The sequence below is a fragment of the Festucalex cinctus genome, chromosome 1, assembly GCF_051991245.1.
Source record: "Festucalex cinctus isolate MCC-2025b chromosome 1, RoL_Fcin_1.0, whole genome shotgun sequence".
Classification (NCBI taxonomy): domain Eukaryota; kingdom Metazoa; phylum Chordata; class Actinopteri; order Syngnathiformes; family Syngnathidae; genus Festucalex; species Festucalex cinctus.
The window spans coordinates 25,681,661-25,968,673 of record NC_135411.1 but is presented as its reverse complement, the minus strand read 5'-3'; the positions used below and the strand labels follow the sequence as shown (position 1 = coordinate 25,968,673).

General features: G+C 40.0%; 15 protein-coding genes across 28 annotated transcripts in view; 12 read left to right on the top strand and 3 right to left on the bottom strand.

Annotated features, from left to right (window-relative positions):
* Window positions 1-5,625, top strand: part of bokb (BCL2 family apoptosis regulator BOK b) — an 8,504-nt gene extending 2,879 nt beyond the window's left edge. The window contains exons 4-5 of the mRNA XM_077525802.1: window positions 4,358-4,521; window positions 4,953-5,625. Coding sequence (XP_077381928.1) covers window positions 4,358-4,521; window positions 4,953-5,078 — 290 coding nt within the window. The 3' untranslated portion in view covers window positions 5,079-5,625. The remainder of the gene's footprint in view (window positions 1-4,357; window positions 4,522-4,952) is intronic.
* Window positions 5,626-6,687: 1,062 nt separating this feature from the next.
* On the bottom strand, window positions 6,688-8,933 carry thap4 (THAP domain containing 4). The gene is made up of 5 exons (XM_077525801.1): window positions 8,765-8,933; window positions 7,920-8,082; window positions 7,717-7,826; window positions 7,416-7,519; window positions 6,688-7,334 (listed from the first exon to the last, which is right to left on the bottom strand). The coding sequence occupies exons 1-5, from the start codon at window positions 8,787-8,789 to the stop codon at window positions 7,215-7,217; spliced, it is 522 nt and encodes a 173-aa protein (XP_077381927.1). The 5' UTR covers window positions 8,790-8,933; the 3' UTR covers window positions 6,688-7,214.
* A 401-nt stretch (window positions 8,934-9,334) lies between these two features.
* Window positions 9,335-22,447, bottom strand: agxtb (alanine--glyoxylate and serine--pyruvate aminotransferase b). Its single transcript, XM_077525800.1, has 11 exons — window positions 22,118-22,447; window positions 19,391-19,583; window positions 19,241-19,305; window positions 18,411-18,511; window positions 18,264-18,334; window positions 18,081-18,165; window positions 17,903-18,001; window positions 17,756-17,825; window positions 10,232-10,327; window positions 9,969-10,097; window positions 9,335-9,894 (listed from the first exon to the last, which is right to left on the bottom strand). Exons 1-11 carry the CDS (start codon window positions 22,379-22,381, stop codon window positions 9,787-9,789), a joined length of 1,281 nt encoding a protein of 426 aa, XP_077381926.1. The 5' UTR covers window positions 22,382-22,447; the 3' UTR covers window positions 9,335-9,786.
* A 5,114-nt stretch (window positions 22,448-27,561) lies between these two features.
* kif1ab (kinesin family member 1Ab) lies at window positions 27,562-64,150 on the top strand. 5 transcript variants are annotated; one of them, XM_077525865.1, is made up of 49 exons: window positions 27,562-27,835; window positions 28,961-29,137; window positions 31,243-31,316; window positions 31,393-31,572; window positions 31,642-31,710; window positions 31,802-31,980; window positions 33,100-33,211; window positions 33,277-33,354; window positions 33,437-33,502; window positions 33,798-33,815; window positions 33,894-33,972; window positions 34,071-34,149; window positions 35,329-35,471; window positions 37,245-37,283; window positions 39,812-40,011; window positions 41,961-42,040; window positions 42,341-42,416; window positions 42,481-42,560; window positions 42,628-42,734; window positions 42,984-43,067; window positions 43,152-43,332; window positions 43,953-44,025; window positions 44,113-44,203; window positions 44,277-44,425; window positions 44,498-44,676; window positions 45,929-46,066; window positions 46,149-46,267; window positions 46,346-46,431; window positions 46,563-46,701; window positions 46,785-46,968; window positions 47,288-47,378; window positions 47,459-47,577; window positions 47,658-47,713; window positions 49,206-49,314; window positions 49,931-49,997; window positions 50,612-50,696; window positions 50,783-50,888; window positions 52,100-52,123; window positions 52,235-52,349; window positions 52,437-52,570; window positions 52,659-52,720; window positions 52,803-52,948; window positions 54,080-54,268; window positions 54,353-54,424; window positions 55,862-55,971; window positions 56,981-57,100; window positions 57,672-57,864; window positions 57,938-58,056; window positions 59,441-64,150. In XM_077525865.1, the coding sequence occupies exons 2-49, from the start codon at window positions 29,032-29,034 to the stop codon at window positions 59,496-59,498; spliced, it is 5,163 nt and encodes a 1,720-aa protein (XP_077381991.1). In that variant the 5' UTR covers window positions 27,562-27,835; window positions 28,961-29,031; the 3' UTR covers window positions 59,499-64,150. The 5 variants fall into 5 exon arrangements, with proteins under 5 accessions (XP_077381991.1, XP_077381972.1, XP_077381956.1 ...); XM_077525846.1 differs by lacking the exon at window positions 37,245-37,283 and having other exon boundaries at window positions 39,881-40,011; XM_077525830.1 differs by lacking the exon at window positions 37,245-37,283.
* Window positions 64,151-67,673: 3,523 nt separating this feature from the next.
* Window positions 67,674-73,306, top strand: espnlb (espin like b). The gene is made up of 5 exons (XM_077523551.1): window positions 67,674-67,755; window positions 69,260-69,395; window positions 69,914-70,035; window positions 70,934-71,113; window positions 71,763-73,306. Exons 1-5 carry the CDS (start codon window positions 67,741-67,743, stop codon window positions 73,173-73,175), a joined length of 1,866 nt encoding a protein of 621 aa, XP_077379677.1. The 5' UTR covers window positions 67,674-67,740; the 3' UTR covers window positions 73,176-73,306.
* A 346-nt stretch (window positions 73,307-73,652) lies between these two features.
* Window positions 73,653-85,424, top strand: rab6bb (RAB6B, member RAS oncogene family b). Its single transcript, XM_077525799.1, has 8 exons — window positions 73,653-73,925; window positions 75,917-75,975; window positions 76,373-76,426; window positions 77,937-78,042; window positions 80,845-80,956; window positions 81,034-81,127; window positions 82,827-82,893; window positions 84,403-85,424. The coding sequence occupies exons 1-8, from the start codon at window positions 73,856-73,858 to the stop codon at window positions 84,465-84,467; spliced, it is 627 nt and encodes a 208-aa protein (XP_077381925.1). The 5' UTR covers window positions 73,653-73,855; the 3' UTR covers window positions 84,468-85,424.
* Window positions 85,425-87,338: 1,914 nt separating this feature from the next.
* Window positions 87,339-96,822, top strand: aire (autoimmune regulator). The gene is made up of 11 exons (XM_077511768.1): window positions 87,339-87,485; window positions 88,858-89,032; window positions 89,154-89,258; window positions 91,266-91,438; window positions 91,514-91,635; window positions 92,216-92,285; window positions 93,906-93,989; window positions 94,075-94,178; window positions 94,308-94,425; window positions 95,847-95,921; window positions 96,313-96,822. The coding sequence occupies exons 1-11, from the start codon at window positions 87,339-87,341 to the stop codon at window positions 96,391-96,393; spliced, it is 1,254 nt and encodes a 417-aa protein (XP_077367894.1). The 3' UTR covers window positions 96,394-96,822.
* Window positions 96,823-123,135: 26,313 nt separating this feature from the next.
* On the top strand, window positions 123,136-138,687 carry LOC144021564 (angiomotin-like 2a). Its single transcript, XM_077525798.1, has 10 exons — window positions 123,136-123,376; window positions 124,720-125,472; window positions 126,900-127,068; window positions 130,153-130,387; window positions 132,157-132,452; window positions 133,146-133,321; window positions 134,868-134,969; window positions 135,144-135,340; window positions 136,133-136,267; window positions 137,497-138,687. Exons 2-10 carry the CDS (start codon window positions 124,781-124,783, stop codon window positions 137,580-137,582), a joined length of 2,088 nt encoding a protein of 695 aa, XP_077381924.1. The 5' UTR covers window positions 123,136-123,376; window positions 124,720-124,780; the 3' UTR covers window positions 137,583-138,687.
* Window positions 138,688-148,995: 10,308 nt separating this feature from the next.
* On the bottom strand, window positions 148,996-153,376 carry LOC144020172 (uncharacterized). 2 transcript variants are annotated; one of them, XR_013283828.1, is made up of 3 exons: window positions 153,227-153,376; window positions 150,389-152,082; window positions 148,996-149,250 (listed from the first exon to the last, which is right to left on the bottom strand). XR_013283828.1 is itself a non-coding variant. In XM_077523386.1 (2 exons), the coding sequence occupies exon 2, from the start codon at window positions 151,922-151,924 to the stop codon at window positions 150,845-150,847; it is 1,080 nt and encodes a 359-aa protein (XP_077379512.1). In that variant the 5' UTR covers window positions 151,925-152,082; window positions 153,227-153,376; the 3' UTR covers window positions 149,602-150,844. The 2 variants fall into 2 exon arrangements, 1 of the variants encoding a protein (XP_077379512.1); XM_077523386.1 differs by lacking the exon at window positions 148,996-149,250 and having other exon boundaries at window positions 149,602-152,082.
* A 1,126-nt stretch (window positions 153,377-154,502) lies between these two features.
* ndufv2 (NADH:ubiquinone oxidoreductase core subunit V2) lies at window positions 154,503-162,711 on the top strand. The gene is made up of 8 exons (XM_077525797.1): window positions 154,503-154,654; window positions 154,901-154,954; window positions 156,615-156,677; window positions 158,156-158,272; window positions 158,352-158,520; window positions 160,273-160,382; window positions 162,389-162,465; window positions 162,540-162,711. Exons 1-8 carry the CDS (start codon window positions 154,613-154,615, stop codon window positions 162,631-162,633), a joined length of 726 nt encoding a protein of 241 aa, XP_077381923.1. The 5' UTR covers window positions 154,503-154,612; the 3' UTR covers window positions 162,634-162,711.
* A 1,694-nt stretch (window positions 162,712-164,405) lies between these two features.
* Window positions 164,406-207,729, top strand: ankrd12 (ankyrin repeat domain 12). 2 transcript variants are annotated; one of them, XM_077525794.1, is made up of 13 exons: window positions 164,406-164,934; window positions 188,224-188,337; window positions 192,560-192,728; window positions 196,675-196,746; window positions 197,059-197,199; window positions 197,784-197,987; window positions 201,189-201,331; window positions 201,407-201,554; window positions 201,636-205,759; window positions 205,833-205,931; window positions 206,099-206,242; window positions 206,314-206,409; window positions 206,630-207,729. In XM_077525794.1, the coding sequence occupies exons 2-13, from the start codon at window positions 188,278-188,280 to the stop codon at window positions 206,813-206,815; spliced, it is 5,586 nt and encodes a 1,861-aa protein (XP_077381920.1). In that variant the 5' UTR covers window positions 164,406-164,934; window positions 188,224-188,277; the 3' UTR covers window positions 206,816-207,729. The 2 variants fall into 2 exon arrangements, with proteins under 2 accessions (XP_077381920.1, XP_077381921.1); XM_077525795.1 differs by lacking the exon at window positions 196,675-196,746 and having other exon boundaries at window positions 164,407-164,934.
* An 833-nt stretch (window positions 207,730-208,562) lies between these two features.
* On the top strand, window positions 208,563-221,825 carry twsg1a (twisted gastrulation BMP signaling modulator 1a). Of its 3 annotated transcripts, none has more exons than XM_077525792.1 (5): window positions 208,563-208,892; window positions 209,590-209,762; window positions 215,464-215,563; window positions 218,158-218,418; window positions 220,424-221,825. In XM_077525792.1, the coding sequence occupies exons 2-5, from the start codon at window positions 209,622-209,624 to the stop codon at window positions 220,603-220,605; spliced, it is 684 nt and encodes a 227-aa protein (XP_077381918.1). In that variant the 5' UTR covers window positions 208,563-208,892; window positions 209,590-209,621; the 3' UTR covers window positions 220,606-221,825. The 3 variants fall into 3 exon arrangements, with proteins under 3 accessions (XP_077381918.1, XP_077381917.1, XP_077381919.1); XM_077525791.1 differs by having other exon boundaries at window positions 209,587-209,762; XM_077525793.1 differs by lacking the exon at window positions 208,563-208,892 and adding an exon at window positions 208,921-209,008 and having other exon boundaries at window positions 209,587-209,762.
* A 1,717-nt stretch (window positions 221,826-223,542) lies between these two features.
* Window positions 223,543-236,873, top strand: pip4p1a (phosphatidylinositol-4,5-bisphosphate 4-phosphatase 1a). Its single transcript, XM_077525790.1, has 7 exons — window positions 223,543-223,793; window positions 226,130-226,323; window positions 228,253-228,359; window positions 228,511-228,616; window positions 230,894-230,946; window positions 232,619-232,709; window positions 234,740-236,873. Exons 1-7 carry the CDS (start codon window positions 223,676-223,678, stop codon window positions 234,881-234,883), a joined length of 813 nt encoding a protein of 270 aa, XP_077381916.1. The 5' UTR covers window positions 223,543-223,675; the 3' UTR covers window positions 234,884-236,873.
* A 489-nt stretch (window positions 236,874-237,362) lies between these two features.
* On the top strand, window positions 237,363-283,178 carry lig1 (ligase I, DNA, ATP-dependent). 2 transcript variants are annotated; one of them, XM_077525736.1, is made up of 26 exons: window positions 237,363-237,507; window positions 246,305-246,373; window positions 247,553-247,848; window positions 250,107-250,256; window positions 250,930-251,118; window positions 251,187-251,283; window positions 251,367-251,453; window positions 252,390-252,446; window positions 252,841-252,899; window positions 253,152-253,265; window positions 255,341-255,507; window positions 256,651-256,727; window positions 256,806-256,897; window positions 259,305-259,404; window positions 259,796-259,881; window positions 261,635-261,750; window positions 266,340-266,435; window positions 271,676-271,786; window positions 274,235-274,306; window positions 276,016-276,160; window positions 276,237-276,319; window positions 277,645-277,797; window positions 278,231-278,284; window positions 280,189-280,332; window positions 281,124-281,216; window positions 282,981-283,178. In XM_077525736.1, exons 1-26 carry the CDS (start codon window positions 237,485-237,487, stop codon window positions 283,053-283,055), a joined length of 2,805 nt encoding a protein of 934 aa, XP_077381862.1. In that variant the 5' UTR covers window positions 237,363-237,484; the 3' UTR covers window positions 283,056-283,178. The 2 variants fall into 2 exon arrangements, with proteins under 2 accessions (XP_077381862.1, XP_077381871.1); XM_077525745.1 differs by lacking the exon at window positions 237,363-237,507 and adding an exon at window positions 244,942-245,321.
* On the top strand, window positions 237,367-244,815 carry LOC144021438 (ETS domain-containing transcription factor ERF-like). 5 transcript variants are annotated; one of them, XM_077525781.1, is made up of 8 exons: window positions 237,420-237,507; window positions 238,324-238,359; window positions 238,505-238,582; window positions 242,729-242,804; window positions 242,960-243,011; window positions 243,223-243,463; window positions 244,088-244,223; window positions 244,404-244,815. In XM_077525781.1, exons 3-8 carry the CDS (start codon window positions 238,572-238,574, stop codon window positions 244,635-244,637), a joined length of 750 nt encoding a protein of 249 aa, XP_077381907.1. In that variant the 5' UTR covers window positions 237,420-237,507; window positions 238,324-238,359; window positions 238,505-238,571; the 3' UTR covers window positions 244,638-244,815. The 5 variants fall into 5 exon arrangements, with proteins under 5 accessions (XP_077381901.1, XP_077381892.1, XP_077381883.1 ...); XM_077525766.1 differs by lacking the exon at window positions 238,324-238,359 and having other exon boundaries at window positions 237,370-237,507; window positions 243,226-243,463; XM_077525757.1 differs by lacking the exon at window positions 238,324-238,359 and having other exon boundaries at window positions 237,370-237,507.
* Window positions 283,179-287,013: the final 3,835 nt, after the last annotated feature.

Genomic DNA, 287,013 nt, shown 5'->3' with positions numbered 1-287,013 from the left:
TTTTTAATTAAAAAAAAACAAAAAACATTCAGTTTCATTTTCATGTTACAATTTTAATTTTGAAAAAAAAAAAGGCAAAATGCATATTAAAAAAAAAATCTCAAAATTTAAGTAACATTATGACTTTATTCTGCAAAAGATTAACACTTAAGTCTTGTGTCATTTAATGAAAAAATACATAAAAATAATGTATTAAAAATCTTCAAAATATACTGTATAGCTAGTTACATAATACACATTTGTTTGATTCTTTAAAAAAGGACTTACTTGACAAAATTTAGTTGCATCAAGTATCCGTCTAATACTTAGAAAAGTTTGTTTGTGTGCGCATGTGTGTTTTAAGAATGAGCGCACGTCTGTCTTGTCTTGACGTGTTGAGCCCAACCCACATTGGACGCATGGAATGCCTTCCAGCGTTGGCCTCAAAAATGCACTTTTTGAAAAGGCCGCACCCCTTCAAGTGTATTCCAGTGCACCTAATCAACGTCTGTCTCGTACAAAACAAACACCAACTAGATCAGTAAATGCAAAAGGTGAGGATTTGGGAGGAAAATTTGCATGAAATACAATATGGCTATGTTATGTGACATAATTGTCATCTTTATGAAACCTCATGAACACATGTTGAAAGCTAAACGAAAAAAAAATCAATTGTACTATAGTCGCAATCTTATAAGAATAAGTCCTATATTATGAAATGAAAGGTTTTTTTTTATTTGTTGTAATATTACAATGAAGTTGTATAGTGTAAAGAAGATATTTTTTTTTATTAAAATCTGGATTTGCAACAGTTATATTGTACATTTTTGAGTGTAAAGTTGTAACATTACAAGAAAAAAGTGAGATTATTTTAAAGAAAAATATTTTCTAGGCTAAAAGCCATAAACCTACAGACTAAAGTCAAATATTTCTTTCACTTTTCTTTTTTTTTTTTTAAATGCCATTCGCCAAGAATGTAATTGGCCAAGAAAAAATGTTGCATTTTCAAGATTAGACATTTTTAGATTAAAATCAGATTACATGAATAAAGTTGTATATTTTAAAAATATATGTATTTTTTTTGTTTCTCATGATGTGTGGCGTATTTTCAACAATAAAGTTACATTACAAAAATTAAGAGATTTTTTTTTAAGAAAAATATATTTTCAAGACAAAGGTTACATTTTCAAGATAAGACGTTTTTTTTTAGATTAAAATCAGAAATTTTTCCAAGAATAAGGTCATATTTCTAAAAAAATAAATGTTTCACGAGATTATTATCATTGCAATAAAAGTGATTTTATTTTAATAAAGGTATATGCTTATCAGAAAAAGTTCAATTTTGAGATTGTCATATTTTTTTAGATTAAAATTGAATTATTACAAGAATAACGTACATTTTCAAAAAATAAAGTTGTATATTTTTGAGAAAATGGGCTATCTTCAAGGTAAAAATTATACTTTACAAGAATAAATTAGTGTTTTCTAGAAAGAGACTATTTTTTTTGTGGTAGAATTCAGAACATTATAGAACAAAAATTTTACATGTAGAACTACTTTCACATAGCAACAACATTTTCCAGATTAAAAGTTTTTTAAAAAATTGTATAAACTTGTATATTTTTAGGGTTAAGTTATTTCATTTTTAAATGTTTAATCCAGTTATATTGTACATTTATTTTTCTTTTCATTGCACCAAAATCCTCCTATTCTTTATAACACCATCTTGTGCTTCTTAATGGCGGCGTGATATTTTTGTCACATTGAATCATGGCAACCAGACATAATTGTCCAAGTTACAAAACCACACATGATTTTACATATTTTATTTGGTGATCCAGTCCAATCATGCCAGCTCCCATTGTATTATTGACCTTGTCCGTTTGCCAGGAAACTTTTTTTTAAATACATTTGCGCTTCTTTGCCTTTTTGGGAGGTGAACGCAAGGATGTGCACATTTTGGGAGGATGGGATTCCTCCGACAAGCTTGCTGAACTTCTGGGAGCCTTTGAGATCTGGCTAAAAATAGAAGGGGGGAAAAAAAAAAAAAAAAACTACTCATACGCTTGATTTGTTCTGGGTTAGTTCCATAACATTTTGTCTCGCTTGTCACGAGTTTGAGCTCCACAAAAAGTTCTCTAAAGTCCATCGATTAGTTTCACTGACTGCTACATGGGTTACTAGGACCATATACAGTATACTGTTCAGGTCATGGCCAGGACATTTGGAAATGATGTAAAAATAAATAAATAAGGTATAATTTGTTACGAATAAAATCGAAATGTATTAATATATTCTTTAATTTTAGCATGTACAGTAAATCATTTAAACGTGAATGAGAAAAGAGGAACCAATTGTAGGATAATATTATTTATTGTATAAATTTAATTATAGTACAGTTTATTAACCAATTATGTAATCAAATAAACTTTCAAATGTGGTTAATATGGTTTAGCTTCGGGTTATTCATTATAATGTGTCAACCAATTATTAGAATGAAATCCTTAAATAAGTATTGCATTATTCATATAAAACAAATATAACCTTTATAATTTAAAATTAAAAAAAATATTTTATTGTCTATTATTGACTATAACTCAACAAATATCGAATGTGATAAATGGGTACAAACGGCCAAAAATGATTAGATACTGTAATTCACTAATGATACACAAAACCTAATGCATCAAATATTACAAGTCTTGTAAATAAGGAGGTACAGTAATATTCCAAAAGCAGCCTGCGGTTTCCTGCCTGGGCCGTTCCTTCCCTGCGACTATCTCCTTTCCGCCCGGCTGGCTTTATCCCCGACAATCTCCTCTCTATTCTGGGCCGGCTTCTGTGTGCTCTGACACTTTCTGCGGACGCTTATCTCGTTTAAGCTCGCCTCGCGTCGGTGCTCAGGGCGCCGTCCCGTTTAAAGATAGCCGATGTGGGTCAGCATCAGGAGATGATGATGCAAGCGCACCCTGAAGAAGGAGGTTAATGTCGGCTCTGTGGCTGCTAACAATAACCAGCTAACTGCATCTACAAGTGACTTTTAACAGGCGTTTGTTTACGTTCTGTATATTGGAATCAACCCCGTTTTCTATGTCATGTTTTATTGTTGTCACTCTGAGTAATCTCTTATCAGTTCCAATGTGTGGACACGTTGTACAGTATAATTACCAGACCAAAGTCCAATGTGGGATGGTGTTTTATTAAACACTAAACAAGCACTTTGATTTAACCAGTGTGATGACTAAAACAGGAACTGGACATTTGATTAGGTACATGAGTTGAATTTAAGGAGATCCAGATGCCGGCGGCAAATAAAAAATCAGGCTGCCGCCTGGTGGCCAAGGCGTGTATGAAATCATGAAGGGCATGGATTTTTTAAATTTTATTTATTTATTTATTTATATTTATATATAGAGTATAATTTCACATATATTAAAAAACAAAACAAAAAAAACAGGGTTTCCTCTATATCTGTCTTTTTAGCTTAATGCTAACAAACAATACAAAACACCATAAACAGGCTAACAAATAGCATCTATATGGTGGTGTAAAAATAAATAAATAAATGGATTTTAGAAATTGATTTTTTAAGAAATGGATTTTTGGAGCAACACGTAGATGGGTAATATATACAGTGAGTACAGTATTTAATTAATTGATTATCAAACTATTAACAATTGACTAATCGTTTGGAGCCATTTTTATATTTAAAATTGTCCAAATTCTCTGATTTCAGAATATCAACAGTAATTGTTTACTGATTTGTGTAGTCCTTCATGAAAGAAGTGTGTTAAATCAAAATAAGACATTTGCAAACATCTGTTTTTACTTTGGAAAAAATGAGTGAACCGGTAACATAGTACAACATCACCCCCCCTCCCCCCCCCCCTTTTTTTTTTTTTAACCACGATACAAATATGAACACTTTTTTTTTTTTTTTACATTCATTTGTTATTGCTGTATATTTCATTTAACGTGCAATTGCACATTGTTAATATAACAGTACAGGCATATATTCTTTATCCTCTGCTAAGAAAGACTAATATTACTGCAATTTACTGAGGAGTTCCATATATAACCATATGTATTATACTGCCCCCAGGTGGCTAAGGTGTGCACATCAGACGGAGCAGCTCACGCTCCATTGAAGTGAAGGGTCAAAATGTGTCAATAACGGTTGCATTCTTTACATTCTATGTAATGATGTCATCACGGTTTCTTTGTATGAATGCTAAATTCCCACAATGCAAATGGTCATCATAGAGCCAGAGAGTAACCACAGATTGTGTTTAGACTTGTAATTGAAATCGAGCAGACACTAAAGTGTTTTTTTTTCTATTATTTTTATTTTATTTTATTTTTTTTATAAACGCTGCAGGCATCACGTGGGGCAAGGTGGCGTCCATGTACGCAGTGGCCGGCGCCCTGGCCGTGGACTGCGTGAGGCAAGGGCACGCCGGCACGGTTCACATCATCGTGGACAGTCTGGGCCAGTTTGTCCGCAAGTACCTCGCTCAGTGGCTTAAGAGACGGGGAGGATGGGTGAGTCGACGGCGACGCTGTTTTACCATCGCACCTTTAGTTTATTCTGCATTTTTCTGGAACGGTATGTTTTCATATACTGTAGTATAGTATGCCACAAGTCCCCACACAATAATATATGGTACAATAGATTAGAGGGCTGCTTGCTCATTGTTGTAATTCCCCTTTACAGGCAGCAGGCCTTTACAGGTTTGACTGTAAACATTTCTGTTTGCGCTTAGATTTGCACATCTTGTTCTTTAAGTTTAGATACGATGATGATATGGATACGACCCAAAAAGTATGTTATGCTGGCGAAGTTGTATCTATGTCATAGTATCGGAGCATGTGGATGAGTACATATGTTATGTCATGTTATCGAAGTCTGCCCATTTCTTGTTTTTGTATTTTCGTTAGCAAATCTGAATCTTTTCTGTTGTGCCCCCTTGCAGATGGAACTGACCAACTGTGTGGTGAAGAAGGACCTCTTCCCCGAACACCGCTGGCTGTCCTCCGCCCTGGTTTCCCTGCGCTACTTCCTGACGACCATGTACGTTTACATCATGAAGGAAGCGTGACCGCCGGCCCGATCGCGGGGACCCATCACGCTTCTTGCTCGAGTCCGCCGGGCTCAGATCGGACTTCTGCTGGGTGGCCATCGACCAATGTTTCCTCAGCGTGGTTCTCTTTTGTCACACGGGATTGGGCTTCGTCCAGAGTCTAGTCGCAAGACAGTGCAGGTGAGCGGGCAAAGAGAACTGCAATATGATGACTCCCCGCTTCTGTCGGATTGCTTTCATGCAAACATTTTAGGTCCTTTTTGATCTAAAGTGCGGATTTCGTGGCACTACGAAAGCTGGGTTGCTTATTTTAGGGCCGAATTCGAGGACTTCACGCAGGCCCACGTGTTCATGGCATTTTCCTGACTTTTAAACATGTACAGAGATTATTTATGATTTTTATTTTTGAAACAATTGAAGCCATTGCAGTATCAAGGAAAACGGGTGCAAGAGAATCTCTTCTGAATGATGGCGTGACATGCTTGGTGGGTTTTTTGCTCTTTGGAAATGTTCATTTATGTGCGAGAATGTTTTTCTGCAATAAATGGCAAAATCTTGCAAATAATTTGTTTACTTTTCTATTATTCTTAAAGAAATCCCAGTGAAAGAAAACCCTAGTTTCACATTCCCTCTATTTTCTCAAAGTGCTCGTCCATATTTTGTTATATGACAAGAAAAGCACTGATACAAGTGGACTCTTTCGCCAGAAAACGACATTTGTAGCTTTTTCCGCTCTTTAGTATCAGCAGTAGAACAAACCAGTTTCTGGCTAAAAAGTGAAGAAAACAACCATTTATCAGAAGAAATAAGTGGAACAGTGCAGGGGTATTTTAGTTTGGGAATTGTTCATTTTAGTTAGTTTTGATTGAGGTTTTTTTTTTTTTTTTTTTAAAGTTAGTTTTTATTAGTTTTCAAGGTTCTTCTGTTACTTATTAGTTTTAGTTATTTAATAAATGTTTTGTTAGTTCCAGTATTATTATTTTTTTTAAAATGTGTATTACTTGTGTGCAATATTTAAAAAACACCATGGAAGCAAAATAAATATATTTAAAATTACATTTAAAATCATCCCCAAAAGGCTCATGCATTAAATTAATTACCAAAGACGAAAATGAAGGAAATTTTTGCTATAATTATAGTTCGTTAGTTTTGTAAACAAAATGTAGTTTCAGTTAGTTTTTGGTTTTTTTAGAAAGCATTTTTATTTTATTTTGTTAAATTGTTTTTTTAATTTTATTTTTTCATTAGTTTTAGTTAACTAAAATAACCTTGGAACAGTGACACTGATGCAAGAACAATGAAAAGACTCGAGTCTGACCAATTCATTGGCCGCTGATTATAATCGGCTGATTATTGACTTTCAAACATCGGCCAATTGGGCCAAATAGCCGATTATTCTCCCCTTAAAATGCTCTCGAAGAAAACCGAAGTTTCCTACGCTGTGAAAGTACCCTGAATGCACCATTTCGCTTGCTTAGCATTAGCAACTAGCAAGTGTGCAGCACATTATTCTGTTGTCCCCAAGCGTCCCTTAAGCTGTTAATGACACCGCAGTTGGAGTAAAACTAAACGCACAATGTTAATTACATCCACTGTATATTTAAATACAAAAGACTGACAAAGGGCGTTTGATGGCAAAATAATTTATTTACAGAAATAAAACTAAGAAACTCACTGTGAGCGTTAACTCACCGCATGACAAATATTCATCTTACAACATTCGCAAGTACAGTACACCCTGAGTGTAACATGCTTAAGTTGTCAGACTTCCAACATGTTGGCATTTGTTTCCGTCAAAATTGAGGTGGCAAGCCAACTCACCACCTAATCTTTATCTCCTACTCAAAAACTGTATTGATCTCAAATCCAAAGTGATGCATCAATGCCATCATCAGGAATCTGTTAGCTAATAAAGTGGTATACTAACCTGAATTTGCTGGTTATAGTTGAAAACATAGGCCCCTTCCAGTAGTCATAAACAAATACCAGATACTGCACATTCATTAGTGCTTTTGCTGTGAATGTGCACAAAAACTCCCCAGCAGTGCAATCATTTCCTTCAAAGATGACGTAACAAAAATCTCACTCGTTAAAAAAAATACCACACACCATAAGCAGGACTTCCTCTGAATCATCATTCAACCTTTCTTGGCTTCAAGACGAGCGTCGGACGTAAGTGATGCGCAAGTGCTCCATCAGTGGCTGGGTGTCTGTTGCCATGGAAACCCTCTGCTCCAATTTCCCGTCTGCGCGGAGCTGAAACATTCGTGAAATCTGGAAGAAACAGACATTTGGACAGCTGAGTTAACAACACAAAAGCTTTAAAGATGAGAATGCAGTGTATAGGTTTAGTACCTCCTTTACGTGAGGCTCCTTGGCGAATGAAATTCTGGCGATGGAGTGGCTGCGCAGGTTCAGTTGCTGGCCCGTAAGCTCACCCTCCTCAACTTCCACCACACCTGCCAGACAGACATTTTGTTTGTTTCCCATCAGGAATTTACGGTAAAACTAAATACAAGGCAAAGAAAAATGAAGCTTAGTTGAAACTGTTGTATTTGTCTTCCACCATCAAATCTTAATGAGCTCTATCTATGGCTGCATTATACTGCCCCCTGATGGCCAAGGAGTGCATTCTTGTAATCAAAAACAGAGTCACCTGAGTTCTGCGCCACAATTAAAGCCACTTTGTTGGTTCCCGGCTGCATCCGGATGAAGCCGCACTCTCGGTGCAGTGGCTTCTTGGAGTCTGCGTGGAAGGCATTGAACCTAGAATAAAACAACACCAAAAGAGGAGAAATAAGTCACCGCCGGTGAGTGGTTCCATCTCATAATTGTTGAAGTAGCCGTTGGAGAACCGACGCGAAGTTGACCACGGGCTGCCCGACGTGGCTGAATTGAAGCGTCTCCAAGTAGCGGAAAGGTTTGATGGTGGGAAAGCAGCCCTCCCCTGGTTCATCAGACTGCCAGGTACCCAGGAGCCAATCAAGTGGCAGGATGGCAGGGTTCATCTCCGCTGTGACCGCTAACACAGCAAACAACAGGTTGGGGGAAAGAAATTGGAAAAAAATGTAAAAAAAAAGGAATGTTAGGATGATTTCATTACTATGATCTGTTTTGTTTTTAACAAAAGTGATATAGATAAAAGATAAGCTATATGATAACCAAGCATTTTATCTCAAGTTTCAAAAATTTATCACATAATTTGTGGATTTAATCAAATAAAGAACTCAGAGGTCTACAGCGATGAATGCAATGCTCCTGTTTTCCAGCAGATGGCAGCGCCCTCATCAGAATTCCGCAAGCCACCCTCCCGAAGAAGACAGGTTGCGCTGACCTGACAGACGAGGTGACTTTTGGAATATTTTCCCATATAAACATCACAATTTTCACCCTTAGAAACGGACTCGAATGACGCCGAACACATTTAAAATGAGATTCTAGACAGCTCGAGTAAGACAAACTTAAATTGCGTCATCGGGGACGCTAGTTGAAATACTGGACTTTTCTAAGCAGCTTCAACACGGGTTTGGATTTAACGACTACAAAAAAATTAATGAAAATAAAGTCACATTTCACCCATTTCATACCTTAGGCACATCATAAATCAGGAACCACTCCACAGTCCTGTGACCACTGATTGTACTACATTTTTCTTTACGATCATTTAATGAATTGCATTTATAACGAAGTGTTAAACGTCCTACCTGCTTGGTGTACAGGACAAGCCATTATGAGAATAAATTGAAGCCGGTTTAAGTGAAATAAGGCCAGAGACGGTAGACGGGCTAACAAAAATTTCAACGACTGTGCTGTTGACCTCACGGACACCCGCCCCTGATACGCTAGGGCATTCTGGGAAATGTAGTTTGGACTGTAATGCAATTACTGTATATCTAATTTTTAAAACTGATCCCTTTACTTTATGCATTCCTGTGCGCAACGTTGTTGATGTACTTTTTTTTTATTTTATACAACACATGTTAAAGAATATATATTGTAACCTGTGCATGCAATTCAGAAGGAACAGTCCCATTGCTAATATAGTTTAAGTTAAATGGGTCAGATTGTCATGGCAACTTGTTGAGGCTTAAATCTCTTTAGATAAAAATAAATAAATAAATAAAAAAGACACTACAAAATGAAGAGAACGGTCAATACAATACAATTTCATGGAACAAATATCACAATTTCGGTTGTTAATGCATGTTAGTGCTTCTGATAGAGTTTGTGCAAAAAAAAGAAAAAAAAGATGAATAAGTCTGGTCTCTATATGCTGCTGTGTATTTAATAATTTATTGCTTTTTACCGCACAATGCCACAAATTGACAAATCAATCCGTATTGACAGTTAGTATCAGTGCATTTTGCATAGACCATGTGGTGTCTGTTAGACACAGAGATGGGAAGACCAGGTCAAGAAAGTAAAAACCTGCCAGACTTTGGTTATAGCCACAGGTGCTTCTCGTAATGACCTCATTTACCTACCGGTTGAGTACAAGCACCTGTAGCTAAAGCCAAACTGTGGCAGGGTTTTTACTTTCTGGACCTGGAATTTCCATCTCTGGTTAGACACTCATTTCAGAAGTACTACTCAAAACAGAAAGAAACTCAAGTTTTTGCAACACATTTGCAATCAAATGAACAGATTACACATTATCATCGGCAATCCTTGCTTCTTTTCTTTCATTCGTGCTCACTAAAGTCTCTTTGGAAATGTCCTCCTTTTTTTAAGCCTTGCTCTTTTTACAGTTTTTCAACGCATCCTCCAAAGCGTGCAGCGCCATGTCAGCGTTACTCTTCTCACAGTTGTAGCCCATCAGTCCAATCCGCATCACCTAATGGGGAGAAAAGTAGCACACATGAGATTAGGGGCCTGGAACAGAAATATTGCAGTGGTTCTGGTGCTCACCATGCCAATGGAGGGGCCCAGGCCTCCGGTCATCTCCATCTGGTGATTCTTCATGATGTACATCAGCAACTCCCTCCAGTCGTAGCCGTCGGGGATGGAAATGGTGGTAACGGAGGGAAGTCTCAGATCCTGCAGGGCATTTCACAAAATTAACACTAAGGAAACAGACACAGGTGAGAAACAATCCCCCACAAAAATAAAAATAAAAATCCAATAATGTCTTCCTTCCTCTTACTCAATGCAGTGTTTGTTGGCTGCCTCACCTTGTCTGAAATGAAGAGTTTGAGACCCAAGTCTTCAAGCCCTTTGTACAGGTAGGCAGCCACCTCCTTGTGTTTTCTCCAAGACTCCTCCAGACCCTAGAGGGCGACAAAGAGCAATCACTATTGTTTTTGGTTTTGCTAAGAGTACCAGTGACGGTAAACAGGAAACGCTGGAAAAGGCGCTGATCTGAATATATGGAATGGATAGCTGATAGCCCATACACGGCCATGCAAGCAATTGAAGCGACAGGGCAGCCATCTTGCTCCTCCCATCTCACGAGCAGACTACTGTATAATCTCATATACCGCTTGTGACAGTTTTTTTTTTTTTTTTTTTTTTTTTTTAAAGGGGTGGTCTCTATTTTCAAAAAAATCACAGTTGTACAGTAGGTGCTGCTTTGAAGGCCCCCTTGTTCTTTTATGTCTCAGTTCCTTAGACCCCAATATTACAATGTAGATTTGGCAGAGGCATCTTTTGTTGAATTAGTTATAATTCATTAATTAAAAAAAATATATATACACAATTTTTCTCCTGTAAATAACACGTATTTAAGGCAAGTTGTAAAATATCTGAAGTCCTCTTGTTGATGTTTAACAAATTAAAAACATTATAAATCATGCTGTTTACTAAGTACTGTCTCAAATGTTCTCCAATTTTGATATCATAAATATATAGGATCGTATGCCGAGAAACGTTTCCTGGGAGGAGCAATATGGCGGCCTCGCGGCTTCTAAAGTCTTGGCCTATCGGCTATCCAGTCATATATTCAGATCAGTGTGAAAAGTTGATCATTAATATGGTGTAATGGCACCATTGGTGACAGGATGCCACAGCCTCAACTTAGTTCACAAGAATTCACATTGGAAATCATGCAAATTGAATTTGTTATTCGCCATGATAAAAACCTTCATTCATTGTACTTAGTACTTTTAGTAATTGTAGTTTGTAAAACAAGGACTCAGATATCAAATTATAATTTCAAGCGAGGGTTTGAAATTTAAACGTCAAGCCAGTAGTAAGGTTTCAAGATATGGTTGGGGTTTTAAATTCAGGGTTTAAGGCAGGGTTAGGGTTTCAAACCAAGATTTGATATCAAATGACAGCACCAAACTAGGGTTGTAGGCAAAAACCTGAGCTTTTAGACACATTTAAACTAGGATTAGGATTTCTAATTGCTCTTTGTCTTAAGGCTTTGTTTCATTCCTACGATGTAATCCAATTTTTTTGTTTAAAATGTTGATTTAATTTAAAATTTCCGATTTTTAGACAAGTTGAGGGTTTGGAACAATTCATCGCAAGCTGTTTCAAATGCATTTAAGTTCTGGATGTTACTCCCTTCAGTCTCCTCTTTAGCAGATAAAATGCATTCTCTATAGGTTTTCAGTCTGGTGATGGACTTGGCCCAATTGTTCACCGCAGCCTCTTTTTATTGTTGTTTTATTTTTTAGAGTTACTTCCTTCGGTCTGTTTTGCAAGTACAAGTGTGTCCTCGATTTATGACGGTAGTTCTATTTCGTCCCTCCCGACCGCCAGAAGGCGGTGCTTTAAGCACTGAATGTTCCTTTCGCGCATGCGCAGTTCGAGTAATGCATACCAAATTAGTCACCTGTGACCCCTGGGTGACCCTAGAAGGGTATAAGTTCCGGTGTCACCCAAGGTTCGTTTCCTCTTTTCTTCTCGCGTGGCGTATGCATACGACACATTTTCGAAGAGTGTAAGAATTGGGATTTGTATTTATCCTCTTGACCGCGCCGCTTGGAGCCTTGTGACCGGATCGGTCGGAGCTGCGTAGTTCGCCCTCCAAAGGCTGCGGCGACGGTGTTTTTCTTTCCTTCGTTTGTGACCCGACGTGGTCGCGTATTCTAACCTCCCGTGGGGTAAGGTTATTGACTACTTGTTGTCTGCTTTGCCGTCTAATTTCCGCGTTTACTGCGGTGTTTTGAGTTTTTGGTGTGGCTAGCCTCGCGTTAGCGCCCTGGCTACCACGGCTTGTGGTTTACCCTAATTTTTCCTCCGCTGGCTTTGGCAGCGTTAGCGCTTCTCTCGGTTTATTAGCGCCGCTTTCTCCGACGGTGTTGCCGTTTGGTTGTTGCTTTTCTTTTTGTGCCTTTGCTGGTGAGGGCAGCGTCAGCGTTCCCGCTCCCAGCTTACGGCGTCGCGCTTCTCGCTTGATTGTTTGTCTTACTTACTTTTGTGCGTGTCCCGCCTGCGGTGCGCACCTGGCTTGAGCTGTGCAGGTGGCGTTCGCGCCCCTTCTCTCAGCTTGTCGCCGCTTTCGCGACTGCTGTCTGCCCCTCCCGCCCGTCGGCCGCTCCGTGTGCGTCTGCTGCGCAGGTGGCGTTCGCGCGCCTTCCCTCAGCTTATCGCTACTATTGACAACTGGCTGTCTGCCCCCGCCCTCCGTCGGCTGCTCGGTGTGCGTCTGCTGTGCAGGTGGCGTTCGCGCCCCTTCCCTCGGCTTATCGCTGCTTTACCGGCTTACTGTTTGCCCCGACCCACGCGTCGGCTGCTCGGTGTGGGTCTGCTGTGCAGGTGGCGCTCGCGCCCCCTTCCCTCAGCTTCCCGCTCATTGCTGTTTGGGCCTCTTTGTGTTCACAATGGAGGACTCCCGTTGCTGCGTGGACTGTGGTATCCTCTTTGAGGCCTCCGATGTCCTGCTGCCCGAGGTGTCTTGTTTCTGACCGTGCCGGGGATGGCCGGGCCTGCAGTTCTGGTGTCAGTGACCCCAGTCCACTGGGTCATCTGTCGTCCTCCCAACCGAGGCGCCGGAAACGTCTCGCTGTGTCCTCTGCTGTACATGCCCCCCCCAGGAAAAGGGCGGCGCAGCGACGACTCGTTTCCGAGGTTGGGCACCTTCAGGCTGAGCTGGCAGAGGTGAGATCTCTTCTGCAGGACCATCACCCTCCCACACTTACGGGGGGGCCGGGACCACCTGCCCTGCCCATGCCGCGACCATCCACCCCGCCCATGCCAGTGCTTCCTCCTGAGGAGGACGCCATTTCCTTGGCAGCTTCGGCTTCCTTTTTTCATGACGACGACCGTGACCCGGGGTCTGTGGTTTTTGGACCAAACTCTCCAGCGTCCGCTCAGAGTTCGTCCAGTGAGGCGGGGGATGGTTCTATACGGGCTGTCCTGCGCAATGCCTTGGACCTCCTGCATTTGGAGGTGCCTCCACAGGCTCAATCGGCGTCTGAGAGCGCTTTCTTCCGGCGTAGGCGCCCTTCTTCGGCCTTTTCTGTCCCCGCATCTGAGGACTATCTGCGGGAACTACATGCTTGCTGGAGGGATCCTGGGGCTCTCTCCCGTCCTTCGGCTGATGGCCGTGATTTAGCATCTATGCACGGTGCTGCTAGTGTTGGCTTGGACCGGATGCCTGCTGTGGAGCCAGCTGTCGCATCCCTCATTGTGTCCCCGGAGGAGACCCTTCGGCCATCTGTGCGATGTCCTCGACCCCAATGTCGTGTGACTGACGACCTTCTCACACGGGCCTATGGCGCTGGTGCACGTGCTGGTCGCATTGGGAACTCTTTGGCTCACCTCATGCTTGCTCTCTCTACATCCCTGCAAGCGGACAGCGTGGAGGCTGCTGTGTCCTTCAGTGATGCAGCCCTCCAGGCTTTTGCCCTCATGACTAGGGAACACGGCCGACTCATGTCCTTCCTAGTGCAGGCGCGCCGCCAGGTGTGGCTAGCGCAGTCCCCCTTGTCGGAGGCCTCTAGGAGGGTCCTCCGTGGTGTTCCTGTGGAGCCGGGGGAGCTTTTTGGTTCTGCCGCTGTGGGTGCACTGGAAAGGACGGTTAAGGCTCATGAGACCAGGAAGCAGCTTTCCAGCCTCAACAGGGCCCTGCCTCCCCAACAGGGTAGGCCTGAGGCACCCTTTGCTTTTCATCGCTTTCCTTAGCCCCGGCCTGCCGAGGCTTATGGCACCCGGCGACCCCCGCAGAGGCCCGCCGAGGACTTTCGCTCCTCCGCCCGCTTGCCTTCAGGGCAACCACGGGCTGCAGGCCCCACCCGCCGTCCCTCTCGGGCCCCTAGGGGCCGGAGGGCCAGGGACTGAGGCCTTGGGGCCGGCCGGCGGACATTTTTCCCACCAGCAGCTCAGTTACTGGGCTGCTCGTGCCTCGGACCCATGGGTGGTCTCCATCTTGACCCACGGGTACGAGCTGCGGTTCCGACGCCGGCCTCCTGCTTCCTGTCGGGTCAGGATGACTCTCATCGCCGACCCCGCAAAAGCCTCAGCTCTGGACCAGGAGCTGTCCGCCCTCCTGGCCAAGGACGCGATCGAGGCCGTGGACCCCCTGGCACAGCCCGGGGGCTTCTACTCGACGTACTTCCTTGTCCCAAAGAAGACCGGTGGATACCGACCGATACTGGACCTGAGGGGGCTCAACAGACATCTCAAGGTATTGCCATTCCACATGCTAACCACGAACGACGTCTTGCAGTCGCTCGCCCAGGGGGAGTGGTTCACGTCTATAGACCTGAAGGACGCCTACTTCCACGTCCCCATCGCACCTCGACACCGTCGATTTCTCCGTTTTGCCTACAAAGGCCGTCACTGGCAGTTCCGTGTGCTCCCTTTCGGGCTCTCCCTCGCTCCGCGGGTCTTCACTCGGTTTGTGAAGGCTGCTCTGGCGCCCCTGCAGTCTGTGGGCATGAAGGTGCTGCCGTACCTCGACGACTGGCTCCTCTGCGCGCCGTGGCGGGCTCAGGTGATCCGGGACACCTCCGATCTCCTGTCTCATGTGGCCTGGTTGGGTATCAGGGTCAACTTGCCCAAGTCCTCGCTGGTCCCCTCTCAGCGGACGGACTTCATTGGTGTGACGTTGGACACCACGGTTATGAGAGCCCACCCATCTCCTCACCGAGTCGACGATGTTCTTCGCCTCCTCGCGCTCTTTCGAGGGGGCAGGCTGTTGCCTTACGTCGCCTACTTGCGGCTTTTGGGCAAGCTGACGTCCATGACGGCTGTGGTCCCGTTGGGTCTGCTGACACTGCGCCCACTACAGAGGTGGCTGAACGGCTTCCACTTGGACGCCAAGTGGCACCGCCACCGGAGGCTCAGGGTGTCCCGTCGGTGCCTCCTCGCCCTGGCACCTTGGAGGGAGAGGGCTTTTCTATTGAGCGGCGTCCCGCTGGGTGTGGTCCCGGCCCGCCGCGAAACAGTCACCACGGATGCCAGCCTCACGGGCTGGGGTGCTGTCTGGCAGCACAGGACGGCTCAGGGAAGTTGGTCTGTGCGCGACAGGGTCGATCACATCAATGTGCTGGAGCTTCGGGCGGTGCACTTGGCACTCATGCACTTCTTGCCATACCTGAGCGGACGGCATGTTCTCATACGGTCGGACAACACCACGACCGTGTTTCACATAAACCATCAGGGCGGCGTCAGGTCCGCCCATCTGTTGGAGACCTCCCAGCACCTTCTCAGGTGGGCTGCTCCCCGTCTGGCCAGTTTACGGGCCACCTATCTGCCGGGGATTCGGAACCAGCTCGCGGACTCTCTCTCCCGTCGGGGTCCTCCTCCGGGAGAGTGGCGCCTCCACCCAGAGGTGGTGCGCATGATTTGGAGCAGCTTCGGCACGGCGGAGGTCGATCTCTTTGCCTCCGAGGACTCGACCCACTGCCCACTTTGGTTTTCCCTGAGCGACGCCACCAGCCCTCTGGGTCTGGATGCACTGGCGCAGCCGTGGCCGGAGTGCCTTCTCTACGCCTTTCCGCCGCTCCCTCTGATATGGCTGACGCTTCAGAGAGTTCTTCAGGAGGGTCACACGCTCTTGCTGGTGGCCCCCTTCTGGCCGGCCCGGACGTGGTTCCCCCTGCTCCGTCAACTGTGCTCCGGCGAGCCGTGGCGTCTCCCCGACAGGGAGGACCTGTTGTCTCAACAGGGAGGTCGGGTTTGGCATCCCGACCCTCGGCGCCTTCGCTTGTGTGTTTGGCCACTGAGGTGCCCCAACCGCTGCTGACCGGCTGTACAGAGTCTGTCACGCGGACCATTCTTAATGCGAGGGCACCGTCCACTCGGCTACAGTATGCCAACAGGTGGAAGTTGTTTGTGGCGTGGTGCGGAGAACGCGGGGTGGACCCTGTTTCGTGTTCCATCCCCACCATCCTGGATTTCTTGCAGTCCCTCGTGGATAAGGGCAGGTCTCAGTCGACGCTGAAGGTGTATGTGGCAACTATTTCTGCCCGGCATGTTGGTGCTGATGGCGACTCCGTGGGGCGCCATGAGTTGGTGTCCTTGTTCCTCAGAGGGGCTCTGCGTCTTCGTCCCCGCCCGGCTCCTCGGGTTCCGGCGTGGGATCTGCAGTTGGTGCTGGACGGCCTGTGAAGGCCTCCCTTTGAGCCCCTGGCGGGGGCGGACCTTCTGTGGGTGTCGCGCAAGACTGCACTCTTGCTCGCCGTTGCCTCCGCCAAGCGCGTCAGCGACCTACACGCTTTATCGGTTAGCCCTGAATGCCTGCGATGGCACCCGGATGGCGCCGGCGTCACTCTGTGGCCGAACACTGCCTTCATTCCCAAGGTGTTGTCTGGCTCTCGTCCAAACCAGCCTCTACGGCTTAAACGTTATGTACCCACTCCTGCTGATGGTGGGGACAGGCCGGAGCTCTTGTGTCCGGTGAGAGCCTTGCAGTGTTACATTGCCGCTACGGCGGGCATTCGTACGTCTGCCCAGCTTTTTGTTTGTTATGGTGGTCCTACCAAGGGCTCCGCTCTCTCCAAGCAGCGCTTGTCTCACTGGGTCGTGGATGCCATTCGCCATTCCTACCTGCTGTCGGGCCGCCCCCTGCCGTCAGGGGTGCGCTGTCACTCCACCAGGAGCGTTGCCACGTCTTGGGCCGCCCTGAGGGGTGTTTCCCTGGAGGATATCTGTGCTGCTGCCTCATGGGCGACGCCTTGCACCTTCTCCAGGTTTCCCCATCCGCTTGGCGTGATCTTGGGTCCTGCTGGGGCTTCTCAGTGAGGTTTGTGTCTGAGATCCCTCGCAACTACGGCGGTATTAGTCATTCAGTGCTTAAAGCACCGCCTTCTGGCGGTCGGGAGGGACGAAATAGAACGAAAGTTACAACTGTAACTACGGTTCTATGAGTCCCGGACGACCGCCAGGGCGTCCTGTCGCTCGGAATCCTCGTGTTCACGCGAGAAGATTCCGTAGGAAACGAACCTTGGGTGACACCGGAACTTATACCCTTCTAGGGTCACCCATGGGTCACAGGTGACTAATTTGGTATGCATTACTCGAACTGCGCATGCGCGAAAGGAACATTCAGTGCTTAAAGCACCGCCTTCTGGTGGTCGTCCGGGACTCATAGAACCGTAGTTACAGTTGTAACTTTCGTTCCGTTCATATGGCATCGACATAACTCTAGCATTACATGACACAACATTTCTAACCGGAATCGCCATAACTGAGGAGCTCTTGTATTTTCTGTGACATCCTTTTGGAATGTAAAGAAATCAGAAGTTGTACCGGTATGGATAATGTTGGAATAGTAGTAGTAGTATATTAGCTTTCAGGTTTACCTTCTCAGCCAGAATAGCCAGGCTCTCTCTCAAAGTGAAGAAACCTGACACCGGACCAGTGTGATGATACCTTTAAAAAAAAAAAAAAAAAGTGTATTCAAACATTTGATAGATGGACTAATACTAATAATCCAATCTTGATCTTACGCTCTGGCTGGTTTGCCATCACACCCCCAGTAGTTGGACAGATGTGTCATGTCTAAAATGTACGAGACTGGTTTCGTTTTCCGGTTAAACACCTTGTGGCTGTGCACGGTTGAAAACAATAGTGAGATTACGTCAAAACCACTGTTTGGTGTATGCCTTGTGATGAGTACTCCCTTACCAAGCTCTGTCATTAAAAGAGATGGGTGCCGTTCCAGGCGGTGCGTTCAGGGCCTTCTGAGAACCCGTGTACAGGATGTCAATGTCTATCAAGGAAGAAAAGAATGTTGTTGTTCATGATGCACTCGTACACACAAAAAGGGATATAAGATTTTGCACAATTCTTTATCAATCTTTATCTTACTTTGCTGGTCCATAAAAATTGGCGCGGCCCCGAGTGATGCAACAGTGTCCACCAGGAACAGGCAGTTGTGTCTAAAAAGATAACACAGATCATGGGAAGTTGTCCAAAGGCATTTGAGCAATGAGACAGGTGCATTGGGGGGCGGACTTTCTGCAGATGTCTCCGATGCCGTCGATTGGGTGGCACAGACCGGCAGATGACTCTCCGTGCGTGAGGAAGAACAGCACCGGCTTGTGTTTCTCGATAGCCTACAAATGTGGAGGAAGTTGCTTTATTACGTGAGATTATTTAAAAAAAAATATCTATATTTTTTATTATATTTTTTTGCCATACAGTGGTGCCTATTTTTAAAGAAGCATTTTTTTAAGATGTTTTTGCTACTCCAAGTTTGCTGTCAAACGAAAATTCATCTGTTCAGCTTTTTGTTTGAACCTATCTCCTGTTATTGCATTTTTTATTTATTTTTTTATTACTTGATCCCCCGCCGACTCACCAGTTATCCATCTGATCCCCCTATGGATGGATCAAAAAGATTTCAAAGTGGAAAAAAAAAGTTTGGATACTGAGTCGGTACCTTTTTATATTTTGCGAAATTCAAGATCAACACAACAATTTTTAGTTTCAAGTTTTATTTTTTCAAGTACAAAACTTTGTAACCTTATTTAACTCCACAATCCCTACACTTGTGTTTAAAATTGATTTTTCTCCTCCCAATGGCAATTATGAGGATCTTATACTGCCCTCATGTTGCCAACATGCGCACATCAGAAGCAGTAGCGCAATGTCCTGTTTAAGGAATGTGGCAAAAACGGTTTAATCCTTAATTTCTTCCCATTCATTTAATTCTTTAAATACTTTTATTTAATGGAATTGCCATTTATTTCAATTGGGAAAGACAATTTGAATGTTTTGAGGATTATCACAACTCGCATATCAAAGCACCACTGTACTGAACAAAAAACTCGAGTTATTCTTACCTGTTCAATCTCTTTATTGCTGAAATAATTCCCAGGTGTTTTCTCAAGTCTATGTACCTTTGCACCTAAAAATTAAAAACACAATTCAGTGACTGAGCCAAATGCCAAGTAGCGTATTTCGCTCGTAAATCCAAATGTAAAAAGCCGTACCAATTCTCTCTGCAATCTCCGCAACGCGCTCCCCCCAAATCCCGTTGATGGCGATGAGGACGCTCTCCCCGGGCTCCACCGCGTTAAACACCGCACACTCCATAGCAGTGTGACCCGAGCCGCTCATGGATAGCGTCATGTTGTTCTCTGTCTGAAAGGCGTACTGGATCCCCTTCTTTATGTCGTTCATGATCTAATAAAAACACCAAAGTAAGACATTTAGCTCTAACACGAACGTTCATAAACCATGTTGAATTTATGGCGCCCTGTAGTGTTACACGAAATAATTGCTGCCTAAGTACAGTTCGGCTGTATTTAACATTTAACATGAAGACATTTGCATTTAATTCACTCTTGGCCATTTTCACTGAAGCAGAGTTCCAAATACTGTAAATACTGTTTTACTGGATTTTGACTGATTTTGCAAGGCCCACAGAATATTGTGTTCTTTTGTTATAAAAATATGGAACCTACCAAAAGAAAGATTAGCGTGTCTTCTTTCATCAGTTTTGCAGCAATTAGCATGAGAATATAGCTAAGTTTCATCATTGTTCACAAATCTGTTTAAAATTGTGGGGAAACAGCTTGTTTTCAACATGGCCCTGGTTGATCTTTTATACTCTGCTGCCACCTGCTGGCCGTTTTTGTAATAACTACCATTGTTATCACCCATTCACTGCAGTTGAGAGTCTGCATCAAAGCCTTCTGTATGCTCTAGCATATATTAAAAAAAAAAAAAAAGTATAAATACGTCTTTGGAACACTTAGAGCATTTAAAATAGAACGTATTTATATGTTTTTGGGAGTAAATGAGTTAATTAAGATTATTGTTAATTCATGATTTTTGATTGATTGATTAGCGTACACTTAATAAGCCACCACACAAAATCCTTAAAAAAAATAATTCCACTGGGCCAATTTGACCCACAGGAAGAGAGATCTTATGGAAGTCACATTTAATGGCAATATTTAGCGAATATAGGGCCAAAAATGTACAAATTATGAACACATTACAAATATATATATATATATATATATATATATATATATATATATATATATATATATATATATATATATATATATATATATATATATATATATATATATATTTACACATTGAAAGCGGCAGTACTAACACATCAAAATGATAAGATTTAATCCCCCGTGCTGGGCCAATTTGACCCAGGGTATTTTTGATTATGCAAAAGCATCTGAAATGTCAATTAGAAAACATTTTTATAGTCGATAATTAACTCAGTTACAGTTAATTCCCTCTTTATCTTGATTGCACTCATAAAGCTACTAAACATAACAGGAAGGTTAATAAATACTTCCATCAATAATGATAGTAAGAACAATATGGTATTGACCCAAATGGAGTCTATTAGCAACAGATTAAGAAATTGCCATGATAAGACTTTTACTGTTTGTTTGTTTGTGTGCATTAAAGCAACACTAAGGAACCTTTCAGTTTACGTTGATTATGGCGATGTTATGCCTGAAGGAAGACCAGATTTCCCATGAGGAGAAGCGCATTGCGTCATTTTTGAACTCACGCCAGAGAGTGAAAGCTGGGTCAGTGTTGATCCTTGACTGTCCTTTTTTCCAGGTAGCTTCCATTTTTCTTTTGTAGTTTTTTGTGCGGCAGTGTTCCTACCATCCTCCTCAAATCTGCTTAGTGCCGGTAAAAAGGATGCCGACCTCCTCATGCCATGGCAAAGGTACCATTCAACTAGTTTTAAGTCGATGTTTCATCAGAAGAGTTATGAAAATATTTTATTAAGGTTGAAAAGTTCCTTAGTGCTACTTTAAACAAGCCAAAGTGTGGTATGCGAGCACCTTCAAGTGGTCTGAAGAAGAATCACGTAATTAAATGCAAATAAAATTTACAGTGCTGAAAATCAAAAACGTTTTAAAAATGAATACAGCTCATTATTTTATTTCATTTTATTTTTTATGTAGAATGCATTTTTGTTGATTTTTAGGTACAGTACTTTTTTTTTTTTTTTTTTTAACTACAGCCAGTTGTATTTAACTTTTAAGTACAGTAAAATACATTTGTATTTAATTTTGAATACCTGTTTTAAATATGTAAGTACAATCTTTACTTTTATGTGCGATACATTTCTTTTTTTTTTTTTTTTTTAGTGCAGTACATTTTTTTCCTGCTTTCCAAGTTATGCAAATGATGGAAGTTTTTGCCCCTAGCTTTAAGCACCATGTTAATCTTTAATCTGTGTATAATGTTACAGTGGCTTACAACAATACATTTTTAAATTTATTCTTTTATTTTTTTAGTACAGTTCAGTTGTATTTAAATGAGTACTGTACAATAAATTTGCATTTAATCTTCCAATTTTTTTAAGTTATTTTATTGAAATCGAATGTATAATAGTTTTTAATATCTGCATTTAGGCGCAGTGTTAATGTTGAAATTACCGGTAAGCATAATGTTACAAAGGCTTACAATAATAAATTCACTTTTTGAAAACCAAACAACCATTTTCGAGTTTTTAATGAACACTTAGACTAATTAGCTACTATATTTTATTGTTGGTCATTCTGGTACTGTATTTGAATATCTATTTTCGAGATGGTTCTGAGTGTAAAAAGTTTGAGAACCACTCCACATGCAAAAAAAAAAAAGGATTCAAGTCCATCGATCCAGATCAAATAGCAACCAATTAAAATGCTTCAAAAGTTCCCAACAAGTGCCTTCATTACCTCATACATTTCTGGATGCAGGTGCCCAATGATGGGCTTGGCCCCCGCAGCGAGGACACGCGGGGGGACGTTGGAGGGTCCCGGTCCGAACAAGTAGCGCAGAGGCACCTCGAGCGGCCGCAGCATGCACGCCGGCGGTTGGATGGTGACGGACGACACGGAGCGGCGGTCCGAGCGCTGCGCGAGCGCGCCGTCGAGCGCCGCCGCCGCCGCCTGCTGGGCCAGGAGTCCGCCCCTCCGGCTGAACAGAGTCCGCTGCATCATGTCCTCGTGTGCGCAGGGGTACGACTGAAGCTGAGCTCGGAGCGCCGTGTGCGTTTTGACCAAAGGTTTGGAAAGACAACAGGTCTTTGACCTATTGGGCACGGGGCGGTGTGCGTCATTGGATGGAAGGGCTTGACAGTGGGGGCCACTTAGACTGGATATTGACACATATTTGTTGCACTTTTGATAGACAGCACGGTGTCAACATGTTGGCTTCTTTGCCTTAATGTGCTCTAGCAACTAATTCATCAGCATTTTTGAATAAGAAAACATGAAAATACACACAAAATAAACAAAACAAACATGACATAGACTCTCAAATCTAGAGATGGGATTTCCATATTAAAAAATAATAATATTGATTCTAGGCGTATTCTTCCTTGAGCTGGTGAATTTGGGGTTTTATGTTAGCTGTAAGATTAAAATTCACTCATGAAATATTTTCACTTTTTGAATTGCTCGGATATAATCAATTATGTACATTGAGATGAACACAAAAAGTCAAAAACAAAGACCATTTGCTCTATTTATTGTGACCTCATACTAGAGCTGTCAAGATTCATCGACAAGCAATTGATTATCAAATTATTCCACAACTATTTTAATAATCGTGTAACCGTTTGGAGCCTTTTTTTTTTTTTTTTTTAATTGTCCCAAACATACATCAGTTTAAAAAGAAATATAAAATAAGTATTTTTGAGAAGTATAAGAAGGAAGAAGGGCTTGATAAATAGGTGTGGAAATAATGGTTATATTATAGGAAATGCTTTGGTTACATTAAAGTGGAGATAATAGGAATAATTATTATTGTTGTTATTGTTATTATTGCTGTTATGTAAAAGCCAAGTATATATGGTATATGACTTACTATATATTACTATATGGTATGTTGCTTCATATGAAGTTAAGTTTTGCTTCTTGTTTGCGTCAATTGTTTTTTTTTTTTTGTTTTTTTATTGTTTTTTTTTTGCTGGTTACAAGTTTGGCTTCACAATTTTTATTTTTCAATATTTTTATTTTTTGTTATTGTTTTTTTTAATATATATGTTCAAAATAAAAATTCTAATTAAAAATCAAATCAAAATAAGACATTTGCAAACATCTGTTTTTTTACTTTGGAAAACAATGAACCTTTATCATGCAAGTAGTACAATATCAACCCCCCCCCCCCCCCCCCCCCCCACTTTTTTTTTTTAAATAACTATACAAATATGAATGGTTATTAAACAGGGAAAAAAATGCTTTTGTGATACACTTTAATGCAAAATTAAAATGAATCAATTGACTAATCAATAAATTAATTGATTCTAAAAATATTCTATAATGACCTCATACAATTGAGATTGAGCCTATTTGTCATTAGACATTACTTTACAGACTAAAAATACTGCAAAAAATGTCACGAAAAAAACAGTGTTATCCAAAGACTTTAGCACAGTCCTGCTTGTGTGAATCAACACCATGGTGGTTAAGTATTACAAAGTATGTGAATAAGTTACAAAACGGGCTTTCCCATTTCAAAAAAAAAAAAAAAAAAGATACTCATTAACACACCCAAATCATAATATGGACATCTGTTTCTCCAATTAGCCTTAACAGACTTTTAATAATCTACCGTGGTCATATCTGTTTCACGCCGTCTCGGAAATGGAAAGCACTCCATTTGGCGATTCACCTCAGGGTAGCAGCTTTGAACTGGTTCAGATTAGTTTACAGCTCCTGTTGATTTTTTTTTGATTTTTTTTTTTGCCATCTATCGGCTCAGTTCCGTCTCTTGCACGAGTGACATTGGCTTTGTGGAAGAGGAGGCTCCTCTTTGCTCAGCCAATCAGCGGATATGCAAGCACACAACACACCACACGCCCACACGCACGCACATGAACACACTGATTATCGGTGCTTTCAAAACAATTGTTCAGTTTTACGTCCACGTCCGCCTTGAAAATGTTACGCAATTCGCGTTATTAAAGTTGTTAGTTTAGTTAGGTGTAAAAGCATCTATCTAGTAACAACTCATAAAGCAGAGGCAAGATAACAAACTTTATTTATTTATTTATTTTTACTAGTCAAAAAAACTCATTTTATTGCAGTGATTTTGTCCTCTCTGATACTTTTTCCTCCTGCTGTTTTGTCGTGTTACAGGCTGAGGTGTCCTTATCTGTGCTGGGTAAATAATTAGACCTTTGGTAAATAAGTGGGACCCGTTGTTACCCTATAGCGTTCTGGCCTTTGCTCTGGACACAAGACTTGAAATGTGGCCAAGCAGAGCAGGAAGGATGAGTACGCGGCGTGTAAATAACAGCACGCCAGCTATAGATTTCTGCTCGCTTGATTCAGTGAATGTTTTTGTTTTCGGATCCCTGTGGGTCGGAACACACAAGTGCGCAAGTCCCACACTTGCGCTTGAAAGGCTGCCCGAGGTGACGTTGGTTCACGTTAGGCTTCAGTCTTGTTTTGATTTGGAAATGATCTTGATAACGCAGATGAGCTGATAGCAAAGAACACAACTTCCATTTCTAGGGTGAAGGACTTTTGGCCTGTATGGCTTAATGGCCTGTTGACAGCAGCTTAAAACAGTCAGCGTAAATTAAACAACAACCATACATGTAAGAAAAAAATATGAAGAAAACAAGACATAGTTTGAAATAAATAAACTTGGGTTGAGTTCAGTTGAGTTCTTCTTAAAAAAAAAAGATGCTTCCAACTGTTTGTATCCACTCCCCAACCACATCATTTGCGTTTTGGTCTGCTAGCTTAACGCTAACACATAATTGAAACAGCCATAGACAGGCTAATGCATGTGTATGTTCTTTATCCTCTGTAATGAACAACAGATATGACCGTGGCGTATTGAGAAGCTGAGACCTAGTATTAATTTTGTTAACGAAAACTAAATAAAAATATTTTCATCATCACACATTTTTCACCGGACGAAAACTAGTCTAGATTAGATAAAACTCCATTAATAAACTATAATTGGGACTAAATCAGTATGCATTTTCATCGACTAATAAAGATGAGACGAAAATTATGATTATTGTATAATCCTGTCTCTGCTAATCTGTTACCAACACAGTGACACGCACCCTTTCAAGTCTGAAGCTGGCGAGTGCAACGTTAATGCAAAAGCTATGGGCTATGTTTCAAATAATGTTAATCTGACCGCTAACTAATGCTAGCTAACTCACTAGCTTGTAGCTGTAATTGTGTGTGGTCTAAAATCTATGGACATTTTAGTTCACGAACAAAGACAAAGAAAGAAAGAAAATTATGATTTTGTAAAATCCTGTCTTTGCTAATCTGTTACTAACACAGTGACACACATTCCCTTTCAAGTCCGCAGCTAGCGAGTGCAACGTAACATAATGCAACAGCTATAGGCTAATGTTCAAACAATGTTAATCTGACAGCTAACTAATGCTAGCTAATTTACTAGCTTGTAGCTGTGATTGTGTGTGAAGCTGTTTTAAAGATGACAGAAAATGTTATGTGAAATTATTTTAGATTAGATGGAAATGTTCAATATTATCTGCTGACAACAAAAATGTAAAAGGGTGAAAAATGATTGTCCTGACTAAAACTAGACTAAAATGTTGACAGGTTCTGTTGACTAAAATTAGATGACTAAAATTATGTTTTCTTGGACTAAAGTAATGACAAAAATGATTGACTTATGGTTGACTGAAAGGTGATGAAATAAAAATTGGATGAGGTTGAATAACTATGATAAAAACTAACAAGTGTTTTTGAAATTGGACGAAAACCGAGACTAAATTAAAAAATGGCTGATAAAATCAACACTACTAAGACCGTCTTCATGTACAGTGCATCAGTATGTCCATATTATAGTGGCCCAGGGGCGGCTATCAAAGGGAGCAGCCATAATGTCCATTGAATTGAAGCAAAACCTGTTAAATTTCTTTACATTCTATTTCACTATTTCATTGCAGCTTGTTTTTTTTTTCCTTATTGAAAACAACATACTCATCATGAAGCCAGCACCCGCGCGTCCCTTGTGTGTGATTTTTATTTATTTTTTATTTTTTGCAGGAGCAGATTAACATTTTTGCTTATTTCAATTAGGAAAGATGATGTGAGAGAGAAAAGAAACATCTTAATGTTTATGACTATCATACAACTGCAAATGTTAAATAAAGGTTTAGTAAAAACAAACTACTAACGCTTTGATGCCAGACACATAGCATGTATAGAAGTTAAAGAGTTTAATTTTCCAAAAATGTCCGAAAAGAATTAAAAACATGCTAAAAAAATTTTTTATTTAACAATGACTCAACCAATCTCTCGAGTTAATTACACTTATCAAGCCACTATGCATAACAGGTGGGTTAAATATCCACTCAGTAGCAATAGGATGAACATTGTCTCAAATAATTAGATGTTTATGCTGGGAATTTCTGTCCAGTGGAGTTCGCTCTCATCATGAATGCATGGCAGCACACAACAACAAGAAACTGAGATGACCTTTGCATTCTGAGAGTCTTCGACTTGGTAAACAGGGTCAATGTCTTCGGGCAAACTTTAACATCTCCCTTGTAACTTCTGCATGCTCTAAGGTTACTAAACTCTACTAAGATTAAATACATTATATTTAAAAATATAATGAGCACTAACTGCTCGATGTAACCCTTTAAATGTGCATCTTTGACACTAGATGGCGCTCACCTAAAAGTGTATGAAACACATCGGCATGGCTTGACAAAAAGTTCTCCTGTTTGGATTCTACTAGTATACCATAAATAGCATCCAACTTTGTTTGTACTTTCCATTGTATTGTTTGAAAACATGACTACTGTGTATGAGAAATGTTTTGCAGGGATACTGTTTCTGCTATATAATGTACTAAGATTGTCCATCAAAGTAAAATAAACACAAGGCCATGTACTAATGTGTATTTGTGCGTATTTCCTCAGTTCCCCCCAAAATATGTTTTATTGTTCTGTATTTTTTTCCCATAGATAGATAGATAGATAGATAGATAGATAGATTAGAAAGTGAGAGAGAAAGAAATACATGGCTAGACAGACGGATAGATATACAACAGACAGACAGACCGATATAGATAGTAGATGATAAATAGCTGCTGTATCATGGCTGGTGCTGATGCTGATGCTGACGTCATCACACGCAGCCTCATCTCTTCTTTTGCCCTGCTTTTAGTGTGACAGGCGACTCGATGGAGCATCCTGTTTATCCGCTTCCCCCGCCCTTTCCTCACTCCTCTCTCGCGGTCACCCACTCTCGTCTAAACTGACACTCAACGCAGCCAGGCCCCCACCCGCCATCCATCCATCCGACCAACATTCCCTCCTTTCCCCGGGCCGAGTGCAGTAGGGAAGGGAGGCTGTGAGCGGACCGAACGCGCGGAGGTCGGTCGGAGAGACGACAATAGAAACCGGCGGGTCCTGGTGCAGATTCTCGCGCGACGCCATCGAGGTAAGAACTCATTTATGGTGTTTTCACGACATATTATCGGTGTCTATTTAATAAAGCGTTTCAATTTGGTGGTGGGATGGTGACGGGGTTGTTCACGGAGGCCTGGTGTGGATGCGACGACGTCAATGGTTTGCTGCGTCAGAGCATCCAAAAGGGGGGAAAAAATGGACATGAATCCATCTGTGGACAAATATGTGCCGCTAGCTTATCGTCTGTTGACATTATTATTTTGAATTCTACATGCCATTCAAACGTGGTCATGCTGACGCAGTGTCCATGTTGGATGATTTGGTTTGTGTTTACGCGGCCTGTTTTCGAGGTGCGGCAAGATGGAGGAGGCAGTGAGAGCATCCAGCCCGCAACCCAGCCTGAAAAATGGAATTAAAATGTCGCCTCACTCTCATCTACTCATCACAGATAACGTGATGATAGATAAATATAGATGATATATAAAATGATGATACATTGTCATTTTTTATGGATAATATTAAGGATTTACTACACAATAACATTGGATTGCTTATTGGGTCCTTGGTTGTGGTCCGTTTTTGTTTGTATGTTTGTTGTTTGTTTGTTTGTTTTTTGGTCAGTTTAGGCAAACCTCATCAAGATTTTTAATATTAACGTTTATCATCAGCTTGAACGTTTGAATTTGACAAAAATATCATATTTCCTTCACTAGATAAAAGTCCCTCAAATATTTAATGAGGATGATTAAATAACAAGCGACTCGTCCAACTAACCACATCGTGCTACTACTGCCAAGAGCGTCTGGCACTTGAATGTCAGTTTTGCACGCTGTGTCACCATGAGAAAAGTTGAAATATTTCATAGTTTTATTGAAAAATGACTTGCCTTCTCTGCTACAACTTGGATAACTCTGCTCCATTTTGAATTTTTCACACCATTTTTGATAACCTCTTTCTGAATCAAGTCTGCACATGCGCAGTGAGAGTGGAATAGTCATGAGAAGAATCTGAAATAATTTATATTAAAACAAAAATTGGAGCAATGACTGTATCGCAACCGATTGAATTTCCACTCCAATGCCAATACAGACACAATAAGAAGATTGATGAAAGTCTTAATTGCTTATCAAATTGCTCTCTTTTTCTACCTGTGCAGGTGTCCAGCGTGTGTGCATTTAGTCACACAGCTTTCTCGTACTGCCGCCCGCTCCCACAGCCACCAGTAACATGGCCGGGGCGTCAGTTAAAGTGGCGGTGAGGGTCCGGCCCTTCAACTCCAGGGAGATGGCAAAGGACAGCAAATGCATCATTCAGATGACAGGAAACACCACAAGTGAGTCAGATTCATTTACTCAGGATTTATTGTTCACAGCCTGGCAATCAGGGGCGGAGCTACATGGTGGCCATGTCATATCTTTCTGAATACCCAACACACGTTTCATTGGTCAACATGAAATTGGGACACGACTATCAATGTTCAGCAAATTTCAAAGGCCAGTGCCCAAAGTGGAACAGGAAGTCTGCCATTTTGCGATTGGAGCAGCCATTTCGCACCCCCTAGAAGAGAGCTGCGGGCATCTTCTCGAGAAACAGACAAAAGCTTCAATCAGGCCTTTCTGGCGCTGGCGGACAGAGTGAGCGTCGAAGCTCTTTTCTGTCACCACCCCGGCCAGCGCCGGGGACCCACAAGGCCGCCTTGTTCTCATTTGGAACACGGCTCAGCTGATACTGGAGGGGTTGTGGGGGGGCAGCGTTTCCGTCCTCTTCTGCTTGCCACTGTTATCGAATGACCTGGTTTCAGCCACACATAACGTTTGTCACTTCGGCTCATTACCCTGCATCCTTAGGGGTTATGTTTTCTTATAGTTCTCAGTTTTTCTCCAAGCTTTTCCAGAAACATCATTTTGGTAACAGCAAACAACAGTAGGAAGAGTTTGTGGTTGGCACTTTATAGGGCAGGACATCACGTAAAGTACCAAAATTTCATTGGATGTCACGTACTAGTACAGCACTATGCAGGTGAATCTCAGTAAATGACAGTGTCATGAAAAAAGGTAGTTGAATTCCAAAAGTTAAACTCATATTTGGTAGATTCGCTATGCACAGAATGAATATTTTATGATTTTATTTTGTATAATTTTGATCATTCTCATTTATAGCTATGAAAACACACAAACCACCATCTTAAGAAATTAAAATATAACTTAAGATATTTTTTTTAATACAAAATTAGGGAGGAATTGGTGGTCAGCATTTTCCCATGTTTAATGAGTCTTATGTCATTTTTTAATTAAACTAAATAGATTATTTTTTTACATATATATTGGGAATGGGCAAGTACCGATACTAGACCTTATTTCTCGGTATCAATACTTATGATGGCGACCGATGCGAATATTAGCCGCCCTCTTGTGGCTATTTTTTGATCAGGAACTAGAAATTACAAATTAGAAGAATAGAACATTGACATTAATTAGCACACAATTTTAAGGAAAGTTTTTGGCATATATAGATCTTTCTTCATAATTGTCATCCATCCATCCATCCATCCATTTTCTTGACCGCTTATTCCTCACAAGGGTCGCGGGGGCTGCTGGCGCCTATCTCAGCTGGCTCTGGGCAGTAGGCGGCGGACACCCTGGACTGGTTGCCAACCAATCGCAGTTCATAATTGTCAATTTTTTTTGATTTTTTTTTTTATGTATAAAAATACTGAAGGTATCTGTCTGAAAAAAAAAGTGGTAAAGCATAATAGCCGTACTTTTGAACCAGATTCTAATTTCTTGAGATTCTACAGCAGCATGCAAGTTGAATTTAAATATGACAAATAATTTAAATAATAATAAAATATATTAATGCATTAAAAATTTAGTTAAAATAATGGAGTATAAATATCTGCTATCTTCCAGGAAAAAAGGCAAGGATAATTTTTAGATTTAAAGAAAAGGGGGAAATGACATGAATACAAAATAGAAGTACAGTAGACAGGAATTATTATTATTATTATTATTATTATTATTATTATTATTATTATTATTATTATTATTATTATTATTATTATTATTAATATTATTATTAATATTAATAATAATAATAAAAATACATTATTATTATTATTATTATTACTATTATTATTGCTATTATTATTATTATTATTATTATTACTATTATTATTATTATTATTATTATTATTATTATTGTTATTATTAAATCTTGTAACAATAATTTAACAAGGTTCAATTTTAGAATTAGGGCCCAATAATAAATAATAAATTTGTTTTTGACAATTTTGCGTGCAACACTGAGTCAAATGACTAAAGCAAAAAAATAAATAAATAAATAAAAAATAGTTACCGGTACTTTAACTGTGTGAGCGTTGCTGGACATTTATCTGCTTATAACATATTGTAATGCCTTCATGTTTTTACTTGATTGCAGCAATCCTGAACCCCAAACAGCCAAAAGAAAACAAGAGCTTCAACTTTGACTATTCATACTGGTCTCACACCACGGTCAGTGTGAAATGACAAGCAGCAAGTTCAGTAAGCAGCATATTTGATATTTCAAACCTTGCCTCCGTGCGCGCAGCCCGAGGACATCAACTATGCGTCCCAGATGCAAGTGTACAAGGACATTGGCGAGGAGATGCTGCTCCACGCGTTCGAGGGCTACAACGTGTGCATATTCGCATACGGGCAGACGGGAGCGGGCAAGAGCTACACCATGATGGGTCGGCAGGAGACGGACCAACAGGGCATCATACCTCTGGTAATATTAATTATTTAGGTGTGACTTAAATTTTATAAATGACACTCCTTTTTTTTTTTTTTTTTCTAGCTCTGTGAGGACCTTTTTACCAAGATCAGTGACAGCAATAATGACAACAGCATGTCTTATTCTGTGGAAGTAAGTTTATACAGTATAAAGAACAAATCTGATTTTATTTTTTTTCCAGCTTTGTGGCATACTCAAATATATTTTATGTTCCTCCACCCAGGTGAGTTACATGGAAATCTATTGTGAGCGTGTGCGCGACTTGCTGAACCCTAAAAACAAAGGGAACCTGCGGGTACGAGAGCACCCGTTGATGGGACCCTATGTGGAAGACTTGTCCAAGCTGGCCGTCACCTCTTATAATGACATCCAGGACCTGATGGACTCTGGAAATAAGGCCAGGTAACCTGAAAGTAGATCTTTCCAAATAATGGGGCGGGCCCCCAGGAGTGGTGTGATGTGATGCTGAAAGGGAGCATGTGATGCTGAGGATTTAAAAAAAAATAAAAATTCTGTACTGCAATAAAGTGTAATCGCAGATCCACAGCTGTAGGTGGCAGTGGTGCTCATTTAAATTTTGGGGGGAATTTCAGGCAAATTGTTGCACTTCAAAATTTTGTGACAGACTAAAAAACAAGTTGATTAAGTTATCCTTTGTTGTCAGTTGATCTATATTTTCTTTAATTAAAAAAAATTGCAATGGTTACAAAAACAGACATGTACTTCTAAAAAATAATAATTATAAAAAAAGACAAATGATACTCACGCAGAGAGTTGAGGTGGACCAAAATGTTTTCTTCCTCCTAAGAGGGCATAACAGAAAATAATTAAAAATCACTGCCTTAAAGACGAAGTCAACCTTAAACATTTCTTAATAAATAATGTTATTTGTGACCTCACTCGTCTAAACATGACATTATGATTAATATTATATTTGTGGAATATGAGTTATGAAGCAAAATCCAGCCGTTTTTATCCATCTCAGGGGGCGGCCATTTTGCCACTTGCCATCGACTGAAGATGACATCACAGTTAGTCAGAGCTCAGGCAACGACCAGTCACAGTTCACCTGTTTTCTGAAGCTGAGCTGTGATTAGTTGTGAGTTGAGCAACTTTGATGTCATTTTCACTCGACAGCAAGTGGCAAAATGGCCGCCTTGCGATATTGATAAAACCTGCTGGATTTTGCTGCTTAACTAACACTTCCACTAACACAATATTAGCCAGAATACCATATTTAGAATAGTGAGGCTGCATAGACCATAATATTGTCAAGAATTTTCTTCGGTGGGGGTGGTTTGGGCTTCCCCTTTTAAAGCACTAGAAATAAAGTTCTTTTTTTTCCCTTATTCTTTTTTTAGGTTTTTTTTGTTTGTTTTTTTTATTTGAAATTCCACTCCGCGAACCTTGTCAGGAGTAAGCGGTTAAGAAAATGGATGGATGGATGGATGGATGCATGGATGGATGGATGGATGGATGAAATTCCACGGATGATGAAATGAGATTGCCATTTGTTTCCAGAACTGTCGCTGCGACAAACATGAACGAGACCAGCAGCCGCTCCCACGCCGTCTTTAACATCATCTTCACTCAGAAGAAACACGACTCGGAGACTGACAACACGTCCGAAAAGGTACCGAAGCCAACGTCACTTCTTCTCAGTGTTTGATTTTTAAAATACCTCGCGTGTGATCATAGGTCAGCAAAATCAGCCTGGTGGATCTGGCTGGTAGCGAGCGGGCCGACTCGACCGGCGCAAAAGGAACTAGACTGAAGGTAGAGTGCTATAATAGTAGTTCCAATATATAACCTGTGAACTTTTCCTGGTTGTATAACTGAAATATTTTGGGGGATTTAGGAAGGAGCCAACATCAACAAATCTCTGACCACGCTGGGCAAGGTTATCTCTGCTTTAGCTGAGCAGGTAGGTTGTCGCAGAGCAATCAATGTGATGAGATTGGAGGTGTTGGTTAAAGTTGCCTTGCTGTATCGTAGCACATGAGGCCACCTAGCGTTTATTGAATTCTATTCCACTGACATGAACGCTTTGTTTCACTTTTTGCAGTACAGTGGAATGTAGTTCCAGTAGTTAACAGTGTTGAATTTTGCTCATGCTCCGTTTGTTGAACATAATCATTGTGAAAAATGGGATTACTGTATACATCTTCAAAGTTATTAACATCTGTTGGTTGTTATCTCCCCCCTTACATTTTTGACAGGACTCAGCCCCAAACAAGGTTTGTTCTGCAAAACATTACCAGATAATTACATTTTCCATATCAGCAACTAAATCCAAAGTACTTGAATGTGTGTAGAACAAGAAGAAGAAGAAGGTGGAGAGTTTCATCCCCTACAGAGATTCAGTCCTGACGTGGCTACTGAGGGAGAACTTGGGTACGTGTGTCCCACGACAAACATTTTCATTTAAAAATGTTCCGCTCTTTCATTTTTGGGGGGTGAGAAAGAATACACTTTTTTTTGTGTGTTTTTAGGTGGAAACTCTCGTACCGCCATGGTGGCTGCTCTCAGTCCTGCTGATATCAACTACGATGAAACCCTCAGTACGCTCCGGTGAGAGAATGCCTCCTTAAAACCTTTTAAAGGTTTAAATTATTACCGGTATGCATATTGTCACTGTTGGTGGAATCCTTGCATCTCCAAAATCATTGCTTTTCAGGACATTAAAAAAAACAAAAAAAACATCTCTCTTGAACTAGACTAAGTGCAATTTCTGGAGAAATTGTGTGGGAATGCTGAAAGCATATTGAGAGATATATTGTGAAATTATAACCTCTTGGTTACTGGACAATGCACTTTACCAACTGTGCCACCGAGCAGTATCAGACACCTTGTAATGATGATAAGTTATATGTATGGAAGTGGGCGTGGGAAGTAATACCGTATTTTCCGTACTATAAGGTGCACCTAAAAGCCTTCAATTTTTTGAAAAGCTGACCATGCGCCTTATAATCCAGTGCGCCTTATATATGGATCAATATTGAGCCGCAACAGGTCTCGCTGTCAAGACGCTATCGGTGACCCTGCACGATCGGTGACGCGCATGTTCAGAAGATCCCGCCATCTTGGATCGCTAGCTAATACTGATACTTTACCTCAGAGAAAATAATAAAACAGCTGTTTATTCATTATGGGAGTGGATGGAGTTGTCAGAAAGCGCGTTTGTAATCTATTAACAAAGTTTGACTGACCTATATGACTGTTTTGTTGACGTTCCCTTTAGCGCAGCACCATCTAATGGATGCATAACGTAACCCCAGCCTCTACTGTAGCGCCTTTTAACTCATTCACTGCCATTGACGGAAAAAGACGTCAAATGATGCATTTTTGCTGGGCTGGCAGTGAATGTGATATATGTAAAAAGTTTGAAAGGATGTCATTCATTGAAGGTGCGCTTTATAATCCGGTGCGCCTTATAGTGCGGAAAATATGGTACTTAGAAAAAGTTCAATGACTGTCCCATTGAAAATGAATGGGGAAAAGTTGATATTTTTTTGTTGATATAAATTGCAAATACTGTAAGTAATGTGAAATCAGACGATATATACCCCGGGAGGTGTGAAGCTAGTTGAAATTTGAACAATGCTAATTGGAAGTATTATGTGGGAGTTGTTAGGCGGCAAAAAAGTGTGGAGAATAAAAATCAAAATAACATATGTAGCATTCCCACAATTACCAAACATTACCGCCCGACATCCTCAATAATTATTTATTTTTCCCTGACTTTTCCAGGTACGCCGACCGCGCCAAGCAGATCCGCTGCAACGCCGTCATCAACGAGGACCCCAACAACCGTCTGGTGCGCGAGTTGAAAGAGGAGGTGGCCCGCCTCAAAGACCTGCTGTACGCTCAAGGGCTGGGCGACATCATTGAGAGTGAGTGTCGGCACGGAAACGCTGCTATTTTGAACAAACGCACATATAGACGGTCCCCATGGAGACTTATTTCACTGAGGTGGGAGGCACGAGTCAAATGACTAGATTCTAGGGCTGGGTTTAAAAAAAAAAGATGGATATCAATCTTTTTCGAGCCTGATAACGATTCATAAAACCATGAATGGATTATTTTAATATCTAATTTTCCCATAAATTCTTAAGAAAATACAACTTCAAAGGCCAATATTTTTTTTTGTGTTTTAATATTTTTGGATTGATTGATTGATTGATTGATTGATTGATTGGTTGATTGATTGGGTTTTATTAAACATATAAACACATCACAAGTATAAAATACAAGTTGTAGTTAAAAAAAAGAGAAGAGGAAAAAATAAAATAAATTGTCAATAGTAGCATAATTTACATGTTCAAAAGGAGTAGGAAGAAGTACAAAAACTTATTTAGTCCTACTCCCTAATTCTTCTATCATAATAATAATATACCTGTTCTTGCTAACATAAAAATTAAACAATAGAAAATAAATAAACATGTTTATCTTAAGTACACAGATATATTAGTATGAGTTATAAGTACTTGTGCATTACATATATGCAAAGAAGAACGAGCAAAGGTAAAGCCCTACATAATCAATACATTCCCAAACATTAAGTATTGGCAATTTATTGTATTGTATTATATTGTATTGTATTGTATTTAATGTATTCTTGAAATTTACTGTTCACATTAATTTAAAAGTATTATCTTATTTATAAAAGACCTGCCTTATTGCACTTTTAAGAAAATTCAAAATCAGAATTTAATTTAGAATTTATATTTACAATTATTGAATTTGAAGTATGAAAATATTTTCATCCTATCCTTGCCGAAGTCAGTGTTTGTGTAACACTTAAGTGATTATAACACGTGTTAGTTTTATTAATAAACTAAATAATTTAACCAATTAGTGCCTCCACAAAATTTAATTTGGAATGGAATATTTGTAGAGTTTTTATGATGCCCTTGACATTTAAGAAGAATTAATGTTCCATCATTAATCAATATCTGATTGAAGCAAGACTGTTTGAAAGCACTATATAAATAAAGATGACTTGACTTGACTTGACTTGACTTGACTTGACTTGACTTGAAGTGAATCGAATTGGAAAAAATCTAAATCAAATCAAACAACTCTTGGGAATCAAAATCGAATCAATGGAGGAATTTAGAATCGATACCCAGCGCTCTAGGCAGACTTAATTTTGTCACTTGAGACTTGCTTGGCTTTACTTATCAAGGACTCGTCTCGGTTTTCATGAGACTTGACAAAGAGTTGGACGACATGACCTGACTAGTCTTACTTGTTTTCATTTCAAAATCAGCATTTTCAAGATAGAGTGTCATTTGTTTTGTTTTTGAAATACATTTTCTTGCGTGGAACTCTCAGTCAAACCTGGCAACCCACCTGGATGGTATGACGCAGAGCGCAGAGGCCAAATGATGCAAATATTGTGGAGGGTGCGCCAAAGATTATTACACTTGAGTGAGAATGTTTTTGGACAGCTAACTAGATAGGGAATGCACAGCACTTGACTTATGACATGCTTAGACTCTGCCTGCTTGAAATGAAGTAGGGACTTGACTTGCTGGATTTTTTGCCACGTTGACTTGGAACATGCTTGAAACTTACTTAGGACTTGCGCATGTGACTTGTGAGACGGGATGAAGTTGTCACTTTGGAGTCTTAAGTGTTTTCCTCCTCTTCTGTCCTGTCAGCGTATCGATGCGGCGCTCCGGTCATCAGCAGTTTACAACGTGTGTATAACGCGAGCACGCCTGCGCTTTGCAACTCAAAGAACGCCATCCTCCACACCAGAGAGCAAAATAACCAACCCGCAGACGGGAAATGATACAAATTGGTCATTCTTAAAATGTTTTTGCAATATGTCATCGTCCCGAAGCTTATTGAATTTGTTCGTTCAGTACACCTGCATATAATGTAATGACATCCAATTCAATACTTCTGCTTTTACAAATATAATAACGCTCATTTTGTTTGTCAGAGCAGCATTCATTTATCTCTTTAAGTTAGAATATCCTTGAAGAGTTCATTTATTTCAGTAGTTCCATACAAAAAAGTTTAACCCGTATGCAAATTGGGAATGTTGGTTACCACTTTTTTTTGGGGGGGGACCGATATCAGAGTACTCAACTCTTGAGTACTGACCAAGACCGACACCAAGTAATCAATACTACTAGTACTTTTGATGCATAAAATTTCCATTAAACCAATGTCAGATAATTTTAAAAACCTTTTTTTTTATTTCTGAGTGAAAGCAGAAAAGTCACTTTTCAATAGATAATTCAAGTTCCATCTCTGATTTAGTATTAATTTATAATAAATTACCAGAATGAAACTGACAACTCCCTGAGTTTCAGTATTTTCAAAGGAAATTGAACTGTTAACTGTTGTGTTAAGCATGACACTTTAACGTTGGAAAATGGGACAGTGCGATACAGCTGAAAATGTGATCAAAATGTAAGTATTTCATTCCATCAGCCATTGTTGATATAGATTTTTTTTTTACCTATGCGAAATCAGTAAAACATAAATGAATTAAAGATTAAAATTTTAAAAAGTACAAAAAAAGTAGGCAACTGGTGCGTAAAGCATATATGTATAATACTATGACTAAATAAAAGTGCGATGTTGTTGTACTGCATTAAACAGGAAATATAGTCCCCAATATGCTAATTTTTCCTCAATCGATAAAAGCAGGTACATGTGCAAAGTGCATGAAAAACCGTAATGGAAAAAGTCATCATACGTGCCATTATTTTCCCCTCATAGTTGAATAGCCACAAGAGGGCGCAATGGCAGGTATTGATGACTAGTAGCGGCAGCATTTGTAATTACTTGATACCTTTTAATAAGGCCAGTACCAGCTCGATACCAATACCAATTCAAACACATCAGAAAATTCTTCTCAGAAGTTGAATTCCCAGCTAATTTGAGTCCAAATCGTTATTTTTCTAATGATGTCTTTTAAGGATGGAACATGACTTTTGGAATTCAACCACTGAACTGAACTTTTCCATGATCTTCAAGTTTATTGCGATGCACTTGCATGTGCATTTTGGGAGATTGTCTTGGTCAGAATTCTCAAGTTCTCAAATCATACAGCAGTTACATCATCTTTGTAAAGGCACAATCTTGTATTGTATCGCATTCTATTGTGCAGTTGTATTTAAAGGGATACTTGACTCATTGAGCCATTTTCAGCAGTAAAAAGTAAATATTTTGTTCAGAATGAATTTGATAACTTAATGATATTTCATGTACAATAAATACCTTTAAAAACACATTTTTACACTAACTGTCGAATGAAGATGACATCACCTGTGCTGAGGAAGTAGGTAACGACCAATCATGGCTCACCTGTTTTCTGGGTTTGGTCAGCAAACTGAGCCATGATTGGTCTTTACCTACTTCCTCAGCACAGGTGATGTCATCTTCAGTCGACAGCAAGTAGAACAAATAGTTTTTAAAAGTATTAATTGTACATAAAAAATAATGACGGTATGAAAATCATTCCAGATAAAATCTGAAATTTTTACTCCTGAAAATGGCTCAATGAGTCAAGTATGCCTTTAACGTTTGTTTCTTATAATGAAGCGGAATTACTGCACATTACAGTGAAGCGGTGCTGCCAAGAATATTCCGAAGGAGTTGGTTGTTTTGCTGCTTCTGCGTGTGGAGAGCGATGCCTCGGCGCGTGCGCTGTCAAGGACTGAATAGCACGTCCTGTAGAAACGAAAGTGACGCTTAGGAATCCTCAGGCTGCAGTGACTTGCTTCATTGCTCTTTTCTTTCTCATACACAAGTACAGAGGGGTGACAAATTATTGGAAACAAATGAATGAAGGAAGGAGTTGATTAGCTTCAGTTCTCCATATTTTGTCACTGTAAAAAAATGTCACGTTGTTTTGGGGTAAATTTGGAGATATTTTTCGACAAAGTTTAATATGAATGTGAAATATGAAAACACTTTCAAGTTTTCCTTTAACTTGTCATTCGTTTGTATGCTAAGTTCAGTGAAAGTAGGAAGTTTAAAAAAAAAGTAAAAATAAAAAAGCTTCTGGTCATTTCTGTCCATTTGCATCGGCTTTCCACGATTCTATTTATTTGAGCTTTCTCTTCTTCTTTTCTATTCCTCCCTGTTTCCCCCCTCGTTTTCTTCCTCTTTTCCGTGATTCTGCGTGTCCCGTCCCCCCCGATGTTTCTCCTCGACGATTGTCCTTTCCCATCTTCCGTCCGTTCGTCCGTCCACCTCTTTCTGACAGACCTGTGCGATTACAAGAACTTTGTGAATGATCGCCAGGCTGTCAATCAAAGGGGTGATCTCTCCACAGTGACCAATGCCATGACGGGCATGAGCCCCTCGCCCTCGCTGTCGGCCATGTCCAGTCGCGCCGCCTCCATCAGCAACCTCCACGATCGCATTTTCAGCCCCGCCAGCGAGGAGGCCATCGAGAGGCTCAAGGTAGGCCGGGTCGAAGCCGAGAATGGGACCTTCCTTAACAAATGAACTGTTTTGTCCTATATACGAGCTCTCATTTTTTAGATTTTTTTTTTGTTTGTTTTGTGTTGCAAGCAGAAAAATTAACATGCAAGAAAGCTTCAGATGAAATGAAAAAAAAAATTGAGCTGTTAAAGGGACAGTGTGTAGAATTTAGTGCCATCTAGTGGTGAACTAATAGAAAGCAACAACCTAAGTTGGAAGTGCATGCATTTTGAACCATGTGCGCTACAGTGCCTTAGAGAGACCACAAAGATGGCATATAATTAGCGATTACTAGAGCTGCGATAAAACAAAAAACATTTTTTATTGCTGTCAAAGTTAAAGAGTTAACTAATTAATTAATCACAAAAATTATCGCATTAATCATGTATTAAGACATATTAATCACACTATTAATTTTGACCGCAGATGATCCTTTAGCTTAATAGCGGATGGTTACGTTCAAGGTAGCACAGGTTGTGTTGGAGCAATAAACATAACTACTTGCATTAAATAAAGTAAAGCATTGAATAAATGTTTGCATATGACTTTCAGAATATTTGTTTATGTCAAACTACTACTACTGATTAGAAAAGAGGAGGATGAGCGTGTGCAGTGGATAAAAAAAAATGTTGAAGACGTCCTCATAACATTAAAATCGAAAGAATTAACACATAGCAGGTGAAAAAAATGTTGATAAAAAGCCTTTATAATTAAGTGATTAATCCTGATTAACCAAAATTCTAAAATGTGATTGTGATTAAAAAAAAGTTTTGTTTTGTTTTTTAATCGTTTGACAGCTCTACTTTTTTTTTACATATTACTTAAATAAATAGTTTTAAAAATGAATGTAATTATTAGTTCACCACTAGATGGCACTAACTTCTACACACTGTCCATTTAAGACAATACTGTATATCCCAGTTATTTGCAGAAAACCCCACTTATTCTGCGTGCCTTTTGTCTTGTATTTCAGTTCATTTTAATGGGGGGAAATTAACGTCATACATACAAATTCAGTATATTGAGTTTTGCCTTTGGTGACAGAACAAATTAAACTTGTATATTCGGCTACCATTAAATGGCATATGACACTATATGAAGTCCCAGCTTGTCTACTTTCACCTTTTCTTTTGTGGAACTAGCCTGGTCACTGAAAAACTCCCCAATTTGAGCATTTTGTGTGCTTTCTGTAATGTCCTAAGATGCCACAAGATGGCGCCAATGCTCTGGCTCATAGGAAAGTAGTAATTAGTGTCTTGGAAGTATATTGAAGTGATTTATACATCTTGGTTGAGAGTCTTAGCAGTACATTGTATTGGAAATCAAAATAATTTGTAAGCCATCTATTTTTCAGAGTAATGTTATAAATTGATTTGAAATTATATTAACCTCTTTTAAAATCATAGGAGTATATTTATGCCATTTATGGTTTAAACTAGTGTTGTTCCGATACCGTTTTTTGTCCCCCGATACCGATACGGATACTCAGCTTTGCTGTATCGGCCGATACCGATACCATATCGATACGTAAGGTTTATTTTCCTCAACATGAAAAGGCTGTCCTGCTATTGGTTCAGAGCATTCAAGGGCCAATAGATCTTAGATTGGCATGCAGTGAACATGTCACATACCAGTGAATATTGTGCACCAGCAAGACACAAGATGCTGCACCCAAAATCCTATATTAGCGTTGGAATTAATGGTATCGGCATGTTACTTGTGAGTACTCACCGATACCGATACCACTGTTTTAATGCAGTATCGGCACCTCTGCCGATACCAGTATCGGTATCGGAACAACACTAGTTTAAACTATTAGTATCGGCAATTTTAAACATTTTGAGGGGCATGAATAAATTACGTTTTGTATCAGGGGTTTACTCTACATGATATGATTTAAAAAATGATCCATTTGTATTCCCCGAAAGGAAACAGAGAAAATCATTGCAGAACTCAATGAAACCTGGGAAGAGAAACTACGGCGCACTGAAGCCATTCGCATGGAGAGGTTGGTCCAATTCTTCCGTTTGTGCTGGCTTTACGCTGCTTGGCAAAATTCTGATTTTTGTCACTCAAGTGGCTCAGTTGGCACAGGCTATGCGTCATGGCAGCGTAAAGAGAAAAAAAATAAATTATCTTTAGAATCATATTTATTTTGAATCACATCCTATCGGGCATGCTTGTAATAGTTAAATCTACAAGTTACATGTATTTTTGCACTCAATTTTAGCATGTGGAAGGCTATTGTGTATGTCTTGGTGCAGTACTCTCCATCCAACAATGAAAAATGCTGACTATGTTTATGCAGAGAGGCCCTACTGGCTGAGATGGGTGTTGCAATGAGAGAAGACGGAGGCACTGTTGGTGTTTTCTCCCCCAAAAAGGTAAAGATTCTTATTTTATACCTATTAAGTCCAAATTCGAATGTATCTATTTTTTTCGCTTTAGACGCCGCATCTGGTCAACCTAAACGAAGACCCGCTTATGTCCGAATGTTTACTGTACTACATTAAAGACGGCATCACAAAGTAAGAATGTTTGAATATTTAGATTGCGTACGTTAGGCTTGCATTAACATATCTTTCCCCTGGTTAGAGTTGGCCGCGAGGATGCCAAAGCGCGCCAGGACATCGTACTCAGCGGGCATTTTATCCGAGATGAACACTGCACCTTCAGTAGCACCACAGGCCCTCAGGGAGAAGGTAGATGAATTTATTCAAGTGCAAATGACTTATTTGTGGCCATGAATTTGTCCACCAAATATTATTTCTTTGCCATGACAAGTGTAAAGTCACAAATTAGCATTTTGTGCCCACATGTTGAAAAAAAAAAAATCACATTTTTAACTACCTTTGGAAAAGGTCTGATTCCGATCTGTTCTGTTTATGCCACCCCCAGAAAAATCATCAACCATGCAGTATATAATTCATGTCATGTATTTGATTCAACAGGTTGCGTGGTTCTGGAGCCGTGTGAGGATGCAGAGACGTACGTTAATGGGAAGCGAGTTACATCGCCCACAGTGCTGCGTTCAGGTATCACGAAAGAAATAACCAAAATATCTCAAATCGATGCGAAATGATCTGGAAAATTTGACATGGCAAATGTGCCCAATGTAGGCAACCGCATCATCATGGGCAAGAGTCACGTGTTCCGCTTCAACGACCCCGAGCAGGCGCGGCTGGAGCGCGAGAGGACGCCGTGCGCCGAGACGCCGGTGGAGCCTGTCGACTGGGCCTTCGCTCAGAGGGAGCTGCTGGAGAAGCAAGGCATCGACATGAAGCAGGAGATGGAGCAGAGGTGCCAGACGACGCCTTGCGCTCTTTCCTTAGTCATTTGATTTGAAGAGAAAACATGAAGCGGTATTACATCATTCGGTACAGTTTAATAAAAATGAAAGAAATTATCTAGTCAAGGACAACAAAGACCTCCGCCCAAGGCCATGAGGAATTGAATTCTTTGACTGCCAAGCGTTATCCAAAAAATATGTGCGACATCAAGCGAAAATGGGGGGGAAAAAATGAGAAACCAAGCTTTTGTGAAAAGATACATTTTCTGCACAACAGTGACTTTGACAATATTATTTTATTTAGTGATGCTCTGTGAATTAGATTTAATGTGACAAATGCTTTGATCATTCACGTCATCCTTGAAAACATTTTATATCATCAAATTTGTCATGTTTCATTGTAACATCATACACCTTGAGCCCATTGGCCATAGTTAGTGGGTTTTGATTTCACAACTCTGTTGACTAGGCAGCGCTCCACAAGATGTTGCACTGCCCATTGATTTAAAAAAAAAAAAAAAAAAGTAGTTGACGTCAATTAACGTTTATGGCGGCTTTCATTAGGATTTTAACATACGTCATTAAACGTTTTTGGTGGTCAAACGGTTAAAAATGGAAAATCTTATTTCAGGCTTCAGGAGCTTGAGGATCAGTATCGCAAAGAAAGAGAAGAAGCCAGTATTTTGCTTGAGCAACAGAGGCTGGTAAAAACAAAATTGGAAAAGATTTAATTACAACACAATTTTTTTGCCTTTTTATGGTTACGCACACTTTTTTTTTTCTCTTTCAAGGACTATGAGAGTAAGCTGGAGGCTCTCCAGAAGCAGGTGGACTCGCGCTACCTGGAGTCGCCTGAGGAAGAAGAGGAACCAGAGGAAGAAGGTGAAGTTTGCAGTAAATCATTCAAATGTTTCGTCTTTAACTTGTAAAGTGCAACTTGTGGTTCCGTCTCCAGTGCCGTGGACCAAGCGTGAGACGGAGCTGGCTCTGTGGGCCTTCCGCAAGTGGCGCTTCTACCAGTTCACCTCGCTCCGGGATCTGCTTTGGGGCAACGCCATCTTCCTCAAGGAGGCCAACGCGATAAGTGTGGAGCTGAAGAAGAAGGTGGGAAAAACAGAAAAGAATTGAAACAGATGATGCAGCAATGAATTGAAACCAATATGACAACATGTGTAGGTCCAGTTCCAATTTGTCCTTCTGACGGACACGCTGTACTCGCCCCTTCCTCCCGACCTGCTGCCTCCCAGCGAGACCAAGGAGAGGGAGAAGCGACCGTTCCCGCGGACCATCGTGGCCGTTGAAGTGCAGGACCAAAAGAACGGAGCCACACATTACTGGACTCTGGAGAAGCTCAGGTACTACAACGGAGTTCCTATGGCGGCAAGGCCTGAATTTATACGAAAATTGGAACATATTCGTAAAGTCGTAGTGACAGTAAATATTGTACTGTTCAATTCCAGTGGTCTCTTGCTACTTTGCGGTTCACTTGTTGCAGATTCACTCTAATGCGGATTTTTATGTGGGCCCATAACATAAGTCCATTCAGTCATCCATTTTCTTAGCCGCTTTTCCTCACAAGGGTCGCAGGGGTGCTGGAGCCTATCCCAGCTCCTTCAGGCAGTAGGCGCGGTACACCCTGGACTGGTTGCCAGCCAAGCCAGGCATAACATAAGTCAAAATGAAAAATTTAAAAAAATAAAATAAAAATGAAAATGAAACCTGAAGTATGTTTAGCAATAATATGTTTCCTTTAAACATAAATAAAGTTGTTCATTATCCATCCAAGCAATTAGTAATTGATGTGAAATAAATATGTTTTACCTTATTATATACTGTTTTATTTTATTTTCTAAGTATATTTATTTGTTTATGTATTTATACCAAAGAAAAAAAAAATATATATACATATAGAGGTATATATTTTATCGGTAGTATTAATAGTATTTATATTTTGTGTGTGTGTGTGTGGGTGTGTGTGGGGTGTGTGTGTGTGTGTGTGTGTGTGTGTGTGTGTGTGTGTGTGTGTTGGGGGGGATTGGGGGGGTTTAAATGTTAATTTTATTTATTTATTTATTTTTCTTTTTAACAACCTCTACATGGAAATTCACCGTGAAAAGTGAAGGAACACTGTAAATGGTAAAGGAATCCTTTAAACAAATAAAATGGTTAAATATCCATCCAAACAATTAGTAAACCTTTTTTAAGTCAAATAATTTTTTTACCTTATTTACTATTTTTATTTTATTTTTTGTAATTTTATTTATTTATTTTATTCATTATTATTTTTTATTACCCCCACACCCCCCTAGAAAATTATTATTATTATTATTATTATTATTATTTTTATTATTATTATTATTATTATTAGTAGTAGTAGTAGTAGTAGTATTTTGGGCGGGGTTGATGGGGTGTCAAATTTGTGGGGTTAAAATGTGGGTTTTTTTGGTTTGTTTTTGAACTACCTCTACTTCATGGAAATTCACAGTGAAAAGTGAGGGAACACTAAATGTTGAAAACAACCATGACAAATCCAGGTTGGTTTGGCCTTGGTGGAGGTATTTTCACGAATCTAACTTTGTGACCCCCCCCCCCACCTTGCCCTTGTAGGCAGAGATTGGACCTGATGAGAGAAATGTACGATCGGGCCGCAGAGCTCCCGAGCAGCGCCGTGGAGGATTGTGATCACGCCCTGAGCGGTGGAGACCCCTTCTACGACCGCTTCCCGTGGTTCCGTCTGGTTGGCAGGTGAGAGGCTGTTCTCCATTCCATAGCCACCGTAAAAAATCGCCAATCAAATCATCAATCAAATTCCCCTGGATCTCCTCAGGGCATTTGTGTACCTGAGCAACCTGCTGTATCCGGTTCCACTGGTTCATCGTGTGGCCATCGTGAGCGAGAAGGGCGAAGTCAAAGGCTTCCTCAGAGTGGCCGTGCAGGCCATTTCAGGTCGGAATTTAGGAGTGTTTGTTGAACAACTGCATTTAGTACATAACCCTAACATGAAGTGTTGTCTTGTGTCCGTAGCGGATGAAGAAGCTCCAGATTACGGTTCTGGTGTGAGGCAGTCCGGCACGGCCAAGATCTCCTTTGAAGATAAACAGTTTGAAAAGGTGACCTCTTTTGGAGGTTTCTGTCAAAGAACCGAACGTAGCGTGCAGATCTGCACTTACGAACTCCAAACAATTATGAATGTATTATTTTCATGCTTTTTATTTCTCTTACGGTTCTTTCACTCCTCCAGTTCCAGACAGAGTCGTGTCCACCGGTCGGCCTTTCCCACTCCAACACCTCCCAGGAGGAGCTTCGTATTGTGGAAGGAGAAGGTCAAAATCCAGATATGGGAATCTCTGCAGACGAAGTCAACAACAATACATGTGAAGGTGAGGGGAAGCGCTTAGCTTCGTATGATGTCTGAGAGGTAAAACACACCCCAATGTTTTTTTTTTCCTTTTGTTCCATGTAGCTACCCCGGAGCCTCCACCAAGCCCTGTGAAGTGCTCTGGACTGGGTCTGGACCTTCCTTTGGAGCTGTCGCCAGAGAAGGCTTTGTCCCACCTGAAGATAGGAAGCACCTTCACCTTTAGAGTCACCGTCTTGCAGGCCTCCAGCATCTCGGCCGAGTACGCCGACATCTTCTGCCAGTTCAAGTGAGTGGATTGCACGTCTCATGGCCCCTTTGGAATGACCTGGATTTCTGCATAAATTGATCCTCATATTAGTCAAGACTCTAGACTAATATGAGGATCAATTTATGACTCTAGACTCTAGAGTCAAGAGACAATTTGTAGAGATTGGAGTTGTTGGTTAAAACTCTCCTGTCTTATAAAAACTCACAAATCAGTTTTGAGAAGAAGAATCCTAGAGTCTGGCTAAAGACTTAGAGAAATCTGAGTTGACAAATCGGGCCTAGATGAAACCAAAGTTGAGTTGTTTGGAAGGACGAATGAACCTCATTTTGTTTCCCAGCTTCATCCACCGCCATGATGAAGCGTTTTCCACCGAGCCATTGAAGAACACAGGCAGGGGGCCACCACTTGGCTTTTACCATGTGCAAAATGTAAGAACTCAACTGGCTAATTCATTCTCATTGATAAGGAAACAACCTGATACAGACAAGTTGTGATTGTCTTCCCTTAGATCTCAGTGGAGGTGACCAAGTCATTTGTGGAGTACATCAAGACCCAGCCCATCGTCTTTGAAGTATTCGGTCACTATCAAAAGCAGCCTTTCCCACCTCTTTGCAAAGATCTAATCAGGTCAGGATTGAACGTGTCAACAGTTGATACCCTCAAGATGCGTGAAAGGTTTCCACATTGATGATTTCTGTGCCTTTCAGTCCACTGAGACCTTCCAGGAGGCAGTTCCCCAGAGTGATGCCTTTGTCCAAACCAGGTGAGCAGCACCTACTTCTGTAATGTCTTTTGAGGCAAGCAGCACAAGTGTCAGTAAGTCACATATGTGAACGAGCGATGCCCCGAATGCGTCTGACCTGGACAATCGTGAACAAACTACAGTCGGTGAATTACACCCGCACACCTGGCGATTGACCCTGACACACATAGAAACTCACTGCAACTGAAAAACTGCACTTTCAGGGCTAAAATAAATATATATTTATAAATATGCCATATCATCAGAATTAAAATTCTAATAAGTCCATATACAGATCTCACACAGATAAGCAATTCATCTTGAACTAATTTTCCAAGGTTTCCCCATGACCCTGAACTCCTTAAGTGGTCTAGAAATTTTATGTTATGGCAGTACAAGTTGTGTAAAATGTTAATAATTCATCAAATAAGTGGAAGGATGTTGTAGTTACCACATACATATGCTAAGTATCCTGATAGTGGAGGTTTTTGACCTGAACTAGCAGATAAACAACATACCGTGTATGGGATGTGTTTAAAAAAAAAAAAAAGAAAAAAAATTGACATTTTCAGCTGTATGAACCAGGGAGGACTTGTCTTTGAATCATAAATGACTCAAGAAGGTTCATTGTATCATATCTGTGGACTAATCAGTTGTGTGGTGCATGTATCACGGGAAACCATTAGTGAAATTATCAAGTATTACATAATTGGTCAGAAAATTCTTATTTATGTACTACAAATAATGTATTGTATCTTTGTTGAACTATTTGTGTCAGCGACATACAGTAACCTATAGTGATAGGCAGAATAATTACATGTTGATGCAGAGGTGGTGCAAGTGCTTACATTTTGTAGGTAGAAGTACAGATAATGTCAAAATGAGAATCTAATAAAAGTATAAAAGAGTCCTTATTTAACTATTGTATTTAACATCACTTAGAAGTGCAAATCTCCGAACACAAATGTTAACGCCGAGCACTCTCCCCAGCTAATGCTAACTCATGCTAACTAAACTCTAGCATGAGTTAGCATTAGCTGGGGATAATCTAACGTGCTAATTCAGCGTAACGTACCTCTCACCAAAAATGGGTGTTGCTGTTCCACTAAACTAACTGTTATGTTGCATTTTAGGCGCTGTTTGTTTTTGATAAAACCAATGCTAAACGAACGCTGACCAAATGTTGTGTGTCGTGACTAATCACTACTTGTCTCAGATTAGGCTGAGAATTTTTGAAGGACAGAAGCTGTTGGCGTTCCAGCTGGCAAGAGATATTCTTGGAGCCAACAACATCAAAGAATTCTCTTAATTAAATAAGGCCATAAATGCAGAATATGTTACTTCATCATCCCTGAGTCACCTTCCGCCATGATGCTGCAGTCACCGCATTCTCCACATTATAAGACTCTTGAGATCTCAATTAGTACAGATACCTGATCAAACAACTTGAATGTAGGAACAATGTATTTGTAGGTAGGATATGTCTCCATGTCGCATGTCTTTTCTGTTCCAGTGCCGGCCACCAAGCTCAGCACTCTTACCCGCTCTGCCGCCGGACCTTGTCACTCCAAGTATGACCTCATGGTCTTCTTTGAGATCTGTGAGCTGGAAGCCAGTGGAGAGTGAGTTTGATAACCACATGTGATATGAGTTCTTATTTGTCTTCACATATTACTATGTTCCTTGTGGCTGTGTGATAATGATGATCTGCTGCTATTGGATACCAGAATTTCCTTTAGGATCATTGAAATCTAGTCTCGCTAACCCAGAGGTGAGCAGGCAATGGACAGATGGGCCAAGTCTTTTATAGATGATGAAAATTTCTATTTTATTTATTTATTTATTTATTTATTTATTTATTTATTTATTTATTTACTAAAAGATAAAAACATGTGTGTATCAATTATTAAAATAATAACATAATTGTAGATTTAATATGAACCCACGCTGCCTGCACCAACCGAATGTACCATTACACCATCACTGTGAATGTAAATTTATTTGTAAAATAAATTTTACTACGTTTTTTTTTAATGTCTAATTTATGACAAATCAATTAATCATTTAATTAGATAAATAAATACAAATACCTGTACAGTTCATAAATATGTTTTATTTGATGAATTTTAGTGGAAAGACGTGGCTTAATGAATGCAACAAATGGGTGGGCTTTATGTATGTACTGTATACATACCATGTGGGAATTTTTACACGTGTTGGTTTTCTTCCTATTTATAGTTACATCCCAGCTGTTGTTGACCACCGAGGCGGGATGCCTTGCCATGGCACGTACCTCCTACATCAGGTATGAGCACATCAACATTATAGTTAAAGGGAAAACTGTATTTCAAAAAAAAGGATTTCAGTGAAAAAAAAAAAAACTATTAAGAAAGATATCAGAGTACTTTCAACACAGCTCCACTACCATTGTTATTAGCCTAATGTAAATCTGCTATCTTTATGATTGATATGCAATGTAAAATGCTCTTGACAAGCTAACAGAAATTAGCATTGGTGTAGCGGCCATTTCAAATCATCAGACTACTGTTACTTAATTAACACAACCTATAAAAAGAGAACACAAGGCAGTACTAGCAGATATATTATTTATTCTTTGTGGACAATATTAAATTAAAACTTTATTTGTACAGTATTTGTTAGTTGTAGTTGTTCTTGACAACATCAATCAACTCTACCTGCTTCACACTACTGCCACCATCAGGCTAAAACAGAGGGGGCGCCAGTGCACTTGTGTTTGTTTGTGTAATATGTCCCCCCCCCCCCCAGATGAAAATACGGTTCAAATATGGATTTGGTGGAAAAATATTGTCTTCTTACATTAAAATCTATTTAGGATTTGGCTAATGTGGAATATGTGTTTCAGCATAATCAAGTTATTGCTTCTTCATGACCCTGCAGGGTATTCAGAGGAGAATCACAGTAACCATTGCACATGAAAACGGGAACGACATTGAATGGAAAGAGGTGAAGGAGCTGGTGATTGGTGAGCATCTCAGTGATTTTTTTTTAAGTGATTTTTTACCCCCTGGCACCAATTCAAACGTATTTGGTATTTTTTGTGAAAACCAGGTCGTATCAGAAACACCCCGGAGGCCGACGAGACCATCATAGACCCCAACATCCTCTCCCTGAATATCCTGTCTTCTGGATATTTCTGGCCAAAACATGATGACAAGTATGCATTTACTTACAAATCAACCAACAAATCAACAGGAAGCTTTCACAGTGCTTCACTAGTTGCACATTTTGTTATGTTACAGCCCTATTCTAAAATTGAATAAATTAAAATTTCACTTAAAATTCTACGTACAACAGCCCTTGTAAAAATGTTTTTAACTCATTCACTTCCAGCCATTTTCACTGAAGCAACCCCTTTACTCCTGGCTGTTCTCCTGGATTTTTGACTGATTTTGCAAGGCCCACAGAATATTGTGTTCTATTGCTAATAAAAAAACAAACAAAAAAAACCTGTGGAACCTACCAAAAGAAAGATTAGAGTCTCTTCTTTTATCAGGAAAACAAGTATATTTTTATCTGTTTCCATTTTTCAGCAATTAGCATTAGAATATACCTAAGTTTTATTATTATTCACATTCCTGGTGAAAACAATGGCAAAAAGAGCTTGTTGCATGGCCTTGGCTGATCGCTTATACTCTGCTGCCACCTGCTGGCCATTTTAGAAACAAAAGAAAGATTTAATTCTCTTCTTTCATCAGGAAAAAAAAGTATATTTCTGTTTCCGTTTTGCAGCAATTAGTATTAGAATATCGCTAAGTTTTCATCATTATTCACAAATCTGTTTAGAACTGTGGGTAAATGAGGTTTTTTCAATATGGCCCTGGTTTATCGCTTATACTCTGCTGCCACCTACTGACCGTTTTTATAATAACTACCGTTTTCTGCAGCAGAGAGGCTGCATCAAAGTCTACTGTATGCTCTAGCATTAAAAACAAAACAAAAAAACAAAGAAAGTATAATAGGTCTTTGGGACACTTAAAACATTTAAAATAGAACGTATTTATACGTTTTTGGGAGCAAATTAGTTAAAATAATATATATTTTTTTTAACACAGCGTTTAATCAATATGTGGGCGGGAATTACTACTTCAAGTTGTTTTGAATTTGATGCCAGAAGCTTGGCACACATATCTTTGTTCATGCTTGCCCATTCATCTTTGCATCACTTATCAAGCTACATCATAACGTAACAGAATGTGTAAAAAGTGAAACCCTATGAATACTTACAGTATCCTGTCAGCCAGCATTATATCTAATATCTGGCTGTTCTTTTTTAACTTATAACCAACGGGTTTATGCTTTGTTTTGCATGAATCTAATTTTCCCCTTTAACATTTCATTTCCTATTTCTTTCTTCCTCACTGGCAGCGTCTCCTTGGGAGTTGATCATAGGTATTTCTTGATCAATCTGGCTGCTTACTTACCATCACTTGCAAGCGGCTGACTCATTTCCTCTTTCAAAAACATTCACGCGGAATCCTAACATTGATTTTCTGATACCAGAACCTTCTTTCGGTTCGAGGCAGCGTGGGACAGCTCCATGCACAACTCCCTGCTCCTCAATAGAGTGACACCCTATGGAGAGAAGATCTACATCACCCTCTCAGCTTATCTGGAGGTATCGTTTCATCAGTCAGCACCCTAACAAGGACAAATGCTGTCGAAAATGGATATATTTGAATTGTGTTGTATTTCTTTGAACCAGATGGAGAACTGCACTCAACCTACCGTCATCACGAAAGATTTCTGCATGGTGTTCTACTCCCGCGACACAAAACTTCCCGCGTCCCGTTCCATCCGAAATCTCTTCAGTACAGGCTGCCTCCGGCCTTCAGAGAGGTTGACAATTATCACAATTGCCTGACTCACATACAGCATTTTTTATTGAATTTGTTGTTAAATTCCATGCATAACCACTCCCTCTCAGTAACCGTGTCACCGGAGTCTACGAGGTCACTCTCTGCTATGTGGCCGACAACGGGAGTCCAGGTAAGAGTTGGTGCAAATCAACCACAAATAGCAACTGATTGTATTTTTCATTTGACTTGAAAGCTTTCATTATCTTCTTCAGGCATGCAGCGGCGTCGCAGGCGAGTGCTGGACACCTCGGTGGCGTACGTCCGAGGGGAGGAGAATCTGGCTGGGTGGAGGCCTCGCAGTGACAGCCTCATTTTGGACCACCAGTGGGAGCTGGAGAAGCTCAGCTTACTTCAGGAGGTGAGTTAAGTCATTCGGTGCCATTGACGGCTATAGACGTCAAAAATCTATTTTAACTGGGCAGGGAGTGAATAAGTTAAGACTGTGTGTGTCATTCATGTGTAGTCTGTACTTGGAGGGGTTCTCCAGAAGTATTGAATAACACTACATAAAGATATAGGTACATATATTGATATTCATTGGAACCTTAAGTTACAAATGACCCATTTTACAAACTTTTCGAGTTACGAGCACAATTTTGATTGAAATATGCCTCTATTTACATGTACCATCGTTGGCGCTGTGCATAACTCATTGCCATAGTTTTTTTTTTTTTTTTAACTGTTAATTAGACCTCAATGAGGTCAAATTAAGACTAATTAAAGGATTTAAACGCCCAAAACCCAAAGTGCCCCAAGACAGCCACAGCTGCTTTAATGTCATTAATGTGTCAAAAAAGAAAAAAATTTCTTGGATCATTTTTTTGTGTGATTAAGGTTATGCTATTTTGGAAGGAGACTCTTTTCAGTGGTTCAATGTTGTCATCTCCCCTCCTCACGTAAAGTTGAAGCACAATAAATACTTGTTTGTTTAGTGTGTGATTTTTTTTTATAGTGATGAAGTATATTTTCACTCTTAATTGTACTGTGTTTATTTTCAACCGCACCAATTACAATAAGAATAAAATCTATATACTGTCTATATATTATATAATGTAATTTGGGGAATGGAACGGATTAATTGAATTTCCATTCATTTCAATGGGAAAAGCTAACTCAATTTAAGAACATTTCAACTTACAAAGGTCACGAAACCAATTGAGTTCATAAGATGAGGTACCACTGCAGCTAGTTTTACCAAAAACAAAATGATAAATAACTTGATACAAATGGAGTGTTTATGGGTAAAATAACAGAGGGTCGAGAATCCAGCCTTGGGGATCGCCTAATATTGTTGACTCGCTTTATCGTTGTGGATCCTCTGAATTGCTCAACAAAAGCTAATGTGTGTTATTTCCAAGATTACTGCTCATTATATTATATGGACCTATACAATCTCCATCCATCCAGCCAAACTGATGCAACATGCTAAAAACAAAAACAAAGGATAAGCCACAAAATCTTGATACGCATCTACCGCATTCTCCTAAAGGTGGAGAAGACCCGGCATTACCTGCTACTGAGGGAGAAGCTGGAGGCCACCCTGTTGGCCGGCCAGGATGCTCTCTACAAGGGCGGCGACATCAGCGACTTTGCCAAGAGTCCCGTCCTGAGCCAGAGTCCCGTAGACAGCCCGGCACTGGACAGCCCCAACCAGAGGCAGATGGAGCTGGCTGCCAAGGTGAAACCTCCGCAACTCATCTCATCCGTCTGCTTTTTGGACACTTAACCGTATCTTTTCTTTTTTTTTTCTGTTCCTTTCCAGTGTCTGCGTCTGCTGATGCACACCTTCAACAGGGACTACAGCCAGGTGAGCAGCAGTGCCAGTGAGAGCAAGGTGAGCCCCTGCCCAAACCTTTTAATCCGGCCTGTAATTCCCTTGGAAAACTTTAGCGACCAAGCCCTGCTCTCCATTAGATGCGCTTATTAGTCATTCATCACATCTTATCTGTCAATTCTTTTTTTTCATCTCTTAATATTTGTATCCTCTCTTTGTCACCGTGCTCTATTTGGCGATCCTGTATTGCATCGACAGAGCGTAATGCAATATTAAATTTTATTTTAGTCTTCATATTCCTCTTATCTTTATTGGCAAGTAAATCATTTCACTCTTCTTTATTGATGGACCACGTGTGACAAAAAGTGTTGAGTTGCATCCTAAAGCATCTAAGAAGAACTTAAAGGGGGCATATTATGGAAAATTTAATTTTGAATGGCTTGTAAACCAATAGTCGTGCCTCAGGAGTGCCCACCCTTAAAACGTGAAATTAAACATTTAGTAGACATTGTTGTTGAAAATGTGTAAGGCCATCTCAATTTAGCCAAAATTTGACATCACAATATGGCTAATTTACACGTTAACAGCCCCTATGTGAGTTTCTCTGCCCATGGTTAGCCAGATAAGCAAGGGGGAGATTTCGAGCCACTTTCAAGTGACTGCACGTTATCATGCAACACCCAACATCCCCATGCAAACAATTCAGTGCCAAAAGGTAAGCAAACTGCATTCAGTTTCATTGAGTGCACAGGATAGCATTGGCTAACTGTTAGCTTCTGAAAAGCGGCACCTTGAGATATGAGTGACTCAGCTTAACAAGTTTATTGAGCAACGAGCCGTTGAGAAAGACATTGTGCATTAAAACTAAATTTGGTCCGTTTTAGCTCAAAGCTAACAAATAATGCAGAACTACATTGAAAAGTGCAGCAGCACATGTTGATGGACAATATAGCAACACGCACAGGCATACATTCTTTATCTTCTGCAACGAATGACTAGTTTTACTGAGGAGTTTTCACTGGCTCCATGTACTGTATATCCAAATATATTGCCCCCAGGTGGCCAAGGTGCACATACCAAAAGGAGAGCACAATTCCCATTGAATTTAATCACCAACAAATGTAGTCAAAAAATGTAAAAATTATATTTCATAATGTTAGTAAAATCATGTGAGCCATTTTATTACACCACCTGTTTGATACTGAGGGGGAAAAATGCATAATATGTCTCCTTTAAAGTCATATGTTGTTTATTAGCATACACTAGTGATAATATTAGCTTTTCAACTCCAAAGTAACACGTCAATTGAAAAAAAATCTACTAACCTTTCATGTAATTCCTGCATGGCCATTTTACTACCACCTAAGGGGCTCTTAGACAAGAGAAACGGTGCGATGCTAAAAAACGGACCAATTCTCGAATGCTGGCGTGTTTGCGTATGTGCCGCGTCGTCCCGCGTGTGCGTTTCTCTCCATGCGTGTCTGTGTGTCTCCGAAGCTCTCTGAGATATCGGCGTCGCTGATGAGGGAGGCGTCCGTGTCCACGCTGAGCACGCTCACGCCGTCCTCCACCTGCCCTTCGCTCATCGAGGGACACTACGACATCAGGTGCGGGACTCTTACAACAACATTACTTCCATTTACATATCATAAGTTGTTGGGTTTGTTTTTGTTTTCAGAAAACACGAAAAACTGTGCAAAATACTGATCATTTCATTTCACGGATAGAATTGAAGGATCTGTTTAGCTAAGGATGTAGCTGAGCATCATCATGAGATGTTTAAACGGGAAGTTAACCTTCAATATTTATTTGACAATAATATGTAATATGTGACCTCACTAGTCTAACCATGACATTGTGATTAATTTTACATTTGCGAAATACGAGTTATGAAGCAAAATCCAACAGTTTTTATCCATATCAGGGGTGGCCATTTTGCCACTTGCTGTCGACTGAAGATGCCATCACAGTTGCTCACCTGCAAAACTGTGAAGTCATTTTCACTCGACAGCAAGTAACAAAATGGCCGCCTTCTGATATTGATAAAACTGCTGGATTTTGCTGCTTAACTCATATTCCACATTTGAACACAATATTAACCATATTTAGACAAGTGTGGCTGCATAGAACATATTATTGTCAAGAATTTTTTGGAGGGTGTTGACTTCCCCTTAGAGGCAATAAAAAATATCTATTTTGTCAAAATGTGACTTGCGTCAGGAAGGGGACGGTTGTTCTGTTTTAACTGAAAAGTGGTGTTAAATTGCACATTTACATGAGAATTTGTTGTGGTTCCAAAAACTTTCTGAAAAATACTATTTAGGCACTTTAAAAAAAAATAATAATAATTTATGCAGATTTATTGACGGCATTTTTAACAAAATGTGACTATATATTTTGTTTAATTTGAAATCAACTAACAGTAAAGTACACTGAATGCCCCCGCCTAATCACTGTTCGGCATTCGCTAATTTGCTGAATTGTTGGGGGAACTTCTTCTTATTCGCTGAGAATTCTGTGTACTCACTTTTTTTGTGGTCAAGCTAAAACCATTAACAGCATTGCTTTGGCGCCATCTGGTGACATCAAGGAAAAATGTTGTCATTTCTGCCGTAGACACACTGAGCCCGGTTCCGGAGCGTCCACCCCCGATCTGGACCCGTTCAGCCCGGTGGACAGAAAGAAGGCTCTCAAAGGTTGCAGTTTTGTTCCGGATATACAGGAAATACGAGTCAGGTTGGGATCATTGCAATCACACACTTCTTTATGCTTCAGTTAAACATTATGTATGTGCATATTTTAGAGTCTTAGTGCACCACGATCACGTCACAATTACATTCAAGCTGTACAAAAAAAGACTGTTGGGATATTGTAATACAATTTCATGAAACAAATATTGAAATTAGTGCTAATTAATAAGCTGAAGAACCACAACATCTAACGCAGCAGAATGGTTCGAGCCAGTCTGCCATGTACTCAGCAATCTTCCCCACATGCACAACACATAGACAAAAAAGCACACTGTGTTCCAACTATGCCTTGCATTTGCATTTTTAGAGTTGGAACACCCATGTAACGAGGGGCATGGAAAGGGTGCGGAAAACCAAATAAATAGAGAGGGTGAGGAGAGGAATCTTCAGAGAGTGCAGGAGTGAATTGTATCAGTCAGTTCCTCTCCTCTCTCCTCGCGAGCCCTGAACTGAGTGTCTTCTCTCCTTTTTGTGTCGTGTTTAATAGATGTCAAACAGGTAACCCTGACAGAAAGTGTTTTGAATTCTTTCCTGTCCCACCATTATGTTGTGCACAGTCCAATCGTGTCCAAGAAGGGCTACCTCCACTTCCTGGAGCCCCACGCCAGCGGCTGGGTGAAACGCTACGTGGTGGTGCGCCGGCCCTACGTTTACCTGTATCGCAGCGAGAGGGACAGCGTGGAGCGAGCCGTCATCAACCTATCGTCGGCCAAAGTGGAATACAGCGAAGACAAGCAGACCTTGCTGCGGGTACGAGCCGAAAGTGAGATGTGGTGATATGAGTGTCACGAATGACTCGGGCTGTTTTTCTACCTGTCTGCAGACCCCAAACACGTTTGCCGTGTGCACCGAGCATCGCGGGATACTGCTTCAAGCCAACAATGACAAAGAGATGCACGACTGGCTTTATGCCTTCAATCCTCTGTTGGCGGGTACCATCAGGTGAGTCTCGGAAGTTGCCATCAAATAGAATGGAATCGGATGACGTGGGCAAAAAAAAAAAAAGTTGTGGTGATTCTTTTTCAATCAGTAAAACTGGCGTTGGGGCTGTTTTTTTTTTTTTTTTTAACTTTCCAGGAGAGTGTGGCAAAGTAGGAAATGGAAATGGCTGCTTAAAACCCAAATTGTTGAGGATTTGTTCAATTTTTGGCATGGGTCCTCGAGACTTTTTTTGTTCATCCTGCTCGGGTAGAAATGTCCAGCAAAATTGGTGCTGATCAGCCAAATGGCTGTCGCTGTTAATTTTTTTTTCAAGAATTAACCCTACTTGTGAAAATAATCACCAAACTTGCACCACTCCCATAAACATCTTTGTCCAAAATTATTATTATTTTGTAAATATTTATTTGTATTTTTTTTATAGAAAACATTCTTTAAACAAATTAATGCATTATTAATGAATTAATTTTAAAGTCTAAAAAAAATAGTCAAAATTTTGAATTATTATTTTTTTAGATAAAATATTCTTTAAACGAATTAATGCATTATTTATTGTTAACGAAGCAATTTTAAAGTCTTAAAAAGTGAGTCAAAACTTTCTTGACAAAAGATAGATGAAAAAGTTCATATATATATATATATATATATATATATATATATATATATATATATATATATATGAAAATGTTCACTAAGTGACCATAAAATGTTCAAAGGGAAAGAGGAAAATAAGAAATTTACCATAAAATTGCCCATAATGACACAGTAAATTAAATTTAAAAAGGCAGATGAAACATTCCAAAAAATAACCAAGGTCCAAAAACAAAAGAAGAAATTCCAAAAATTACCATAAAATGTCCACAAAATTGACAAAAATGTCAGAAAATTGATAGTGGAAAAAAAAAAAAGCCAAAACATAGCCATAAATTGTCCGAAAAAGGAAGACGAAAGGGAGAAAATGACTGTAATATGTCCACACAATTGCCAAACCTATCAGAAGTTTGACAGAAAGGCAGTAAAGTCTAAAACTGTATGAAAAATAAAATAATAACAATTACCCCCCCCCAAAAAAAAATCCCAAGACGAAAGGTAGAAGAAAATAAATCTGCAAGTATTGGATGCTGCATATTTTTCTGTTATGGTGCAGCTCCAATTAGCTGTTGGGCTCTCAGTACATTAGACAAACATTAACACACGGTTTCCTTCATCACACCATGTTCAAATGTTTTGCAGGTCCAGACAGATTTGTGGTTATTTATTTGGCCTTAAATGGTCTTTTGACAGTAAAGTTTGCTGACCCCCGATCTAGGAGATGTGCTTCTAATCGGGCCTCATTTGGACTAAGCCTATATAAATAAAGATGACGTGACTTGACTTGTTCCCGCAGGTCCAAACTGTCCAGAAGAAAGTCGGTCCAGTCGACGCCGGTGGCCCAGAGGATGTGAGACTCTTCACGGGCGTCTTTGAAAATGAGCAACACAATCCAATCTAAACACCACCAACTCTCTTATCTTATAAAATAACCTTTGAAAGATATATAACATGCCATCACTGTTACAAAGCTGCATGTTGACACCGCCGTGTACAGTACTATACTCATATACGTCATTAGTTAGCCTTTCCTTTGTTGGTAGCAAACTGGCTAATACAACACGTGTGTTCTTTTTGTACACAGTGCCACCCGGTGGGGGGGAGGTTCCTCTGCACGATGCTAGGGCTAGTTTGCGTATTCTATCGGGAAGTGTTTCGTTTCAGGGGTTTCACTGTACATGTAATACTAGTTCAAGTATTGTGACTATGGAAAGCCGTTTAAGTATTTATTCCATATCATTGATGTGTGTACTAGTGCACTATTTGTCATGTAGCACTCTGTCTTAGTCGTAATATTTTTTTTTGCTACTAGTGCCACTTTTGGACTCCTGGTAGTGTCAAGGACATTGAATAAATGTAATGTGAGCATTTACAATATTCAATATCCTTGATATCCAGGTTAAGATCATGCATGTACTAGTAGCATCTTTATCGTCACTAGTAGGAAAATGCTGGCAAACTAGTAAGGCAGCTACAGTGCATGTTACTAGTTAGGTAAAACTAGTAGTATGCAATTTGGTGCTACATGTAATGTCCAGAAGGCTACTAGTGGAAAGCAGACTTATTAAACATTTTTTCCCCACTACTAGTGCCACTTTTAGCAGAGTTGTCTGCAATTAAACCTTGCTATCAAACTACTGTGCTAAACTAGTAACACTTCTCAGCCTAACTTGTATGCATGTAGCCTTCTGAGTCATACTAGTAGCACTAACTAACTAGGAGTTTTGCCTCACTAATAACATGTAGTTGTCCAACTGTTAGGAAATGTCCTACAATAGTGGAACAAAGTTTAACTAGTAAACATTCAATTACCAGTGCGCTTTGCATTAAGTCATTTGAGCATTTTTTCATGTCCCAACTTATAACTAGTTGGCCAAAAAAAACACTAGTAGTGGAAGAAGTGTTACTTGTAAGCCAATATACTAGTGAGCTGAATTGTCTACTAGTATGTGACATGATAAATTGTACTAGTTAACATTTAGATCTTCACTAGTAGCGTGTAGATGTCAACAGTGCATAGTTTTGCTCACTGGTAACATATAGTTGGCCTACAAGTATGCCGAAGTTATACTTTTGTGCAGAAATATAGTGGAATTTTTTTCTTTTTACTAGTAGTTATACGACTGTCTTACAAGTGGCAAAAAAAGAGTGTACTAGTACATGGACCTTAGGATGGATATCAAATAAATGCTCAAAGCAGCTTTCCGTGTAAGGTTAGTTTAGGTGTAAATTAGGACCACAGGGTCAATCGTTCAACCGTCATTTTCTATTTGCCCCAGAAAAATCACGTTAGATAACGGATGAAGGACTTTAAGAGAGAGAAAAAATATACATAATCCCTTGTGTTTATTATCACAAAGTAATGTTATTTATTGTCGCACTGTTTTTGGTTACTTGTGATTTAACTACCGACCAATTTTGTTGCACGGCACTTTATCGTCCTTGTTGAGTTGTTACATTACCAAAGCTTTTTTTGTTTGTTTGTTTACGTATAGTTTGCACTTGTGTTACCAAACTTCATTACATCAAGATGACAAATACAGTTTAGCTTGAGCAGGGTGCACACAAACCGATAATCAGGCTGATTATCGGGTATCCGTATAGGATTATCCTGAACAATTATCCTTCCGCCCACATCAGTAAAGTTTTGATTATTGAATAACATTAAGAGATTATCCTGTGCGATTGGTGTGGTAGGTGTTTTGCGCTGGAAGACCGTTGGCAATCGTAAGTGTTAAACCTGGTCAACATTTACGATGACAAATCCCTACAGTATGTGTGTTGTCAACACCAAATTGGACCAAGCCACTTCCTGATTGTGACTTGAAAAGGAACAATATTAGACAATTACCGATAAAATTCAGATGATCTGATGTCTCTAAACTATTGTCCTGATTGATTATCTGTGGTGTAGGTAGGGCTGTGTTTAGAGTGACTTTTCTTCCCCTGCTTGGAAAATGTTTTCAAACAATCGCAAATGTTAAACCAGGTCAGAATTTGCAATAGTGATTGCCCTAAGTTTTGTGATGAATATGGTGTCCTGCAATGGTCATCTTGAGCACACCACACATGAGATCACACGTGAACATTTTTGTCCTCTTTTCAAAATAAAAAAATGATTGGAGTCAATCGACTTCAATCGATAATCGGCACTTGTGTGCTTCCTCCTCTTAGAGTGCGTGATGTACTCCAGGTGACCGACCCAGCCAATCATTTATCGGGCCCCTTATGACTCTGATTGCAACGGAGGAAAATGATCACATTGGTCTTGATTATCAGTAAGTGTGACCCTGCTTTTTAAACCTGTATATTTACGCCTTCTTATAATAATCGCCCAAGTCATTTTTTCAGATTGTTCAGTAAACACAAAAATAAACCATTCACATCATGAGATGATTTAGGCAAAAAAAATTTTTTGCAAAAACAAACAAACAAACAAATGACTTAAGCAATTATTTTGAAGATATTGAGAATATACACAATTTTGAAGCACTCATGCATCATATGTCATATTTACAGACAAATAAGGGTCATGTGAATTCTATCTACGAGCTGATTTGTATATCTTTGACTTATTATCGTCACTACTAGTAGTAAAATACAAAAAAAAATGGAATGTCGGAGCCTGTCATAATGGGAATTTAACAGAATAGCATTGAAAAACACGGTCCAGTTGGTTGGATGTTTCAGAATTTTGTAAAAATAAGACGGTAAGCTGGAGCATTTAAATGACAAAAAAATACGGAAAGATTTTTGTGTAAAAATTGAACATGAGATCCGTAGCATTGAGTGTTTTCTGTTGTTTTTTTTTCGCATGATGTTGCCCAGTCCAGAATTCATCTTTTTTTTTTTTTTTGTTGCTGTTAAAATGAAGACTAAATTCTTTCGCGATTATGAAGCAGTGCCTCCCCCTTTCTCCACCTCCTCTTCTTCAGCTTCTTCGTGGGCTAATACTGAATATTTTTCATTTTTGATATATGACATAAACGAGTGAACATTCTCATATTGTCGTATGCTGTGCTAGCTTGTGACGTCTATGGTGTACCTCAATATCATTTTCGTAAGAAAAAATGTTTGCATTGTAGCTGTTCTAATGCTTGATAATTAGCTTATTATGGGATGGTTTCAAGTTGCTTTTAATGCGTCAATGCCCGTTTTTGCCAACCTTTTATTAAATCGAGGCAATCTGCACCGAACAAAAAGGCCACAAAATCTTCGCATCACCAAAAAGCAACTATTTGTCACTGGCATAGATAGACGAACAAAGATGCATTTTTTTGTGTTAAGTAAATAATCATTTCCCGTGCAATGAAGTGAAACTGGACCCGTTCCCAGGACACATTGTTGGGAATCACTGACTGCTCTATGCTGCACTGAGATGATCCTAACAAACCAGAATGACATTTTAATAAGGAAATGAAATGGAAAGGTTTACAAAAGACGTGGTTTGACAACCATTTGGTCTTTTGCTTTGCATGCTACAGGCCTGCCAACCTGTTTTAGTCATGCAGTCTGATGGGGCAACCCTGGAAATACTGGATCGTATTTACATTTGATTTCATAACAATGTCATTTCTGCAGGTTTTGGCTCATCTCAGTAGTCTTTTTCTTTCTTTTTTTTAGGAGCAAAATATTTATTAATAGCAAATGTAAGCTGGACAGAAAGGTGACTTTATGACCCTCTGTAGGTTTATTTATGTTGAATCATGCACATGTATGTACATTTGGCTAGATTCACACTGCTGGTCCAAGTGACATTCTGATTTAGTGCCTACAGTATTTCCAATCTATTTTTAGAGCTCAAGTCACACGTAGTGAACAATACAAATATTCAAAGTTACACACAGAAAAACTAGGATAAACGTCCGTGGCAGTAAATGAGTTCAAAACATACAACTTTCCCCCCCCCTTGTTTTTGTGGGTGGGGCTTCATACCATTCATTAAAAATAAAAACAGTATCCTAAGAAATCTGAATTGTGTCACTTGAACCTGCAATGTAAATCCAATTTAAAGTTTCTATTAAAGGGATGTTGGTCTTTTATTGCATTACTTGAACAAAGTACTCCTAAATGATATTGTTTGGGGCCACTGTATACATTTCTGTGCATTGTGAGCTTTGCTTTATGTGGGGCTGCTTCTTAGAGTTGGATCCAAGCATGCGGGTCCACATTTAGTCCGCCACTGTCCTTCCGCTTTCTCCTCCTGCCTTGAAAAGTTCCGCTGTAAAGTTGAGTCGCTCCCCAATCTTTGTAATGAACCCTCCCTTCTGGCTCTGTCTTGTATATAAATGATGGTATGCGGTTGTATGGGGTCTCTGAGCTCTTTTCTGTCCACTGTACGCCACCACCAATGAGAATATAAATATTCATAACCAGTCTTGCAGGGTGAACATGGATCGTTTTTTTGCACTTGTGTAATCACACTTTTATTGTCTCTGTTATTATCGTAACTTGTCAAGAGCTAAGAAAAAAAAAATCTGAATAAATGAGTGTTCAAATGTATAAACGTAGTCATATTATTATCAATAAGGATGAGGTATTGTAGTTAATAGCCATCATTGAATATTTACGTACAGCTCTGTGGGTGTACCTAATCAAGTGTCCGCTATGCACAGTGAAGTTAACTGCCCCCAAAATAGTCGTAATGAGGGGGTACTACTGTACCCCCTCATTTATAATTAAATTTTAGGAAATAGCGTAGTACCGTACTATGGTATTTCCTAAAATTTATTTTTCTTGTGGGTCCATTTGAACACATTGTAACACATAATTATGACCACAATAGTTAAGTAATAGCGGCACAGTGCAGAGTGGTTAACACTTCCGCCTCCCAGTACTGAGGACTCAGGTTCGAGTCCAGGCTCCGTTTGCATGTTCTCCCCGTGCCCGTGTGGGTCTTCTCCGGGTACTCCCGTCTCCTCCCACATTCCAAAGACATGCATGGCAGGTTAATTGGGCGCTCCCAACTGTCCCTAGGTGTGCTTGTGAGTGTGGATGGTTGTTCGTCTCTGTGTGCCCTGCGATTGGCTGGCAACCAGGGTGTACCCTGCCTACTGCCCAAAGCCAGCTGGGATAGGCTCCACCCCCACTGTGACCCTTGTGAGGAATAAGCGGTCAAGAAAATAGATGGATGGATGATTACGTACCAAATAAAAGGTTAATAGTAAGCGTGCTAAAATGAATTATATCATTCACTTTAACTCTGACCGCCAAAAACGTTTAATGATGTATGCTAAAATCCTAATGAATGCTGCCATAAACGTTAATTGACGTTTACTCAGTTTTTTTATTTTTTATTTTTTATTTATTTATTTTTTTGTCAATGGGCAGTGCAACATCTTTTGGCTGCCTTGTCATTGAGGTTGTGAAATCCCAAAACAGCCACTAACTACGGCCAGCAGATGGCAGCATTGGATATTTTTAATGGGCTCACAGTATATGAAATTACAATGAAACGTGACAAATCTGATGAAATTTAACGTTTTCAAGGATAACGTGAATGATCAAAGCCTTTGTCACATTAAATCTAATTCACACAGCATCAATAAACAAATATATATATATATATATATATATATTGTCAAAGTCGTGCAAAAAATGTATGTTTTCACAAAAAGCTTGTTTTCTCTAATTTTCTTTTTCTATTTTCGCTTATGTCACTGAAATTACCTATTTTCGAATGGGGATTAGTAATTACTAAAGAACGGAATAAGTTAGAAACATACTTTTTTTGTGTTTATGTAGTCGTAGCGCACAATATTTTGTTGAAAGATGGCACTGTTGGGATTGTTTTTGGATAATGTTTGGCAGTCAAAGACTTAAATTAATTAATCCCATTGATATGTGCAGAAAATGGATGAATGGATAAAAAATAAAAAAAATCAAGGAATTTTGGGGGATTATTTTTTTTTTGTGTTTTTTTTTTTTTAAATAAAAAAAAAAATCTATACTTTAATGTTGCATACTTCCACACTGAATGTTGTATATAACAGATGAATGAGTACTGATATCAGGTATCCGTATCGGGCCAATACCCGGCCTTATTTCAAGGTCGACTTTCGATACTTGCGACAGTGTCTGATGACGGTATCGGCCGCCATCTTGTTTACGATCAGGAACTAAGGGCGTGCCTGTCTGATAGATGCCCATTGAAATGCCCATCAAGATGCAATTTCTGAAAGTACCGTCTATGGTCGGTATTCCAAAGTGTTACATGAAGCATTGTTCAGTATTCACTTTCATTCTTTGTACTTTACTGCATTCATTGACAAGAAGTTGTACAACCATGTTTTGATTGGGACTTTTTCTGGCCACTGGATTTTTTTTTTTTCATTTTATTTATTTAGTTTTTAATTTTTTCTTTAAATCCATTTTATTGTTTTTTTTCTTTACAAAATGGTTTATTTTAGAATTAAAAGATAATAGAAATTTACTATTCGTTTTTTGTCATTGTATTTGACTGAAAAGACTACAAAAAATGCACACATAACAAAGTATCTTTTTTTTTTTTTTTTTTTTTTTAATTGACCACAAAAATATGTTGATATGTTTTCCCCAAAGCTTTGCAGGACCCACGTTACGCCATCCACACAGACAATTTCATCAGGTGTATAATTGCGGCCAGTGTAGTCCTGATTGTTTCTCAGTCTATCGACCAATATTGGTGGAAAGTTGATACTGTAGTCAAACAATGAAATACAGTTACTGTAAGTCACTAGTTAATATTTGTCAACTTTTTTTTGATTACGGGTTACATAAATAAACCTGACTTGACTTGAATGGTCACCATGGCGACGATATGTTTGGCACACTTTTCACACCGGGTGACCTTACTTACCAATCCAATTCCTTGATTGTTTGATAGAGGAATCAATAGGACGATCGATTCTAAAAATGTTCGATTGTTTTTACTGGTGTCCTGTTCAACATGAAAAACAAAGCTTAGGGAAGATCCAGAACCACTTTCAAGCACCTGCATACATCCACTTGGGCCATACCTCCACGTGCAGGTCACCCTACCCGTCCGTCCGTCCGTCCATTTTAATTATGGACATGCGCCCGCCCCCCCCCCCCCCCCCCCCCCCAACTGAGCTTTAGGTCCAGGAGATTCATCTTCAATGCTTTCCGGCTTATGAAGTAAAACAACAGACACAACACCAGCTTCTGGATGTCCTGTTGGAGTCGCCACAGTTTTGTTTTTCCAACTTTTCTCCGTCCATGACTTTTATGGTGAGTCCAATTTGTATTATTGTGGCGAGATGCTGATTTTCAAATGAGGGCATTGTATTCTTACTTTTGATTCATGTTAGTCATGTAACTCTTCTGCAGGATCGTAAAATGCATATGAATTATTGCACGTAAAAAAAAAAAAAATGAAGAACACACTGTAGTTTATCATTCAGTAGGGTGCAGACCTCCCCCAACATGTTTTCATGACACTCATAATATAGTCAATGCATTTTGAGTAAACATGTGGATCCATTTGCAATGTTCCCAACAATATGTTAAGATATGTGACTGACATTTTTCTATATTTGTTGAATTTCCCCTTTGGTATGGTTAAAAAAATTTGCATATATTTTTAGAGAAGTAAATATAGCATTAGCATTTTCCATAAGTATTAAAATGTAGCTGAAATATTTCTAATTTGAGCAGAAAATGACACAAATTTGGAACAAAAAGAGAAAAGAATTGTTGCTGCATGCTTATTACAAAAAAAAAAAAAAAAAAAAAATGGTGTTAAGGTACTAATTGCATATTTCGTGCACCATTTAACAGTGTTTAGTGATGTTAGGTGATCTCCGGTAAGACTGCAGGACACCGTCGAGGTTACCTGAAGCAGAATATCGCATCTCCGCTGACTTTCAACAAGCTTTCTCCTTCACGCAGAGCAGCTTCACATTTCACCGCATTGTTCTTTGCATTAAGCACGTGTGTGTGTGTGCGCGTCTCTGCGTGTGTGATGGAGGGGCTTGATTACCTCTTGTGTATTCACAGATGCACCATGTGAGGTCCAAGTCCTGCTCACTTTATCTGCTTCCTCTTTCAGATTTGTCAAGCTGCCGCTGCTGTTGTTTGAGAAATTGGAGAATCAACATGGAGAACAGCAAGGTGGTCGCTAGTATATTTTGTGAATATTTTATGAACTATTACTTACTTTCTGGATTTTCTATGAATTTCTGAACCTTATTTTGGGGATGTTGGCCCAGTGTTGCACTGATGATTCGGCAAAAGTGCTTCATGAAATAATGGACTGCCCCCTATGTTTCACAATTGGAACTAAACATGGTCGAGTATTCGTCTGACAGATTGGACTAAACTTTATTCATTTCTGCACTTCTAATCAAAATGTAGTTAGGCCACTCAATTATATAATACAATAGGGTTCCCACTTCCCACACAAATATATTAGGTAAGCAACAGGAAGTGTGACTGACTCACACACCGAGCTTGTAAACAAACAGTGCAGCTCAGCTTCTTGTTAGCAAACATTAAGGCTAGCCGTGTGTTGTCATCTTTCCTTTATTTTTTTTATACCACATATTCTCATTTGGGTCGCAGGTGAGCTTATCCCATCTGACTTTAGGCGAGGGGTGGGGTACACCCTGTCCTGGTTGCTCGCCAAATACCGGGCACATAAAAGGACAATTTAGAGCAATGCTTTTCAACTGTTGTCACCTGGGACCAACATTTTCCCATTTTCACTAAGTTGCGAACTTGTGACCAGGGCTAGACTGGCTATCTGGCATACAGGGCAGATGCCTGGTGGGCTTGGTGTCTTTTGAGGCCAATGCGGAGCTCTTTAATTGTTATTTTCCTCGATTTTACCCCCAAGAGACCGGCCCACAATTTTTGGAAGCAGCCCATTAATGTATGTATAATATAGACAAGTAAAGTGAACCAATCAACATCAGCTGTATGATAGCCAGGTGTGGTCTGGAGTCGGGCCCAGCTAGCAAGTCTATTTCAAAATGCAGGGCCAATTTTTTGTACCAGTCCAGCCATGGCTACGACCCACATTTATTTAAAAACACGCAGGCTACAGTCATCATATTTTAAACATATACTGTACACATCAATAGTTGAGTTTTAAAGACATAATTGCAGTAAGTACTGTATTTGTACAGATAAAAAACATGAAAATTGAACAATTTAATATGAAGCAATGAGTTTTATATTACTACCATCATAAACGAAAGACCACCTATATTTTTTTTCTTACTTGTCCGCAACAAATGAATCCGCCACCCACCAGTTGAGAATTACTGGTTTAGAGTCTTCAATTAACCTACCAAGCATGTTTTTGGAATGTACACAGCTGTGTTATATTCAAGTCCACACCCACCGAGACCAAGAAATTAAAAACAACAAAATGACCAGTAAGTCCACCTTGTCCAAAACTGAAACAAGACCAAGCATGAATGCCTTCAAACCGACAGAGCGAGAGAGAGAGAGAGAGAGAGAGAGAGAGAGAGAGAGAGAGAAACATTATGCATTTCTGTCACAATTTAAAACAGTTCCCAGGTGTCTCAAGAAAATGTGAGTCATTTTATCACAATGGCCTGTGCGTCATAAATAATGCTTATGTGAGTCTTATCGTATGTGCTGCCAACAGCCGGTGAAGGAGGTGCTCCCCCTGCCTCGACTCCCTGAAACCGCATCGTCCTCATCGCCATCTCCTGGGACTCGGGCTAACGTTGGCAAAAGACAAACCGCAGGATCCATGCAGTACATCCACACAGCCTCCTCAGGTAATCCATGTTTCATGTTGTTTGGAATGATTGCCGCTGACAACAGACAGGGTACATCCTGGAATGGTCACCAGTCAAGCACAACAGGTTTCTGGCCTGCGATTGGACCAGTCCAGGGTGTGCCTGGGATAGGCTCCAGCTTCTGCATCAGTCACTTTACAAAATGGATGTTGTCAGTTCATTTATTTATTTGGCAGGTCAGCCTGGTAAAACATTTAGCACTATTCACACATAATTTAGCAGGAATTTTTCAGTTCCATCTTAATTTATTTATACAGATCTGTTCTATTATTAATCCTACTAAGCCACAAGAATGATAAGATAAATGATACGGATGTCATGGTATTATTAACACGTGTCAATTCAATTATTACTTTGGCATTTCAGCATTTGTCAGTATCAAGACTGAATAGAATACCTAATGGGATTGTAGCTTAATTAGGGGAAAAGGATCAGCACTGCAAAATCGCTCCTAAACAAATGAGATGCCTATAAGACATATTGTGGTTCGTCTCTAGTGATGACATCCTTCAACCAGCTGAAGCCCCCTGAGCGAGATCTCACACTGATGTCCCACGTGAAGTCCATCAAGTCGCTGAGGCAGGCTGGTATCACAGCGGCCATGTTTACTGGACAAATGGTGAGCTACCACTTGCTAAATTTGTGTTTTGGTGCACTTAAAGGCTTTGGTTCAAGTTCCTCCAGAACCAGGAGAATTTCAGTGCCAGTCTCAAGCCTGGATAATTGGCTGGGTTCTGTGTCAGGACCAGGGTTTGGGAATCCAAATCCAGAAAGTAAAAAGCCTGTAACGGTTTAGCTTTAGCCACTGGGGCTTTGACTCAACAGGTGGAGACGAGCTCATTAATATGTCAGTTAAGTAGAAGCACCTACGGCTAAAACTAATCTGTGGCAGGGTTTTTACTTTCTGGACCTGGATTCCCCAATCCTGGTCAGGATAGGCAACCGGTGCAAAAAAGCAAACAGTGCGAGTTAGCAACATAACCTTCATTCAGTCTTTAGGTCTTTTTACTTTTGGTAGGACATAGGTCTCCATTGAGGTTCCTTCGCAATACTTGTCCTGGGCCATCACCTCCATCTGATTCCAGTTGGCAAACTTGTTAGGTTGACCGCCTCCAAGTTGTCTTTAGTCTTTCCTTACTTGTGCATTCCACTTCTGTGCTAAATTTGCTCTTTATTTTGGTGGTTTTCTAAGTGAGTCCCACTTTCATATACTTGATTTGAGGTTCTCTCCAGCGATCACTCCCAGTATTAAATATACAAGTAGATTGGCAGCAGCACATCAGTCATAGGTTTTGAAACTGCAGCCTATGTTGCTCCCAAGCCAAGTACTTAAAGGCAAGTTTGTAACGTCTGCCAGGTTAAAATATGTACACGTTACAATTTACCTGACTGAGACTCAAACCCAGGCTCCGAAGATACCAAATCCTAAGCAGCAGGTCACCAGAGATCTGCGCCTGCGATCAAAAGACAAGCACAACTGACTGCAGATGTGTAACAATGACATCGTCTCCCTGCAGAAACTTGACAGCAAGGAAGTTCTGCTGGAGGAACCGGTTATGGATGTGATCCTGGCTGACATAGAGGCTCTGGTTCCCACTCACGATGAGGCTGGTCGCCCCATCGCAGAGTGGAAACGTCAGGTGATGGTGAGACAGATGCAGACCCGACTGCAGGACGAGGATGACCAGAGGAGACAGGTACAGTCCATTTATAGGTGGAGTCCAACTTTGTCTCGAAACAAGGTGATTTTATGGTAGTTATGTTTAATGGCCGTTAAGAGCTCCCATGGCCCAAAGTCTTTGAGATCTACTGCTTAGGAAACAATTAGGATTTGCCAGGCAAACTTTGAGACATTGTCTCGAGGCCATCTAGGTCTTCCCTGAGGCCTGATCTTGGTCAAAGAAAACCTCAAACCCGTCTCAGAAAATGGAGATTCCAAGAACTAGTGTCCTTCATAGGTTAGTTAGGGTTGTTCAGTCTTCTGAGGAATCAGAGAGCCACATGTCCACGTGATTTTGGTAAGTTCAAAGGGTTCAACGTCTGGAACTTTGATATAGCTGTTGATGTTCCCATTGTTCTCACATCCCTTCACTTGTCTCCCAACTCCTCCCTCCTGTTTTCTTTACCTACCCTCTGTCACTCTACTCTGTCTTTCCATCACTCCAAGTTTTTCCTGGCCTCCATTGCCAAATGCTTTCTCATGTGGGGTTCAGTTGGTTTTCTTTAATGTATCATAAGTGTGTGTCTTGACCTAAACAATGTCTAACGTATGTTAAGATAATGTCTGTTATAATGGAAATTTGCCTTTGTCTACACAGTATGATTCAAGCGTTATCTTTCGCACAGGACCTGACCACTGACTGCCCACCTGTGGACGGCTGGAAGTTCTCCCAGACCCACAATGCTGTTCTTGGGCCCTTTGGTGAGCTTCTAACTGAAGAAGACCTTCTGTATCTGCAACAACAGATCGACAACGTGTCCCTCCAGAAGCGTCACCAGGCCTACGAGCTGGAACTGACCAGGTTGATGGAAGAACTGAAGTCTATGTTACCAGAGCAGATCCTAAATATCTCCCTGAACAAAGAGGCTCTGCATCAGATGGACGAGCAGGGAAGCCGAGCCTTGCCGGTCTGGTGTGGCCGCATCTCGGAGATAGTAAGGAGTATGTCGCTCTTGGTGGCCAACCTGACCAAGACCATTGAGGATGGAGCTGTGAAGACCGCAGTGGATAGTGTGATGAAGGGACGGCGAGGGTCAAGTGATGGTCTGGGACCAAATGGACGGCAGACAGTGTCAGTTTTTGGTCATCGTTTAGACAGCAACAGGGAACGGGTGGAGAAGGAGATCCGTCAGTCCGGGGTGTCCGTTAGAACCCTCAGAGCCAACTTTGAAGGGCAGATTGGTGGGATTTATCCCTTTGCCGGAGTGGTTCAAGGTAGCCAGGCCTTGAAAAACGATTTAGTATATGAATTATCAGGGATGAACAAGCCAAATGGTAATGTAAGATTCAGCAGTGATCCCATAAAACATTCACCTGTGATTGAGACCACAAGTCTAAGGAAAGAGCGCATTGTAGTGTTGTTCCTGAGCCACTGGAAAAAGTCGGCTTACGCTATCTCCATTCGGGCAACGAAATCAGAACAAGACCAGCAGAAAATCACGTCCTTCTTTCAATTCTGCCAAAGGCGATGCGCGGTGGACAAGATGTTCACTTGTTGGAGGAAGAAATTTCAGCTGCGCAGTGCTCAAACATCCCATTTGACATTTTCCCAAAGTCAACTTCTCGTGTACTCTCCGGAGCAATTCCTACCCGAGGTGGATGGCAACGCCGTGAGCCACGATAGCTTGACGTTGGATCTCTTCATGCTGGGGTACTTCAACATTTTAGAGCAGGATTTGTCGCCGGTTGAGAGGAAGATGAGGCACCTGCTCTGCTTCGAAGTCTTTGACCACGTGGGGAGTTTCCCCTGGGAGACCGTGCGAGAGTTCCACAAAGATGTTCTCCAGGAAATCCAAGCCGGAAGGCGACGTTGGAGTGACGGCTTCGAGGACATCAAACTCCGCTTCTTCGGCCACTCGGAACCAAAGTCAGATATTGGGCAAGTGCCTTCCGTTGTAGTTCAGAGTGCTTCACCGGAAGAGGGCAGCTGTGGCACTGACTTGTCCTGTTTCAACAATGAAGACATTTGTCAATATATTGATCGCAGCTTTGCTTTTTGGAAGGAGAAGGAGGCAGAGATCTTTGATTTTGAACATTAGCCCATTCTAAAGGCTAATGCGTTTTCAGTTAGTGTGTCGAGCACTCTGGCTGGCATGTCTGCCTCACAGTCAGGTATCGTAGGTTTGAATCTCCACATTCACACCAATTGACATTTTAGAATAGTCAATGAAGCTAGCGTATGAATAAATAAAAATTTGATGAACGCGTACTACACAGTTTTGTGCATATGAATTTATGAGACACGTTGTCTCCCACCTACCATCCTCCTTTCCTTCTTAACATCCTCCCCCTTCTTTTTATCATCCATCCTCCATCCATCCTTCCTCACTCCCTTTTTAAACCTTTCTTTCCTCCCTCATTTTGTCTTTCTTGTCTTCCTATAAAGTACATTTAAAAAGTCTAAATCTACTTCTGTCCCCCAATGCCCGTGTCTCGTTCACTTTCCAATGCAATAAGGTGAGGACGGAAATAGGTGAGGTCGCGCATGCGCACACGCGGCGCCGAGCTGACAGGAGGACGCCGAGCTGCATTCCCATCATTCGGAGCGGAGAGGGGAGCATCATCATCGTCATCATCATCCTCCTCATCCTCCTCCTCCTACCCCCGCTACCGCCACGCTGTTACGAGCCAGCCTCGACTCGGGAGCGACGTCGAGAATTGTTCTTCCCCTGCAATAATCCGCCCTTAAAAATAATAACACTAATAAATAAGCGCCATCATGTCAGCCGGAGGAGATTTGGGGAACCCCCTGCGGAAATTTAAACTCGTCTTTTTGGGAGAGCAGAGCGGTGAGTCACACCCCCACCCTTCACGACAAACGTGTTTATTATAATATGAATATAGATTTATTTATTTTTTTTAGGTGACTTTTATTGTTTAATTGCATAAGATGACGTGACGTCTTTCGTCTTTTTTTCTTCACGTCCATTATGGAGAAATTGTGATTAAACAAGACTGAGGAGAAGCACGACCGAATCCAACCAAAACAGGATCAATAGCTGATTTTTTTTTCTAAATTAATAACATAAATTGCTGCCGTTTAGCCTCCGTTGCGTGGGGCGGTGTTTAGACGTCGCTACTGCAGTGGCCCACAAACACAAAACACCCCTTTGTTTTTTCTTTCTTTATTATCTATCTTTTCTCGATTCTTTGTATTTGTTTTATACATCATTAATCGTATATACAACGAACTCCTCTATTATGTCATAGAATGGCGGTGTTTGTGTACGAGTCCCATGCTTGTGTCAGTTCGGGACACACCCAAGGCTGCCGATGTCTGCTTCTTTCTGCAGCCTCCGGCTCGTCCTCTCCCATAAAACAAGCGCCCGTCCAAAGACGTGACATTACACAACATTTCAGTGTGCGTTTGTGTGTTAAAGGTGCACGATGAACCGTTTTGTGTATCCATCCATCCATTTTCTGAACTGCTTATCGTCACTATTGGGTCGCGGGTGTGCTGGAGCCTGTCCCAGCAATGTTTGTGTAATGCAGACAAATGGCAGGGCATCCAGAAAAGAAATAGTTTTTTTTCTTTTTTTTTTAAACACATCATTAATGTGTGCGTGTGGCCTTGTGCTGCAACATTGCTGTCCGTGGTGCTGAATAAAGGCCTGGCCCAAAACCCTGCTCGTGTGTGTGTTTGTGCAAAAAAATAATAACAAATTGGACGGGCCAGGCCCGCCCAGAAGGCAGCATCCAGCTTTGAAAACATAAAATATACCACGCCTTTGTATTATATCAATTATCATTAATCGTTAACAAATTGATTACAAGCCGACTGGTGTTATGGATTGGCTGTAGTGGAGATGCAAGGAGTATTGGGGGGGGGGGGGGGGGGGGAAACAATGGCTTTATTGCATGAAAAAAAGTCATAATGTTAAAATAAGGAATTTGTGGCAGTGCAAGAAATCTTAAGACGAAGACGAAGTCAAAATCAATAATAATTTTGCAAGAAAAGACAGTAATGAAAAAGTGGGCATAGTGAGACCAAGCTATAATTCCACAAGGATACTTCTAATTTCTACAATGTAAGTTTTAATATTGCAGGAATAAAGTGCTCATTTTATGAGAATGATGTCAGAACAAATTCATAAAATAAAAATACTCTTATTACAAGAATAACACTTTTTATTACACGTTATAAAGTCACTGCAAAAATTCAATGGGGAAGTCAAGGTATAAAAATTCTTCACCATAATATGCTCCCCAACTTTAATTACACTCCATTCTGATTAATATTGTGCTTGTGGTATATGAATTGAGCAGCAAAATCCATCTCATTGGGTAGCCATTTTGCCATTTGCTGTCGACTGAAAGTGACATACTAAGGGCTCAGATAACGACCATCACGGCTCACCTGTCTTCTAGGTTTTGTCATGTGACATTCGCAAGCTGAGCAGTGATTGGTCCTTACCTGAGCCTTGTGCAACTGTGATGTCATTTTCAGTCAAGAGCAAGTGGTAAAATGGCCGCCCCCTGAGATGGATAAAAACAAGTGGATTTTTCTGTTTAATTCATATTCCACAAACACAATATTAATCAGAATACCGTGATTTGAGTAGTGGGACCGCATGGTTAAGAAAATGTTTGACATGTTTTAACCTTTAAACAAGTAGGTGGAGTTTGCAGTTTCATATGTTTTTGCCGTTTGTTAAACAAAATGTAAATATCTTTGTTTTGGTGTTTGATTTTAAAAGTTGTCTTTTACACGCCTTATTAAGGAGCATTCATGGTGTCACGTTTCCTGCTCATTGTTTAATATCCTTCTGGTATGTTTCAGTGGGAAAAACGTCTCTCATCACCAGATTCATGTATGACAGTTTTGACAACACATACCAGGTGAGACACTAAACTGCAGTATAAATATATCAGATGTGTTGTTATATGCTTGCTTGTAGTCATATTCAACAGGCTGGTCTTATCTGGTCTGAGCCCACTACAAATGTTGTAATAATACTGCCTTTAATCCAGATTACAATCTTGTTTTTGTCGAGAAAATACTGATTATGTTACTAATCTTGGTGCAATTGTGTTGCTATCAAACGCAGATAGTGAAGTAATATCGTCGTAATAAATGAATATGGATTTATCGCGACCTTGGCTGTGTGATTAAATCCTGAAGAAGACTATTAAAGTGAAGCAGATTAAGTCGGATTTATTGCTCCGCCTTCTATTTATCTTTAGTCATTTGGAATTAATGAAGTTGCAAATGAGCCTTTCTCCTTGTGTTCCACAGGCCACCATTGGGATTGACTTTCTATCAAAGACCATGTACCTGGAGGACCGAACAGTAAGGCACATTGTTTGCCCTTTAGAATGACATTGTGATTGGAAATGTTGATCAGGTTTAACATTTACGATAAGCAGGATCCACCGTTTCCCAAAAAAAATTGTATAGAAAAAAATATATATATTCTTAACAAAGCCCACACCAAGAGATAATTTCTCAGATAGTAAGACATCAGATGATCTGTCTCTTTGCTGACTTTGATCGTAAACGGTGAAAAAGGCTCAATTTTTGCCTGATTGTCGATGTGTTGGTGCCCCAGTTAGGTTTAGCACTTACGATAGCTTCTATCATTTTTCTCAGACATTTGTGTAGGAAAAAAAAAAAAATCACATTTATCGCAGCCCAGACAGCAGGATAATCGCTTAGGATAATCATTTGGAGATAACTAATAATCAAGCCTTTGCTGGCTTTGAGGGGTGAAAAATTCTAAAATTTTGCCCGACTGTGTTTTTTTCTTCTTCAAGCAAATCATAGAGGTGAAAAAAAAATTCCCCCCAAAAAACCCCACCAGTTGTAATCGCTCAGGATAATCTGTTAGACGTCCGATAATCTGTATTTTGCTGATGTTGATCGGAAGGGGTGAAAAATGCTCAAATTCAGCCAGATATCCAGTATATATATATATATATATATATCCTGCTTATTTAGCTATCTTTCCGTGTCATGTCACAATCATAAAGTCTGTGGTTTATGATAGTGGGCCCTGACCATTTTCACATCAAATCGAGGAGGAAAAATCATTTTTAACAAACACCACAACGCAGGATGATCGCTTAGGATAATCTAGAGATCGTTGACAATCAAGCCTTTGCTGACAAAGAATGCTCAAATTTGGCCCAATTGGTTATGGGTGAACATCATTTTTTTTCACATCGCAATCATGGAGTCTGTGGCTTGGCTCAATTATTTGGATTGGGGATCGTAAATATTGAACAGGTTTAAGAGCCTACTATAATCAGTATCGACTTCTTTCCAAGGAAATTGTAGACGCGAAAACACTGTTAACACACCCCGCAGCACTGGATAAGCACTCGGGATCATTTTTTTAGGGTTATTTGACAATCGGGCCTATCAATATGCGTATATGTCCCTTTAGCAATTTTGCAGGCTGCCTGACCCCAAATTGCCACGGTGCATACACCTAATAATCACTCAGGATAATCTTTTAGAGACATCTGATAATCTGGCATTTGATGACTTTGTTTGGAAGGGAGGGAAAATCCTCAAATCCGGCCAGATTATGTGCATGTGTGTCTGCTTTAAGATTGTTCGGTGTGTCACTTGAGCTCAGTAAGAAGAAAGAAGAAAAGCTCCAGTTTCCCCGAGCTTTGACTAATCCATGATTGGATTTCATTTCTGCCTAACACGATTAGCCAAAGGTTATTTCTGCTGCTAATAGCATCAGTGCGCTTAAACTTCTTGACTGATTCTTTTTTTTTTTTTTTTTTTTTAATGGGAAGCACAACTATAGCTTCTAAGTGGCTCATACGTACTCTGTCCACATGTATAGGTGAGGCTGCAGCTGTGGGACACGGCCGGACAGGAGCGCTTCCGGAGCCTCATCCCAAGCTATATACGAGACTCCACAGTGGCTGTGGTGGTCTACGATATCACAAGTGAGCAGCTTATATGTTGTCCATCTGATATATGGTGAACCCTCGGTATCAGTGCTTTCCATCTAAAAAAAAAATATGTATAATTACCTGTATTATTAATTTAAATACCCAAAACTATAACCACAAAACACAAATATACCTCTAATGTTAGCTTTCAATGCTAGCTTCAACATTAGCATCTCAATTTTTCATCCATATCTCCATTTTTAACTTTTGGAGATATTTTTCAACATGATATCTTATTTAAGAGGTATGGAAGACTGCCATTGCTAACTTTTGAAGTTAGCCTCTAACGGTACCAGTAAGATTAGCGCCAAGGAGGATCAATGTTAGCTCCTGACTTCAGGCCCATTGTTGCTTCCAAAATTACCGTGAATATACACCTCAACGTTAGCTTCTAAATTTAGTTTCCAACAGTACCTCCAATGTTAAAGGAACACTTTACTTATTGATCCATTTTTAGCAGCAAAAAGTTGCTACTTTTTCAATAATTAATTTGGTGACGTGATTATTTTTTTATGTACATTTAATAACTTTTAAACCGATGTTAAAATGAATCGAACGCCGGCATGTTTGTTACACGTGACTAAATAACCCGGATGTTTACGTCACTAGTGTGTAAACGCTACACTATGGAAGCACTATGCAACGCAGCCGTGCATCTAGCGTCAAACCCGGAAGGATTAAACCTTATCGCTTCGATCCAACACGACAAAATAACCCTACCGAAGGAAAGTCTGCCTTGGATGTGAAAGTTGTGGCGCCAGATGGTCTTTTTGGGCACAAAATAAACTTTAACGAACGAGTGAATCAGGCGGGGGGTGAGTGGTGCTCGTGCGGGAGCTGCAGGAATGGACAATCCGCTAATGAATGTGTGCTGTCTGGAAATGAAAGAACTCGAGGATCGGTTCCTTGCGGACAATCTCAACTGCCAATATCCAACAGGTAAAGTGACACACAGCACGAGCAATGCAAAACGTGTGGAACTGACGAACTATTTCAGGAAAAAGAAAAAATAGTAAAATTAAATGTATCATCGTTACAGCGCCCAACCTCCCCTAGCTGTTTTTTTTCTTTTCTTTTTTTGCGTAGCGTCCCGATGATGTAAACGAAAGCTTGCAAGAAGGTTGTGTATTAACCGTGTTTATTTATAGACAGAATGAAGTAAGGAAATGCGAGACGCCGTTACCTAGGCTGGTTATCAATGGTTTGGATCCGAACGAAATGCAAATGAAAGTGGAAGGCACCACAGGAAGAACAGCGGGACAGAACACAAATGTAGTACGTCGCACATGACACATGATAATGACACTAATCCACATTCTATAATTTTTTGGTTAAAATAAGATTATGAACATGGTCAGTTTGTTTAGTATAAACAACTTACGAGCTAATAAAACATAACGTCCTCGTCCCCGTACTTGACGATGTACACACTCAAATGAATTATGAAATAAAACAGTCCGTGCAGTATAATAACGAAACATGGCTACCTTTCGCTTTAAATTTGCTTCGCTTCTCCGAGATCTTTCAGTGGCCGTAGTTAGACCTCGATTTGTGCCGGCTGTTGGGTGAGAGTGAAGGCTCCGTGTTGCTAGCAGTTGCGGAAGTAGCCGCCAGAGATCCTCCATCGGCTTGATTATTTCCCACGTCTGGTTCTTTAAAGATACTCGGTACTGCGTTGGGCTTTAGTATTAGGCGTGTGGCGTACCCCATCTCAAATTGTAACATATATTCGAAGTCCTCATGCCTGAAATGTTCGCTGCGCGCACGCCTGCTTGTCCTTCGGGAGGTTGACAGCACTTAGCAAACAAACCATTGTCTACTCAAGTCGTTTTTTTTTTTTTTTTTTTGTTTTTTTTTAGGGGGGTCTCGCGGGTTTTTCCTTGCCGACGCCTTGCAAAATTTTGCAATACACAAAGGCATAAGTGACAGTTTGTGTCCTCCTCGTTGTTATGTCTGCGTGAACTACTGTTCCCCAAGCGAGTATACACACTTGTTACGTCACCACTCGGGGGCGTTCCAACACGGAAGTACTTCTATGTTGAAGAAAAGTTAAATAAATCAATATAAGGGTGTATTCTTCAGCTCTTATGCATTTTTCGTAGCTAAACTAACTATTTACTGCCGATCAAGCCATACATGTAAAATTAAAGGAGCCTTCCTTTAACTTTTTTAAGTTATCTTCCAAAGTCACCTTTAATGTTAAAGTCAAGGCGGTCCAACATTAGCTTCCAAATCTATCTTGAATATTAGATTCAACTGTATCTTTTGTAGCTCCCAGTGGCACAATCTAGTGATACCTTTTGAAGATACCTTCCAATATTACCTTTTAACATTAATTCCAAGAAGGAACCAGATTAGCTTTAACTTTATCTCCAATGTTAGCTAGCTAGCTTCAAGATTATCTCTAATGCTAGCTTCCAGTGATAGCTTTCAACATAAGTTTAAATCAGTCGCTCAAACATTATTGTCAAATTGTGATTTATATCATTGTCTTGTATGTGGCATGTATTCTTGATAGTTGTTAGAGAAATTGTGTTTTTTCTATATTTTAGCATTTGTCGATGTTTTAATGACTTCCACAACTGAGGTTCTGTCATCCTCAGTTTAATAAATTGGATCTCAGTCAAGTATCATCTGGGTTAGAAAAGAAAACAACTGGAGGAAAAAAATAAAAAAGAACATTTAAGTGCAATAGTGGTCCAAGTCCAAAAATGGAATAAGCACCCAGTAGTTTTCATTGGGTCAATTGAATTGAATAAATAAAATGGCATATATATGTGACATATTTCTTCCCAGATGTCAACTCGTTCCAGCAGACCTGCAAGTGGATTGACGATGTTCGGACTGAGAGAGGAAGTGACGTCATCATCATGTTGGTGGGCAACAAGACGGACCTGGAGGAGAAGAGGTGAGGTGACGGCGTAATTAATGTTGCTCATCAGCAGGCCGATGCTGATCAAAATGACGTGTATGCTCCCCCATCAGGCAAATCACCATTGAGGAGGGAGAGCAGAGAGCCAAAGAACTGAACGTCATGTTCATCGAGACCAGCGCCAAGACGGGCTGCAATGTCAAACAGGTGACACTTTTTCTCCCGAGCCACATAAGTACACTACAGTACATGAATATGTGTAGTGATTCTACTCTAAATTTTCACATTTATTAAGCCAAGGCATATATTTTTTTACATTATAAAAATGTCATGACAAGCAAGAATGTCACAAACACCAATCTTGTTTAAAGTACCTGAAAACCATAAGTCAGTAAAAGTATCTGCACAGAAAACTTTGGAAAAGGTTAGTGAAGTTACCTTGCAAAAAATTATTTGTCCTGAAGTAGCTAACATTTAATCCAATCAAAGGGGGAGTTTGCAGTTTTTAGCCTCATTTCACTAATCCACCCCTGCCCAACAAAATAACAGAGATAGCAATACTAAGCTAGCAGCACTAGAAACAAGCCAGCTGCTAAGTTGCTAGCATGACTTCTTTCAAATAGTATTGTTAAAGCACGAAATTTGTTGGTTTGAAGTTCTATTTTTTATTTTGGTTTTGAATGTACAATCAAGTAGAAAACGAAAAGAGGAGATAAATGTATCTACTGAGAGAGATATGTTGCTAATTCCACGTCGCTTTTGAATCCTTTCAACTGGCTGAGGTCGCTTTGCTACTGTTTACTTAATCTTGTTCAGATGTTAGCAAACGAGGGATGTTTTTAAAAAAAATATATATTTCCCACAGGATGTTCCCAAATAGCCTGCAAATTTCCTGAAGCTCAGCTTAAGCGCAAAGAAATATTATATTCACATATTGGAAGAAAAAAAAAAAAGTGAGCTGTTTGAATTATAATTTCATTTTATTTAGCTCACTTCAGTGGCGTATGTCTTGTTTAATTAGCGAAGAAAGCTAGCATATGCTAGCCTGGCCATCACGGTAACTATATGCTGAAACAAATCCACGATACCTAAAAGAACATCATGACTTCACTGGTTAATATCAATTAATCCAATTACCCCCTTCAACCACTGAAAACACAACGATCACCTTGATATTTGGGATTTTATGAGCGTCTACCTCTCCACAGACTTTTGCTATAGAGAAAAGCTTAACCTTGCTTAACATTAGAAAACTGCAAGCATTCGTCACCAAAATAAATATCGACTTCTGTCCTTATGCCCACTTCAACCCCTGAAATTATTAGAACGATTGCCTCAATAAAGATTTTATAGACCGACGTAAATCGTTTTCCTCATTAAACGACATTACGCTTTAAAAGCACCTATGGTGAGGAAGACACTAATGTCCAGAAAATCCATACTATTGTGGAGAGCATTCTAATATTTACAGCAGTTGAAGTCCACAACATGTCATGTCCACAAATTTTGGTGAGGATTGATCATAATTTCCTGACATCGAATGACAAAGCTTTTTCTTTGAGAGAAAAGCACTTCATGTCCATAAAATCCAATTTTTGGTGGCGATTGATCAAGGTTTTAGGACATTAAATGACGTTAAGCTTTTTTGTTTTTTATTTTGTGGTAATGAAGATTGTTAGGGGAAATGTATCAGAGGAAAAGTATATATTTTGGAAATGTAGGGGAGTAAAAGTGAAAAAGTTTTTTTTTTTAAAAATGCACATAAACAAAGTACAGATATGTGAAAGTTGTAGTGCAGTAACAAAATATTTGCATTCCAGACTGACACAGCATAAAATAAACAATGCCTTGTATTCATGATTATGAATCTAACACTCGCATGATTTTTCTTCCTACCTTCTCCAAGCTGTTCCGTCGAGTCGCCGCAGCTCTTCCCGGGATGGAGAGCCTTGACGACGCCAATCCTGAAGGCAGTATCCTTAACTAACATTGGCACTGAGTCACTGTTGATGAGTGGGCAGAAACATATTGGCTGCCTTCATTTTGAATCTCTTGTCAAAGATTTTGCTGACGCATCAGGAACATATCCTCAGACACTACCATCTAGTGGACATTTGACAAAATGCACGTAGGACATTACCCTCCACTTCAATAGTCCTATAGTATATATTCAAACTCATCCATACGCGATCATATTAGACTATACTATACTATACTATACTATACTATACTATACTATACTATACTATACTATACTATACTATACTATACTATACCGGACAGTGCTATACTGGACAATACTCTACCGGACTATACTATACTATACTGTACTGTACTGTACTATACTATACTATACTATACTATACTATACTATACTATACTATACTATACTATACTATACTATACTATACCGGACAGTCAGTGCTATACCGGACAATACTCTACCGGACTATACTCTACCGGACTGTACTGTACTGTACTATACTATACTATACTATACTATACTATACTATACTATACTATACTATACTATACTATACTATACCGGACAGTGCTATACCGGACAATACTCTACCGAACTATACTATACTATACTATACTATACTATACTATACTATACTATACTATACTATACTATACTATACTATACTATACTATACTATACTATACTATACTGGACAGTCAGTGCTATACCAGACAATAGTCTACCGGACTATACTCTACCGGACTGTACTGTACTGTACTGTACTATACTATACTATACTATACTATACTATACTATACTATACTATACTATACTATACTATACCGGACAATATAGCATACCATGCTATGCTATAGTTTGCTATATTATACAACACAAAACCATACCTTACCATACCAAAAAATACCATATTACAATAAATGTATTATTTTATTATTATTATTATTATTATTATTATTATATTAAACTTACCAACTAAAACTATAGTATGATACATTATACCACGATACCACGATACATACTTTTTGTGCTATATTCTATATTTTCTATATTGTACTAACTATACTATACTATATACTATACTATATTATACAACATACTAAATTACAGTATACTATACTGTATCATACTATATTATACCACAACCTTCATAATAAATACTGTACCATGCCATATAATAATACACAAAATTATACGAGAATGTACCTTTCAATATATTGCATTGTATTATGATGATATATTATCATCCTATTTGCTATACGCGACTATACTATGTAACCAAATTAAACTAAACTATACCATACTATAATGCACCCTACCGTACTATACTATACTATACTATACTATACTATACTATACTATACTATACTATACTATACCTACTGTCATATATTTAGTATATTAAACCACACTGTACCATACTGTATCACATATTGTACAAACTATACTAGACTTTATTCCGGCATGGTATTTTTCCTTATGCTTATTCCTTTCCCAGTGATTGACATCAAGCTGGACAAACCTGCGGAGCCGAGCGTCCCCGAGGCCGGGTGCTCATGTTAATGCCGAGCTGTGATTGGCCACAGCTTCCTTCACGCCATTGGCTTGTTGTGTTGCTTAAACTACTTCCTGGTTAGCCTACAGTTGACTCTTTGACTCCAATTGGATGTACTCTAGGATGTATCTGATTGGACACATCAAACGTTCTCTCTCAATCAGTTGTTCAGTTGTAAAATATTGTATACTTTGTCAATATGTCAGGAGGACAAAAAAAGAGAAAATGAAAAGGAACACAAAAACGTTTTTGGAGGGGGGAAGAAACTGCAAAAGGAGAACTGTTTCTTTTAGCTGTTATGTTTTGTATTTTTTATATATAAACAGGGAAAGCACCAAAAATGATGCCTAAGCATAACAGGAGAGTTTTAGGCGAGGGGCTAGTTAGTGGGGTGCCGGTCGGCCATTTCCCCCCCTAAAATGGCGGAACACGTCTGAATGTCTGCAGCACGCATGCACGCTGATCCCATTTATTATTGTTTGGATTTCTTTTTTTAGAAACCTGGCCTGACTGCTCTCGGAATGTTTTCTAGCATCTCTCTCCGTCTTTCTCTCCATTGCATTATCACATCTCACACAACTTCCTGTAGGCTCACATAACAGTAGCTGTGAAAAACGTGGCACTCTTATCTCTCGTTGGGTTCAACTTTTATAGAAATTGTACTGTGCATTAAAAAAGATCAATAATAATATTAATAATAATAATGTACAAAAAAAGAACACTTCCTCTCCCAACCTGTCCTCTCCTCTTAATTCTTAATCCTCCCCTGTCCCGCCATCCCGGAAAAAGAAAAAAAAAAGAAAAAAAGAAGAAGAACACATATAACGAACCACTGTAATGCACTGCACTGTATATAATAATGTAATATGTATGTTGTGAACGTCCTCTCTGTACAAGTGGTCCTTGTTCACCAGTATGAATAATGTAATAATGTTTCATGATTAATAAATGACAGATTAAAGGGCTTCACTCTCCTAACTCGCAACACTTACATGGCGCCAAATGTGATTTCCTGAGATTATTTGCACATTTCCATACATTTTGCACACATTCTTCTTATATGGATAGACAATAAATGCAGCGAAACTAATGAAGGTTGACTGAAAAACTTGATTTATTTGATATCATTTTTAATTTTTTTTAAAGACTTTATTTTATGTATTTAATTTGAACTTTTTATTTTAGCTTTAATGTGACTTTAATATATGTTTTTACGTTGCCTTGGGTGGAGCACTGGAGCCTTAATTTAATTTATTTCATTTAATGTTTTGTATTATTTATTTATTTATTTATTTTTTTTATTCCACAACTTTAATTTTGTACTGCTTGGGTTGAGTGAGCCTCGCGTGTTCCATTTTGTTTTATTTTTAATGTATCTAATGTTTTATTTCTTGGAGCCTTGTCTGCAATGTGTATTTTATTTTTCAATATTTTATTTTCTGGATTCTTATCCACAAGGCTTATTTTACTTTATTTTAATTTGTTCACAGTTTTGTTTTATTTTATTCCATTTATTGTATTTTATTTTATTGTATTTTATTTTATGGAGCATTGTACACAAGGCATATTTTATTTTAACATTTTACATTTATTGTTTTATTCTCCTATCAAACAATAAAATATTAATTAATATTGCTGAAGAGTTCTTTGTGGTTTGGTCATCACATCAAGTTGCTGAGCTGGAAAGAACCTTTTTTCGGATGACTAAACTGACACCATGATGCTTTCGTGCTCGGAGGTATTCCCCTGGATGGACGTCGTGTTACTCGATCCCCTCTCGGGTCTCTGAGCAGGCAGGCAGTTACATTAGTGGTGGATACAGTTGAAGGAATTTGGACGTCCCTCAGGGTACACTAATGAGCCCCATAAGATTTATTATCATTGCTTTCCAAGGTGAGTATTTGTACGTATTCCAAGTTTGAAAGTAAAACATACACTACAGATGAAATGGTAGCTTAAAGCTGAGTCATGATTACCAGAGTATCAGTCATTACCAAGAAAAAACTTCTAAAAATATTATATATAAAAAATATATAAATATTGACATTGACTCGGTTCACAAGCATATTGCGATCCCCTTCATCTTACCATTAGCGTGGATTTTAAACATAGAAGGGCCAAAACATGCCTTGTGAAAATTAAACTGTACTAAAAAAAAAAAAAACTAGCCACCAGAAGGTGCTACAACTGCACAAGTGGAAGTCAACACGACTTTTTGAACAGATGTGCTGATTTTAATATGGCAAACACTGAAAAACACATGATGCTAAACATGCTATTAATGCTAATTTGTACTTCAAACATAATAGTAGCAACCATTTCATGCTAGCATTTTATCGTTTTTATAAATCAGTAGTGGCCACACAAACAATAAATAAAATATTCTCACGGTTTAACGGTTTTATGCCTGCTTGGTGCGCAAATGCTGTTCAGAATGTTATACTTAATACGTAATTAACGATAATTTGTAACAGAAACTGTTTATCGGTTTTACAGCTGTGAAACACTACAGAACACATGATGCTAAATATGTTATTAACGATAATTTCTCATTTCAAACGGTAATTTCAACTGTTTGAAATGTTAGCATGGTTTATCAATTTCAACTCGATTGGCCACGCGAACACTCCACATGACGCTAACAACGGTATTAATGACCATTTCAAATCGAAAGGTGAAAACTAGCGGTTTGAAATGTTATCCCAGTTCATCCTAGCGCAGGTGCATTCCTAAATGCAAACATTACCTTTGACCACTAAAGGTGCAAATGACACTTTTTTTTCCTCTTTGTAAGACCACACCCCCTCCTTGAAAAAGGACCAGTGAGTTGGTTGTCCAGTCCATCTCGCTCACATCGTTTGAGGCTCAACAAGTGTATCATGTCCCGCGTGGAGACCCTGGCAGACCCCAAACTTCGCTCGCTTTTGAAGGGTCTTCGCACGGACATCGCTATGGCCGTGCACGACGCCTTCCCTCTCGTTCACGGTTTGGCCGACAAGAATGTCATCAGTGAGCAGATGCTGAAGGTGAGCCGGGTTCGGAATGTTCGGGATGCAAAGTTTTGGTGTCGCTTTTGGAAACAAATCTATGGGAACTTTAACTGAGAAATTTTTGTAAAATCAAAGTTGGACACTTTGAAATGGGAATTAACCTTTTGTGAAATTAAATCAAAGTTGTAGTGAAATTGACTGCGGAGTCGGGAGTCGCGCTCACAATAGCCAAAAATTATTTTAATCAACATTGTGATCATTATTAGTAATCAGGATTTTTCATTGTAGGGAAAACATTAGTATTTTTATTGCATTACTTTTGACAACAAAAAATGTTGCTGCTGATCCTTTCGAGGCATTATACTCCTCATCTCAATTTTTGTTGTTGTCGTTTCTTCTCTCGATAATGACTCGCTCTCATCAGCCGGCAGTGAGTTTAGGCTCTCGCTGCAGGATGCGATTATTTGTTATTTTGGCAACTTCATGAAGCACGATATTATCACGATATGAAGCTCACGATGCGATAATTGTCACGATATTGTGGGCAGGTTGGCGATATTTAAAATAAGGTCACAGTATCGTAAAAAAACAAACAATAAAGAGCTCATACAAAAAAAAAACAATACTGTACTTATGTACATAGCGGCAATGCCCATAAATTACCTCCTCCAAGGAAGATGTCATTATTTTTTTTGATTGCTTTTTCATTCACAGAATTGCACACAAAAAAAAATTCATTTTTTAATGTAATATTTTAAATAAAATATAGATATAAAATTGTCTGTGAATATTATAGGTTGTTTATGTTTGTAATCGGTTTCATGTTTGAACAGCATTGAAATAAAATATGACGGCTTAATGTTGCATTAATATAACATTCTTCCATGCTTAAAGTAGGAACCCTACCCCTAAGTTTTGTTGAATATTTCCATCAAAAATTGATGTTTAAATATCGATTCTACCGCATATTGAATCAACACGAGAATTGCGCACTTTAATATCGCGATATATTGCCGAATTCATTTTTTTTAAACACCCCTATTCTGCTTTTAAGCTTGACATGGCAATGACGACGTGGCAGTTTTAACATCGCGATATTGCAATACTGTATTGCCGTTATCGTTACATCCTTACTGGTTGAGAACGTTCTTGAAATAAAAATATCATTTCTTAATCGTGGCAGCACAAATTGGCAAGAGGACAGTTTTAAATTAGTCACAACTACAAATAGGCCCTACTGTGATATTTTTCCATCTTTTAAAAGAGGCGCAGTGAGGTAGTGGTGATTACATTTGCCTCACAGTTGCAGGAGATCCAAGTTTGATTCTCCACATTTTAATGACGTGCTTCTGTCAAAATTTCCAGTTCGAGGTAAATTCAGGGACTTTTTCTCCGTGTGGGTGGTTAGGACACGGTGGCGCAGGAGGGCCGAGAAGGGATCCACAAGGCTGTGTACTCGCTGCTCTCGTGGGTCCTGGACCAGAATGCCTCCACCATGCAGGCCTTCTGGAGGAACCTCAACAAGGCCTACAACCTGGACAGCTACCCCAAACTGCGAGCGCTACTCGCTCCACACAGTGCCGGTATGTGATGAACCCGGGCAGCAAGTAAAGTAGGCTGTGCCAGCTCAATACGTCATCTTTTCATTTGATCGATTCTGATGTCACTTTTTGTATGATTAATTGCCGCATAATTACCATGCAGCAGGCGACGTTGCGTCTCCTCAAGGCAAGAGGAGTCACGGTAAAAAGAGGAGCCACAAGGACAGAGAAGATCAATATCGCGCCAAGACGAGTGACGGATCTGCAGGTAGTACGTGCAGGTTACCTCCTCCAAGGAAGATGTCATTGTTTTTTTTTGATTGCTTTTTCATTCACAGAATTGCACACAAAAACAATTCACTTTTTAATGTAATGTTTTAAATAAAATATAGATATAAAATTGTCTGTGAAATAATATAACATTTATGTAATAATACTATTATTTATAACAATAATCATCGTAAATGTATTATTGAAACTTTTATTTGCAAGGGACTACAATCGTAATTAATGTAAATAAACATATAAAATGCAATATAAATCAATAAATATGAAAGGTGTAAAAGATGTTTATTATTATTTTTTTATTAAATTAGTTTGTTTTATTCTTGTTTAACATTTATTTGACTTGTTATAGCTCATAAAGGGGATTAAAAAATCTCATTAATGTACAAAAAAGAATAAAATATGAAATATAAAATATAAAGATATGAATAAATAAATGTAAAATTGTAAATAAAATAAAACGTATAATAAAACATTTTTCAATGTACTACTAGTGAAATTAAGGTCAAATAAATAAATATGAAATTGTAATTAAAAATAATTGTAAAATATGTTATTTACTATTTTAATTGCATTTGTTTATCTTAAAAAAAGAAAAGAAAAAGATTTTGCTGCTTACAGACCCCAGTGGGGAAATTCAAGATCATTATGTTCATTTACAAGAATCCAATTTTATTTAATTCCTATTTTGTGATTGTGCCCAGTACTTTTCATCGAATATTAAGTATAAACTAGTTGCTTTTATTGGGTATTTTAAGTACGATATGTCCTTAAAACTTGTTTTAATAGTATAGTAGCGTAGCATTACTGTACACAGTCTTCCAAAAACAATTTTTAATTACATAATTATGCATATATTAAAAAATATATATCAAATGAACAATTTCTCTTCATGCATGTTTAAATCAAGCAACCTAATGCCAAAATATTTTTTCTTCCCGAGGGGGTAAAGTGAAGTTGTACAAAGTGAAGAGTGAAGCTCCTCCTCCGAAAACATGTGACACAAGTATTGTTCAAACACTTTGCATGTGCTTTCGTTTACAAATTCAAGTCCAACTTTAAAAGATGACGATCGTGTTTCAGCATCGGCCCCGAGAGGAGGACTTGCCTCGTCTTCATCTGCTCTCGCCGCCGGTGAGCTGTCAATCAAAAGTGGGTCATCCAGAGAGAAGATTTTAAACTCTGATGGTAAGTCAGCATGTTGACAATTTACCAAAACTCTTCAAGTTTGTATGCAGGTGTCTAATTAACTCATTAGCTCCCAAAAACGTATAAATATGTCACATTTGAAATGTTTTAAGTTGTCCCAAAGACATACTTTTTATGCCTAGCATAGAGAAGGCTTTGATGCAGTCTCTCTATTGCAGAAAATGGTTGAGTGGCAGCAGAGTATAAGAGATCAACCAGGCCATGTTAAAACAAGCTGATTTCCCCACAGTTCCAAGTAGAATTGTGAAAAACGATGAAACTTAGCTATGTTCTATTGCTAATTGTTGCACAGCGGAAACCGAAAGGAATATACTTTTTTTCCCTGATAAAAGAAGAGACTCTAATCTCTCTTTTGGTATGTTCCGTATTTTTATAGCAATAGAACATAATATTTCACGGGCCTTGAAAAATTAGTCAAAATCCAGGAAAACACTTAAGTGAAAATGATTGGGAGTGAATGAGTTAACAGCCCATCTGTGTCACACTTTTTGTCAAAATACTCCAAGGATCACAAATTATAGCATACTTGACACCCGAATTCTTGTCTTGATGAAATTAGCTTGTTTTGAGCTAATAGCAAATATGGATTTTATTTATACATTTTATTTTTGGGGAACACTGAAACGGATGAATGGCTTTTCCATTCACCACTGTATACAACATCTGTCAGAAGCTAGCGACTAAAAACCCAATGCAGCTCTGCTTACCATTTAGCTTTGCATCCAGACTGTAAATCACTTCTATTTGTGTAAAAACCATCAATAAAATCAATAAATGACAGTATTATCAAAGTATGCATTTTTTTTATGTTTAACCTATGTTTTCTCTTCAGTTTCTGCCAGAAAGTGCAGCAAACTGCCGGGAGACTTTTCCAAATGTAAAGAGCTGAAATCCAAAACTGCCATGGCGACCTTTCAACACAAGAGGGAGACAACAGCAGCAACCACTGGACAGGTCCCAACACTCACCATGCTTAAGAATGTGTGAGTGCGTTACCATCAACTTGTACTTTGGCGTGTGTGCGTGCAGAGCCACCACAACGACGACGAGTGTGCCGCGTGCAAAGATGGAGGCGAGTTGATCTGTTGTGACGGATGTCCTCGAGCTTTTCATTTGACCTGCCTGGACCCACCGCTCGCATCCATCCCCAGGTTCAAGCGCACGCGTCCAACAATATCATACGCTAGGCGGCTACTTCTTTTTTTTTTAACACACTGGCAACAAGTTTCATGACTTTTTTTTATGTTATTTGAGACTCCCTCAAAGATAAGAGATGAGACGTTTGCTCATTTGCATCCAGACTGTAAATGAATAGCACAAACCACCGCTGGCTAGGCTAATATAACCACAGTGAAAACAACAACAACAACAACAACAACAACAACAACAAGCAACAAATGAAACAACTTTTGTGGTGTTACTGGAGACTTGCAGCATGTCTGAGACTCCCTCTAGAGCAGATGCTCATCTCCTTGTCCAGACTGCGAATGAATGGCGCAATGCCACCACCACTGGCTAAATTGATCCACAATGACTACTTTTGAATCAACAAGCAACAAATTTAGTGACTTATGTGTTGCTACTGGAGACTTGTAGAGTGTCTGAGACGCTCCCCAAAGCACGAGATCCGCATCCAGACCGTAAATGAATCTCTACCCTAGCTACTGTAACCATACATGTTAGCATAATCCCATGTTGGTAAATAAGGCATTAATGCTTCTGCGTCTGCAGTGGTTCTTGGCGATGCAAGGACTGCAGTGGCAGGAAAGGGAAAGAACAAAAAACCCAGCATGCTTTGCAAGTAAGTGATATCGACATGTGTGAGCACTTAAATGATTAGGATTCTGAAATTCCGAATATATCATCTTCGTTGCTGAATAACAACTTGGTCCCCGCTGACTTTGAACAAAACAAGCAGCGTACATTTTGTTGTGTCAAATGTTCTTGCCCTTTTATGGTCCAATTTGAAGGTTATTTGAAGCAGACGTGCTAACCACTAACTGACCGTGCTGCCTGATAGACTTAATTAATTACAGTACATGTCTGGAAGAAAAGAATAATATCACAAAAATCTCACCATCCATCCATCCATCCATCCATCCATCCATCATCTGAACCGCTTAATGGGCTCTTTGCACAAATCCACTACTTCCTGATCTCAACACCACTCCTTCATTTCCTGTCTTTCATGAGTGGACAATCTGATTAATCCAGGTGTGCCTGATCTCAGTAACTACAACAACATTGGCCAGACACACCTGGACTAATCAGTTTGTCCACTCATGATAGACAGGAAACAAAGGTGTGGTATTCAGTTCAGGAAGTAGTCGAGCTGTGCAAAGAGCCCATTAGAGTAAAATTTAAATTTAAAAGTATCCATGTATCACTTATCCAAAGTGAGTCATCAAATACATGTGTAGCATAATATAAACTGAACAGCATTTACTGATTCATGAGAAAGTAAGATTATATTAGCATTTTATTAGTAAAATTCCAGACGATTGTTATTTTTTTTTAAAAGGCCTAATATCGGCCGAAATAATCAGCCAGATGCTTAAACTGAGCCGTAAAATTACTGCAGCTTGTTTAGCCATTGTGAGTTGTGACCACTGATCTGAATGTATGACTGGATAGCCGAGAGGCCAAGACTTTTGAAGTCACGTGGCCGCCATATTGCTCCTCCCAAGAAACGTTTCTCGGCATACGATCCTATACATTTACACCATCGAAATTGAAGAATTTGAGACAGTACTTAGAATAAGCTTAGCATGCTTTATGATGTTTTAATTTTACATTTATTAAACATAAACAAGAGGACTTCAGACATTTTACAACTTGCCTTAAATACATGTATAAATGATCTGCTTTATGATGTTTACAGAAGGAAACTTGTGTATTTTTACTATTATATAATTATAATTGTAATTCAACAAAAGATGCCTCTGCTAAATCGAATATTGAGGTTTAAAGGAACTGAGCGATAAAAGAAAAAGGGGGTCTTCAAAGCAGCACATACTGTCCACTTGTTAATTTTTTTTTTTTTACTTGTTAAAAAATAGTGACTGCCACAAAAACTCTTGGCCAGAGGCTTGCAGGAGTTCCCATTATGAACAGCTGAGGTGTTAAGCTACTAATTAAAAAATGTTTCATAAATTTAAAAAAAATCATCAACGGCTAACTATAAGGCTATTGTAAAGTGCAGCTTTAAATTTAGTCTAAATTTAATTGAATTCAAATTAAATATGTTTTTATAAATAGAAGAATTCTTCATGAACAAAAATGCATGACTGAAGGCATATTGAGGAGTTTGTGATGTTTGTTTCAGCCTTTATTCTCATGTTTTTGCCACGTCTCAACTCTCATTCTGTCTTTTTGCATGATTTTGCCAATAATTCACACTAGCCGTGTCGTCTTTCGACAGCCTCGGCAGACAAACTCTAACACCTCCACCGTAGACTTCTCATTCTTTCCCTTACTGTCCTCCTCCACAGCCTCCGCCATGGAGGTATAGTAAATACGCTCCCGCATGTCCATACAGTGCATACGATAGACTTTTGCTGGCTGAAAAGTTTGAAATGTATCAAATGTAGTGCCCAGACGCATGTGGTATTTGTCACCTGGGAGGAGGAGGAGGAGACCTCACCCGCTGCCTCCAGTGTTCAAAGCGTTACCACCACCACTGCCACTTCCCCATGTAAGTCCGGACGCCGGTATTTCATGAAGATGCACTGCAGTCATCGTAAAATAAAACAAAATTAATACCTGTCAATCAAAAGTTAAGTTGAATTTATGCTAGCAACATGTATTGTGTTTTATTTCAAAGTAAATATGACTTCCAAAAGCCACCATCTCTGTTTGTTAGCGGGCGATCCATCTGTCTGTCGTGTTCCATGGCGTTGATCAGCACTGCAGAAAAGGAGGCTGACAACAAATGTTTACAGGTGGGTCTCACGCTCTACTTTCATTTACTTAGTAGCACCCACTGAAAAGTTTGAGAAAAATGAGCACATCAGTTTTAGAAATTGGGTGCAGGACGAGTCCAACATAACAGGGTAGACAACAACAACAACAACAAAAAGCGACAAGAAGAACCCCTACCTGGAATTTAATTGAAAGTCAGCCATTTTAGTTTTAAAGAATGCCATTTCACAATCTGTTGCTCCTCCGGGAAAGCTCCCTAAGCCAATTTCACTAATCAACACTTTGAGTGGACAGACATGTGAAACAACAGGTTGTACAAAACAGCTCAAGGTCCCATGTTGTAAATTGTACAGGAAGTCGGCCATTTTAAGTGAATTCCTTGAGTAGTGTCTTCTGGAAAATTAAAAAAAAAAAAGTCAGCCTGTCACAAGTTGCACCAAATGTCACAAATGAGGTGTGGTGGTGGACCCAAATGTATGGAAGCAGGGCGAGGAGGCAAAGAATTAGGTAAAAAAAATATATATATATATATATATATATATATGTGTTTAATAAACACAAATGAGGAGGCAAAAATGAGCTACAAACCAAGACACAAAAACAACAAAGTCCAAAAGTCCAAACCGAGACAAGGCATGGAACAAAACTGGCAGCATGACAGGAGGAAAATGACAGTGAAGCAACACAGACAGAGGGGAGACAAGAGACTAAATATACACACTAATTGACACAACGAGACACAGCTGGGCAAGACACAAGTGGCAGAGGGTGCCGATTGGTTGACACATTAGCAGGGGTAGGCAAACACAGGTGGACATACTCAGGTTTGATGAGACAGGGGAAGCCCGCAAGGACAACATAACACAGATCATGACAAGAACGCAAAGACACAGGAGGACAAAATCAAACCAAACCAAACCAAAATCAAACCCGAGCCGTGACAAAAGTAACAAAACCAACCCAAACCATGACACCAAATAATACAAAATCGGGTGGACATGTCTGTCACAGCAGTCCACACCATAAAGCCTCAAGGATCCATGCCCGGAACTGAACAGGAAGTCGGCCATTTTGGTTTAAAGCAGTCATTTTTTTACCCCTAAAAATGTTACATATATGAGCCCCAGACACCAGTTTCATCAAATCAATACTAAATTAGGTGGACATCTCAATCATAACTGGACATACAAAAGGCTTTCGAAGACCGATGTCGCTAACTGACCAAGTTAGCCATTTTGGCACCCATTATGGGCAAATTCCATGGCTCCTACTAAATTCTCAGAAATGAGCCCGAACTCGAAGCATCTTATCCCACACATATGACTGACACAAAATTTCCAAACTTCTTATTTTTTTATTTTTTTTTTTACTGCATCATCAAATGTGAGCACAGAATTTTATAATCATTCCTTGAAAAGTATTTGTGGTTGCCGTTTTTCAGCTTCCCACAGCGGCCCACACCCACGACCAAATCTCATCTGTGCATAAAGACGACTTGGACTCCATCCTGGGAGACGTGAGTGGTGCTCAGTTACACACGTGATGTCGTATGTGTAGAATGCATTGAGGTTAAGCTGCATAAATTACAGTCAGATGTGTTGGGGAGCATTGCGTCATTGCATTATAATGTGTGACGCACGTTTTGGAATTCTTGTTTAACGACAACCATTCTCATGGGAATACACCTCAGTCATTAAACATAGTTTTAGCTCTGCTGTTATTCAAATAGTTCCAATTCAATTACAAGTCAGCATAATCCAATTGGTGTCGACTTTGCTTTGACCCAAAACAATGAAAAGCAAACCCGATGTGCACTAACTTGATGAATGTAGCAACAAACTCAAGAGGATCGGTCAAGGCATTGTGTACGTGTTCATTACATGATGTGTGTGCGTGTGTGTCTGCAGGCCTCCTTGGATGGCATCTTGCAGTGGGCTTTCCACAACATCCCCCAACCACTTCTTAACACTCAGGGATGCTGCCAGTGACTTGGAATCGAGCTCTTTCCAACTGCTATTGACGACTACATCATTATGGAAAATAACAGCAAATGTCTGTTTTTGATTAGAGACGAAATGAAGAATGCTACAAATGTTGAAATTGAAGTCTGTTCGAACGTTTTCAGCAAATAATCTTAAAACATTTATATGACCCACTCCAGCAAAAGCATGTCGGCAGGATCAATCTAGAGATATGGACGATATTAGACAGTTGAGTTTTATTTGTCTATTTTGAGATTTCTCCACAAATAGCTTCCTTGAGGTCTCTAGTTTCATTTCCAAACAGCATAAAAGTCAAAGTTGTAATAGAAGTGTATGAAAATAAGCAATTATGAGACAGTATGCCTCGTAACTAGGGGGAGTGTTTTTAGCCTAGCTGCTAGCTAACGCCGCTTCTTGCGCAACTATTTAGAAACAACCAGAATTTCTTAGCCTCAATGATGTGATGATAAGCGATGATATTAATGTGAAATAATGTGGTGTAAACACATGTCAACTTTAATAAATTATGTGATAATCAATAGAGAATGACTCACTCTGATTGCATTTTACTGCCTGTGATTATTCTCTGCGATGTACAAAGAAAACAACGACCGTTTCTCAATATCAAGAACGCAGAGTACTGACTTCCTAAGAACATACTCGGGAACGTACTTGCTAAGAATGCTAGTCTCTTTGTATACTTGTGAACTTGTGACGTTGACAGTTCTGTTGATAGTAGCACTAAATGTATCTTGCGACATTTTGCCAGCCACGTCTTAATTGGTATCAACTGATAAGATCCTTGGCGTAAGTTAGCAGACAAGAAAAGCATCCGAGTATTCCATGCAGTAGCCGTGACTGATGACGAGATTACAAGTACGTAAGAACGGACAAAAACTCAACTCAACTCAACTCAATTCAACTTTATTTATAAAGCGCTTTAAGAACAGGCATTGCTGTATACAAAGTGCTGTACATTAACAAAACATCGGTTTTGCAGCAAACAAGAACAAAGCAAACATTTTGAAGTGCGAATACAGGTTTTTTGTTGTTGTTTTTTACAAGTAAATACATTATACATTAGTGAACAAATAAGAAGTAGTGAATAAAGAGATAAATAAATACATAAATAAGTAGACTAAACATCAAACTCATACACACCACAAAACACCAAGAACAAGTCTCATGGTGCGCCAAAAGCCAAAGAATACAGATGTGTTTTAAGACGTCTTTTAAAAGAGGATAATGAGGGGGACTGCCTAATATTTAGTGGTAGGTTGTTCCAAAGGGAGGGACCGGCAACAGCAAAGGCTCGATCTCCTCTAACCCCGGGTTTTCACTGGATGCGGTTGCGGTGCGGTTGCGGTGCGGTGCGTCTTGACTGCGTGCTCCGGACGGGTCAATTGTTTTGTCAATCCACACCGGCTCCGCACAGCTGCGGTCCGGCAGCTCCGTCGCCGCCCACTTCCCAACGTGTCTCGCGGGACCGCGCGCGCGCGATCATGTGGCATTTCACAACGAGAGGTGGACTTCTTTTGATTTAACCTTTTCTTCTTCTTCTGCTATGAGATTCCATGCAGCATCCTTTTTTTGGTTGTCCTTGTAAAGTATATTAATAACGAGAGTCGGGTCAGTGCGGGTCCACTCTTTATTTCTGTCTTCCCCGTCCGGCTGCCGCTCAGTACGGCAAGCGAGACGGGCACAACAAGCAATCGCGAACATCAAACTCACAATACATTACAGTCCTTATAAAAAGGATGTGCCGTGTCATATATTATTTTGTGGTTTTCCACCTCCAATATAAACCTCTCTTCGTCCATGTTCGCTGGTGTCTAAACCGTGAATGAGCACATGGCCCGGCGACGCCCACGTCACGTTTTGCTGAAAAACTTGCGAAATAGGAGCTGGCGAGTGTTTTATTCTGAAAGGTAACCGGAAATTTATTTTGAAACTGCCTCGGTCTTCCTGTCCCGCTCGATGTGTTTTGTGCTAGCTTGCCATTTGCCGGAGGCCTACCGCTGCGGCGTCCGGCAAAAATAGAAAATAGGCTATCCTTGCGGAAGGCTTGCGGCACGCCGCAGGCCTTCCGCAGTCGACACGCAACGCACCCGCAAGCGGTGTAAACTGCACCATTCGAATGAATGGAATCTAATTGCTTGCGTCGCCGGACCGCACCGCAACTGCACCGCAACCGCAACCGGTGAAAACCCGGCGTAAGCCTCCGCTTAGCCCTCGGTACCTCCAATTGAGTCTGGTCTGCTGACCTGAGGCACCGGGCAGGTGTGTAGGGGTGCAAGAGCTCGGCCAGATAAGGTGGGGCAAGACCATTGAGAGATTTGAAAACAAATAGAAGATTCTTAAACTGGATTCTAAATTTCACGGGCAGCCAGTAAAGAGAGGCCAGGATAGGGATTATGTGTTCCCTCTTCCGGGCACCAGTTGGGAGACGAGCAGCAGCATTTTGGACAAGCTGGAGACTCTGGAGGGAGGACTGGCTGATTCCAAAGTAAAGTGCATTACAATAATCCAGCCGAGAGGTAACAAAGGCATGGATTACCATTTCTAAGTGCTGCTGAGATAGGAGATTTTTTTTTTTTTTACCTTAGCCAGCTGTCTAAGATGAAGAAAAAAAAACAAAAAAACAAAACGCTAATTGAGAAACAACTGCAGTGGACAAAGTCCACACATCTTCCTGAGGGTCTTGAAATGCCCAACAAGGTTCCTCATCATGTAAAATGTCAAACGTATCAAACAATGCAGCCACCTTCATAAGAGAATAAAATGTTGTACAATCACATGGGGCACAATATGCATTATACGTCATATTGAAGGCTCTGATCTGTTACAGAATACCAGCATAGTGGGCGACATAAGTTACATACAATAGCTTGACAGTGAATAAAAGTGCCTTTTCATCAACAATTATCTTTGAGGATGCAATATTTGTCTATCAGTTAGTATCAGTGTAGAGGACAGTGGGCCCTCACGCTCGTGGTTTGGCATCCGTGGATTCACCAATTTGCAGATTTTTTTTGTCTTTTAAATTTTGAACCATTTTAGAAAGTTGTCCCGTTTTGTCCCTGTTTTTTCCTTTTCTTTTACAAAAAACAAACAAACAAACAATTTCAGTGCATTTAGAACATCCATCAATTATGTGGATTTTTGCTATTGGCAGCTCAGCGCATGTATATGTTCTATGCAGTCCCACTAGTCGAAATACGGTATTCTGATTAATATTGTGTTATTGGAATATGAGTTAAGCAGCAAAATGCAGCTGTTTTTTTTTTAAATCAATATCCAAAGGTGGCCATTTTGCCACTTGCTGTCAAGTGAAAGTGAGTTTCATAAAACAGGTGAGCTGTGATTGGTCATTGCCTGAGCTCTAACTGTGATGTCATCTTCAGTCGACAGCAAGTGGCAAAATGGCCGCCCCCTGAAATGAAAACGGCTGGATTTTACATCATAACTCATATTCCACAAATCTACTATTAATCAGAATGTCATGTTATGACTAGTGAGGTCACATATATTATTGTCAACAAATGTTTAAGGTTGACTTCCACTTTAAGGTTCTCAATAGGGTTGAGGTCAGGGTATGCTGGTAAGGATGCAAGAATTGCCTCCGCGAGTTGCTTTTTGGAGTTTTACTGCCGTCCAGATGGTAGTTGCACAATCTGCCTTTTAGCAAATTCGCACTCACATCGCAGCAGATGGTTTCAATCCTGGGAGGTATGAACACACAGAAATGCCTCCATCACGCAGGAATTCCTCCAAGACTATTATTCCGATGCGGAATTTTGTTTTTGTCATGACATTTCCAGAGTTTTAGCGCAAATTTGACACCCCTCGGTATTTGGTCGCCATGACGCCCAGCTCCTACGGGCCCCGAAAAACACAGGATGACTAACATGCTCCTTCCACGCTTTCCATGTGTACACTCCTCCACTGCACACATGCTTTCACATCATCCAAGAGGCGGAGACGGGCGGGGGCGTCCTCCCATCCGTCATTTTTCCACCTGTATGAAAAACATGCAAAGCCAGGAACAAGAAATGATCAGATAGTATCAGAATGTGGAACAAGTATGCACTAAAATCCCTCAGCTGAGGCCAAACAGCCGCCTTGAAAAGTCATTCCAGCTGTGTCCTAAACATCTGTTAACATACTTTCTTCTTCTCTGTGTTTACTCCCAGCGTGAGTCCCACACTGTAATGCTGCTGGAATACATAAAACAAATTGCAATCTGTTTTAAATTAGGATAAGAGACCTCTAGAATATTTCACATAATTGCAAAGAATTCAACAGTTTGCAAATGATATCGTATTCATATCGTCTTCTACTGTATATGCCTGTGAATATTGTGATATTGTCTGGCTACATGTGTTCAAATATCTATATCATACATATAAGACACCTAGTAACCCGCGAAGAGGCCATGCACGGATATGCCAAAATTGCATTGTGAGCTAAACACGCATAAAATATGCCACTTACCTCCGGCTGATAAGAACATGACTTTGTGCTAGTTCTCATACACACACAAACACACATCCTGCCACAATTCCAAGAATCTACACTCACGCACACACACATCCTGCCAGCACAGTGTTGATCACAGCTTTGGAATCTTTTGGAAAAATCCGATGAAAATGAAGTTCCCACGCTTTGACCAGCTCGACCTTGAAAATTGAAAAATTAAAAATCAGCGACACCGACAACTTTGTTGCTGTATTTACCAACTTTTCTGATGCCTCTTGTGAGTTTTTTTCCCCCTGTAAAAAAACGACTTTATATACAAATTTCCCTGATGGATGCAGCACTTCATCCCTAAACAGCCAAATTTAGCTTTTAATTTAATTAAGGTAGCAGTTTGGCCCAACAAAAATACTGCCCCACACATGTTGACAATTTAGCCAAATATGTGCTGGCTGGCTAATGCTAATCGGTGCTAACACTGCAACTCCGCTTATCTTTTGGCATTGACATGATAAGATAAGTAATTTTATGGTCATTGTAAAATACAACGAAATTTCGTTTGGTTGCATCTCTCTTAATATCTATCAGCAGCGAGTCACATTAAATACATAAATAGACAGAACAAGACAACAACAAAAAAAGAAAAATGAGAGCTTCCATGTGGTCCAGCAGTTACTTGAACATGGCGGAACTAGCCAGCCTAGCTGCTCAGTCATTTACATGTTATTATTATGTAAATTAGCCGAACTGTGATGAGTTCAGCAAAATCCCGAAAGCTTCTCTGAAACTAATTTTTAAAAATACTGTAGTCAGATAACAAAAGACTGACTTGGTTGTTTAATTTCACACTTGATGGGTGGGCAGTTATTCCCAACTTAAATTAAAAAGTCACACTGGCGCGACATTTTGTCAGTTCTCTTTAAGGACATTCCCGCAGGGGCCAGTTTTTGTTTTTGTTTTGTTTTTAAGAAGAATGTTCCGCTAGTCGCTCAGATCTTGTACACAAGAAAGTCGGTTCACGAGAAACTCGAAAACCTCTCGGATATTCAGTGTGAATCCTGAGAGATGTTGAGAAATGCCAAAGAAAGAAATGACTTTTCAGAAATTGCCTCCGTGCATGTCTCACAAAACATCTTTTGTTTTGCAGGAACAGGGTAGTTTGTGTTTCAACAAGCACCAATCACCCCGTAAAAAATAAATACTGAGCTCTCCATGTACCTGCTTTAAAAGGCAGTAGTGTAATAGGCATACATGTTTAAATAAAATAAGATTTAATTCCCAAAAAAGTACATTTGACATGATTGTAAGTCACTGTAATATTATGCAGTGCGAACCTTAACGCTGCACATAAGCAGAGTAAATTAGAAACTTTACTTAAATAATAATTCAATTACAATGGACTGCACATAAATTTAATATATATATATATATATATATATATATATATATATATTTATTTATTTTTTATTTTTTATTTTTTATTTTTTTATTTTTAAAGAAACAGTTCAAAACAATTAGATGTTAATTTATTTTAATAAGAGTTAAATACAACTGAACTCTACTCAACAAAAGTTGAAGCCACTGTATTCATTTTGAACATTTAATTCCATAATTCCCAGGGACCACTAGAGGGAGCCCTTTGTGAGTCATTGTGCTAAACTAGCCAAGTGTTCTTCAGTGACTTCTTGATGAAGTGCTGCATTCACGAAGGAAAATCCAACCATCTATTTTCTTAACCGCTTATTCCTCACAAGGTTCGCGGGGGTGTTGGAGCCTATCCTAGCTGGCTTCGGGCAATATGATTGAATATTATTGCTAAATTGAAAATGTTTAAGATTATTCCACAAAAAAAGCACATTTGTGCAAATAAAGGGCTCCCCCCTAATAGCTCCACCCAACTTGACGCCTTACCCCATTTATACAGTAGCAAATAGACTTGCCTGGCCACTGCTTTTAAAAATACAAAAAACAAATGGTAAGAAAAATCCATTTCAATGCACTAACCACGGTGGTGCAGGTTTATGACCTTGATCCTTTATGACGCCTCCCCTATCTGCAGTTGAGTAAATAGATGCCCACAGTCAGTATTTGCGTAAACGCGTTTGTTACTTTCTAAAAAGCAAACATCTTTAAAGTGTCTTTGCTTTCCATCTGCATGGTTGGCTGAGCTGTATTATTTTTATTGTGTGTGTGGTTTCTTGGAGACCTGCCTCGTAAGGAATGTACTGATTTAATTGTACAATGTGTTGATTTAGTACGACGCTCCACTTCCAACATTCCACAGTTACGTAAGAGCGCTGGTGAAGTCAATAAACTCACCAGCAAGCCCCCCCTCTTTGTCTGAAGTAGACCAGAACATACTGTGAGATGAGAGAGAACACACTGTCAACACACACACATGCTTCTCAAACATTAAAAAGTTGAAATAGATTCAGTACAAGTATGTGAAAACAAAGATTCCACTGTAAGGGTACAAAGTTGACATTAGTGCTTATTCTGATCAGAAGTTAAAGTAAAAACACGGTATTAGAAGCTTTTATTATTATTATTATTATTATTATTATTATTATGATTATTAATATTACTGTTGTTATTACTATTATAATTATTAAATTATTATTATTATTATATCGGTCTGAATTTCTACCTGATTTCCCCTTCTGAGCAAAGATAAACTGTTTTTCAGATGTGGCAAAATAGGACTTGTTGGAAGTTACACACATACCACAAAATTCGAGCATTTTCCACCTCTCACGACCCCTAGCAAAAAGTATGGAATCAGCAGTCTTGGACGAGCACTCACTCGGACGTTTTATTCTGTAGATCAAACAGAGATAAAAAGGATGAGACAGTCGTAAGGTCATTCCAAAGTGCAACATCTTGGCTTTCAGAAACACTAAAAGAAATGAAGAAAAACATTGTGCTGGTCAGTAAATGTTACTTTTATAGAGCAAATAAAGGGAAATACATGGAATCACTCCATTCTGAGGAAGAAAAAAAATTGAATCATGAAAAACAGACAAAGACAAAACAATCAAAACACATCACTAGTATTTAGTTGCACCACCTCTGGCTTTTATGACAGTTTGCAGTCTCTGAGACATGGACTTGATGAGTGACAAACAGTATCTTTATCAATCTGGTGCCAATACTCTTTGATTGCAGTTGCCAGATCATTTTTGCAGGTCGGAGCCTTGCTGTGGACCATTTTTTTCCTTTTCCACCACAGGTTTTCAATTGGGTTGAGATCTGGGCTATTTGCAGGCCATGACATTGACTGGATACGTCTTTCTCCAAGGAATGCTTTCACAGTTTTTGCTCTGTGGCATGATGCATTGTCATCTTGGAAAATGATTTCATCATCCCAAAACATGTTTTCAATTGAAGGGATAAGAAAGCTGTCCAAAATGTCCAAAATGTATTGAAGATTGAACCACAGCCATCTCCCCAGTGCCTTTGCCTGACATGCAGCCCCATATCATCACGGACTGTGGGAATTTGGATGTAAATCTCACTTGAACGGCACCAAACAAAAGTTCCAGCGTCATCACCTTATCCAATGCAGATTCGTGATTCATCACTGAAGATAACCTTCATCCAGTCATCCACAGTCCATGATTGTCTCTCCTTAGCCCATTGCAGTCTTGTTCTTTTTTGTTTAAGCCTCACTGATGGTTTCCTTTTAGCTTTCCTGTATGTAAATCCCATTTCCTTGAACCGATTTCGCACAGTTCTGTCACATACATTGACTCCAGCTTCCTCCCATTTCTTCTTCATTTGTTTTGTTGTGCATTTTCTGTTTTCAAGACATATATGGTCTTTAGTTGTTTGTCTTGACGCTTAGATGTCTTCCTTGGTCTACCAGTACGCTTGACTTTCACAACCTTCCCATGCTGTTTGTACTTGGTCCAGATCTTTGATACAGCTGACTGTGAACAGCCCACATCTTTGGCAACCATACGTGAGTTACCTTCTTCAACAAGTTTGATAATCCTGTCTTTGGTCTCAAGAGACATCTCCCTTGTTGGAGCCATGATTATTGCCAATCCGCTTGGTCCAGCAGCCCTCCAAGGTCTGATAACTGCACTGTTTTTAACTGCTGACTAACGAGCAGATGTCATTTGAGGCAGGTGCCCAATTAAGGAAAGGAAATTGACTGGGTGTGTCCTTATTTTCTGCTCAAAATGGAGTGATTCCAATTTTTTTTCTCAGAATGGAGTGATTCCATATTTATTTCCCCGTACTTGCTCTATAAAAGTAACATTTACTGACCAGCACAATGTTTTTTCTTCATTTCTTTTAGTGTGTCTGAAAGCCAAGATGTTGCACTTTGGACTGACCTTACGACTGTTGCATCCTTTTTATCTGTGTTTGATCTACAGAATAAAACGTCTGAGTTAGTGCTCGTCCAAGACTGTTGATTCCATACTTTTTGCTTGGGGTTGTATGATCAAAGTCAGCAAAGGCTTATTACTCTGAATGATTATTCTGTATTTGGGAGTGTTTTAAGAGTGATTATTGTGATTTTTTTACCACCAATCTGGTTGGAAATTGTCTCAGTAATGGAGGCTGAGGCTCAGCCCAACGTGGTGTTGTTGACCACATACTTTACATTTGTAATCGTAAATATTGAACAGGTTTAACATTTACGATTGCTGGCCCTGAGTTATTTCACCACAGTATAAATCATTCAGGATAATCTTTTACAGACATACGATAAGATGACTTTGATAACGGTGGACAAAAAATGCACAAACTTGGCGTGATTATCGCTATGTGTGTGCCCCACATTGTTGGTGATGATCACTCTGTGTCTTAGCCCAACGCAGTGTTGACCACACACATAAGGCCTTCGATCCTAAATATTGAGGTTTAGCATAAACGATTGTCAGGCAGATTGAGGGGGGGAAAATGACTCACACCATCGGATAATCGCTCATTTGCTGACTTTGATTGCAGGGGGGAAATTGGGGCTCAAAATCAGACTGATTATCGGTATGCATGTGCCCAAATTAGAGTTGTCGGGTTTACATTTACTTCTAGAAATGTCCTGACTGGTTCTCTGAGGAGATCAAGGATGAAAAAAATGCTCTTGACACACCACACACAACAGGATAATCTTGAAGAGACATCTGATAATCGACCTTTGCTCAAATTCAGCTTGATTATTGGTATGTGTGTACTTAAGACAAGACAAGGCTCTTCACCCTCGTTTGTCTGGCCTCTCTAATTGGAAGTGGCTTGGTTATTTATTTTAAAATAACATCCTGGCTTTCGTTTCAATGTCTGAACTTTTGCTTAAGAAGAAGAAGAAGAAGAAGAAGAAGAAGAAGAAGAAGAAGAAGAAGAAGAAGAAATGTGTTTGTCCACGTCCCCTGAAGAGCGGAGATAATGACATGCTGGCAGGGGCAGATTGCAGGGTTGCCATCGGCCTGTAACTGTAAACACGGCAGCGCCGCCTCGTTAGGACATTCCATAAAGGTCCTCAACTGTGGATTCTTGGAAGAGTTTCCCGCTTGTTTGCATTCCTCCTGTGGGACAGCAGCGCTAACAGAGTGTAGCCTGTGATCAAGGCTGCAGCCTGCAGGCCACTCGCAATTAGACCAGAGAGGAAACCGAGGCCAGCAGATGTCGAGCATTCCAACAAAACCGGCAAATGGGCCGCGGCGGATCCTTTTACGGATAAGATGCAAGCTCTTATTTCTTGCTGTTTTCAGATGGAAATTTTACGCAATTGTATGATTCACGGAAAATTCAACTTGTTCATTGCCGCAAACTTTATTGGGCCTACATACTATATGTTTATGTAAGAAGAATCTCACTGCACACTAGGGGTGTGAATTGCCTAGTACCTGACGATTCGATTCGTATCACGATTCACAGGTCACGATTCGATTCGATACCGATTAATCCCGATACGAATTTATAAGTCGATTGTTGCGATTTTTTTTCATTCAAATTTAGAAAATACTAATCAGTAAGCTTGTAGAGTGTAAGATTTATATGAAAATGTATTATTTATTTATCTGAAATGTCAGTCTTATAGAGGTTGTAATCTGTTTCATGTTTGAACAGCATTAAAATAAAATATTAAGGCTTAATGTTCCGTTCATATAACATTCTTCCATGCTCAAGGTGTGAATCCTAACCCGAAGTCAGACGTTTTGTTGAATATTTTTCCATTAAAAATGGAAGTTTAAAAATCGATTCACACACACAAAAAAAAAAAAAAAAAAAAAAAAAGGCAATGATGATAAGACGTTGAATCCAATGATGATAAGACGTTGAATCGGTAAGACTACCGAATGAACAATTCTGAGCTATTAAAAAAATAAAAAAAATAAAAAAATAAAATAAAAAAAATCTTTTTTTTTTTATTGAATCGATTCGAGAATCGCGCGATGTAGTATCGCGATATATCGCCGAATCGATTTTTTTTTTAACACCCCTACTGCACACTATTCAACAAAAATGTCACAAAACGTATGAAAAGTGACACATTTTAACACACATTTACACAAATGTGAGGGATGTACACTCGTACCTTCACTTGAAAGTTAAATTTGTTCGGTGATTAATTTTTAGCATTAAAATGGATTGAAAAACGATTAAAGTAATCGGATTGACAAAAATAAACAAAAACAGAATGGCAACAAGTTGATACACGTTAGTTGTAGATGACCATTTTAATTATTCTGCCTGTCAACATACATTTCTGACATAAATAGGTGAAAAAAGGTTGCACTATTTGTAGTAATTAAATAATATTTTGTGCCATTTGAAGTGACATTACATCATTTCCAGCAGTGTTTGTGCACGACTGCACCAAAGCTAAAGCTAAGCTTGCTGTTGCGAAACCACAGAATTGTAAACATAAGTCAGTGTTTTGATTGATTTTGCAAGTATCCCATGCTTCTGGAATCATATCGCCGAGGGAAGAACTTGAAAAATGTCACTGTGGCCAGCTGATAACTAGATTGTGTTAAGGCGTTATCTTTTGATAGATAAGACAAAATAAGTTAGCTGTATCAGTGTGGGTAACCTATTCAATACTAAAATGGTTTATTTAATATACATGAGAGCATTCTTCTTCAACTAAAGATAGCTCAGCTACAGTAATGGAATGCTATCTGTTACAAATTACCATTTTATCAGCATATTTTCACATTTTCAGTGATTTCGCAAGTATCCCAACAACCAACTCAGGTTGTTATGGAATCACTATTTAGAGGTTAGAATTTTACCAAAACAAAAAGAATAATAACTCTCATTAGGTTAAAAATGTGTTTAAAAAAAGTTTTTTTTCTGCCATTTGATGTAAAACTGGCAATGAAGAGGCACACAGCTACAAATAAAACAGAGGTACTGTATGTTATGCTATGCTATTTTATCTTGAAACGTTATGGCAGTACTTGGAATGTCATCTCAAACTGCTGCTTACCATTTCCATTGCAATATTTCAGTATTGTTTACTATTTTAAGTGAATTCCTCCGGAGCCCATCATGTGGGATACCTTGAAATTGGATTCCAGAGGGAAAAAAATGTCTGTAATCTCTCTCTCTCTTTTTTTTAATCATTTGCTGTTTGCCTCAGTCATGCTTATGCAAGAAGTTGTGCTGCAATCACACACCATATTTACATTAGCATTTATTTTACGTTGTAATGAATATTTGGACACTCACTAGTAAAGCAGAACAAGAAGAAAATGCTCGTTGGAGGTATACTAACACACTGATCTCTTCTTGTTATTGATAATACTGGAATGTATTTTGACATGCATCAGAGAACATCACAACAACATTTGGGTCATTTGTGCTGAAATATCATATTACAAGGAGTCAACATGTTACTGTTTGAACTCGCATAAATCTATATGGGTCATTGCACAACGCCTCTTTTCTCTATTGTGATGTATTTTTGGCATTTGGATACATGTCAAAATATTCCCCCTTTCTTTGCCCATTCATCATTTAAAAATAGAATAAGACAATGTCTTCTTTTAGTCCACACAATTCCTACTTTGTGTCATTGTGTGCGGGCCCTAACATATCTTGCAGCTGAATCATCAGCGCTTCCAGACATTAATGCAGGCGGTCGTCTGGAAGATAAGGCATTTTTCCACTTGACATTTTTGGCAATGTGACCAGTAAGTTAATGCAAAACATACTGGATGCTGACACAAGAACTTTTGTTGTTTTTTTTATTTTTTATTTTATTGTATTTTTTTTATAGCAGTGCAGTGTGGGTAATGTGGCTGAGGAAGACTTCCCAGCATTCCTGGCCTGAAAAAGTTGATTAGGCTAAAAAAAAAGTTTGATTTTATCACAGCTTTCAGGCCTTTTGGGGGTTCAGCCAGGCCCATAATGGATACTCTGGTCCAAATGTGAGTTTTACCTTATAAGATAACAAAACAGACACAAATTTAACATTTCTAGGTCATTTTTGCAGCAAAAAAAAAAAAAAAAAAGAGATAATAAAAGGGACAAAAATGAACATTTTAGGATTTTTTTTTCCCTTTGGTTAAAGGTTTCCAGGCCTTTGTGGCCAGAATAGAGGTAAAAAAAAAAAATGTGATTCTATACAAAAAAAAAAAAAATCCTAGATTTCCATGGGGCCTTGGCCACACCTTGGGGGGAAAAACAGACAAAAATGGAACCGTTGCAGATCATTTTTGATGCCAAAAATCAATATTATGTTGTAGTCCCTTATGAACGATATCAAAATCAATATTTTAGGCCATCTTTGTGTTTCTCCTGGTTCCTAATGCTATTGAGAATGTTTATCTGGTCGTCCTGGCTTAAGGGCATGGCTGGCTCAACCCTCGCAAAACTTGAAATTGATTTTCGCAAAACTTGAAATTGATTTTGGACTAGCGTACTACACAAGCCAAAAAAAAATGTTTTAGTCCATTTTTACAGTCAAATAACAAGATTACGTTATAGTGAAAATTCACATTTTACGGCATTTTTGAGTGCGGAACCTCCTCCTGATCTAAGTGGGCCTGCATGGCACTCTTAAATGAAAATGGATGAAATCAAACTATGAAAGAATGCCATTTTAGGCCATTTTGGGGTCCACATTTTTGGGGCTCTGACAGACCCCAAATGCAGATAAGAATGGTTTCCTGGTCGCAGAGCCAAAAGTCCAACCATTTTAGCTTATTTTTGCACACAAAAATCAAGATTTACGACATTGCAGGTTATCGATCATCATTTTTGGCCACTTTTGGCGGTTTAATATTTTTAGGCCATCCTGGCCTAAACATAACAAAGAAAAAAAAAAGTTGATAGTTTTAGACCAATGTTTGATTCAACTCTAATCACAGCACTAATCACGAATCACAGCATCCCTGAAGAAAAACTACGAACATTTGCTGTCTTTCATCAGTATTTGACAATTTTACCTAATCCCTCCACATTTCTCAACTGTCAGTTATATTATAGTATTGCATAATCAACATTTGTCATTGAATGTATCACCAGTGTTACTCAGTCTGACATCCTCTGACATCCTGAGTATTACAAGAAAGAAATGGCTTTAGTCCACAGAGAAGCCTCCAATACATTTTCAGAGCTCATTTACAAACTATGAACACACTCACCTTCTCTTTCTAACATCACACGGCGTGTCAAAGCCATGCGATCACATGCTATGTGCAAGCTCAGCAGCAGAGGAGCACAGATAGCTATTTGCCAGGGGTGGGGGGTGGGGGTGTTCCACATGAATGGCTGGCATTCTGGCGACCTCCTGCACAGCCCAGTGGAGCGCGGGGTGGGAAGCTGTTTTTGGGACATGGCTGTCATGTCTTGTTGCTGTGTCATTGGTCTGCGGTATGCATGTTGTCTCCGGGGCAGAAGATAGAAGCACAACCCTTGATATAGCTGATATATTTATAAAGTCTGAATTTGTGACATGTTTGCCCTCCAGCTTGGAACCACTCGAGTCTTTGAATTGATCGCTTTTAGAGAAGTTCTATTCTGGGAGGCTGTGAAAATGTGAAATATTAGATCCCATTTTCAACTTATTCTTTTTAAACATGTCCTCTTCTGCTGCTTAAGTGGAGTATGCACATACCCATAATCAAGCTAACTTTTGCTATATGCGGAAGAGGGCAGGACAGAACAGGGTAAGACATATATGGCAGGACAGACCAAGACAGGGTAGAACAGGACAAGACAGGATTGGACAGGACAGGGTAAGACAGGGTAGAACAGGACAAGACAGGATTGGACAGGAAAGAACATGGTACAACAAGGACAGGGCAAGACAGGACAAGGAAGAACAGAACAGTTAAGTGTGCTACGAAACACGACAGAATAGGATGGAACAGGTCAGGGCAGAACAGGACTAGGTGTTGAACCCATTAGTCGACGAGTCGACTTTACTACTCTTACAGCGGAAGCCGGCTAATCGCTATTCATGTGTTTTTTCCATGTGGTCTTTCAGTCGGCCCGTTTACTTACCGTTGCTGGACTATAAAAGCTCCGTGAAGCAGAAAAATGGCCGACAAACAAGACGGCACAGTCTTTGTACATCTGCGCGAGTCAGAGAGTACCAAGGTTATTTTAGTTAACTAAAACTAACAAAATAACGAAAAGAAATTCAAAAAACATTTTCGTTAACAAAACAAAATAAAAAGTGAGTCTCACGCATGTCTGTCCTATTTCACCCTTTAGTTTATTCTCATGCCAGGGCTCTTTCATGCGCCCAATTTGGGCACAGAGGCGAGCAAATTTCGCAATGTGGCAACTGAAAGAAAAGTCTCCTTTGTTTTCTAAATCCCATATTTATTATAAATATTAAAGTAAATGTGTTGAATATTTACCTTTGCTGCTGGATGCTATAATCGTGTGGACTTCATCAACACTGGATTACAGCTCTCAACTTTATTTATAAAGCACTTTAAAGCAACCATACTAAGTTTTCAAGATGCGGAAGACATTTTGGAATTCTACATCATTTAGAAAAGGTAAGCAAAACACATACATTTTCAAGCAAGCGGCCGTCTGCATAGATATGAGTACATAGATCTTTCCCTCCCAGTGGATTCCGTGATGAGCAAGTCCCACAATGGTCTTAAAGCCCCAATTACAAATGAAAAGTGTTTTTTGTATCATAGGCCATGTCTGTTTGTAACAAACCAATCTGCATCAAAATCGTTAAACAATTCAATGAGTTTGAATAAACTTAATTGGCACCTCGCACACGGCTTGCTCTCATCTGTTATATTGCTATGTGGTTAGCTACTGTACCAAGTAGAATGCAGGCTAACCCGTACAGCATTCAGGACTATTTACTATAGTTTTACAACACAGTGTATAACAACCGAATCAGATTTTAACATTGGCCAGAATGCAACGCAAGAGTATACCGCAAGCAACAGTATGGAACTTTTCAACCATTGTATAATATTTTCACAACTCTTCAGATGAAACATCGATTTACAACTAGTTGAATGGTATTTTCCTGGAAATGTTTCCCCCCTTCCTCCCCAGGAAATAGATCATATTAAATTACGAATCCAACCGGATTCCATTTGCTGATGTCGGCACAATTAGCAAATGCCTATTTTAAGAGTACCTGAGCCCTGCGCAACTGCAATATCATTTTCAGTCAACAAAATGTCTGCCCGCCCTCCTGGGATGGATAAAAATGGGTGCATTTTGCTACTTGATTCATATTCCACAAAAGCAGCATTAATCAGAATACTTTGTTTAGACAAGTGGAGCTGTCCCGAGCCACCATTCCCCACGCGCAGTCATGCGTGAGCGCACTGACATGCACTTGACATGTCATTCAAATATCTGTCAGCATCCACCAACCCCGCGCCCTCTGCCACCGATCGACTGACCAATGTCTCACTCCAAGGTTTGGTCAAAAGTTGACAGCCCGGTTACTAGTATCATAATGTTCTTTTCCTGTCCTCCTTTTCCATCTTCCTACACTGAAACACCAGGAATGCAGTGACAAGTCTTTTTCAGTTTAGCGGGAAAAGAGGTCAAAGACAACAGCAGAAACATCATTACAGTGACGCTCAGCTATTCGCCCCCAGCGCCTTATGACTAATATGTCTGCGAGTGGAGGCCGAATATTCCGTGTTTGATGAGGGGGTAAAAACAAGAGAGTTGCTATGACAGTCTGTAAATATGTTGGCTGAAGGGAAATTTACATCAGTTAACACACGTCACAGGCTCCATATGTGTCCATATGTGGCTGAGCACAGTGAGCAGTAATGTTAGCGCTAATGCTAGCGATAAGACATACCTCACATGTGTTCAGGCTGGTTAGCGATATAGTGGAACCTCTGAAGTGGAACATAAACTTTGATTCATTTCCAAGTACATTTTTTTTTTCACTTTTATAAAAGGGAATCCATGTTCCAACGAAGCTAATGCTAGTATGGCTGTTATTTTGATGCTAAACTATGCTAACTGTCTGGCTGTTGCTTGAAAATGACTATGGATCTTTCAACTTTGTTAGCAACTATATCCCACTCAGCTGTAGAATCGATTTTAAAGTTCTGCTACTCGTCTATAAATCGCTAAATGGTTTGGGTCCTGAATATATCCAAGAAATGCTGATTGAGTACAAACCCAGCAGGGCTCTGAGATCGACTGACTTGGGCCAACTAGTGGAACCCAGAGTTCGAAGCAAACATGGTGAAGCTGCATTTAGCTATTATGCTGCACACAGATAGAATAGGCTACCAACAGAAGTGAAGTCAGCCCCGAGTGTAAATGCTTTTAAATCCAGGTTAAAAACTTTGCTTTTTTCTTATACCTTTGATTAGGGACTTTTAAACAGCTTTAATTATTATTTTTTAATTATCATTTTTATTATTATTATTTTAAACTTCCTTATGTTAAATGTTTTAAAGTTTGTTGAATAATGTTTTAAGATTGTTATTGTCTGTTCGTTTTAGTAAATTCTGTAACCTATTTTCATTTATTTTTCTTCCTCTGAATGTTAACTACTGTTTCTTGAAGCTTATGTTGTCTTTCCTTGTGTAAAGCACATTGTGTATGAAATGTGCTATACAAATAAACTTGCCTTGCCTTGCCTATTACTGTGACTACCAATAAATTTAGCAATTTTTTATGGTGTTATTGGAAAGTTCTGAAAGTCTCTCCAAATCAGGAGATATTCTTTTAAACTTCTATTCACTTACTCGGTAACGTATCTTTTGTTATTTTTTGCTTGTGCTTCCCCTGTCGTCTATGTGTGGTTTGAAAGTGGCTCTGGATCTTCACTGTGATTTTTATGACTACTCTCGTGATTATTTTCTATCTTTAAAAAAAATTAAGTAGCAACAAATTTAGCATCTTTTTCTGCGATGACATTGGAGATTTTGTAGGACTCTCTTTGGCGCATGTCAAAGCCACCACTGGCTAATTTAACCAAGCATTACAGAGACCTATTTATTTATTTATTTTTGTATACAAATAAGTAAAAAAGTCACTTTTCCATAATATGTCCCCTTAAAGCTCCATAATGATTTCAATAGTGCAGCTGCCAACAGGTGTAAAACTTTGACTCTTCAATAAACAAAAGACTTCTCAGGTAACATGGCTATAAGAGGGGAAAATGTGGATATTCCAGCTGAGCGGACAGGGCTGCTGGGTGCATGTGGTCGCTTTTCAACATTGTACATTGGAACAATATACAACATAATGGACAATGTAAATGTCTCTTCTAAATGCCTTAAAAGTATTGAGGTTCATTTTGCTCTGCACAGATTCAAGACAAACTATAACCAATGTCGCAAAGCAGCGCAAGAACCGAACAAAGACCAAGTTTTTTGACACAGTATAGCACAATTCTCTCCTGAATGCTTTGATAGTCTTTCAGTGCATCCTGGACAAACTCATTCCACCACCTGTGCCATGCTAAGCTAAGTGGCTAAGTGACTCACAAAGGTGTCTGTATCTTTTGAAGCGTATCGGTTTCTTGAGGGGGGGAATGACGGGCCTATTCACCTAACCTTGTTACGGCCACACATCTGTTTTATTTTCGCGCACACACTCAACATTTGTGACTCACAATCTGAAGTCTGCGAATGTCTGGAAATTCCCTCGGAATACTCAGAAGTTGACGTGCAGCGACATGCAGACGTTCCTCAACTATTCTTCATTCATCCTAACTTAATGCCCCCATTCCAAAAGCCACTCAAACGTACTTTGTACACACCAGGATGAGAATGGGAGCTGTTGTGAAATATGAATACATGGGAAGTTCTCTCGGACGCCATTTCCTGAGAACAGGATATGGGCCTGGCTCTAAAACACCTTGCCCTCCCCCCACCCTTCATTGTGTATCGTGTGAATGACTAAAAATCCTGCATGGATGTGAGAGCCAAAGAGAGGAATCCATCCCAGTCCTTCCAACACTATCAGTTACATTCCTCACCCATCCGGCCGTATCAAGTAACCTCGCTGTCTATTTTGCCTGGATCTTTCCCACACAAGCCCACCGGTCCGGTATCTCCACAATGCTCCCCGTCCTCAAAGGCAAGAGATAAACGAAAAGAAGCAAAACTATTTGACAGACAAAAGGAACAAAAAACAAAGTGAGAGATTAGGAAGAGAGACAGACTTCTTGTGGTTTGAGCTCATTTTCCACTCATTCTCACTTCATGTGGCTTATCAAAAAGCACCAAAGAGGTTTTTACCCATATATCAAATATATTAACTTTGATGCACAACGTAGGTCCAAAGAGACACGGCTGGGTTTTCATTTTCTTTTCTGTGGAATAAATTTACGGGATTCCTCATTTGATGTTTTTAATGGTCTTTTTTTTTTTTTTTTTTTTTACTTCTTTTAAGTCATTTTTGTGTCACAAATCTTCTAATGTGCAGAAAGGGTCTATTTTCCATTTTCTTTCACGTATGGCTGACTATTTTTATGTTGGTTTTTTTCATGAATATATTTTATTGTTTACTATTCCAAGTATACAGTAAATAGCTTGGCCTTGAGACTTTTTTGTGTGTGGCCTGCTTCCAACCCAAAACGGTAAACTTCCTGTTCAATTTCAGCCAAGGCTCCTCAGAATATTTTGTGTTCCTGTTGAAACTTTTTCCGGCGCTCTGTTATGATAGACATGTCGACCTCAGTTTTGTGTGGATCGATTAACTGGTAACGAGGGCTAATTTTCTTTAACTTTCCAGGGGGTGCTGAAGCAATTGACGCAACATGGGCGTGACTTCCTGTTCAATTTCACACATGGATTCCTGAGACTTTTTCTTGCATCCTGTTATAATAAACATGTCTACCAATTTACTCCCAAGCAGGGGCCAAATGATCCATATCCCTGAAAAGCCCAGCGCCACATTTGCATTAATCCCATCGTTAACGTATTAGCATCCACCTATCATATGTAAATGCAGCCACTCCACAGCCATTATGCTGGAATTTTAGGTGGGGTCTTTCCCAAGATAGGGGTTCATGTTGCAAACATATTTTGTTTTCAGGTCGCATGTCACACAGAACTTTATCCCAAACTTGTCTGGTTTTGATGGAATATATTGGATGAAAGCACCATAAGCTCAGGGACAGACAATCCTCACTTTTGCCTATTCTCAACAATAAAAAAGGGACACCTGGGTCCATTTGGACAGCCTTATTAGCACCTTTGCTCAGCTCAGCTACATTCCAGCATAATTTCTGTGTAGACAGTTACATCCGCATTTACATGTCAACAGTGTATGACCGTTAAGACAACAACTCCCAACAACATCCCCAATTCAAAGCGAAGGGCCAAATGGCGCCATTTGAAAGGGGAGGAAAAAATCTTGAGATATTAACAGTCAGAGACATTGACGATGATAATGTGTCTATAAGAAATTCAAAATAAGAACAAATATTAAACAAAGGTGTGTTTCAATTATAGGTGTACAATTGTGGAACAACTTTGGAATTAACCTGAAGAGGTGTGAATCACTGGTTGCAGCTGTTTGTATGTGCAAGTTATTGTTTTTTTTTTGTGTGTGTGTTTTTTTTTTTTTTTAGTAAGGGGGTAGGACTCGCTAAGTTTTTTTTTTTTACTTCTACCTACTCCCTTTTGAACATGTAAGTTGTGCTTAATGATGACCATGTATGTAAAAAAAAAAAAAAAAAAACATTTCTTTTTAATATTTTAATTTTCATTTCAGTATTTCTGTTGCTGATTTATATGTTCAATAGGGATGTAATGATACCCAAATGTCACGATACGATATTATCACGATATGACGCTCACGATACAATAATTGGCACGATATTGTGTGGAGGTTGGCAATATTTAAAAAAGGTCACAATATTGTAAAAAGAAAAAAAAAAAAAAAAAAAAAAAAAAGCTCATACTAAAAAAAGCACAATATTTTGCTTTTGTACATAACATCAATGTTATATTATTATGTTTTATTATTATTACATTATTATTATTATGTTATGCTGTTAATGCACGCACACATTAAGTACCTCCACATATTGACTTGCTTTACTGGCATATTATGTTCCCCTTCATCTGACAATTAGTGTAGATTTTCAACATTGAAGGGCCAAAACATCTCTAATGAAAATTAAATTTCACTAAAAATAAAAAATAAATAGCCACCAGAGGGTGCTAGACCTGCACAAATGGAAATCAACCTCACATTTTTAACAGATGTGTTGCATTTAAATATCGTGAACATGACGACGACGATATTGTGGCAGTTTTAATATCACGATATTGCGCTTATCGTTACATCGCTAACGTTCAATAAACAAAACAAACTCGTTCATTCAAACAGGTGGTTGGGCCTTGTTTGCTTTTCTTTCTAATGTTCCAGTGGGTGCAATTGAGTGAATTTTGTGGGGTTGTGTTACCCCTACAATATAGGATGAATGCACTTGCAAAAATCGGTGTGTTTTATGTCATGTTCAAGCCTCCACCCCAAAAGGTGAATAAAACTAAAAATGAAAATGACTAATATGTGAAAAATGTCTACAATATACAACAGTTGTCTGTTCTAAAGTGCAAAAGTGGAGTTAGTCATGGCATCCTCCCTCTATTTGAGGAAGAGAAACTTGACCACAGGGCTGGAAGCAGCGTGTTTCCAATTGTGTAACATGTACTTTGACTACACTCACTGTTGTCACAGTTGTGCTCGTGTTTTCCACCAAAGCCACAAAAAGTGAACACTTTTTACACGTCTACAATACAAGGCAGTTTAACAGACCTTCTCAAAGTCCATATAGCATATGTTAAGTGTACGGAATATTTTTGTTATGGTTGCTCAACTGTGTATCATTTTCTTCAGTGTCCATTTTCTGAACCGCTTACTCCTCACAAGGGAGTGCTGGAGCCTATCCCAGCTGGCTTCGGGCAGTAGGCAGGGTACACCCTGAACTGATCGGTAGCCAATCGCAGGGCACACAGAGACAAACGACCCACAACCACACCTAGGGACAATTTTCAATGTTCAATCTGTCATGCATGAATGTGGGGAGGAAACTGGAGTACCCAGAGAAAACCCACATAGGCATGGGGAGAACATGCAAACTCTACCCAGGAAGGCCGAAGCCCGGACTCGATCTCATGTCCTCTTCACTGGGAGGCGGACGTGATAACCATTCATCAATCGTGCTGCTCATTTTTTTTCTTGTATGTCTTGAATATGAAATAATAAATAATCAAAACTGCTATTAAAAAAAAAATAATAATAATAATAATACATAAATAAATAAGTGTTTTAAGGTGCCAAATTCATCCTTTTCCCCCCCAAAGTGGTTAATTTAAAAACTAAATTTATCCTTAGTCTGGGGATTTAATGTGCACAGTAAGACAAAGAGGAATTCTTGTGTAACACATAAGTTAGGATATTGGATCTCCATAATGACTTTCTAAAAGGCTCCAAAATGAAGGGTCAGCCTGCACATTCCTTTAGAGGTTCACAGGAAACGTGGCACAATGGAGGACGAAATGGCCCAGAGGCGTAGTCCACCAGCCGGGACAAGGCCAAGTGTGCTCTCACACACGTGCGCACACACAAGCTACTTCAATACTTTTCTCGTTAGGCGCATAGATTTTTACTTCTAATGAGATCATCCGCCGTGGGCCAGCAATCACATACTGTAAAACAATCAATTCAAGTGGCCTACTTGGCACTGCTTTTAAGTAGGACTGCATGATGAATTGATTTGATTTGATTTTTTCTTTTTTAATTAAGTAAAAAAAATATTTTGCATTTCCGTGGTTCAAAATGTGTCTCTGCTGATGTGTACTGCTTACACTAACAAAGCTGCCGACAAAAAGAAGGTAGATGCAAATGTGCAGTCAGCAATTAGCAGCAGTTAGCAATTTGGTTGTTGTATTTAGTGACTTAAACAACAACTTGCAACTTTAATTCTGTCTAACACACAGAAAACATGGGCGAAATGTGCTAACGTGATGCTCATTCATAAGGTGGTCGAGAATGAATAACAAGCGAATTGTATTTCTGAATGTTTGTTGTGTGAATTTCAGAATTTGCTTAACTCCAGATTAACAGATGTCACTGAAGTTTACAGAAGTGTGTTTATGAATTAAACGATTGAATAAATGTATTTTGTTCATTAATTTATACCTGTTCAGTGAAAACTTGGATGTCTTATGGCCTTGTTTTCATCAGTCGGTTTACGAAATTTTTTTAATGCTGAAATTTCAGGTTTTTTGGTGTGGTTGTGGACCCAAATGTAGAGAAGCAGGGTGAGATGGCAAAGGTGAAGTAAAAATAAATAAATAAATAAATAAATAAAAATAACCAAACCAAACAAAAAAGCGAACTGCAAAAGTAAGCACAGCAAATCGGGGAACAACAAGGCACAAAACCGGCAGCATGACAGAGGGAAAACAACAATGAATCGACGCGGACAGAGGGGAGACAAAATCCTAAATAGACACACACTAATTGACAATTAGACACAGCTGGGCAAGACACAAGTGGTAGAGGATGCTGATTGGTTGAAACATGAGGAAGGGCAGGAAAACACAGGTGGACATGACAATGCTTGACAAGACTAGCGGGGCACACAAGGACAACAACGCAAAACACAGATCATGATTGAACTTAAAGAAACATGAGGACAAAATCAAACTAATCCAAAATTAAACCTAAGCCATGACAAAAGTAACAAAGTCAACCCAAACCATGACACACTTATTTTGATTTTATTTGATTTGTTTTATTATTTTCAAATTAACTACCGGTATATAATCTATAAATATTTATTTCTATTGTTTCTTGTGAAAAAATAATAATGATGTCATTGTCATTTATCATTTTGAGAACTGATTAAAATCAGAACATTCAAATTTTGTAGAAAAAAAACATCTGTCGACCAACCTCCTTCCTTCTGTCTTTGTCAGCTCATGTGACTGGTCTGTTATGACAAACATCTCAGCTATTTCCACGTCCCACACTTAAAGCCCGTCATAAAAGGCTTAGCAGCAATCAAGCAGTAAAGTAGTAAATAGCTGTGTGTTATTTTCTCTGCACTTTGAGTGAAATATAGCCACGGTCATAAACATGTGCTTTCTTTATTCCTTGAGTGCCTTCCAGGAGCAAAGAAAAATAAGGACACTAAAGGCCTGTAATTGAGGCTTGTCAATCATCGCAGGGATGATGTACGGAATGTTTGCGCCTGAGAAATGTTACACGTGTAATACATGCGTATAATATACAAAATATACACATGTCATCTCCATTTACAGCTCTGTGTTTGGACTTAGGGGTTAGAACACACTTTGAGATGGTCACGCGCCACTTTACAGCACACATAAACGCACAAAACACAACTTTTCCACAAACATCTACAGTGATTAAAAAAAGTCTACACACCCTTGTTCAAATGCCAGGTTGTTGCAACAAGATAAATCATTTCAAAACTTTTCTCGTCATTAATGTGACCTATAGGAGGCGTTGCAATATGATTGACCCAGACTGGACCCATTATTTTTTTTATTTTACTTTATTGAATCATCAATCATCATGCTGCATGTATAGAGCCGATGTTGGCGCATGACGTCGGCCAGCTCACGCCCTAAAATATTGCACCCCACCCTTGGTCCGTTCTACTGCATTGAATAGGAGCTAATGTCAGTGGGTAAAGATTTGTGTGCCCCAGACTGGAAATACGTCATGAAATAGACAAGAAGAAGGAAACAAAAATACTGTTCATCAAGACCAATTACAAATAGACAGACATATATTTTGAAATATTCTACTCGCCATCCTAAGGATTCAGGTTACGACCAATTACGGCTCACCTGTCTTCTGGTTTGTGTCGTGTGATGTCCGCAAGCTGGGCCCTGAGGCACTGTGATGTCATTTTCAGTCAACAGCAAGTGGCAAAATGGCCGCCCCCTGAGATGGATAAATACAGGTGGATTTTTGCTGCTGAATTCATATTCCACAAACACATTAATCACAATACGGTTTAGACTAGTGGGGGCTCATACAACATATTAGGATGAATTTCCTAGCAGGACTTTGTCACACTACAAGCCCTGGAGTTTGCCCCAAATGGTCGACTTTCTGTTCAATTTTTAGCATAGGTCCTTGATTCTGTGCCCTGTTATGATCCATCCATCCATCCATCCATCCATCCATCCATCCATCCATCCATCCATGCATCCATTTTCCTAACTTCTAATCCTCAAGGCCAACCGATTGTGTGTTGATCAGAGAAACTGGTGCCAAGGTATGTTTTTTATTTATTTATTTTTTTTCCAAGAACAGCCCATTTTTATGGCTAAATCTTCAAAACGATGACACCATCCTCCGCTAATTGCTTACGATAATCTTTCTGATAATTGATAATCGGGCCTTTACCAACTTGGATCTGAGAGAATTCTCAAATTTGGCACGACTGTCATTATGAGCGTATCCTGCTTTACAAGCATGGATATGTAATGCATCTCTTTAATAGTTCTTCCAGAACTTTGATTGCATTATTGAGTTAAATAAGACCAAACATTTCGACGTGTTTAGACTCTTTTTGCTTTGAGGCTCGTTGCATTTACATAATCATTCCACACATTCCAGCACCTCTATTGACACACAGGGTGACAACGTTATAAAAGGGAAGATCAAAGACGTGCCCATTTGGGCTCTTTTCCTGTGAATCAGAGGTGGGATGTAATCAAGTCCTTTTGTTACAGCCCTTAAGTGAATTTTTCAAATATCTACACTGTTCTTGAGTGTAGGTATTATTATTCAGTATTTAGTATGTATTTTCTGTGATGACGTAATAGATTCGGAGAAGCAAGATTTCCTATATGGCCTTATTAAAAGAGAATTGTTTGATGTTGCTGGCTCTGACAATGATTTGTGCCGAAAGTGTTGCATCTTTTGCAAGCATAAAAACTAAAACAACAAGCTTCAAGCATTCAGCTAGCTAAATTAACATTTTTTGTTAGTCAGTTCATAGGAATTGGAATACATTTTGATAGCATGAAATGTTGCCCAAGCCTCCATGGGGCACAAAGCAAAAGTTGAAATTTGGGTGCTCTATTTCTGCCAGTAATGATTATTGATTATTCATAGCTCAATTTCCCAATAATAATAATAATAATAATAATAATAATAATAATAATAATAATAATAATAATAATAATAATAATAATAATAATAATAATATCCAACTATCCATTTTCTTAACCACTTATTCCTTACAAGGGTTGCGGGGGTGCTGGAGCCTATCCCAGCTGGCCTCGGGCAGAATTTCAAACAACTTTAACTTATTAGTGGTTACAAACACTAAAGTCGAATAATTGAGTCTTCAACTATGTAAAAATGTGCAAAGGCTTTTTTATTTATTTTTTATTTTTTTTTAGCAAAATAAACCTCTTAAATCCACACATTTGTCTTTCTTTTCATGTTAATCCGTTCTTCCTCAATGTGACTATAAAAAAGAGAGATAAAACAAACTATTAAACGTGGTGCTTTGGGCTGGCTCTGGATAGTAGAAGTTTTTTGTGCTGTTTATTGTATGTAATTGATAGTAAACACACGCTATTTCTTTTGTAACTAAGTAAATGTTTTTTTTGTTTTACTTTTCCTGAAGGAGTTGAATCATACTAGAATCTTGTTCTAAATAAGTGCCTATACTTTAACTTAAGTACACGAGCATTTTTGCACAGCTTTGTAAACACATACCCAAATCATTCTCCTTTTTTTGTTACACGATAAACCCAGCAAGCCCTTCCTCCTCCCTTTTCTTCCCCCGCTGCTGCTTTTTACACGTCTGATCCCCCGAGGGAGCTCCAGTTGAACATTCCTGGCATTCCCGGCTCGGTCCCTCCTCCCTGTTGGCTGATTATCGGCCCGCCTGCTTCCCCCAGCATAAGCAGCATTTCACACAGCAGCAGCAAAAGGGGAGGACGTGCGTTTTGGTTCCTCAAAGCCAAGCGAAAGAAAAAGAAGACGCACACAGGGTTGGAATTAATACAAAAACTTGGATTTCCACACATCAGAGAAACACTTTTTGTTGTCAGGATGAGAGCCTGAGCTGGTAAGACTGACTTTCTGGTCCCCTTTCCACTCTTTCCCCCGGTTAAACACACAATCAACACTTACTGTATCTTCTTAACAACTAAAGGTGATTTCAAAGCGAGATAGAAGACGAAAAGTGATTTCCCCGGACAAAGGTTGCTTTTGTGTGTTGTTACTGCTCCGTGAGATTGGAATTTTGGCCGCATGCGGTTTTTTTTTCTTGCTTGCTATGGAAAAAAGTATCCACATTTTTATGTTGTCGCTGTTGAGTGGAGTGGAGAAGACATTGAATGTGCTGCCTTGTTTTTTTGAACGATATTTTTTTTTAAAGTTGTGTTCGGGCCTTTATGACTCACAAATAACCTCGTTTTGTTTGGTAGATGCAGAGCTACATTAATCCACAGATGAAAAGATCCATTATTCATGCATAAGCTGAACTCAAAAGGGATTCCTTTCTGTGTTTTGAGTTTAAATGACAAGTTCATTATAAATAAGATCCAAGTCAAAGTGAACATGGGAAACTTTCTGTTCACATTTCACATTGAAACCAAATTGAAAACATTTTAGGAGGTGATCTGAGTCCAATTTGCTTTTGAGGTATCTGCACATGGTAATTCTTGTAACCAAATTGAAATCAGAGCTGTTTATTGGTGTTCACATGCCAGGTTCTTTGAAATATGACCTGATGCAAAAAGAATCGTTGAAACCGAATTAAGGTCACTTCAGAAGTGGTCATGAGAATGATGACCTTGTTCTCAGTCAAGCCAGTAGTCATTCAAGACAAAATGAACCTGGATTACTGTGTTCACATTGTGTATTTTAAGCAAATGGTTCCATAGATTTGAAATATGTGGAGATGGTGTTTTTTGTTTTTTTGTTTTTTTGCTTTAGGAGGATCCATTCGGTTCTCATGAAGTGTCAGTTACTTAGAGGAGGACCCAAGGCAAAGAGAACCTAGGCCGTTATAGATGTTAAGCCTTTAAGTCAAATTGAAACCACTTCTGGAGGTAGTATTGGTCTGGTTCACTTTAGACGGGTCTAATTACTTCTTATGAACAACTCCTCTGATTGGGGCCCAAGTCTGTGACTGTTAGTGACTACTCTGAAAAGGGACTTCCAATTCTCTGTCATTCCAGTGACAAATCAAGGCAAAGTGAACCTGGAGCACTTTGTAATCACATTTTTATGCCTTGAAATTGTATTGACACTGCTTCTGGAGTTCATAGTCTGGTTTGCTTCAGTTTTTATAATGTGTTCAGTTGGGGCCCAAATGTGAAAACACCCTTCTGCTTAAACACTATTTGCATGTGTCACAATCGGTCATCAGCCATGCTAATACAACCACATCCTCCTCGTCTGTAGGTTTCACAGCCAATTCAGTGGAATCAGCGGAGACAGAACTGAATCCTCAGAGAGAATCATCATGACATCCACCGAGGAGCCGTCCGGTACGGTCTTGCACCGGCTAATCCAGGAGCAGCTTCGCTACGGAAACCCAACCGACACCCGCACTTTACTCGCCATCCAGCAGCAGGCCCTGCGCGGGGGCAGCGGGAGCAACAGCGGGCCCAGCAGCGGGGGCGACATGGGCCGGAGCCCCCGGTCCTCTCTGGAGAGTCTCACCCAGGAGGAGCCTCCGTTCCCCCAGCTCTCCGCCAGACAAGAGCCCCAGGGCCAGGAGCACCAGGGAGACTTCCACCATTCTGAAAGCGCCTTTCAACTCTACCAGCTCCACGGCGAGGAGCTGCCCACCTATGAGCAAGCCAAGGCGCATTCTCAGTACCTGGCCACCCACTGGGCGCCACCCAGCCCTGGTAGGCAGTCCCATGAGGGGGCCTTCCACGAGGAGGTGGACGAGACGGAGCGGAAATGCGCCCACGCTCGGTCCCTGAGCGAGCACCGCATGCAAATCTCTCTGGAGAGGAACGATGCCGTTGCCAAGGCGGAGGCGGTCAAGAGCGCCTCTCACAGTTACCCCGAGCTGGCTTACTACACCCAGTGGGGCCCCCAGGGCACAGAGAAACGCAACCCTCCACCTGAGTACTCGGCTCCCGTCCAGGGACAAGGATTTCTCCCACACCAGGCCCAGGAGCCTGCGCAGGCCCCGCAGCACAGGTACAAATTGAGCTTAATTGCGCCTATTCACTACGAAGCGGCATGACATCACACTCTGTGGTGTGGCTCCTCGTTGAGCTTCACATGCGTAAACACATACTTGAGTCATACTTTCCTTCTTTTTAAAGCAGCGCCCGTCCTAAGATATTTGTAATACTTGGCATCCTGTGGATGGAACACCTCAAATGCTTGCTTGCCTTGGCCTTTCAAAAATAGTCTAGTTCCTCACAGTGGTTGACCAGCAGCCGCCCAAACACTATCAGGAGCACTGACCTACATTTACAACCTCATTTGTCGTATTTGTTCCATGAAACTGTATGAATTTAGTCAAAATATTGTATTCTCTTCCATTGGTAGCCTCTGTTGTTGCTGTGTCAATCTAATCTGCCTATAGGGTCTTTGGAATCAATAGTGCTGGCTGATTTCATCAAAACTATTCAGTGAACTTGACATATTTGTGGCTCGGCATTTGTGAGTTTTTTTTTTTTTTTTAAACCTATGCTTCGGTATTGGTATGTAGCATAGTGTTGATGGTTTTAATAATAGCGATGTGATAGTGGTGGCATTAAAGCAACACTAAGGAACTTTCAGTTTGACTATGGCTATGTATAAAAGCGGTAATGTTATGCCTGAAGGAAGCCCACATTTCCCACTAGGACAAGCGCAATGCGTCGTTTTTGAGCTCACGCCAGCGAGTGAAATCCGGGCCAATGTTTATCCTTGACTTTCCCTTTATCCGGGTGGCTTCCCTTTCTTTTTTTTCTTTTTTGTCTCCTCAGACAAAAGTTTTTAGTTGTTTTGCAAATTCGGCCAGGAAAGCAGTAATCAACATTCAAATTGACTCCCATCGTTGTAACAAATGGGGAAAGGGGGAAGTGACATATGCCATTGTATTTTTTTGTGTGGCAGTGATCCTACCATCCTCTTCAAAGTTGGTTAGTGCCAGTAAAAAGGATACAGACCCCCTCAGGCCATGGCAAAGGTACCATTCAACTAGTTTTAAGGCGATGTTTCATCAGAAGAGTTCTGAAAATATTTTATTAAGGTTGAAAAGTTCCTTAGTGCTACTTTAAGAAGTGGATTAATTTGAATATGTCTCCACTGAAGGCCCAGGTACCAAAAGCCACGGCATAAACATATGATTGACTCATATTTTCCTTCTTTTTAAAGCAGAGCTGGTCCAAAAGTATTTGTAATACTTGGCAAGCTGCGTCTGGAACACCTTACATGCTTACTTTGGCCGTTAAAAATAGTATAGTTCATCACTTTACATTCTTTACTGGAGCCGGCGCGTCTGATGACCAAGGAGCTGGAATAGAGAGTGTATTGTCTGAGCCTTCATGTCTCCAGGCTGGCCCCAACACTCGTACAGGGGTTGGGTTGGCTCCCATTCAGGATGGTGTCACTTAACAATGTCTCGCCCACAGGTACATCCAGTCCGGGCCGCCAGCCGACGTCTCTTGCTACAATGCGTTCTCCGGCTTGCCCCCTGCTGGCTTGGAGGAACCCAACCAAGTGGAGCTGCTGCTGATGGAGAACGAGAGGCTGAGACAAGAGCTTGAGGCTCACCGGGAGAAAACGGGTCGTATTCAGAAGGTGAGGCCAGGGAGAAACTCATACTTCTCAATCACAGAGTCCGTAGCTTGGTCAACATTGAAGTTGACCACACAGACATAAGGATTTGGTATCGTAAATATCAAACAAGCCTTATGATGTTCATCGCAAAGGAGCAAAAATATTTAGCCCATTTTTGGGGGTGCTTCAGCGCAAGCGACCTATCACAACCCCAAATCCCCCGCTCTTTGTACCACCCAAGCACCCCCAAACATCTTTATGGCACTCGTAAACCTCTAGAAACGCCGATGGTACAGTGGAGATCAGTTTTCTTGGTATCATTCATTGATTCAACTTCTATCGATTACCATAATAGAAGAACAAGCTCCCTTATTTTTACACATCTTTTGGCCCTGAAGTAGAAATTCCTTGCTTAAGAGCACCTCGAAAAGCAAACTGACATCAAAATTCAAACTTTGCCAACTGAGGTTCTGCCACCCAGTGGAGAAAAAAAAAAGATGTGTAGGCATAAAATTAGGGTCAAAAGCCAGAATGTGCACAAAGAGCAGTTGGCTGCGAACAAAAGAGTCCTTTCACTTTTTACACAGCAGGCTGCCACCTGCCACCAAACCCCCTCAACCCCTCGCCCTCCGCCTCCCCGTCAGCTGCGTGTGGGTCACCACCCGATCCAGTTGCTGGCCCTGAAAAATCTATATGGCCTGTTTAGAATTAAAATGAGCGCACACATGCGCTGCCGATGACAAAGGGAGGAGTGTGTCTAAACACAGTAGTGTGACCTGGTTGGGACTCTGTGGTATGCAAGGTGGCAGCTGCATCGCAGCAGTGCAGATGAGGCCGAGAGAATACAGACAACTGGTCGCTAGGGTTATCTTTCAGAGACAGGTGTCCAAGATGGGGCTACTTTCTTGGATGGCAAAAGAATTCTGTGCAGCAAGGTATGTGCATACCGATAATCGGGTTGATTTGAGCGTTTTCCCTCACATGAAGTTAGAGTCAGCAAAGGCTCGATTATCAGATGACTCTTAGGGATTATCCTGTGGTGTGATCTGTTCCGAAAAAGGTCAGGAACTGATTTAAATTGTTAAATGTTAGCATATTATGCCCTTCCAATTATCTGATGAGTCTGAACGATTATCCTCAGTGATTATCCTGTGGTCTGGGATGAGTATCATGAGTTAAGTGATTGGTTGGGATGATAACCGTAAGTATTTGACCTGTTCAAAATCAATGATCACACATCCTTATGTGTGTTTTTATGACATGATATGAAACAATAGTTAACTAAGCAAGGCATATACTGACAATCGGGCCCGATTTGAGCAATTTCTCACCGTTCCTAAAGTCAATAAAGGCCCGATTATCCTGTGGTGTGGGGGCGTGTTAGCAGTGATTTTTCCAGTCAAGCCTGACAATTGTAACATAGAGATACGTTGCCGTATGTAATGTGTTCAGATCAAAAGCGGCATGTGTGTACAAGGCTTTAGAGATCAAAGGGAACTTGTCCAAAATGCTGCTTTCTCCTCCCCATCAGTCTTCGTTTTGGTTGAATCCATTGGGAGGTTTTCAGCACTGCTATGAGCTAATGTAAATGGCAACGCCTCCGCCTGGTTGGAAAACGTGGCTTAATTTTTGACTGCGGTGGAAACAACTTTTTTAGTACCTCAGCCAGTCTGTAAAATATCTCCGGAGTTATGTCACATGGCTCTGGCCTTGTCTCAGCTCAAAAGAATGATAACTAGCAGGGTTGGAAAGATTTCTCCCCTCTTAGGCCGCAGCTCTGAGTAAACATGCCTGTAATGGTGGGTGTCTTTTTTTTTTTTTTCTTTTTTTTTTTTTTTTGCCGTTTCCACAGGCCAGGCACAGGCATGCACACCTTCATTGAGCTGGCAGACTTCCACAGACCGCCGTGTGCTGCTCTTTGTGTGTATCTTAAATTGTGTGTGTGCGCGCGCACGTGTAGTGTGTTCTTGCACCTGGAACGGCGGCTATCATCCCTCAGGAATGTCGATATAAATCAGTCTCACGGGGAGTGGTGCGGGCTGGAATTCCTTCTGGGAACTGTAGCATGCACACACACACACGCGCGTACGCACACACAGCTTAATGTGTGTACATATGCGTACTGCCTCTTCCATGTTAGTGGATCTAAAACTGTTTTAGTTTTAGTTCTTCCAGGAGATGTTTTTTTTTCCCAATGAGCCCCTCATAATCCTAATGCTGGTTAAAAATGCTATAGGAATGAAAAAAATGGGTGGTCATTATGTTATGAAAACAAACGACTATTTTTTTTTAGAGAGAACAAAAAGTCGTAAGAATATAGTTGTACCTTTTGGAGAAAAAAAAACATGAACAGAGACATAGTTTGTTGGGATGAAAAGTCACAAGTTTACGGGAATAAAGTAATATTTGTCCAAGCTAAAGTAGCAATTTTATAATATTTAAGTGAAACTTTAATAATGGAAGAAAGTCATATTCCAACAAGTGAATTTCAAAAATACGTTATTCTCGAAGATGCTATTATTCTCTAAAAAGAATAGAACTATAGTCTCAAATAATGTTTTTACTTCTTGAAAAATGTAACAATATTCTTGAAAAAGTAATTACCGGTAGGTTCTCAAAAAATAAATATATGTTTTGCATTCTAAAAAAAAAAAGCTAGTCTATAGGCCTAAAAAATACGCCTTTTATGCTTATAAAAATAAAACTGTATTCTCAAAAATGTGGTCTTTGTTCTTAAAAAAAAAGACGAAAACAATTAGTTCTAATATCCCTTGTTCTATTTTTTTATATATATATAATTAAATGTTTTAAAAAAATAATCTTTATTCAAGCAGTGATGTCAGATTCATGTAACAACACACAATTTATATCTTTTATTAATGATCCAAAATCTAAAGGAAGGAGTGATTGGTTTATTAGTATGTTTGTTTTATTGGCCACCAGTCCCAAAGCACTTTAAAAATACCACATAATTCATTGCAAATTATTTTGCAAACTGCCCCCAGTTTGTGTAAACAACAAAAAGCAACATTCCAGTTTCTCCCTGTCAGGTCAGAAGGTTAACCGAAAAAATTCCTTCTCTGTCTATTTCTGTCCCTTTCTCAGTTGGAGCAGGAAATCCAGCGCATTTCCGAGGCCTACGAGAAACTGATGCAGGGCAGCAGCAAGCGAGAGACTCTGGAGCAGACGTTGAGGAGGAGGCTGGTAGACGAAATCCGCAGGCTTCAGGATTTCAACCGAGACCTGAAGGAGAACTTGGAAAACGCCCGGACGCATGTCGCCAAAGAAGTGCAGGTCGCCGACCACAACCAGCACATCATGGCCAAACTCCTCGAACAAAGTGAGTTCCAAAGAGAACAATAATTTGTCGTCCTTTCCGGTCATAGTCAGCAAAGCCTGATTATTGATTTTATTTTTATTTATTTTTTTATTTTTATTTTTATTTTCGCCAGATAGGCTCAGAAAACAAAAGTTGTGGCCCACAATCGTAAGTGTAAAAGATGTTCAATATTTACGATGGCAAATCCTGTGAGAAGTCAGCCACGTGATCGCCAAATAAGCAAGGAACACTCACTGACAACCGGGCTGAGTGTGAGCATTTTTCGCATCTTTCGATCAAAACCAGCAAAGACCCGATTATTGGATGCCTCTACAATATCATCCCGAGTGATTATCTTGTGATGTGGAGTGTGATAAGAGTGATTTCATCCCCAATCCCCATCCCCATCTGCTGGGGAAACAATCGGGACCAACAATCATGAATGTTGTCTTTTCAATAGTTTCAATTGTGAGCATTTAAAACCCAATTGCAGCTGGAATTGAACCCGTTTACCAAAACTACCAGTTAGCAGTTCTTAAATTAGCTACTACATAAGCTACCAGTTAGCCAAGTTTCGTCCATTACAACCTAAGCTAACAGTGAGCCAAGCTTCTTCTTTTACTATAAGCTACCTTTTAGCCAAGCCTTTTCATTACTACCTAAGCTAACAGTTAGCCAAGCTTCTTCTATTACTATAAGCTACCTTTTAGCCAAGCCTTTTCATTACTACCTAAGCTAACAGTTAGCCAAGCTTCTTCTATTACTATAAGCTACCTTTTAGCCAAGCCTTTTCATTACTACCTAAGCTAACAGTTAGCCAAGCTTCTTCTATTACTACATAAGCTCCCGTTTAGCCAAGCTTTTTCATTACTACCTAAGCTACCAGTTAGTCAAGCTTCTTCTATCAGCTACCAGCTAGCCAAGCGTCTACAAGTACTACCTAAGCTAAGTTAACAAGCTTCTTCCACTACTACGACCGCTACCCCTACAACTACATTAGTGTATTTTTGGGCAGTCTGGATGCCATTAGGAAAGGTTTGGTCCAACAAAAGACATATTTGTGTGTGGTACTGCCTGGGTCACCTTGTGTGTGTACCGCAGATATCTCACGCTTCATGTGTAGGGTCTCCCACATTTTGGGATAAAGTGTTAAACATTTGTATGTGTCTACACCCCACTTTAGTTGTCCTTTCTCTTTTGTAATCAGCATTCTTGATTGGATTAAGATAGCGTGGGGTCTCTTTGTAGCTAAGAGTCTCACACATGCAGGAATTTCCCTTGCGTAACATTCACATCCTCTTTAGAAGGCTTTAGAAAATTCCACCCTCGTCGTACGGAGAGAAGTGAAATGAAGTGGCACAGAATCTCTTGTACTGCACACACCTGTTGTTGAACTGATTTATGTTGTCTGCAAGGGGAACTGGGATCAAGTAGAGTGCCGGTGTTTGTATGGCCTTGATGAGGAATGCCAAAGCGCAATGTGGGTCAAAGGGATAGGGCAGCTTTCTCCCCCCTTTTTTTCCTCCTCCTTCCTCTCAGCATTCCGTGAGTGCTTCATTAAATGAACACGGGCCACCATGGAGGAGATTTTTTTTCTGCTGAAGTTTTAAGATTCTGACCCAGGGGTGTCAAATTTGTTGGAATGAAGGGTCACATCAGAGTTATGCTTGGTTATAATGGTGAATACAAATACTGTAAGTAAATAAAGAGAATAAGAAGGCCTTTTTGAAAGCCTGTGTTCTAGACTCTAAACATGAACTTACGAATTCTCGTTTTGTCTTCCCTCGCAGACGAGGAGCAGAACGCGGAGCGGGAACGCATGGAGCGGGAAGCCGAGCGCCTGCGGGCGGCGGCCGAGGAGCAGAGCCTCCGCAGCAGGAGGCTGGAGGAGGCCCTGGAAGCGGCCCGGGGACGAGGCCGTCAGCTGGAGGAGGAGTTGCGCAGGAAGAGGGCCTACGTGGAGAAGGTGGAGAGGCTCCAGAGCGCCCTGGCTCAGCTGCAGTCCACCTGCGAGAAGAGGGAGAGCCTGGAGATGAAGCTCAGGACGCGCCTGGAGCAGGAGCTCCGGAGTTTGAGGGCTCAGCAGGTACGTTAGGTCGGGGTTTGACAACCTTTATTGAGTCAATGTATAACACCACATAAAAAAAAAGTCACAAAAGTTAATTGTCAAGTCAAGTCAAGACAATTTTACTTAATTGGTCCAAAAATTATTATTTATGTACAACAAATAATGTAATTGTGTTCAAATTTAATAATATTCGATATTACTAAATAAAATGGTCAAATCTATTTGTAAATTACATTTTTTTTTATTTAATAATAAAATTAAACTAATTCATTTTAAATTTTAATTATGCATACTTACTGTACAAATAAAATGCTTTAATTTGCTTTTTTTTACATAGATGTATCAGGTCCTACCTTCATATATGATGTAGCCTAAAAAATTAAAATGGAAAAAAAATGTGAATAAAAAATATCTAAAATTAGTTATTTTAATTATATTTTTCTTATTACCGGTATATATTTATTATTATTTATAAATGGCATATTTATATTCAATCATTTTAATTGAAAATATAAATTTAATTATACATAACATTTTATTTTTTAAACTGTATTGTTTTAATAAATCAACTAAACAATTATCCAATGAGAATAATGAGAAGACTCATTTTTAAAAACGAAAAAAAAATAAAAAATTTAACCATGACTCAATAAAAGTTGGAAAGACAATAATGCTCGAGTGAAATTTCTCACCAACGATTTTACTTCACAGCGTCAGTCCCAACCACCTGGAGTGACCATGGGTTCCCTCCAAGAGCGTCTGCGCGAGCGAGAGGAACGCATCCTGGCGCTGGAGGCCGACATGGTGCGCTGGGAACAGAAGTACCTGGAGGAGAGCACCATGAGGCAGTTCGCCATGGAGGTGGCCGCCACCGCCGCCGCACAGAGGTACCACTGCTCCACCTACACAGTAACAGTGCTATCTTGACTTACAAGTAGGGCCGTTTTTTATTTCTATTTAATCGGCCGATATTAGCTCTTTTAAAATCGACAAAAAACGGGTGTTTTTTTGTTTTGTTTCGTTTTTGCTGACTCGTTAACAGTAACACTTTAAAATGTAAGACAAAAATATTGACATTTCACCGTGAACCCTAAAAAACCCCAAAAACTGCTAAAAAATATTTAGCTACTTTTTAATGTGTTTTTTCATTAAAAAAAAAAAAAAAAAATACTACATTGGCAAAAACAACAACAAAAAACATAATAACCTAACTTGTTGTACAAGGTATTAATAGTTTCAACCAGGAGTGGCCAAAGTCCAGCTTGGCAGCCATGAGCAACCCGGTTCAGGTTTTTTATTGACCCGCCACTTATTCTAATAAAACTAAACATGGCCTACACCAAAAGGTTACGAGAGAGAGAAAGTGTCTAACAGAGCACAATAAGTTGAATGTGTGAAGATGTGACTTTTTATTTTAAATAGCTTTTCTAAAAGAAGAAGAAAAATTAGAGTAAATCAAATTTCACATTGTAAATACATTTTAATTTTATGCGATCACACAAGCTTTTATTGAAAAAATGTTTTAAGTTTGAATGTTACATGAAATTGTGCAATTCTTTTTATCATAAAATAACTATAACTTTTTTTTGCATTTTCAATGACATGCTTTTTCTTAAAATGTTTTATAAGCTTAGTATAGTTGGCAGAATTGTTTTTCGCAAGTTTCATAAAACACAAAATGACGCGGTTTAACCAGAAATATATATTTTAAAAAAATACTATATGGAAAACCATTAAAAACACTTCGATATCCCTTCAAAAATCATTTTACATCACTACCCTCAAAAAATAAATGACTTCCAAATCATTTGAATTTCGAGAAAAATACACCTTAACGTAAGACTCTCTAATCTCTAATATTAGCTCCTCCCCCAAATACAAAGATCGTAAATTGTCCAGCTCTATCACATCAATAATACATCCTTGACAAGTTGTTACTTTCCTACTAGCACAGGACTTTGGCTCTTACGGTGTTATTACAGTAAAAATTGGTAGTGGTTCACTGTACTATAAAACGAGTCCTTTGTACCTCATTCACTGCCTTTGACAAGTATACTTGTCAATTGTATTTTTTTAGAGCGGTGCTAAATGGGGGCGAATCTGAGCATGCTCCACTATAAATATCAAACTTGGAAACAACTTTACTGATGCCCAACCACCGGTAGATGACATCATTGCCCCATTTTATAGGAAATAAACACAGTTTCAGAGTCCATGGGAGAAATGGCTGTATTTTGGCAAACCTACATTTTTCTGCTGTCAATTATAAAAGAACGGGACGGGACAAAAAGTAGGGAGTCTATTCTGTTATTTGGTTGATTCGGTTTATATATAATTATTGAATGTAATATCACGTGAGTATTGGAAATGTAAAAATTTTCTATAATGACTGGCAGTGAATGAGTTAAAGGTAATTTCTTTACATTTTTGCAGAGACACCACCATCATCAACCACTCGCCTTGCCACTCCTCCAACAATAGTTTCAATGAGGACCTACCAGTTGCAGACTTCCGGAATCAGGAAATGGAGAACAGGTGTGTACCTTTTGGGAGAATATTTGGCTCATGTTGCCATCTGCTCTCCAGAAGCCGATGGACAGCTTGGTTTGTTTATGGCTACTGTGGATCATCAAGCAGTTCGTTCCACTTATTGTCACTTGTCACCTAACTAATCTAATAGAGTACATTCCTCCCATTTTTGGTTCTCAGGATACGCGCTCTCTACGCTCAAATCCTGGAAAAGGACGCCGTGATCAAGATCCTCACCCAGCGGCTGCACCAGGACCAAGGACAGAAGGACGAACAGGCTCCCCGTACCAACCTCTTGAGCGTGGCCGGCGCACCCCTGAGACTGGCCTCCTCCACGCCCTCCATTTTCACATCCAAGAGTGTCGCCAAGAGTCGAGGTAAGGAACATAAATGGAGAAATATCTCCGTTTTCTATTGCTACCTATAGAACTATATAACTATGACTGGTCACCAGGCAATCGCAGGGCACATACACGGACAATTTTGAGTCTTCAATTAAAGGAGAAGTCAACCCCAAACATTTTTTTTGACAATAATATGTTCTATGCAGCCCCACTAGTCTAAATATGGTACTCTGTTTAATATCGTGTAGTTAGTGGAATATGAGTTAAGCAGCAAAATCCAGACGTTTTTATCCAACACAGCGGGCGGCCATTTTTGCTCAGGGCTCAGGTAACAACCAATCACAGTTGAGCTTCAGAAAAGAGGTGAGCTGTGATTGGTCGCTGCCTGAGCCATTAGCAACTGTTTTGGCATCTTCAGTCGACAGCAATAGGCAAAATGGCCGCCCTCTGAGATGGATAAAAATGGTTGGATTTTGCTTCATAAATCATATTCCACAAATGTAATATTAATCAGAATGTCATGTTTAGACTAGTGAGGTCACATATAACATTGTTAAGAAATGTTTAAGGTTGACTTCTACTTTAAGCTAGCATATCTGAAGTCAGCTGACTTTTTGGAGGAAAAGAGGGGTAGCACTCGCCAGTAAATGACAAGGCAGATACAGACAAATAATAATTCACATTGACATCTATAGACAATTTATACTCTTTAATGAACCTAAGATGACTTGTGTGGTTATAGGGTACAAAAAAAAAGTTTTGTCGGTAAATGAGCCTAGTTTACTTTTGCAACTCGTGTTTTACACCCAGCTGTTATTTCCCTAGGTAAGAGTCTGTCCGACGACCAGACCTTGCCAAGCCACCCATTTTCCGCTCAGTCGGAACCCAACACGCTGGAACGGCCGACGGAGGGAACCAAAGGCAAAGAGGCCTCTGGCATCAGCAAGCTCAACCCCGGTGGTGAGTAATCTCACTGATATGCACCTTTTGTTTACGAGGAGCTGATCATTCACTTGGCAGCTAATCATTGTTTTTTACGAGCATCGTGCGCACGTTTTAGGAACTGTGCCATTAAATAAAAAAATTAAAAAAAGTTGACTGTAGGGATGTTGGACTTGGTTGCTGCTCTCATTGATTAACCAAGCTGTGGCTTATGAGAGAGATATTATCTGGAATGTGCATGCTTTAGAAGTATGAGGATCTTGTCGATTGAGCACATTTTTCCACAGAAGCTTGTCTGAGTGTGGACAACTTCTGTTAACCTTTAGTCACTGATAGCACACCAGAGTACGGTTTGCCAGCATTTTCTTCAATTCAACAGTTTTTTCACACATTACGAGACAACTATAGAATGCAATATCTTAAGATACTGAAATGCTGTGGAGTTAAGTGAATTATTGAAATGTGGAGTGGTCTGAATTGGTTGAGAAACATGGAAAGCTCTTTGTAGTGTAATTAGTGGGGTTTAGGAATGTTAAATAGCCCCATATATATCCTGTGTGCTGAAAAGTTTGAAGCTCGAATGGTTTCAATTTGTCAAGAAATGTGGAAGGAGGTAAATATATAAAATAATGCTAAATTTGGGAATTCTAAGATTAAAAAAAAAAAAAAAAAAAAATATCAGGGATTTGGGAGTGTGATTTTTTTTTTTACAAGAAGTACTGAATGAGCCGAACAGTTTCAATTTAGTATTTATTGTTTATTTTCTTTTAATGTCTCCATCACTTGAATGGCAGAAATTGTAAATTGTTATAATGTGGAAAATAGTTCACAGAATTTCTGGGTTTTGTAAGGAATCAACTTTGAATAAATTTCTTGATTGTGTAACATATGTGTGACTCGCTAGCCTAATGGCGTAATTGCCTTAGTCATTTTTAACAATGTCAATGAAAAATACCAAATGTGCTTGCTAAAAATGATCTTTTTTTTATGCTGTAATTTGCAAAGATTTAATCCAAGCCACTTCTCGCTTGTTGTGTTTTTCTTGTTTAAAGAAAAGGTTCAAAAATAACTTTTGTTATTAGGGCAGGCTAACAAAATGTAAGTTTGTACCAATGTTTTAGTGATCATTGTAGTTTGGTATTTCCAGTTGAGTGAACTGATTTTTTTTTTTTTGGGAGGGGGGGGCAATTTGACCATTATTATCTTTGAATGTATATCTAATGGAAAATGATTCTATTTTCCTGCAGATAAGACAACGCCAAAGAAGTTGCTATTAAACCCTTTCCGGGGCCTGGAAGAGTTGGAGTCGGAAGCCGTGGAGATCTTTATTTAAAAGGACTGAACAGTCTGAGAAAGAATTCCCGAAATGTGTGAAGTCTGTCACAGGAAGAAGATATTGGATGTAAGAGGCTGGAATATCGTGGGAAATAAATGGGAGGGGGTGGGAAAAAGAACGGTTTTCCCATTCTTCGAGGAAGAGCTGTGCTCTGACTCGCGACTGCAGGCAGTCGGCCCAGGACTCTTCCCAGGTACTTGGACAGTATTTTGGATTGTGATTGGCGCATATATGCCAACATATTTATATACTGTATAAAATAGATGCAATTGCTGCTTCCTTCCTTTCTTCTTTTTCCTTACAATTTAATTTCCCCAATCCAGTGAATGACAAAGCTGCATATTTAACTTCTCAAATATAAACTTAAGCCTTGGTCTCTTGCTCTCTGAGATACTGTAAATATTCAGCATTGCCCTCCGACAAAATGTGGATTTTTTTTTTTTTTTTTTTTTTAAACCTGAGTAACCTCAATTTCGTCCAAGTTGCTCACTAATTTATAACAGACACTGTTGAATCGCCCGGGTTTTGCGTGTTTTTGCCGCCCCAGCAGCTGGTTCTGCCAAGGCCGAGAAACACGTGAACAGATGTGATTTATTGTATAAATGTTTTTTTTTTCTTTTTTTGCCAAACTGACACAGACCTGATGTTGTTTGTAAATGTGTGTGCGGAGGGCTGAGTTTATCCATAGCTGATTCGTGTGTGTGTATACATGTGTCATCTCCCTCGTGTGGTTGGTTATTCTGCTGGTTCAGATGATGTTTGTGCGGGAGTTTAAACACATTTTTGTGTTTACTGTGAGCTTTTGAACTAACAAACACAGGTTAATAATTATTATTATTGTTATTAAGTATATTTTTTATTCAGAGATCTGTATTATTATTATTGTACATAATATAGTGCTTTGAGCAGGATGCCAAAGAGTGTCTGTAAGTTTTTGTTTTTAAGTTATGTGCCGACAATCGAGGTCTAAGTCAAAAGTTGGACACAACCGAGCGAGTGTTGACTTCCAGCAGTCATTTCTGTCAAACTTCACAGCATTATGAAGGTTTTTACAGTTGAATTTCACTCGACATTTCATAAAGCAATAAAACATTTGAATTTACACGACCTGGCTTCCTGGTTTTTAATCGGATCGTTCAATCCACACTCATGGGTCGCATTAAAGTGTGTACACACATAGGAGAAATAGGGATTGAAACAATTAGTCAACTAGTCGAGGAGACGGTTGTACTGTGCTAAGACATCAATGGTGTCATCAATTAATCAAATCCATAATAATAATCAGGCTGAATTTGAGCTTGTCCCCACCTGAAGATCAAAGTCGGCAAATGCCCCATGATATGATCTAAAAGATTATCGTCACTGATTATCCATTGATTTGCTCAGAAAATGGTCAGAGCCAAGAATTGGAAATGGTTAAACCTGTTCAATATCTATAATCACCATTTGTCCAATTTTTTGCCCCATCATTTGTGGGGTCTCTCACATTCTGAACTGGTTAAGAATAAAAATAGGTATAAATAAGTAAAAATGGTTCTTCACCAAATTTGGATGAGATTGTCCTTAAAATCAAATATAAAAATATGATTAAAGATCTACTTTTTAAAGACAATAATTCTCTGGTATTGACACTGTCAGTGAGGAATGGATTTAACAGTGGCGAGCGGTCATAATAAGCTATTAATGCGGTGCATGCCCAAGCCCTTCAATAAAATCATTGAAATATTTGTCTTTTATACAATACCTTAGTTCTACTGCTTTAGTCTTAAATTCCTGTGTAATTTGTCCATGTTTTCCTTGCGGAGAGGTGGAAAGCCGACAGCGGATAGTTGGCACGCACAACCATCGCGATAAACGGGTGTCTCGCGAGAGGAAGCTCGGGTTTGTAAACCGGAAAGCTGACAGCTTTCGCGCATGCGCAATGAGAAATCAAGGTGTTAGTTCCGAAAGATTACTTTCTATACGGGCGCCTTTTGAATGGTAAAAAGGCTGGCAGTAAAGCAGCATTGTCGACAAGCATATCTGACAACGCGCATGCGCATAATAGGCTTACTTGGCTAGTAGTCAGCGGCTTTGCATCTTTGATAGAGGGCCGGAAAATGCCAGAAGAAACTCTAGCATTCTCGTCCGTGCGCCGCGGTCCTCCGGCCCATTCCAGGAATGCTCCAGCGAGAATATAATTTCAAGTGGTCGTCCTACTGACGTAATCATCATGAAAACGGGGAAGAATTTCGTCCCTCACTTTCAAGAAAGCACATACGAGAAACATCAGTGACTAGCTGGCTGGCCACATGTTAGCAAACTTTATTGTTGGTTGGCGATGTCATTTTTTCCTTCTCCCGGACTTAGCCCACATCATGGGCACGAGCCAGTTCAGAATACTGTACATTCCGACGTATTGGCAAATTTGTGGGCATGTGATTTTGTCATTTCACTCACCACGGAACTGGTTATATTTCAGTGTGTGTGTATCAACCTGCGTCAGTCTTAAATATTTCCGCTTTAATTTTAAACATACACAGTGGTATAAAATAATAATTAAATATTTAATATTGAAATTACTACTAAAAAAATACCCCAAAAATTTTCAGCTCGCGCTCTTACAGGCGCTATGTGACACTTCAGCATGCCCACTCAAAAAAAGTCACCGCTCGCCATTGGGATTTAAAAATAGCTTTACAATGTAATTGTGGTTGGTTTTCAACTTTTCACTACACTGCATCGTACTAAGCTGTTTCTAATATTTTGTGAGTATATTCAGACATTAATAGTATCAATCAAAAACTAGTATGAGCTTTTATTAGATGTCGCTGGATTGTGCCGGTGTGTCCTGGCCTTGAAGCGCAGGTTTATAAAAAGAACCCTGAGTGAGCCAAATCATCACTATTCTCGTCCATGAAACTCTTCCTGCCTCGCATTCATACTGCACATCCTCATTCCTGTCCTTTTAGTTCCACCACAGAGCGAGAGAACGAGACGATCATTCCTCATTCATGACTACCAGAGCCGCATTCTTCTCAGTTCTCGGGGTGGCCTCCTCGCCACCAAAAGTGCGTGTTTGTCATGCCTGCCATTCCCATTGCAACACCCTATACGGGACAATGAAAGGCACTCAGTCCCTCCCAGATTAGCCACTAATGCTATTTGAAATTCCTCTGGCCACTGCCTCTACCTTCGCCAGCAACATGTGCTACATTCCTACACACTTTTTTTTTTTTTTTTTCTAAATTGCCGTGATAAGACGAGCCGCACCCACCCTAAGTGTTTATAACCTAAACACGGGCAACAGACACGGTTTTTGACACGGTTGAATCGAGAGCACTGGTGTTTCAGTTGTGATGGTACTACACCCTAATGGTTTAGGGTTAGGGCCTAACCACTTGACTGACAATGACACATCAAAATGACATGAATGTGACTCACATGCTTTACAAGTCGCTTTAAGGTCAATAAACACATACCAATGTCGTAAAGTCCCCGCAAAGTGAAAATAAGTAGGTCATCGAAATTTGACACACCACAGGGAAGAGCGTTATTAACAAACCCGCCAAATCTGAACAATTAAAAAATGTAATGGTACATAAAATGAGGCTCTAAAATCATGAAAAATCAAGCTGTTCTCACTGCTTTTGAATGCTGTGGGAGAGTTCACCAAATGTAGTGAAACCACGCCCTGCTCAACTGTCAACCGTCCATCAATACTGTACCACTTTTATGACCTAGTAAAATGGATGTACGTTACATTTACTCTGTTATATTTACTTCAGTAATTTAGAGGTAAATTGTATTTGCAAGAGTAGTTTTGAAGAAACATACTTTAACTTGAGTTTATCTGTTAAGAACTGTAATTTTACTCCATTACATTGAGCTGAATTCCATTCGATACTTTCATTAATAAATAATAAAATTGCGCTGATAAAAAGTAAATATCGGTAGTTACTGACCAGTTACTCAGTACTTGAGTAGTTTATTCACTGAATACTAATTTACTCTTATTGAAGTAATAATTTGATCAACTACTTTGTACTTTTACTTGAATCTTATTATTCTAAAGTAAACAGTACTGTTAGTACAATATTTGGCTACTCTGGCGAACTCTGGTTAGTGTCGCAGGATGTTTCGGATTGTGACAAGTTACAAAAGGGCACTCTAAGCATCCACACCAGTGCGAAGCCTTTGTTAGCTGTCAAATCTGACCTCATAATGGTTACAAAAAAAATGGGGAAATGTGTTCTTATTGCTACTATTCACACATAAGGACATCTGTTTTAGTTCCGAGACTGACCTGTTTGAGCGAAAAACTTACTTGTAACTTGGGCTGGATGATTATGGGGAAAAATAATACCAGTAATCACAATTATTTTGATTGCGATTGAAATCACAATTAATAAAACAATCATTTGTTGATCTTATTTATTTTTTTAACTACTAAAACTCAACTACTCAAAACTTTGGTCATATACCCTTGTGCCCATTTATCCCTCTTTATCATATTTATTTTATCTTATGTTACTTTCACAAGTTTGGGGACTTAGTGGGCTAACCTGGGACTTGTATTTTATGCTATTGGGGGGGAAAAAAAGTCCTTGGATATATTCATATCCTTGAATTTTGAGGAAATGAAAATTCTGTGACTCTTTAAATTAAAAACAAAAAGTTAAAATAAAAAACCTAAAATAAAAATACTGTACTGTATACTAAAACAGTACTTCAATTGCAAAACAAATAATGGGTGTTTCTGCGCGTTTTGGCCTCTTAGGGGCAGTGTGGTGCTGTGCATCCATGGTTTACACACTTACAATGAGAACAGAAGGAAGTTGCAATTGAATTCTATTAGAATAACTCGTTTTTCACAAATTGGGAAGATTTTTTTGTCTTTGAGTAGTGTTATCTTACCTGTGGGTATGTGTTTCCACAGTATTTTTGTGTGAATATTCGTTATTTGAATGACTATTACTCCCAAAGTTGATGCTAATCTCCTGTTAGCATTTGAATGGGATCCTCCATTCACTTGCATTAGCAGTAGCACTAGGCTCGCGATGTGTTCAAAACAAAGCATGTTTTGTATTTAAATACACGATATGTAATTCTCTTTATCGTGTGTTTAGTTAACTCCTACTGGAGTGTCATTAAACAGCTTAAAGGATGTTTATGGATGGCAGAATCGTACTGGCTATGCTACAAGCTAAATGGTTCATTCAGGGTCCTTTCACCACGTAGGGAACCTGTAAACACGCTGCAGCATTCTGCTCATTAATCATCTTTCTTTGATCATTACGTTTTAATGATCGAGAGAAGCCAAAATCAAAATGGTGATAAAATATTGGTTAATCTTCCATCCCTACTTGTAACACACATCACAAGATGATTATTCAGGATCACCTTTGAAAAACATCTGATTTGCAATCATAAATAGGTCTACTAAACAAGTGCAACATTTATTATTATCAAGCAGATAATGTATTCCTAACACACCCCATTACTGCAGGACAATCAAGCGCTCAAAGACTGATAATCCAGGTCCAGAACATAAAAACTCTGCCACAGTTTGACTTCAGTGACAGGTGCTTCTACGCAACTGGCAGGTAAACGAGCACCCCGGTTTTTACTTTCTGGACCTGGATTAGACATCTCTGTTGCTAGCTTTAATTACAAGCAAGCAAATGTGTTCAAATACAGCCCAATTGTCAGTATATGTGTAGTCCACTTACAATTTACGATGGTCTCAACCCTGATGGTTTTCCAGAGTAGATCAGGGAGGGAAAAATCACTCTTAACATACCCTACGCCAGAGGATAATAACTCAGGATAAGACATCTGATAATCAGGACTTGGTTGACATTGATCGGTATGTGTACCCCGCTTGATTATTACACATGCCCGGGTCAAATTGACTCCAACATTGTTGCTGTCAATAAACAGATGGTGAACATGTTAAACGTGTCTGAACATGGACCGAGAGGAAACGGGGTGGCGGTGAGGATATTGTGCCGAGGCTTGAGGATCCGACGGAATGCAAAGGCAAATCTTATGAAGGTTTGTGCGTTCTTATCTCGCCCTTCTGACTGACTGACAACATGGTGAGTTCCTGGCCAGCATTCCTCCGCGAAGGTGAAAGGCAGTTGACATGTCACAACCGCCTCGTTCTCGCGCTTTCTTTCCCAGCACTGACATGACAAAGAAAGATGGAACGTAAGATGGGAGCCAGAGGTTAAATTCCACTCAGACTGTGCTCCGACATCCAGTGAAAATGATTATGTGCTCTTTTTTATTCTGCACCCTTGTCCTTCTCCGGCTCAGTCACATGGGAATTTCTTCCATAGCACAATCGCCATGAAAGGAACTGGATTGTTGCTGTGTAAACCGTGCAAATGATCTTCTCACGGTGTGTGCTGGGGATTGTTATCTCCATGTTTACACTTCTAAGGCGCATCGCAGAGGATTCCAATTCTCCTTTCAAGGCACGCTGGGGGTGAAAATATTTGAATCTCTGATTACGTTGGAATCTTTTTTCGCCCTCTCTTTCTGACAATGGCCAGCACATGTTGCTCGCGAATGCCTTGATAGTCTTGAGATTTCATTGCAACCTGTTTTCAGTTTCAAGACATCCTGTGTCAAATGGAGCAAAGCAGCCCAGAACATAACAAAGACCAAACTTTCTGACACGTAGGTACCAAATTTTTCACCTGAAAGCCTTAATTATCTTCATTTCATTGTACTCACACAGGTTCAAGACACTCTGCTGGAATTTCATAGTTCTTTGCAAAGACATAACACCCTGTGCTGGAAGCAGCAAAGCAGTCCTAGAGGATGATCGATAACAAGCTTTATGGCGCCATGTAGCACATTTTGCTCCCAAATGTGCAGGTCCGCTAACCCGATTAGCCCAACCAGTCCTCATTTTTAGTCTATTGTTCAAATATTTCTTTAATTAATTTCTTGTTTGTATAAATATTAAATATTTAATTTCCAGTGTCTTCTGACTTTTGACAACGCCATACTTAATCACATTTGTCGTGAGAATGCGTGTAGCCAAAAACAAACAAAAGTTTGTGAACTTAGGGGACCCCGGCTCTGTCAAAGGACCCCGGCTCAAGCATAGCTGCCCTCCCGCGTGCCTATTCAAAAATCGTCTCTCGGTAAACCTGAATATATTTCCTCCCCAGTACATATTCTTGTAGGTCCGGATGAAAGGATCTCAGGGTCCTGACCTGGACCTCGGTCCGCCATTTGGTGACCCCCGGTCTATAGGGATGTCACTGTACCCTACACAGATTCAGGACACACAGTGCCAGATATAACAACGCAGCCTCAAAACACAATTGAGACTAAGCTTTCTGACACCAGAAAGGTCATTGTGCTTCATTGTAACCTGTCGATTTCAAGACGCACACTTTCAGATGAAATGTCGATGGTCCCTGTGTTTTCTCTTAGAATGGGTTTTCTTCATGTAGGCCTACTCTGGCTTCCTACCACATTCCCAAAAACGTGCATCTTAGATCAATTTGCTGTGATTGGCTGACACGATTAGTCCAGGGTCGGTGCAAATGAACAGAGATGAAATAACTGTCCAATACAGTGCACAGAACCTCCAAAGAGGCTTATGCAATCCCCCAATCATTTCTTCACTCTTTTCATCAAAACACAAGAGTTGTTTTGGACACAGCACATGGCCTGCCTGAGGGGACACGATGCAGGGAAGGCTGCACTTGTGAATAACACTGCTCTCTTCTGTGTACTGCCATGTGTTTGAAGCCGCACAGATGACCCTCTGGTCTATTGCAATATAGCAAACTTTAACACCGCACAAAGAAGACTTTCATGAATATCATCCAGCAGGTTCCAGATGCTCCTTAGTGCGCATATTAGTGACACAAGACAATACATACCAATGCAACTAAGTCCCTCGGACACCTGGGCGTCTTATTCACTCCAGAATGTCTTGATAATCTCTTAAGATTTCATTTGTACCCTGCAAATATTCAAGACATCCGGTGCCAGATACAGGCAGCCAAGTAAAACACAATCAAATTTCCTCTATGTTTAATAGTGGGTAAGAATATTACCTTTTCTATATCCAAAAAAGGTTAATTTTACTTGACAAACATATCTAAATACATCCTTCACAACTTTTATTAGTATGCCAACACTTCATCATCACTGTTTTTCTGTTGTTTGTTTTGTTTGAAGGAACTTTTCAAAGTACAATTACAGGATACATGCAACCAAAGCTATTCAAATACAACATAAATATACAACAGCCCAAATTCCGGTTAAATCCAGTTTATGTTGTACAGATCAATTTGGTTGTTGAGGTAGTAGGCTATAAAACATTTGAAGCTAAACACTGCCATCTCCTGGTTTAACAGTAGATATGCACATAGAGTACTAACTGTACCTGGTTGACGTGAGGGATATTGTTCTGTTTGGAGTAAAGAGTGGAATTAAATTGGAAAAGAATAAAGTGGAGTAGTGTACCTTTCATGACTCTTTTGTGTGATCGACGCTAGCTGGAAGCCGATTGGATGAACGGCCTGCGTCTCTCATGCGGACCAATAGGGTTACGTGTGCGACTCCGCTGAAAAACACGAAATGCTGGGGGTTGCAGTAATTGCAAAAGTAGCGGTTTGCACTCCAACAGACGAGAAGACGACATGATTTTTTTTAATAATAATAATAATAATAATAATAATAATAATAATAATAATAATAATAATAATAATAATAATAATAATAATAATAATAATAAATGCTTTGGGGCTTGGGCATTAGTGCCAAAAGGGCTTGTGCTCCAACACCCATACCACCTTGCACATGCCTGGTATATAGATCAGTGTTACAAAACAAGACGTGTTTTCATTTATTTACACATTTTTAACACGATGAGATTGTGGGCTCCATTAAATATGCTTGAATATTAATTTTAATCAATAACAAGACTCTACTCCTATTCAATGGTCTTATTTAGTTACATTTATATTATTTAACAATTATGAAGGCGCATTTAGCACTCTATAAGGATTAGCATTGTAATTGTGTTATTTATAGATTTCTTTTATGGGTATCTGAAACTATACAGATTGATGCCCTGTGTGTAATTGTGGTTATATGTTCCCACTAGATGTCACTCCTGTGCTCTAAATGTGCAAGCCATTCCAACAGCACCTTGGACACTGTGTACATTCTACACACTGTTTAAGTGCTGTCTTTTGAATACATGGATGATATTCATTTAGCCTCACAGAACATCAACATTCTTGCAACACTATGTACAGTCTTCATATTTACATACAAGACAGACCAATTTAGATAATAATGACGTGATATTAAAAAAGTGTACAAGCACTTATCAATATTACAAGGCTACGAGAAAGAAAAATAGTATAGACTATTTCTGTTGGGTCTCTGGAGTGCTATCGAGTTTGAAAAAATTAAGAATGAAGCTGAAAATTGGGAGATGTTTAAAAAAATACAACTGACAACAAGGTTTACTTGCAAGGATTATTCCTTCATTTCTTGATTTCACCTCTCTAGTCACAACTTTCAACATAATTGTATCATGATTCATGATCAAATAATTATTATTTTTTTCACATATTTAGTTTTTAAGCATGCAAGAAGAAAGTTTGAGCTGTTGGTAACCAAAATGTGCCTTTAGGAAAACAATGCTAAATGTTGTTTTTTTCTACAACTTCTGGGGGGGGGGGGGGATTTGGAAGATGCTTTAAGACATGCTCAATCAGGAATTAGAATGCTTTATGCTGCAATATCGGGAAAAGCCTTGAGGCACTGCCCCAGAACCAATCGTAGTTGTTCCACTACTATTTGGGGAAAAGTCATAAATATCCTCTTATCCCAAATCTGAACTTCTTCCAATACAACTTCGGGAAAAGCTCTATCACAAATCCGAGTTGATTCCCAAATTGTTCTGCTTAAATTTCACGTAATGTCTCAGGACACACTCCACACTCACAAAATCAAGTTGTTACATTGGTTTTTAGAAAAGTAGTAATTGTTATGTATATGGAATGTGCAGTACCGGTAATCATTTATAAACCCTTTATTTTTAAAGTTAAGCCTAATCTAGTAAGAACAGTTTGAAATTATATCAAAGAATTTTGAGATCATGGTTTTTCAGCTATATTTTGGGTTTGAACCTACTTTCAATATTTGATATACATATTAAGGACTGGTCTCTTAGTCCAACAAATTGTATTTATGGAGGTTTTTACACTGTTGAGAATCACATTGTATTACGTGCAGTGTGTGATTTAGTATGATTTTGCATGTTCCATCATCTAGATAAGAGCAGTGCAAACAAACGCCAGATGGTCCACCCATTCTTCTGTTGCTCTTTTGTCAATGTCGCCACTTTCACGTGGTTACAACTCCTGTAAATCATCTTTGCTCTGCTCTGCGTTCAGAAGCCACCTCAGCCTCCTATAAATTCAACCCCTCTTGCCAGGTTCACTGTGCAAAGTGAAATTTAGTGAACGTGTCTGACATGATTAGACTTACATAATAATTCAAAAGAAGACATGGTTAAAGATGGAGGACGTTTGGTGTATTCATTTCAAGGATGGTGGCTAAATTTGATGACTTACCAGAAAACACATTGAACACAATTCTTTCTCCAAAACCAGCTTTCCTAAGAAACAAGAATTTTGGTAGGGATGCATATGATGAGCAGACCCACAAAAAAAGTCTCATGTACGTATTTTTATGAACACACAGGGTTTCTGATGACCAGTTTTGATGACTCGCCACACAACAAATCAAATCAGTCGTCAGTGTCACTGAGCGACATGAAATTTGATAGCAATTTGTCTATCATGGCGAGAGGTACAAAAAAAAAAATAGTCTCAAAAAGTTATGTAGTCCCCAAAAAGACAAAATCTGCTCTTTGTTTCAAGCAGCTATTTTAGGGTAAATATGGCCTTTTCCAGGGTTCTCCAAAGATCAACCGATTGTTTCCTAATTTTAACTACATATACTCATTTGCACCTCCTATTGGCAACAATAAATAAATGCAAGACAGTATATGAGTTTAATTTTTGCACCTCTAACCCTGCCAACCTTTGAGAGGCCCACAAGCATTCCAGTTGTACTTGTTTCTGATTAGTTTCCATCTGGGAAGTGTCGGGCATCCATCAAGCTGCACAACCAGAAATGTGAGTGCTGACAAAGCATGAACCGCCATTGCGAGTTCTGGCACGATGCACTCATGTGCATCAACAAGGCCCAGACGTGGCAACTCAAGGAAATGAGCAGTATTGTTAATGGGATACTTAAGACAGCTCTTTGCCATTTAAGTGCCGTGGGAAGATGTCATGTAATGTAATGACGTCCAAAACTAACACCAAAAAACCGTGTAGTCAGAATATATGTCTTTAAGTTGTTTAATAGAGAGATATGCATTTGTTGTCAGCAGGGTGTCAAAGAGGTTGATCATTGTAAAGTAATTGACAAAGAACAAGTGGGTGCCTTGTGCAACTGATTCTTCTTTCCTCTTGTAGCTCTGAAGGTAGTAGACCAGTGTTTCTCAACCCCAGTCCTCGAGTACGCCTATCCAGCCTGTTTTCCTATGTCGTCTTCAGCCAACACAGCTGAGAATCGTTATCAGGCTTCATGCAGAGCTTGCTGATTAGCCAATTGCTTGAAATACCTGTGTTGGAGACATGGAAAACAGGCTAGATAGGGGTACTCGAGGACTGGGGTTGAGACCCACTGTAGTAGACAACAAAATCCAAAACTCAACTAGTTGATGCAGCTAAAACAAATACCTTCCAGCCATTTGAGTTTGGTTTGCCCGGTACATAATACCGCATTGGGCATAATTTTCACATTCTACGCCAATTCAGACATCCTTGCTTTACTTTGATCAAGACGGGCAGCAACTTGCAGTAAAATGTTCTCTGCTTCAGAGAATGACTGTATTTCTTGTCATTTGAAAAAACAGAATAAAATGGAGGTCATTTATTAAACACTTCAATACTAGGCTCAGACACAGTTCAAATAATCCAGGCAGCATTTTAATGTGTTATTAAGAGAGTTATAGAAAAACTGTCAACATTTCAAGACAAAATTTGCTCAATAAGTATTATGCGATGCACTGACAGAAGCCATTTTCCTTTGTGACGTAACCAAAAATACCAAAGCACCACCACTTCACATTTGGTATCATTGAAAAACACTAAATGTCCTCTGTAGAACACAGCAGAAATTAATTCAGTAGTATGTAGTAGCTGGGAGATATTCAGGCTTACAAATGTCCTCAATCGAGGACAAATTTGAAGTACTGGTTCTGTTCATCAGACGCGAACTAACTGAGCATCCAACACAACTCAAAGCAGCGCTGGTTACATGAGTGAAAACAGTCTCAGGCGGGTATTATCTAAAATAGCCCCAATGTCATAACATTGTCTCAGTGAGACAAATTTCACAATTTCCTGTCTCATGACTGTCTATAATCCCAGCTCACGTACCCAATTAGTGGGTGAATAGTCCACCACTTGGTGACACTTTTTAAGTGTTAAAATCATACAGGCATTCACTGAGATTTGAATCCTCAACTGCAGAACTGTGAGGCAGATGTGCTAACCACTCCTACATGGTACTGCCAGAGTTTAAGGCTTTTTACAAAATAATTCTACACAGTAAATTCTGTAGTGTAAATTTGACTCTATTAGAGTAAATTAAACTATATTTAGATAGGGACCAAATAGACTCAGTTTTAGAGTAAGCTAAGATTTATACTCGGAAGACAGTAAAATAAAAATTTAAAAAAATAAATTAAAACTCACTCAAGGGTTAAGGTTCGAACTCACGACCTTCAGTTTGAGAGTGCCACACTACCACCTGAGCTATGCCCCTCCTACTCTTTACTTTTCTCCAAGAGACCAAAGATCGGTTTTGGTCTGTTGGAGTTAGGAAGATTCCATGCAATCATGGAATCAGCTGCAGCTGACATGAGCAATATACTAATGGAAAGCAGGAGCTGCGTGGCTCAGGGAGTAGATTGGCTGTCTCCCAAGCTGAAGGTCGGGAGTTCGTTTCTACCTTGAGTCACTTTTATGTTTTATTTTTGCCAATTCTTTATTTTAGTCTCCTTCAAGTGTAAATATTACTCTAAAACTGAATCGATTTGGTCTTTATCTAAATAGAGTCAAATTGACTCTACAGAATTTACTGTGATAGGAAAAATGATTTAAAATTGATTGAAAAAGGGTGATGCAGTTCCACGCCCCGAAACCTAAAGGTCAACCCTCGTGGTCTGAGTCGTCCAGATGAATTTCCGGCACCAGGCTGTAGTATTCGGTGGACTGAGTCATGTATGCTTTCTCCCGATCGGTTGAGTCTTTCAAAACTTCTGTCACGCTAACAGCGTCTGGCTCAGACTTGCTGGGCCTCCTCCCCTCGGACCCTGAGTGGAGCGACTCTACGGACCCCAGCGGAACTTCCTCGTCTTTGTTAGTGCTTCCCAGCATATTCGAAGCCGGGATCAGGATTCCTTCCCCAACGCAGTCTGCCGACTTCTGCGTGGGTTCGCTGTCCACCTTGGACCCGGTCCCTCTTAAGCTGGGGGTCCGTTTCTTGGATGCCCCAAATGCGGGGGCCTCCTTCCTCCTCCTCCCGCAGCACCAGCACACCAATAGGGTGGCGAGGATGAGAAGTGGGAGTGCGATGAAGAGCACGGTGAGGCTGGCCGGCCGGCATGCGTCGCTCAGTTTGGCCGAGCGCGCTGCCCTGCCTGCCAGGGTCCAAGGCGTCGCACATGTCAGGTTCCTCGCCAGCTCCTCCGCCTCCAGGACTTCTAGGAAGGAGCAGGAGCACTCCCAGGGGTTCCCGTCCAGATCCAGACTCATGAGGACGGGCCTCTGGAGCACAGACGCCGGCAAGGAACGCAGCCGGTTCTTATGTAAATCTAACCGTAGCAGGTTATCCGAGTCCTGCAGGAATCCCTCAGGAAGCTCCTTCAGCGCGTTCCAGCTCAGGTCCAACACCTTCAGGCGTGGCTGTCCAGCCAGGAAGTAACGCGGTAAAGCTGCAATGCCATTATGCGCCAAGTAGACCTTCTCCAGTAGGGACGCCCCCACGGTCGATACCTCCAGGGAGGTGATGTTGCACCAGGAAAGATCCAGAATACGAAGGCCGGAGTGGTTGGTCAGACGAGACCAGGGAACAAGGCCCAACGTGGAACCTGAGTAGTTGAGGCAGCAGACCCCAACGGGCACCTCGGAGGGGAATGCCGATAAAATGGTCGCCGGCGGGCACAAGCAGCTGCCGGCGAGTGCCGCCGACAGCAGGGGGAAGACAAAGATGCTCCACCCACCTAGCATATCTCACAAGATTAGATCAAATTTGTTCAGCAACCGCCTCAGAGGGCGGAAGTGGGCTCGTAATGCGCCAGACTTCTCTGAGGACGCCCGGTTGCTTTGGAGATGGTGGGCATCGGCATGGTGACCCCGTTGCTAAGGCTCGGGAATGTCGCGTTGGGCTGCAGAGAGGAAGCAGATGTGGAAGGTTATTGATGATTATCTACTGTCTCAAGTGGGATAAACTTATAAACTTTATCCAAATACTATTTAAATTGGCAAAATTTGTTTTGTAAAGTATATTGCCTTTGTTTGTGAAGTCTTTTTTTTTTTTTTTTTACTTATTATATTTTCTGTATCATTTTAAATATTTTTGTAATGTGATTGAGTACTTGGCGTCTGTTTTGAATAGCACTTAACGCCCCCCCCCAATCTGGTTCTCATTGTCTAAAGAATACTGGAGATGTATATGACCATTGTTTGAGGAAATACAGTATATTCCCTTGCAGGGAGTTAGGGACTTCCTGTCACATGCAAAATGAATGTCCTTTTATTCCACGGATGATTTTGTATGTGAGTGTCAATGTGCGTGTGCCGGTGCGTGTGTGTGTGTGTGCGTGTGTGTGTGTGTGTGTTGGGGGTAATGTACGATCTTTAAATCTGGAAAACCAGGATGACCTCACTCCCAAACAATGCCATATCCTCTCCCTTTTCCTGCAAAACAACGCCTCTGTTCTGCTTGTCAAACCTCCCGAACTGTAACGCAACATCGACATTGTTTTTATGACATGATTAAGCATGTATGCAAGTCAAGATGAACAATCCAATGGGCTAAAGCATGCTATTTTGCCCTTTCAGCTTCACTTTGTAGTCAGAAACAATGTTGTTTTATTAACGTTAGTAAACATGCAAGTCAAGATGATCAATACTATCCAGCATTTAAATTGTATTATGACTTTGTAATTAGATACCATGCATGTTATTGATGCATTTATGAGATGACTACCAAGGTAAGCAAGCCAAGATACTTTACAGAGTGTACATAAAATGCAGTTGTAGTCAAAAACAACTTTGCTCTTAATTGCATGATTAAACATTGGCAATTCGCAAGTCAGGAGGATATTATACGACATATCATGAGCATGTTAAGGCTTATTTTTAACATATTCTCTGACGGTTTTGAATTGCCTGCCAAGCTGGCATCAAACATTGTCTCATGGTTCATGTGCTTTTAAGTTGCCCACCTTCATCCTTAAAGCAACAATAACGTGTATTCGGATGCGCTGCACAGGTGTGCAGCTTGGTAATACTTAAAGTGATACTTACTTGAGGCGGCCATTTTTCACAAGCAGTTGGAAGCTCACAGGCAATTGTTGAGATTCAGATTTCCAAATAGTGACACTGGGAGATTCCACGGAAATACTTAGGAGAATTTCCCTTTATGACTGACAGAGTGGAACCTCTTCTCTTCTTACTTTTTCGACCCTTTCTCCGCCTTGTGTAGGAGGGTGTGTCTCAATGTGTTTAGTAGTTTGATAGAACACAAGGGAAAGTAGCACCCCCTGGTGGTTCTTTCGACTATGTCACCTCAAGCTTTTGCAAAAAAAAACCCAAAACGTTACTGCCGGGCTCTCTCTCTCTCTCTCTCTCTCTCTCTCTCTCTCTCTCTCTCTATATATATATATATATATATATATATATATATAAATAAAAAAAAAATATATATATATATATATATATATATATATATATATATATATATATATATATATATATATATATATATATATATATATATATATATATATATATCAATCAATCAATCAATCAACTTTATTTATATAGCACCTTTCATACATTTAAAATGCAACTCAAAGTGCTGGACATCCATAATGCAATAAAATAAAAGAAAGAAAAAGCCCCCCCATCCCCATGATCGTACCCACAGACACACCCAAAACCCAACAAACACATGAAAACCACAACATGGCGGGGCACAGATGTACCCTGTAAGGAAAGGCACCCAGGAGGAGTTCATCCACAGTGAGATGGATGAAGACCAAGCATCCCTCTCACTGTGGAGGCTCCCCCATGAGAAAACACTGGAGCTAAAAATTTTATAACTACCAAATAAAAACATTTAAACACTAAAAGAAAACGGTTAAACACGATAGAAAAAATAAATAAATAAAAACAAAGCTACAAGACAATATAGATTAAAAGTTAAATAAATAAAAGGGGATAAAAAAGTAAAAATAATAATAAGTAAAATAAAATAAAATAAAATAAAAATAAAAAAGGTCAATCAAATGCCAAACTAAAAAAGTAAGTCTTAAGCCTCCTCTTAAAAACATAAATATTCTCTGCAGACCTGATGCTCTCTGGCATGCCATTCCATAGGTGAGGACCATAGTGGCTAAAGGCAGCTTCATATATATATATATACATACATACATTACAGGCAGCACAGTCAGGTAGCAGTGAACACACATGTACATGTAAACTGTGTTGATTAATACTTCTAATCGTGTAAAAATGAAATACGTTTCCATAGTTGGGGTTTCACTCGATGGTCGATTCGTTATATCTGCGCCTGCGCAGAAAGACTCAAACGTCAGACATTTCTAATCAAGCGTCGACTCGCACAAGACAAGCTGCGGTCGTCCGAGCAGTTTATTGACTACTCACCGGGAGCCAACGTCAACCCTCGGGATGTTTTTGTCCTCTCTAGCTCGATCTGCTGTGTCGCATACGGTACGAATAAGTATTAATTTGCTACTTTACGTGTATTTGTAGCTATTTTAGTATCGTGTACTGTTTGTTATGAAAATAGCATGACTCGTCACAAGGGCAAACCGTTGGAGGCCGCTTAGCTAACAGCTAACGTTTGCACGCTAGCCTGTTTTGGAAGGACTAGTAGTTTTGTATAATCTGAACCTTCACTGTTATAATACAATTTTAGACAGAAACAAGGACAGCTGTTCATTCTCTGCTTCCCAGGTCAGGGGTCTCCATCGATCTGCTGCTCGCACAGGAGCTGGTGGCATCTTTGTGGTGAGTTCATGTTCTCTAGCTGGATGTACACTCGCTTGTAAATAACTTCTCTGATGAATCCCTTGGATGCACTCTGTTGACTAACTTCCACGTTGTTCCCAAATTTCCAATAGAGGACAGGTTATAAAAACTCAGTTTGTTTCTTTTATCAAGCTGTAAATAACGGTACAGATGATGTTTTGATGAACATAGCAACATTCTTAACTGCACTACAAGTTTTAAAACTATTTACTATTAACTTCTTTTTGTACATCCTATTAAAATAGTCATGTCCACCCAGTCTTGTGTCCGGGATTGTTTTTTTGTTTTTTTTCCCCCTTCCTGTCGAATTTCTGGCATTGGTCCTTTAGATCTTTCTTGCTTCCTGACATGATAGGCATGCCCATCCAATTTAATGCCAGTGAAACTGATATCAGGGTTTTTGTTTTGTTTTTTGTTTTTTTTCCCTCCAACTATACCGAGGGCGCTATTATGACTTTTGATCATATTCCCACAAACAAAAAGTAAAGAAAAAAGACAGACACGTTTGTGGCACGAGTCCTTTCCATGCCCACTGATGACTTCTTCTGATATTCTTGTGGTGGAGTGAATGATTGTTATCTCCGAGCAAACCCCCAAAAGGTTGCAAGTTTCCACTACTGGCTCCTGGGAGGTTATTGCCTGCGATATGGAAACAGTGAAGCAGCACAATGGAAACAAGCCATGGTTTCACTGTCCCTTGACAGGAATTTTTTTAACTTTTTTTTTTTTTTTTTTTTTTAACCAAGTCCTTCGACAATTCTCTCTTGTTTCAAATAATTCCAAATACATGTTCATTTTATTCGGGCTAGTTTTCACATTCCATAAATTCTCACTTTTCTCATGGCTATGGGCTATATGCCACGGAAGAGGCGGGATGTGATTTTGTACGTCAGTTTGTTTCCGGTCCAGGTTGCGAACACGCAACCGAGGGGCACAAAGTCGGAAGCACAACTATTTTTGACGCAGCCCACATGTCGCAAACCGAACCGGAAACAAACTGATGTGCAAAATCACGTCCCGCCTCTTCCGTGGCATATACCCCATTAAATACCATTTACACACATGCATTAATTTAAAGAGAAGTTTAAGTACTGTTAGTTGACAGTATCACGCTGGAAAGTGCATCATGCTCCCTGTTTCCACCTTCACAAGGTGAATAGTTTTACTTTATATTTGGCACTTTGGCATTTGGCACTTCATTTATTTAGTGCTTTTCTACCTTACAAGGCCCTCAAAGCGCTTTACGTTTTTGACTACCCGTTCACCTGCTGATGACGCAGCATTAGGAGCAACTGGGGGTTCAGTATCTTGCTCTAGGATACTTTGACGCAGTCACAATGGCATGGGGTCGAACCCACAACCTCTGTGGTGGGAGACGACCATACACTGAGCCACGCCGCCTTATATTGTTTTATTACGCCTGATTGACAGTTTTGGGTGTTAGGGTATTCCTTAAAACATAGTCTGTGCAATTAATAAAGCTGTTATGGAAACAAGGAATTGTTCTTACATTATTTCCTATTAGAGATAGTTGTATAGAAAACCAACGTCTTGGACCTGATTGTGTTTCATTCTAGAGGTTGGGGTGTCCTTTTCCACAAATTAACGGATGCACCGTGATGTCTGTTGTCTTTTTCAGCACAGAGACACGCCGGATAACAATGCCGACACGCCATTCGAGTTCACAGAGGAGAACAAAAAGGTAACCATTTCCGAAATGTAACATGAATTGAATTCCTGTTACCCAGTAGCCATGCGTTATGGTACTTCTGCGTTGCATTTAAACAAAACAACTGCAGAAATAGCGAGTTCGTTTTGACTACAAAGGGGAAGTATTGTGCGTTTTTTTTTTTTTTTGCAATAAAAAAAAAAAAAAAAGTTAACTGTTCCCAAGTGTCGCTTTTCAACTAATAGAGCTCCAAATTATATACTGTATTCCGTCACAAGCACAGTACTCTGATTAAATTACTTTTATTGTATTTATTAAATACAGCATGCATATACACATGCTCCTTCACAGTAGCCTGTTAGATGAGCCACGCGCGTAGTATAACAACTTTTGGATGCTTACTGAAGTCAACTTCACATTTGAAGTGTGAAATTTGTTCCAAATGATCTCAATGGGATTCACCTGTCTCAGAAAACTCCACAATCCGGGACTTGCAGGCAAGGGTATCAATTAGGGGTGGGAGAAAAAAATCGATATCGCAATATATTGTTGTGCTCTGAGTTGCAATAAATTATCGATACACTGACGGTAGATATCGATGTAATGTGTCCAGTTGTGCAGTGTTATGTTATAAATGTTTATGCACTTTAATTTGTCTTATTTTACAATGTTTACAGTTAAAAGACTAAGAGGCAGTGAGGCACTATGCAGAACTTTGTACATTGTACAAAGTTTTGGCATTGAATACATGCATAATTAGACATTTTCCTTTTTATGGGCATTTGTTGGCTTTTTCAGTCACATATCGTGATATATTGCGAAATAAATCTTTTGACAATATATAAAAAATCGTAGATATCATATCATATCGCCTTTTTCAGCCGCCGGTTAGTCTCTCGAGAGCGCAAGTACAGCACGTTCGACAGGGAGCTTCTTGCTGTCTGGCTGGTGATCCGCCACTTCCGCTTCATCCTGGAGGGCCGTGAGTTCACGGTCTTCGTCGATCACAAGCCCCTCACCTTCTCCATGTCGAAGTTGTCCGAGCCGTGGTCCGCGCGGCAACAGCGCCAGCTATCGTTCATATTTGAATACACCACGGACATCCGACATATTGCTGGCAAGGACAACGTGGTCGCAGATTGTCTGGTCAACATGAGCCGGCTTAAGCCTGTCAAAAGAAACCGTTTCGGAACGTGAGCCAAATTTTGTCACAGTATCGAATCGTGGTTTACCCGTATCGTCCCACCCCTAGTATCACTGCAGCAGCGATTTACAACCACCTTGCCGTGGCAGTGTGGCATGAGAGCTCATGTCTGCCATAAAATGCTCTTCCACTAGATGGCAGAAAGTCCAATGAACCCGTGTATCCACTTGTAAGTTATATAACGTAATAATCGCTGTGTGTTCACACGTGCTAGTAGTTACTGCAATTCTTACTTTAGCAACAGCTGAATTTGTTTGTGTCTTTCTTGCTCAATTTGCGTTGGCATCCTCACACGTTTTGTTCATAGAGAATCGAAGCAATCATCTCAATGTACCCGGTTGGCCACAAGCAAGCAGCTACCATCCCCGTATTGGATTTGGCCCAGAGGCAACATGGATGGCTCCCAGTCAGCGTCATGAACAAGGCCAGTTTTGCCAACAGTCATGAGAAAGTGGTTAAAAAAACAAAACAAAACACGGAAACTCATTTAAAACGTCTTTCAGGTGGCCGAGGTGCTGGAGATCCCTCCCATGAGGGTGTACGAGGTGGCCACCTTCTATACCATGTTCTTGCGCCAACCTGTGGGCAAGTACTTCATCCAGATCTGCACCACCACGCCGTGCATGTTGTGCAACTCGGACAGCATCCTGGAGGCCATCAAGAACAAGCTGGGTGAGGAAATATGCGCCTTTTGCCATCAAGAGCATGTAAACGAGGGGAAATGCTTTTGTCAGTTTTAGGATAAAACATACATACATTAATTTTTTAAAACATAAATACCCCAAAGTATGATACCAAAATACAGTGTTCCGTCGCTATAATGCGGTTCACTTTTTATGGCCTCGCTGTATCGCAAATTTTTCTTAGTACAATTTTTGCATGCATTTTTTTCACAGTAATGTACCCATTTTATAAAATTTATGAAGGTTTGAGCATTGAGAATGTTTAAACGAGAGAAATGTGAGAAAATGTAAATGCCTCGATGAGAAAAGTATAAACTGTGTGGTGAGGGGTTTTCGAGCCTGAAAACATTTATAATGAATGTAAAACAAAGCTAACTACTTCGCGGATTTCATTTATTGCGGGTATTTTTTGGAACCTAACGAGGGAACACTGTACTTTATATCAGGTGCGTATTACCATTACAATTGCTTGGGGGTGATTTTGAAAAACAAAGACGTATACAACCTGTAAAAATATAAATATCATCTACTTCTTACCTAATAGCCATTCTAAATGTTAGAAATGTTACCCCGTTGTACTGTATTGCATTTCACTTGCTGTAGCTCCATTCATTACAGTGTGGATGTTTTATTTTTGTTGAGGAATATATAGACCGCAAAATCTAAACAAACAATATTTTTGTCAACGCACATTTTTCATCAGACAAAAACTAAGACTAAAACCCTCATTAATAAACAATAACTGGGACTACATCAGTATGCGTTTCTGTCGACTAATACGAGACAAAAATGTACTTAGCTTAATAAAAACTGGACTAATAACTATGGACATTTTAGTGCATGAACAAAGACGAGACGAAAATATGATTTTTTTTTTTTTAAATCCTGTCTCAGCTAATCTGTCACAGTGAGACATAGCGATAATCAAATCTGCAGCTAGCTAGCGAGTGCAACATAAACACATTGGGACAGACAGGAGGTGGATTCACAGTGACAGGTATATTAAAAAAAAAAAAAAAGTAAATTATAGTCATAAGATTAATCCTATGGCTATAACGTTCCAACAATAATGTTAATCTGACTACTAACTAATGCTGGCTAATTTACTAGTTCGTAGCATGGAATCATAATAGCCACTTGTTGATATACTGTACTGTAATTGCGTGTAAAGTTGTTTTCCATCAAAAAGATGAGAGCAAATCTTATGTGAAAGTTTTAGATCTGAAATGTTCATTATCTGCAAAAACAATATACAGGGGTTAATTGTCCTGACTAAAACTAGACCAATAAAATTGTTTTGTTGGACTAAAATGCTAGATTTATAGTTGACTAAATAAAAACAGGATAAGGTTGACTTAACTGTGATAAAAACTAACAAGCGTGATTGAAACTGAGACTAAATTTAAAAATGTCTGATAAAATGAACACTATCGTGGAAATATGTAATGCCTTTGCGTGTTGTAAAAGACAGCCACTGATACTTTTCAGATGTTTATTAAACACAGGGAGAATAGTAAAACTCAAAACACTGAGTACACTCACACAGGAGCTGCTGTCGGCCACAGCCCACGCCCAAACACACACATGCAGACTCGCCAAAGCTTGAGGCAATCCAATGAAGCATTTTTCAGTGATTTATATATTCTACAAAAATATATGTGAGAAGGTCATACTTATATCACCGGGAGGAAGGTTTACTCTCGCATGTGTTGTCCTTAATGAACTAAATGTGTGAATACAGGCATCAAGGTCGGCGAGACGACAGCAGACAAGATGTTCACGCTAATCGAAGTGGAATGCCTCGGCGCCTGTGTCAACGCGCCCATGGTGCAGATCAATGACAACTATTACGTGAGTGCCACATCTATTTTGAAATTGCCCATTTATTAGCAGTGTCACGACATTGTAAAACATACTCTTAAAGATACCGCATTACCTCATATAGCAGCTTTAGTTCTAATACAGCAGTGCCTTTGACTTACAAGTGAAATATGTTCCGTGCCAATATTTGCATCTGAACACGTGTATTACAAATTGAAATGAAAATGCTATTAATCCGTTCCAGCACCCAAAACACAAAAAACACCTAAGAAAAACGTTTGTAATTATTATTTTTTTAATTTTAACAATTTACAAGATTAATAGAATGTTAAGAATTAAACACTTTGTGCATCATGATAATTCAATGGGCATTGTGCTGAACCTTCTGATGTGCGCATCTTGGCCACCAGGGGGCAGTATAACACAGACATACTACGCATAGATTTGATGATGAAATGGAGCAACTTGAGACAGAATTTGCTGTGCAACTGCTTGTATCTCAAAAAACCTAAAAGTCGGGTCACTCGTAAATTGAGGTAACCTTGTTATGTAACAGGTAGTGTTGTCATAATACCAAAATTTGGACTTAGATACTATACCTGCATAAAATACCTCGATACCGGTACTGTAAAGGTACCTCGACAAAAATCTAAAACATCAGCAAAAGCAGCAATATTAAAACTGACAAAAGAACTTCAAGTTATCTTTATGTTTTATTAATTCAAAATGGGATGTGTACATGTTAATTTATGTGCAAACTGTATATATATACTGTATGTGCTTTCACATTGCATGCCATATTCTTGGAGTACAGTATTTGACTGCATTTGATGTCATCCGTTTTAAAAATAGGTAATATAATAGCAATCCAATGACTCAATGTAATAAATATGATACTTGATGCATGCATGTCTCTGCTCTTCTCCATTCCCCTCCCAATTGGTCAAATGCGTAATCAAATACTACAAACTGGGAACAAAATAAGTCGAGTGTGAATTATTTTTTGTCACTCTGTCAGTTGTCTGAGCTTTTTTTTTTTTTTTTTTTTTAAATGCAAAATTGTGATTTCCTACTGTGTGCCTGTTCATTCAATGCATCTTGAGTCTACGGCAGAAGTGATTAGTGCTTTTTCTTCTGCTTCTCTGCAAAAAAATGCTGGTCTTGTTACAAAGCCACACGTGTTCTTCATGTGTTTATTGACAACATGCGTAGGCAGTGGGCGGGATGGGAGATTCAGGGCTACAATCTGGCTAATTATCCCGCTATGTGAACCGGGCTTTATTTCACTAATATTGAACAGTGAGTGGTAAGTATTTAATAGGGGTGTGAATTTCCGAGTACCTGACGATTCGATCCGTATCACGATTCATAGGATTCGATACCGGTTAATCCCGATATGAATTTACAAGTGGATTGTTGCGATTTATTTTACTCAGATTTAGAAAATATCATTCAGTAAACTTATACATGTACACTGTAAGATTTGTATGAAAATTTATTATTTATTGATCTGAAACTTCAGTCTTATAACTGTATAACTGTACGCCACTGTATTTAACAAACAGGTTGTAACATTTTTCATGTTTGAACAAGGTTGAAATAAAATATTAAGGCTTAATGTTCCATTATAACATTCTTCCATGCTTAAGGTGTGAAAGTTAGACGTTTTGTTGAATATTTTTCCATCAAAAATGGATGTTAAAAAATCGATTCGGCTGCCTATTGAATCGATTCGAGAATTGCGTGCTGTAGTATCGCGATATATTGCCGAATCGATTTTTTTTTTTTAACACCCCTAGTATTTAATCTCCCAATGTACATCACACAGGTCTATTCATAAATAAATGCCATGCCTCAAATAATTACACGTCAATTAAATGGTTACTTTGAATTTACTGACACAGCCCACCTTGAAATAAAAGTCTCCATCCATTCACAGCTTTTTCTACAAAATAGGAAGTGGCCTGCTAACAAATGTGAGCCTTGGTGAAGGTATGCTCCACAAGCAGTGTCATTTTTTTTCCTTCTTTTCCCAGGAGGACCTTACACCAAAAGACATGGAGCATATTATTGATGAGCTACAAGCAGGCAGAGTCCCTCCACCAGGGCCCAGGTAAAATCCTAACTCTTTACCTATTTATCCGGACTAACTGAGAATTTATTTATTTATTGGATTTCTTTTTGTAGAAGTGGCCGTTTCTCCTGCGAGCCTGCCGGCGGACTGACTTCATTAACAGAACCTCCTAAAGGGCCCGGTTTTGGCGTAAGGCCGGACCTGTAGTAGACTCTGCTTTGTTGTCCATAAGTACCCGGTAATCTTGTTTGACAGGAACCTATGTAAATAAATTAAATGACTGTACCTGTGCAGTTTTATTTCATTATACCACAGTGTTGTCTGACTAGTGCAATGTGAAGCCATTTTAAATCAGCAAATATAAAAGAAATATTTAACACTAGCATACAATATACAGGGTAGGCTAAAAGTAGGTACAGTGTTCCTTCAATTTTTCACAGGTCATATGTTCCATGATACCCCACGATAGGTGAATTTCCACTAAGTTGAGTTTTTTTTTTTTTTTTATGCCTCTATTAAGTTATTACTAAAGCCCAAACATGGTTTCCATTAAAACATGTTACTTTTTTTTTTTTTTCATGTGCAAAATGAAGATTAAATACTGGCACTGTAAATCCTTGTACTTTTGATGTAAGTTTGACGAAGATGGAGACAAAGAAAAATGTGCATTAACCTGTCAGCATTCTACCTTTGCCACAATGGGATACAGGTAAGCCATGTTAAGATAAAAAGAAAAACTTAAACGTAGCATTTAATTAATAACGTTAAATTTATGTGCTTTTGGAGGAGTGCACTTCACTCACAATTTCTGAACGCAGCCTATAATCACCAGCGTGTGCTTCAAATGTTTACTACTCCCTGACGCACTGGCTCCGGTACTCCATATTTTGGCGCACTGTGAATAACTAAACGGCACATTTGAACATCGTTCTGAGTTTCCCAGAGGTCCGAGATTGAATCAGTGTGGTTGGAGCATATTTCCGAACTCAACAAACAATGAAGGAATGGTGATTTTAGATTAGAATAAAGAACTAATGCAAGCTAATATACATGGTTGACTTAGTAGAAGAACAATATGTTTTAATTGCTTAAAAAAAACAAAATAAACAAAAAATAGTGAGGTGAAACACAATATAAGTTATGGACACAAAGTGAATCCATCATTCATCCACATGGTGGCTTATTGTTTCCTTTTGTTCTTGCTTCTTTCCTTCCCTCACACACCATACATGCAACCTCACATCAGTCCTCTCTGTTTAAAGCCCACTTGTCTGCCTTTCACCTCAATCATTTTTCTTCCTTCCAGAACTTCCACCTCAGACCTGTTTTTCCACCCATGTCCTTTCTTCATTTCCCTTTTCAGACCTGCTTTTTATTTTGCATCCTTAAAACTAAATTTCTGTTCCATGTTTCTTTCTGATCCACTGTCTGTTCTTGACTCAAGTTATTTGGCATTATTCACTGTAAGCTGTAATAATTAAAGTGTGTACTGCACCTATGTACCCAATGAATGGAAACGACGAGTTCATAGCCGCCTTCCTTTAACAAATAAAAAAAAAAAAAAAAAACATGAATCAAAGGGAGCCATTGTGCACAACCGCCTTTTGTCACGCGCAGCTGTCACTTTCATCATTGGCCCGGGTGGCGCTCTCGTGTCTCGCCGGGGAGTGGAGCCCTTCCCCCCCGCACGCCTCTCTTGGCCATTTCCAAAGCCTGCTCTGCAACATGTCATGATCGGGGCGCATGCGCAAAATACCATCAATAAGAAGCTCTGCGCATGCGGCTGATGCAAATGTCACTGCGCAACAGATTCCACTCAAAAAATGGCCTTGACGGTGTTTGACGGAATCAAGATGGCGTTTAGTAAAACGTGAAGCGAGGGAAAAGTTAAAAGTACAGTTTAAGAAAAAAATCCAGAAGGTTCTCCATCGTAACACTAATGACGTCAATGCGCTTCCTTTCTCACCCTCCCCCTACAAAAATTCACATTTGCGCCCTTTAAGCTAGCAGAACGCAACAGTACGGCGATTGTTCTTACCAGCCCAACGTTTTACGCCGAGTAAACGCGGTTAAAAAGCCTTCGCGCGTACTGTGCCGTATTGAACTGTCATCAAGACCACCAAGGACCGAACCCAGCCAACTCCGAGTCAGGGCTGGAGAACCTTTTAAGCTCGGTGTCAAGCTGGAGCTGGGTCACATGGACTCTCACGGACCAATCAGAGGGCCCATGCTGGGTCACGTGTGTCCCACAGGCCAATCAGACGGCCCGCTGGCGTGTTTATGCTGGTCTTTTCTCGGCTGGAGAGGACGAACAAACTGGCTGCGATGTTTTCAAAAGGCGGCGAGGAACGTCACACTGCCGTAGGCTACGGTTAACGTCCGAGCTTTTTCCCCCTTTTTGGAAGCGGGGGCGGGTTGGGTTGGGGTGGGGGGGAAGAGCGAACGAATAACGGTTTCACGTCGAGACACCCACGGGCACTGATGAATCGACGGCGGCCAACGTAAAAGGTAAGGCGGTGCGCTGCTTGTTGTTTATCCCACGGACGGTGAGGCAGAATCGTGCTAGTTGCTGTTAGCCCAGTGTTGAGCGCCAAGCTAAACTGACGTAACGTACGTGTGGGGAACGTCCTTTCATGTCGTCTTACGTAGGAGTGCCACGTATGGTCATTTGTATTCATTAGCACCTACCGTAACTAGCGAGACGGATATCTGGTGAAGTATGGCTGTCATGTAAGGGTGAAATGTCTCCTGGCTGGGTTGAAGTCGTGGAGCTAGCTCAGTTAGCTTCCTAGTTGGGGACGAGAGGAAGGAGGAGGGATGGTGCGGGGGGATACACTGGTGAGGGTATGCGGTGGTGGTGGTGGGGCTTTTGTCTCGGTGAGCTGGGCTTGTTTTGCCCTCATGTTTAACACACGCAAACATACTCGACCTTGTAGTAACATGCTAGCTGTATTCGGAGTGTTATTACAATCGCGGTAATGCCAACTCAGTGGACATTTTAAGGCTCAGGAACACAACCCTGTACTTGTGTTTAGGGTGGGTGCCGACCTATTGACAAATTATAAATTAATATCGTTTTAAATCATTTAAAATACACTACTGGATAACAGGAGTGTGATTTTGATTAGCCAGGATCCTCCCAGGCAGTCAGTTCAGCCTGGCTGTGACATGTTGGGGGTGTGTTGCCTCCTGATACAAAAGGCGCCTGTCTGTTTTACATGGCTGCCAGTCACACAAAACGTCTGCCTGCACTCTTAACTGTCACTTCAGAGGCAATAAAAATGCACAAACCATCAAGGTTGAAAGTAGGGCTGGGCAACATGGCAATTTCGATTTGTTCTGCTTTGCTTATTAAAAAAGAACAAAACAGCAAATTACAATGATATTAATCAAAACAAATTGTTCTGTTTTTTCCTTTATGGAATTTGCTTTATTTCTCTAGACACCAAACAAGCTTTGGCACTGTTTTTCAACAGCATTAGCATCCACAGAAATATTTGTATTTTTTTAGCTAGACCATGAAAATAAGCTCTTCCTTTTGATACGATGTCCCTCTTTGTCAAAACATGAACGTACATCAACCTACTTAAATAAAAATGTTACATATTCAACAGTTCAAAAGCGATACAACACTTATTAATCATTTTCCAGTATTGCATTAAACATTGTGTACAAAGATTATATATATATATGTGTATATATATATATATATATATATATATATATATATATATATATATATATATATATATATATCTCCATCCATCCATCCATCTTCTTCCGCTTATCCGGGGTCGGGTCGCGGGGGCAGCAGCTTCAGGAGGGAAACCCAGACTTCCCTCTCCCCAGCTACTTCAACCAGCTCCTCCGGTGGGATCCCGAGGCGTTCCCAGACCAACCGAGAGACATAGTCTCTCCAGCGTGTCCTGGGTCGTCCCCGGGGCCTCCCGCCAGTGGGACATGCCCAGAACACCTCCCCAGGGAGGCGTCCAGGAGGCATCCGAACCAGATGCCCGAGCCACCTCAGCTGGCTCCTCTCAACGCGGAGGAGCAGCGGCTCGACTCTGAGTCCCTCCCGGATGACCGAGCTTCTCACCCTATCTCTAAGGGAGAGCCCGGACACCCTGCGGAGGAAACTCATTTCGGCCGCTTGTATCCGGGATCTCGTTCTTTCGGTCACGACCCACAGCTCGTGACCATAGGTGAGGGTTGGAACGTAGATCGACCGGTAAATCGAGAGCTTTGCCTTTTGGCTCAGCTCTTTCTTCACCACGACGGACCGATACAGAGTCCGCATCACTGCAGACGCTGCACCGATCCGCCTGTCGATCTCCCGCTCCATCCTACCCTCACTCGTGAACAAGACCCCAAGATACTTGAACTCCTCCACTTGGGGCAGGATCTCATCCCCGACCTTAAGACGACACTCCACCCTTTTCCGACTGAGGACCATGGTCTCGGATTTGGAGGTGCTGATCCTCATCCCAGCCGCTTCACACTCGGCTGCGAACCGCTCCAGTGAGAGCTGAAGGCCCCGGCCTGATGAAGCCAACAGCACCACATCATCTGCAAAGAGCAATGCTGAGGCCACCAAACCGGAACCCCTCCACGCCTCGGCTGCAACCTAGAAATTCTGTCCATAAAAGTTATGAACAGAATCAGTGACAAAGGGCAACCTTGGCGGAGTCCAACCCTCACCGGAAACGAATCCGACTTACTGCCGGCAATGCGGACGAAACTCTGGCAACGGTCGTACAGGGACCGAACAGCCCGATCAAGGGGCCCGGCAACCCGTACTCCCGAAGCACCCCCCACAGAACTCCCCAAGGGACACGGTCGAACGCCTTCTCCAAATCCACAAAACACATGTGGACTGGTTGAGCGAACTCCCACGCACCCGCGAGTATTCTGCCGAGGGTGTAGAGCTGGTCCACTGTTCCACGGCCAGGACGAAAACCACACTGCTCCTCCTGAATCCGAGATTCGACCTCCCGACGGACCCTCCTCTCCAGCACCCCTGAATAGACCTTATCAGGGAGGCTGAGGAGTGTGATCCCTCTGTAGTTGGAACACACCCTCCGGTCCCCCTTCTTAAAAAGGGGGACCACCACCCCGGTCTGCCAATCCAGAGGCACTGTCCCCGATGTCCACACGATGTTGTAGAGGCGTCTCAACCACGACAGCCCCACAACATCCAGAGTCTTTAGGAACTCCGGGCGGATCTCATCCACCCCCGGGGCCCTGCCACCGAGGAGCTTTCCAACCACCTCAGTGACTTCGACCCCAGAGATAGGAGAGCCCACCCCAAAGTCCCCAGACTCTGCTTCCTCAAAAGGAGACGTGTTGGTGGAATTGAGGAGGTCTTCGAAGTATTCCCCCCACCGCTTCACGACGTCCCGAGTCGAGGTCAGCAGCACCCCATCGCCACTATACACAGTGTTAATGGTGCACTGCTTTCCTCTCCTGAGACGCCGGATGGTGGACCAGAATTTCCTCAAAGCCGTCCGGAAGTCGTTTTCCATGGCCTCACCGAACTCCTCCCATGTCCGAGTTTTGCCTCAGCAACCGCCGAAGCCGCGTTCCGCTTGGCCATCCTGTACCTGTCAGCTGCCTCCGGAGTCCGACAGGCCAAAAAGGCCCGATAGGACTCCTTCTTCAGCTTGACGGCATCCCTTACCGCTGGTGTCCACCAGCGGGTTCGAAGATTGCCGCTGCGACAGGCACCGACCACCTTACGGCCACAGCTCCGATCGGCCGCCTCAACAATGGAGGCGCGGAACATGGCCCATTCGGACTCAATGTCCCCCGCCTCCCCCGAGACAAGGGAGAAGCTCTGCCGGAGGTGGGCATTGAAACTCTTTCTGACAGGGGATTCCGCCAGACGTTCCCAGCAAACCCTCACAATACGTTTGGGTCTGCCAGGTCGGACCGGCATCTTCCCCCACCATCGGAGCCAACACACCACCAGGTGGTGATCAATTGACAGCTCCGCCCCTCTCTTCACCCGAGTGTCCAAAACATGCGGCCGCAAATCCGATGACACGACTACAAAGTCGATCATCGAACTGCGGCCTAGGGTGTCCTGGTGCCAAGTGCACATATGGACACCCTTATGCTTGAACATGGTGTTCGTTATGGACAAACCGTGACGAGCACAGAAGTCCAATAACAGAACACCGCTCGGGTTCCGATCAGGGGGGCCGTTCCTCCCAATCACGCCCCTCCAGGTCTCACTGTCATTCCCCACGTGAGCGTTGAAGTCCCCCAGCAGGACGAGGGAGTCCCCAGAGGGAGCGCTCTCCAGCACACCCTCCAAGGACTCCAAAAAGGGTGGGTACTCTGAGCTGCTGTTTGGTGCATATGCACAAACAACAGTCAGGACCCGTCCCCCCACCCGAAGGCGGAGGGAGGCTACCCTCTTGTCCACCAGGGTAAACCCCAACGTACAGGCGCCGAGCCGGGGGGCAATAAGTATGCCCACACCTGCTCTGCGCCTCACACCGTGGGCAACTCCAGAGTGGAAGAGAGTCCAACCCCTCTCAAGAGGACTGGTACCAGAGCCCAAGCTGTGTGTGGAGGCGAGTCCGACTATGTCTAGTCGGAACTTCTCGGCCTCGCACACCAGCTCGGGCTCCTTCCCTGCCAGAGAGGTGACATTCTATGTCCCAAGAGCCAGCTTCTGTAGCTGGGGGTCGGTCCGCCAAGATCTCCTCCCTTGGCTGCCACCCAGCCTACAGTGCACCCGACCCCTTTGGCCCCTCCCACCGGTGGTGAGCCCGTTGAAAGGGGGACCCACGTTGCCTCTTCGGGCTGTGCCCGGCCGGGCCCCATGGGTGCAGGCCCGGCCACCAGGCGCTCGCCAGCGAGCCCCGCCTCCAGGCCTGGCTCCAGAGGGGGGCCCCGGTGACCCGCGTCCGGGCGAGGGAAACGCGTCTCCAAAGTTCGTTTTCGTCATAAGGGTCTTCTGAGCCGTTCTTAGTCTGGCCCCTCACCTAGGACCTGTTTGCCATGGGTGACCCTGCCAGGGGCATAAAGCCCCAGACAACATAGCTCCTAGGATCATTGGGACACGCGAACCCCTCCACCACGTTAAGGTGCCGGCTCACGGAGGGGATATATATATATATATATATATATATATATAACGGATTAAGTATCAAAATTCGAATGTACCATGGGGAACGCCATTATCCTGGTCTCATGATCGTCAATGGGAGTTTGCTGACGTAATTGGCAAGAAAAAGACTATTCGATCCCAAATAATGCGCCAACTCTGTTCAGAGTAAAATCCTCAGCACATCAGTTTTCATGTCATTCCATATGGGGTGGGGCAGTGGAGGTGGGTGGCCACTCCAATGTGGGCTAAAGCGTGCTTAGCACACGACATGTAGCTTAGCTTAGCAGAGTGAAAGTCACCCGGATGTTTACTTCGACTGGCCGGCGGCTGGATCTGCCCAGTTTTATCCGGCTTTCGATTGGAAACAAATCTTTGGCGAGTCCTCTGTTGCTGTACTGTTTTTGAAGAAGTGCTTCTTTGTTCTAAGGCGAAATTACACCTATGATGTCCGCAGTGGGATGCGATAATTCCTCGTTAGTCTCTTTGTTGTTATTTAATGTGTATTTTATGTAGGAATGCACAATATTTATCGGACCGATACAATATCAGCCGATATGGGAAAATATGACCTAATTTTTCATTGGCCCGATATGTATATTTTAGCCGATACAAAGGTCCGATACATCTATAAAAGTCTGTACACTGTTTGCAACGTGAGGACCCTACAATACACCAAGTCGCGCTGCTTACGTCTCGTATAGACCATGTTGCGCTGATTACATCATCTATCACGCCTCTCGCTCTTGTAGACCGGCATCTCAAAAAAAAAAAAAAAAATGGCTTAACTGAAGCTTGGTCCGCCCCACACTGCTGTCTAGACTAGCACGTAGCAATCAACATGTCCTCCTCACCAGTGTGGTGGTTTTTCTCCATAGTAGAAGATCAAAACATTTTCAGCAAGGATTCAAAGAGGGGGAAAGAAGGCTTTTGCTCACCTGAAAATCCTTTATCATGGCAGAGCCGTTTTGAATGAACTTGAAGGAGGCACAGAGGCAGCAGCTAATGTTGCTAGGCTAACGACGCTAAGCTAACAAGCCAGCAGCAACAAATCTAAAGGCGGAATCACAATTACCATCCAGACGACTTTTGGCAAGCACAGAGGAGAGAAAGCGGAGCAGAGCCGTTTTGAACGAACGTGAATGAGGCACAGCTGTAGCAGCTAATGTTGCTATGCTAACAGCGCTAAGTTAAGCCAGCAAGGCAGAAACAACAAATCTAAAGGCAAAGTTAAGGCTTTCATAGCGCTAGACAAGCAGCTGTTTTTTGTTTTGTTTTTGTAGCTGACCCGTTTTTTTACAAGTTAATAGCACATTTGGAGCCACGTTGCATCCTCCGAAGTGGCCACAGCTTGATTGACAAGAATGGACTAACACTACAGTAAGTCTCACCGCAGTTTGGGGTGGGGGTTTTAAGGATGCGTATCATATCTTATTTTATGTTTAACTTTTAAAGCCAAGCCAAGCAGTGAACTAACTATTTAATGCCAGTTACTGTCGGCTGTAACCAAGCCACAACACAACACAACACGCGAATGTAAGCAGCTTGCTGATTTATTTATGTATTTATTTATTTATTTACTTATTTATTTACTTATTTACTTATTATTTTGCAGTCTGTGTTTCCCTCATGGGACCGCGGGAAACAACAAAACCACCCACAAGTGTTGCTGCAATACCAATTTTCTGTATTTACTTTATTTCAATTTTTTTTAAATTAAGGTTGACAAATGTCAACGCATATAATTTTACCAAACGTTCATCTACCTCATCCTCATGCACTATTGCACTTAGGGTTGAATAAATGCATTTCTATTGCATAATGCATACATACATGAATGTTTTGTTTTTCCAGATAAACCAGTTGTAGTTCTGTATTAATTTAAAAACTAACTTTTTATTTTGTGTAATTATCTGTTAGCCATTTCATATAGAAAATACACATTTGAAAGAGACACATTTGTTTGCTGTCATAATCAGAGCTACTAAAACATCAGTTTTTCCATTCCTGGATGAACAAATTGCAGATTATATGAAGGCTATATGGAATATAAAAAAAACAAATTTATCGGTATCGGTATCGACCATACAAAGCAGGAAATTATCGGTTATCGGTATCGGTTGAAATTTTTCATATCGTGCATCACTAATTTTATGCACGCGATATGTCACGATGATCACGACTGTCCGAAATGCCCGATACAGTATTTAACGCAAACATATTCGTAAAAAGTAGGGCTGCACAATATATCGAAAAAATACCAAGATCTTGGCCTATGCAATATGCATATCGCAAAGACATGCAATAAGTTTCATATATAATTTTAGGCTTTTATCTGAATTTGACCAGTCAGACGCTAACTAAAATGTGTTCCGCCATCCAATAGTTGAACATTATCGAGAGGTAATTGCAATTATTTAACGAAGAATACAGTGAATTTGCAAATTTTGCCGCATGAAAAATTGTAGTTCTTTCATTAGATAATAAAAATGTAATTTCTTTAGCTACATGTTAAATATCAATAATATTGATATCGCTATATTCAGCAACTATCACATATTCCATGTTTTTCCAATATTGTGCAGCCCTAATAAAAAGTGCTATAAAATCATAATTGCTCAACATAAATTGTCATTTTCTTTTTTTCAGTGAAGAGTTGAAATTAACCATTTCACAGAATATTTAGCTAGTTAGTTTTTCATAAGTCTTGTGTTCCTTTGACAAAGTAAAATGAATGGTCTTTTTTTTCATGTGCAGTTGACATAGTAACCTCGGTAAAATATTATAAAAAAAAATATGATAGGAAAGTTTTTTTTTTTTTTTTTTTTTTTTTTTTAAGTCATAAAATTAAGCGCCCAGCAGTCAGCGCTACATATGGTTTTGTTTTTAGGCACTAAAACACACAAACAGCGCTTTAAAAAAAAAAGTTATAAATTTATGCATTTTAGTGCCTAAAAACGGACTACGCACTGCTGGGCGATTCATTTTATGACTTCTTTTAAATACATTTCTTATCTGCTTCCATAGTTCAGACTAGAGTAAGGCAAATGCTTAGTTATTTATTGACTAGGGTTGTGTTAAAAAATAATAATAGATTTGGCGATATTGAGATATTACAGCTCGCAATTCTTGTATTGATTCAATATGCAGCAGAATTGATGTTTAAACATTAAATTTTAAGTGTTTGAGTCTTACTTAGGGTTCACACTTTCAGCATGGAAGAATGTTACATTAATGGAACATTAAGACTTAATATTTTTATTTTAACGATGTTTAAACGTGAAACAGATTGTGACCTGTTTGTTAAATGCAGTGTTGAAGTTTCAGATAAATGCATTTTCATACAAATCTTACAGTGTACACATGTACAAGTTTACTGATTAGTATTTTCTAAATTTGAGTTAAAAAAAAATTAAAAAATCACAATCGACTTAAGATTTGTATTGGGATTAATTGGTATCGAATCGTGACCTATAAATTGTGATAGGGATAGAATCGCCAGGTACTAGGCAATTCACACCCCTATTATTGACGTACTCATATGTTGGAAATGTTTCCCAACATGGGTTCTTCCAAGCTGCAAATATTTTACTGAGGTCACTGTGCCAACTTGGGACCAGTGAAAGTGTTTAAATGTGCTGTCACTTGCTATTAAATGCCATAATGCCACTAAAATCATCTCAACAACATTCTAAATAATCAAAAGACTGTATTAAGTAGGAAGACACGATAATGCTATTTCAACATTACATTAAAGTTTTTTAAATGCGCATGTCCACCATTACTAAAAGCAAACCTTTCCCTGTGTCGTTCTGAGACGCTTATGCCTTGGTGTTCACTGCCTTTTAAACCCCAAGAGGCACCTCACCTGCCTGTTAGACTGCTGCTGGGAACTCCCATGACACTGCTGTTCGCTGTCAACGCGGCTGGTTGACACCTTGGAAGCAGGGCGTAAAAAAAATAAGGAACAAAAAGTACACACAAATTGATGCAAATTATATATATATATATATATATAAGACAAGTTGGTAGCTACTTTGGTTTGAAAGTCACGGTCCGGTTCACATTGGGTACAGCAGGGGAACAAAATGCAAAACATAAACATACTTTTCTTCTTTGTAAACAGGAACACATTTAATGGCAGTTAAAAAGAGTGACAACAAATCTGCAAGCAATAAATTCTCAAATGAAGGAAAAATTCTCAATTCTACAATAGGAAAAAAATAAATAAATATATATATATATATATATTAGGGGTGTGAATTGCCTAGTACCTGACGATTCGATTCGTATCACGATTCACAGGTCACGATTCGATTCGATACCGATTAATCCCGATACGAATGGTCACGATTCGATACCGATTAATCCCGATACGAATTTATAAGTCGATTGTTGCGATTTTTTTCCATTCAAATTTAGAAAATACTATCAGTAAATTTGTACATGTACACTGTAAGATTTGTATGAATATATTTATCTAAAACTTGAGGCTTATAACCGTGAGCCACTGTACACAAACAGTTTGCAATCTGTTTCACATTTGAACAGCATTAAAATAAAAATATTAAGGCTTAATGTGCCGTTCATATAACATTCTTCCATGCTCAAGGTGTGAATCCTAAAAAAAAAAAAAAAAAAAAAAAAAAAAAAAAAAAAAAAAAAAAAATCGATTCTGCCGATTATTGAATCGATTCGAGAATCGCGCGATGTAGTATCGCGATATATCGCCGAATCGATTTTTTTTAACACCCCTAATATATATATATATATATATATATTGAGGGCGGGAGAGAAAGAAGGGAAAGATGACACGACACTTATCTACGCACTAGTTATTGTTGTGGTTTGGCATGGTTATGGGCACTTTTTGTTCTTAATAAAGAGTTTGTTGCTAGATTGCCATTTGGTATTATTCATTCTGCAACAGTAAAACACACCACACACATTGAGAGACTTGAGTGTGGGCACCCAAACATTCCTCTGTGACAATACCATACACTTGACAATAAAACCCGTTCTGAAGTGAATCCGAAAATCCTGATTCGGTGCTCACTTTTAACATCCGTTTCATTTCTCTATTAGTCACCGATTTGTGCATAGCACTAGTGTTTAATTAAAATAAGACATTTGGAAACATCTGCTTTTGCTTTGGAAGACAATGACCAAACCAGTAACTGAATCCATTACAAAAAGGTTGGTAAGGACAACAATCAATCCCTTCTCACGTGATACGGCTTAATGCTTCATAAACAGGGATTTGGGGGGGAATGGTTTGCAATTCATTTCAATGCAAAACACACTTTTATTTATCATTAATAGATTAATAATGATTCTAAAAATATTAGATAGCGATAACCTTAATATCAACGCAAAAGGTCTCAAGTCACAAATGAGGAGGGTGCAACAAAACACCTTTTGTGGCTTGCTTTCTGACATGAGCACATGTATGTAAATAAATTCACTATCAATGCTATCATTACCTGCGATTGGCTAGCAACGAGTTCAGGGTGTACCCTGCCTACTGCCCGAAGCCAGCTGGGATAGGCTCCTGCACTCCCTTGTGAGGAGTAAGCGGTTAAGAAAATGGATGGATGGATGTTATCAGACTCATTATACACATAACACCACCACAACACCCATCACAACTAGACAGAGGAAAAATACCACTAAAAATAAAAAAACTCACCCTAATAAATGGTAAATGGCACTTCATTTATATAGCGCTTTTCCACCCTACAAGGCCCTCAAAAGCGCTTTACATTTTGACTACCCATTCACCTACTGATGACGCAGCATCAGGAGTAATTGGGGGTTCAGTATCTTGCTCAAGGATACTTCGACGTGGTTACAATGGCATGGGATCGAACCCACAGCCTCTGGGTTAGGAGACAACCACCATTCCACTGATCCATGCCGCCCACCCCGTACAATGACTGTGCATTACGATTTCCACAATGTTGTTTACATCAGTGCTCCTGGCTCAACAATGCAGTATTATTTGCAGAAGATGCTATACCCCATTGTTGATTTAGACTGGGTATTGCCACCTACCTCACGATAGAGTGTGTGTATCACTATACACGGGGGTTATATATGATATGATACGTACCACGATACATGGCCTTCAAGGCGATGCCTATCCCGACATTATTTTACATACAATTTTATGAAAACAGTCATATGTATTCTCAAATGATATTTTAATTATTCTGGATGCCAATAATGTTTTCTTCTTCTAAGGTTAGCAGCACTTACAGCTAGGGCTGCAACGGTTTCAGATGCTGGTGTACGATTATAATCTCGGAAAAAGAAAAAAAACGCGGCTTTACTGTTATTCATGTAGACATAAAAAAATCACAAGCATTCTTTAAAAATGTAATTTTTAATAACAATAAAGAACTGAAAATACTAAAAAAAAAAAAAAAAAAAAAAAAAAAAAAAAGTTGTCACCTTTAAAAACGAATACAGCAGATTAGACAGAGTATGCCCTTAAACTATGTATAACAAGTGACTGTATGTACCCTCTTTCTTTCATCTTAAAAAAAATATTTTTATCTTTCAATTTCTTTCTTCTCTTGGCCTAATATCTCGTCTTGGCCTAATATCGATTCTGACAACTCCTTATCCACACGTGTATTGTAAACAGGCCCGCAACAGATTTTTTTTATCTTTATTTTTTTTTAACCACATCCCTATTATTTTACAGTTACATTAACCTTTATACATTGTCGAAACAGTGCAATTGTAGCGAACTAATGACTGACCAATCTTGGGTCCACGTTGTCAGCGGGCTTATCATTGACATGGTAGATGAGTGGTTAGCACGTCCGCCTCCCAGTACTGACGGAAGTTCGAATCCGGGCTCCGGCCTTCCTGCGTGGAGTTTGCATGTTCTCCCCGTGCCTGTGTGGGTCTTCTCCGGGTACCACATTCCAAACACATGCATGGCAGGTTAATTGAGCACTCCGAATTGTCCCTAAGTGTGCTTGTGAGTGTGGGTGGTTGTTCGTCTCTGTGTGCCCTGCGATTGGCTGGCAACCAGTTCAGGGTGTACCCCGCCTACTGCCCGAAACCAGGTGGAATAGGCTCCAACACCCCCGCAACCCTTGTGAGGCGTAAGCGGTCAAGAAAATGGATGGATGGATACCTGATTTTGACTTCATGGTGATGCCGAGTGTCAGAGCTATATATAACAATACAGTACAATATTATGGCAAGAGTGCACTGAGGCGACTGGTCATTTCTTTGGACAAAGCTAAGCCACACTTTTGTTTGGTGTGTGTGTGTGTGTGCGCACTTATTCGTTAGTTCCACTGCCTTCATCTTCAGGTGGGCACTCGGCCACTTTTGTGCTGAAAATGTCCTCTTGTGTGGCAAAAATCCGAACTGCATACTGTAGCCTCTGCCTGTAGCACGCAGAATGCATGATCTTCATGATTGTTTACTATCATAGTTCTTGTTTGTTTTCAATCTAGTAAAGTCCTTAAAAAATGAACACAACCGAATCTGTGATATGTATGTAGTTGGTGTGGGACAAAATATTGATTCTGTGATATATTTTATGTCACTCCTGCTCAGAATAATTATCGTTAAACCAACATCAAATACCGGTATCAGCAAGTTTTCCCTATTTGAGAAATCACAATGCATTTTAGATGTTTTTCGACACAATTTATCATTCAACTCTATATCATTAACATTAGCAAAATGTCACAAAGATATTGTGTGGTGAGTAACCCACCAATTTCAGGCCCTACTGTGTTACTGTTAAAAAAAATGTAGGAACAAATTAAACATACATCTGATTCTTTTGTATTGATACTGTTTTGCAATACCATAACATCGACATTTTATCCTACTCCTGTTAACCTTTTAAAGGCAACTTAGTCATCTCTCAGTAGGTTTGTTTGCATCTGAAAGGTTTTGCTGCTGTAGCTATGCCAGTTTTGTCGGCTATTGACATTAATAGTTTTAATTCAGTAAACTGAAATGATTATTAGCCCAATTGCTAACTTCACACATTAATAGACAGCCAAAGGATCAGTGTCCATCCATGTGCGCTGGAATATCAGATGTATCATGAATAACTTGCTCAAACCTGCGTCCTGTATGTGTGTACAGTATAACCTGGATGCTATATGAGGATAATATAGCCGCCAGACCGGAAGCTTCTTAAGTTGGAAAATAGCCCATTGACCAAGGGATAATTACGTAAGGATCTACAGAAGGAAATTGATTTAATTGTGAAGAAGAGAAAAAGTATATGTGTCCATTTATTTTCCACTTAGATTATTACATATTGTGTTATACTTGTAGATCGTCACTAATGTGTTTTAATATACCAAGTGTGGAGAGTCTCTGGTAATTGTCATGTTTTGATTAGTTAAAGAGCAGCTACAAGTTAAGATGGTTTGAATGTAAAATATGAAAACATATACATTTATTATAGTTTATGCAAAGAAACCTAAACAGGAGATTCATAACTGACCGGGCAGTTCATATATGCACACATTCTATAAAGCAGCTATCATGGTCTGAAGCAGCCATTTTTTTTTTTTTTTTTTTTTTTTTTTTTTTAAACTCATTTACGCCATACCAGTTAACTTAAGGGGTGGGGAAAAAAAAGTAGTGCACGAGACCGGAAAAGGACACCAAATTCAATGGACAAGTTTAGGGTACAAGAAGAACTCTCAAGGATCCATGCTTAAAATTGAACAGGAAGTCTGTCATTTTAAGTTTAACTAGCTATTTCTGGCATATTCCATGGCTTGTTTTGGCAAGCTCATAATTCGTCCAAATGAGCCCCAATTTTTGTGATGCTAAATTGTGAAGCTTACTGGCCCTCAACATCTTTTTTGTTTTTTGTATTACCCTGAATATGAGTTGGCATACATATAATAACACTTTTAAATGGTAACCTTCATCAGACCCCGATGACATCACCATTTTTCTGGAATACATTTTGAAAATTACACAAAGCTTCTCATTAAAGCAGCAGAGCACATGCCAAGATTGAGCGTTTCGAGAGCATGTGTAGAGGCCTCACATGTGCGTTGAAGTGGGAGGAGTGTGTCGATTACACAACATGGACTCGTAGTGCTCACTGGCGGATGAATGTACACTGCTGAGTGTTGTTGTTTTTGTCGCGCCTCGTGCAAAATACCGCCACGCAGACATGTTGCCAACTTGCTATGTTAAATGGCTTGATCATTTGACAGACTGCACGAGTACAGTATAGTAATGAAACAACACATGCCTGGAAATACTACACCAGTGTTTGCAAGCTTGGTTATCCTGGTGATAATTTTTAAGTACTTCAGGTATGGATTTTTTTTTTAGGCCAATGTCAATTTTTAGCACAAAATAAATACAGTTGACTGATGAATAGGCTGATTTATATAATGCATAAGAGATTTTTTATTTATATATATATATATATATATATATATATATATATATATATATATATATATATATATATATATATATATTAGGGGTGTGAATTGCCTAGTACCTGACGATTCAATTCGTATCACGATTCACAGGTCACGATTCGATTCGATACCTATTAATCCCGATACGAATTTATAAGTCGATTGTTGCGATTTTTTTCATTCAAATTTAGAAAATACTAATCAGTAAGCTTGTAGAGTGTAAGATTTATATGAAAATGTATTATTTATTTATCTGAAATTTCAGTCTTATAGAGGTTGTAATCTGTTTCATGTTTGAACAGCATTAAAATAAAATATTAAGGCTTAATGTTCCGTTCATATAACATTCTTCCATGCTCAAGGTGTGAATCCTTAAAAAAAAAAAAAAATCGATTCTGCCGATTATTGAATCGATTCGAGAATCGCGCGATGTAGTATCGCGATATGTCGCCGAATCGATTTTTTAACACCCCTAATATATATATATATATATATATATATAAATATATATATATATATATATATATATATATATATTTATATATATATTTATATATATATTTATATATATATTTATATATTTATATATATATATATTTATATATATATTTATATATATATATAAATATATATATATAAATATATATATATATAAATATATATATATAAATATAAATAAACCCTCAATGCATTTCAGTGGGTGTCAATTTGCAGGCCAGCCTGGTCTCCATTACCTGCAGTGGGGGTCCACTTTAAAGCTACTGAATGCACCCATTTTGTACCAAGTTGCACCCCTGGAATATTAGAAAATAAATTAGTGCTCGACAACCGCTTCACTTGAAGGACACAGAATTGGGTGGCTTGTCATTGACTAGACTTGTCATAACAGGAAGCACAAAATAGACTCAAGTCCCATAGCTGAAATTTAACAGGAAGTCGGCCATTTTGCTTTGAAGCAGCCGTTTCACACTCAGCTGCACCTCGTTGAAGGTTACAAAAAAACAAAAAAAACAAAGACCCATTACACCAGTTCTTCCAAGGACATGAAATTGGGTTGACATGTCTAACTAACATAATGGGATGCACAAAAAAAGTCTCAAGGACCCACGCCCAAATTGACAAGTTGGTCATTTTGACTACATACAAAACATGCAATATACACATTTCAAGTGACTGGTCGAGAGAAAAGACTTCTAATTGCTGAGGTGATTGTTCTTCTGATAGATAAATTGACTTTTTGGATGGCTTTAGTGTTAAAATAGGAAAAAGAAAAAGTTAGAAAAAATTTGCCCCCACTACCAGTTTCACTGGGATTGGTATGAAATTGGATTGATGTGTCTATCTCAAGAAGAATCACCAGAAAAGTGGACTTTGGCCATTTTGGACAAATACCAGGGGCTCTTATTTTACAATACAATTAAGGGGTTAATATTAGAGCTGGGAATCTTTGACTGTCTTACGATTTGATTACGATTTATTTTTTGTCTACGATTCGATTCAGAATCGATTTTCGATTCCAAATTATTTGATTGACAAATGATTTCTGCTTCAATTTACAGATATGCACAACATTGTCATAATTTACTCCAGTCTGCTTTGCAAGACAAAATGACAAATAGAGACATTAGTGTCTTCTTTTTTTTGTTGTTGTTGTTGTTGAAACATTTATTAATTTTGTATTGTAAGTGCCTTTTTCCACAAAAACAGCATGTGGGCTACAACTGTCTTTTCCCCTTCTTCTTTATTTTTAATTTAAATAAAATCGATTTTTGGATATTAATATCGATTCGATTCATAAATGAGAATCTCGATTCTTTTATGACTCGATTTTTTGGCACACCCCTAGTTAATATGTAGGTCGCTCATGGCGTGAATTTCTGATGATCATTTCAAAGATACGCCATAAAAACGGTGCGAATGACAAGATGAAGGAAGATGTTCTTATTTTGATACTTAATCGGTTTAAAAGAAAATTCAGGGAATAAGATGAGATATTTGCACTTGTAGTCTTTATACACAATGCCTAATCCAATACTGGAAAATGAGTTATAAGTCTTGTATCGCTTTAAAGTGGTGGCCTCACATCTCCAGAAACATATCCACTTGGTATTTGTGTTTTACTGCATTAGATACACTCGTGTTTCTTATTCAACCAATCAGATCTGCAGCGGAACTTCCTCGTGTGGACTGCAAATGCTTCTCGGGTCATGTGAGCTTGCCTCGCTCAGTACAAGGACACGCCCCACGCCTAGGTCCTAACCTTTTCTCTAATACCCTACTATCCGCCAGGCCCCCGCCGCCCCCACCCCTCCTTTTTAACCCATAATCTCCAGCAAAGGCCTTATTGTTCTTGACCAACGCTTGCATATCTGATCATTAACCTACATTCACAGTGGCTGCACTCACCTTCTTTAGCTTCCTTTTGCTGTGATAGCCATCATTTTGGAAGTACTGGCTATCAATGTTTTCACAAAACATCTATACACGTTACCCATTATACCAGGGGTCTCAAAGTTTGGTCCTCGAGAGCCCCTATCCAGCCTGCTTTCCATGTCTCCGTCCTTCAGCACAGCTGAATCTAATGATCAGCTAATCAGCAAGCTTTGCAGAAGCCTGATAACGATCCCGATCATGAATCAGGTGTGTTAGTGGGGAGAAACATGGAAAACAGGCTGGATAGGGTCTCTCGAGGACCGAACTTGGAGACCCTTGCTTTATACAGTATGTGCAAATGCAATATCATCCTTCAGCATCTTTGAGTAGTCAGGCTTTGGGGAAATTAGGGTTTTACAGCAACACTATCAACACAATAACATCAAATATCCTCCAAAAGTATGTAATTAAATATCTACGTACTGAAGTGATTTTGAACAAAAGCAAGAAGAGTGTTGTATACTGTATAGCAAAAAACAATACATTAAGGCTGAGTGATATGGCTTTTGATAAAACCTCAGATTTTATTCCCCAACATTTGATTTCCAATTTTAATTAATACCCCTACAACAGTTAATGTTGATTATTTACATGAACAAGAAGCAGCTGTAGTAAACACAATAGGCAGTAGAGGGGAAACATTCTGGTAACTTAAGTTGGAGTGGTCCTGTAACTATATGATAGCGTAAACGTGAGGCTGGTATCTTTGGGCGGGAATTATCTCTGCAGTTTGGAAGTATTTGGAGCATTTTGCATGTAAGTGAGAGTTCTGTTCATTTCAATACAAAGCTATATTTATATTCCACACTTTCCTGAACTGGGACTTAATTTGTATTTGTGACTGAAAGTGAAGCTGCATCACAGAAGTCGAGTTAAGTGCTTTAGTTTGACTTTTCATCTCTTATCATCATACAGCTGGATTCAGTTTGTTTTGCTACACTTGGCTTGTCGGTGGAGGTTTTTGTTGTCAGGCTTCACTGACCTTAATGTTCCTCTCTTCTGATTTGTGTTCATTTGTTTAGATAGTTGATGCAGTATGTTCTCTTGAAAGAAAGATTTATTTACTTCAGCACCACGGTCAACGTCATCAAATCACAATGAAGTGACAACATGACACCATGAACTGTCAAGGGTTCTTGGCGGTTATGCCTTTTGTCATCTGGAACGACACCATCTTTCCTCTCCCTCTTCCCAGCAACTCAGCAGGCCAAAAGACTTTTGGAACCCAGGCCATATGCTCTGGTTTCTCTCTGTCTGGTTTTAGGATAGTCAACAGTGGACAGACGCCTGAAGGCCCGAGAACCACGCAATGGAATCATTGATGCCTCGACATCCGTTTGACCAATTTACATGCAATTTGTTGGACATATGTAACATAACAGTATTCACGAAAGAGTCTCAAGAACCCATGCCTGAAATGAAACAGAAAGTTCACCATTTTGGTTTGAAGCAGTCATTTCGCACAGTCGCACCTCTTGGGAAGCTAGAAAAAAAAAATCCCTAACATAAGCTTCATTCACAAATGAAATTGTGTCGACAAGCACATAACAACAATACGTAGGACAAAGTCTGAAAAGACCCATGCCAGAAATTGAAGAAGCTGGACGTTTTGGTTTGAAGCAGCCATTTTACACTGTCAGCTATTCTGGAATGGTAGCTTAAATTAGCACTGACACCAGTTTCACCAAAGGACATGAAATCTGGCGGGCACCTTTTATTTTTTTTCTTTAAATTTTGAAGGGAAAATACCTGGAGGGTTATATTTATTGTTTAATGTGTGCTCACAGTGTGAAAACCTTCGTGTCACACCTGTACATGTTAAAAAGCTCAATGCTAAATAGACCAGGCCAGATGCTAAATATAATAATAATGATAATAAAAATAATAATAATACGATAATTGAAATTGAAACATTCGTACCACCGATTCGAAATGTTACCACAGTTTATTGGTAAAGCACTCTTATCACTATTTGTCCAGGGTGACGCTTTGCATTCTCCTCTGATGTGCCATTTAATCACAATTCCTTTGTCATCTTGACAGCATGTCTAGTGAAAACACACATTTTAAACAACTCGTCACTGGCGTTGGCCTGAAGCTCTGAGTGCCGTCACGCTATAGGGGTGTCTGGATGGATCTCTGCGAGCCTTTGTTGCTGCCCCGGCCCCTCTTTCTCCCTCACTCTCCCCTCTAGTAATCAGGTTTTTTTTTTTTTTTTTTTTTTTTTTTTGCGCCTGCCTTTGTCCTGCTCCTCATTAGAGAGTCAGTGGTGGAGGAGGGGGCGGTGACTGGGAATAGATGCGAGCCCCCACCCACCCCATCTCTACCTCTACGCCATCATTTAGCCTGATGCCATACAAGGCTAGAACCATGTGATGGGCTGTTTGTTGTCACAGGAAGTGTGCTGCGCCCCCTGTGTTGTCGTCACTATCGCGATATTACATTTTTGTAAAGTGGATGGAATGGTTTTTCTTTGTGCCACATGTATGGTGCACAGTGTCGTCGACGCTACTGCGGCTGCTCGTTCCTCTGCTGCGTGTCAGGCCCCCGTTGCTATTCTTAGCTCTCGCCCCATGCTGCAGTCGCAAGATCAGGTTACTACACTGGATGTGCTTCTCATACAGCTGCGCCAACCCTACAAGCTTCCCGAATACCTCCAGCATGGTGCCATGCAGCGGAGCTTTTCTATTAGCAGCATTATCTCCGTCAAGGACCACACGTATACCACTCAGAGCTGTCATGATGGGATTTACACAAACGGCAGGCTTTAGAAATCAGAGTAATCACACTTTGTTCGAACAAATAATAAATCTTAAAATCCTAATACTACGGCTTATATTGATGCTTAACATCTGTGTTGCATGTTCCGTTCCAGGACCACTGGATCGTAAAGTATACACTGGTACCTTTTTGTGTATCAGTTTTTCGACGTTCGATCCCTCATTAGGCTCATGTTTTGTTTTGTTTTGTTTTGTTTTGTTTTGTACTTGCGAGTGAAATTTAAGATACGACTGCAGGGTAGCTAAGTCCACATGGAGCGACTTCAACTTTTCAAGGCACCATTGTATGGTCATTCCAGCATTAAAATCAGTACAGTATTTAATACAATTAATATAATTATTAATTACAATTATAGCACTATTTCTGAAAACCTTTTCACATCTGTGTTGGGTGGAGAACTTGTGGCACCTTTAAACTGTTCTAGCCCAGCCCATGACAATTGGTCTATGTATGGTCATAGTGTTAAAAGCACTCAACTAATATTTAGTTGTACAGGCAGGCACCATATCTGAGAAGTGCTTTACACCTGTACCCCATTAACTGTTATTGCAGCCCCAGTATTGGCCTGCATTCCACAAATCTTTCTGTTGCATTTTCACTGGCTGAAAATAAAAAAAAACTTCTTTTTTTTTCTTTGACCCGATATAGACCTAGTAGGGGGGACCATTGAGCCACTCAGTCTGCCCTTTTCACACGCTTAATTTGTGTGCTTGATGGACTTTTTATATGGCCCCTCAAATAACCCGCGTGAGCGTGCCAAGATCATTTTAGCTATCGTCTGTTTGAACCATGTTGAGCTTTGTTCCAGACTTGAAACGGCCAAAGGAAAATGGTAGCGCTGGTTAGGCCAACACCAAGCTGACAAGGGGCCCGCATGGCCTCGTAATTATAGTTGCTCCCACCCACCCGCACCATGCTTGTCTTCTGCGAGGTGGCCGGTGTCACTTTGAAAGTTGATCGCTTGCTTCTTCCCTTCTACTGATGAAAGTATGTTTGCTGACTAATGGCGGATCTATCATTGGGGAGCATACTTTGTCTTGTCTTGCTTGTGCTTTGGGTAGGCAGCAAAAGTGTTGAATTATTTATGAAATCTGTGCTTGTCTTAATCACCCTGTTAGTAGCTCTTTCGCCAAACACTACCAAATCTTAACTCATTACCCTACCCAAACTTCAACGGTTCAACTTCAACCCAATCATAAATCCTAATTCTACCGCAATCTCAACCCTATTATAACTCCTCATCATACCCCAATTTCAACCCTATTTTAACCCCTAATCCTACCCCAACCTAAACTTTATCCTACCTCCTAATCCTACCCTTATGCCAACTCTATCATAATTTGGCTTCAGTTAAATCAAAGTTATACCTCACCCTTAAGGAGGCTCCGGGGCGAGAGGTGGAAGCGTGTGAGACATTTCCCCATGCCAACTCCATACACACTTCTGGTGTGAGCGCTTATTTTACCTATCCTGATTCCTAATCCTCCCATGCTACCAAAACTCAAACTTATCCTAACGTCACTCTTGTGTTATCGATGTGCAATTTTACATTATCAAGTCCCGAAACTGTCACAAAAAAAAACAATCATTTGATGAATCAGCGGACAGTATTGTGTCATGTGACTCAGTGAGAAGCAAAACACAACATGGTTTTACATTGAAGAAATATTCATGAGCCTCCCGTTTCAGTGGGTGATTTACTGGTAATAGCAGGATATGGGTCCACTCTACGCTTCCAGCCTGGAACATAGACAAGAATGAATTCTAGCCAAATTAGTATGCCAGTGTATGCTGTATGACAACCATATCTATTTGGTTTAAAATTAGGGCTGTCAAAGTTAAAGCATTAATAGATTAATTAATCACAGAAAAATGTCGCATTAATCACGTATTAACGCATATTAATCGCACTATTTTTTTTTTTTTATACCTTACTTGAGCCTCGAACGTAACCGCGGATGGTTACATTGAAGGCTGCGCAGGTCAGTGATGAGGTCAATGCACGGCATTTCCTACACCTGTTGTTCCAAAATGAGCGGGGTGACTCCAGTTGGTGTGCTTGGGGGTAAATTTCGCTTTAAAATACACCCAGACGGGACTTTAAATAAAACAAAAGTAATTTGCGTTTAATTAATTAATAATTGCTGAATTGCACCCAATTGATATGATGCTGTTACATTTTGAGCAATACGCACATGCATGCGATTGCGTACATGCATTTAATCAATGTTTGCAAATGACATTCAGATAATAAAATGCATTAAGGTCAAACTATTACGGTATTTTGTATTTATTTCATATTGCGTGAATATGCAAGTAATTTAGCTGATTAATTGTGATTAATCAAAATTAAAAAGTGTCATTAATCAGATTTAAAAATTTTAATTGTTTGACAGCACTATTTCAAATATTAAATTCATGAGCTTTTTGTTTAACTGTAACTAAGATACTATTAAGTAGGGCTGGGAATCTTTGACTGTCTCACGATTCGATTCGATTATGATTTTTGGGTCTACGATTCAATTCAGAATCGATTCTCGATTCATACGATTTTCAATTCAATATTATTTGATTGTCAAATGATTTCTGCTTCAATTTACAGATATGCACAACATTGTCATGATCTACTCCAGTCTGCTTTGCAAGACAAAATGACAAATAGAGACATTAAAGTTTTTTTTTTTTTTTTAACATTTATTAATTTTGTATTGTAAGTGCCTTTTTCCACAAAAACAGCATGTGGGCTACAACGGCCTTTTCCCCTTCTTCTTCATTTCTAATTTAAATAAAATAGATTTTTGGATATTAATATCAATTTGATTAATAAATGAGAATCTCGATTCTTTTTTGAAACAATTTTTTGGCACACCCCTACTATTAAGCAACCCTGATTTGTCCTATTCTCCCATGCTTTATATACAGCCTGTACTTAATTTGAAGGTGTTCATTGTTAAAGTGGAAGTTAACCCCAAAACATTCCTTAAAATACTTTATATTGTTCTATGCTATTGTTCTATCCCCACTTATCTAACTACTGTATTTTGATTCATATTGTGTTTGTGGAGTATGAGCATCAAAATCCACACGTTTTTTTTTAATCTATCTCGGGTGGCCATTTTGCCACTTATTGTCGACTGAAAATGACATCACAGTTGCTCAGGTAACGGCCAATCACAGCTCAGCTTCAGAAAACAGGTGGATTTATTTTATTTTTTTTTAATCTAATCCTAACCCTTCTCTTACTACGAACCCTCCTACTAACTACTAATCCTAACCCCCACTCCTAATTCTACTTCAACTGACAAACGTTTAATGCTGGCTAAAATGGGGTCTGTGGAGGTCTACTTAAATTTTCTGGAAATGGTTTTGCTTTAGCAGAAGTCTCGTATGACTTAGGCGAAAGTTTGTTTGCACATGGTTCTTCATGGTTCTTCTTTTTTTTTTTTTTTTGGTTCCATAAACACGGTGATGTGTCATCAATGTTATTTCATTCAAGCAGAGGTTGGTAACAACGCTCTAAATTTAGTTTGTTGTATTTACTAAACTAACTTCTGCATTAATTATACTTGCCAGAGTAGCTTTGATGCACTATACTTTTTACTCTTACTTGAGCACGGTATATATGTTAAGAAGAAACAGGACGTATACACATGGGTACGGCTCACCAATTAAACGTAATCACTCGTGATCTTTAACTCCATTTCAACAATATAACCAAGCCAGGCAACAAGCATGCCTGCACACAGCCTTTACAGGCTTGTCAAAGTGACTCAGTTCCGTAAAGAAGAACTGCAGGATACACCAGAATGGAACCAAGTTTCAAGAAGAAATTATTGGAATAATCAATAGGATAATCGATTCTAAAAAAAAAAAAAAAAAACTTTGTTAGTGACAGCCCTATTTAGTCTTACTCAAATAATACTCAAGTAAGACTACTTTTTACTTGAATGTTGAATCCTATTATAACAAAATGACAAAAATGCATTTCCTGACATTTTTGAAAATTCACTCAAAAATTTCATTTGGTTTCAGGTGCATGATGAACCCGCTGTGCAGGAGCTGTCTCAGCTAGTCGAATGCCACACCATGGCCAAACCTGGAAGCGACAGAGATGGCGCCATGGTGGAAAAGCAAGCGGGGAAAAAGGTACTGATACGACAAACCTTGCTTGCTTACACATTATTATCCCCAAGTTGCTCTCTTCTAAGGTTAATTTGAGGAATGAATTGTCTCCTTAAATGTCTGACATGCATTCGCTGCAGCATTAAAACATCACTGCTGTATTTATAGCGACTGCCATGAAATTCAAGACGCCATATTCCCTAATTATTGCCTTCTGTTTTGCTGCACATTCCATATGTCACGACTTTTTTTTTTTCCCCTCGCCACATAGAAAACGGACTCCTCCTCCAGTCAACAGTCCCTGGTTTGGGTCGCCTCTGCACTTTTCTATTCCAAAAGCTCAGAGGTTATCTTGACCTTTTGGAAAAGGATGCTGGGAAAAGTCTTGCGTCACCGGTTATTTTAGACAACTTTGGGAAATATTTCATCACAATTCGATAAAAAAGGACAATTCACACCGAGAGCCTACAAAATCGCCACAGCGGAGGTGTATCATTTATGTACAATCAATAGAAGGCGTTTATTTATTCATTTATTTAATTTTATTTTTTTATCCAAATCCACTCTTATTGGTCCAGAGAAAATTATTTGAGTTTTTAAGCCCAAACTGATACAACAACCTATAACATGAAGACTGACAACGGTCAAAGTTGAGCTTCTATCATCATTCATGTCCGGATATCAGCTTTCGTCCACCAGAAACTCTCAGTTGCATTTGATCTGAGCAGAGCACACAGCAGGAGAACAAAATCTCCATCACTGAGGAGACTGAAAGAAGACCTAAGCGGCAGAAGCTTCAAATGTTTGGGCGAAATGAGGCGATCGCTCCTCGAAACGTCCATAAAAGCTGATGCATGTCACAAATGATCCCGAAATCACCACAAATGCCCACTTCATGTTTCAAGTGGGATAAAATTAAACTCAAATATCAGCACCATTACTTTTCAAAACTTTGCAGTTGCAAAGACTAATTAATCGGCCCATCCAAAGAGAACCCCCTTCCACGCAATGGATTAACACATAAATATGTAAAAAACATTCATGTATTAATAATGCATTGCATTGAATGAAATCAAAACAGTAGAACCATCAGCATGTTTTTTTATTTTCTTTAAGTGGTCAAATGCATTTGACAAAAAATGCCATCCCAAACAGCAACATGGTTGCTTAGGTGTAATGACGGTGAGCCAGAAAGGGCACATTCATTCATGTATTTTTTTAATTTAGCTTAAGATATTTTAGTGATTGTTCTGCATTTCAATGCCGATGTTCAATGTTCTTCGAAATAAAAAGTCATTTGCTCTGAAAGGGACGGTGTGTAAAATGTAGCGCCATCTAGTGGTGAACTAATAATTCATTCATTTTAAAAACCCACAATTGATTGCACTAATATGCAAAACAAATGTTTTATAGCATCAAAGTGTGTATGTATGTGTATATATATATATATATATATATATATATATATATATATATATATATATATATATATATATATATATATATATATATGTATATATATGTATGTATATATATATATATATATGTATGTGTATGTGTATGTGTATATATATATATGTGTATGTGTATGTATGTGTATATGTATATATATATATATGTGTATATGTATGTATATGCCACACCTTACAGGAGACTGACATGTTTTGTCACCTTATTATTGCTACAAATACGTAAATGAGAAAAACTTCGCAAACGTAGTTTGCCCTGGTGGTTCTTGCAGCGACTGTCGGACCCAACAGTTTGACCCCCGCTTGCCTTCTAAAGCTCTGGCCTGGAAGTGTTTGTCGCTGAGTCCCTCGGGCTCCCACCGCTTGTCTCCCACTGCTTTGCTCTTGCTAGCTTTTACTACTTGCTTTTGTTCTGCTTACGAGGTTGCTGGCTCGCTGAGCTGCTTGCTTGTTCAGAGCAAATGATAATTAGTAGTTATTGGTGGTGGGCTTGCAAATTGTGGTCTTTCTGAGGCACCGTAGTGCATGTGCTTTAAAATCGTTGCATTCTGTTAGTGTTAAATAATACACCATAGTACCTTTTTAAAAGAATATATTCAATTTAAGGTGCTCTATCATAATATCAGCAACATTCAAAACTAAACATAAGCGATATTATTGTTTTTCGTCATAGTTTCTGTGATAATATATAATTCTAACAAATGTTATTGGGACAGGTCTAGGTGAGTGACCTATGCCCGTCAGATGCTGCGGATGATAAAAACGAACTTTTTGAATGTTAAGGCCGGTCATAATCAACACAGAGCACTTTTATCACTAATAGTTTTGAGCAACTCTTGCAAGTGGAGTGGCTGGTAAATTCAGTGGAAGTCTAATGTGGTTTTGTGCAAAATTAGCATGATTTTGTTAATGTCTTATGAGATGTGATTTTGTGAAATTGTCCCGGGATTTTTTTTTTGGGAATAGCATCTACTTTATGACAAGAAGTGTCAATTTGACCAGTACTCATAATGATTTGTTCTCTTGAAGTTGGACTTAAGTTTGAAGTAAGCCTTTTATTTTTTTTAACACCTTGCTCGTTACTCAAGCATGGTAGAGAAATGCAAAATTCAAAAAGTTTCACTTGACAAGCTTCACTTCCCTTTTAAGGAGATCACTTTGCCACGTCAGGGTTCTGCATTAACGGTCGCCTGGGGCCACTACATGACTTTGTCAAGCCACCTCAAATTCACTGACGCTGGCCCAACTTGAGCCAGTATAAATTTAATTTCATAATTAAATATGATGAAACATGTTCCTGCGTTTATAATATTTAACATTCAATATTTTAGTTTTATCCACTGAAAGGGATATTTGGGATTTTTTGACATGAATCTCTATTTCATCCTCACCTCCAGTGTGTGCGATCAGCACTGACTTGCCCCTGACAGTGTTCTGTGACACGAGTTCTAGTCCGGTGTTGGATGAGAGGAAAATAGTCCAGCAAGCTGGCTGTGGTCACGGAAATAAAGCGTTTTTTCTTCTAAAAACAATTTGTGTTCAAAAGAGTGATACATTTACACACTAAACTCCCTTCTGAAAGAAGTCAGACGCCATTACCGCCGGGCACTACTCTTCTGTTCGTTCGTATCACTGCACCTATATAAATATGAAATAATCAGTGAAACTTACTGTATGGCAGTATTATATCATGAATATAGAGCAACAGTGCTGACCTGATTTAACAGGTGCGTTACAACATGGTTGGGGCACCACCTAAAAAGGCGTCATGTAGGACCCTGCACGTCATTAGGTACACCTGCACGTCATTAGGTACACCTGCACATTGTATGAGATCAGTACAAAAATGGGATTTTTAAAGATGATAAAGCTTCGTGTAACTTTCTGACCACTAATCTTTCGATTTCAGTTATAGTAAATGTTAATGTAATGCAGAATGTGGACGGATCTGCATTTTTAGCCTCAATTTGTTGTTTAGCTATTCAAACGTTGTAATACAGCTGGTACGTTTTGGGACGTTTGTTTTTAAAGTGTACCTTTTTTGTATTTATGACTGCCACTTCTGGCCTAAAGTGTAACTGCAGCTTTAGTGTCAAGCTCGTGCAAGGCGCCACTCCACCCCTCCCCACACCAAGAAACTGTGTAATGTTCACCCCGAACACTCCAATTTGAAGGGAAGATGCAAGCTGATAGGCACAGTCACAGTTAAAGTCAATGCTATTAGTACTAATCTGGGCATTGGTAGAGCATTGATAATGTAGAAAAATCTTCAACATTAATCTCCACAATGCATCTTTAATTAAAATGTCTAGAATTGCAACGGTTGACCGGTTATCAAAGTAATTGCTAATTATTTTTGATAATAGATTTATCATTTATATACCTTTTTACATTTTAAATTGTCCAAAAGCTTAGAATTTCATCTTCTCAACAGTAAATATTATCCAATTTATTTGATCCCCAAAGAAAGCGGACTGATTATCTTTGTGTTGACTCAAAATAAGACAATTGCTTTTATGTTGAAAAACAATAAGCAACATTTTTTGCTAATTCTCTGACATTTTAAGGACCAAACCGGTAACGGAGTCATAATTCATTTATGGACACTGTCAAAATGAAATGATATCGTGTCTTTGAAAAAAGGGTTAGAAATGTATTTTATTTTATTTTTTATCCGGTTCATCAATTAATTGACAAATTATTCAACAAATATGTCCATTATTAAAATAATCGTTAATTTCAGCAAATGTCTATTTATTTTTCTGTCTCCCCAACAGTGCAAAGACAAGTTGTCCCCCTTCACCAAAACACCCAAGCTGGACCGGAGCGAGTTGCTGGGAAAGGAAGGGAAAGTCAAGTCTTCCATGAAGCGCAAGCTCTCCTTCACAAACAGTCCGCCCCGGACGACGACGACGACGACGACGGAGGAGCGAGACTCAGACACCGGTAAGGACTCCTTAACTCCTGTTCTTCATTCTGTAAGCCCAACTGGTGGGTTGCCATGTCCTCACACTGCCCATGTCGGCCAGTTGTCAAATAAGTTATTTTGGCTCTCAAATTGTGTGAAACGTTAGGCTTCATCGTCATTATTTTGGCTGCGGCAGAAAGTCAAACCTAACACAAACCTAAGTGCTTTTCTTCGGTGTAAAAGGAACACATTTAATGATCACAAAATTAAACATAAAAACTAGTTGTAGGCTTCTTCAATTAAGTTCTCCAATAAATTCAAGATTCTTCAATGAACCAAATATATACCGTAAGTAACATTTAAATAAAAAAACTATAAACAGCTTCAATATTTTCTTTTCAGGACAGTGCAACATCAGACTGTGAGCAGTACATTCTTCAATGAACAATTTAAGAAAATAATAAATACCGTAAAATAACGTTATATATTATACGTATATATAATACATAACTGCTCCCCCCCCCCCAGAAAAGCAACATTGGTAGTTTGTCTTGCTTTTAGGAAGCATACAAGTATAGGAACATATAATGGTGTTTGTTGTTGTTTTGGCTCCATCTGAAGAACCTGTGAGAGGCTAAATGCTGCTGGAAGTTAGCATTAGCACCACGTAAATACCCATCCCGTGCTGCGGTGATATGATATACACATGTTCACCGTTTCAAAAGAATTTGATCATTTTGGGCATGTAAAACAGACATTACAATTGTAAAATAACAGCAAAACAATTAAGAATCATTATATTCTCACTGGGAGCAGTAGTTTTGTGTTATTAGGGACCTCGTAAACTCCGCAGTTCCCTGAAGGTGCCGTATATATGGGTGAAAGAGTGGCTGTTAATTGGTGGAGAACCAGGAAGTGAGATGCTTGGCATCAAAAGCGCAGGACAAGAAGGATCAATTTGCTTTTGTTGTTCAAATAAACATCTGGGTGCCTATCAGAACGCTACAATTTATGTTTAATTTTATATTTGCTGCAATCTTTATGAAAAGACAGAGAAACTGTCACAGTCTCCTTCAAAATAACTGCAGTAAATGGCCTATCAGCCACAAAGTTTTGCAACGTTGTTGGTCATTGTGATTTTGTCATCCCGCTGCCATAAATACTCCCTGCAGCCATTTTAAAACCTGCAACTGCGCCCAGCTGTTTTCTTCTTTGGTCCACGTATGAGTTTTGAGTGCGGTCGGAGACGGCTCCGACGTGGACACGTGTTTGTTTTTTTTGTTTTTTTTTTACAGAATGTGTAATTCTCAGAAAAAGGAGCTCTCTCTCTCTCTTTTTTGAGTTTCTCCTTTGCTTCCATGTTGGACACAAACTCAAAGCCTTGAACTTGTGCAACAGGCTGGTGCGCAACCGTCATCGACTCCGAATTTAGCCCAGTCGCAGTATGTTTGGTTTAGATTTAAATGCTGTAATTACAGTAAAGTGTGCCATTGGGCATTTTACAACACTGCTGCCCGGCTTAGCTTTTATCTTCCCCGGAGGCCGACGCATCGCGTAAACGTTGATGGCGCCTCACGGACTGACGAGAATTCTCAGGACCAATCACAGGGTCTCATCCACTGAATCAATGCTATGAATTTTGTTGTTGTTGTTGTTGTTGTTGGGGTATGGCGACTAATGTCATGCAATTGCAAAATAAATGCAAATTCCATTATCCATTTTCTGGCTGGCTACAACCAAACTGGTCACCAGTCAATCCGCGGGCAAATATGAAAATGCCACCAGTCATAATCCATCTCACCCCAGCTGCAAGTCATCTGTGTGAGTACAGTACTTAGCCGCAACCAACAGATGCACTGCTCATACATATATATCGGCCTAAAAGTTTCCAAAATGTGGCTAAATCACTGCTTTTGCACCATGCATTGAATTGGGTGCCATATCTTGAGCAATATTTGGCGCATTTGATGCAGTGATTGTCTTCCACAGGGCTCCTTTCTTGTCATAACACAAAGCAATGTAGAAATTAATCAGTGTCATAGTGGCAATTAAAGTCATTATTAGCTTTTTTGAAAAGTACTGCTGGAGTAGTCAGAAATGTCCTTAAATGTTCAACAGTGAAACTGATTTTGTAAACCATCTCCCCTGTGTTTGCAGCCATGCCATACCAACCCCTTTATTTAAAGGTCAGCAGTGGTAGACACCAAATTGCTGTACATTTAAAAAGAAAAAACAAAATAAAAACACATTAAAATATCATTAAATTAAAAACAAAGTGTGTAAAGTTCAGAGTGGCAGTCTCCTGCGTTTTTAAATGCCAAAGAATAAACATGAGTTAAAACCATGTAAGTGTAAGCAGCGCATTATTGCAGACACAAGCTTTGAATTCTGAAAGCCAATATAGAATTTATTAAATTAGTTATTTTAAAATGTAAAAAAAAAAGTGTAAATTTATCAATTTAAACAACTCAAACAACACAAAATTAGTACCGGTAACTATTAATCACCTTTTTTTTTTTTTTTTTTTAGTTGGAGTGTAAATTGAAATTGTAATTAAATTTCAATTAATTGAACAGCCCTACTTCCAATAATAATTTATTGCGCACACTCTCACAGGTCACCTATTGTAGACTGCTCTGTAAGACTTGATATATTTGACATTTAAAATATAAAGAAAGACAAACTGTTTTCCAGACTGTTCTATTCATCTCGGCTACTAACTACTGAAAATCCCACAACACTCCCCAAAATGTTACCCTCACAGTTTTTTGTTGCATTTTTAAAACGCCACTGTTTTGTATTGGCAAACTCATAATGACTTGCTAGTTGACTTTGAAGCAGAGCTATCATTAAAACTCAGCTTCAGTGTTTCAATACATTTGTACATGTTAGACTTATAGTAGGATTTGAAGGTATATTTGTATTCAAGTTAATTTTGCAAAAAAATATCGACTTACTTATTAGTTAGACATAATTTATTCAATTCATCCGCTAAAATGTTTTTATCCAAAAGAAACTTTTTATTCTATTTATAGTGTTTTCAAGAATTTTGTCTTAATATTTTTTACGGTTAAACAGTTTATTGTTTCGTACCAAAAAATAAAGGATCATCCTAATCCTGATTTCAATTATTACCAAAATATTGTGATTAATATTTTCTTTATAATCGAGCATCCCTAATGGAAAGATTTTTATGCGCGCCTGGTTAGGTTTTGGGAGGAGAAAGGGAGGGTCAGCTAGACAGGAAAGCAAGCGGTCTGTTCCGAGCAGGTTTACCAGTCATGTCACTTCGGTATTGCTTCATGTAGAATAACTGAAAAGCCCAATCTTAAAGAAAATAGAGGTGTTGTGTTAGTTATTTTCCATAATAGGACAGTAAAGAAAGCCCACACTGGCGAATGCTATGTCTTCATGATGCATCTTGTGTAAACACGAGGTGTCACGCATTTTGACGTCACAAATGTGCGACACTAGGAGAGTGGAGGAGTTGAGGAGTTGGGCACAACCACAACAGATGGACCAACGTGGCATGTCTGTTATTATCGGCGTATTTCTTTATTATGCGGTTTATCTGTATGATGTCATATTGGTCGATAATTGTCACTAATTATCGGCCATCGATATCGTGCATCCCTACACAATTTACATGTGATTAAAATTTAATTCAAATTAATGCAGCAATTATTACAAGACTCCCAATGTATTTGCCAGTGGACCTTGTACAAAATGGAGCAGGTATTATCACTGATGTATTAGCTCTGATATTTAATACAAGCGTGTATTCCAGTGGTTTCCCGTAAGAATCCACATTAACTGTTGTTAAAAACCTTTCGTTGTAATTATGAGTTGAAAATAACGCGGATGGATGATGTCCACTGCTGCCCTCCGTTGTGTGTCACCATGACTCATACATAACGTGCGTACGTGTAAGTGAGCAGGGCGAGCATTTAACACCGTGCTTTCCCACGATGCTTTGCACCACAGATGAGTCAGACCCAGGCCAGTCCGCTGAGACCTGGGGGGAGAGATTAGCGGCCCCCTGCCGGACATACGCAGGTAATCCACTGCCGCTAATGGTACTGCTGCTGCCCTCTACGAAGTCGCTTCTCTCCCCCTTTTTCCGCCTCGCCCGCCGCAAACACACAAGCACGTGTGTGTGTTTTTTCTCACCCTGCATCTGCCCACGCATGTGTGTCGCCACAGGCTGGGGAGCGGTAACGGTGGGTGGGTATGGGTGGGCGGTCGAGTTTTTGTCTTTTCGACCTCATACTTGTAATCTGCTTTTAGATACAAGGTGGAGGGGCCTGTAGTCAACATAGGAATCTCTGTCTCTATGTGTAATGTGTTATTTTTTGTTTTCTTTTGTAGATAAGGATGGACCGGATAAGAAGAAGGTGAAAAAGGAGGCCGGGGGCAAGAAGTCCCAAGCCCCCAACCTTTTGTTTGGTTACCCGCTGTCGGAGCGCAAGCAAATGGCACTACTCATGCAAATGACGGCCAACAGTCCAGGTTTGTGCACCATTTCCCCCCACAGAAGCTTTTAGTTAAAGTTAGGCACACTGCTCACCGAGCAACTAAACCACAACTATATCGTTGCGACTAAACCGTCAGCAACTTAAAAAAAAAAAGAAAAAAAGATACGAGCTGTTGTTGGAGCACTTTTTTGGGGGGAGCTTTAACTTGCAAGCAAAAAATTAATGTTGGCAGTTAACTCTCGTCACAGCAAGCAACAGTTTAGCAGATAGTGAATAATTCTTCAAAAATATGTTTCAAGCTGTTTATTGCTACTCCCAGTCGAAGTTAAATCAAACATAAAACAGGGAAAATTGCACCTCGGGTTTTTAAAAATTGCCACACAACTTTTACTTCTGCTGGCTTAATGCTAACACACAAAACAAAACATCACAGACGGGATAACATAGCATCCGCATTGGAAAATTTTAAGCAATTAAAATTTGAACACAAAACAGTGGAGCAGCACATGTAGACAGACAACATTTACCAATACTCACAGGTTTGTTACTTTATCCTTTGCAAAAAATAACTATTTCTGTGGCTTACTGAAATGGAACCTATATATGTCTGTTGAACAGATTCCACACCCAGCCACCCCTCGCAGACCACGCCAGTGCCCAAGAAGGTCCCCAGCAGCGCTTCGTCACGGCAGAAGGACAAAGTCAACAAGCGGAACGAGCGCGGCGAGACCCCACTGCACATGGCTGCCATACGGGGTGACGCCAAGCAAGTCAAGGAGCTCATCAGCTTGGGAGCTGATGTCAACGTCAAAGACTTTGCAGGTGGGACCGCGATGCCAGGAAATCTCCACTTCATTCATTTAATTTAACTAATTTTAACTCATTCGCAATTATTTAGCATTTTGCTGTGATCATAGTAAATGAAAAGATGTAGGATGTAATGGTATGGGCAAAAAAACTTCACAATTTGTTACATGTCGTGGTTTTAAGGTGATATTTTGGTTGACTGTGTTTTTGTTTTTTGTGTGTGTGTGTGTATGTAAACCCTTTCTTTTAAGGAACATGGAATATCAATTTTAAAATTCTCAAAATATATACTTCTTTTTTTAAATCGTATTGTACAGTTAGATTATGTTTTTTGTACAGTGCAATATCAATAGTCCGTTTTTTTTTTTTTTTTTTTTTTTTTAGTAATGTTACGCTTCCTATACCTTATCGGGGGCTGGGTAGTTCATTGAAATTTAATCTGGATTTCTTTTTTTGGCTTGTTTCAATCTTCAGCATATATATATTATAATCAAAGGGGGAAAAAACGATTGATGTGCCCAACAGTGTGGTATGTGTGCAAGTTCCGGATTTTGTGAAAGTACCCTGAATGTAAAATCCCATTGTCATGCTAACGAAAAATTAGGATTGACCTCTGGGAGTGATATTCATTCCAATAATCAATATTCACACACACACAAACGCTGTAGTAACACAATGAGTACATTCAAGTAATAAACATACGCAAGGTGCTTATTCTCTCCAATCTGTTAAAAATGAGTTTTCTCATTGTGTGTGCTCCATCCATGTACGTCACCACACTGCCTGGAAGAGGCCAACGTGGGCACAACATGGAGAGCCAGTATTTTATTGCTTTTTATTGCTCTATTTATATATATGTATATATGTGTGTGTATGTATGTGTGTGTGTGTGTGTGTGTATATATATATATATATATATATATATATATATATATATATATATATATATATATATATATATATATATTAGGGGTGTCACGATTCGCCAACTCCACGATTCGATTTAAATTTCGATTTTGGGGTCACGATTCGATTTTTTTTTCGATTTTTTTTTTTTTTTTTTTTTTTTTTTTTCGCTCCCCCACTTTATAACACAGAGGCATATGCTTCTGTAGGCTAAGGCTAGTCTATGATCATTGGTTCTATTCATTGTACAGTAAATCTTATTTCAAAAGATCGGCTACATATAGGTGATGCAATTTCCATATTATTTTTGTGTAAATTTATGTAATATATGATAATTGACATTAGGCAGGAATGATCAAATTCAAAGAATTTATTTACAATATAAAGTTAACCGTCTTGTTCTTACTGAAGTGTAAAATAAAAAATAAAAAAACAAAAACAAAAAGTCACAGTGGGTGCCTGCCATCTATTGACTGTTTTTGGTTACAACAGTGTGCTGTGCGTTCCTCTTAAAATAATGTGCAATGTGCAACAACAACAAAAAATATATTGTATCCAAAGTCATGGAACAAATACAGCCTGAACAAACTATATCCCAACATTTACAGTTGCTGGGCATACTGTAGCGTGGTTCAAGTACACTAATTAAATGTTTGAATCCAGCGTTTTCCAAGGCTGCAGGTCTGCTGCTATAAATAGACCTATGGATCTGGCGTTTCGCGCGAGCTGAAGTGTGTGGAAGTTTCACTGTAAATGAGGATGAAATAGTTGGTTGGACCGTTGTTTTCCCACTTCTAGTTGAATTTGATAAATCTAAATCTTTGTGATGCCTGCGTAAATGTCCCGTCATGTTTGTCGTGTTTCCCGTTGTTACGGCTGGCGGCTCGGGCCCGCCGCCGGCTCCGCTCCCCTAGTATGTATGTGTGTGTTTGTGTCGGCTGGTGCCCGTATAATGGTACTTCAGTTTGAATGCGCCAGCGCGACACTCTGATTGGAGGACTGTGCCAGCGCGACACTCCGATTGGACGACTGTGCCAGCGCGACACTCCGATTGGACGACTGTGCCAGCGCGACGCTATTGTGTATCCGTGTATTATACCCCTATTGGTTATTGTTGTTTCTCCTCCGTTCTGTCAGTTCTGTCAAATGCGGTTATTATTTGTTCACCTTCCACTTTCACTCCCTTGTCAAACCCCTGCCTGAAATTTCAATTAAAACTACTCAGATGTTAAAGTCGACCCGTGTTTATCTACTCTATATTTTCTGTTATTGTGTTACTTCCCTTCCCCTTGACGAGCCGGGCGTAACACCGTGGCCGAGTACAGTACGCGCACATAGCATATCTTGCAACTGTGGTCTTTTTATCGACAACGTGAACGTTGTCGACATAACTCACCGGGAACGCAAAATGTTTCCAAACTGGTGACGAGAGAAGCGGGAGCGGCTTGAAGCACCATTGCTGTGTCTGTCCGCGCTTGCCATCATGACTGCAGGAGAAGTCAGCTAACAAGTGCCGTTAGCTAGTAGCTGAATGGCTGCGTCTCATTTGCTTTCCTGGGAGGTGGCGGTGGCGGCGGGCGCGGGGGGGGGGGCATCGAATCGTGTGTCCTCTCTTCTATTTCGATGCTCGAAATCGTGACGTAATTTCGATCGATTTCGATAAAAAATCGAAATCGTGACACCCTTAATATATATATATATATATATAAAGGTTATTCTTATTTAACGTTGCTATTTATTTATTTTCTGGTTGTTCTTTCAAGTTATATTCAAAGTTGAGTTTTCAAGGATTCTGGAATTTTTATTGTCTTACCATCATCACACATTTCCACATAACATACCACGAAATACAATACCCAAAGTCCCAGGTTAGCCCACTAAGTCCCAAGACTTATGAAAATAAAAATAGAAAAAAAGAAAATAATATGCATAAATACAATAATGTTTATCAATGATTTTAATGTGTGCAAAGAAGCAATGCAGCTAAAGTGAGGCTGCAGCAGAATGAAAATGCATATTTTACAAGGTCATTATGTACTTGACAAAAAAAAAAAAAAAAGTGTTAAAATGTGCAGCGATGAATGGCCATGGCTATGATAGTAGTTTTGAATAAATACTTAATTTGTAAATCACCGAACAATTGTTTTTATTTATCGTGATTTTGATGTCAATCAAAACATTTGTGAATGTTTTTTTTCCCCATCTTCACTCAGCCATATTAGGAACTTAGTGCATCTGTGTACCATATCATTCCTATTACAAATACATGTATTGTTACACCCCTAAAAAATGTTTTGGTGTTTTGAGCAGGTTGGACTCCACTTCATGAAGCTTGTAACCTGGGCTACTACGATGTGGCTAAGGTGTTAATAGCAGCTGGCGCTGAGGTGAACACGCAGGGACTGGATGACGACACACCTCTCCATGACGCATCCAGCAGCGGGCACAAAGACGTAAGACGCACACCGATTATCTGTCAAGATCATGTTTATGTATGGCTCATTCCAAATCCTGCGATTCTCATCCAGATTGTGAAATTGCTGCTACGCCACGGTGGAGACGCCTTCCAGGCGAACAAGCGCGGCGAGCGTCCAGTGGACGTGGCTGACTCTGAGGAGCTGGAGCAGCTGTTGAAAGGAGAGGCGGTGCTCTCCGATCAAGATGACAGCTCCTCAGGTACATGTAAGATTTAGATGTGTTTACAAGGTTAAATGGTTAAGAGACTTACCATATATATTCCATCTTTTTGTATTGCAGATTCCGAGGATCCACCATCTGTCAACCCGTCCAGCATGGACGACAACATGGATGACTCAGATGCAGAGAAGGACTCTGATGCCAAAGCTAAGTCATCATCGTGCATGCCTGACCTGGACGAGTATGAGTTCAAGGATGAGGAAGAGGAGGATGATCTGAGTAAAGCGCTCAATGATCGACATATCCTGCGGCGAGAATTGAGACAGAGGGAGAAGGAGGACAAGGAGTGCAACAATGTGGCTGGGAAGCAGAGTGCCAAAGGGGAAGCTCCCTCCAAGTCAAAGAAGCCGAAGATCCCTCGGGTGCACTGCAGCTCGGATACGTCCAGCGATGAGCAAGAGAGCCTCCCCGACAAGAGGAGCTCCCCTACCTGCTCTCAGAACTCAGAGGGCGTCAAGACCAAAAAGGACAGCAGCGAGCAGAAAGACAAGGGCAAAGTCAAGAGAAAGAACAAGAGCCAGAATAAAAATAAGGAAAACCAAGAAGATGGGAAGGAGAACAGCAAGACGCTGGTCCTCCAGCTGGCCACCGTGTCAGAGGGCACGGACAAAGGCCGCGAGGAGGACTCCTTCAAGATGTCCTTTAGCCCCAAAGACGACTCATCTGTGCATCTCTTCCACTTGTCGGCCATCAAGTCACCTAAACTCAACCACGGTCTGGTCGACAAGCATACACCGCTCAAGCAGGAAAATAGCTCATGTCCCACCGATGCCATCAAGTACAACAACTACTCGGATGCTGACTACTCCACGGAAGGCTCTAGCACCAAGGCCCACAAGCACAAAGAGAAGAGCAAGCACCACCAGAGGGACAGTGAGCGCGACGACGGTCACGCTAGCCCGTGCAGGGACACCGCTGGCCCAGTCGGGACCGAGGGCGCCGTGCGCAAAACAGACCTAGACATCAAAGCAGTGAAGAAGCACAAAGTCAAACATAAGGAGAAAGACAAACATCGGAGAGAGTACGAGGCGGAGCGCAGCCGTCACAGACAGAAGGACGCCAGGAGAGACGGCCACAGGAATCTGGAGTTTGACAGAGAGTTTTGGAAGGAGAACTTCTTCAAAAGCGATGAGGCGGATGACGCGCCGCCTGTGAAACGTGATGGGGAAGAGCACAGCGCCCTCCAGAGGATGTCTGACGGCTCTCCTTTCAAGGAGGAGAAGAATGCCAAGGAAAAACATTCCAGCGGCAAAGACAAGCGGCCGAGGGATGAGCGTGACAGGGACAAGGCAGTGAAAAAAGAGCGCAGAGAGGAAAGGGCGAAAGAGCGCGACGACAGAGGCGAGTGCGGCGGGCGGATTCCAGATGCCGAGCTGCCGCAGAGCAACAGCATGAAAGAGGAGACGGACGAGAAGCCCATAACTCTGGCAGCTGATCAGGACCATCTGGGGCACACGCGCGAGAAAACAGACAAGCGGCTCCCAGGAAAAGAGAAGGAACCGGAAAAAATTGAGAAAAAGCATCCGGACAAGGAAAAAAAGCTCAAGTCAGAGCACACAGACAAAGCGGAACCGCAGAATCAGTTGGAGCGTTGGAAGGAAAAAGAGCGATCTGGGGCCGTTTCCTGCCACTCGCCAGGTGATAAAAACTACAAGGAGAGTGATAAACTCAAGTCTCTATCCGCTGCAAAGAAGCACGAAGACAGCCGAAAGAGCCGAGACAAGCCGGACAAACGCTCTGATCGAGATTACGGCGTCACAGATCACAGAGAAAGAGATCGCGTGAGTTCCGATAAGAAGAAGCCTTTGGAGAAAACCTCAGATTACGGCAGATCTGAGCGCTCTAAGGATAAGGACTGTGACCGAAAAAGAAAAGAGAGGCTAAAAGATTCAACTATTTCCTCAAGTTCCAATCTGAAATTACTTCTGGAAGACAAGAAAGCTTATCTCTCTGAAAGTGGCAAATCTTCATTCACCAAATCTAAAGAGGATATGGGGAGGACTCCAGAGAAAGATCGGGACAGGAGGGAGCGAGACAGAGATCTGGACAGGCACAAAGACAAGGACCGACACAAGGACCGCTCCCAACAAACCAAGACCGGCAAAATAAAGCCAAGTGAAACGGATGCCGAAAAGGCCAAACCGAAAACCCCCATTGCCGGAGCAAGAGATGCTAGGCCCAAAGAGAAGCGCTTGGTGAATGATGACCTGATGCAGACCAGCTTTGAGCGAATGCTCAGCCTAAAGGACCAAGAGATCGAGCAGTGGCACCGGAAGCACCTGGAGAAGATAAAACAGAAGGAGCGGGAGAGGCTCAAACAGAGGCCTCTGCCGGACCCTGGAAAATCCAGGCCAAAAGACAGGACTAAGACCGACGTGTGCTTCAGCAAAGAACTCATGCGCTCCAAAAGCTCTGAAGCTTCCGATGCCCACGGCAGAGAAAAACCCCTGAAGGATGTCTCCAGTCTCAGAACTGTGTCCCTAGACGGAAAGAGCCTGCCCTCCATCGGCGCCAAGGTCATGTCGGCGGTTGAGAACTGCATGAGTAGATCCCCCCGGCCCGAGAGTGAGCACTGCAACCTCATGTCTAGGTCTGTGTCCCTGGTCTCAGTCGCCAGCTCTGAGGACTCCTGCCAGGCAGCGATGTTGACCCCTAAGAACGTGGAGTATGACTCCGACATGAATCCGGAGCCGGCTGACATACAGCCCACATTCCTGCAGTCCTCCCTCGTTATCCAGGCCACCAGGTTGCCATCTGTTCTGGATAAGGACTGCGTTGTTCTTCCGGATGTGCAACGGATGACACTTCCTGGCAAACATGAATCGCCGTACCTCAAGGCCATCTTGGACGAGGATGCCAACGCATCCACTGAAACCAGGGTTTCTGACAGTCCACCAAAACACCAAGCAGAAGGTCCGCGGACAAGGGAGACGTCAACAGAAAGTGAAGAGGTGGGTGTCAGTCAGCAGTGTTCAAATGCTGAGTTGGTCGCAGAGTGTACTGCTGGCAGCTCCTCACCGAACAGAGAGCCTCCAAGTCTCACACTATGTGGTAGTCCTGCATTAGAAACCTCTGATGCCGCTTTCATGAGGGACATCCCCTGTCTGGAAAGTCCAACTTCACAACCGGAAACCACCAACAGGGACTTTGACCCACCGTCAGCATTTCTGTCGACAGAACCACCAGAGCTCACAAACCCTGAAAGCCTCCTGCCTGGGGAGCCCATCCCACCAGTCAATCAGCCGGTGGACTCTTCTTCGGCCCAGCTTTTGGAGCAGAAGGAAAAACTGTCCATCATGGATGGCGTAGAACACCAAAGTGTTCAAAATGTCCCTGAGAGCACCAAGATAGAGTCGAAAGACAGTCCGGTACCCACTACCAGCATGACTGAAACTCTAATAAGCACAGAGTCTAAATGTTCGCAAGAGAATGTGGACCCACGACATCCTGATGTAATCACCACCTGTGACACTCCAATGGAGATGTCGGACGATGAGTCGATCACGACGAAGGAGCAAGAGATGTGCGACGTCCAGCAGAACCTTGAGAACAGTCCAAGTTCCTCACTCGAAGAGCAGCAGACTGCGGAGTTATCCTCTGAATTTCACCCAGAGCCCATGGAAGTGGACCCTTCGGACAGGAAACCGGAATCCTCGGCTGAAGACTCAAGTCTGGCTGCTATGCAGCCGGCGGGCCACAGTGACCTGAGCAGCAGCAGCAGCTGTAGCAGTCGCAGCAGCAGTAGCGCCTCAGGTAGCTCTTCCCCCCAGTCTGGAGAACCGGAGTCGGACTGCTCTGGCACCAAGGTCAAGCTGCGCTCTTCAGACGAGGAAGTGGACCTGCACTTGCCGCACCCGCGCAAAAGGAAGATGCCTAAGCCACCCCCCTGCCAGGCAGGTCCGGCCCTACCGCAGGACCAGGAACGGGAGAGTGGTGAACCCATACAGCAGCAATCGCTCGCTGCTATTGTGGCGTCTGTCAAGCTGGAGGAGATCGAGCCCTACCAAACAGAGCGCGCTAACCCTTACTACGAGTTCCTGCACATCCGGAGGAAGATCGAGGAGAAGCGCAAAGTGCTGTGCAGCGTCGCACCTCAGCCGCCGCAGTACTACGACGAGTATGTCACATTCAACGGCTCCTACCTCCTGGATGGTAACCCACTCAGCAAGCTGTGTATTCCCACGGTAAGTCCAACCATTGACATCCTACCACTAAATGTAGAACTTGAGGTTCAAATAATGGTAATATCCTGGACAGATAACGCCGCCTCCCTCGCTACCTGAGCAGCTGAAAGAGATGTTCAAGCAACAGGAGGTGGTCCGCATGAAACTGCGCCTGCAACACAGCATTGAGCGGGTGAGACGGCCTACAAGTCACTGTTTTCCATCCATCCAGCTTCTTTTGTTTTTCACCTCTTGCTGGTCACCAGTCAGTTGCGTATAAAGCTCCTCAGACACAATAAAATTTTTCAAAATTCACCAATGTCACGCGTGTTAATGTTTTTTCTTTCTTTGGTCTTCCAGGAGAAGCTGATCGTGTCCAACGAGCAGGAAGTCCTGCGTGTGCACTATCGGGCTGCGAGGACGCTGGCCAATCAGACTCTGCCGTTCAGCGCCTGCACCGTGCTACTGGACGCCGAAGTCTACAACATGCCCCAAGAGGTCCAGGTTAGAACCGCGGGAGCAACCAGGTCATCCTTGACTGGCGGCCACCTGACGTGAGCGTGTTTGCGTTGCAGAGCGACGACGGCAAAACGTCAGTGAGGGACCGATTCAACGCCAGGCAGTTCATGTCCTGGCTGCAAGACGTCGACGACAAGTTTGACAAGCTCAAGGTCAGTTGCAACGTCGACCTGAAAGGTTCCGCTTCGCACCTGTGTTGCATGGAGTCAACCTGACAGCTATCGCAACCCAGTATCATATTAGGTTTAGATATATGTAAATAAAATGTATTAAAACATTAGACAAATAACACATTTTAGAGTGAACATATTATTTGATAATTGTTGTGTATGTATTGTAAATAATAAAATGACTATTGTCTGCACTTCCCAGACGTGCCTGCTTATGCGTCAGCAGCACGAGGCGGCGGCGCTAAATGCCGTGCAGCGTCTGGAATGGCAGCTCAAACTCCAGGAGCTCGAACCGGCCACTTACAAGTCCACCAGCATCTTCGAGATCCCCGAGTTCTACATCCCGCTGGTGGAGGTCAACGACGACTTCGACCTCACACCCATATGAGCAAAGCCACGCCCACGGTCACCAAAATGTGAAGCACTTAAAGGGGCGGTGTACTCAACCGACAGCGGTGGGGAGCACTTAGGACCAGCGGGATGCCGGTCCAGGAGGCCCAAAGGTCGGCCAGCGCAGGAAGCAGGGGCGCCAAACAGAACGCCAAATAGGACGCCGACCCTTCAGCGCCACCTTCTGTCGCGTTAAGCAGGGTCACTTACACACGTACACATGCACACACACAAACGTCAAAAAGTTGAGTGTGGATACTTTTGTGTACAGATTGTGCTCTTATTTTTTTTTAACTTATTTTATACATACAAGAACTTGTGCATTTGTACATAGCAAAAAAAAAAAAAAAAAAAGTGTAATTATTATTATTGTTTTAAGAAGCGCTGTGCAAAAACAAACCAACAAAAAAAGTACTAGATATTTTGATTGTAAACGTCTCCTGTTTTAATGGACCAAAGTGTTTGTTTTCAGTGTTTTCCTCTTTGTCCGTGATGTCCTTGTGTGCTTTTCAGTCTTTTTTTTTTTTTTTTTTCTTACCGTGTTTTCTCCCGTCACAATTTGACGCTGTGCATGCCTTTTTTCCCCCCCCATTTCCCACCCCCAGTATTTCTTTTATTATTCCCGCGTGTTCTCGCCTCCTCCGGTTATTTTGTGTGTGTGTGCACGTGCGCGCGTCTATGCGTGCTATCCCGTGTGTGCGTTCGAGTCGTGGAGGAGAGCGAGGAAGTAAAAAAAAAAAAAAAAAGTTTCAACATAAAGTCACAGCAAAAAGCTATTTTTTCAACATAACAATGCCTTTTGATGAACGATAGTTCTAAAAAAAAAATGTCTATTTTAATATTTACTTGTTACATGACCTGTACATACTTGTAATATATAATTGAATAAATTTTATTTGTTGTGAAACTAAAGCTTGCTTGTGCTGGGATTTTTATTTTTTTAGTAAACATGACTTTCTTTAGCCAACTTTTAATAGGGATCCATGCATATGAAGTTGTAGAAAAACCTTCAACATGCCTTTTGATTTAAATATTTAAAGTAATAATTTTAACTACATTTATAAACTTTACCAGTGTAATTATATTTTCCTTTTAAATGTAAACTGAATTTGAATTTTTTTTTGTATAAATTTATTCGTTTTACATACAAATTGGGTTTTAAATTTTCTTGAATTTTCCTGCGTAATTGTATTTTCAATTTAGACTGTAAATGAATACTCCTTAGTTTTGTTTTTCCCCTGTATAATTATTTGCATTTGAATAGGGAATAATTTGAATTACATCAAAAATATTTTTATTGAAAACTAAATTAATAGTAAAATAGTTTTATTATATTAAAAGATTGTAAATGCATTTGTATAGTTTGCATAGAAATTAGTTGTGAATAATTTCTGGAATTTGTATAATTTTAAATGTAGAAATGAATTGGCGAGTGTAAACATTGTTATAAAACTTTCGCCATTGTGACCAAACTTTGCTTCATAATTATATCCTTTTGAAATAGAGCTGTTATATAAATGACATGAAATATGGCAGTGCTAATTTAAAACAGATGTCCGATCAGTTTGCAGTAAAAAACATCGCCAGCAGGTGGTGCGCACAGCTCAGTACTGTGTTATGACTCGCGTTATAAAATAATAACAGACGTGAAATACACAACCGATTCTAACTTGTAGGGTTTAATTTAGCATAATTTATTAAAATAAAAAGCGGATGCTGACCGTCATCGGAAGTGGACAGGAATTGCGCAGCAGGTGATGTGACGTCACAGCAGGTCGCCCGAAGACAAAAAGGCGGGAGGGGGCGACAACAACAACCGTGTTGTTTTTAGTTCCGATTCTTTACAACTTGTTAGATACTAGTGACACTCCTCTAATCGCCTCGGACCTCCCCCACAGCCTTCCTCTTCTTCCTCATCGTTGTGGAGCCCACGCGTGGGAGCTGAGGAGCAAAATGAGCGTGTGCCTTTAAGGCCTGAATCTGACGCCCCTTGTTAGCCCACACGCACGCACACACATTCACCGTTCGAACCGAACCGAACCACTCGAAAAGAAACGACTTCTCAGCGCGCCCTGGTGAGTTTTCAACCATTTTAAAACTTCGCTTCGAGCGCACGTTGTGTGTGAGAAGAAAAAAAACAATGCGGCGGCATTTATAGTTATAGAGCGGGGAAAGGAGTGAGAACGAAAAGGTACATGTTTGTGTGGAAATCCGCGAGACTGGAGCTGATGTTGCCAGATGTTTGTTGTTGTTCCTCTTCTTGTATTCCACCACTACTTTTGTATTTCTTCTACAACTACTACGTCGAATTCTACTACTTTAATTGTTCATCATGCACTGGTGTTGCTTTAAGTTCAGGGACCGTATGAAATCATTGTTGTTAAAAGTTTAGGTGAGTGTAGTTATATGTCTATTAAAATACTGTATGTAGCTCCCTAAATCACGTCTAGTGTCTGATAGGGACTGTTTGAATTACAAATTAGTTGAATTGTCCATATAAATCCCAAATTATATAACCATCTCTCTGTTATTATCTATCTATCTATCTATCTATCTATCTATCTATCTATCTATCTATCTTAATCAAGTCTAATGTTACATTCATGGACATCCTTATTAGTGCATGAGATGCTGTTGTCAGGTCTTAATTAAACTTAACACCGTTAAAACAATGCGATCCAAACAAACACCTCTTTTATACAGAAGAGTGGAAAAATCCGCCATTGCACACTTGTCGAGGTTTGTCCCGCCTGTGCCGTGTCATCGCAGAAGGTGTTCCAGTGCCGTGCAGGTGAGCCGTCAGGATGAGGCCTGGTCAGCTGATCCGTCCCGCCTCTGCCGCCACTGTCACCGTCACGCTCCTCGTCCTCCTCTCGGCGCTGTCTCTCACCTCCGGCTGCAACAAAGCTCTGTGCGCCAGCGACGTCAGCAAGTGCCTCATCCAGGTAAATGCCGATCCTGCCTCTTTAGCCAGCAAAATGCACATCATGGAAAACTGGATTGTCCCGCCTCGGTTACAGCTGTGATACGAGTTCATGTAGGACAGAAACAAACACGGTGAATGTAGAAGGTGACATCCCTCATCTGTTACAACTCTACAAATTGAGAAGGCAGAAAATAGTCGGGTGTAGGCTATAAATTGCTTGTTGGACAGTGACTGTAGCTTTCGGCACAACAAGGGGACCAAAGTTGTGCCGTGAAGCGTGTCAAGTCTTCAGTTAGAAGAAAAAGGCAGAAGAGTTTGTTCTGAACTCTTGTTTTAATACCGTTATTGTCTGAGCATAACAATCATGGCTAAAAGAGTGCTTGTACTCTGTAGCCCAACTTCTTGTAGGTCAACGTCACGTTGTAACTCCTTTCAACGGCAAACTTGTTGAGAGAGCGGCCAAGTAGTCACGCCCACCGTTTTTTCCGCCAACATCTGCCAGCCTTGTCAGGAGTTTGGACCCAGCAGCAAGATGGAATGTGGAGGGAGGGCTGGGTTTTGAGCCAGTGATGATCATGAGGCGTCACTTCCCGTCTGCCACATCTGTGCGTGTATCAAGCTCCAGTGCATGATGGGACAGCAAGTGAAATCAGCCGATGTGATGTTCCCGCATGAGCTGTTTGCTTGGCTTTCTGCCACCTGTCACACTGAATTTGGTCAGATTCGACTCCTGCTTGTGTGTGTGTTTTTGTTTATGTGCGCATTAGAGAGACAGAGTGTGTGTGAGAAGGTGTATTGTGCGTGTTAGAGAGTGAGAGAAGCAGTTTGTGTGAGTGTGTGTAGCGGAGAGTGTCTGATCATGAGAGTTTGCATGTGTGCGTGTGTCCGTTACAATAAGTGAGTGTAAAAGACTGTGAATGTGAGAGACAGAGTGTGCGAGAGAGTGAGTGTGTGAGAATGAGAGAGTGTGAGTGAGTGTGTGAGAATGAGAGAATGAGAGAGAGGCTGTGAGTGTGAGAGAGAGCGTATGTGTGAGTGATGGAGTGTGAATGTGAGAAAGTGAATGTGTGTAAGTCTGTTACATTAAGTGCTTGTGTAAGAGAGGGTGAGAGTGTTTGAAATGTGAGAGTATGAATGTGACTGAGCAAGTGTGCTTGTGCGAGTGTGCATGCCTGTGAGTGTATGGTACAATAAATGTATGTAAATGAGAGATGGTGGTGCTGAGAGAGAGAGAGAGAGAGCGCAAATGTGTGAGTGTGAGAGAGAGTGTGTGAGTGATGGAGCGTGAATGTGAGAAAGTGAATCTATGTAAGTTTGTTACATTGTTTGTTTGAGAGAGGGTGAGAGTGTGAGAATATGAATGTGACTGAGGAAGTGTGTTTGTGCGAGTGTGCATGCCTGTGAGTGTATGCTACAATAAATGTATGCAAGTGAGAGATGGTGGTGGTGATGAGAGAGAGAGAGTGCGAATGTGAGAGTGTGTTTGTGCGAGAGAGTATGTGAGAATGAGAGTGTGTGTGAGAGAGAGAGGGGGTGAGTGAGTGAGAGAGAGAGTGAGAATGAGAGAGAGAGTGGATGTGAGCGTGAGAGAGAGCATGTGTGTGAGTGATGGAGCGTGAATGTGAGAAAGTGAATGTATGTAAGTCTGTTACACTAATTGTAGGTAAGAGAATGCGAGAGAGGGTGAGAAAGTGTATGTGTGTGGTAGGTATGAGAGTGTTTGAAATGTGAGCGTATGAATGTGACTGAGCAAGTGTGTTTGTGCGAATGTGCATGTCTGTGAGTGTATGCTACAATTAATGCATGTAGACGAGAGATTGTGAGTGTGTGTGTGTGTGTGTGTGCGTGGGTGATGGTGTGAGTGTGAGAAAGTATGTGTGTGAGAGTTTGTGAGTGTGTTTTGTAGAGTATACGCAACAACGTTGTGTGAATGTGAACTTAGAGTGTGAGAAATTATGTCTGTGTTAAAGATTGATGTTGTGCGAGAGAGTTTGTATGTTAATGTCTGGCTACATGAGAGTGTGCGTACGTGTTTGTGTGTTTGCTTGTGTTAAATATAGATGAGAAGATGACCTGAAAATAACAATAGAATATTGAATCGCAATATGGAGGAATATTTTTCAAAATGGTTGTTGATCTTTTTCACCCATTTGTGATCCAGATTGGCAAAACACATCCGCTTCCATGGCAACATGTCCCGAAATTTACCGTCTCTCTGTCCAATCTCATGGCGGTGAACACTGAACAAGCATTTGTGGTGTTTATGTAGCATCTTTTTCCAACTTGCGTGTTTGGGCCTTGTTGGAGGTCAACTCTTGTAGTATTGTGACATCTTTCACTTTGAAGCAGAGCGCTGTAAATATTTGGATGTTAAAAATAGTTGGCCGCCGCGTTAGCGCTGATGCTAATTGAATCCGTCAGCAGCCGGTTGAGCCCATGTTTTCCGAGCGTCTCCAACCAGCCGGCTTGTTTTCCCTCTGGATTCACTTTAGTCCCGATCCAAAACATCTGCCGGCCCGCTTTTCCCTCTCGCTGCTTCCAGGTGGCTTTTTTTTCCTTCTTTTTCTTCGTTCTTTTCTTTTTCTTTTTTCGTGTTGCCCGATGAGTCATCACCCACTGCGGTAGCTTCCGCGACCTCGTCGACACCAACTTGCTAGCTGTCACTAGGTGAGGCCTTGATTGTGTCGCCTGCTCGCAGCTGCAGTCCAGACGACTCAGAAGAGGAAATTAAAAACACTTCAAAGCCAGGGCCAGCTTCCATTTGCGTGTTACACTAAAGCCCTGAAAGATATTTATTCCACTTTTTTTGTCTTTACTTTTCAGTTCATTTCTAACAACCTGAAGATGTTACCCAGGAAGTTTGGTCACATTTGAATGTAAAAGACCCAAATGTGTTTCCAGTCCAGAAAAAAAAAAAAAAAAAAGCCCAAACCACTGAGAGCATGCTGATATTGCCCGGGTGACAGCTTGAGCTTTTATTTTGACATCAACCGCCAGCATTAAGCACTCCACTTGTTGGGAATGCAAATGCCTCAAATACGATTTCAGAGGGCTTTTCATTTCAAATCTCTTGAAGCAAAATGCACTAATATTGTCTAGGTGACACCTGTAGTTTTTATTTTGAAATCCCCACCCTGAACTACATTTTCATATTGCCTGGAAGATAATTTGAGCTTTTATTTTGAAACTCACCACCCAGCAGGTAACTAATATAGCCTGGGTAACTTCTTGGGGTTTTACTTTGAATTCGCCTTCAGCAGAATATTTGTCGACTTTTATTTTGAAAACCTCCAACAACTTTGCAAATGCCCCAAATGTTTTGTCAGAGGTCTTTGCATTTGAAATCTCTCCCAAGAAGTGTATATTGCTTGGGGGACATCTTAAGCTTTTATTGTGAAATGAAAACATTCTCGTTTTGACTGGGTGACATCTAGGTTTTTATTTTGAAAACAGTTATAATGTGTTCATGTTTTCCTCACTGACTTGACTTTTTCTTTGAAACCCCCCCCCCCCCCCCCCCCCCCACACACACACACACAACTGAACGCTCACATTTCCTTGGTGACACTTTAGCCTTTTATTTTGAAATCTCTCACTAACAGAATGCTCTCATTTGTCTATGTGACATCTTAGGCTTTTATTTTTGAAATCCTCGCACAGAATGCACCCATGTTTTCTTGGGTTAGAAGCTTGGGCTTTTATTGTGAAGTACTCTGCTATGGTTCCGATGCTACCTCTGGAGGTGGAAAGCTACTGGTTCAACTTCTTAACAGTTCACTCACGGCTAATTTGTTCAGAACCAAAACGGAAGCTTGGTTAGAGTCCGTTAAAGGTGGCAGAGAAAAAGTGGGTGAACCTTCCAGAAGATTTCAGCACCGCCCCCAAAGTGCACCCCCCTGCCTTCCTCCCCATCTCCTCCTCTTGCTTTCTTTCTTACCCGAGGCAGAACAAGAGAGCACATTCCTCCGAGTCAAGGTCACCGCTATGAGGGAGGCGGGAGAAAGAAGTAGGGCGGGGGGGAGAGAAAACACCTGGGGAACAGAACATGGCTACACTTTCCCCTCTCCTTCACCCCTCACTGCGCCTCATGCTGCTGCATCAATCTGCAGAAGCCTTGTTCCATATTTGGAAAGTTATCAAGTGTTGAGGAATGAAAACAAAACATGCACAGAAAAGGCAGGCAGAGGTACTCCAGGCTCAGAGCTAAAGTTAACCAGCTGTGGTTTAATCTGCCGTCTTCACTCAAAGGCCCCCAAAAAGAGGAACCTGAGGCTCAGCGCTAAAGCTAACTAGTCAATGTAATGTTAAGAAGTACGTATTAGCACAGTAGTTCTCAACCGCGGTCCTCGAGTACCTCTATCCAGCCTGTTTTGCTCGTCTCTCTCAGCCAACACAGGTGTTTGAAACGATCAGCTTATCAGCAAGCTCTGCATGAAGCCTGATAACGATCCACAGCTGTGTTGGCTGGGGGAGACACGGAAAACAGGCTGCATAGGGGTACTCGATGACCGGGGGTGAAAACCACTGTATTAACATTTTGAAATATAAAAGTATACAAATCGAATGTAGTGTAGTCACAATTCAATTCATAGCCTTTACTGAAAGGTTTGGTATGAGGAACCTGAGGTTCAGAGCTAACACTAACCATTCATCACAATAGAAAATAAATAGCCGATTGATTCTTGTTGCGGAATCGCCACATGCGTGAGTATGAAAGCAGTATGGTTACAGTTTGATTAATGTTCTTTAATGGGGTATATGCCACGGAAGAGGTGTGAATGTTTTTGCACATCAGTTTGTTTCCGGTTCGGTTTGCGACGTATGGACTGCGTCAAAAATACTTGTGCTTTCGACTTTGTGCCCCTTTGGTTGCGCGTTCGCAACCCAGACCGGAAACAAACTGCTGTGCAAAATCACGTCCCTCCTCTTCCGTGGCATATACCCTCTTAAGCTCCAATGTGAAGAACCTGTGGCTCAGAGCTAAAGCAGACCTAGTTAGCGTCATAGAAAGTAAATGGCAATCCATTGATTCTTGATGAGAAATACCAGCATGTATGTGTGAAAACAACCCAGTAAGAATTGTTTCCAGTTACCAAATATGAGGCAGCTGAGGCTCAGAGTTGAACATCTCAACATTCAAACAAAACACAAGCCAATCAAAGTAGACGTCCCTCCCCCACTTACACTACATATACAAACACGACCCCTCCACCTCTCCTTGGGGGGAGTCCAGCTAAATGAGTCGACTTGGTGGAGGAGTGTAAATGACGAGTGTTTGGTTCCCCCCAGAGAACAAAGATGACCTGGAGATGCCGTTCTCTATTGAACTATGATAAATCCTGGGGCTAGTTTCAAAATAAAAATGCGGGATCTTGGGCTCTATCGCAGCATTCTGCTAAGTGGAATTTTCAAAATAAAAGTCAGTTGAACTTGAAATCACATTTGGAGCCTTGAGTAGCAGGTCACTCAGAAAGTATGACAGCATTTTTCTGGAATTTGATTTCAAATTCAGATTCAGATTCTACTGAGACGGCATTTCAAAATAAAAGCTATTTGAAATTAAATTTTGGGCCTTGAGTGTGACAGTGGCGAGTAATACACTTTTTTCCCCCCGTTTCATTAACAATGTATTTACTGATTGGCGAATCACATGGTCTTACTTGACACGTGGCATCCATTTTGTCTCTTTTATCCCACTTTGCTTTTTGTTTTGTGCGTAGGAGTTGTGCCAGTGTCGGCCCACCAATGGCAACTGTTCGTGCTGCAAGGAGTGCATGCTGTGCCTGGGGAACCTGTGGGAGGAGTGCTGCGACTGCGTCGGTGAGCGTTGTGGCGATAACACCACAAATTACGAGAACGGGGAGATGCGATAGTGTAGAAGAGAGCACAGAATGCAGTACACAAAATCACTACAAAAGGTTTTGAGCTGATGTCTGATAGCGTTATTTATGGTTACTCGGAACTGGAGTTGAAAATAACCGGGTGAACAACATGCTGCTTCACCAATGTTATTAGTACTGTATGTTTTTAGTTTATTTTATTATTATGGGGTTGAAAAATAAAGTGGAAAAAGTTTTTTTTTTTTTTTTTTTTTTTTTTTAAAGGCTTTTACAAATCAATTGAAAAGTTGCTTTTTCATAAAAAATGTCTGGAGATATTACATAATTTTTTTTAAATTCAAAAAGTAACAACTTTGCCAAATGAGCCACATGCTGCTTCACCCAACACATGAGCTATCTTAATTAAACATATTGTCAAATTCACATTTTGTCAAAATCCAAAACATTAAAGTAAAAAAAATAGTAATTTTTTTAAATTACTGTTGTAGATTTCAAATGGATAATTTTATGAATATTGTGCGTTTTTTTTTGTTTTGTTTTGTTTTTTGTTTTTTTTAGTGCTGTCACATCATTTTAGAATTGATTATCCTAATAACTTTCATTGAATAAACGACCGGGGCTCTGCATTGCGATGTGGTAGATGTGTTTAGCTTTCTTGCGCAAATTAGTTTCCATTTCCAACTTTCACACATCTTAAAGGGATACTTTACTTATTTAGCCATTTTTGGCAAACATTAATATTTTGCCTATAATAAATTTGATGTTTTCATTATTTGTAATGTACAAATAGTACCTTTCAAAACGCATTTTGCAACTTGCTGTCGACTGAAAATGACATCACAAGGGCTCAGGTAACCAATCACAGCTCAGCTTGTAAATGTCACGTGACCAAACCGAGAAAACAGGTGAGCTGTGATTGGTTACCTGAGCCCTTGTGACGTCATTTTCAGACAACAGCAAGTTACAAAATGTGTTTTGAAAGGTACTATTGGTACGAGAAAAATAATGAACGTATCAAATTAATTATAGACAAAATATTAACTTTTTATTGCTATAATGGGCTAAATAAGTGAAGTAATCCTTTAAATGGACAGCAATGTGAAAAACCAATTTTTTGGAGCTTTTAGCCATGTTAAAATGCTAATTCCTCACCGAATATGTGACCAAAGTGGTCTTTTCCTCCATTCACCCCTCTCTGAGAAATTCTAGGTCATTCTGCTCTCCAAGCACCAGCCCCTACTACCCTGAGAAAACGAGCTGTTAACACTTTGTGACGTCGTTAGGTGTGGACTCACCCCCGCAACGCCGATGCGGACAACTTTCTCTGAAACTTCCACCACAAAGTAGCCTCTATCAGTAAACATTCTGTCCAAATGAAATCAAAGCAATTAATTATCCTTCACATTTGTAATGCCAAAGTGCAATGACAATTGGACGTTGGTTCTGGCTGACACTTGTGTCAACTACAAGTAAAACTTTTGTGCTGCTGAACCTAACTGAACAAATGGTATAAGTGGTTAGTGCACTTGCCCTATAAGCAGCAGGGCCACGGTTTGCAACCTACTCAAGTTTTTTTTTCTGTCTTCTTCCTTCTTTCCTCTCTCTTCTACCCTCTCGTCCCCTCCTCCGCCGCGATTTTTTGCGGCAAGGAGCCGTTGTGTTTGAAATGTTGACTGAAGAATTGATGGCTTGCGTTCAGAGGAGTGCTCAAACGTAGAGCTCCAACAGCAGACTGCAGTCGGCTCGCCGGGGGCGTGGCAATCACACGGGGAGAGGCGGGGTTTTACTGATTGGCCGTTTTACTTCTGCGTTAGAAAAATAACCAGCAAAACACCTAATATTTCATAAAAATTATATCACCATGGTGTCAAAGGTAAGAGTTAATTATATGCCTATAGTTAACTGGAAGGGCTTAAAATACTGTGATGTAATCCCTTTAAAATAATATCTAGTTTACAAACACCATGCAGTACTTTCCAATTAGTGATGCTAGTAAAGTAAAAACACGTTATCTTGCCGCTGAGCAATGTGATGGATTGCTGCCTTTGACACTGGGGACTAAGGTTCAAATCCAAGTCATGAAGTCAGTAAAATACATCAAAATAAAAAAAAAAAATACATTAAACTTTAAAATCCATGTAGGTCATTACCGGCAGCAAACCCCTATAGAAATGAGTGGGATGCATCCGGAAAGGATCAGATGTAAAAAGTATGCCAAACATTACAGTGGCGAATGGCGACACCAAATGAGATGTGCCCCTAACAAGGAAAACCTCACTGACTGTAGTATCAACTTTCCACCAAGAGAAGACGCTAGTAGGCTGGGAAAAGGTCATGAGTGGTTTAGTCAAGTCACCTTTATTTATATAGGTTTCGTACAAATGGACTTATGTGGCCTGGAAATGTTTGTGGCAGGCATACAATGATGTTGTTAAATGTTGTAAATGCTGTAAAATTTCAGGATAAAAAAAGAATAATATTGAGTATTTGCTCTAAAATGCCTCCTTCTATAATGTATTAAATAACATCAGTAGTGTACAGATAAATGAGTGTAATTGTTCTCATCTTCCTCAGGGATGTGTAATCCCAAGAACTACAGCGATTCTCCTGCCACGTCCAAGAGCACGGTGGAGGAGCTGCACCGGCCCATCCCGTCACTCTTCCGTGCCCTGACCGAGGGCGACGCTCCCGTCAACATGATGGTGGTCTCCTTCCCCGTGGCCGAGGAGCTGTCTCACCACGAGAACCTGGTCTCCTTCCTGGAGTCGCTGGACGGCCCGCACCAGAACGTGTCGGTACCCGCTAACAGCATCCACGCTAGCTACGATGTGCAAGGTGAGTTTTTTTTGTTGTTGTTTTTTTATCTTTTCATTATTTCAACTCGTGGTCAAATGTTAAGAAAATAATTACAGTTGTGGAAAGCATTCCTCGATGGCTTTAATATGACTCATGAGTCGATGAAGTTGTGGCGAAATGAATTTTGACATTTTTGTATGATTTTTTTTTTTTTTTTTTATGTTTTGTCATTGCATTATCTTAGGACTAAATATTATATAATAATAATAATATATAACTAATATTGTACAGATCTGGAAAATGATCTAGAGAACCATTATTCGGATGAGTCAATTGGTTTTATTGCAAATTGAATTTTTGTAGTAAACGAGGTCATTAAGCAAAATTTCAACGCAATAATAGATATCTCATCCTTTGTTCTTCTTTTGAGGACTTATTGACTAAATAATGACAGATCTGGAAATCACTTGCAAGAGGCTTTAATATGACATAGTTTTACGTAGTTCATTGTGTATTTTGACCAAAAAAAAAATCCCTTTCATTTCTTCATCTTACCAACATATTGCCTAAACCAGAGGTCTGCAACCTGCGGCTCTGGAGCCCTTTCCTGTGGGTTTCTGTGAATCTGGAAAAAAAATTGTAGAATTTCAAAAGTTTTTTTTTAAAATTGTATTTATTTTAATTTCTTAGGTAAAATATTCTTTAAACTTATTATTGATACAATTAATAAACATTCAAAAAATGCCATGAACCAAATGAGTCCAAATTTATAAATTGTTAGAAAAAGAAAGAAGAGAGGTAAATGAAAAATTTAAAAAAAATAAAAATACTGTACCTAAAAATGTCCAAAAAGCAGAAAATTACCATAAAATGTCCATAAAATTATCAAAAATGTCAGAGAATTGAATAAAAAAAAACACAGAAAACAAAACGTTCAGAGAAACCATAAACAAAAACAAATGAAGAAAATGCCCAAAAATTGCATAAAATGTCCACAAAATTGGCAAAATATGTCAGAAAATTGATAGCAAAAAAGGCAGACAAAAATGCCAAAAAAAAGAGCCATATGTCCAAAAAAGGAAGACGAAGGGCAGAAAATTATATGTCCATAAAATTATCAAAAAGTCAGAGAATTGAATAAAAAACACACACACACACACACACACACAGAAAACAAAACATTCAGAGTAACCATAAAATGTCCACAAACAAAAGAAAAAATCCCCCAAATTATCATAAAATGTCCCCAAAATTGGCAAAAAATATCAGAAAATTGATAGCAAAAAAGGCAGACAAAAATGCCAATAGAGCCATAAAATGTCCAAAAAAAGGAAGACGAGAGGCAGAAAATTAGCGTAATATATCCATAAAATTACCAAAAACGTCAGAGAATTGAATAAAAAAAGGGGGAAAAGAAAACGTTCAGAGTAACAATAAAATGTCCAAGAAAAAAATCACCCAAATTCCAATAAATTGTCCACAAAATTGGCAAAAATGTCAGAAAACTGATAGCAGAAAAGGCAGACAAAAATTGCAAAAAGAGCCATAAAATGTCCAAAAACGGAAGACTAGAGGCAGAAAATGAGTGTAATATGTCCAAAAAATTGCCACAACAGTCAGAAATTTGACAGAAATGCAGCAAAGTCTAAAGATGTTTAACAATTACCAAAAAATAAAAAAGAAATCCCAAACCATAAGACAAAAAGTAGAAGAAAATAATCTCAAAGTTTTATATGTTGCATATTTTTCTGTTATGGTGCAACTCTAATTAGCTGTTGGGCCCTCAGTACATTAGACTAATACTAACACACTTGCTTCCTTCATCACACAACGTTCAAATATTTTGTGCCTCCAAACAGATTTTTGGTTATTTATTTGACCGAAAATATTTTTTGACAGAAAAGGTTGCTGAGACCCCCTAGCCTAAAAAAAAAAGACAGATCTGGAAAACTTTCACCAGTGCTTTTAATATGAGATGTGAGAAGATAAGGTTTGTTTAAAAAAAACAACAACAACCCTGTTTTCCCGGCTTCTTCTCCCGCAGAGAACATGTGCACGGTGGTGTACTTTGACGACTGCGTGTCCATCCGCCAGTGCAAATTGTACTGCGAGTCCATGGGCGGCTCCAAGTACCGCTGGTTCCACAACGCCTGCTGCCAGTGCATCGGGCCCGAATGCGTCGACTACGGCAGCAAAGCCGTCAAGTGCATGAACTGTCTCTTCTGAGAAACCCCCAGCCCGTCCTGTCCCTGAACTGTTCCACAGGACTCAAAGGCCCTTTTCACACTGCCATTTTCCATCTTTTCAGCGCCGCTCTTCTGTGTTAATGGCACCAGCGCCCGAAGTTGGTTTGGACAAAGTCGACCCAGCAATTTTCCACCTTTCCGGAGAAAGGAAATTCCGCAATGCCGTTTATTAACACCCATTTCACCTCTCTCGCCATGTTGTGTTGAAAGCATTTATCTAACAACGGATTTTATGCGTCACACCAGACACTGGTAATTTTCGGCCTTGGGTACGCGGTAGAGCCGTAACTGATGCCGGGTGTCCAAATTATGAAAGGGTATTACGCCACACTTCTCCCACCCTTTTGTGTCAAAGGCAACTGTTGCTGTTGGCAAATGTTTTATACATCTAATACATATGATATTTGGACAGCGGGATGATGTGTCGCTGTGTGAACACCCACACAGTTGTATCAATATGCTGCCTTTGCTGGGTTCTGTGCGAAAAGGCAACAGTAGACAAACGTGAGATCTTCTGTTTTGGCTCCGACGCGGAAATCTCTTAGTAAAAGGCAAAGTGGATATTTTGTTGCCAAATGATGCAGGAATTTAGCAGGATCTCTGTGTAAAAGGAAAAGGTGGGAAAATTTGCTTCTTTTTGTTATCATACCAATGCAGAAATTTAGCAGAATTTTTGCAGAAAAGACAAAGGTGGATTGATTCTGGCTTTTTCTGTTATTGAACCAGTGGAGGAATTTTACCGTATCTCTGTAAATGTGGAAAAAAATACTACAGATAAATACTAGATATTTTGTTAAAATTCAAATGCAGGAAATTAGCAGGATCTCTGTATAAAAGAAAAAGACGGATGCAGGAATTTTAGCAGGATAAAAGACAAAGGTGTATACACTATTGGAAAAGCCTTGGGATTACTATGCAAAATTTTCCTGCCATTTTGCTGGGTTCTGCGTAAAAGGCCAAGTCTGTTAAGTTGTGTTTGTTTCTATTACGTAGCTGCTGCACACCTCATGACTGCTTAGACATCCAGCCGCTGCAATCTACCCCTCCACCCGTCCCTGTACACGTTTTTAGTCTGCTGTTCTGTTCCACTGTATATTTTTCTAATTGTGTTTATTTTGACTTGAGGTGTACTTGATGTCTAACGTATTTTTTACATGCTCCACTTCTCCCACCAAAATAAAAAACCTTTGGTGACGTGGACTTCAAAAGTCTTTCTTAGGGAAGTTTTGCTCCTGGCCGCAGAGAGAGCAAGAGTGCGCGTGTGTATGCTAATCTTAGCCATGCGACAGGAAAGGCATCATTTCCCGTGCGAACAAGGCTGTCATTATGTTATTCTGGTCCTTCTGGGCTCGCAGGTGTTCCAAAAGCAGAGAAAAGGAGAAAGTTGCTCCATGCCAGTCGCCCTACAAACGGTCTTTTGTTGCAGGCAGTAGGCAACCTCGACGCCAGAGGACTTCATGGACCACTCTTGTGGTGACTTAGGATGGATTTTTGCACTTAAAACCTTGATTTATAACCTAAACATCTATCAATCAATTTTTGGCCCTCAGTCCTACATGTACTATATTTACATCAATATATTTTGAAAACCTATTGCACTCACAGGAACTTCATTAGCAGTGCAATCAATTTGTTTTCTATGGTGCTTGCTTTTCAGGGTGGAGGCTGAGCTGGATCCTATCCCAGATGAGAAGAATACATGCTGGATTGGTTGCCAGTCAACTGGTCGCTAGTCTTTAAAGGGCACAATATAGTCAAATAATTGACTGGTCGTTTGGCAATGTTAATTTGCAATTGGTGGGTGACCAGTTCAACATGTACCCCATTTCTCTTACCAAAATGTCAGCTGGGATAGGCTCCAGTTCATTCAAGCACTAGTTTGGAAGATGGATGGATGCTTTTTCGTGACTTTTTTTGTGTTTTAGAGCCACCTCGTGGACAAATGTTGCGGCTGCAGCCCACGTGAAGTGTTGTGAAACAAACCCATGTACAACACTGGACTATAGTATTATAAATGTATGGACATAGAAGAAGTCAATTGATTTTTTTTTCTCAAATTAATTTCTAAGATTCTTTTTTGTTTTGCCAAAATATGAAAATTTGAATGACTTTCTTTCAAATATTTTCAAAAGATTGTCAAATATGATTAAATAAATAAATAAAATAAAAATAGAAAGCTTCTTTCTCGAAAATATTCAACTTTTCCCCCCCAAGATACATATGGAAAACGAGACTTCTTTCTAAAACTATTTTCAAATAACTTTAAAAACATTTTTCGAAAATATTCAACTTCTCATTTTTTAAGTTATATCGAAAATTTTCAACACACCCCCTCAAATTTATAGTCTGTTAAAATTTGAATATTTGTTTCTAAAAAGCAACATTGTCCCCCTTCAAATTGTACTTCTTGAAAATATGCAACTGTTTTCTCAACTGTAACTTTTGTAAAATATATTCTCCCCTAATATGTATGACTTGTATGTATTTTTTCAGAAAAAAAAAAAAAAAAAACACTATCTCGAAAAATAGCCAAATGTTTTTTACACACAAAACCCATCACTTTTTAAAACAGTTTAAAACTTGTTAGTGACCTATTCTGAAAAAAATGACCTCTTCCATAAAAAATGCAACTTTTTTTCTGATATGTATGACTTCCGAGAATATATGCATGCTATTCTCAAATATTTCACTTTGTTCTTAGAAATATCAGATCTTTTTTCTTGAAAGACTACGATTTTAAAATTAAACATTTTTTTTAATCTCGTAGGATTAGAGGAGATTAGATAAACTATACAGCATCGGTGAAACTTTGCTGTATGGCAAATTTGTTTTGTCATTTAAAATCTGAAATCATTGACAAAAGTCGGACTGGTTGTAATGGTTATGCGCATGCGCAAGCGTTGTTACCGCAGCAGCACCCGTGTAATCACGTGACACTCGCATTTCCGACACAACAATACAACATACTCGAGTAGCAAGCGCTCCTCTTCTCCCTCCCCTCCCTCGCTCCGTGCCAGGCTCTCTCTCTCACACTTTCGCTCGCTTTCGGCATGGCGGACGGCGAGAGGTCCCCGCTCCTGTCCGATCTGGGCGATGGCGCCCTCGGCAGCGGAAACGGCGGCCTGTCGCCCGGTGCGGCGCCCTACGGTGTTGCCGGCAAGCCACAGAGTGAGTAGCCGGCCGCCTCATCGCCGCCTTCGCGCTCACCATCCTCCGCCCCGGCTAGCCTGTTGCTAACAGTTAGCTGACGCTGACGCTGTGACAGTGACGGAGAACCGGCCCGTCGAGTTTATACCCCGGGAGATGACGTCGGTTGCGGGCTGTCTGTAGTCGTCGTCCCCAGCGGAGACTTAATATGTTGTTTTGACTATATTTTTCTCCAATGACGTGAACGCATCACTACAGCTAACCAGCTAATCACTCTGTTGTAATAGCACGCGAGCTACCTCTTATTATCAGGCCAAAAATGCTCGCTAAACGTCAAATTGGCAACTTATCATCACCACGGTTATGTTACGACTCATCTAAAATATGCTAGTTGGGCTTTAAATTCTCATTGTCTATTTATACGAGCGCAACTAAGCTAATTGTGCTGGTTCACTGGTTAGCAAAAGGGAGAAACACCTGTTTTGATTGACACGTCACACGGTCAATCGGAAGACAGTGAAGGGCGGGTCTAAGCAGGGCTCTGGCCAGTGAGAAGCCGTTGAGGGAGGGGTTGCGTTCAGATGACAACTTGGTGTCATCTTAAATCCTTCGTCCCCTCATCTATTTATTTACTTTCAGACAAATTAAGAACCTAAAGCGATAATATGAAGTCAGCCATGATAAATACGAGTAATGTCATTGGTCGAATCTCCCTGTTAGCAACCCGAGTGTTTTCCTACCTAAAGCTGCTTCGGAAGGCTAGTTAAACGTCAACTTAGCGGCTTGTCATAAACGCGACTTTGCTACGATTTAGTTACATCGTGGTCGTATTTTAAAAAAAAAAGAAAAAGATTAGTGTCGCTCAGTTAGAACAGAGTTAAGTTTTCTGAGCTGTTTAAATGGCTAGCAGCACGAGAAACACCTGTTTTGATTGACGTGTCGCACAGCCAATCGGTAGACGGCGCAGGTCGGGTCCAAGCAGAGCCGTATCCAGTGAGGGGTCGATAACGGAGGCGTTAGGTTCAAAAGGGTCCCGTCCATGTAATATTTAATATATTGAAAATTGTCTACTCTTTCGCAAATATTTACCCATTTTTAATCAGATGAATAAGGTAAAGATATATATACAATTCATTGGCTTGTTGGATTTCCCTCCCAGCATTCCTGGAGTGTTTTCCTTGCAAAAGCTGCTTTCAGAAAGCAGAACTCGAGACCAAATCTTATTAGCTTGTTAATCATAAAGAGGTCACTTGTCATGGGAACTGAAACTTTTTTTTTCTCTTTCTTGCAGTCCTGTTGTACAAACCCTTGTTTGTCACCCTTGTTTACTACCCCCTGTGTCGGAATTTTTAGGAGCCCAAGGTGTGGAATTACAATGAATAATAATTCGAAGTATTATAAGAAAAAAAATGTAACTTGACAGAATAATTAATATTTTCACAAATCATTTTTTTTATACAGTGTTCCCTCGTTTTCCGCTGGGGTTAGGTTCCAAAAAATACCCGCAATAAATGAAATCCGCGAAGTAGTTAGGTTTATGTTTTACAACTCTTATAAATGTTTTAAGGCTCTAAAATCCCCGACCGCACAATTTATACACTTCTCATTGAGGCATACATGTTCTCACATTTCTCTCTTGTTCAAACCTTCATAAATTTTATAAAATGGGTATATTACTGTAAAAAAAATATGCAAAATTGCACTTAAAAAAAAAATCCGCGATACAGCGAGACCGCGAAAAGTGAACCGCGTTATAGCGAGGGAAGACTGTACAATAATAATGTTGAAATTTATGAGAATATAGAATTTTATGAGAACCAAACCGTGCTATTACATGGAATAAGTTACAATATTATGAGAGATTCAAAAAAAAAGTATCCTAAGGATAATACAGTATTGTAATTTTACAAGAACATTTTACAAGAGCAATTTTTTTTTCTTCTTTTTGAGGATCAAGTTGTAGATTTACAAGACTTAGTTCGCAATATCAGTTGACGGGAAAATGTAACTGAAGAGAGATATTTTACGAGAACAAAAATCCAATATTACAAAGAAAAGTTGAAAGTTTAAAAATAATGCATTTGTAATTTGTCTGAGACGAAGTTTTGACATAAAAAATAAGTTGTATGTAATTTCACAAAACAAAACTCTTACAACAGTCTGATTTTCACGAGAAGAAACTTCTAATTTTACATGAATTTTGTCAAATGTTATGGAATTAATTTGTAACTTTACAGCTGTTTTTTTTTTTTTTTTGAGTGAGTAATACGTAGATACTAATTTCTAAATACGTGGCAACTGACTCTTTCTGTAGTTTGGCATTATTGTCATCATTGTGGGGTTTTTTTTCTCTTCAGGCTTCCCACCCTTCCCCAGCCCCACGCAGCCGTCAGTGCTCCTGGGCGAGGACCCGCCTCCGTACTCGCCCCTCACCTCGCCCGAGAGCGGCAGCGCGCCCGTCATCAGTTGCCGGGTGTGCCAGAGTCTCATCTCTGTGGAGGGAAAAATCCACCAGCACGTGGTCAAGTGTGGTGTGTGCAACGAGGCCACGGTACGTTCTAGGCTCCCCCAACAAAAACGTGTCCGGCTAATGCGTCTTATTTGTTCCATTGAGAATAACGTAAAGTCAATTAATCCATTCAGGCTCAGACTGTCGGCATCGTAAAGCCTTCAATGACTCTTGACTCTTTCAGTCGTTTTCAGCAAGAATAAGTGAATATTTTGTCTATAATTATTTTAATAACTATTCTTCATTTACAATTAATACCTTGAGGAAGACATTTTGACTCTTGCAGTGGACTGAAAATGACATCACGTGCCCAGGGCTAAGGTAATGACCAATCATGGCGCATTTAGTGAATGTCACATGACCAAACCCAGAAAACAGGTGAGCCTTGATTGGTATACAAATATTAACTTTATATTACTTTAAATCAGTGCTTCTCAATTATTTTCTGTCATGCCCTCCCCAATAAGAAGATAACATCTCACCCCCCCCCCCCCCTTCCCCGTGCGACTATAGTGTCATTTGTCTATAAAATTGTTATAAGCACACCTCTGCATAACACTGTATCCTTAATTTACGTATAAGATAATAAAAAAAGAAAAATATGGACCAACTTACAAAGAATAGCTTTATTAACTGTAACAGAAAAAATTTAAAGTGCATCTGAACTTAAAAAATTAAATTAAATCCTTAATTAAACTATAAACATTTTTTGACTGACCATGTCAAACCATATGATACGGAAAAATAAAATTACATAAAATCAATAAATAATAAGACATTCAAACTGATCACCAACATTAACTTAGGAGCACAATATTAAAAACAAAAAACAAAAAATTAACCTGCAAAACAAAAATAAATAAAAATTTGTGCTGATTTTTTATTTTTATTTATTTATTTATTTGCTGTGTGCAAAGCGCACATGTTCAGCGCAAACAAAACCCCTACACCACCGAGCGAATGCTCCCTGCGCACACTCTGCCAATAATGAGTGGTTAGATTTATTGTAATTGATAAAATAAAACATTAGTAAAATACACTTTTACCGTATCTAACATTTTAATTAAATGATTTTTTAAATACACAATTGGTTAATAATATTAGTAGAATAAAGTTGTTTTTTACAATTTATTTTACTGTAAATAAAAAGAAACATTACAGTAAAATGAAAATAATGTACAGTAATTGATCCTTTATCTAGATCAAAATTATTTTATTATTTATTTTCTAAATCTCACGTACAAACGTACATTTTCAGTTTTTTGGAGCCGATGAGTGAGTTTAAAAACGAATGATAACTGATCACCAGTCTGATTAAAAGATGGAACAAACAACTTGTTTATTTATTTTACAGTCGACCCCCGCTTTTCATGGACCCGCCAAAATGCCGAATTGTGCCAGAATTAGAACGGCGTTAGGTTGTACAAATGAAATGGTTTTGTCCTAATAAAGATCTTTTATTAAAAAAAATAAAAAAATAAAAATAAAAAAAACGTCACTGGGCACTCTGATGAAACGCAGTAGAATTGTTTTCCCTTGGTGGAGGTCTGCAGTCCACTGACTAATATTGTAGTCGTGCAAGAGAGGTCTTGCAGGTGAAGGCAAATGACTTGTGTGTGATCTTTTGTGCAAATCCAGCAGCCGCAGCGTGCTGTTGAAACTTTGTCTGAGAAGCTGCTCACATGATCGCATTGTTCAAATTGTTGTTGGGTTTTCTTGTTTTTGTTTTATAACACTATTGCAACAAAAGGCTCATTTTCTGTATGAGGAATTGGAGTATACACAAATAATAAAAATGCATGATTTTTCATGACCCATAATGTAAAAATAATATTTTAGATGTTCAACAATTGAATGGCTCGACTGGTCGACCGTTGCCTTTGCCCCTTTGGTCCTCTCGCACTCTTTTATAAGGTGCTTGTGACTCTGATGTCCATGTGAAGTGAGGAGTTTTTTTTTTTTTCTGCGCAGCCCATCAAGAACGCTCCGGCGGGTAAGAAGTACGTTCGCTGTCCCTGCAACTGCCTGCTCATCTGTAAAGTCACCTCCCAGCGGATCGCGTGTCCCAGGCCGTACTGGTACTCCATTTACACACGCCACACATACACACGCAGTTCCAGTTGCTCATTAGGCCAGTCTCAGTTGTGACAAGTGGAATAGTTTTTTTGTGTGTGTTTTTTTTTTGGGGTGGTGTCTTACTGCGTATTTTTGCTGGGTGTGTGGTTGCAGCAAGCGGATAATCAACCTGGGTCCAGTTCATCCCGGTCCGGCCAGTCCAGACCCCCAGCCCGCTGGGGCCCGCGTCTCCTGTGGACATTGCAGCAACACCTTCCTGGTATGATGGCCGTCAACATTCTTGCCATTTATTAGACCTCATTATGCTGAGAGGCGAGCACGTCACCCGCACAGAAACTGAGAGGTCCGTCTTCCCCCATCGAATCTTTGTTTTTTTTTTTGTGTGTTTTTTTTTTGTTTTTGTTTTTTTGAGTCCAACATGGGTTCGAACTTCGAATTTCGCACGCGGCAGGCGTTACGTTCTTAAAAAAACAACTGCACAAGAAACGAAGATAACATCAATTATTCATTTTATATATTTGCTCTTTAACTTTGGTTCCTTGTGTTGTTCATTGCACAGAACTTTGCTTCGCACTTCGTTTTTTTTGTAATATTTTAATTTATGTGTATTAATTACACTTCAGTGATTGCTAAATGTTATCGCTTTATTTTTACTATTCCTCTCTGGCTCATTTGTTTTAAATTTTAAGTATTTATTTGTCACGTTTTATATACTGAAAAGTAATTGTTAAATTGATTTTTAAAAAGATTTTACTGTTAAATAAACAATGCTGAACATTTATTACCACATAAATAAAAAACATTAAAAAAAAAAAAGAGAGCGACAAAACATTTTCCCCACATTATTGTGTACATATTCCGAATAAACTTCTGAAAAACCCCCACAAAATTACGTGCATTTTTATAATTAAAAACTCTGAAGTTAATCTTGGAAACTATAATATTAAAATTTTATCAATTTTAAAAAACAAATTAATTGCTTTGTTTCCACAACAAAAGCCATCTGATCACACCTTGTAGAATATTAGCTAAAATTAATTTCCAACACTGGACACTGGACCTGGGGGCGGAATAGTTAGAATCGTCATCCGACAAAATTAGGGGCATGTTTCTGTTAAACATACAAACATTATTTTAAAATGTCATTTTATTTATTTATTGAAAATTATGTCCTATAAAAAATAGTATTCATATGCAATTATATTAATGATAAAGATGTGAAATATTTTTTAAATAACACACGTGAGTACAATGAATAAAAAATAGCATGTGATTTGGTTATAAATGAAGGAATTAATAGGAAATTTGCGAAATGTGACATTTAATATATTTTAAAAAGGTCAACAAGAAATAAAATGAGAAAAATATGGATTACGTTAACATACTAAAAAAAAAAAAAAATGGCGATTAATTTAATTGGAATAATTGCGTGGAAGTGTTTACACCAAGCGGCACGGTGTTCGAGTGGTTAGCACGTCCGCCTCCCAGTTCTGAGGACTCCGGTTCGAGTCCAGGCTCCGGCCTTCCTGGGTGGAGTTTGCATGTTCTCCCCGTGCCGGCGTGGGTCTTCTCCGGGTACTCCGGTCTCCTCCCACATTCCAAAGACATGCATGGCAGGTTAATTGGGCGCTCCAAATTGTCCCTAGGTGTGCTTGTGCGTATGGATGGTTGTTCGTCTCTGTGTGCCCTGCGATTGGCTGGCAACCAGTCCAGGGTGTCCCCTGCCTACTGCCCAGAGCCAGCTGAAATAGGCGCCAGCAACCCCCGCGACCCTTGTGAGGAATAAGCGGTCAAGAAAATGGATGGATGGATGTTTACACCAAAATATAACTTTTTGACCAAGTTATTTGTTTTTGCATCATCTTGCTAGCAAACAAAATGATGATGTAAATACAACTCGGGCCTTGGTGGAGGTAAACAGAAAAGTGTTGAAAGAGGTGCTCGTTTAGCATTCAGCGGGCCTCCACCTGTCCTGTTAGGGAACACGAGTACTAATCTGTGCCCGGGGTGCTGTAGCGCTTCTCTCCTTGTCATCGATGGCCTGATAAACTTGACAAGCGTACCTCCTCCAGCACACTCTTTTTTTATTGCTCATTTTTTCCCAGCTACACAAAGTCGGCTAAACGCCGTCATTCCTCCTCATTTACGCAGCAATTTATCGTCCACTTGTCCCTGTGGCTGCTCGCATCCTTAATTTAATGGCCGTCAAGCTGCCGAGCGGACATTTTTTTTCTCTGCACAATTAGCGAGCCAACGCTTGCTCGCATTTCTACGGACACGACGAGCATTTGTCTTCATCCAAACTGAAACTGAGCTCGGTGTTGGTGCCCAATGTCACCATAAGCCTCCTCCTTTCATCAGTGTTTACATATTACCCACGCAAGGCGAGCACCCTTGACACAGAAAGTCTGGAGGCTATTTGGCTTATGACATAGACGCGTTCGTATACTCAAAACAACTTGAAAAAGAAAAGATTGAGTCCATGCTTGAGCACGCTACGGGAAAAACTGATCGTCAGAATGTTTTGTGCTTACAGTGGACCGAGTTCACAGACCGCACGCTGGCCAGATGCCCGCATTGCAGGAAAGTGTGAGTAGTTATCATTTATTATCATCTTATTTTTTTTGTACTTTTATCAGGTCTGTTGGTTACATTTGTATATTTCTTTTCTTTTTTTAAATTTATTTATTATTATTTTTTACTTTTTCCAAATATTTTTCGAATATCTTTGTATTTGTCATCTTTTTTCTTTTCTTCATATCTTTTGCTTTGTGTTTTTAATATTTAGTACTTTTGTTCTAAATGTTTGTATTTTAAATATTTTTTAAATCGTTTTCATATTTAAATATTTTTCAAGATGTATTTGTTTTTCCCTTCATATTAATTTTTCTAACTATTACAAAATGTTTTGTTTTTTTAAAATATACATATTTGTTGTTTGTTCTTTAGTCAAATATTTTTTGTTTCTTTCTAATTGTAAATTTATATTTTTTTTCCAAGTATTTTTGTAACTTGGTAATATTTTTGATATGATCCTTTTCCTACTGTTTTTTTGTTTGTTTTTTGTCTAGTTTTTGTATTTTCATTACTGCCTTAGTATTTTGTCAAATTTTTAAAATATATTTTCTCATTTTAATATTTTTCTTAATATTTTAGTATTTTTCTGTCTAGCATTTTTGTAATTTTGCTTAATGTTTCTGCAGTGTTTATTTTTGTAATTGAAATATTATGAGTATTTTTTTTAACTTGCTAATATTTTTAGTATTTTTTTCTACTATTTGTATATGTTTTCCTACCATTTTTGTGGAACATTTTTTAACTAATATTGTTATGTATTTGTTATGTATATGTATTTTTCCATCTAATAGTTTATATTTTTACATAATCCAATGAATGTGTATCATGTGCATCCCAGTGGGGTCTTACACTGCATTCGAGGATGGTCGGAAGTCAGAAATATCCGAGTTGAAACTTCTCAGTTCCGACCTCAAAGCCTTCGAGGTGAAAGTAAACAACCAAAATGGCGGATAGTGATAAATTGTTTTTTTATTTTGGTCGTCAAAACTCAATTTGACCTCCAGAAAACTTACCTTTTTGCAATTTTGCTTCATTTATTGTTTTAATCTTATTTCATAAGCATTCCATACAGTTAAGTAGTTGACCGTATAATTTCATGCAGGGATATAGCGGCAATACTGTCACGTACGTTGCGTTACGTGGAGTTATGTCGAATATTTATGAAGAAAGCTATCTAGTTTTATACTCGAGTAAATTGTGTTTTAGCATTCAGAGTGACGTCACATTGTAGTCCGCCGGTGAAGTCGGGGTCCTTCGCGAGTGGAATTTCCGAGTTCAAGGAGGCGTTCCTGGGCGCACTTCCTGGTTTGAACGCAGATATTTCCGACTTCCGACGATCCTCGAATGCAGCATTATAACTCAACTCAACTTTATTTATAAAGCGCCTTAAAAGAAGCATTGCTCCATATAAATCCAACATTACACAACACTTTGCTGCACTCATGATTATATTACATTATATTTCCCCTGTTAAATGGAATGTAGCATTATTTTCAGCCCTAATGGAAAAACTCGTGTCAATACTGTTGTTTGTGCGTGTACCGTCCAAATGGCTGTTTTGCAGAGATATGATCCTTTTATTGTCATCTTAGTCCAACAATTATATATATATATATATTTTCAAATAATAAGTATGGGAGAATCATTTTTGCAAACATCCTCAACTTCTTTGTCACCCTTGCAGCTCCTCCATTGGTCAGCGATATCCCAGGAGGCGGAGCCTGTGGTGTTTTCTGCTCTGCTTGCTGTTCTGTATCTCCACTGCTGGTCTGATTGTGAGTAAAATGACAGTGTTTATTCTACTTTATTTTGATTGTAGACTTTTTCCATTCTCAAACTGTCTCTAATCTGCTCAGTTTTGGATCAGATGTAACTGTAAATCTGATGTGTTTTTGAAATGGAGAAAGGAGCAAAAATGACTGCTTTTACAGGCAGTGATAACATTTTTTTGTTCCATGTTTAAACATTTTCTTGTTTTGTACCAAAAAACAAATGATTGTGCTAATCACGTTTTCAATTATTCCCAAATTAATCATGATTAATATTTTCTTCATAATCAAGCAGCTCTAATTTTGCATATTGTGTTTACGGTGTGGCTAAATCTGGATTATACTGGATTTGACTCCACAACAAACTGAATACAAACAAATGGGGAAATAATTCCACACATTGTTATTGATGGCCATTGGAGGGCGCTAAAGGAGCACAAAACTGCTGAGTTGTCGTTAGCATTCTGCCCATGCTTCTTCTGTCTTGAATGATGCAGCTCCCAATTGCACAACTCTCTTAGAAATGTGCTTTAAAAATCATCTCTAATCCTTGCTGTGAGATCCACAACAGCTGTCCTGCGCTCAGTTTCATCATCAAGTGGAATTCTAGTGGCGGTCTAATTGGACTTGAGCTCGACAAAATCACTTTAAAAGGAGCCCCTTATGGAATGAAATATGCAGCAGAATTTGGAAACTCGAGGACAAGTTTGGAAATAGACAAAATCAGCTTTTTAAACTCCCTGCGAAAGATTAAAATGGTGTTTCCTGTGTCATTTCGGGCATGGGTTATTGACATTTATGGGTTTAAATTGTTTTGTGATTTTTCATTAAAATTAGGTTTTATTTCATTTTGACTTTTGTCTTTTAAATTCAGTTAGTTTTAAGTAGTTTTTAGAGCACGTCTCTTATTTATTTATTTATTTATTTATTTATTTAAATGTTTCGTTTGAGTTTCCTTTATTAGTTTTAGTATTAGATTTATTTATTTATTTATTTTTAATCTATGGAGTATATGTCAAGATTTTTTTTTTAAATGCCATTAAGTTTAGTGTAATAAAGTAAACTAGAATTTTCACACGACTGTTTGACCTTACTTCTTCTGTATTAAATACATTTAAATGTACTTAATTTAAAATTGTTAGCACGTCCGCCTCCCAGTACTAAGGACTCGGGTTCGAGTCCAGGCTCCGGCCTTCCTGGGTGGAGTTTGCATGTTCTCCCCGTGCCCGCGTGGGTCTTCTCCGGGTACTCCGGTCTCCTCCCACATTCCAAAGACATGCATGGCACGTTAATTGGGTGCTCCGAATTGTCCCTAAGTGTGCTTGTGAGTGTGGATGGTTGTTCATCTCTGTGTGCCCTGCGATTGGCTGGCAACCAGTCCAGGGTGTCCCCCCGCCTACTGCCCAAAGCCAACTGAGATAGGCTCCAGCACCCTCGCGACCCTTGTGAGGAATAAGCGGTCAAGAAAATGGGTGGATGGATGGATGGATGGATAATTTAACATTACTTGACAAACACTTTCATCTCAATGAAGTAATGAAGTTTTACAATTATAGTTTTAGTTAATGTTATCAGTTTTCTTAAAAAGAAAAAAAATATTGTTTTTATTTATTTATTTATTTATTTTTTGCAAATTTAGTTATTTCGTTCATTTTTGTTAACCATTATAGCCGTGCTCACAACTGAGGCTCTCATGTCAAAATGTCTTTTTTGGGTATCATACGGGCAAGTCAATACAGTCTGTCAACTTTTTAAAATGTCCGCTTTAGATCAAAATGTTTTTTTCAGGTGTGTTTTTTTTTTTACTTTGTTGTGTGTCTACTCACAACGGAAATGTTATAATTCATTTTAAGTTCTAATGTCAGTCCAATGAAATATCTAGATGGCATTTTTCCTTGAAGGACATCACCCTAACTTGACAGCTTCGAAACAAAATGGCAGCCATCCTGTGTGTTTTTGGGCCTAACTTCTTTTGACTTTTTTGTGTGTCAACTCCTGATATTTGTTGCTATTAAGTTTCATGTGGCTCTCTTTAGGCTGGCACGTGGCTGAAGGCTGAGACCTACCCTGGCATCTACGCCTCGTGGGCCGTTCTACTGCTTCTGGTTTTGGTGACCCTGGCACGGGCCTTCTACTGGGCTTGCATGCGGGTCAGCCAGCCTCTTCAGAGCTTCACATAGACCCTCCCCCCCGCCCCCCACTGTCCTCCAAACCTTCCCCCGAGTGGCCAGGCCAGTGGATGAATGGCTTTAAAACAAGAAGATAAGAAATATTTATTTCACTATGCTGGTGATGTGGCTACTTCCTGTACTCATTTTATTCCATCTCCCTCATCAGCGTTGTCATTTCCGCGCCTTGAATGAAGCATTTAGCATTTTTCTAAACCAGCGACATTGATGCCGTCGCCGTCTTTGTGAATCAAAAAGATGAAGGAGCCGTTTGAAATGTTTCAATGCGTGTGAAGGTAGAAAACCTCCCGCGAGTACCCCCACGCCCCCAAACCCCTGAGGAGCGACTTTGATCCTTCAAAAAGCGATGCTAATAGAAGGAATTTTGAACATTAACAAAACATTTGACCAACAAATTCCGGATGGCGACGGCCAAACGGTCTTTGAAGCTAGCAAACAATTTTAACTGGAAAAAAAATGGTTCTCACCGGTCTCGACAGCTTTATTCGCTATTGCTAGCATGACGTAAACACATTTAAAGCAAAAATACTGTTTGTTTATTTTTTCAAATATTTTGTATCATTTACTGTAATAGCACATTGCTTTCTGAAGCGTAAAAGAAAACGTTAAAATCCCTGCTTTCTATGAACGCACCACCTGGGGGACGTTACTTTTATTTTTAAGCTATAGGTAAAAAGCTTACTGATTGGTCACTCATGATGGGTGGGAGGAGCTTTGTTGAAAAGAAAGGAATATGCTGAGTCTTTTGAAACATCTGAGAATTGTAAAGCTCGACCATAATCGCGATGTTGCTTTTAACTTGTTTCTTCTAAGTTTTCATGAAAAGGACCTAAAAGAAGGCTAGCTTTGATCTGATTTATTTTGTGAAGTTTTGAAGTGTGTATCGCCATGGTAACCACAATCAAAACGTGACGTGTCAGTTCCAAAAACTGCAAAAACGTCACCATAATCACTGTCGGTTGATGTTTAGCGAGGCTAGCTTCTCCTTTGATTTGTCGTATTTTGTGAAGTTGTGATGGTTGTATCGCCATGGTAACCACGATCAAAACAAGAGACGACTCGATTCCTTTAAGTTTTTTTTACAAAGACTCCTTGATCTTACTTCATGTTTAGCAAGGCTAGCGTCCTCTTTGACAAAACTTATTTTGGATCGCAATGTGAGCCGCAATCAAAAAGCAAGACGAGTTTGTTCCACTGCAAACTTTTCTACAAAGACTCCTGCGACAGGAAATTGTAAAAACCATAATCATGATATCGCTATGTGCATAACTCATCTCTGTTCAGTTGGCAACATTAAGCTAGCTTCCGTCTTCATCCGACGTTTTGTTAAAGTTGTAAATGCCGTGTTGCCATGGTAACTACGATCGAAACAAGAAATGAGCCCCTCAGACTTTAAATCCTAAACATTTACCATAATCGCGAGCTGTGATTGTTGAAATCTGATGACACTAACTTCCATTATCATGAATTATCAAACTCTTTGATGAAGAACAAGTTTTTTGCTGTTGTTTTGTAAATAATCTTTGTTTTTGGTGGTGTGACAGGAAGTGATTAAGCCAATCACTCGCAGAGGAGGGATGCTGAAAAAGAACACTAAAATTGTGATCATTTTTACTTCTGTTACATATTTAATGATTTATTTTTTTGTGATGAGCTACTAACCTGATGAGCCTGAAACACACCCAGGAACACCCACACGCACACACATAAACACACACCCAGCACCTTACATTGCAAGTTATTTATTTATACATAGTCAATTTTTGCGCTAAATTCTCGATGACCGTGTTAGAGAGAACAAGCCTTAATGTTTTATCGTTTTTCAATCATGCTTTTTTTTTAATCTGTTCTCAAATCAGTGCAGTAATTTGGATGGTATTTTAATAAACCAGTTAATTGTGTGTGGCCTGTCTGAGGAGCAGTTTGTGATTCATGGACCATGTGAACCAACAGGCTGCCAAATAAAGACATGTCAAACTCACGCAAGTCTGGCTTCTTTTTAAAACACACATACACCGGCTAATGTGATTAACTGATCATTTTAACAAATAATGCTATGACGTTAGCTCAGAACACTAACATGATATGGAATGGTCCATTTAGTAATTTGAATAACAGCAAGGTTATGTTGAATAAAAGAATGGTATGCTCTGTTAGCCAAAAATGCTAATAGAATGCTACCCCTAAAAACTTTTCTCCAGACAGAGTTATATGGAATGTTCTGTAATGCTATTTTTTTTTTTTTTTAGCTCAAAATGTTTATGCGATTGACACTTCTAGTGTGATGTCACGTTGAAGTGCGCCCCTAGCGGTGGTGGTCAGGGCGTCAATGCGAGTGAATTAGAAAACAATCAGTGTGAGCTAGAAAATAGGTCAAACAGTTGATAAATCAGCAACCAATGCTATGGTGAACTTGTGCAAGGCCGACGGATGCTCTATGGCTCAAAGAGAGATGATATCATTCTTTCGGCTGCCGGCAGCAATTCAAACCAGGCGGAAGACAGTGAGGAGTGAAAGACAAGCACATGGCTAGCGCGACTGCGAGCGGAACTACGACGCAACTGCTTTGCACCCACCAAAAAGTACGAGGATATGCTCAGATCATTTTATATCAGGTAGTTTTTCTCTTTTTCATATGCAGTTGGTCATAACATTAACCTCTGATAGTAAATTCAAGGCAGATGTGATGAATGTGCCATATAGGCCCTATTATTTTTAGTGAAACAATCATTCATACTTTTTTTACACAAGTATTCAAGTAATTTTGAACAAAAAGTTAACGATTTAACACAGCTATCACAACTTTAACTCGGGCTTGATCTCTGCTGAGGAATGTGTTGTAAACGTGCAGTTTGTTTGTTAGCAGCTAGCAAGCTAAGATAGCTTGAAGACTTCGATATACAGCAAGACGAGTATATCTGGACACAAACGATTTAATGAATGACAATTTACACCATGAAAGTAGTTATCGACATACTGTTTCAACCAAAAACAACATACCTAGGTTTCCACTTCCATTTTGCCCTCCAACAAACTCCATTGGTTTCAATGAGTCGCACTACTGTAGTGTCCTACTCGGAATGTTTTTTGTGACATATTGCCCACCTTTTAACGAAAATCAAGCTCTCTACATTCATTTGTTATGGGATGTTTGCCCTCCGGGAGGCGCAGCGAGAGCTAAGCGGTGACGTCAGCTGGAAGGGTCTATTAGTAAAATAATGCTACATTGGTGGGGTGTGTGTTTGTTGGGGGGTGCTGCTATGCTGTAGTTAGCCCATTAGCCAAAAAAAAGCTAATGGAATGCATAGTCATTTGATTTGCTCAAAAATTCAACTACTAAGGTTTTTTTTTTTTTTTTTTTTTTTTTTTTTTTTTTTTTTTTTTTTTTTAACCCTCAAACAGATTAATTCTCTTTACATTACTTCCTTTAGGGGGAAAAAAATGAGCCTATAAAGTCAAGTCCCAAGGTCAGACTTAATTTTTTTTTCCCTTAAAAGAAAAACATTTTGAGGTTTCTATAAAGGAAGGTCCTCTTTGTCCCGGCGACTCTCAGGCTCTGTGAGGATGTTTTTTTGTTTTCCCTTTTGCCTTTTTTTTTTTTGGTCCCGCCAGGACACAAAGAGACGAAAGGTTTGGCAGAAGAAGCTTTAAGAGACCACACGAGTCCCCCGAGAGACACATGAACCAGCGGTGAGCCTTTGTAACCTTCTGAGGACGTCATCAAGTGCTTTTAGGAAACACACACACACTTACACTTCATTGTGACATGCTGCAGGTCTTTTTCTTTATTGTCCTTTTTATTGACTTAATTTTTCACTCGTTTCTTTACGGGGCCTGCGGGCGCCAGTGCTTCTTTGTCATTTGTCTTCATGATGGAGACTGATGACTGTATCACAACCACATGGATGCACTATATATTATAGTCTATAAGATAAACTATATATACAGTGGTACCTTACATTAATTACTCAATTTACTCATACAATATCAATTTTCCTTATTGAAATTCATTCCACACCCTGAAAAACATATTTTTTGTTCTGTATTAAAAAAACAAAGCAAAACAAAAAATTTGTGATAGACCGATATGGCTTTTTTCAGGGCTGATGCCGATACCGATTATTAGTCGTCAAGAAGGCCGATAACCGATATTTCAAGCCGATATTCATTTGCAGTAAAAGAGAAAATAATAGCATAAAAATAAAAAACGTTTCTTTTAATTTTAAACAAATTTAGAATAGACAGTTTTGTTTAATTAAAAATTAACGAAAATTGTAGGGAACTTCCAGGGTCATCCGCATGTGTTAAGCTAAATTCAAAACTAAGCAAATAAATAAATAAATAAATAGTTTTCTACTATAAATAAAGTTTTCCAAAATTTCAACATAATTCCTAAATTTATTTTATTTTTTGTTATTATTATTTTATAAGTTAAAAAGTGTTGGGACTTCAGTGTTTACAAATAAATAAATAAATAAATAGTTTTCTAAAGTTTTCCAAAATTTCAACGTAATTTCTAATTAGTATTTTTTTTTTTTTTTTTAATAAATTAAAAAGTGTTGGGACTTTCCAGTGGCAGCAGTGACAAATGTATACAAAATTAAATGTATCTAATTTTGGGTTTTCGTCAGGGTTCAAAAGATTTCGCAGACAGTAAAAAATTGTCTGAATATGTTTGAAATGTCTTTGCAACAAGTAAAACATGTATATAAACATCTTACAAAACCTGATGAAAGCACAAAATTTGCTACGTTCGCAAACATTCGCTGCTTGTTGAGATTCCAGCTTTATCGGCCTTCTGATTCGTAAAAAAGGCAGATGCCGATATTTGTCAACATGCCAAATATCGGCACCGATAATCGGCCCGGCCGATAATTGGTCTATCCCTACAAAAAATACTAGCAGTCAAGTCAGAAACTTCTGAATTCTCAGACAAGAATGGTGCTCCTAGACGATTGTTATCTCTCATGTAGGATTTTCTGCACTCACTTTACAGTCGAGCTGTCAAATGCTAGTGTCGCATTTTCACATACGCACACACATACACGCAAAATAAAGCCTCCATCCCGCTTAGACACTAACTCGATTTGACCCTTAAGACCCGTTTCAGTGTGACCCTCATCTGCTGCAATACCATCATCCTCTTCAACGCATACGCACACGCGCACGAGCACGCACACTGGCCCGACTGTGTCCGGAGGGGCAATGTCTGAATGCGCATGTGTGTTTCTGAGTGTATATGCGTGTGTGCGTGCATGTATGTGTATGATAGGATTGAGATGAAGGGCAGGATGAGGATGAGGATAAAGAGTGCAAGGCTAAGCGCCAGATTAAAGCGAGCGCTCGTCAGCCGTAAAACAAACAGTCCTTTTAGCGCAGGATCAAATCCAGATTTAACCCCCGCGCCTACACACGCACTTACACGGCCAGTTTGTCACAGTAGCTGTAATACTGTTGACTGAGGGAGACAAGGCTTGTTTCAGGGTGACGCCTCAGACATTTTGTCCTCTTCTTCCTACACTTCTTGGTTCAAAATAGATTAGAATGCAGTGAGGATGTGGATAAAGGTGCAAAACCATTAAGATTCTATTTGGGTCAAATTTTTGTCTGGTGTTTTCTTAGGGGGCATAAATTATTTTTATTATCCACCCATCCATCCAGGTCAGGTGCTGCCTTCAAGCACTGTCTGAAATCAGAAACTTTCCTTACATGCAAACTATCAAATCCATCCCGACAAGTCAAGTGTTGCCTTCAAGGACAGTCGAAAATGATCACAGTTTTGCGAGTGTTCCCAATAAATGATTACCGTAGTTCAATTGTCTTGTCATTTCCCCAATGAATAGTGCATTACAATTCACGTCAATTTTCTAAATTAATTTTCCATCCATACACACAAGTTAACTGTTGGCTTCAAAGACAGTATGAAACAATCAGTTTTGCGGGTGTTCCCAATAAATGTTTAGTTCAAATGTCTTGTCATTTTACCAAGGAATAGAGCACTACAATTTGCGTCAAAATTCTAATTAAATTTTTCCATCCATCCATACAAGTCAAGTGTTGCCTTCAAGGACAGGCTGGAAAAATCAGATTTGTGAGTCTTTCCAGTAAATGTTTCGTTCAGTTGTCTCGTCACTTTCTCAATGAATAGTGCACTACAATTTATGTCAATTTACTAATTCTAATACAGTGGGAACCCCACATATTTGAGTTATGGCATTTGTGGATTAAAATTGACCATTTTTTTCGGTTGAGAACCGATCCTCCATTACTTGTGTATTTTTATGCCACTGTCAAATAAAACTAAAATATTATAAAATCTGCAAATGAATGATTTTCATTGTCACTCCCCTGAAAATAAAATCCTAAAGGAAATGTGAATTTAAAAAAAACGAAGGGGAAAAAAAAGACATATAAGCAAGGGTTCAGCAAATGAGTGGGCCCACAAACATCATCAATAAATGAATAATCATCAATAAACAAATAAATGAATCCATGAATGCCAAAACCGGGGTCCATTGTAGTCTTAGTGATGATGTCACGTCTATGAGGTAGACGTCTATAAATGTGCATGCGTTGGTATGTGCATGAAAGTCTGTTTGGTTTCAGGCTTTTTTTTGTGACCCCTGAGCTGCTAAAAGTCAATTAGCCGCATCCATAATTGATGTGTGTCTGGCAGACTATTTGTGTTTACACTGGAATTAAAAGCCTCCGGTGTCAGCTATCCCATCTCAAAGACTCGACGAATATAAGCTTGTGTGTGTGTGTGTGTGTGTGTGTGTGTGTGTGTGTATACTTGGTAATCTTTTGGATTGTGTGTATTGCCACGGGCAGTTTCTGTTTTGAAATTCCATTTAGTGTTTGATCTCTTCATTTGTTGCACGCCACTAAAACGATGCTTGTAAAATCAAAATCACTTTTGTTCATTTTCTGCATCCAAGTCAGGTGTTGCCTTCAGGGGCAGTCTGAAATTAAAGTTATCAAGTGACATCGGGTTTTTAACGTGTTTTACAAATGTCAAAAAGTCAATTTATTTGAAAAACATTTCTGCACTGGAATGCTGTATATGGAGCTATGACTAGCATGCTAATAGCTTAGCATAAGTGGTTAAGTTGGATAGAACTGTTTTTGTTGGGTATATATTCATCATATACTATTAAAAAATAATAATAATAATAAAAAAGTTAGGTAACAACCTTTAGCTAGTCACCTTTTTCAGTTTTTGTGTTAAAACTAAGCTAACCCTCTCGCTAATGTTAGCCAAAATGGTTGAAAATAATAATTCGCAAGAAATTTTCAACATGAAAGCAAAAAGCAGTTCATTGATTCAGTCATCCATGTTGGGTGTTACCTTCATGGAAAATCTGAAATCAAACGTCTTCTTTTCTTTTTTTCTTTTTCTTTCATCGATCTATAGTAGCTACTAGCATCAGTAGCTACTACTAGCTAGCTATATACTCAAATGATGCCTTCAAGGACAGTGCGGAATCGTAGAACAGCTATTGTATTCTTCTGTACATCCATCTATCCATCCATCCATCCATCCATCCATCCATCCATCCATCCATCCATCCATCCCAAATGGTGCCTTCAGGAAAAATCTGAAATCAGTTTTTCCTCACACATTAAATAATCCGTGCATCTTTTTAAATCAGGTGTTGCCTTTATAGATAGAAATTGCAACATTTTCTGACACAACTACTTGTCTGTCCGTCTGTTTGTCTATAACCTCGTCTATCTCGGTGTGGGATGGGCGAGGAGCACGGGGAGGGGTGCGGTGGGGGTGCCTTTGGGTGTTCCAGGAGGAGATTTTAAGATTGAGCTGCTTCCATCCTTCAGTCTTGTCTCACTCGGAAAGAGGGCCACCTCATCCGCATCATCTTTAGCTTCATCTTACTCACTCCTCTTCATCAAGGTAACTTGATTATCATTTATGTTTACCATTCTCTGTCCTTCAGTAACATTTTATTGGGAGGCATCAACATGGTTTTATGCGGTACACTGGCATCGTTGTTGAAAATAAAAAATAATACCTTTGTTACGTTATTGTTGTTTTTTTTCCTTCCTCAGATGCAGTGCACATGCTCACTCGATTATTGTTCGTCCCCTTACTGGAGTAGAAGTAAGCGTGTATTTGTTTAGTGAACAATGCACAACTTTGACAAAAGCACATAAACAACATTTGTAAATATATATATATATATATATATATATATATATATATATATTAGCAGTCATTGTTTACTGTAGTGAGTGACACAATTTTTTTGGGGGAAAAAAAAAATAGTTGTTCACACTGTTGTGACAATAAAATCTGGCATCCTCCTGGGCAGCAGTGCTGTTCCCCGATTGGGCCTACAAGCCGGCGTGGTCTCCGGGCTCGCGTCAGGTGCAGCTGTGGCACTTCCTGTTGGAGCTGCTGGGCGGCGGCAGAGGCGGCCAGGGCGACGCCATCGGCTGGGGGTGCGAATGGGGCGAGTTTGTCATCCACGACCCTGAGCGATTGGCCCGGTTGTGGGGCGAGAGGAAGGGAAAGCCACACATGAACTATGACAAGCTGAGTCGGGCGCTAAGGTAACGACCTTTTTCAGAATTTTTGTGACCAATAGGGCGCCAAAGTACTTCTGGATGGCAGAAAGGTAATTGGCTAACACTGACATGTAATTATCCATCCATCCATCCACTTTCTTGACCGCTTATTCCTCAAAAGGGTCGCGGGGGGTGCTGGCGCCTATCTCAGCTGGCTCTGGGCAGTAGGTGGGGTACACCCCGGACTGGTTGCCAGGCAATCACAGGGCATGACATGTAATAATTTTATTCTAAACAAAGCCACCACCCCAGTTTGTGCTAGGTTATTTTTACATCCACACCTGGATGTAATTGAATTGTAAAAGTTATAGTCGGTCACATTAATGGTGGAAACAGTTTTGAAATTATTTATCGTAGTTTAATTTTTTTAAATGTCACAACAGGGGTGTGTGGACTTTTTAAATTTATGTAATGTATTTATAAAATATTTGTTTCGGTTGTCATAATGGCTAATGGCTAGCCTGCTAGTGCGCACTAGCCATTTTACCATTTAAAGGTTCGTTTATTAATGGCGCCATGGGAGAAAGCTCCACCTTTGCCGCCCACAGTACATTTGACGTCATAGTGACAATGAATGACATCATCATGACTGTATGACGCCATATTTAGATATTACTACCACAAGCGCATCCTGCACAAGACCAAAGGCAAGCGATTCACGTACAAGTTCAACTTCAGCAAACTCGTCCTGGTCAACTACCACCTGCCACCATCTTGTCATCGCCTGCCGCCATTTTGTCATCAGGTCTACATTTACATCATCTCATGAACACACACACTTAGAAGCCCACGCAACACAAGTAAAGCTGTGGTATCAGATTGTATAGACTTTTTTTTTTTTTTTTTAATTCTCTGTAGTGAGTGACTGATGCACAAAATGGGCTTTGCATATTATCCCTCATGCCTCCTTCCATCCATCTTCCAGGTGCTCCAGAGCCACCCGCTTGCCATCCCTCTCCTCCCCAGCGTGAGCGGTCTTCCGGTCCAGGCGTCCCGGCCTCACCTGCTCTTGCCACCATGCTGCCTACCTCATCCTCATCCTTTTGCCCCAGCACCGCCTATTCTGCAGACCACCCCCTCGCCATTCATCGCTTGGCGGGACCAAAACAATGGTCTGAGGCGAGGGAAGCAAACTCCAGGAGAGGAGGGAGGGCTTTGACACAAGCGCCACAACTGTGTCCAAAATTATTTTTGTAGATTTATTATTGTTATTCCTTCCAGTAAGCAGATTGCACTAACAATGTGGCGCACTTGTGTGAGTCAGTATTCAAGTTATATTATCTTGCTTTGTGTGTTTCGTTGTACTGCACTAAAAATAATAACGTTTTCTTTTCTTTTTATTGACTTTGCTTTTTAAATTGACCGCTCTGAGACGGCAGGGGACACTTCCTTCCACATACACATTTTCTGAGTGAAAAGATTCACAGAGGAGAAGACCTCGACTCTGTTTTTTTCCGACATCATTGAGCCACTAATTTTATGCATTAATAAGCGTATGAATTATTTTTTTGTTTATGACGTATACTTATTAACATTTATTTATTGATTTATTTATTGATTGATTTTTAATAAGCATGCTCCGGTACAAGTTCAAAAGAACGTCGAGTCCTTCGAATTTCCTGCCTCTCAAAACCCTCGTACTTATCACAGACGATCTTTGGCGGAAGTAGCCATTTTGGCGCGGAATGTTGCAGTTGTTGTGAGTGCGATCTATAGCGCGGGAATCTGTGTGTTTATTTGTGGATTATTTGTACAAATTTATGTTGTTTATTTAACCGTTTTTAACCGCGTTGATTCGACGGTCAAGGAAAGAGCTTGTTGACAACATGCAGCGCAGCATCGCGTAAGTACTGACAAATGTTCCCTTTGAGTGGTACTAGCTTGTTTATCAGGGGAGGACAGTTAAATTAGCTCGGGGTTTCCTAACTTTTTAAATCAGCGATAACTAAGATGAGTGTGATATAATGTGTTTTTTTTTATATAGTTGGCTTTTGTGGTTTGTTCTGCCTGTTGTGTAGTAATGCGTCAAGCTAACGCCGTCTGTTTAAATGTGACGTCAAAAAAATAAACGCGGAAGTGCTACGGCAACCTATAACATAATGTAAACTTTAAAATATTAAATGACATTTATCCCTCTAATCACCTTTTACATATATTGGGACAATAACTAGTGTGTATTTTGTGAGAATGACATCCAAACAGTGGAACATGTTTTCTTTGAACGTGAACGTTTCAGAATTTTGGTTAGCTGTACACATTACATTACAATCTTTAGACTGGATATCTGTTACAGTGAGAGTTCAGTTACAGGAGAAGAACTTGGACTTTTTGGTAAACAATTTAATTTCTCTCACGAAACATTTTATTCATATATGCAAATACCTCAAGATGAAGCCCCACATCAACAGTTGGAAGAATGATCTCGACTTTTATACACACACTTAATAAAAAAATAAATAAAAAAAAATCCTTGTATTTCATGACAAACAAAAATGCTCAGAGACTGTTTTCTTTAATGGACCTGTGTGTTCTTTAGGAATAAGATCCTCACTTTTTTTTTTGTTTCTCCTTTTTTATTTTATTTCTTGATGCTGTTTCAACTATGACGTATATTCTATGAGAAAGTGTGCCTTAATTGTTTGTATTTGAATTATGAATAAAAAAAATCATGCAAAGAAAAAAAACTAGAAAAACATTTATACCTTCATTTATACGTCCTGTGTAACCTTTCATTAGGTAGTTGCGTCATAATATCATGAAATTTTGCTGTGTTAGAGATGAAAAAAATATGTACGTTAACAAAATACCTTTTTCTTCTTTTTCTAGATCTTTTTTCCAACCCAAGACAAAGAGCAAGGATGTTCAGAAGAAAGTCAGTGACGAACAAGTGAAAAAGTAAGATTTTGTAACACTAATGTAAAGCACATAAATATTGCTCTGACAAAACTACATGTGTGCAACTATTACAACTTTTAAATTACTCGACTTACTTTTTAAAACATATTTCCTGTCAAATTTCTGCCCCAGTTTCTGAAAACGGGTACCATATTTCATAGGGGTGTTAAAAAAAAATCGATTCGGCGATATATCGCGATACTACATCGCGCGATTCTCGAATCGATTCAATAATAGGCAAAATCGATTTTTTTTATTTTTTATTTTTTTTATTTTTTATTTTTATTTTTTTTTTAGGATTCACACCTTAAGCATGGAAGAATGTTATATGAACGGAACATTAAGCCTTAATATTTTATTTTAATGCTGTTTAAACATGAAACAGATTACAACCTCTATATGACTGAAATTTCAGATAAATAAATAATACATTTTCATATAAATCTTACACTCTACAAGCTTACTGATTAGTATTTTCTAAATTTGAATGAAAAAAAATCGCAACAATCGACTTATAAATTCGTATCGGGATTAATCGGTATCGAATCGAATCGTGACCTGTGAATCGTGATACGAATCGAATCGTCAGGTACGAGGCAATTCACACCCCTAATATTTCATAATCCATATTGCACCCCCGTGTGACTGCAGCACTGTGCTGGTCATTGTTGCTTCAGCTCCATACATAACTGTCGTTGAACAATATTCCACCACACTTGACACTTTAAATTGCTCAAGGATTCTGTGCATCATATAACACATTCAAAGTTTTCTGTTATAACAATTACTGTGCTACTAGTCACTTTAAGAAGTATGACGATTACAGCGGTACCTTTTATTTGACATAATGACTAGTCTCTTCTGTCTCCTGTTTGTTATTGATGACTCCCACAGACAAATTCCTTGTATGTATTTACATGCTTGGTCAATTAAGATAAAGAACAAATGTTGTGTTGGTTAAAAGGAGAACATCCTATCCAGTTCCCTGTAAATGTAATGAAAATGTAATTGGTTAACTTAAAATGAGGTTACCATAAATTTTGCATAGGATTAAGTAAAGTTCTCTAGGGTTTCTCCCAGCACTTGATTCGTGCCTGTTTCATCAAAACTGCACAGGATCAGAGCACCTATTGAGGCCCACCCCATGGTGTAGTTATTAATGTGCTTGGTGTCTTCCAGGCCTGTCAAAAGCCCCCTCAAGGCCCAAAACGGGGTCCACCAGGAGGACTCGCCCGTCAAAAAGGTTGCCAAACGCAAACGACGGATTCTAGATAGTGACGACGACAACGACGAAGAAGTTAACTCCACCAAACAAGTTAAAGATGATGTCATCAAGGTGGTGCCAACACCTATGTCTCCGCCGCCTCCCCCGGCCCCTGCCACTCCTGCCACTCCTGCCACTCCCACCTCCTCCGTGTCTCCGGGCACACCCAACTCGATCTCGTCTTCTGGAGGCCTCAGAAAGCGCAAGACGGGTAAGAAAAAAATTAAAAATAATCTTAGCATTCTGTTTACATGTTGGCATTGGATCAATTCTAATCCGACAGACAGAATATGGAAACCCGTATCTATGTATCATAGTGGTTTTGTAGTTCTGTTTAGGAAAGTAAAAGTAAAATGATGTAAATCTAATCTGACAATCTCAAAAATTTTCATTGAACTCTAAAGTGTGACTACTTTTGGAGAAAAAAAAAAGAATATTATATCGAATTTATAAATATATTAAATTCATTCTTGGGGTAAATGATTTTAGAATGATGGAATGTTATAAAAAAATATAACATTTATGATGTTTTTTTTAATTTACATTTTTGTTTATTTAGTCTTGATGCTTTTGATAGAGCCTTTTCAAGGGGGCAAAGATGCTTAATATTCAAGTGTATAAATTATTTTGGAAGTTGTTTAATATTGTTAAAAAAGTTGTAAATGTTTGTTACAGATTTTTAAAAACATTACATTTTATTTATTTATTTTTTAATTTTTAAAAAATACTAGTAATTTTATTTACTCCAAAACTATAATGCGGGGGCATTTTCAAAAGTATGGTTAAAGCTGCTATATGGAACTTCCCCCCCCCCCCCAAATATCTTTACAATAGCTTTTTTATTTGACCACTTATGACTGAAAGATCTTCTAATTCGTAGATTAACACCTTCGCTGTTCACAATGGGTGCTCCTGCAAGCCTCTGGCCAATAGTTTTCAGACTGGATTTGGGTTCGAATTTTCCGCCCTGTGTCTAAAGGATGCGTGCAGTTTCATTTTTCATCAACAGGTGGCAGTAGCGATTCGAAATTGAATTTTCTGAGTTCAGTAGCTTTAATACCATTATAGAAATGGGTAACATAAAAAAACATTTGAACCATTTATTTAAAAAAAAAATAGTTATTGCATATTTAAAAATAATTATTCATGATTGATTTTTTTTTTATACTTCCCTTCAAGTGATCCAAAATGCTTAATATTTGTGGGTAAAATTGATTATTAAATTATTTCATGTTCTTACCAAAATCGAAGATTCAAAGATACTATTTTTTTTCCTGATTAAATTATAATATACTTTTGACCAGAGGAAAATAAAAATTCAAATTGACATCTTTTCATGTTTTTGTAACTACTGTATTTTGTAGAAGGTCTTTTGAAAGATCTAGTATTAAGCATAAAAGTATTGTCTTGAATTTGATTGATCCATCCATCCATCCATCCATCCATCCATCCATCCATCCGCAACTCCGCATCCTACTGAGTGATGATGATGATGTAATCAACACTCAGAGTTCTTTCAAGTGCAATATTAGGAAGTAACGCTGCTTCTTCTTTTTTTTTTTTTTTAACCCTGGTCTCTCATCGTTAAGGATGCTGAGCGTTCCCCAGCACATAAAGTAGAATCGTTAAGGGGCCCTAAGTGGAGCGTCTTGTATTTTTAATGGCGTGCAAAAAATGTGAATTTTATTTATTTATTTTTTATTTTTTTTCCTCTGCCGTTTGATGCCCTCTTCAAGTGTGGCATGGAGCAAAAAACATTGTCATCGTTTAAAGAATGAATTACTTAATAATGAGGCAGCCAGCTTGGGTGCTTTGATGTTAGACAAAAGGAATCCATAGGATGAAGTTAGACCGGGGCCATTACTCCCTATATGTGGATAACGGGGACCGTCGTCCATGGGGAGGCCCCAAATTTCTGCGAGGGGAAGCATTGCGACATCATGGAGTGCGCACGTCGTGTGTACACTCCGACATGCACTTGACGTGTTGTTCAATTATCTGTCAACACCGCCCAAACCTCACTTTCCTTCTTAACCCCAATCTGCATTTTTTAAAAAAATTAAAAATCACTTTTCACCAAAATTGATCTTGTATTTAAAATTTAATCTTATAATATAATGGAAAGTATATTTTGCTATTTCATTTATACATACTTTTTTTGTCAAATAAAAAAACAAAACAATGAAAAAGTAAAAAAAAAAAAATCCATTTACTGTATTTTTTATTTATACTAATGGCATACTGCGCTAAACATTGATTAACATTTAGAAAAATTGTAATTAAATTTTTTTTTTTAACAAAATGTGTTTGTTAAATTATAAAAAAAATATTGTAATAATTTTAATAATGAAAAGTTGAAAACAAAAATAATTGTATTGATTTTTGTTTAACATGGGTTTTTTTTTTGTCTGCATCCAAACATTTTCTTGCAACCTTTTTTTTTCTCCTCCATTTGTATGACATCCACAGCCAGGAAAATGTTCCCCAAGAGGAAACTGGACGACAGCGGCAGCGACAGTCAAAAGGAAGACGAGGCCGTCAATACGAGGACTGTGGCGGTAGTCGAGGTTCAGCGGAACAAACGAGCCCGCGTGGACGATGACGGCGATGACAAGACGGGTGAGTTCAGTCAACCACAGTGAAATACAACGAAAATACCGGCAAACTACGGTGCTCATCTTTTGGCAACATCTTATGGACACATAATGGGGGCAGGTGAAAGGGGAAGTGTTTTCAGAGCCACCTAGTGGCATTGTATAGATATTGCAAGTATAAGTGGAAAAAGCAGACCTGTCCGCTTTTCCTTATCTGCTATGCCCACTTTTTAGACACCTGCTTTTTACCTGCCTATCTATTTGTCAGAATAAAATTCTGATACTCAGTTAATCATCTGATTAATTAAAAAATGTATACAATATAATAAAATAAGTTATTTTTTGATCCCTTAACAATTAAAACAATAGAGGTATGAATTATAAGCAGACTATTTTAAATGACTTTGTCATTTAGTATTTTATGTTCTCAAAAAATGCAAAAAACAAAAAAAAACTGTCAAAGTCTCACGAGATCCTCCAACGAGATCCGTGACTTTAAAGCAGGATGTGCATTAAAATGCCAGGAAGGAAATAAATGGGAGTCCCTAATGGATATCCGACCACGAACTCGAAGTGCTGTGAGGCGTTCAGTGTTGCGTTGGCCGCCGTCACGACCCCGGCGCCTTCCTCCATATTCCCGGGAGGGGGCCGGGTCGCCCTCGCTCAACACGGCTGACGCGGCCTCGCTTTGTGCGCAGACGAGGTCGCCGAGGAAGAAAGAGACGAGGACGAGGAGGAGGAGGAGGAGGAGGCGACGGAGCAGGTGAGGACGCAGGACAAAGAACCAGAGAAAGCGGAGGAGGCAGAAAAAAATCTCGAAGAAGAGGAGAAGAATGACAAAAACACCAAAAAGGAAGCCACCAAATCTCCAATGAGCAGCTTCTTTGGTCAGCACACATGAAAATGGCATTCAAGTCTCTTTGCCGTATTGCATAACAACAATGTTTATTTTTAGCCCCCAGAAAGGCAGCAGTGAAGACTGTGAAGAAGAAGAGTGAAGGAGAGAAAAAGATGACCACTTCCTCCCCAGAGGACAGCAAAAATACCAAAAGGTGGGCAAACAGGAAGTGATGATAAACATGAAGTAGATTTGATTATTATTGTGACTTTATTTATTTATTTATTTTCCCGACAGTGAGTCGGTGTCGAGCGAGACAGACTACAACCCATCCAGGCCCAACTACCACCCGCTTGAGGACGCCTGCTGGAAGGAGGGACAAAAGTTGGTCTTTGACTCACCCGCTCTTTACCCAGACTTTTTACGAAGCCACTTTTTACCCACCCGTCCACATGTTGACGAATGAGTCCGCTTTGTAACCATGTATCCGCTTTTAGTCACCCACTTTTACTCACCCATCTGGTGTTACCCACATATTTGCTTTTTAATTAACTAATTTGCTCCCAGAAACGTGAAAATACGTTCTATTTTAAATGTTTTGTGTGTCCCAAAGACTTATAAATATGTTTTTTTGTTTTTTTTTGTTTTTTAATGCTAGCGCATACAGAAGGCTTTGATGCAGCCTCTCAACTGCAAAGAACGGTTGAAGAAATGGTAGTTGTTACACAAACAGCCAGCAGGTGGCAGCAGGGCAAAAGAGATCAACCAAGGCCATAAAAAAGCTCATTTATCCACAGTTCTAAATAGATTTGTGAATAATGATGAAACTTAACTATATTGTAATGCTAATTGCTGAAAAACGGAAACAGATAGAAATATCCTTTTTTTTTTTTTCATGATGAAAGAAGAGACTCAAATCTTTCTTTTGGTAGGTTCCATATTTCTATAGCAATTGAACACAATATTTTGTGGGTCTTGCAAAATCAATCAAAATCCAGTAAAACAGCCGGGAGTGAAAGGGGATTGTTTCTGTCAAAATGGTTGGGAGTGAATGTGTTAATTAATTAATTACCAATTTTACCGCTTTTCACCCACCTAAATGCTTTCTCCTCACCTTCTTTTTGTCCACCTGTGTGCTCTTAACCCCCTTCTCACCCACCCAATCACTTTTTATTCACCCACATTTTACCCATCCATGCACTTTTGTATATGCCCTTGTCCACACTGTAAAAAACACAACTTGTATTTTTTAGGCTAAAATAATCATTTAAGTTGGAACACTCAGCAAGTGGTGTCTGTTCTAAACTTGTCTTCCTCCAGAGTTCCTTACCTGGCGGTGGCTCGCACCTTTGAGAAGATCGAAGAGGACTCTGGCAGGTGAGAGCGCCACACGCTGGCAGGACGTATATCACTGCACCTTACATGAACCTTTTTGTGTCCCAGTGAGTCCCAAGTGGAATGTTTGATTAACTCAACTCGCGTTTTCATTTACCTTTTTTTTTTAAATTAATTAATTTATTGATTTTTTTTAAAGGAACTGACGAAATCTGTAACTAATGTCGAAACTATACATTGAAGAGGATTTGTAAGTGAAGCCTGCTGCCTTTCAACACATTGCAAAGCGCATTCACAGACGGGGACGTTTTGACCGCTTTCCACGCGGGACTTAAAAACGCAGCAGACAGACAAATCTTGTTAGCCGCCTCGCTGCGTTCAAAGCCTCAAAGGTGTTGTTTTTTTTCTCTCTCTCTCTGTCTATTCTTCTACCCAGACTGAAGAACATCGAGACTCTGGCCAACCTGTTCCGCTCGGTGCTGCTGCTTTCTCCAGGTAAACGCCCGCTTTGTTGCGGCGTTGGCGGCCAGCCGGCCGCCTGCTACCCGCCGAGCGCAGGCTGATGAATCGTCTTTTCATGTATGTTTGGATTTCCGTGTTTGTGTGGGGGCGAGATTGTCACACTGCATTAATGTGAACCACATATTACGTAATGCCCAGTCAATATTATACACCTTCCATCTGTCTGTCAAGCGAATGTGGAAGATGTTTTCCTATCTTTTATAATGTGCGTGTGTGTGTGTGTAGACGACCTCCTGTGCTGCGTTTACTTGTGTCTGAACCAGTTGGGTCCCGCCTACCTGGGCATGGAGCTTGGCATCGGGGAGACGGTGCTGATGAAAGCTGTTGCGCAGGCCACAGGTAATACTCACATTAGAATCCAGTGGCGAGTTGGCATGCTGGAAAATTTGGGTTATTTTTATTGTTAATTTTTATGTTAAATATTATTTAATTATTATTTAATGCCACTGTGTCGGTATAAATTTAAGGGAAAATATTCAGGACTGACACAGGTTGATGCGCGCACACACTTTAATTAACATAACCAGCACCGTGGTGAGTGAAATGACAAAATCACATGCTCACAAATTTGCCAATACGTTGGAATTTACAGTATTCAGAACTGGCTCGTGCCCACGAAGTGGGATCAACCGGGGAGAGGGGAAAAAAAAATGACATCGCTGTCATATGAGGACTATTTGCACTGGACTTTACGACAGTAGTCCGGCATGCCGTAAAGCGCTGCTACTGGGTTACTAAGGCAACTCCCGCATGAGTGCTTAATGCTGTTATTGATGTTTTTTTGTTTTTGTTTTTTTTAACCGCTCGTGCTGGATTGTACTGTTTCTGTGCGACAATTAAAGCATTTCCTGTTAACTACAGACACTTGTGCGGACATTAGATCATGTTACAAACTCAGCGGAGCCACAAGCGATTTCAACCAACAATCAACAGTTTGCTCACCTCTGTACAGCCAGCGAGCCATTTACGTCCTGGCTTGAAAAGTGAAGGACGAAATTCTTCCCTGTTTTTCTGATGACTACTTCAGGAGTAGAACGACCACTTGAATAATGTTGTTTTGGACGTCACCCGTTTATTTCCTCTCATCAAAATGCCACTTTTGGCAGTGGCCGATGCAAAAGAACAGAGTACAATAGCTCTCGATGCTAGCAGGAAGAAAAGAACAACAACGCTAACTGAGGCGCACGCCTCCTCTCCTCCCTCCCGCGAGACCCGTGTTGCGTTCACCAACAGTCAGACATAATAGTGCTCACCCTACAGTAAATGGCAACCCCACTTAGTTCGTTACACTTCTTTTCCTCAAAAGTTCTCTGGGGAAAGGGCGCTCATTGGGATTCGGCGATGAACTTGAACTGAACCAATAACTATTTAACGCAGAACAAGCCAATTATGCGCACGCATGTTGTCACTTGATTTCTCATTGTGCATGCACGAAACAAGCTGTCGGCTTCTCCACTCGCCGCGAGGAAAACAGGACAAAATATACATGAATTTAAGACTAAAACAGTATCACTACGGTATTGTATTTTGGAGGACACTGATAGAAATATTTTCAATGATTTTATTGTGAAGGGCCGGGCATGCACCGCATTAATAGCTTACTATGACCGCTCGCCACTGACAGATACCCTCACACATATTTTCATACGGGTGCACAGACTGTCACACACACATACATATACACGCTGAGACATTTTCATTCTCACGCACACATTCTCACAACAAATGCACAACCTTGACACGCACACTCTTACACATAAACATTGTCACATACACGCACACTAACATTCTCACACTTTCCCACAATCTTACACTTTCTTACATAAACACTCTCTCGCATACACAGACACAACATACACAGTCGCTCTCACACGCATTAGTCACGCAGGACACACACCCACTTTAACCCCCACGTACGCTTACACACTCACGCAGCAGCATTCACTCTCATACATACATATTCTCATATTACTTTCACATTCTTACACATTCGCACACATTCTTCAATAAATTCTCAGCCTCTGACACCCCGCTCTCACACATACACACTCTCACACAGGCACATTTTGACATTCACTCACACCCATGCATTTTCACACATACTCTCAAAGCTCCACACACATTCACACTCCTCACACATCACATATACTCGCATTAATTGCATGAACACACATTTTCACCCACTCACACATATTTTAATAACACACACTCTCTCGTGCACTTACACACACACATTTTTTATACACATGCATGTACTTGTCACTTTCATTTACACTCTCACAATGTGTCTCTTAACTCATACTCTCTTACGCTCACTCACACACATTCACTCTCACACAAACACACACCATACACATACATGTAGACAGTCGCGCAAACATGTTGTTTACCTGCCACTTCTCTGTGGTTGCTAGGGCGCCAGCTGGACAAGATCAAGGCCGAGGCTCAGGAGCGCGGGGACCTGGGTCTGGTGGCCGAGAGCTCCCGCAGTAATCAGCGCACCATGTTCAGGCCGGCCAGCCTGACGGTGGGCGGCGTCTTCAAGAAGCTCAAGGAGATCGCAAGCATGAGCGGCAACTCGGTGAGATGGCAAAGATAGCGTAGCTTTAGCTTTAGCGTAAATGTTAAGGACAAAAATTAGATTTAAAACCCCCCTTTTTCAATTTTTTTGACATCTAGCCTTTTGTCTGCATAGGTCTTGGTGAAAAAGTTTCACATCAGTCACGACAGTCTGTTGAAGATATCGGTTCATCCAGCCACATGATGTCAAAGTTGCACATGTGCTGCCATGCCAGACAGCTGGGGCTGCTTAATTATGGAAAAAATAGTAATTACGATTATTTTAGCAACATTTGAAATCACGATTATTCAAATGAGTATTTATTTTTTGGTACCACATAAGAAAATGTTTTAACATTTAAAAAGATCAATTAAGATCAATAAAAAAAAATAGAAACACTTTAATTATGCAAGTTCCTTTTGGATTAAACAAAATTTATTACATTAGTTATTTTAAAATTTTAAAAAAAAGGTGCCAATGTATAAATTTTAACCACCCAAAAATTAGTATCATGTCTTGACGTTTAGATTGCCAAGTTGCACATCAGACACAAGAGTAAAGAGAAACACGTGCCCTGTTGTGCATTTCTGACCTTCTGTTGTCAGCTTGAGTTTGAGGATTTCTTTTCATATTGGAAAAATGCCTTAGTAGTTGCCTGCTGTAGTGACTGTACAACTTTGACTTTATAACTCATGTAGCTATATGGAAAAAAAAACTTTTTTTTTTAAACTTTTTTTTTTTTTTTTTTTTTTAAGCTATCCAGTGTAGTGACAAATTTGACATTAATATGCGCTCATAGAATATTTCTCTATAATGCTCTGTCTTGTAGTGATAGTTGCACATTGTTGACATCAAGTCTAATGCATGTTGAGGAAAATGGCTTTATGAATAGATGCCCACTGTAGTAATGATGAGCAACGCTTGGCTTCGTTTATGGAAGAAAATAGTTTCTTTCAATAGCTGTCTGATGTGACTGATGTGCACCGTTTGAAATCAAGCCCCATGCGACAAACGTTTTTTAGTAGTAAACGTACCCTCCAGCAATGAGCGCCCTCTCCTCGTCATCGCGGTGGAGTTTGTTCCTTTCGTTTGACCTCAAGTCTTTGCTGCTTGTCCCCTGGCTCGGCCCTGAATCTCAACGGCGTCACTCTCCCGCCGCCGCAGGCCATGAATAAGAAGATCGACATCATCAAAGGACTCTTTGTGGCCTGCCGCTTCTCCGAGGCCCGCTACATCGTCAGGTAACGGCAGCGTCGCCAGTTGAGCTGAGCATGATTCGCCCAATCCGGACCGGCTGTGATTGATTGATTGACTGACAGGTCGCTAGCCGGGAAGCTGCGGATCGGACTGGCCGAGCAGAGCGTCCTGTCGGCGTTGAGTCAAGCTGTGTGCCTCACAACACCTCAGAAAGGTACGTTTTATGGTTGCATCTGCACTTCCGTCAACCATCTTTGTTTTGAGGACTTTGTTTTTGCACTCACGATTGCTAACCAGTAAGTAGCAGCGTATGGGGTGACACGCCATCATCCACTGTAGTGACTGATGCACAACTTCGAAATCCGTATTAACTAATTCACTATTGGCCATTTTCACTGAAGCAACCCCCTTTGCTCCCAGCTGTTTTACTGTCAAAAGACTGATTTTGCAAGGCACACAGAATATTGTGTTTTATTGCTATAAAACATGGAACCTAGCAAAAGAAAGATTAGTCTCTTCTTTAATCAAGAACAAAAGTACATTTCTATCTGTTTCCCTTTTGAAGCAATTAGCATTAGAATCTAGCTATGTTTCATCATTATTCACAAATCTGTTTAAAACAGTGGGAAAATAGCTTTTTACAACATGGGCCTGGTTGATCTCTTATACTCTGCTGCCACCTGCTGGCCGTTTTTGTAATAACTACCTTTGCTATTACCATTCTCTTCAGAAGAGTTCAGAGGCTGCATCAAAGCCTTCTGTATCTATCACAAAAACACAACTTATAAATAGGTCTTTGTGAGCATAGTAATATTTAAAATAGAACGTGTTTATACGTTTTTGGAAGCAAATTAGTTAATATATGTAGAAAAAAAAATGCTTATTGTTGCTCACAGTAGTGACTGAGTTCTGATGATGATTTTGACATGAACAATGAAGCTTTTAGAAGAAAACACTCCTTTCCAGTAGTGACAGATATGCAGCTGAAATTTCAAGATGGCAACTTTGGCATTTTGAGTACAGAATAAAAACGCCCGTTCTTTTTAAATAGCTGTCCACTGTAGTGACTGATTCACAACGTTCACATCAATGATGCATCTAGAAGAAATCTACTTCTTTAATCCCTCTTTCCACTTCAGCGGACATATTTAGCCTTTTTTTTTCTTAAGCTTGTGTAAGAATTTCTCTATCAACGAGTGTGATGTCAGCACGCCTTTTTGGAGAAGTCAATCATCCGGAGAGTCGTCCCCCTTATCGGCGGATGAAACACGAGTTCCATTTTCCTCTCGGCTGCTCCACTTGACGCACTTTTTTTTTTCTTTTTTGGTCGAATTGTGTTACCCATGCGCCATTTAAATAATGCAGCATCCGAGGTCGGAAAGGGGCCATGTTTTATTTATAGAACGCTCATTAAAGGTGTTTAAATATCCTTTACAAGAGTCACTGAAGAATTTTATAACATCCCATCTTCCTGCTTCTAGGCCCCCAACACACTTGAACTAATCAACCTTTTTTCTTTTTTTTCTTTTTTAAATTTTAAAAACTCATTGCTGACGTTTCTGACGGGCTTCACCTTCTCACCAGATGCTATCACACACACGCACGCACAGCCAATTAACTTGTTTTAACGTCAAGCGAATTAGCATTCAGAGCTCATTCGCCAGCGCTTTAATAAGAGCCAATTAGACCCCGGGCTCAGTGGGTAAATTTGCATTGATCTGCAGCCTGCGCCGGAAATGTTGCGCTTAATATTTGATATTTATTTGTTTATTTTCCAGCTGAAGCGTTATCTAATCAGGCAGGTTAATGTGTGAGCGCTACATCCCCGGTGTGGTGCAATATGCTTTAGAATAGCCTGCAATTAAAGCTGGTGCTGTTCCACTCCTGTCCCGCCGGGGGCGCTAATGCACCTTTGCCAACTTTCAAATGAATCAAGATAACACAAGCTAAAAAAAAACACCAACAACTAAAGTAACTGATTGAAGATCTGTTTAGTATTTAATTTCTGAGTTGTGCATTAGACAGATGTTCTTAGGTAAGATATTCTTTTTGGGAATTAATTTTTATTTTATTTTATTTTATTTATTTATTTATTTATTTATTTATTTATTTTGCACTTAAAATGCCTGACCAGTGGGTGATTGTATGGGATGACACACCAGTGTCTAGTCTACAGTAGTGACAGATGTGGAACTTTAACATCAAGACTCCTTATTTATTTATTTATTTATTTATTTATAATATCTGGCCACTGTAGCCACTGATGCGTAACATTGAAATCAAAGCATATCGGAGAAAACGGGGGGGAAGATATTCCACTGTAGTGACTGACTGACTCAAGACTTGAGCACATAGGAAAAAAAGTTTTTTTTTTTTTTCGTAATTGTCCACTTTTTGCCTGTTTCCTGTACGTGTCTGTTAATAAAATCCCTGTGTGGTGCTGCGAGGTGGCTCGTTACATCACAAATGGACCCCTCAGTTCTTGTAAACAGAACCTTGGGCCAGCCATAAAAGGACCACTGATGCGACCCTGGTGTGTTATAGAATCTGCCAACCGTGGCGACACATAATAAGCATATTTGGCTCACAAAATGGATGTCGGGTGATGCGTTTTGTTCCAGGTGCCTCCCCTGCCGTGATGGATGCCGGGAAAGGGATGACCACCGAGAGCAGGCGTGCTTGGATAGAAGAGAAGAGTCTTATTCTGAAGCAGACTTACTGGTAAGGACAACTGAAAATGTCTGTTTGTGGTTTATTTTTTTTCCTTTTCCTTCCTTTTTTTTTTTTTTGGACAAATAAAAATGTATATATTTTTTTAAATTATTAATTTTAAATGAATTGCCTTTTTTAAATATAAAAATCAAAGAACTAATTTTTACTCGTTTTACTTTGTTCTTGCAATACTATCTCTTGTTAAATTGTGAAACTTTTTTTTTTTTTAATCACAAAGTATATGGTACAAACCCATGAAAACGTTGACTCAAAAAAAATCTGTGAAATTGTGGGGTTCTAACGATGAACCGCAATATAGTGGTGGAATGCTACGTTTCGAACATTCTCATGTGTTTATTATCCCCGTTAATCCCCATCTTTTCCTTGTGCTTATTTACAGCGAGATGCCCAATTACGACATCCTAATCCCCGTTCTTCTTAAAGAAGGCATCGACCAGCTGCCCAATCACTGCAAGCTCACCCCAGGTAAACAACCAATCGGGAGGCTGCAGAGATAATGCAAAGTTTATTGACCTGTTTTGTGGAGGCCAACTGATAATGATAAACAATTATTCCTGATTACACTACCTGATAAGTAACTGCAATGTAAAAGAACCTGTAAGCATCTGTAAGTGGTAGTTATTGATCTCGGAGAAGCCAGTTTGGTTTGAAGCAGCCATCTTAGGGTCATTTTGGGGTCCTTCAAAGACAAAATACTGTTTGGAGATAGTTTCATCTAAAAGCATACAATTTAATAGCAGTGTCTATTGTGAGTAGACTCACAAAAGAAGCCAAGGAAGCCATGGCCAAAAATATGCAGGAAATCTGCCATTTTGTTTCAAAGTGGCATTTTGTGTCACTTTGGGCATTTATAGGCATCCTTCAAAGAAAATCCTCTTTGGAGGCAATTTCACCTAGCAGCATGGAATTTAATAGTAACAACATGAGTAGACCCACCAAAAAGTCTTGAAGAACCCATGCCCCCCCCAAAAAAAACAGAAAAAGATAGCTATTTTGTCCACAAAAGTGTCCACTTTTGCTATGTTTGACAATTTTTCGGTTCCATTCTCAAAACCAGTTTCAACTAAGAAGATAAAATTTAATGTCAATCATGAGTCGACCCACAAAAAATTTCTTGGAACCGATATCTGAATACAACAAGTTTGCCATTATGTTTCAAAGCAGCCATTTTAGAGTCATTTGGGCCACTCCTAGGGGTCCTTATATAGGCCAATTCAAAACCAGTTTCACAGAAGAAAATGAAATTTAATAGCAATCACTATCTAGAGTAGACCCACAAAAACGTCTCAGGAACCCATGCCCAAAAAGACACAGGAAGGCAGCCATTTTGTTTCAAATTGTTGATGTTTGTGTCATTTTAGACATATATCTGCGCCCTTCAAAGACAAATGAAACTTTGGAGGCAATTTCACCTAGCAGCATGAACTTTAATAGTAATGTTGAACATGAGTATCCATCCATCCAATTTCTTAACCGCTTGCTCCCTACAAGGGTCATGGGGGTGCTGGAGCCCGCACCCCCATGTACCCGGAGAAGACCCACGTAGGCATGGGGAGAACATGCAAACTCCACCCAGGAAGGCCGGAGCCTGGACTCGAACCCGAGTCCTCAGAACTGGGAGGCGGATGTGCTAACCAGTGCCGTCCCGAACATGAGTAGACCCACCAAAAAGTCTTAAAAAACACGTGCTAAAAAAAAATATACACAGGAAGGTAGCCAATTTTGTTTCAAATCATCCACTTTAGCAATTTTGACCATTTCAAGCGTCCATTCTCAAACCATACTCAAAACCAGTTTCATATAAGTCGGTAAAATTGAATAATTTCAATCATGAGTCGACCCACAAATCATCTTCGGAACAGATGCCTGAAAACACAGAAAGTCTGCCATTATATTTCAAAGCGGCCATTTTAATCATTTGGGCCACACTTCGGGATTCTTATATAGCCATACTCAAACCCAGTTTCACATGTTTTAAGTTTAGCTTAATAACAATATCTATCATGAGTAGGCCAACAAAAAAGTCTCAGGAACCCATGCCCAAAAAGACACAGGAAATCTGCCATTTTGTTTCAAAAGTGGCCATTTTAAGATTCTGCTCATTTCTATGAAGTCCATCAAAGATGAATTCTTATCGAGAGTGCATATGAACTCTTTCCTGTCCTTCTCATTTCCTCCTCCATCGCCTCCCTCCCCACCCTCTACCCCCGTGTGGCAGGCGTACCCCTGAGGCCCATGTTGGCACACCCCACTAAGGGAGTTGGGGAGGTGATGAAACGCTTCGACGAGGCGGCGTTCACCTGCGAGTATAAATACGACGGCGAGCGTGCGCAGGTGAGTTTCATTCGTGTGAGCGTGAAGTGGTCCGCATGCGCGCGCGCGCACACACATGCATGCGCACGCACACGCAGTGTTCATTGGAGTGGGATGTTCCTCTACTGCGCACCTATTCTTTCAAGATAAACATTAGCGCTGCTGTTCCCTTCGGCCTGCTGGCAGAAAAAGCGCGGAGCTTCTAAAGGGAGGATGATGAAGAGGAGTGTTTTTCTTTTGGTGTGTGTGTTGAAGAAAGAGGCGCGAGAGACACAGAAGAGGGGAAGAAGCAAACATGTAAGACACAGCAGGAGGCGTCCGCATAAAGAGACGCAGATTGTAATGCAAACCCATCCAGCTTGCAGCGTTAATTCCGGACAGTCATGCCTATAAAGAGCCTTTGAACTGGGCTCCTTCCAAATAAGGCGGCGGCTCAATGTCTTCTGCAGTTGTTATTTCACACAATGGCCAGCAGGGGAACTCATGATCCACCACATCTCCTGTTTCTCGCACTCTTGCACTCACTCACTTTGTGTCTAATGTGTGCGGTGAATAACAACAACAGTAGCCACCCATCAAATCAGTCAAGTGAGTGATTGTCTGCATATTTGGTGGGTTCATTCGTCAAAGTCCGCGCTCATTGATCAGCGCAGAAGGAGAAAAGGGCAGTAATTGAGACGCGGAGTCGACATCTGTAGCGTCGGTCAGTGTTGACGCGTCTGTCTCGAGGATTGATGTGCGCTATCAACGGATGATAGCTTTTAGCTCGCACAGGTGATCGTTTTTGCCAGTCCTGTAAGACATGGCCTGTAATGCCAATAATGCATGCATTTTTATGTATCACTTTTTGACCTATTCAAACATACTTCGAGGTTTTTTCTGTACCGCTTATTCCTCGCAAGGGTTGCGGGGGTGCTGGAGCCTATCCCAGCCGGCTTCGGGCAGTAGGCGGGGTACCCCCTGAACTGGTTGCCAGCCAATCGCAGGGCACGTTTTTAATTGTAAATAAGTTATATTTTTATTCATTTGTATTCATTATTTTAGCAATTTTAGTGAATACACAATTTTTTTAATTAAAAGTATAATTTTTAAACATTATTTGAATCTATCTGTTAATTTTATACATTGCTTTTAGTAGATGAATTGTTTTATTAAAAGTATTAATAGCAATATTTATATTTGTATCTATCTGTAGTGTTCAATACAATCAATTAAATTAATGCATTGTTTTTTTATTTAATAAAATTAAATACATGTTTTTAAATTGTTATAGTTTATTCATTTGAATTAATATATTAAAAATATATTCACAGTATATGTACTTACTGTTTATTGATTTAGTCACTTTAATTGATACATGAAAATATGAACAAATTAGAGCGTAATGTATTATAAAATGCAATATACAGTGGACCCTTGCGTACTTGTGGTTCGGCAACTGTGGATTTAAAAAAAAATATTTTTCAGATATTTATTTTGATTTTGGGAAAATGCTTATGGTGGTATGTCCCGGTTTCCAGATATTTGGGTGTTTATTTTTTTTCTTTCTTTCTCAATGGATTATTCTTGCCTCAATTATTCATGAAAACTATCTCCGCGATTAAAAGGTGTCCACTGTTAATCCAAATTTAAATACAATTTATTAAATCTATACTGTTGTACTCCATTTTAGTGCACCCCTACATGTATTCAGTTCATCACTGTAATACATTACGCAATTTAGTTTTTTTATGTAATAATTATATGTATTCTTTAAGGGTGTCACGATTTCGATTTTTTATCGAAATCGATCGAAATTACGTCACGATTTCGAGCATCGAAATAGAAGAGAGGACACACGATTCGATGCCCCCCCCCCGCGCCCGCCGCCACCGCCGCCACCGCCACCGCCACCTCCCAGGAAAGCAAATGAGACGCAGCCATTCAGCTACTAGCTAACGGCACTTGTTAGCTGACTTCTCCTGCAGTCATGATGGCAAGCGCGGACAGACACAGCAATGGTGCTTCAAGCCGCTCCCGCTTCTCTCGTCACCAGTTTGGAAACATTTTGCGTTCCCGGTGAGTTATGTCGACAACGTTCACGTTGTCGATAAAAAGACCACAGTTGCAAGATATGCTATGTGCGCGTACTGTACTCGGCCACGGTGTTACGCCCGGCTCGCCAAGGGGAAGGGAAGTAACACAATAACAGAAAATATAGAGTAGATAAACACGGGTCGACTTTAACATCTGAGTAGTTTTAATTGAAATTTCAGGCAGGGGTTTGACAAGGGAGTGAAAGTGGAAGGTGAACAAATAATAACCGCATTTGACAGAACTGACAGAACGGAGGAGAAACAACAATAACCAATAGGGGTATAATACACGGATACACAATAGCGTCGCGCTGGCACAGTCGTCCAATCGGAGTGTCGCGCTGGCACAGTCGTCCAATCGGAGTGTCGCGCTGGCACAGTCGTCCAATCGGAGTGTCGCGCTGGCACAGTCCTCCAATCAGAGTGTCGCGCTGGCGCATTCAAACTGAAGTACCATTATACGGGCACCAGCCGACACAAACACACACATACATACTAGGGGAGCGGAGCCGGCGGCGGGCCCGAGCCGCCAGCCGTAACAACGGGAAACACGACAAACATGACGGGGCATTTACGCAGGCATCACAAAGATTTAGATTTATCAAATTCAACTAGAAGTGGGAAAACAACGGTCCAACCAACTATTTCATCCTCATTTACAGTGAAACTTCCACACACTTCAGCTCGCGCGAAACGCCAGATCCATAGGTCTATTTATAGCAGCAGACCTGCAGCCTTGGAAAACGCTGGATTCAAACATTTAATTAGTGTACTTGAACCACGCTACAGTATGCCCAGCAACTGTAAATGTTGGGATATAGTTTGTTCAGGCTGTATTTGTTCCATGACTTTGGATACAATATATTTTTTGTTGTTGTTGCACATTGCACATTATTTTAAGAGGAACGCACAGCACACTGTTGTAACCAAAAACAGTCAATAGATGGCAGGCACCCACTGTGACTTTTTGTTTTTGTTTTTTTATTTTTTATTTTACACTTCAGTAAGAACAAGACGGTTAACTTTATATTGTAAATAAATTCTTTGAATTTGATCATTCCTGCCTAATGTCAATTATCATATATTACATAAATTTACACAAAAATAATATGGAAATTGCATCACCTATATGTAGCCGATCTTTTGAAATAAGATTTACTGTACAATGAATAGAACCAATGATCATAGACTAGCCTTAGCCTACAGAAGCATATGCCTCTGTGTTATAAAGTGGGGGAGCGGAAAAAAAAAAAAAAAAAAAAAAAATCGAATCGTGACCCCAAAATCGAAATTTAAATCGAATCGTGGAGTTGGCGAATCGTGACACCCCTAGTATTCTTTATTATCCGTATGAATTTGTTTCATGAATAGATAATGTATTAGCAGGTTGAAAAGACAGCAAGTTTTAGCTAATGATCACAGAGGGGGTTGTGATTGGACGAAATGTCACATCCCAATTGCATAGTTATCTCTCACGGTACAGTTTGCAGTATTTGTATTCACTGGAGCGACCACTACTCACAACAATGGCACAGCAGTAGCTGTGTCTTTTGTGTTGACTTTTTATATAGTGCACACAGCAGCTCCAGATTGTTTCTACTTGCACGCCTCTTGAGCAGATCAGCCGCCGCTACGGATGCCAGCATGTGGCCAAACAAAAAAACGTCAAATCTCGCAGCAATTAGGCTCCTCTCCCGGCACACGAGAGCGAGGGAAAACAGACGGCCCAAAGCCGGCAAATGAGCTGAAGCGTCTTTTGGACGAGACAAGTTTAAATGTCTGGAATGTTTGAGGCACTTTGCATCGCCGGCAGCATCTGTTGCGACGGCGACTTTGTCTGCCGTCGTCGTTTTGTTCCAGAGCTAAGCGGCAGTTTGACGTCTTGGGCGCATTTGTTTTTCGAGCAGCGTGTAAGCAAATCGCCATCTGAGTGATAATGTCGACAAATGAAATGTGTGGGTGTGAATTTTGGAGAGATCTAATTCAGTTATGTAGCACATCACCAGAAAATATTTACTGAATATTAACCTGTGTCTTGGAAGTTATGTTTAGGTCTGAATTTAATTGCTATCATAACGTAGCCTTTCAGTCATGGGAATGTGTTGGCATCCCTTCAAACTTTGACGCAAGTTCATTCGCTGCCACAGCTGACACACATTAATAAGCACATTTATTCAAGAGATGCCCGATGGAACAGCTAGCCAACGTTACACTCTCATTTGCTGACACCCACATCACTCACCAGATCATTTTAATAACCAGCCAGTAATTTTTGATATATTTCTATAGCGCTTGGGTTAGCAGGCAGAGAAATTGCAAACTTTTAACCACTTTATCAGTTCATGTTGATCTTCATCCGTATTTTGGCTGATAATGTGCTTCGGAGGTTGTTTTATGTGACTAATTATTTAAGCCTTGGTTTGAAATGTCTGCATCCTGGTCATTTAATTGAAGTAGCCTGGAAAAATGTTCCATTTTAACCACTTAATTAAGTCATTGTTGATCTTAATCCATGATTTATTTTTTGCCCGGCAGATTCACATCCTGGAGAGCGGCGAGGTTCGGATATTCAGCCGGAACCAGGAGGACAACACCAGCAAGTACCCTGACATCATCTCTCGCATCCCCAAGGTAAAACGCTATCAAAATGTTAGCAATGTGCTAACATTAGGCAGCTGGTGAGACATGGCTCCATTCATGTGGCACCCGTTCACTATGTTGTGATATTTACACTTGGGGGGCTGACCGATATGGATTATTTTTTATTTTTTATTTTTTGGGGCTGATACTGTTATTTGGCAGAATAAAATTCCGATAACTGATTACCGTAATTGTCCAATTAGTTAAAAAGTATATGCAACGATGTCTTTTGATCCCTTAACGCTTACAATAATAAATATTTGAGTTGCAGGCGGAACATCTGACTGTTTTACAATCGTCCTTTTGTATTACGACAGAGAACAATTTGGCAAACGGTTATCGCTTCCTTGATTAGTATTATCTTTTTTTTTTTTCTTTTTTTTTTTTAATTGCGCCATCGTTGCAGCCCTTAAGTAAATTGAGTTACACTAAGTGGAGGTACCACAATAATTAGCTGCCACCAAAAACTCTCCTTCGTCCAACTGTCGGCCGTTTCGCTGAGTCCATCGCTGCCATTTTGTTTTGGAAGTAGAAAGTCATTTAAGCTGACAATTGCAAGGCGATCCGCTGGACCAGCTCAGAGAGTCGGCCTGAGGTTAACCGAGAGTGAGCGCTCGCTTCCTTCGCGCCCGCTGAGCTTGTTTTTTTTTCACCCCCTCCCGTCTAGTGGAGAGCTGCAATTAAATAGCAAATGAGGCTACATGGGTTTATTAGAGCCCTTCTCATTCACGCTCGTTGGCGCGCGGCTGTTATTGAAATGTCAGTCGTATATCTGCGGGCCCGGGCTTTAATTGCGTTAAAATATTTAATTGAGTTACTCGCATGGTTGCGTCGCTCAGCAGAGGTTGTTTGTTTGCTGTGCCGCGTAGTTGCCCTCATTCACAGCGCGGCTAAGCTACGCCAAGTAACGTCGAGGTCTGCTTCCTGTTGAGATTGAGGGTTTGGATGGGGCGCCAATGAGGCATTGCTGTTTTTTTTTTTTTTTTTTTTTTGACAAATCAGGCTTACAGATGTGTGAAAAAATATGGGAGATTGTTGTCACATGTAGAACACACAATTACTGTGGTTCTTTTCAGTTGTGTGCCTCCTGAACAAGTTTTCTTGTTGTCATCTTTGGATCAAAGTCTAATTCTTGGCCAGAAAGTCTGACTATAACCAAAATGTATTACATCAAAAAGCAATATTTGCTTTTGGGAATATAGAAGAACTGTATAAAGTTTGTTTATTTAAAAAAAAAAAAAAAAAAGCCTCATTTTAGAAACATTGTCCTGTCACTGGTGAGCTATTTTTAGAATAGAGTCGTGGGCTGCACATGTTGTACTTGGGGCTGACTAGTACCCACAGGTACCTTTAAAAAAAAAATGCAATTGATTGGAGCAAAAAGGCATCTGTGTTTGCAGGATCTCGTCTTGCTCTCGAGACGGGGAAAAAAAGAAGAAGTTAATTCAAGGCAATCAACTTCAAACAGGAAAATCATTGACTTAACTCAGCAAGCAGCATATTGTGCCCTGCTCAGATGTCCTTTCAAAAAAGAAAAGACGAGCTCATTACTGGTGACAGCCAGCATTATGAATTTTTAAAACGATGGCGAACTGGTAATCAGCTTGTGCTTTGTTGAACCCTTTATACACAATTTGCGCTTCCGATGAACACACTTTAGTTGTGGGAAATTAACGGCTGAGTCTCTTTTTTTTTTTTTCTTTCTTTTTTTTTTTCTTTTTTTTTTTTGCATGAAAACAAGGACAAAATTCAGATGAAAAAAATAATTGAAAACCAAATGATAAGAGTACAAAAAATCAAAATAAATGTAGCACACTTGAATAAGCACCTCGTAAGTGCTTCAAATATTCTTTAATGGCAATCAAAAATGCATTTGCCAAATAAACATGACACCGTTTTTTACAGACGACTTGACTGACTTTGTCGACGACAAGCCCTGCTCGACAAAGTGCATATTGGCGTGGTCGTACAGCCTTGCAGCACTTTCTTTCATCCTCCACACCTGGTACGGTGTCACTCCTATCTCGTCTCTTTGTGACTTTTTAATGAAACTTCTTCCTCTCACCCGTGTCTTGCCTCTCATCCTTCTTGTGGGGGAGTGGGAGAGGGGCTTTGATACGTTCTTTTTTCTTTCTTGGCTTCTCGCCTCTGGTACCTTCACTCTCACACATTGCTTCTATTCCCTTTTTTGACCGTCTTCTCACTTTTTTGTGTTTCTGGGCCGTCGGCGTCTCTTTATCGCCTTTGCGCAGCTTCTTCTTTTTCGCTTTCGGCGCACCCCGACTCTTTCACCACCGGATGTTTGACTTTTTTCTGGTCCGTCTCCCCGTTTGTTTTTATCAACACCCCTCCTCTCAGTCTGCCGACCCTTCACTTAACTCCGACAGTGTTGAATGCCTTGCGAGTGATTGACTGTTTTTGTCCCTCGTTCTGTTTACGGAGTGGAAAAAAATCGTCAGCCAGTCAATCACGGGGAAACGCCTCGGAATTAGCATGGGGTTGTCACGGCGACGCGGCCGCACAATGGATGTCGGGAGTCAGGCCGCTAGCGAGGAGACGGCGCTTTGCATTTCAATGAGGCAAAAGTGGCGCGGTGTTCATATAGATGCATTAGCCGCTCGTTAGGGACGACTCTGACTTAAAAAGTAGCCGATCACAAGCGCTTACGTCTGATGTGCCATGATGAGACGGGTGTCAAAGTACTCGGCGGACTGACGCTGTGTTGTGCAGCCCCTCGATAGCGCAGTATCATCAACTCCCGCCGATCGTTGGTCACTATAAATCTGTAGCTATAGAGCAGGGGTCTCCAACTGGCAGACTGTGGTCCAGATCCGGACCCCAAGACCCTCTCATCCGGACCTCCAAGAATATGTACTGGTGGGGAAATATATTTGGTTTTACTGATCGCCGATTTTTGAATAGCGCGAGGGCAGCTATGCCTGAACTGGGGTCTTTTGACAGAGTTGGGGTCCGGTAGGCACTCTTCTTTACAATGAAATAATTGAAAATGTTGTGGTAGCTCACATGGGGGAACGCACTGGTTTCCTTTGACCCAAGCCGATGGTGAAAGTCCATACATATTCTTGGATCTTGCCCTCCAACCAACTCCAGCTTTCGGAGATAGCGGCTCAGAACGGCTGGTTTCAATGACTCACAGTATTCTACTTTCCTACAAGGCATGTTTTTTTGCTACATTTGTCATATTTTCCCACCATTTAAACAAAACGCTAACCGAAGACAATGCTCTTTACGTTTATTGTTTGCCCTCCAGGAGGGTAAGTGGCAGCTAAGCATTCTGGGTAAAGTGACATCAGCTAGAAGGATCTATTGAGTTGGCTGCGGATGAATTATCAACTGATGTGACAATCCTCCTTTTGGTGTATGTCCGATTCTATCACGAGGAGACTAAATAAAACATTTATAGAGGACATTTTTGCTATCACAGCTTTGAAAATGCGTACGAGAGGAGACAACATATATTTGGCCATAAGAAAATGCTGAAAGAGAAAGGAAATAATGTGAAAATTGTTTGATCCATAACGAGTGATGAGGACCCTTCCTTGAAAGATTTAACAATTGAATGTTTGAACAAAAAAATAAATGAATGAAAGAGATATTCGAACGATAGATTTAAAAAAGTTGAATTATTTAAGAAAGGAAAGTTTTTGTCAATTCATTGACATGTTTACAATTTAATAAAAGAGCAGAAAATGAAATTATTGCGGTTGGGTGTTTTTCATGTCCGGACCCCGGTCACTTGGGCTGATCGGGTTAGTGGACTTCTTGCCAATTTAATTGGGGACTCCTTCTATAGAGACATATATGTGTTTTGTTTTGTTTTTCACCGTTTTTTTCATGCTCTGCTTTTGCAAAACATCAAAGAATTGAGACTGTTGTTCTAACGGAAATCTTTAGTGAAAGGTGCGTATTTAAAAACACACATTTGCTTCAAGCTTTTTTTTTTTATATGCCACTGACTCAATTGACGGTTGAGGTTTACTGTAACAGCATCTGACACATAATAAAAAGAAAGGGCAAAAGACAGTTTCAGCACCAAAATGTTCAACCAAGCCATATCATTTGAATTTCCTCTAACAAAGGTTTGTTAGCTTAATGCTAACATAAATTGTGAAACTATGGACAGACTAGCAGAAATTAGCAATGTTGTTATCTGGTAACTACATTACGATAGCAAATTCTTCTCGTGTGGCGAGTGACTTGTGAGATGTTTTTCAAACATCAACACAACCAGACTTCAGAGTAGAAGAAAAATCACAATTGACACACAGGATAATCAATGTGGTTCATTTTTATGTATGTATTTATTTATTTATTTATTTTCTTTGAAAGATATGATAATTGGGCTTTTGCTGATTTGGATTGGGAAGTTGGAAAATGCTTAATTTCGGCTGAACTGTTGACCATACTCAACATCGTAAATATTGAGCAGGCTTAATATTTATAATTGCCAGCCTTGTTATGTAGATATTGTTATGTACCTCGCTGAGAGTGATTGTGAGACAGCAATCCAACTTGAGTTAACTGTGACAAAAATCCCAACTTCTTGTAAGTATTGCTAGAAGTTGTTTTCCATTGTAATTAGTGGTGGGACTCAGATTAAAACACAAAAATCGAATTCATTAGAAGCTTTGTAATAAATCACGTATTCAACAAATAGACACTTACGTCATTAAAGATCTGTTTAAGCCCTGCAGGGGTTGGTCGCACGCTTTCAACCTTTTGCAGACCATCAAAACAGAGTTGACGGTTTTGGCTCAAGGTTTTGTTTCTGGCGTCTATCAACTAAGAATGCTAATGCTAAAAACCATGCAATGTATCACACCTTGTAAATGTCTCATATACAGAATACATAAAAGACAAACATGATAAATTGAATATTAAGATGTATGTGTTGCTTTTGTGTAATGGGTTATGTGTGTGCATTGTTTAATATTTTATGAGTTTGTGGTTTGTGCATGTGTTGTGTGTTCGTGTTTGTGTGTTACAAAAGTGTGTTTGTGTGCGTACATTGTGCACAGTGTTTATGTATATTGTGTATTTTGTTTGCACATATCATGTGTTTATGGGTTCAAACAGATGTAACTCCATTTTTACTCTCTTAAAAAAAAATAAAAAAATAAAAATTATAGGGTAGTGCCTCTGTTTGTATTCAAAAATGAATAAAGATATAAACCTGTGCTTTTATCTTTCTTTCCTGTGTCCCTCTGCAGGTGAAGAAAGACTCAGTAGTCTCCTGCGTGCTGGACTCAGAGGCGGTGGCGTGGGACCGCGAGAAGAAACAAATCCAGCCTTTCCAGGTCCTCACCACACGCAAGAGGAAGGTAGGTATAAGAGGAGGGTGAAAATGTTCTTACAAGGGAGAAGAAGACCTCTCGTATTGCTGACGTCAATCAAACTCAGCTACCATGAGTGTAACCCTAAATGACATAGGAATTAAACAATTAATTGAACAGGACGTGTCCCAAAATCAACATGAAGTGACCCAAAATCAACAGGAAGTGACATGGATGTGCTCCATAAATAAACAGGAAGTGCCCCAAATTGAACTGGAAGTTCCCCTGAACTGCCCCAAAATCAACAGGAAGTGACATGGATGTGCCCCTAAATAAACAGGAAATGCCCCAAATTGAACAGGAAGTTCCCCTGAACTGCCCCAAAATCAACAGGAAGTGACATGGATGTGCCCCATAAATAAACAGGAAATGCCCCAAATTGAACAGGAAGTGACCCAAAATCAACAGTAAGTGACATGGATGAGCCCCATAAATAAACACGAAGTGCCCCAAATTGAAAAGGAAGTGAACCCGAACTGCCCCAAAATTATCAGTAATTGTCCCAAATTTAAGCAGGAAGTGACTTGGAAATGCCCCGTAAATAAAAAGGAAGTGCTCCAAATTGAACAGGAAGTGACCTCTAACTGGCCCAAATTCAACAGGAAGTGTCCCAATCTGAACAAGGAAGTGACCCTGGAGTGCCCCAAAATCAACATGAAGTGGCCCAAAATTAATTGGCCAAAACAATAGGTGCACCCCAGATTCTTGTCTGTAGGTATCAATGTGGCTTTCCTTCTTCTTTTTTTTTCTTTTTTTTTCTCTCCTGAGAGGCTTTCGACTCTTCAAGGGTCAGGCACAGTCATTAAACTCACCATTTGACATTTACTGTTCACACAAAAGATAAATATTATGCAATACAGGGAAGTCAACTACAGGGTCTATTAGCAGCTGCATCAGGAGAGAAGCAAAAAAACATACTTTCGCTTTTGATGGTGCACAAAGGTGCAATTAAGGGCCACCAACAAAACATCAGATGAAGAAAAAAAAAATCCCACTATGACTCAACAACACCAAGATTCTACGGTGGTGCCCAAGTAATACTTTCATGGCTTTGTACTAAACACGGAGGATTTGTTCTAAAAAAAAATTGCGAATGCCGAATCATGAATATGCATTGTGTTACATTGTTATACACTACAATGCGATTTTCTTTCATACGAATGCGTAACAATTTTTTTTTTGTGTGGTGGGGGTGAGAATGAATTAATGGCATATTGGTATCGTATGTAAGATAAAAATAAAAGAATAGAAATAACACAAACATGGATCATGACACACATACCTGATCATTTATACATTTGAAAAGTAGTCGGACAATAAAGAACAAGAAAGGGTGGCGGCGGAGGACCGCCTGATGGAGTGAGAGGATCCAGTAGCAAGAGGAGTGGAAGATTGATAAGGAGGCGTCAAATGGATGGAGGAGACGGAGGGGTGAAGATGAGATGGCGGTGGGAGAGGCTTTGTGTGATTGCAAATGTCAGCTGAGTTTTTTTTCACTTTTGATCAGAATAATGGCGCTCGCGCGGCGCACAAATCACATGACGGCGGCGGAGGAAGCATCCTCCCTCTCCTCTTGTTCCCCGCCGCTGACATGGGCGCAAATGAAGAAAAGGGCAGGAAGGATGAGGAGCCGGCGCTAATGGAAGAACGTCAAGATGAACGTTGCGGTTGTGCTTTTATTCTCAGGGACGCCTCAACCTCCCCCGTAGACTCCCCATTACTTGGAATGACATCCGTATGCACAAATGCAGTCACGTCCTTGACATGCAGATGGCGCTGTTGTCGTTGCCAGCCAAGTCAGAATGAGACGTGAGAACAGTGTCGTGTGCATTCCAGGCCTGTAGTTGGCGATGTCTTTGGTTACGTTTATGCTTGGGCCTTATTCACATGTGTATGTTATAGGCTAGTAACTCTGGTAAACCACTGGCTGGCAAGCAAAAAAGTCCCAACCTATGCTCATATCTTATAAAAGTTACAAGGTAAAAATAAATAAGTGTGGAGAGTCTACTTGGCATTGTGTGACATCAAAATGTGTTCATGCGTGTGCACTTTCCCTGGGGGAGGTGCGAAAAATGTTCCACACTTTTCTGTGGAATCATTCAACGCCGTTAATGAGGAGAAAATATCAGTTATGAGGCACTTTTTATAATGCGCTGGAGTCTTTTGAGCACATCTGACGTGACGATGTGTGTGTGCGTGTTTGTCGGTGCGAATGTTTAATTATTAAACGCGAGGCTGTGAAAAGGTATTAACTTGAAGGGAATAAATTGAAAATGAATGGAAAGCGTTCTTTTGGAGTCCCAAGGTTGTACAATTTAGTTAGTGAATAAGACGAGCGTCGCGAGCTGTTTGCATGCCTTTTTGTTGCGGGAAACAAAAATTAATCATGTCTGTGTGTCTGTCCCCGTGTCTGTGTGCGCGCGTCTCTTCCCGCAGGACGTGGATGCAGCCGACATCAAAGTTCAAGTGTGCGTCTACGCCTTTGATCTCCTCTACCTCAATGGAGAGGTAATCATTACATGACGGCTTTCAGTCATATATCACATTTGCATGGTATATAGTAGGGATGGGCGACTACCGATGCCAGGTATCTTATTGGGCCGATACCGGGCCTTATTTTAAGGTATCGAAACAAGAAACTGCAAGAATAGAAAATTGCCATTATTTTCATGCAAGGAAAAATGAAAATGCTGTTTTGGGAGAAATAGGTATTTCTTTAAAATTGTCAAATTGTTTTTTTTTATGGGGGGATTTTATGTATCAACATTACTAGTGGTATCGGTATAATTAACGACTAGTTGATTACTCATGCTGGTATTGGTCTGAAAAAGAATGGTATTGAACATTCCTAGTACATAGCAATGATGAGTTAGCATTTAGCATGTTAGCATTAACATGTTAAGCTGATTAGCCAGGGTAACATCCAAATAACAGTTGAAAATATGCTAACATTGCACAAGCTGAGCCCTGATTGGTAATTAGCTCAGCCCTGAGCAACTGTGATGTCATTTTCAGTTTTCGCTCAATAGCAAGTGGCAAAATGGCTGCCCCCTGAGATGAATAAAAACAGGTGGATTTTGCTGCTTAATTCATATTCCACAACAACAACATTAATCCGAATACCGTGTTTAGATGAGTGGGGTACAACAGAGAATAGAATTATTGTAACAAATTTGTTTTTGGGTTGACGTCTTCTTTGAGTTGTAATTTGTTTTTAAAACAAATAGACGCCAACATTTGTTTCCCTTTGACTGAAAATTAATATCAGCTAAAATATTCATTACCGGCTTCCTTCATCTACTAATAAACACTGAAAAAACACATTATGGGCATGTAAGTGTGCGTGTGGTTGCGCAGCTGTTTGGTTGTGTGTGCTTGGTTTTGTGTTCTTCTTATTTGTATTGTTTGTATTTACATGTATTTCCTCCTCTTGTATGGGTGTGCTGTGTATGATTTTTTTTGCGTTTCCATATTTGTGTGTTTTGTGAGCCTGTCACAGTGTTGTTGTCCCTGAATGCCAATGACGACGCTGCCGGGCGCCGTAAGCAGATAATGACGCTCGCGCTCATTGTAATTCCAACACAACGTGTGCTTGTGTGGGAATGAGATCGTGTCACATAACCTGTGTGTTGTTTGTGTACAATTGTGCGTCCCTCCAAATAAGACACAATAGGCCAGCAGATTCCCCAAAGTTGTTGCCGGCAAAATGCAAATCAGCACAATTGTGTGTCCCCAAACCCCCCCAAGTGGACCGAAACAAATTAGCTAATTAAAACAGTGACGCCTAATTTGTGCCATTACGTGGCCTAACACAGCTATAACGTGTCTGACGCTACATTATTTAGTCGGCGTTATTCCGCTCTTGCTTTATTTGCATGCTGCAGTGGCTCCTCCTTTATAAAGCGTATGCTATTCAGCTTATTTATTCAACTTGCTTAATGCGTCTCTGGCCCTTTACAAGCGGAGATAACATGTTCCGAAAACAAATACTGGCTTTTCTCAATTCGTGGCCTCGAGAGACACTTTAACGCAAAGTTTTCAGAAAACTGGCCAATCACAGTGGTCGAATTAGTTCTGCACGCGTGTGTGTGTGTGTGGTTGTCTGCTAGGTGGGGGGTGGTCGGGGTCAGCTACTTTCATGTTTCATCCTTGTCAGTGCAAGCAAAGTTGAAAGGAAACAATTTTGTTCTTTTGTAATGGTGTGTGCGTGCGTGCAGTCTCTGGTGCGGCAGCCGCTGTCTCGGCGTCGGGAGCTACTGCGACAATCCTTTGCCGAAGTGGAGGGAGAGTTTTTATTCGCCCGATACATCGACTCGGACAACACGGACACCATCGCGGAGTTCCTGGAGCAGTCTGTGCGAGGTGTGTGTGTCAGTTTACGTCATGCCTCATACAGCCTGACAACTGCGTGTGTTTGTGTGTGCATGCGTGGGTCCAGACTCGTGCGAAGGCCTGATGGTGAAAACTTTGGAGAAGGACGCCACCTATGAAATCGCCAAGCGCTCCCATAACTGGCTCAAGGTGAGCGCACCCTCTATTTGACGAGGTTTAACGGTCCAGAATGTGACGGGTTTTATATTTGACCAATCATAGCCAACCGGTGGAAGCCGGTTTTTGCTTCTTTCCCTTTAAAAAGTAGTAGCAAAGTTCTGCTTGAGTCGCATATAGCCACAAAATTCAATAGCCATGTCTACGTCGATGAGATACACAAAAAGACTGAAGCAACTTACCGCATATCCAAAAACAAAGTCAGCCATTTTGTTGCAGAAACACAGTTTTCCTGTGATTTTTGCTTCTTTTCAGTAGTGTATAATAGAGTATGCCTATGAGAATAAATCGATTATCGGATTGACAAATTTGGTCACAGTTCACCGGGAAGTCTTTGAGGTTTTGGTGATGTGGAAAGTCAGCCATTTTCTTCAAAATATTTTATTTTTTGCCATTTCCAATAATTTCGCTTGGGAAGTTAGCCAATTATTACCGGATTCTAAATCCGTATAGTGGTCAGATTGGCGACAGTAAGTTGCAAAGCTTTTGACATTTCAACAACAAAAAATGGGTCAAACCACATTTTCCTTCAAAATGGCAATTTTCTGATGGATTTGCCATTGTTATCCCCATTTGGTTGATATCATCGGAAATTGGGGCTGAATATGTGATTTTCAGTTAATCCGTATTGGCTGAAAAATATTTTTCTGAATTTCTGCAGCCACAAATAACATATTTTAGTTCTTTACTAGGGACGATACTAACGATAATGGCAATATTGTGATATCGCAATATTAAAACTGCCACAATATAGTTGTCGACATGTTCACGATATTTAAAAGGAACACATTATTAAAAAAGTCAAGTTGATTTCCATTTGGGCAGTTCTAGCACCCTCTGGTGGCTAGTTTTGTAGTGCAATTTAATTTTCATTAGGGATGTTTTGGCCCTTCTATGTTTAAAATCTATACTAATTGTCAGATGAAGGGAAACGTAATATGCCTGCGAACTCGGTCAATATGTGGAGGAGCTCAATGTTTGCGTGCATTAACATGTAAGCGCCTCAATATTTTTTATTAGAAATTGTAGGTGGTTTATATGCATTGCTGTTATGTACAAAAGCACAATATTGTGTTTTTATATAGTCTTTTTTTTATTTTTTTTTATTTTTTTATTTGTATTTTTTTATATTGTATCGTATCGTACGCTTCATATCGTGATAATATCGTATCGTGATGTTTGGATATCGTTACATCCCTTAAATTACTCTAGTGGAGCCATACATAAGGTGCAAACACTCAACAAATATTTGTGTCCAAGGAATTTCTTTTTCATGATGCGTCCCCCTCGTCCCACAGTTGAAAAAGGACTACCTGGAGGGAGTCGGGGACACGGTGGACCTGTGCGTTATCGGCGCTTACCTGGGTAAAGGCAAGCGGACGGGCACGTACGGCGGCTTCCTGCTGGCTTGCTACGACGAAGACAACGAGGAGTTCCAGTCGGTCTGCAAGGTATGGGACTGCGTCAGATGCAGGAGTTTTTTTTATTTTTTTTATTTTTTATTTTTATTTTTTTTTAACGTTATGTTTCTTTGGCTAGGTGTTTGTATGTGCACGCCTTTGAACTATCACTTGTGTGTGGTTGTGAAGTGTGTAAACAAGGACCGTGCAAGCGTAGGTTTCCTCCTGTCTCCGTCCTCCAAAAAAAAACTTTAATCCCTGCTTTTTACCGCCCTAACTTTTATGTCTTTATCCATGGCAAAAGGATTTGTGAGTGCTATGCTGCCAGCAAAACACAAACACACACTTTTGCACACAATACACATTGATACCAGCCAAACTGGAGATTTCCTCCGAGTGTTCCAGTCATAGTAATGCTACATTATTGATGTTTTTTTATGAGTTGTACTCCATAAACGTGACTTCTTGCTTGCCTCTCATCCAGATCGGGACCGGCTTCAAGGACGAAGACTTGGAGCAACACCATAAGTTCTTGAAGGTAACGCGCAAGAGTCCAGCATTCGGTTTGGTTCACAAAGGGGGCAGTATGGGGGGGGTGCTTTTTGCTTTGGCATAAACTAGAATTGATTTAATGATTTTAAAACGCATTGGATCGCCTCACACCTCATATTTATCGTTGAAGAGTTTAAGCAAGTAACAAAGTTTGAAAAACACCGCTTCCAACATATTGATGGTGCACAATCACACTGATTGGGAGAAAAACAGTCCCCCCCCCATCCTCACCCGGCTCGATCGGATCCCGCCGCGCCGCTCCGTAATCAAGCGCTCCTTGTGAGCATGATGGATGGCGGATTAAGGAAAGCTGATGGGAGCCCGCCTGCAACGTGATTGGCCGCGTTCGCACATCAGCGACGGGTCGACTGCGCGTGTAATGTGGACATATGGCGCTTATATCACAATACTGTAACTTATTATAAAATGTATTATTTATTATACAGTAAATTAAGTCATAAAAAACACATGAAATAATAATTTTGCATATATATGTTGTTGTTTTTTTTATTTTGTTGCATGCGCTTGATCATCCCCCAGCTTTTGGGATCCAAATTTAGCTCACCATGAGAAATTTATGGGGAAAAAAATCATCAGACGTTCAAAACAGCCTCATGAATCTGTCCAAAAAAGGAATTCATCCATTTTGTGTCAAAGGGAACATGTGACTGATTCCTCATGACTGATATTCCAACACTTTAAAAAAAAAAAAAAAAGAATTTTCTGATTAAAAATACACATATTAATAATATTTGTGTATACCTAAATGATTTTCTAGAATTGTTTTATTAAGTCATTAATAGTTGTGTCTTTTAATAGGTAACATGAAATAAAGACAATATTTTATAGGCTCTGTAATTTGTCTCACTAGTGCCCCTAGAAATAAATAAAAAAATAAAATAAAAATTACTGACCGGCACAAAATGTAATTGCCACATATGCTGAAAAGCCTTAAAAAAAAAAAAAAAAAAAAGCTTCAAGAAGCTATGCCTGAAAACGAAAAGCAAGTTAGTTATTTTGCAGGGAAGTGGAAATCACTTCAGTTCGCTAACTGCTTATGTATTTTATTTCAAATATCAAGTTTAAATAAATACATAAGTTATTATTTAGAGTTGTTTTTTTTTTTTGTGAAGTTGTCCATACTTAATAACCTTAAATATAATGATTGTTTTAGAGGATAAACAATTGGCTCACTTGTGTCCCTTGGAAATTTAGAAAGTTTCACCATTAGTTCCAAAATTTAATAGCTACATCGGAAATGGTAACACGTATAAAAATGTCTAAGGAACCTGTGCCTGAAAACAAACAGGAAGTCAGCTATTTTGTGTCAAAGTGGAATATATTTGACATTTGTATTTCCTTAGCAAGCCTTTTGTAGGAATAATTGTAAATAATAAGTTATACATTTGCTGCAATGAAGAACTGCTTCTGCTTGCAATGAAGAATGCTTTGCTCTGTTCCCACTCACATTCACATAACCTGGCTATTTGAAGATGACTCAAAAAGCTGAAGAACCACAACATCTAACGCAGCAGAATGGTTCGAGACTGAGGTCGCCTGTGTTCTGTTAAGAAATGATTGCATACTTGACCACACGTACTCGGCAATCTTCCACTCATATGCACAACACAGACAAACAAGTACACTGTGTTCCAACTATATGCCTTGCATATGCATTTTTAGGGTTGGAACACCCATGTAACTAGGGGCGTGGGAAGGGAGTAGAAAACCAAATAAATAGAAAGGATGAGGAGAGGAATCTTCAGAGAGTGCAGGAGTGAATTGTATCAGTCAGTTCCTCTCCTCTCTTCTCGCGAGCCCTGAACTGTCTTCTCTCTCTCTCTTTTTTTTTTTTTTTTTTTTTTTTTTTTATAAATTGTTTTCCACCAGGAACACATCCTGCCAAAGGCCCGCCCCTATTACCGTGTGGACCAATCGGCCGAGCCCGACGTGTGGCTGGATGCTGTGCAGGTTTGGGAAGTGAAGTGTGCCGACCTGTCACTGTCACCCGTGTACAAGGCCGCCATGGGAATGGTCAGTTCACGACACGTTGACACATTTCTTCACCGTCCTCGCCCTCCCTCCACATTCTTTTTCTTCGTCTTCACCCTCATTTTTTCATCTTTATTCTTCTCCTCGCTCCTCCTCCTCATTCCTTCTCATCCTTCATCATTACTCCTTCCTTAACTCATTCACTCCCAGCCATTTTCACAGAAGCAGTCCCGTTCGCTCCCGGCTGTTTTACTGGATTTTGACTGATTTTGCAAGGCCCACAGAATATTGTGTTCTATTGCTAGTATAAAAGCATGGAACCTATCAAAAGAAAGATTAAAGTCTCTTCTTCCATCAGGAAAAGAAAGTATGTTTCTATCTGGTTCCATTTTGCAGCAATTAGCATTAGATGAGAGCTAAGTTTCATCAGTTTTCACAAATCCATTCAAAATTGTAAGTAATTTAGCTTTTTTTCTACATGGCCCTGGTTGATCTCCTTTGCTCTGCTGCCACCTGCTGGCCGTTTGTGTAATAACTACCATTTCTGCAACCGTTCTTTGCAGTTGAGAGGCTGCATCAAAGCCTTCTGTATGCTCTAGCATAAAAAAACAAAAAAAACATATAAATACGTCTTTGGGACACTTAGAACATTAAAAAACGTATTTGCACGTTATTGGGAGCAAATGAGTTAATATTCTCTCATTTCTTAATTTTTATTCCTTTTGCTGCCGCCTCTTCTTCCTTCCAACTTAGTCCTCCTCCCTTGTTCCTCATCCGCCTCTTCTTCCTCGTTTCACCGCCCAGTGATCTTATTCCCACTGCATGTTCTTCAGGTGGACCCAGAGAAAGGAATCTCGCTGCGTTTTCCTCGCTTCCTTCGCATCCGGGACGACAAAAAACCAGAGGACGCCACCAGCGGATCTCAGGTGAGCCGCGTAACGACGGGTCGCCTTTGAAAATACGACAACCTCTCTTTGCGGCGTTTGTTTGTGGCCTCCCCCAAAGATCCGACCTGTTAAGTTTCTTTCAACTTCAAGGTTGAATGCAAGTACAAGGGCGAGGCTGCTTTACTACAGGCTGTATAACAGCAGCTTTACTGCTGCCGTCTGCCTAATAAAGTGCACCAGAGGCACAGAATAATGTACAGCACCCTCACATATATTCATTGATAAAGTGTGTACTAGACACACCGTATAATGTACAACATGCTTACTCGTATATTCATTAATAAAAATAAAAGTGTACCAGAATCAAATTAATGTATAGCACATGTATTCAGTGGGTGTGTTTCTCCGCCAAGCCTGTAGGGGGAGCTTCTACACCTCGCTGATATTAATGAGCAGTGATTACAAAGGATAGATTTAGATCGATAAACAATTTAAGTTTTTAAAGACATTTGGAATAATCATCTGCTTGTGGTGGAGGAAAATTGATTGCAGACTGTCCCTGAAGGCATCACGAGACTTGATTATGAGATGAACAAATGGATAGATTTGAAACAATCACTTGTGAGGATAACGGCTTTCAGACATTCCCTGAAGGCATCACAACTTGATATGGATGGATGCATAGAAAATCAACTTTGAAACACCTTTTGAATAATCATGTGGTATTTCTGCCGGAAGGCATCTTGAGGATGGATGGATGGATGGATGAAAGAAAGAAAGAAAGAGAGAAAAATTCAACAGGACATTTGGAACAATCAATCAGCTCCTGTGAGGGAAACCTGTAACTTCAGATGGTCCCTGAAGGCATCTTTAGCACCAAATGTAGATAGAGGATGTATGGATGGATTGATTTATTTCAGATTGTATCTGAACGCTTGACTAGAGATGGAGTGATTTTTTTAAAATTTTTTTAATTTTTATTTTTTTTATTTTTATTTTTAAATAGACAATTCTTTGATTTCATGCCATCACTCAAGGCCACAGCAGGCTTCATTAGGATAGATAGGCAATTCCATCTGAGGCATTTGGAGCGATCACTCAGTCGTGTGAGGAGAGCTGTGAATTCAGGCTGGTCCTGAAGGCAACGATACACCTGACACAGATGGATGGTGATTTAATGGAAAAATTTGGACAATTACTCACTTGTTTTGTGAAGAATACTGTTTTTTCAGACTGTCATTGAAGGCAACGTGAGACTTGATTGGAGGAGCGATAAGTCAATTTAGGTAAACACTTAAGCATTTTTGTAGCAATCACACAGTTGTGAGTGCATCTGTGTTTTCAGTTGGTCCTTGAAGGCAACACTTGATAGGAACAGGATGCGGTATAAATTATAAGCATATAAAGACGTTTGGAACAACCTCTTGGTAGTCTGCGCAAGACAAACAATCACTGATTTGGGATTTCACAATGAATGCAACACTTGATTTGGTTAGTGGAGCAGAGCAGTAATTTTACCTTTTTTTTTTTTTTTTTTTTTTTAAAGCAATAATATGAGTTCAGATTGTCACTGAAGGCAACAGTAGACTTAATTAGGACGGATTGAGTAACAGATAGACAAAGCATTTAATGACATTTTTTAAAATCCCTGGGTTGTTTTGTGACAACCGCTATGATTCTGCATTTTCCCTGAAGGCAACACCAGACTTGATTAGCTTTTCTTTCAGTGTTTATGTTTTATGTCAGGAAGAACGTTATTGATTTTGAAGGATATTGGATTTATCCTCCTCTTCCTCCCTCAAGATCGCCGACCTATACAAGAAGCAGCAGCAGATCCAGAACCAGGGAGACAAAGCCGACACGGAGGACTACTATTGACCTGATCACTATGTGAATAATGATCATCAGTTTTTGGTATCATTGATATCAGCCTGAATGTAAATACATGTATTTTTAACAACTTGAATGGAAATAAAAGCTCCTGGCTGTCACACATCCTGACTTGTGCGTGCAAGCATGCATGCATATGTGTGAGTTTATTTAATTGAGAGAGGCAGGAACGCAGTGTGTATAAATTGTGTGTTAGTCCGAGCGTATGTATTAGTGTGTGAGAGAAAGGGAGATGGGCTGTTTGAGAGAGTGAGTGAGTGTGTTGTGTTGTCTGTGTGGGGGTTGAGTGAGTGAGAGTGAGAGTGAGAGATTTGAGAGATCATACCCGTGAGAGTGAGGGATGCAGTGTGTTAGTCCAAGTGTGTGAGAGACTGTATTACTAAGAGATGGTATATATGTGCGAGTGTGTTACTGCGAGAGTGTCTAAAGTCTATCTTAGTCCTGTTTATGTGAGAGTCTGTTGGTACAAGCGTTGTGCGAGAGGGAGGGACACAGTTTGTGTGTGTTCTAGTCTACTGTTTGTCCAAGTGTGAGAGAGCGAGAGGAAGGGAGGCCTTCCCATGAGTGTGTGAGAGTCTGTTGGTCCAAAATAGTGAGAGAGATTGACACAGTGAATGTGTGTCTGGTTTTGCGTGTGTGTGTGTGTGTGTGTGTGTGTGTGTGTGTGTTGGTACCTTGTGTTGTGAGAGGATATGTGTATGTAAAAGTCTTGTGTGTAAATGTATGGTGCAAGAGAGACTACTTGTATGTGCGCATATGTGTGAGAATAAGTGGGAGTCTTTGTTGTGCTCCATGCTTGCGAGTCTGTATTGTGTGTTAGTCCATTTGTGTGCATCAGTGTGCGTGTGAGTGAATTTCCAAAATGTCCTCCTCCTCCCCATCGTCGCTGTTGTTGCTGCTGAATGGAAATCAAGCAGGCAGCAGAGCAGAAAATATTGAAAATGCAAATATGGAATGAGGTGTGCTCCAAGTCTGTTGTTATCGGAATGCGCTGCACAGCGGCCTCAACTGTTCCAGAGCGGCGCAGGGTGCTCAAAGTTGGTCTGGGAAGTGTGTCGCAACGGGAAGGTACCCACTTACATGAGAGCAATCGTGGCATGCCGGAAACAAGACATTAAAAGTTCGAATAATGAAATGATGATTTTGATGAGTTTACTCACAATTTTTAATGAACACAGATGAACCTGGATACAATTTGTTTTAAATTTAGTAGAAAAATCTGAGCAAACTGTCATCTGACATCTGGATTTTGGCCTGTTTTACTGCCACTTCTCCTCCTTGAATTGAATTCAAGGTGTGTAAGTCCCACTTGGATGCGTTGGTCAGAAGACCAGCTGGTCAGCTTGCATCAGTTCAGCTCAGGTCTTCCTAGAAGCGCGTCTGTCCTCTGTTCTCCACTTCCTGTAGGTGGACGTCGTCCCAAGACTTTTGTCCGTCATGGTGTCTGTGTCTTCCCCTCCCAATGGCCTCTTTGTCCACTGTGCTAACAAAGGCTTTGTTCTCCTCCGCCTCCTCGTCCTTCCATCTGTCCATCCCTCCTCATCCCTGGTAACAAAGGCTTTGTTCTCCTCCTCCTCATCCGTCCATCCCTCCTCATCCCTCCATCTTGGCGCTGGCTGTGACATCGCTGCCATTCCAACCCATGAGGGAGAGCGGGAGGCACACACGCCGCCATTGTCCCGAGCCGAAGCTCTCGGAATATCAATAGTGTTTTTCTTCATGGCGTTGGCCACTAACCTTTAGGATCTCATTATGTCAAGGACTTTATTTTTTTACTGTAGGGGCTCCTCCTCCCCCAATGAAATCCATTCTTTACACATTAAAAAAAAAAAAGACGATAGCCCAAGGGCGTCAATTTGAGGGCAGCTGCCAGTTAGTAATTGGTCTGCCACATACCTTAATAACCCTGCATCAAAAGGTGGTGAGAAAAGTCAAAATGTTGAAAGAGGATGTTCTCAGAGGGGAGTGGCCTCTGAACTGGAACAAGGCACAGAGATGGACTTTCATGGGTTAAGCAGCTGTGAACTTTGTTGTTCAGGTCCTTGTGAGAGAACAGCAAGTTTTATGCAGGATGGATGCAGAGTGGGCAACTTTCACCACATAGTTCGGCGCCGTACAATGTTAGTTAAACCAGCATGGGAGTCCATTTCACGAAATGAAACGCCACAGGTGGATGTCTACGGGGAGTTGGTTCTTCCTTAAAACCTGTCCCCAGTCTGTCATTTGTAGAATCTATCAGTCTCACTTTGATCCTTGCGACCTTACCACCTCTCAGAGCAGGAGCCGAGGTGTGGGGTGGGGAGTTTCTCTCCCCCAAATCCCGATGTCAGGGTCTAAGGCAGGGCAAGAGAAAATTGCACACTAAAGTACAAGTATTTACAATAAATGAAAGTAACTGGTAAATTACAAAAACAATAGGAAACGAGTAGACCACTTCGAACACACTTGTTGTTGTGACTTTTGCCTTTTTCCAACGTTCAATAATTACACTTCATGAAACCAAATTCTTTTTCATACAATGAAATGGGATCCAAGGTGTTCTTGGCTCGTCTTGGATCAAAGTCTACATTGTATCATGATGTCAGTGTCACCGAGGGAACAATGAGGCCTTCGTTCTGCATGTGATGCAGCTTCTGTAGCACTGGCAGCAAATTCTGTAGCCCCCTCCACAGTCCCCCTCATACCCCTACAGACCACCACCAATCTGCCACATTTTTTGTCTCCATTTTAACCAGCGAGGTGGCAGATGGTCCGTTTGGTTGTGCGGTGACGTCGGCGGACTCTATTAGGAGAGGCGGTGATTTGTCACCAGTGGACAAAATGTCTACCGCCAGCCCCCCCCAGGACCTCTAAGCATGAAAGAGGTGCCAGGATGAGCATGATGATCAAGACCTCTTCGTCTTCCTTGACCCCCACCGTCATCACTCATGTGTCCCTCAGGTGTTTGCATCATGACTAATGACTGCTACTAACCTTTTAGTCTGAACGCTACTCCTTCCAAACGATCGTGTGCAGCTATGGGAAATTTTAACAAAAAGTGCATCCAATCAATGCAATTTGTGCTCTTACTTGTTTAAGCAGTGCTCCACATGGTGTCATCGTTCAAGACTCATGACTCAGCAGGTTAGAAAAGAAGGAAACATCAGGTGACCAAGGTGGTGGTGTCGATTGGTCCAGAGTGGTGGTTAGTGATCTTGGCTAGGGTTGGTCTACTTACTAGACCAGCTCAGACCACCCTGGAGGACTCAAGCCCAAAGTGGCTCACAATAAACCATCTTGGACCACCCTAAAACAGGCGCACACCATGCAACACTCTGACCTCTGGTATTCTCATCAGTAAACGATGTTTTGACGCACATATATACATATATTTTTTTAATTGAACCACAAACCATATGGTGCGATTGCCAGGGAAGAAGCAGCGTGCCCTGGATGTTGTAGCTACAGTATATCACAATAATACAAAGTGAGGAAACTGGTGAGAAATAAAGGAGAAAACGGGGATATTTTAGTGGTTGTTGGCTCCATTAGTACATACATTTAGTGTATATGTTTTGGGACCCTTGAACAAGATGTCAGACGTGCTCTTTCCTCTGCCCATGTTGTCCTTCATTTGTCTCTATTCCTGTTGTCCTAGCCTCAACTTTCTGGGCTGGCGGCGGCGGCGACACGTTCCGGCGTGGGGGCACTCAATGCGCATCTTTGTGCGTCTCAGCGGAGCAGGAGAAAGCACCATTGAGGGCCTGGGCCCGGGCCCCGTCCCCCTCGCGCTCCATTGTGTCAGCAGGAATCTGGCGGGAGGGACTGTAAAGACTTTACGGCCTTTGTTCTGACTTCTGAGCGGACTGGACCGCTGTGACCCAGACCTAAATGCCCTACCGCCACACTTAGCGCCCATAAAAATACCAACAGAACTCTGCTCAATTGAGCTACTGAGAACTAGAGT

What these genes read in the sequence shown, in the direction of transcription:
- agxtb (XM_077525800.1), bottom strand. Translation starts at nt 22,381, where the DNA reads ATGATGCAGCGGACTCTGTTCAGCCGGAGGGGCGGACTCCTGGCCCAG. An exon ending in ATCGGAGACATCTGCAGAAA is followed by an intron (nt 18,335 to 18,410) that starts GTCCGCCCCCCA and finishes TTATCTTTTTAG; the next exon opens with ACACAACTGCCTGTTCCTGG. An exon ending in TGGGCCCCTCCATTGGCATG is followed by an intron (nt 9,895 to 9,968) that starts GTGAGCACCAGA and finishes TCTCCCCATTAG; the next exon opens with GTGATGCGGATTGGACTGAT.
- thap4 (XM_077525801.1), bottom strand. Translation starts at nt 8,789, where the DNA reads ATGGCTTGTCCTGTACACCAAGCAG. An exon ending in TTGTCCTGTACACCAAGCAG is followed by an intron (nt 8,083 to 8,764) that starts GTAGGACGTTTA and finishes TTGCTGTGTTAG; the next exon opens with CGGTCACAGCGGAGATGAAC. An exon ending in AATTGTGGCGCAGAACTCAG is followed by an intron (nt 7,520 to 7,716) that starts GTGACTCTGTTT and finishes TCTGTCTGGCAG; the next exon opens with GTGTGGTGGAAGTTGAGGAG.
- lig1 (XM_077525736.1), top strand. Translation starts at nt 237,485, where the DNA reads ATGCTCAGATCATTTTATATCAG. An exon ending in GACAGCAAAAATACCAAAAG is followed by an intron (nt 251,284 to 251,366) that starts GTGGGCAAACAG and finishes TTTTCCCGACAG; the next exon opens with TGAGTCGGTGTCGAGCGAGA. An exon ending in AGTTCCAGTCGGTCTGCAAG is followed by an intron (nt 277,798 to 278,230) that starts GTATGGGACTGC and finishes CCTCTCATCCAG; the next exon opens with ATCGGGACCGGCTTCAAGGA.
- ndufv2 (XM_077525797.1), top strand. Translation starts at nt 154,613, where the DNA reads ATGTTTTTGTCCTCTCTAGCTCGATCTGCTGTGTCGCATACG. An exon ending in CAGTCAGCGTCATGAACAAG is followed by an intron (nt 158,273 to 158,351) that starts GCCAGTTTTGCC and finishes AACGTCTTTCAG; the next exon opens with GTGGCCGAGGTGCTGGAGAT. An exon ending in GTCCCTCCACCAGGGCCCAG is followed by an intron (nt 162,466 to 162,539) that starts GTAAAATCCTAA and finishes TTCTTTTTGTAG; the next exon opens with AAGTGGCCGTTTCTCCTGCG.
- ankrd12 (XM_077525794.1), top strand. Translation starts at nt 188,278, where the DNA reads ATGGCCAAACCTGGAAGCGACAGAGATGGCGCCATGGTGGAAAAGCAA. An exon ending in GGAGCGAGACTCAGACACCG is followed by an intron (nt 192,729 to 196,674) that starts GTAAGGACTCCT and finishes TTTGCACCACAG; the next exon opens with ATGAGTCAGACCCAGGCCAG. An exon ending in CCAGCAGCGGGCACAAAGAC is followed by an intron (nt 201,332 to 201,406) that starts GTAAGACGCACA and finishes ATTCTCATCCAG; the next exon opens with ATTGTGAAATTGCTGCTACG.
- LOC144020172 (XM_077523386.1), bottom strand. Translation starts at nt 151,924, where the DNA reads ATGCTAGGTGGGTGGAGCATCTTTGTCTTCCCCCTGCTGTCGGCGGCA.
- aire (XM_077511768.1), top strand. Translation starts at nt 87,339, where the DNA reads ATGTCCCGCGTGGAGACCCTGGCAGACCCCAAACTTCGCTCGCTTTTG. An exon ending in GACGAGTGACGGATCTGCAG is followed by an intron (nt 89,259 to 91,265) that starts GTAGTACGTGCA and finishes AATAAATGACAG; the next exon opens with TATTATCAAAGTATGCATTT. An exon ending in CCACAGCCTCCGCCATGGAG is followed by an intron (nt 93,990 to 94,074) that starts GTATAGTAAATA and finishes TATCAAATGTAG; the next exon opens with TGCCCAGACGCATGTGGTAT.
- pip4p1a (XM_077525790.1), top strand. Translation starts at nt 223,676, where the DNA reads ATGGCGGACGGCGAGAGGTCCCCGCTCCTGTCCGATCTGGGCGATGGC. An exon ending in TGTTGCCGGCAAGCCACAGA is followed by an intron (nt 223,794 to 226,129) that starts GTGAGTAGCCGG and finishes TTTTCTCTTCAG; the next exon opens with GCTTCCCACCCTTCCCCAGC. An exon ending in GTGTGTGCAACGAGGCCACG is followed by an intron (nt 226,324 to 228,252) that starts GTACGTTCTAGG and finishes TTTTCTGCGCAG; the next exon opens with CCCATCAAGAACGCTCCGGC.
- espnlb (XM_077523551.1), top strand. An exon ending in CCATGTTTACTGGACAAATG is followed by an intron (nt 70,036 to 70,933) that starts GTGAGCTACCAC and finishes GTCTCCCTGCAG; the next exon opens with AAACTTGACAGCAAGGAAGT. An exon ending in AGGATGACCAGAGGAGACAG is followed by an intron (nt 71,114 to 71,762) that starts GTACAGTCCATT and finishes TCTTTCGCACAG; the next exon opens with GACCTGACCACTGACTGCCC.
- rab6bb (XM_077525799.1), top strand. Translation starts at nt 73,856, where the DNA reads ATGTCAGCCGGAGGAGATTTGGGGAACCCCCTGCGGAAATTTAAACTC. An exon ending in TGTACCTGGAGGACCGAACA is followed by an intron (nt 76,427 to 77,936) that starts GTAAGGCACATT and finishes CCACATGTATAG; the next exon opens with GTGAGGCTGCAGCTGTGGGA. An exon ending in CGGGCTGCAATGTCAAACAG is followed by an intron (nt 81,128 to 82,826) that starts GTGACACTTTTT and finishes ACCTTCTCCAAG; the next exon opens with CTGTTCCGTCGAGTCGCCGC.
- LOC144021438 (XM_077525757.1), top strand. Translation starts at nt 237,485, where the DNA reads ATGCTCAGATCATTTTATATCAG. An exon ending in GAGAGACACATGAACCAGCG is followed by an intron (nt 238,583 to 242,728) that starts GTGAGCCTTTGT and finishes TCCATCCTTCAG; the next exon opens with TCTTGTCTCACTCGGAAAGA. An exon ending in ACTCACTCCTCTTCATCAAG is followed by an intron (nt 242,805 to 242,959) that starts GTAACTTGATTA and finishes TTCCTTCCTCAG; the next exon opens with ATGCAGTGCACATGCTCACT.
- kif1ab (XM_077525865.1), top strand. Translation starts at nt 29,032, where the DNA reads ATGGCCGGGGCGTCAGTTAAAGTGGCGGTGAGGGTCCGGCCCTTCAAC. An exon ending in GATGACAGGAAACACCACAA is followed by an intron (nt 29,138 to 31,242) that starts GTGAGTCAGATT and finishes ACTTGATTGCAG; the next exon opens with CAATCCTGAACCCCAAACAG. An exon ending in GTGTTTTCTCCCCCAAAAAG is followed by an intron (nt 42,417 to 42,480) that starts GTAAAGATTCTT and finishes TTTTCGCTTTAG; the next exon opens with ACGCCGCATCTGGTCAACCT.
- LOC144021564 (XM_077525798.1), top strand. Translation starts at nt 124,781, where the DNA reads ATGACATCCACCGAGGAGCCGTCCGGTACGGTCTTGCACCGGCTAATC. An exon ending in AAACGGGTCGTATTCAGAAG is followed by an intron (nt 127,069 to 130,152) that starts GTGAGGCCAGGG and finishes TCCCTTTCTCAG; the next exon opens with TTGGAGCAGGAAATCCAGCG. An exon ending in GGCCAAACTCCTCGAACAAA is followed by an intron (nt 130,388 to 132,156) that starts GTGAGTTCCAAA and finishes CTTCCCTCGCAG; the next exon opens with ACGAGGAGCAGAACGCGGAG.
- twsg1a (XM_077525792.1), top strand. Translation starts at nt 209,622, where the DNA reads ATGAGGCCTGGTCAGCTGATCCGTCCCGCCTCTGCCGCCACTGTCACC. An exon ending in TCAGCAAGTGCCTCATCCAG is followed by an intron (nt 209,763 to 215,463) that starts GTAAATGCCGAT and finishes TTTTGTGCGTAG; the next exon opens with GAGTTGTGCCAGTGTCGGCC. An exon ending in GGAGTGCTGCGACTGCGTCG is followed by an intron (nt 215,564 to 218,157) that starts GTGAGCGTTGTG and finishes CATCTTCCTCAG; the next exon opens with GGATGTGTAATCCCAAGAAC.